At 42.2% G+C, this 218,211-nt stretch overlaps 8 protein-coding genes and 1 pseudogene across 58 annotated transcripts; 5 read left to right on the top strand and 4 right to left on the bottom strand.

Annotated features, from left to right (window-relative positions):
- The first annotated feature begins 2,699 nt into the window (after window positions 1-2,699).
- On the top strand, window positions 2,700-23,788 carry LOC139386026 (tumor necrosis factor receptor superfamily member 19-like). Its single transcript, XM_071131411.1, has 10 exons — window positions 2,700-3,218; window positions 3,675-3,765; window positions 4,112-4,225; window positions 9,765-9,943; window positions 10,115-10,200; window positions 19,570-19,734; window positions 19,891-20,016; window positions 20,223-20,325; window positions 20,825-21,120; window positions 21,907-23,788. Exons 2-10 carry the CDS (start codon window positions 3,700-3,702, stop codon window positions 21,909-21,911), a joined length of 1,140 nt encoding a protein of 379 aa, XP_070987512.1. The 5' UTR covers window positions 2,700-3,218; window positions 3,675-3,699; the 3' UTR covers window positions 21,912-23,788.
- Window positions 23,789-24,031: 243 nt separating this feature from the next.
- Window positions 24,032-68,375, bottom strand: LOC139385900 (mitochondrial intermediate peptidase-like). Its single transcript, XM_071131193.1, has 19 exons — window positions 67,894-68,375; window positions 67,453-67,626; window positions 64,746-64,834; window positions 64,573-64,659; window positions 64,415-64,478; window positions 64,129-64,311; window positions 63,681-63,837; window positions 63,253-63,301; window positions 62,787-62,847; window positions 62,568-62,620; window positions 58,753-58,906; window positions 58,540-58,617; window positions 58,129-58,336; window positions 55,948-56,057; window positions 55,773-55,847; window positions 55,219-55,335; window positions 52,083-52,204; window positions 50,719-50,792; window positions 24,032-25,163 (listed from the first exon to the last, which is right to left on the bottom strand). Exons 1-19 carry the CDS (start codon window positions 68,041-68,043, stop codon window positions 25,063-25,065), a joined length of 2,106 nt encoding a protein of 701 aa, XP_070987294.1. The 5' UTR covers window positions 68,044-68,375; the 3' UTR covers window positions 24,032-25,062.
- Window positions 68,376-71,203: 2,828 nt separating this feature from the next.
- On the bottom strand, window positions 71,204-88,835 carry LOC139386021 (bromodomain and WD repeat-containing protein 3-like). The gene is made up of 41 exons (XM_071131401.1): window positions 88,628-88,835; window positions 88,468-88,526; window positions 88,332-88,361; window positions 88,056-88,115; window positions 86,990-87,140; window positions 86,767-86,865; window positions 86,433-86,593; window positions 86,128-86,349; window positions 85,634-85,734; window positions 85,470-85,540; window positions 85,125-85,225; window positions 84,914-84,954; window positions 84,516-84,617; window positions 84,271-84,424; window positions 82,453-82,587; window positions 82,228-82,356; window positions 81,913-82,138; window positions 81,616-81,804; window positions 81,223-81,412; window positions 80,963-81,053; window positions 80,718-80,861; window positions 80,527-80,597; window positions 80,198-80,414; window positions 79,951-80,067; window positions 79,599-79,706; window positions 79,328-79,452; window positions 77,528-77,610; window positions 77,307-77,418; window positions 77,126-77,187; window positions 76,882-77,037; window positions 76,492-76,738; window positions 76,334-76,403; window positions 76,199-76,246; window positions 75,954-76,079; window positions 75,717-75,869; window positions 75,367-75,536; window positions 74,964-75,259; window positions 74,701-74,865; window positions 74,167-74,499; window positions 73,871-74,026; window positions 71,204-73,754 (listed from the first exon to the last, which is right to left on the bottom strand). Exons 1-41 carry the CDS (start codon window positions 88,662-88,664, stop codon window positions 72,364-72,366), a joined length of 6,699 nt encoding a protein of 2,232 aa, XP_070987502.1. The 5' UTR covers window positions 88,665-88,835; the 3' UTR covers window positions 71,204-72,363.
- A 1,186-nt stretch (window positions 88,836-90,021) lies between these two features.
- Window positions 90,022-93,354, bottom strand: LOC139385999 (non-histone chromosomal protein HMG-14-like). Of its 2 annotated transcripts, none has more exons than XM_071131316.1 (6): window positions 93,094-93,354; window positions 91,734-91,757; window positions 91,616-91,645; window positions 91,461-91,499; window positions 91,222-91,353; window positions 90,022-91,018 (listed from the first exon to the last, which is right to left on the bottom strand). In XM_071131316.1, the coding sequence occupies exons 1-6, from the start codon at window positions 93,109-93,111 to the stop codon at window positions 90,953-90,955; spliced, it is 309 nt and encodes a 102-aa protein (XP_070987417.1). In that variant the 5' UTR covers window positions 93,112-93,354; the 3' UTR covers window positions 90,022-90,952. The 2 variants fall into 2 exon arrangements, with proteins under 2 accessions (XP_070987417.1, XP_070987418.1); XM_071131317.1 differs by having other exon boundaries at window positions 90,022-91,015; window positions 93,094-93,281.
- A 115-nt stretch (window positions 93,355-93,469) lies between these two features.
- On the top strand, window positions 93,470-104,184 carry LOC139386020 (guided entry of tail-anchored proteins factor 1-like). Its single transcript, XM_071131400.1, has 5 exons — window positions 93,470-93,853; window positions 95,491-95,656; window positions 101,801-101,868; window positions 102,034-102,148; window positions 102,469-104,184. The coding sequence occupies exons 1-5, from the start codon at window positions 93,764-93,766 to the stop codon at window positions 102,540-102,542; spliced, it is 513 nt and encodes a 170-aa protein (XP_070987501.1). The 5' UTR covers window positions 93,470-93,763; the 3' UTR covers window positions 102,543-104,184.
- A 277-nt stretch (window positions 104,185-104,461) lies between these two features.
- LOC139385738 (lebercilin-like protein) lies at window positions 104,462-108,559 on the bottom strand (annotated as a pseudogene).
- Window positions 108,560-109,441: 882 nt separating this feature from the next.
- LOC139386016 (adapter SH3BGRL-like) lies at window positions 109,442-121,679 on the top strand. 50 transcript variants are annotated; one of them, XM_071131353.1, is made up of 12 exons: window positions 109,442-109,635; window positions 110,173-110,358; window positions 110,492-110,572; window positions 110,925-111,101; window positions 114,787-114,813; window positions 114,910-114,936; window positions 115,876-115,902; window positions 116,678-116,701; window positions 117,043-117,069; window positions 117,962-117,991; window positions 119,662-119,722; window positions 120,645-121,679. In XM_071131353.1, exons 1-11 carry the CDS (start codon window positions 109,591-109,593, stop codon window positions 119,677-119,679), a joined length of 669 nt encoding a protein of 222 aa, XP_070987454.1. In that variant the 5' UTR covers window positions 109,442-109,590; the 3' UTR covers window positions 119,680-119,722; window positions 120,645-121,679. The 50 variants fall into 50 exon arrangements, with proteins under 50 accessions (XP_070987454.1, XP_070987453.1, XP_070987462.1 ...); XM_071131352.1 differs by having other exon boundaries at window positions 119,659-119,722; XM_071131351.1 differs by having other exon boundaries at window positions 109,472-109,635; window positions 114,784-114,813.
- Window positions 121,680-121,830: 151 nt separating this feature from the next.
- LOC139386015 (immunoglobulin superfamily, member 5b) lies at window positions 121,831-138,246 on the top strand. Its single transcript, XM_071131347.1, has 10 exons — window positions 121,831-121,914; window positions 122,100-122,418; window positions 123,104-123,183; window positions 124,487-124,798; window positions 129,515-129,814; window positions 130,199-130,336; window positions 132,099-132,123; window positions 133,318-133,406; window positions 133,726-133,796; window positions 135,756-138,246. Exons 3-10 carry the CDS (start codon window positions 123,138-123,140, stop codon window positions 135,867-135,869), a joined length of 1,095 nt encoding a protein of 364 aa, XP_070987448.1. The 5' UTR covers window positions 121,831-121,914; window positions 122,100-122,418; window positions 123,104-123,137; the 3' UTR covers window positions 135,870-138,246.
- Window positions 138,247-166,262: 28,016 nt separating this feature from the next.
- Window positions 166,263-212,989, top strand: LOC139386014 (calmodulin regulator protein PCP4-like). The gene is made up of 3 exons (XM_071131345.1): window positions 166,263-166,403; window positions 198,289-198,340; window positions 212,392-212,989. Exons 1-3 carry the CDS (start codon window positions 166,395-166,397, stop codon window positions 212,532-212,534), a joined length of 204 nt encoding a protein of 67 aa, XP_070987446.1. The 5' UTR covers window positions 166,263-166,394; the 3' UTR covers window positions 212,535-212,989.
- The last annotated feature ends 5,222 nt before the right edge of the window (window positions 212,990-218,211 follow it).

Here is a 218,211-nt window from a genome sequence, read left to right as displayed (position 1 = left end):
TTTATGCTTAGCATGTCAAAAAACCTTTTCGCAAGATATGATCTATTAAAGACTGACACTGTTGTATGCAACAAACATAGGGCAGACACACATTGTTCGGCCTATTTGGCTACCCTACTCGTAAATAAACAATATCATATTCATGATGCAGGGAAAGAACAGCTTGACCCAGTTCGCTATTTTCAGAATATGTTTGATGCCGCAGTAGCCTATACCAACAGGGATACTTACATCCGAGCAAGGTTCCACCAGAAGCATCACTCTCACGCATTGTGCAGCATCTGCCCTTTCCTCTCCACCCTCTCACATGTGCATGTCGCTGCTTGACAGTCTCTAAAAAGGGAGTCCTGTACTGGGGCGATCACACGAATGCATTGGCCTATCCAGTATCTTTCCAACATAAATATTCAGAGAAACTGTCAATGTGATAAAGAATCCTATATCGAATGGTCTTGTCCAAACATCCCTGAACAAGTTCAATACTGCAACACACGCACGCATTTCTTAAAGCTGCAGTAATGAATGGGTGTCCCGAATGTAGACCAAATCAAAATCAAATCACATTTTATTTTGTCACATGCCTCGTAAATAACAGGTGTAGACTAACAGTGAAATTCTTAGGCTACTTTTCCAACAATGCAGAGTTAAAGATAAAGATAATACATACACTACCGTTCAAAAGTTTGGGGTCACTTAGAAATGTCCTTGTTTTTGAAAGAAAATCACATTTTTTGTCCATTAAAATAACATCAAATTGATCAGAAATACAGTGTAGACATTGTTAATGGTGTAAATGACTATGGTAGCTGGAAATGGCTGATTTGTTATGGAATATCTACATAGGCATACAGAGGCCCATTATCAGCAACCATCAGTCTCAGCTGATAATGGTTGCTGATAATGGGCCTCTGTACGCCTATGTAGACACACTTCCTGTGTGTTATTACACCTTAATTAACCAATCACCAGATGCAATTTAAACTTTTTTTAATTGTCCAAAAGTTAAGGTACATGGGGTTATAATTTGTGGTTCAAATCAAGTTGCACCATGGTGGTTCAAACCACAACGTATTTATCAAAACATTTGACATTGTGTTAAAAACATCCAGCTTATTTTAACACGCGTTTCTATGGATATCAACAAATACGTTTATTCAAAGTGGTCCCTCACACCTGAGACAAATATAGGCCCAGGCATATACCTGCATGTATTCACTTTAGGGAGCAGAGATTTTTGAAAATAGGATTTAAGTTGCAAACCTCTTTAGGTCAGGAAGAAGAGAATGGTGTGCCAAAATAAACTATCCTACAGTTGAGGAATCCCCATGGATGAAATTATCATGACATTTTATATGCACTAGATGGAGACAATGTATAAACCACAGTCAACAGTCTCACAAAGAGATAATATGGAAACGAATTGAATGATGCATTGAAACAACTTGATGGACAGTTTTATAACTACAGCTCCATAACAGTGTGCCCACCAGGCTGGGAGTAACACATACTTGTAGAGGTGAAAGCACCTACAGTTTTCCCTGGTTGCTATACTTGTGTATTGGAAGAAGGTCTTATGTACATGCACAAAGAGCAGAAGAGTGTTGTTTTTCTATTTGTGACTAGCTCCATTATAGATGTGTGTCATTCATTAAAAATCAAAGGACTGCAACCCTATACTACACACAAATATATACAACAAATTAAATACTATAAACACAGACATATAGGATGTTTTTATGTGGAAAAATAACTTTGCATTTCTGAAATATGTCCCCATTCAACTTTATTATAATGCATTCAAACCAGATATATTTGCCAGGTGCATTATTAGAGAAATAGTAAGCGAAGCAACATTCCACTGTAGAAATACTGTAGATCCATTATTTGAAATGTGGGGCAATAATGAAAATATGCAGCAGCCTACCTCAAGTTTGTACAATCATGACATAAATCTCTAGAATTTATTTACAACATGCCCTGACATGTCTTCAAATTGGCTACTCTGACTGAAAAATTGAACTTTCCGCTCACTCTGCCCCCTCCCTCTCTCTCCCCTCCCTCTTTTTCTCTCACTCTGTGTTTGAGTTCTTCCTATTTAAATAGCTTCGCAAGCAGAAATGTTAGTAGGCCTAGTTAGGACTGAAGTAGAATTATGATTTTTGGGAAACACTGAAGGCTAGGCCTAGGTGAGAAGGGGCGCTATTTGTTAAAATTAGCATTAGACCTACATGTATTATATTGTAAGAGTTCATAGGTTGTTAATAATCTCATACATTATTTACAGGTAATTTGTAAATGTTTATATGGTATTATTGGTCAAGTCAATGTGGTTGCCCTAACAATTTAGGCCTAATCCACAACATTAATGATTTGACCTTTATTGTAACAATTTACAAACGTCTATAAACATCTTATGCGCTCTTTATAAACTGGTTATGAACCCTACATAAACTCTCAACGTAAACGGGTAGCAACTGCAGCCTATTTTATCCAAACTGTCCACGATAAAGTAGAAACAGTTTGCTCTCAGCCTCTCTCAGATTGTTAACTTTCTGGCACTGGCTTTCTCTCAAAAAACTGCAGACAGTCCGCCCGACCAATCCCAGAACAGCAGAGTGGCGTCATAGCATCTGCAGCGCATTTAGATGAAAGGGAATGTTGAGGGCTGTGCTCAACTTCAAACCCAAGCCTGGCATCAAACAGCGAACCCCCAGATAAACCAAACAAACAGACCAGGGATCGCATAGAGGGAGGCGGCGCTGGAAGCGCATTTCAAAGCAGAATAACAACACAACCAGATCTCGACGCCTTGCACTTTGCAAACTCTTTGCATTTCCACATTTTAATGAGCCCTCTATCTTGTATGCAATTGTATCGACATGTGAGGTTATTGTCATATGATCATAATGACCTGTTTGTAGCAGCAGTGTCCACCCTGTGGTTGCGCTTTGATGTAGGCCTAGTGGCCGATCAGAGATCAGATTACATGCTTTAGATCGCAGCTATTCCTGCCTTTGATCTCCGCTCTGATTTTGTCTTCAATCCGGGGATTCGCCTGGACTGGAGTAGCGCAGTTGAGCAAAGAGCACATCGCATGGCTGGAATGGTCTGGAGACCTATGCAGAACGCACAGGAGTGGATATCTGTCTGAAATTACACTCCTTCAGGCAGGGAAAGGACAACTAAAGAACCCATCAGACTACAGCAGCACATACCAGGTAAAACGTGCAGAGGGCTGCAGTTGTTTTGTAACCAATATGATTTTGAGACATTCAACAAACTGAAACCATTAACACATATTTAGACTTTTGACAAGATCATTCTGTCATAGCCCTGGCTGGTTTGAGGAAGGATGAAGCATTATTGTCCTCGCTGAATATATCAACTAGCTCATAAAAAACATTGTTACAATGTTACAACATAGTTGAATATGTTGCAAAGCTGGTATGTTGTGTCTATGTTGTGATTGGTCACTATGTCAACCTGTTTGGAGGAAAGTGGTTGAGAACAAATATAATTGACCTGCTCACGAGTATTGTGATAATTTTCACTGGCCATACATTGGGCTTTTTGACAGCAGTCCGAGGTTCCACAGTATTCCTTTATGTTTGTTTTTTGTTGTTGAACAGAGAAGAAATTCACATCTTCATTCTATATCTTTCTCTCTTTTCCAGAGTCATTCTGCAGTAGCCCCTCAAAATGGCCTTGATACCTGGGCACACTTGGTTATTTCTACTGACGTTACATGTAATATACTCATCTCTGGTGAGTTCTTTCTGCTTTGAATTTACCCAACTAGTGTGATTCCATTCTTTTGACAGGCCATTTATAGTCCGATCTGCGATCTGTAATGCCCACGTATAATAGACTCTGTAATAGTCTCCATTTTAAATTACTGTTGTCAGATCTGGCATGGACATCAATGTGTGGACGGACAGATATAGTAGTCTACATAGTTTGAGGAGTAAAAGCCAGTGGGTAAAATAGTGGCACTATTGTAGGGGGATTATGCCCGCGCTGGACTCGGTCCACATGATCTCTTACTGATGAAAGGCGTGATGGAACGCAGGAATCACTAGCTGTTCAGTATCAAATGATTATTCCCTCCCAGGTACCTGTAACGGCGGAGGAGGAGACCAGTGAATGCAGGGAACAGGAGTACAAGGATCAGCTTGGGAACTGTATACCCTGCAAGCAGTGCGACGCGGGACACGAGCTATCAAAGGTTTGGAGCCTAATAATGTACGCTATATAGACAGTAAAACTCAGACATCAATAAATGATGACCTCCTTATGAGTGCCCTTAAATGTACTGCACTTTACATACAGACTTTAAAAATCTATGGAAAATGTAGTTGGCCCAATGATTCCATCTCAGTTGAATGAGTTTATAGGATGCTTCATCACAGTTGAAAGGAAAACATTTATCACTGTTTCCCTTGATCTATAAAAAGGAAAGAGACTAAAACCATGATAATACTAGATACAAACAGACCACTTAAACTTTCTTGTAACTTCCTAAACCTGAATAACCTCTGGATAAGATATACTTTTGGTAAAAAAAACACAGCTTTTTTCTGAAAGACAACTGTTCATGAATAGAATGGATTCCAGTATTTAGAATAGTGAATGTTATCCAGGGGCCCAATGGCTTTTGTAGAACACAGACCGCTCTTTAATCCGTCACACCCATACTTCGACCCTCTGTTATTGAATGGATTCCATTGTTTTTTCCCAAGTTCCCTGTCCAAGTTATTGTCTCCATTGTTTGATGGAAACCATGCATAAACGTGCTGTACAGTGAGAGGGGTTTGCCTTTTATCACTATTCTTGCCAAAGACATGGATGGTGCTCTGTGTGGGCTGTGTAGAAATGGGTTGGAAGGCCTTGAGCAACGTTAGTTTAGCAATGCTTTCCCTCCTACCACTTAATCATATGCTCAACTAAGAACAGGTAAAAAAAACCTTCCATCTTATACTAAATTTCCCTCTCATAAACATCTGTTGCACACATACTTGTCTACCAGATTGCCTTTTATCTTGGTACACACAGACATGCAGTCAGTGGTGGTACGCTTCAGTGGGCCTCATGTTCCTCTGCCAGTTCAACAGTCATGAATACTCGGTGCCCTGGGGTCCTGGTTAATAATTGGCTGCCTCATTCATTCTAAGTGGTTGCGGGAAGCCATCTGTGTAGGGAAGCTCCGAGCAGATAAATAGTGCACCTCAGTGGGGCGACTTTCTAATAAGGCTGATATATGGAATATAATTATTAGAGGTCGACCGATTAATCGGAATGGCTGATTAATTAGGGTATTTTTTGGGCGCCGATTTGACCAAATACTTATTTTCCACCATAATTTGCAAATAAATTCATTAAAAATCCTACAATGTGATTTTCTGGATTTTTTTTTCCATTTTGTCTGTCATAGGTGAAGTGTACCTATGATGAAAATGACAGGCCTCTCTCATCTTTTTAAGTGGGAGAACTTGCACAATTGGTGGCTGACTAAATACTTTTTTGCCCCACTGTACATACATACATACATACACACACACACACACACACATACACACATACATACATACATACATACAGGAGTGACTGCCCCACATATAGTGCATGCATACTGGGAACTTTGCAGTGAGCCATTGGCAAAGAGGCAACATGTCTTTGATTTGTCGGCACTAGACATTGAAAGAGTGTGGCAGTGTGTGGGGAACATTAGATGGCACACTGCATTAACAAACTCACATTGTTTCCCGAGCTTGTTCATTACTGGATCAGATGACTGGCCCCCCTGGAGACTCTTGTGATTCCCTGCTGATCTCTCCCCGTCTGAACATGCTTTAACCCCAGCCAACCAGCTCTCTCTTTTCTCTCCACATAGCTCTACATCTGTGCTGTTTTGCTTGGCATTCTCACCAAAAACTAGATCTGGAGATGGGAGTAAAATGAGACGAGTAAGCACTGGCTTTTGTGCTCACTTTGAGACTAGATCATCCTAAGCCCATGGAAGTAATGACACACTTGAAAGCTAATTTGCCCATTAGCTCCATTTAAATGAGACTGTAGCATTATGTGATTCCTGGCTGCATCCCAAGATGGGATACCTTGACAGCATCTTTATTGTAAAAACAAAATGTGTTTCCATGCAATTATCTGAGATGTTTTCTCACATTAGACACCTGATCAGGTCAGAGTGTTAGACCTTGTTTTGATCCTTTGTTATTCATGCCAAAAGACTGAAAGAGATCATTTCTGGATGTTACAGCACTGCCTGGGTGGAGAGGGGACAAGTTGGCTGAGTGCTCCTTTTGTTCTGTGCCCTACCCTGGCCTGTGTACGTGGTAGCCCCTCTCCTGCCATGCATTGCCACATGGACAGAGTCTTTGCCAGCGCCCAGCTTTGTGGGGATCAATCCTCCTAGGGCCCCTTCATCTGGAAGTGGGACGATGATCCTCCATCCAAAACCACTCTAAACAGCTCTGCTCTGACTGCTTTGCAGCGGCTAGCCTTCCGTGGCGTGCACCAGGAGAAACTCAGGCTCCAGGGTTCAACATCATCCACAAATCTAAATTCAAACCGTATTTCCTTCTCTATGTTGTCATCATCATCCCCCTCCTCTCTCTCTCTCTCTGTCTCTCACCTTTCCACTGTTCCCTGCTCTGCTGGTGTAAAGGTCCTTATATGGAGAGCACACAACAACAGCTGCAGCCCTGCCCTAGCCCTCCTCTGGCCAGAGCCCAGGTCCAATGTCGTCTCATGTGTTTGGCTGAAATGGCCAAATTCCTCTATCTTCTGCCCTGACTCTGTAGGGCCATAATGGGATCCCCTCTTTGCCTCCCTTATTTTTTTATTTTCTTTGCCAGTCTGCCCAACCCCCGGGCTCCTGTGCCCACATTCCGGTGCTACTGCATGCCCAGGCGGTGAAACAGGACACGGTCGAGGAGAGAAGTTCCCTGTTTGACTCTGACCTTCACGTTAATGATATATGAGCCCCCCCCCCCCCCCGCCTGGGAATGCAGTGTGGTAACAGTGGTTTAACAGTGGATGGGGGCAGCTGCTGCAGACAATAAAATGACTGATGTCATTCCAGCAGGGTCCTTTTACTTGGCGTGGGATACGATGATCAGCAGGAATGTAAATGTTCCTATTACCATAGGAAATCAAGGTTGCCAGCCTCTGTGTGCCAAATAAATGCTTTGTAGTACCAAATAGGAATCACATTAACACTAGACCTACTACATACACCTCATTATATATTTTTTAGACAGAACAGAAAAGGCTATATTCTCGTGTCTAGAGGAAAGTCATGAGAGTTTCTGTACAGGCTAGAATGAAAGGTAGCCTGTGCATGGGAGAGAAAATATAACTACTGGTACTCAGGCTGACTGGCAAAAACAATATAATGGTATACTATATATATACTGTGCCTTGCGAAAGTATTCGGCCCCCTTGAACTTTGCAACCTTTTGCCACATTTCAGGCTTCAAACATAAAGATATAAAACTGTATTTTTTTGTGAAGAATCAACAACAAGTGGGACACAATCATGAAGTGGAACGACATTTATTGGATATTTCAAACTTTTTTAACAAATCAAAAACTGAAAAATTGGGCGTGCAAAATTATTCAGCCTCCTTAAGTTAATACTTTGTAGCGCCACCTTTTGCTGCGATTACTGCTGTAAGTCGCTTGGGGTATGTCTCTATCAGTTTTGCACATCGAGAGACTGAAATCTTTTCCCATTCCTCCTTGCAAAACAGCTCGAGCTCAGTGAGGTTGGATGGAGAGCATTTGTGAACAGCAGTTTTCAGTTCTTTCCACAGATTCTCGATTGGATTCAGGTCTGGACTTTGACTTGGCCATTCTAACACCTGGATATGTTTATTTTTGAACCATTCCATTGTAGATTTTGCTTTATGTTTTGGATCTCCGTCCCAGTCTCAGGTCTTTTGCAGACTCCCAGTCTCAGACTCTTTTGCAGACTGGAAGGTTTTCTTACAGAATGGTCCTGTATTTGGCTCCATCCATCTTCCCATCAATTTTAACCATCTTCCCTGTCCCTGCTGAAGAAAAGCAGGCCCAAACCATGATGCTGCCACCACCATGTTTGACAGTGGGGATGGTGTGTTCAGGGTGATGAGCTGTGTTGCTTTTACGCCAAACATAACGTTTTGCATTGTTGCCAAAAAGTTCAATTTTGGTTTCATCTGACCAGAGCACCTTCTTCCACATGTTTGGTGTGTCTCCCAGGTGGCTTGTGGCAAACTTTAAACGACACTTTTTATGGATATCTTTAAGAAATGTCTTTCTTCTTGCCACTCTTCCATAAAGGCCAGATTTGTGCAATATACGACTGATTGTTGTCCTATGGACAGAGTCTCCCACCTCAGCTGGAGATCTCTGCAGTTCATCCAGAGTGATCATGGGCCTCTTGGCTGCATCTCTGATCAGTCTTCTCCTTGTATGAGCTGAAAGTTTAGAGGGACGGCCAGGTCTTGGTAGATTTGCAGTGGTCTGATACTCCTTCCATTTCAATATTATCGCTTGCACAGTGCTCCTTGGGATGTTTAAAGCTTGGGAAATCTTTTTGTATCCAAATCCGGCTTTAAACTTCTTCACAACAGTATCTCGGACCTGCCTGGTGTGTTCCTTGTTCTTCATGATGCTCTCTGCGCTTTTAACGGACCTTTGAGACTATCACAGTGCAGGTGCATTTATACGGAGACTTGATTACACACAGGTGGATTGTATCTATCATCATTAGTCATTTAGGTCAACATTGGATCATTCAGAGATCCTCACTGAACTTCTGGAGAGAGTTTGCTGCACTGAAAGTAAAGGGGCTGAATAATTTTGCACGCCCAATTTTTCAGTTTTTGATTTGTTAAAAAAGTTTGAAATATTCAATAAATGTTGTTCCACTTCATGATTGTGTCCCACTTGTTGTTGATTCTTCACAAAAAAATACAGTTTTATATCTTTATGTTTGAAGCCTGAAATGTGGCAAAAGGTCGCAAAGTTCAAGGGGGGCGAATACTTTCGCAAGGCACTGTATGTATACATATATATATATATATTCTCGTGTCCCCATTTATTGAGGTTTACCCATGAATCCAATGGTAATCAGATACACTCAGGTTATATAGATAATATATTCAGGGTGATAATATATCCAATATGGGTCTAGTAATTTTGCCATTTTGGATTCGCTATAGGGGTTAAAGCCTGACAACTAAGCTGGTTCCATATTAGATCACTCATTGAGTAATGAGATGCTGTGCTTTTTAAGTGCAGGTCCCATTGTAGAGACCAGGAGAGGTTTTCAACTTCTTATGCTTGTGCACCTCTCCATAATCCCTGCCCCCTAGCTAACTGAAGCGTTGCCTACATACACTGGCCTCTCAATCACCAGGACACTCACTGAGTTGTTCCAGAAAGAACCAATCACACAAAACCCCAGCAATAAACTTGCAATAATACAACAGTGGGTGTCCCCGAGTGCCTTTTATCATTCAAATACTTGTCATTCTGGGGCCTGCAGCGGAAGGCCCCTCATTGATTCTGAGAGAGTCAGGGGGATTATTGCCAGTGTAAAATGGACTCTCAAAAGATTCGGACCATTGTTCCCTTACGGTCTTGGAAGCCAAGATCATTCTTTAATTCTAGACACCCTGGTATCCCACATTCAGAGCCTTTCTCCAGCTGCCCCTAGCCCCACCTCTCACCCGGGGGATTTCTCCTGTTAATCCCTCCAGGAATGTGGCTTTGGTTACGGAGAGGATGCCCGGTGCGTGTCCTGCAGAAGCAACCGCTACAAAGAGGACCGGAGCCTGCAGAAGTGCAAGCCCTGCCTGGACTGTGGCCTGAACAACCGCTTCGAGAAGGGCAACTGTTCCACCACCAGCAATGCTGTGTGCGGAGACTGTCTGCCCGGGTGAGGGAGGGGCTTAATCTCTTACAACAACTACTCTACTTCTACTACTAGTGAACTACTGCTCTGTTACTACAGATAATGGTCAAAGTATTGGTTCATTACCTCGTACAATCAATTAAGCAGATTTATGAGAACTTTCATAATAATCCAATGCTATGTTGTGTTTAACAGGTTTTACAGGAAAACTAAGCTGAGCGGATTCCAAGATATGGAGTGCATACCATGTGGGGACCATCCACCTCCATATGAACCACACTGTGAGCACTCACACATAACATCAGTTAATAAGTACTACCCGTAGCTTGAATGAGAAGTTGAGAACATAATTAATTGAGAAAACTATTGAACTCCATGCTAAAAGTACAGCCAAGACCCCAATAACATGTCTGGCCATAAAGCCATAATAAAACACTATTTTATTTAAAAAAATATTTTTTTAAACCTTTATTTAACTAGGAGTCAGTTAAGAACAAATTCACATACTCTACCTTCACCTAAAACATGCCAGCACAAGGCCCTTAGAGTAATCAGAACCACAACCCCAATGGGTGGAGAAAATCATAGCTCATACAGTAAAGTCTCATTAAGCCAGCCAACTATGTTTATTGCTCAAATAAATGCTTAGTTTTACAACCAGGCCCATAAATGTTGACATGGATACTGCTAGCATAATAGTCGGTCTTGCCAGAACTGGATTATTTTAGCTGGGACCATACAATACGACCCATCATCATCGCTCCATTCTCATGGACTGCCGAAAACCTCTTAAGTTAAAGTCTCCATCCACATATTTCAAGACAAAAAAGGAGCTGCAATGTTTCGAAATGTTATTTTTTATTTCACCTTTATTTAACCAGGTAGGCTAGTTGAGAACAAGTTATCATTTACAACTGAGACCTGGCCAAGATAAAGCAAAGCAGTGCGACAAAAACAACAACACAACAACACATAAACAAACGTACAGTCAACAACACTAAATAAAATAAAAATATAAAAATCTATGTACAGTCTGTGCAAATGTAGAAGAGTAGGGAGGTAGGCAATAAATAGGCCCAAGAGGCAAAAATAATTACAATTTAGCATTAATACTGGAGTAATAGATGTGCAGATGATGAATGTGCAAGTAGAGATACTGGGGAGCAAAAGAGCAAGAGAGTAAGTAATAATATGGGGATGAGGTAGTCAGTCGGGTGTGCTATTTACAGATTGGCTGTGTACAGGTACAGAGATCGGTAAGCTGCTCAGACAGCTGATGCTTAAAGTTAGGGAGAGAGATATAAGACTCCAGCTTCATACATTTTTGCAATTCGTTCCAGTCATTGGCAGCAGAGAACTGGAAGGAAAGGCAGCCAAAGGAAGTGTTGGCTTTGGGGATGACTAGTGCAATATACCTGCTGGAGGGCGTGCTACGAGTGGGTGTTGCTATGGTGACCAGTGAGCTGAGGCGGGGCTTTACCTTGCAAAGACTCATAGATGACCTGGAGCCAGTGGGTTTGGCGATGGATTTGTAGTGAGGGCCAGCCAACGAGAGCATACATGTCACAGTGGTGGTTAGTATATGGGGCTTTGGTGATAAAACAGATGGCACTGTGATAGACTACATCCAGTTTGCTGAGTAGAGTGGTGGGGGATATTTTGTAAATGACATCCCCGAAGTCAAGGATCGGTAGGATAGTCAGTTCTACGAGGGTATGTTTGGCGGCATGAGTGAAGGAGGCTTTGTTGCAGGTCGATGAAGACGGCTGCACAATACTGTCTTTTATCGATTGCGGTTATGATATAGTTTAGGACCTTGAGCATGGCTGAGGTGCACCCATGACCAGCTCAGAAACCAGATTGCATAGTGGAGAAAGTACGCTGGGATTCGAAATGGTCGGTGATCTGTTTATTAACTTGGCTTTCGAAGATTTTAGAAAGGCAGGGCAGGATGGATATAGATCTATAACAGTTTGGGTCTTGTGTGTCTCCCCCTTTGAAGAGGGGATTGACCATGGCAGCTTTCCAATCTTTGGGGATCTCAGACGATACGAAAGAGAGATTGAATAGGCTAGTAATAGGGTTTGCAACAATTTCAGTAGATAATTTTAGAAAGAGAGGGTCCAGATTGTCTAGCCCAGGTGATTTGTAGGGTTCCAGATTTTGCAGTTCTCTCAGAACATCAGCTGTCTGGATTTGGGTGAAGGAGAAACGGGGGGGGGGGGGGGGTGTTGCTGCAGGGGATGCTGAGATGTTGGCCAGGGTAGGGGTAGCCAGGTGGAAAGCATGACCAACCGTGGAAAAATGCTTATTGAAATTATAGTAGATTTATCAGTGGTGACAGTGTTTCCTATCCTCAGTGCAGTGGGCAGCTGGGAGGAGCTTCTCTTATTCTCCATGGACTTTACAGTGTCCCAAACCTTTTTGGAATTAGTGCTACAGGAAGCAAATTTCTGTTTGAAAAAGATTGCCTTAGCTTTCCTAACTGACTGAGTATATTGGTTCCTGACTTCCTTGAAAAGTTGCATATCGTGGGGGCTATTCGATGCTAATGCAGAATGCCACAGGATGTTTTTGTGCTGGTCAAGGGCAGTCAAGTCTGGGGTGAACCAAGGGCTATATCTGTTCTTAGTTCTATATTTTTTGAATGTGGCATGCTTATTTAAGATGGAAAGGAAAGCACTTTTGAAGAGCAACCAGGCATCCTCTACTGACGGGATAAGGTCAATATCCTTCCAGGATACCCGGGCCAGGTCGATTAGAAAGGGCTGCTCGCTGAAGTGTTTTAGGGAGCGTTTGACAGTGATGAGGGGTGGTCATTTGACCGCGGACCCAGTACGCACGCAGGCAATGAGGCAGTGATCGCTAAGATCCTGGTTGAAGACAGCAGAGGTGTATTTTGAGGGCAGGTTCATCAGGATGATATCGAAGAGGGTGCCCATGGTTACGGATTTAGGGTTGTACCTGGTAGGTTCCTTGATGATTTGTGTGAGATTGAGGGCATCTAGCTTAGATTGTAGGACGGCCGAGGTGTTAAGCATGTCCCAGTTTAGGTCACCTAACAGGACAAACTCTGAAGATAGATGGGGGGTGATCAATTCACATATGGTGTCCAGGGCACAACTGGAGGCCGAGGGGGGTCTATAACAAGTGTCAATGGTGAGAGACTTGTTTCTGGAAAGGTGGATTTTTAAAAGTAGACGCTCAAATGGTTTGGGCACAGACCTGGATAGTATGACATTAGTCTGCAGGCTATCTCTGCAGTAGATTGCCACTCTGCCCCCTTCGGCAGTTCTACCTTCAGGCGTTTGGATATTGCTCCCAAGGATAAACCAGTCTTGTGGAGGTCTCTAATTTTTTTTTTAGGTCTTGGCTGATTTCTTTTGATTTTCCCATGCTGTCAAGCAAAGAGGCACTGAGTTTGAAGGTAGGGCTTGAAATACATCCACAGGTACACCTCCAATTGACTCAAATTATGTCAATTAGCCTATCTGAAGCTTCGAAAGCCATGACATCATTTTCTGGAATTTTCCAAGCAGTTTAAAGGCACAGTCAACTTAGTGTATGTAAACTTTTGACCCAATGGAATTGTGATACAGTGAATTATAAGTGAAATAATCTGTCTGTAAACAATTGTTGGAAAAATGACTTGTGTCATGCACAAAGTAGATGTCCTAACTGACTTGCCAAAACTATAGTTTGTTAACAAGAAATGTGTGGAGTGGTTGAAAAACAAGTTTTAATGACTCCAAATGTCCGACTTCAACTGTATCTTCAGAGAGGACATTCTTAAACTGTGTAGTGCAATTTGCTAGCACTTTGCTAGCACTTTCTTTCTAAGCATTTCTTAAAGTTTTTTTTGTTCATAAAGCAGCGTATTTAATTCCAGTATGTAACGGTCGTCGGTGGAAGAAGGTGAGGACCAAAGCGCAGCGTGGTACTTGTTCATGTTATTTATTTAAACTGAACACTATCAAACAAAGAAACAAAAAGCACAGCTCCGTCAGGTGCAAAGCACACTAAACAGAAAATAATCACCCACACCACACAGGTGGGAAAAGGCTACCTAAGTATGATTCTCAATCAGAGACAATGAACAACACCTGCCTCTGATTGAGAACCATACCAGGCCAAACACAAAACCACAACATAGAAAAAGGAACATAGACTACCCACCTAACTCACGCCCTGACCATACTAAAACAAAGACATAACAAAAGAACTAAGGTCAGAACGTGACACAGTAGGCCACTACTACATCTCGTTAGCCACCTTTTTCCGGCCATTACCAGTGGTTAAGTATAGCCTTATGATTTCCGGCACTCACACAGAGAGAGTGGGTTAGCTAACTTATACCTTTGGTAATTGAGTGTGACTTCCTGATGCTTGTGGAGGCCACAGCTGTTCCTTGAGAAGGTTTGGCAGCCTGTGTGTATGAGCCGTCCAGCCAGGTCTAGCACCCCTCTGTTAGATAAATGAAGATGTCTCCAGGATATCAGACAACTTGAACTCACAAACTCAGTTTACATTTGCTCTTCCTGGAGATGTAAAAATGTTTGCTCAAATGTAGTATGTAAAGCTGTGTCCCACCCTCAATATGAGGTAGTTTTATTACTACCATTACGACCAAAATATTTATTTTCAAGCAATAACTATAAAGCATGCAGTATTAGTAAGAGAGTCTACATATGACTAAACCATATGTAATCACCCTGAACATGGGCCTTGGGACGTCTGTCTGGTCTGGTCTGGTCTGGTCTGGTCTGGTCTGTCTGTCTGTCTGTCTGTCTGTCTGTCTGTCTGTCTGTCTGTCTGTCTGTCTGTCTGTCTTTCTTGCCATTTTGATTGCAGAGGCCCATGAAACAAAATGGCCATTGTGTCCCAGAGAGAGCAAAGCTGGTAGTTACTACCGGGAGTCTCAGTGGAATGCTTCCAAATGTTTGAAAGTCTTCATATCTCTTCCTCCGGTTTTATCTTGTGGACGGTGGTGAAAACTTAAAGGGCAGATCATTCTAGCCATACTGGCCCTGGGCTAAGCTGCAGCTGTGTAGGATGGCACTTCAGTCTCCCAGCCAGTTTCTGGAGCAAAGTAAAAAATGAGATTGTGTTTTATGGACTCCTTCAGTTGCTTTAATGTATTTCCTCTGCTGTTGTTTTTATCTGTGTCATGGTAGAGTTGTATTAGTTGTCTGGCGAGAGGCCGACCGTATTCCCCCCAATCCCCCCACTCCCCAGCTCCAGAACCGTTTCGCCATTTTTACTCATTACAAACAGATTTACACCAAGGTCAAATGGGAATTTAGTCTGTTGGTTTGTTAATAGAAAAAACAATAATTGCTTTGGCTATAAGCTGTTTTTTGTTCTATCCCCTGACATTCCTTTTATATAAGTTGGAAGCTTAACAGTCAGATAAATATTTTTTGGCACTTCATATCAAATCAATTCTAAATGCATTTGTCACATGTGCCAAATACAACAGGTGTAGTAGACCTTACAGTGAAATGCTTACTTACGCACTTAACAGTTTTTTTCTTAAAACTGCATTGTTGGTTAAGTATTTACTAAAATAAACTGAAGTAAAAAAAAGAAAAAAAAGAAACTAATAATTAAGGACCAACAATAAAATAACAGTAGCGAGGCTATATACAGAGGGTACTGGTACAGAGTCAATGTGCGGGGGCACCGGTTAGTCAAGGTCATTGAGGTAATATGTACATGTAGGTAGATGTAAAGTGACTATGCATGGATAATAAACAGAGTAGCAGCAGCGTAAAAATGGCAGATTGGGTGGGACAATGCAAATTGCCCGGGTAGCCATTTGATTAGTTGTTCAGTAGTCTTATGGCTTGGGGGTAGAATCTGCTAAGAAGCCGATTCTACCCCCAAGCCATAAGGACCTAGACTTGGCGCTCCGGTACCGCTTGCCATGCGGTAGCAGAGAGAACATTCTATGATTGGGGAGGCTGGAGTTTTTTGGGCTTTCCTCTGACACCGCCTGGTATAGAGGTCCTGGATGGCAAGAAGCTTGGCCCCAGTGATGTACTGAGCCGTACGCACTACCCTCTGTAGTGCCTTGAAGTCGGAGGCCGAGCAGTTGCCATACCAGGCGATGATGCAATCAGTCAGGATGCTCTCTTGGTGCAGCTGTATAACTTTTTGAGGATCTGAGGACCCATGCCAAATCGATTCAGTCTCCTGAGGGGGAATAGGCATTGTTGTGCCCTCTTCACGACTGTCTTGGTGTGTTTGGACCATGATAGTTTGTTGGTGATGTAGACACCAAGGAACTTGAAGCTTCCAACCTGCTTCAATACAGCCCCGTTGATGAGAATGGGGGCGTGATCGGTCCTCCTTTTTCTGTAGTCCACAATCATCTCCTTTGTCTTGATCACATCACGTCTCTGACCTCCGACCTATAGGCTGTCTCATCGTCGTCTGCAAACTTAATGATGGTGTTGGAGCCGTGCTTGGCCATATCTCAAACCAGGATTTCACAGCATAAACAAAAGGAAGTCAGTTAAATTATGTTTGAAGCAATCCGATGCAAATTCCACAAGCGTGCAGGTCAGCCTGTTGAAAGACAATGCAGACTCTTCATACAACTGTAACAGTTTTCCTAGAGATAGGGCATGTGGCCAGGGCTACTCAAGAGTCTAAAACTCATGACCCAACTGATATCCATCCTCATTTCTCTCAATTTGTTACATTCAGACAACTTTATCTCAACCTTTCCTTCTACTTTCCTCACTTCAAAGGTCCTAGCCATGTTACCTAACCACTGACTGTAAAAAAGTACAGCATTAGCAGCATGCAGGAAATTATCTAGATTGAGTTGCAAATCAACGTATGCCAAATGAGAGCGGTGAACCCTTCAAATCAACTCCACCAAAACAAAGTCACTCAAGAGCCAATCAAGACTTGACATGTGACGTGTTTATGCTCAGAGCAACAAAACTCCTCACCTCTGCCGTAATCATGTATCCTTGCAAATGTATAAAACCACAACCGCATAGCAATGCTAGTTTGTTTTTCTTGCAACACTAAAAGGGGTGTTGGCTGTATTTATGATAGGAAGATCTGTTTAGCCTAAGACAAACTCTTGGTTGTGGAGGGCTCATACCTCTTCGGCAATGGGAAGTCATTCCAGTCAAAATCTCCAAAGTTTCACAAATGATGTATGCAGATGGGGTCACCATTAGTTTTCAGAAGGGGCCATTCATACTTCCCACTTGGCAAAAACTGGTTGAATCAACATTGTTTCCACATCATTTCAACCCCAAAAAAGGAATGTGATGATGTTGAATCAATGTGGATAACTGATTTGAAAAAAATTATCAATGTAAGAGAATTTTGTATTTCTTTCACCTTACCTTACCATTTTTTTGTTGATTTCAAAACTAGACCTTGAACTGACGTATGTGCCCAGTGGGTTGGTGGTTCCCTGTCTCTTTGTGGCTTGTCATACATAAGGCCATGGCTTTAAGTTTGGCATTCCTAAAAGTCAACAGGGAGAGAGGAGAGCATATATCAAAACAAGCAGTTTATTGGCAGAGTGCGGTGTGTTGATACGATCAGCAAGTGAGGTCTCCTCAATGGGCCAGCCTAAATCTGTGTTTTCTGCAGCTTTTCTGGGAGTGATAAGGGCTGCCACTGGGCTGGGGTGTGGGGAAGACACAGCTGGCTGCAGAGGGGAGTGAGGAGGGCTGACTGGATCAGAGGCGGGACGGCTTTGACATTGGTTCTCAACAACTGTACAGTGGAAGAAAAAGTCTGAGAGGGTGTCTGCACCATGGTGAGAAAATGATGTGCCTTGCTTGTGTAAGCATGGGTGTAGATGTAAGCATGGGTTTAGGTGTTCAGTCGAATCTTTCAGCAAGTCATTTTGGATTATTTTGATAAAGGATGTTTCAAAATGTTGATAGGAAGCACATTCCAATGATTTTTTAAAAAGTTGTTTGATTTAGTGGAGAATGTTACTGTATCCTCACAAAATCATGTCAACCTATATCAAGTTAAATTCCGCTATATAAACTGCTTCTTGTAATGTATGTATTTGCCTTGATGTGAGCAGTGCACTCCTGTTGACTCAATTGTCAAAACGGTTAGAAAACGGCACTTTCCGTCATAACAGTTTTGAAGACCTACAGTATCTCCTCTGAAACGTCCTAATCTTGTTTTAATAAGCCGTTATCACCTGTTTGTTTACAATGAAATATTTAAATGCTTATTTATTTAGCCCCCGGGTCAAACTGACATTTTAAGCTTCGCTGGCCGTTTGGGATTTTTTTCTTCCTCAGATGGAATGTACAAATACCCTTATCCCCTATCCTCTATCCCGCTGGAATATAAAACCATTGGCCAATGCTAAAGTAATGTTTACATTGCATAACAAAGGGCTCTTGAATTTGAAAAGACCAAACCCACTTTGCTTTATGATTTATGATTAATGTACTAAAAAGCTAACAACAATTGAAGGGGCCTATTGAAAAATATTTTTCAAATGAAAAAGATATTAAACAGATCTCACAACACAATAACTAGTTTCTCTATGGGGAGCGAGTAGCCAGTCACTTTTTCATAGTAGGACAATTTTTACCTTAGGTATTTTGTTTGTTCTCTATGTAAACCTACACTCAAACTATGCACAGGTCATAACTCACTTTAAATTCTATAAGAATGTCATTGTTGTGATGAAGGAGAGTAATATTGACCAAAAATTACAATCACAGATAATACAATCATACTTCTGTTGCTTGTTGAAATAATATCAGTGGCCATATTGCACTTGTTTACCTTATGACTAGACATTTGTCATGTACCAAATTATTCCTCAACAAAGTTTGTTTGCTTTGTTGAGGAATTAAGCAGATCCGATATATCCGATAAAGAATCATTACATTTTAGTAATTGAATCATAATTTAGCATAAGGAGATTGTATCTAATTTGTTATGACATCTGGCAAATTAAGCCCCGATGTTCCATATTCGTGGGAAAGTGTTTAATGAGAAGCTGTCCTCAAGGCCAGGTCCCTTGATGTGAGAGTGTGTGAACAGTTTGGGGTGGGGAGCCTAGACAGTGACATCAGATTTCCCTGGGGGCTAGCCTAGGACAGCGGCAGCAGTTGCAGTAATGGGATAAACACACATGCACAAATGTGCACACACACACACCAGGCTTGTTTCAAACGTCTGGCCAGACTGCACAGACTTAATGATGGGCTGTCTGACTGGCATGAGAGGGCCTTGGGGTAGGGATAAGAATTACTGTAATAACTCATCCTCTGGAGGGAGGGAGAGAGAACGAGCGAGAGAGAGAATCTACTCCAGGCTTTCTTCTTTGAGCCTCTGTCTCCTTGGAGGACTCAGTGGGTCAAAGACAGCTACTACATGCCAATAATAAACATAGACCTAGTAAGGAGACATAATTCAGGTGTAGAAAATTATGGCCAGATTGTACTAGCAAGGTTATGACACAGTCAACTCTAAAATGTAGTCGTTCTCAAACTAGACAGTTCAAAAAACATTTTATTTTCCCTTTTAAAACTTCCCTTGTAAATTCCCATGTTATTATGTCAGAAGAACTACAGTGGTGACATTTGTTGATCATATTTACTGTCTCTCTCTCACCGTCTCTATCTCTGCCCCTGCAGGCAGCGTGCGGGTGAACCTGGTCCCCATCCCCCCGGTGGTGACCAGCCCTCGGGACATGGCCCTGGCAGCAGTCATCTGCAGCGCTCTGGCCACCGTGCTGCTGGCCCTACTCATCCTCTGTGTCATCTACTTCAAGCGACAGCTGCTGGAGAAGAAGCCCAGCGGTGAGTGACCAACTTGAGCTTGAAAGAAGTTATTACAATGTCGTGGAAATCTCAGTGTAGCATTGGGACCAGCAGGTGGCTTTGCTATAGAAATATAGCAGCGGCTATCTTGCACTTGTTTAGGGTCTCCTTTATGAAAGTGTATTTTTGCCTCAGCATCTCTAAGGTCCCAGGATGGTCCATACAGTGGAGCAGAGTTGTCGTGCCTGGACCGACGGAGGCTCCATGATTTCCCTCAGCACCCATGCTGCCAATGTCACCACGGGCCAGGCCACACCTGTGGTAGGTCCTATTACTGGTGGGCTTCTACATTCACATCACTCTTTATGAGCCTTGGTTCTCAAGCCGTTCACTCTGTCAAGTTGTGTGGAGTCTTTGACTGTATCACTATGGTACTGGCATCGCTATATGCTGAGGCTTCTTGGCAAGGTCATCCATGCTTTCTGATGGTTCGCGGTCGGTACACATTTTTCCTGTGTGATCTCCAGGTCCAGTGCACCTGATCCCCTCCCTGTGCTGTGATGAAAGCTGCAGTTTGGGCCGAAGCAGAGACACCAGCCCCTTCCAGTCCCAGATCAGCCTTAACGAGGGGTGAGGAGCATGACACAACACCACTCACCTCCACTCAAAACCATCAACCAACATTAATTAACCACCGATCTACATCATTTAACATTGTTCAACACCATACACCATCATAATTCATCAACACCAATCAACATCTATTCTAGTACATGGGTGCCAAAATATGGCAGTCAAAAGAACCAGTAACAAGTACAGCAACTGATATTGCTTGACATCATGTCTCCTGGATTCCCAGAAAGACCTAGAAGTGTAGACAGACATACAGTAAACCATTTCTGTGGTGGATAATGTTTGCGAAACCAAACAACATTCCTTTACACACCTCTGGTTCAGAACAGGAAGAGAAACACGAACAAGGCCAAAAACAATCTTGTTATGGTGTTAACTTTGGGTCTGTTTGGGAGATTACTGTCAGAGAAGTGCCTCCCTGGGACTGTGGTTGGATCATTACAGCTGGGACTGGGAGAGATTTATGATGCTGACACGGCCTCCATTTTCCCCACAGATGTGGCGTGAACCCCTGTGAGGAGAATGTTCTGGCCTATCTGAAAGCCCATCCAGAGCCCTGCATCTCCAGAGAGGCTGGCGAGACATGGCTGCTCATGCAGAACCCCGACTGTGCCGAGAGCTTGGGATCACCCTGCTGCAACCGAGAGGAAGAGGAGGAAGAAGAGGAGGAGGGGTGCAGGTCAAGTGAGGACACACAGGAGAAATCAACTGAACAGGCTAGACAGAGCCAGGAGAAGACTGGTGCCTTGACAGAGGCCCTCCTTCCAAAGCATCAGCCATCTTCACTGGAAGGTCAGTGGTGTCTGTCTGTACTGTATGAACTTTAATGCAGACACACACAGAATGATCCTCATTGTAAATACAGTTTGAAATCGAGCGATGCTTGGTGTATAACATACTTCAGATGCTCACTCAGGGTAAGCTTTCCCAGTAGTTATACGTGAACCAAGCCAATGAGCGATTAACAAACACAGTAACACACTATTCTTCACTGTGTCAAGAAAAGAGGCAAGTATACAAGTGCAAACACTATTAAGTAAAGAAGAATCACTGCTTCTCCTTCCCCTCAAAAACGATTTAGAATTATTCTGCATAGCATACCTGTTTTAATATGAAATTGGAACGATAACAAATGGTTGAGTCCATTAAAACAGATACACACTATTTATGGAAAAAGCTTCAGTGTATCTGCCAAATGGAGCTTCAGAGCCAAAGCAGATTGTCTGTACTGATGGAATCCAGTGAGTGAGCTCAGAGTAGAGCAGCAGAAGCCCCAGCAAAACACAGTCAAGTAGAAAGCTACAACACAGAAGCATCAGGACAGAGGAGACATTCTGTGTCCTAACAGCATAGTTCAAACACACACACGCATACACTTATTTTACCACAAATGTTGCACTCCCTTTGATTGGCAGGGACAGTGTTGTGTCCATGGAAACTGGGACTAGAAGCAAAGAAAGGGCCAGGCAGCGATCCCAGCTGAGCTTTCTGATGTTGGGACTCGGTCCCTGCCTGGCCTGTGTTAGGTAGATAGATTACTAATGACTGTGTGTGCTTTTCTCCTCTCTCTTTTTCCAGGATGACATGCATTTATTTGGCTCGTGTTCCACCCTTGAACCGCCCTGGACCTGAAAACAGTCCAGAAAGATCCCGTTTCAGATTACACTAGCCCACAGACCAATTCCCAAAAAGTGTGTGGTACACAATGTCTTTCAAGCGGTTTGTGACCCACAACCTTTCGTCACACATCTGAAGGGACTATGTACAGTGCTGTGAAAAAGTATTTTCCCCCTTTCTAATTTTGCATATTTTTTATACTAAATGTTATCAGATCTTCAACCAAAACCCAATATTAGATAAAGGGAATCTAAGTGAACAAATAACACAGCAATCACATACTTATTTCATAAATAAAGTTATGCAACACCCAATGTCCCTGTGTACAGCAAAGCATCCCCAAACTATCACACTACCACCACCATGCTTGACCGTTGGTATAAGGTTCTTACTGTGAAATGCAGTGTTTGGTTTTTGCCAGGCATAATGGGACCGATGTTGTCTAAAAAGTTATACTTTTGACTCATCTGTCCAGAGAACAAGAGTCTTGATGATCATCCAGGTGCTTCTTAGCAAACTTGAGTCAACTTTTTGGACAAGATGGGTTCCATTATATCTGGCGAAAACCAAACACTGCATTCCACAGTAAGAACTTCATACCAACGGTGTTCGTAGTTTGATGGTTTGGGGATGCTTTGCTGCCTCAGGACCTGGGTGACTTGCCTTAATAGAAGGAACCATGAATTCTGTTCTGTATCAGAGAATTCTACAGGAGAATGTCAGGTCATCCATCTGTGAGCTGAAGCTGCAGCGCAGCTGGGTCATGCAGCAAGAAAATGATCCAAAACACACAATCAAGTCTACATAAAAATGGTTAGAAAGCAACTAATTTGAAGTTTTGGAATGGCCTAGTCAAAGTCCAGACCTAATCCCAATTGAGATGTTGTGGCAGGACTTGAAACGAGAAGTTCATGCTTGAAAACCCACAAATGTCGCTGAGTTAAAGCAGTTCTGCCTGCAGAAGTGGGCCAAAATTCCTCCACAGCGTTGTGAGAGACTGATCAACAAATAAAGGAAGCATTTGGTTGCAGTCATTGCAGCTAAAGGTGGCACAACCAGTTATTGAGTATAAGGGGCAATTACTTTTTCACACAGGGGAATTGGGTGTTGCATAACTTTGTTAATTAAATAAAAAATTATCTTTTTTTTTGTTAATTGTAAATTCAGGTTCCCTTTATCTAATATTGGGTTTTGGTTGAAGATCTCATAATATTCCGTATAAAAAATATGCACAAATGTAGAAAATCAGAAAGGGGGCAAATACCTTTTCACAGCACTGCAAATAAATGCTAACAAATGACTTCACGGCAAAATAAAGCACAAGAGCAGAGACTGAAAACAAATCTATGCACAACGCGAGGTTGCCGGGCCAGAGGCTGATGTAATGAAGTTGAACGCATGCAAAATGATTGTTGACTGGTACAAAGTAAATAGATGCCTTCCCCTTTGTTTCTGATGTCTGCTTAAGTCGGTGACTAGCAGAATCGGTACCACAGTGTGACTGTGACTATTGATGTGTTTTGTCATGAAGTCGCTGTTACAAGTGAATAACTGGCAACGCCTCCTTAAAGGGTGTAAGAGAAGCATGTCAAAACGTACATCTGTGATTTCTGGTGCACATGGAAGACAATCTAGATAATACTGAACAAGTTAAGACAATGAGGAATGTTGTGTGTGATATCAAATTTGTTGTAGATATTGTAAAATAGAAAATAGGTTAATATTTTTGTAATGTAGACATGACTGACTAATGACAAATATGCCTGCTTTTTTCAGTTGTAGTATTGGTGGTTGTGCATATACACTTTCATTTGATATATTTGTAAATAAACCACTTCAACAAGACAAACTAGGTGATTTTGATAGTTGTTCAAATGTCTCTAGTGACTAACATTGAAATGGCACATCTTTAATCCTACACCAATTGCAACAGACAACCTGCAATCATCACTACATTACACACACTACATTAACTTCCGTATACAGTGGCGTCTCTCTGAAACTCAAGATATTACTTGCCACAAAATATTATGATTGAATTTGGTTCAAAACTAGATACGAGTAATGAAAATAAAGCTTCCATTAGTGATATCATATTTAGGAATTTATTCATGGCTCTGTGCGATGTACAGTAGGCCTACATGTGGTTACAGCTACCCAGCTCACTCCCTTTGATAGCATGTTCACACCTTGATTAACCATCTGAAGTAAATCCCACCTTGATGGGCGATGCCCCAGGTCAGATATCAGTGCTAGGCAAGTAAGGACATTGTATGGGGAGCAGCTGCAGCCTCAGCCCCTGGTAATTAGAGGCAGAATCTGTTGAAACAGATGCAACAGCCGGTAGTACTTGATTTAGCTAGTCGTCACAGTCTGGATCATGCTCTCTGTGAATTAATCAGAAATTAAATCTCCAATTCACAACACCTAAGAGACCATATCCTCCCATCCCACCCTCCTCCCCTCCCCTCCCTAACAGAAACACAGACAAATCAGAGGGAGCAGATTTGCATTTAAGTCAAAACACTATGTCAGGAATAGCAGGTGTTGTATTTGTCCTGTCTGATCTGAACAGGAAATAACAATGAACTGCTCATACTTTTGCAGAAAATGATATTCAACGCTCACAGATGAGTATTTTCTCTTGGGCAGATTATACAAATAATGTCTACATACTTCAACTTATCTATTTACATGGATATTGGAACAGATGTTTCAAACATACATTCTCAGTGCTGAAGATTACATTGCTCATTATTGCAATATTCTTAATTAAATGATGCACTTTTTGTGCTTTTCATAATTTATATGCATCAATGACAAAAATATGTGTAAGACAGTATGGTATAATACATGTGGTATATGCACAGATCTGCACAGACTTTCATGAACCACACAGAACCTATGGTTGAGCCAAATCACTAAACAGCTAGCTCGTATACAAAAATTGCATTAAAAAAAAAAACGTTTACAGTGACTGCATACAGCTACAGTTATCTGCCTTTTGAAAGGATTAATAATTAATTGCATTTTCTGATCATGTGAGTCCATTCCACAGCAACACAATTCAAGTCGTGGCTGAAACTGAATTGAAGAGTCGAAGATCGATCAAGCTAATCAGCTTGTAGAGTCCATGATGAAGGTCTCAAAGTCTGGGTTCAGGTCAGTCACCAGGGCGTCCACAAAGTCCTCAATGGTGGGCTGTCTCTGCAGCATCCCTGTGTCACACAGATACACGGACAGGGATTGAGCATATTGCCCTTTAAAAAAGGTTTATATGATGTCACTGAAGTAAAACTCCTCCAATGAACTGAAGTGAAACACCTGAGTTACAACATAAAAGCAGAACTTTCAGTTAAATAAGATATAGCTTATGGCCTGTAGTGGATATCAGGTAACACGGAGCAAATTCATTAAATGCAAGAGTACATAGAGAAGTGTATTAATGTACCTTTAAAGTTGTCCTCAAGAGTAAACACACCTAAGTTCTAATTTGTTGTTTCAACACTGCAACAGTACAAATGTCAAAAGGTGTGATATTTTTAGGGGGTAGAGTGTCTCTATACACATATAATCTCCTTGCTAGCCTGCTCCAGTATGTTTCTAACAGGCCATTCGGAGCAGCTCTGGGAATATGTGTCTGGTAGCTCATGCACGGAGCGCAGACTCTCTTCACAATTCCGCTGCACTCTCGCTTTGAAGTCAGTTCATTTCCCCCTTGTGTTGCTGCCAATGTAAATAAAAAATAGGCACTCCCCTCTCTCCCTCCTTCCTGCATGGGTCACCTCCAACACACACCCACACACACACACGTGCAATAGACAGGCACTAAAAAGAAAATGTAGATACAATATTTTAATCAAAATTCAGGAACAAAACACTTGCATTTATAACCACATGCAAAGGGTTCCAATAATAAAACACACACACCCATACACAGAGACTCATTCATGCATGCATCTCCCCCCCACACACACAGCAGGGAGTCCATCTCTGAGAAGTTAGCCTTCCTAAAACTGGCTGAGCAGTTGGAAAATGAGCCCTGAATCAGCTTGGCCCTGGCCTGCATTAAACTGGATGCCTCCCACACTGGAGCCTTGCATGAGAAACAGACCAGGGTTCATCTTCCACTTTAGCCACGAGTCAGAAGCAGGTTTCACGCTGCCTGCCCGCACTCCCTCCCTCCCAACAGCTAGATAGGGGTACAAACCAGAGCACAGTCACAAGACCTCTGAACCAAGGTTCTAAACCTACATGAAGGTGGTGGCTTTCAAGTACTTGTATGATAGGGGTTTATTAAAAACTAGATCATGCTTGATGTTCCGATTGTAAGCATTGTGGGGCTACACATTTGGGTGAGGTTTTTTTCTCGCCTGAGTAGCCTCATTTCACTGCCAAAAATAAAATTAAACCATCTAGTGTTCAGCGAGATAACAACACAATGTCAAATACAGGTAGCATAGTCAAATAATTAACATCCAATCACATTAACCATTACTCTCTCGTAGGAATTCCACTAACGGTCCGTATGTAGCCAAACGTAGCTGCTGCTCATGTTGGTATCTGTACTGATGGCGCAAAAGCCATGACAGGGAGACATAGCGGAGTGGTAACGCGCGTTGCTCCCGATGCCACTTGGGTACACTGCACCATCCATCGAGAGGCTCTTGCTGCCAAGGGAATGCCTGACAGCTTGAAAGACGTTTTGGACACTACAGTGAAAATGGTTAACTTTGTTAAAGCAAGGCCCCTGAACTCTCGTGTATTTTCTGCACTATGCAATGATATGAGCAGAGACAATGTAACGCTTCTACAACATACAGAAGTGCGCTGGTTATCAAGGGGCCAAGTACTGACACATTTTTTTAAAATTGAGAGACAAGCTTAAAGTTTTCTTCACTTACCATCATTTTCACTTGTCTGACCGCTTGTATGATGACGAGTTTCTCACACGACTGGCCTATCTGGGTGATGTTAATTCTCGCCTGAATGATCTGAATCTAGGATTACAGGGCTCTCTGCAACTATATTCAATGTGCAGGACAAAATTGAGGCTATGATTAAGAGGTTGGAGCTCTTCTCTGTCTGCATTAACAAGGACAACACACAGGTCTTTCCATCATTGTATGATTTTTTGTGTGTAAATGAACTCAAGCACACGGACAATGTCAATTGTGATATAGCGAAGCACCCGAGTGAGTTGGGAGCGCAATTACGCAGGTACTTTCCCGAAACGGATAACACAAACAAGTGGTTTTGTTATCCCTTTCATGCCCTGCCTCCAGTCCACTTACCGATATCTGAACAAGAGAGCATCATCAAAATTGCAACAAGCGGTTCTGTGAAAATTGAATTCAAATCAGAAGCCACTGCCAGATTTTTGGATTGGGCTGCGCTCAGAGTACTGTATCCTGCCTTGGCAAATCACGCTGTTAAGACTCGGATGCCCTTTGCAACCACTATGTGAGAGTGGATTCTCGGCCCTCACTAGCATGAAAACTAAATACAGGCACAGACTGTGTGTGGAAAATTATATAAGAGCACACCCTTCTCATTAATGGTGAGTTATTCACAATTTTCGATGAACAAAAGGTTTTATATGTAAGATGGTTAAATAAAAGAGCAAAATTATTGATTATTATTATTATTTGTGCCTTGGTCCTATAAGAGCTCTTTGTCACTTCCCATGAGCCAGGTTGTGACAAAAACTCACACTCATTCTTATGTTTAATAAATGTATCGTATAGTGTGAGTGGCGGGCGTACAATGATGGCAAAAAACAACATTTGAGAGTGCACTGACACTGGTGCTAGAGGGGGTACGCAGCTGGAGGTTGAATGTTTGAAGGGATACAGGACTATAAAAAGTTTGGGAACCACTGACCTAGAGGATGATACAGCAGTAGTACAATATTTGGCTAAACCTGCTATTTTCAATTGCAGAAATCTATGGACTATTCAAAGCTACATGTTTTTCTTTCCTCACAAAACTATGACATTATAGGGCAGTAATATAATATTGCATATATGAACCTTAGAGGGCTAACCACTAAATGCTATGCATGCACGGTTTACCTCAAATGGATTTTCACAAAAACATGACATCATTGGGCTGGGAATGGTGAGCTCATCTAAGTATCTCACCATAGATCTCACTCTGCAGTCACTGATCTGGATCCACAAGGCTGTCTGCAGCATCACTAGCACTTTCTCTAACGACAGCTATTTCCAGACACCTCTCCACAAGGGGATTTGCAGTGGGCTGGCCGGGAGCCTGCAGCCTGCCGTGCTGTAGGTTAGTGTGTTAAATAAGCATGGAGACTAATCTGCATAACCAGAGTCACAATGTGACAAAGGAGCAACCAGCAGGTAAACGCCAATGATGTATATAAACACCAGATTGCAAATTCTATGTATTGACCAATGAGAGGCTTTGAAGCCACCGGTAGGTCATATTGGTACTCCTCAGAAGGAGTAGTCCTCCATAGGAATGAATGAATGAAATTCTACAGTATTTTAATTGTTTCAAGGACAAAATTACATAGATTTTTTGTTGTAGTGGGGACAGTGACATTAACACTAATACACACACGTTTGGACACACCTACTCATTCAAGGGTTTTTCTTTATTTGTACTATTTTCTACATTGAAGAGTAATAGTGAAGGCATCAAAACGATGAAAAAACATGTAATAACCCCAAAAAAATTAAACAAAGAAAAATATATTTTGAATTTGAAATTCTTCAAAGTAGCCACCCTTTGCCTTGATGACAGCTTTGCACACTCTTGGCATTCTCTCAACCAGCTTCCAATAGTCTTGAAGGAGTTCCCACATATTTAAAAAAAAAAATATTTTTTTATTTATTTCACCTTTATTTATCCAGGTAGGCTAGTTGAGAACAAGTTCTCATTTGCAACTGCGACCTGGCCAAGATAAAGCGTAGCAATTCGACACATACAACACAGAGTTACACATGGAATAAACAAAACATACAGTAGAACAAAAGAAAACAAAAAGTCTATAAACAGTGAGTGCAAATTAGGTAAGTTAAGGAAATAAATAGGCCATGGTGGCGAAGTAATTACAATATAGCAATTAAACACTGGAATGGTAGATCGGCAGAAGATGAATGTGCAGGTAGAGATCCTGGGGTGCAAAGGAGCAAAATAAATAAATAAATACCAGTATGGGGATGTGGTAGGTAGATAGATGGGCTGTTTACAGATAGGCTATGTACAGGTGCAGTGATCTTTAAGCTGCTCTGACATCTGGTGCTTAAAGCTAGTGAGGGAGATGTGAGTCTCCAGCTTCAGAGATTTTTGCAATTCGTTCCAGTCATGGGCAGCAGAGAACTGGAAGGAAAGACGACCAAAGGAGGAATTGGCGACCAGTGAGGTATACCTGCTGGAGCGCGTGCTACGAGTGGGTGCTGCTATGGTGACCAGTGAGCTGAGATAAGGCGGGGCTTTACCTAGCAGAGACTTGTAGATAGCCAGTGGGTTTGGCGACGAGTATGAAGCGAGGGCCAATCAACGAGAGCGTACAGGTCGCAATGGTGGGTAGTGTATGGGGCTTTGGTGACAAAACGGACGGCACTGTGATAGACTGCATCCAGTTTGTTGAGTAGAGTGTTGGAGGCTATTTTATAGATGACATCACCAAAGTTGAGGATCGGTAGGATGATCAGTTTTACGAGGGTATGTTTGGCAGAATGAGTGAAGGATGCTTTGTTGCGATATAGGAAGCCGATTCTAGAGTTAATTTTGGATTGGAGATGCTTAATGTGAGTCTGGAAGGAGAGTTTACAGTCTAACCAGACACCCAGGTATTTGTAGTTGTTCACGTATTCTAAGTCAGAGCCGTCCATAGTGATGCTGGGCGGGCGAGCAGGTGCGGGCAGTGATCGATTGAATACCATGCATTTAGTTTTACTTGCGTTTAAGAGCAGTTGGAGGCCACGGAAGGAGAGTTGTATGGCATTGAAGCTCGTCTGGAGGTTAGTTAACACAGTGTCCAAGGAGGGGCCAGAAGTATACAGAATGGTGTCGTCTGCGTAGAGGTGGATCAGAGAATCACCAGCAGCAAGAGCAACATCATTGATGTATACAGAAAAGAGAGTCGAAAGCCTTGGCCAGGTCGATGAATACGGCTGCACAGTAATGTCTCTTATCGATGGCGGTTATGATGTCGTTTAGAACCTTGAGCGTGGCTGAGGTGCACCCATGACCAGCTCTGAAACCAGATTGTATAGCGGAGAAGGTATGGTGAGATTCGAAATGGTCAGTGATCTGTTTGTTAACTTGGCTTTCGAAGACCTTAAAAAAGACAGGGTAGGATAGATATAGGTCTGTAGCAGTTTGGGTCTAGAGTGTCACCCCCTTTGAAGAGGGGGATGACCGCGGCAGCTTTCCAATTTTTGGGAATCTCAGACGATACGAAAGAGAGGTTAAACAGGCTAGTAATAGAGGTTGCAACAATTTCGGCAGATAATTTTAGAAAGAGAGGGTCCAGATTGTCTTGCCCAGCTGATTTGTAGGGGTCCAGATTTTGCAGCTCTTTCAGAACATCAGCTATCTGGATATGGGTAAAGGAGAAATGGTGGGGGTTTTGGCGGGTTGCTGTGGAGGGTGCCGGGCAGTTGACCGGGGTAGGGGTAGCCATGTGGAAAGCATGGCCAGCTGTAGAAAAATGCTTATTGAAATTCTCAATTATAGTGGATTTATCGGTGGTGACAGTGTTTCCTAGCCTCAGAGCAGTGGGCAGCTGGGAGGAGGTGCTCTTATTCTCCATGGACTTTACAGTGTCCCAGAACTTTGAGTTAGTACTACAGGATGCAAATTTCTGTTTAAAAAAGCTTGCCTTAGCTTTTCTAACTGCCTGTGTATATTTGTTCCTAACTTCCCTGAAAAGTTGCATATGACGGGGGCTATTCGATGCTAATGCAGAACGCCACAGGATGTTTTTGTGCTGGTCAAGGGCAGACAGGTCTGGAGTGAACCAAGGACTATATCTATTCCTAGTTCTAAATTTTTTGAGAGGGGCATGCTTATTTAAGATGGTGAGGAAGGCACTTTTAAAGAATAGCTAGGCATCATCTACTGACGGGATGAGGTCAATGTCATTCCAGGATACCCCGGCCAGGTCGATTAGAAAGGTCTGCTCGCAGAAGTGTTTCAGGGAGCGTTTGACAGTGAGGGGTGGTCGTTTGGTCGCAGACCCATTACGGATGCAGGCAATGAGGCAGTGATCGCTGAGATCTTGATTGAAAACAGCAGAGGTGTATTTGGAGGGCGAATTAGTTAGGATGACATCTATGAGGGGGCCCGTGTTTACTGATTTGGGGTTGTACCTGGTAGGTTCATTGATAATTTGTGTGAGATTGAGGGCATCAAGCTTAGTTTCTAGGATGGCCGGGGTGTTAAGCATGTCCCAGTTTAGGTCACCTAGTAGCACGAGCTCAGAAGATAGATGGGGGGCAATCAATTCATATATGGTATCGATGGCACAGCTGGGGGCAGAGGGAGGTCTATAGCAAGCGGCAACAGTGAGAGACTTGTTTCTGGAAAGGTGAATTTTTAGAAGTAGAAGCTCAAATTGTTTGGGTACAGACTTAGATAGTAATACAGAACTCTGAAGGCTATCTTTGCAGTAGATTGCAACACCACCCCCTTTGGCAGTTCTATCTTGTCGGAAAAAGTTATAGTTAGCAATGGAGATTTCAGGGTTTTTGGTGGTTTTCCTAAGCCAGGATTCAGAAACGGCTAAGACATCTGGGTTGGCAGAGTGTGCTAAAGCAGTGAGTAAAACAAACTTAGGGAGTAGGCTTCTAATGTTAACATGCATGAAACCAAGGCTTTTACGTTTACAGAAGTCAACAAATGAGAGCACCTTGGGGGTGGGAGTGGAGCTAGGCACGGCAGGACCTGGATTAACCTCCACATCACCAGAGGAACAGAGGAGAAGTAGGATAAGGGTACGGCTAAAGACTGGCCGTCTAGCACATTCAGAACAGAGAGTAAAAGGAGCAGGTTTCTGGGCACGATAGCATAGATTCAAGGCATAGTGTACTGACAAAGGTAAGGTAGGATGTGAGTACATTGGAGGTAAACCTAGGCATTGAGTAATGAAGAGAGAGAGATAGTCTCTAGAGATGTTTAAACCAGGTGATGTCATCGCATATGTAGGAGGTGGAACAACATGGTTGGTTAAGGCATATTGAGCAGGGCTAGAGGCTCTACAGTGAAATAAGACAGTAATCACTAACCAGAACAGTAATGGACAAGGCATATTGATATTAGAGAGAGGCATGCGTAGCCAAGTGAACATATGGGTCCAGTGAGTGGTTGGGCTGCTGGGGACACGGCGATTCAGACAGTTAGCAGGCTAACAAGCTAACAGTTAGTAGGCTGGGGTTAAACAAGCTAGCAGCTAGTAGACCGAGGCAAGCTAGCAGTTAGCAGGCCGGGTTAGCAAGCAAGCAGTTAGCATGAGCTAGCAGTTACAGACCGGTCAGGTAAGCTAGCAGTTAGCGGGCCGGGGCCAGCAGCTAGCAGTTAGTAGACCGGGGCAAGCTAGCAGTTAGCAGGCCGGGTTAGCAAGAATTCAGCAGAGGCTAGCAGTTAGCAAGGGCTAGCAGTTAGCAGACCGGTCAGGTAAGCTAGCAGTTAGCAGACCGGGCCCGGCAAGCTGGCAGTTAGCAGACCGGGTTAGCAAGCAAGCAGATAGCAGGGGCTAGAAAGTTAGCCTTTGGGGTACGTCACGATGGGGGTAAGTCTGTTTTTGCCTCTTCGTGCGGTGACGTCGATAGACCAGTCGTGGAATTAGTAGGGTTCCAAGTAGCTCTAGATAGCTAGCAGGCCTAGCTGGTTAGCATAATGGACCTTCAGCGAGCATTGTGCCTGAGGGGCCTATTGGAGTCCACGGGCAGATTATGTTGGTATTCCGGCCGTAGGGGATCTGCGGGGTTCCATGCCCCATACCGGGTGTAGATGGGGTCCGGATATTGTAGCCTGGCTGGGCTAGCTTCAAGCTAATTGGTGCTTGCTCTGGGATGGAAACGCTAGCCAGGAGTAGTCATCCGGGATTGCGGTTAGCTAGTTGTGAAGATCCAGATGAAAATGTTCAATTTCCGGTAGGAATCCGGGGATAAAAATAACAGGTCCGTTATGCTCTGGTTAGAGTCATGTTGTTCGAACTGACGAGAGCTTTCCGAGCTGAAGGTTAGCTGATGACCACTGGCAATGGTTTGCTGACTGATAGCTGGTAGTTAGCTGGCTAGCTTCAGTTGAAGCTGAGCACTTGCGGTTTAAGTCATCCCAAACCACCTCAATTGGGTTGAGGTCGGGTAATTGTGGAGGCCAGGTCATCTGCTGCAGCATTCCATCACTCTCCTCGGTCAAATAGCCCTTACACAGCCTGGCGGTGTGTTGGGTCATTATCCTGTTGAAAAACAAATGATAGTCCCATTAAGCGCAAACCAGATGGGATGGCGTATTGCTGCAGAATGCTGTGGTAGCCATGCTGGTGAAGTGTGTCTTGAATTCTAAAAAAAAATCACTGACAGTGTCAGTAGCAAAGCACCCCCTCACCATCACACCTTCTCCATGCTTCATAGTGGGAACCACACATGCGGAGATCATCCGTTCACCTACTCTGCGTCTAACAAAGACACGGTGGTTGGAACCAAAAATCTCACATTTGGACTCATCAGACCAAAAGGACAGATTTACACCAGTCTAATGCTCGTATTTCTTGGCCAAAGCAAGTCTCTTCTCATTGGTCCTTTAGTACTGGTTTCTTTGCAGCAATTCAACCATGAAGGCCTGATTCACGTAGTCTCCTCTGAACAGTTGATGTTGAGATGTGTCTGTTACTTGAACTCCGTAAAGCATTTATTTCAGCTGCAATCTGAGGCTCAGTGAACTCTAATGAACTTATTCTCTGCAGCAGAAGTAACTCTGGGTCTTCCTTTCCAGTGGCGGTCCTCATGAGAGACAGTTTCATCAAAGCGCTTGATAGTTTTTGTGACTGCACTTGAAAAAACATTCAAAGTTATTTTAATGTTCCACATTGACTGACCCTCATGTCTTAAAGTAATGGTGGACTTTTGTTTCTCTTTGCTTATTTGAGCTGTTCTTGCCATAATATGGACTTGGTCTTTTACCAAATAGGGTTATCTTCTGTATAGCACCCCTACCTTGTCACAACACAACTGATTGGCTCAAAGCATTAAGGAAAGAAATTCCACAAATGAACTTTTAACAAGGCACACCTGTTAATTGAAATGCATTCCAGGTGACTACCTCATGAAGCTGGATGAGAGAATGCCAAGAGTGTGCAAAGCTGTCATGAAGGGTGGCTACTTTGAAGAATCTCAAATATAAAATATATTTAGATTTGTTTAATCACTTTTTTTGGCTACTACATAATTCCATGTGTGTTATTTCATAGTTATGATGTCTTCACTTATTCTACAATGTAGAACATACAAAAAATTAAGAAAAACCCTGGAATGAGTAGGTGTGTCTAAAATGATTATTCATGCCACGAGAGGTACTGGATCCTGGCAAATGGTTCTGGAACTAAACAGTCCAAAACAGAGGTGCCGGATCCTGTTGGAAAACATAAGTGAAACCATAGCAGTAGAATAATCATTCTTGTTTACACAAAAAGAGACAACCCTGTCAAAGGCCTGTGAGCTATGTTCTGCTCCTGCCCAGTCTGGCAACAGAGAATGATGGATTTGTCAAATGAGTCATATTGCCTTTAGATATTGGCATTCTCCATTCACAATGGCACTGCTCTGAAGTATGAGGCTATGCCCATTACATGTCATTATATATGCCAATAATGTTAACCAAAGTGGCTAGTAAATAAAAGTCTTTCCAAAATCAAATTACCACAAGGTGGGGCTTTTATTATTTTAAACAAACACCAAGATTTAACTCTAAACTGGGTTAGGTAAACAGGCTATTAGGTTAAGTTTAACCAAGATGTCCCTTGATGAAGGTTATTGCACAACCTGCTTAAAAGGCTCCCAAGACACTCCAAAACGACCACTGTGCGCTGAGGAGGAGTGTTTTTACGTCCGGATGAAATGCATGCCCAAATTCAACTGCCTGCTACACATCCCCAGAAGATAAGATATGCATATGATTAGTAGATTTGGATAGAAAACACTCTGAAGTTTCTAAAACTGTCTGAATCATGTCTGTGAGTATAACAGAACTTATTTATCAGGCGAAACCCAGAGGACAAACCATTCAGATTGTTTTTTTGAGGTCACTCTTTTAAATGGGTTTTCATTGGGAATCCAGATTTCTAAGGGACCTTCTTGCAGTTCCTATCGCTTCTACTGGATGTCAACAGTCTTTAGAAATTGGTTGAGGTTTTTCCTTTGTGTAATGAAGAAGTACGGTCATCTTGAATGAGGGTCACTTGAAGTGTACTGTTAGATTGAGGCGCGTGACCAGAAAGCTAGCTACAGTTTGTTTTCCTCCTGTATTGAACACATATCATCCCATCTTCAATGTTATCGATTATTTACGTTAAAGAAATACCTAAAGTTGTATTACAAAAGTAGTTTGAAATGTTTTGGCAGAGTTTACAGGTAACTTTTGAGATATTTTGTAGTCACATTGCGCAAGTTGGAACCAGTGTTTTTTTGGATCAAACGCGCCAAATAAATGAACATTTTGGATATATATCAACGGAATTAATCGAACAAAAGGACCATTTGTGATGTTTATGGGACATATTGGAGTGCCAACAAAAGAAGCTCGTCAAAGGTAGGACATTAATTATATTTTTACTTCTGCGTTTTGTGTCGCGCCAGCAGGGTTGAAATATGCTTTTCTCTCTTTGTTTACGGAGGTGCTATCCTCAGATAATAGCATCGTTTGCTTTCGCCGAAAAGCCTTTTTGAAATTTGACGTTGGCTGGATTCACAACAAGTGTAGCTTTAATTTGCTATCTTGCATGTGTGATTTCATGAAAGTTTGATTTTTATAGTAATTTATTTGAAAAGTGTCCCACATATCCCAGGGGTTAAAGCAGACCGGACTCATACATCAATGGGTCTATATGGCATTAAATGTATAATCCATTAGTTCTGTATTCTGAAAAAGAGCAATTTGCTGGGACAGCAGAAGTATTATGTTTCAAAGGTCTTTTATCCATGGAAAGAACAATTACTTGTCAGTCTGAGCTTTCTACAGAAGAAAATGTTACAGTAGTCCAGCTGAGAGGCTATATGCACGATTTGTTGTACAGTGATCTTTTGCTGAACAGTTGCGTAACTAATCTGTGCTTAAAATACAGGTACATACGGAAGAACTAAAGGTCCATTAAAAACATAAAAATTACTGAAATAAAGGCTGCATTTAGGTAGTATGTGCAGTGCAGCACTATTTATTTACATTACAGAGGGTGGTGATGTGTATCTCTGTGGCTGGCTAACAGCAGAGTAACAAAAGGGTAATGAGGACTCAGGGGGATGGACGGAAGGGAAACGGACTCCGTCTCAGTAGAAGCTGCCTGCATCAAAGTGCCAGGCTGAGCCACATTTGTTGATCAGCCATTAATCCCACTACTTCTAGAGTGCTGCTCTGCTGTGTCATCTGGTGCTGGGGGAGCCCAGCCTGGCCACACCTTGGGGTTTAGGCTTGTCCCAGACTGACTGACTGACTGACTGACTGACTGACTGACTGACTGACTGCAGAGGATTAGAGCAGAGAGACATTAGGAACTGCCTTGGCATCGCTGATAGTGTTTTTTAATGTGTTGAAGTTGTTGTATGTTTTAATGTCACTTTCACCAGTAGAACGTAATAGATCACTATTACATATACCATATTGCCCCTCCTACTCAATAACATAATGCTAAGCTCTTTGAACAAACAAGGTTGAGCAACAATCATTCTCATAATCATACAGTTCATAACAGATTTCTGGTTTCTCTAGCACTTTACGTTTTGATCATAACCATTTGAAACATGTCAAGGTGTTTAAGTAATTACCTCTTTCTAACCTGGCGGCAAACTATCTTCTTATTGCCACTATAATTATGTCTTTGAAGTTAAGGAAGCCCGTTCTTTCTTGAAACAGCTTTTAAAAACAGTATACATTTTTTTTAAAAAACATGACAAGAGTGATGGCAAACATTGCAAAGAGCAGTTTGGAGGAGGATGTCAAACTATTTGAGGAGGAAAATACATGTAGAGCCTTGATTGAACTTCTGATAAGTATTGATGTAGTCATTGTAAGTTAACTGACACATTTACAACTCTACATCACAGTATAGTGTATTCCACACCCGTAACTATACATTTACAGCAAGAAGTGGAATGTGACTATACATTAAACCCTCTTAAGTTCATAAGGACTCAATCATACTGTACTATGGTGATTAAAGACTCATACTACGCATACAGGGAACCTCTGATTAAACCAGAGGGAGATAAAGGAGTAGCAGACCAGAACCAAGGCCAATAGAGTCAGGCTTAGAAGGTTTATTAACTTCAGAACAGGGTCATTATATCCACACCTGATTAGGCCAACTGGGCCAGGCTGAGCTGAGAGGCCAGGTCCTGGGACCTGCTTCATTGCTTAGGTATCTCCATTGTCCCATGTGCCCCTCCTGATCCGTGGTGGGCAGAGGAGGCTATGGGAAACAGCAGGCCCATGAAAGCCCCCTCTGTGGTGGCCTGGGCCCAAGAACAGAGGGCTTCAGTCAGCATGGGCCGTCAGTCGATCACCTTTCACGCTCTCTGCTGCCATTTAATCCCGGGGCTGCTTTTCACCACATGCTGGCTGCCTGGGAAACGTCCAGGCGCAGCACGGAGCGGGCAGAGAGCCACCCAGATAAAGAGACCAGGCCAGCCTCTGAGGAACCTCTCTGGGCTTGCTCCGGGTTCCCCCAACCTGCCCCTTCACCTTTCAACCAAGATCCTCCACCCCCAGACCCATACTACAGGGAACAGCAGGGAAACAGACCACTTTAGCTGCAAGCTTCTTTAACAGGGTTCGGTTTGCTCAGTGTTGGTTTATGTAAGTGTTTCTAAAATGATATTGCCTTGAGGCTGTGCAGATACAAAAATCTTCATAGTAAACATGTCACTTCCAATGACTAATTATTTTACTCACTCAAAATGTTCCCAGAGTTTTAGCTAGTTTCTCAAAACCATAAGCTTGAACAGACACATGTAAACAAACCTTACTTTATTACAGTAATTGAAGTGGTCATGATGATATAGTAAATCATGTAGACAAGATGATGTGCACGCACTGCCATAACAACCTACTGTACAGTAATATGGAGTTGATCCCCCTTTGCTTCTATAACAGTCTCCACTCTTTTGGGAAGGCTTTCCACTAGTTGTTGGAACATTGCTGCGGAGACTTGCATCAATTCAGCCACAAGAGCATTAGTGAGGTCGGGCACTGGTGTTGGGCAATTACACCTGGCTCGCAGTAGGCGTTCCAATTCATCCCAAAGGTGTTCAATAGGGTTGAGGTCAGGGCAATGTGCAGGCCAGTCAAGTTGTTCCACACAGAATATTTAGAATGTCATTGTAAGCTGTTGCGTTAAAATGATTGACGCCCTCCGACAAACAATCAAAGCATCAATAGAGGACTAAGCCTACTACACTGGCTCTGACGGTCATCAGATGTGACAGGGCTGACAAGCAATCAACACCATAGTACCCACTAAGCGATCAACACCATAGTACCCACTAAGCTCTTCCAACTGGATCCTGGACTTCCCGATGGGCCGCCCCCAGGTGGTGAGAGCAGGCAACAACACATTCGCCATGCTGATCTTTAACACAGGGGCCCCTCAGGGGTGCGTGCTTAGTACTCCCTGTTTACCCGCGACTGCCTAGGTCGTGCACGACTCCAACACCATCTTAAGTTCGTTAACGACACAACGGTGGTAGGCCTGATCACTGACAACAATGTGACAGCCTATAGGGAGGAGGTCAGATACGCGGGAGTTTGGTGGCAGGACAACAACCTTTCCCTGAACGTTAGCAAGACAAAAGGAGCTGACTGTGGAAATGGAGGGCCGAACACGCACCCATTCATATCAATGGGGCTGTAGCGGAGCGGATCAAGAGCTTCAAGTTCCTCGATGTCCACATCACTATGGACCTAACATGGTCCAAACATACCAACACAGTCGTGAAGAGGGCAGGACAACGCCTTTTCACTCACAGGAGGCTGAAAAGATACCGAAGCGGTACCGGAACGTCAAGTCTGGGACATAAGGGCTCCTGAACAGGTTCTACCCCCAAGCAGTAAGATTGCTTAACAGTTAATCAAATGGCTACTCTGACTATTTTCATTGACACCCTTTTTATTTGCACTGACTCTCTTGCACCGGCTCTATGCACACTCACTGGACTCTACCCAGACACTCACACATACTACACTGACACTCCAACACACACACACGCATGCATATTGACGCTACACACACCCTCACATAGACACTTTTAAAATGTTCACATACACTGTGACTACTCTGTTATCTATCCTGATTGCCTAGTCACTTTTACCCCTACCTACATGTATATATTACATCAATTACCTCAACTACCCCTACACATTGACTCAGTACCGGTACTCCTTGAAAACAATGGCGCCGGAGAAGAAGGCTGACGTTTTACATGTCCTCAACCGATTGTGTTTTCCGTTTGTTTATTTGCGTTGTTTGTAACTTATTTGTACATAATGTTGCCGCTACCATCTCTTATGACTGAAAATAACTTCTGGACATCAGGACTGCAATTACTTACCACGGACTGGCAGAATATTTCAGCCCGAAGCGAATGATATACTGCTTTCTCGAGAACAGGCCAAGATCCCCGTGATTTGCATGAAGATGAGGCTGAGAAAAAGGGGCCAGAGGGTGGGCTGCCTTCTGAGAATTCGTAAGCGATCAAATTCTAATTATTTTTGTACCTTTATTTAACTAGGCAAGTCAGTTAAGAACAAATTCTTATTTTCAATGACGGCCTTGGAAAAGTGGGTTAACTGCCTTGTTCAGGGGCAGAAGACAGATTTTTCACCTTGTCAGCTCTGGAATTTGACCTTGCAACCTTTCGGTTACTAGTCCAACGTTCTAAACCCCCACTTCCTTCCATTCTGCTAGCAAACGTGCAATCTTTGGAAAATAAAATCGATGACCTACGCGGAAGATTAAACTACCAACAGGACATTCAAAACGGTAATATCTTATGCTTCACGGAGTCTTGGCTGAACAACGACACTATCAAATACAGCTGGCTGGTTATACGCTGTACTGGCAGGATAGAACAGTGGCGTCTGGTAAGACAAGGGGCGGCGGACTACGTATTTCTGTAAATAACAGCTGGTGCACGAAATCTAAGGAAGTCTCGAGCTATTGCTCGCCTGATAGAGTATCTCATGATAAGCTGTAGACCACACTATCTACCTAGAGAGTTTTCATCTGTATTGTTTGTAGCTGTTTACATACCACCACAGACTGAGGCTGGCACTAAGACAGCACTGAATGAGCTCTATTCTGCCATAAGCAAATAAGAAAACGCTCACCCAGAGGCGGCGCTCCTAGCAGGTGGGGACTCTAATGCAAGGAAACTTAAATCTTTACCAAATTTCTATCAGCATGTTAAATGTGCAACCAGAGGGGGGAAAAAAACACTTGACTACCTTTACTCCTCACAAAGAGACAAATACAAAGCTCTCCCTTGCCCTCCATTTGGCAAATCTGACCATAATTCTAGCCTCCTTCCTGCTTACAAGCAAAAATTCAAGCAGGAAGCACCAGTGACTAGATCAATAAAAAGTGGTCAGATCAAGCAGATGCTAAGCTACAGGACTGTTTTGCTACCACAGACTGGAATATGTTCCGGGATTCTTCCGATGCATTGAGTAGTACACCACCTCAGTCATTGGCTTCGTCAATAAGTCCATCGATGATGTCGTCCCCACAGTGACTGTACATACATACCCCAACCAGAAGCCATGGATTACAGGCAACATCCGCACTAAAGCTAAAGCCTAGAGCTGCCGCTTTCAAGGAACAGGACTCTAACCCGGAAGCTTATAAGAAATCCCACTATGCCCTCCGACGAACCATCAAACAGGCAAAGCGTCAATACAGGACTAATCTCTAATTGTACTACACCAACTCTGACGCTTGTTGGATATGGCAGGGCTTGCAAACCATTACAGACTACAAAGGGAAGTTCAGCCAAGAGCTGCCCAGTGACAAAAGCCTACCAAACGAGCTAAACTACTTCTATGCTCACTTCGAGGCAAATAACACTGAAACATGTATGAGAGCACCAGCTGTTCCGGAAGAATGTGTGATCACGCTCTCCGCAGTCTATGTGAGTAAGACTTTAAACATGTCAACATTTACAAGGCTGCAGGGTCAGATGGATAACCAGGACGTGTACTGCCAGCATATGCTGACCAACTGGCAAGTGTCTTCACTGACATTTTCAACCTCTCCCTGTCCGAGTCTGTAATACCAACATGTTTTAAGCAGACCACCATAGTGCCTGTGCCCAAGAACACTAAGGTAACCTGCCTAAATGACTACCGACCCATAGCACTCACGTCTGTAGCCATGAAGTGATTTGAAGGGCTGGTCATGGCTCACATCAACACCATTATCCCAGACACCCTATACCCACTCCAATTTGCATACCGCCCAAACAGATCCACAAACTCTATTGCGCTCCACACTGCCCTTTCCCACCTGGACAAAAGGAACACCTATGTGAGAATGCTATTAATTGACTACAGCTCAGCAATCAACACCATAGCGCCGTCAAAGTTCATCAATAAGCTAAGGACCCTGGGACTAAACACCTCCCTCTGCAACTGGATCCTAGACTTCCTGACGGGCCGCCTCCAGATGGTAAGGGTAGGTAACAACACATCCGCCACGCTGATCCTCAACACAGGGGCCCCTCAGGGTTTGTGTGCAGTCCCTTCCTGTACTCTCTGTTCACTCATGACTGCACGGCCAGGCACAACTCCAAAACCATTATTAAGTTTGCATCACTTGCAAAAGCGAGAGGGGTAGCAATCCTGATAAGGAAAAACATTCCTTTTGTTTACTCATCCTCGATTTCAAATCCTAATGGTCGGTATATTATTGTGGCTGGTACACTGAATTCGAAACCAATTTATATGGACCCAACTTCGATGATCCATAATTTTTTCAAAGGGTATTTAAGGACATACCAAATATCTCGGATACAAGTGTTATTGTTGGAGGGGACTTTAACTGTACATTATATCCTCTTTTAGATAAACAGCTATCAAGGTCACTTCAACAATCAAATGCCAGTGTTTGTCTAAATACATTGATGACAAACCTTAACATTGTCGATATTTGGAGACTGACGCACCCAACAGACAGGGATTATTCTTTCTTTTCATCAGTTCATAAATCATATTCCAGAATTGACTATTTTTTGTTGGACTCCAAACTAATTTTAGCAGCTGAGTCGGTTACCTTTCACCCTATTCTAATTACGGACCACTCTCCTCTGTCCATGGTGCTGAAACTCGACAATATGTCGACAGGTCGGCGACCGTGGCGCTTAGACGCATACCTGCTGAAAGATGAGGCTTTTTGTCAGTATTTGAAGGAGCAGATTGCCTTTTTCCTCTGAACTAACGACATGGGGGATGTTGACGACTCCACCCTTTGGGAATCTCTAAAGGCTGTGATTAGACGTTACATTATTTCTTATACATCAGAGAGGAAGAAACGCGCCAATACTAGGCTGAGAGAAATTGAAAGAGAGTTAGGGGAACAGGAAAACGTTTTTAGGGAGAATTCCTCATATACAGTCCTTGAGAAGATCACAAAGTTAAAATATGAATACAATACCATCCTTTCGAAACGGGTGGGCTCTTTACTTGCTAGAACGCAACAAAGTTATTTTGAACTGGGTGACAAACCACATAAATTATTAGCAAGACAGCTAAGGCATGTACAGGCATCTAGGGCTATTCACAAAAAAAGACAAGAAGAGTAAAATAGTAACAGATCCGCAGGATATTAATAAATGCTTTGCGCAGTTTTACTCAGAGCTATACCAATCAAAATGCGATGCTACTGAACCACAAACTATGGAACGCTTTCTCGCTGAATGTGAACTTCCTAAACTAGACAGGGGGGCAGCTGCTGCACTCGATGCTGGGATAACTTTAGAGGAAATTAACACAGTGATAGCACAATTTCCAAACAGCAAGGCCCCTGGGCCCGATGGATATGTAATAGAATTCTATAAGAAGAACTGCGCCAGTCTATCTCCACTTATGTTGTGAATGTTTAAACAATCCAAAGAAAATGACAAACTCCCGCAAACACTGTATGAGGCTACAACAGCACTGATCTTGACAAAAGATAGGGATTCCATGGAGATGTCGTCTTATCGCCCCGTGTCGTTACTCCCCATAGAAAACAAGGTGTTGACAAAGATATTGGCAAACCGATTGAAAACATATATTTCCGACATCATACACCCTGACCAGACAGGTTTTATCCCGGGCCGACATATATCCTACAATTTGAGATGCCTTTTCAACGTAATGTATCACGATCATAAGGTTGAGGCAGTGGTAATAGCTCTTGATGCAGAGAAGGCGTTTGATCGGATTGAGTGGAAGTATATGATGTCGGTTCTGGAGCACTTCGGGTTTGGAAAGGAATATATTAATTGGATAAGAATTATTTATGCACACCCAATGGCGTCCGTGGTAACCAATCAAGAAATGTCGCAGTCATTCCGCTTGTTCAAGGGGTGCCGACAGGGGTGCCCTATTTCGCCTGCTCTCTTCGCTATAGCCATGGAACCCCTTGCTACTCGCATTCGGGCATGTGCCGATATAGCTTCTGTTAAAATAAAGGACACACAGCACAAAATTTCCCTATATGCAGACGATGTTCTTTTGTTTTTGTCCAAGCCTAAAACTTCTATTCCACCCTTACTTAACTTGATAAACACAAGTTTATCTCTGGCTACAAGATAAACTGGCAAAAAAGTGAGTTGATGCCAATATCACGGCCTGTGGATATGCAATTTCTGCAATCTACCCCGTTTAGAACAGTGATGGACAAGTTCACAAGCCTTGGCATTGTAGTGACACGAGACCTTGATCAGCTATTGAAAGCGAATTGGGACATGAAAATATATCAGCTTAAACAAAATATACATTTTTGGAAAACTCTGCATATCTCCTTGGTTGGTCGTATAAACGCTATTAAAATGGTTGTCCTACCCAGGTTTCTTTACCTCTTCCAATGTCTACCCAATTTCATACCACAAAGCTATTTTAAGAAACTGGATTCAATAGTAACTCCATTTTTATGGGATAACAAGGCAGCCAGAATTTCAAAGAAGCATTTATGCAAGTACAAGATAGAGGGGGGCTTTGGCCTTCCTCACTTTAAACTGTATTATTGGGCTGCTAATCTGAACATTGTGTCTTTCTGGAGGGAAAGTTTACCTGCGATGAGACAGAAGGATATGCCTTCATGGCTTTTGATTGAGCAGGCCTCCTGTCAACGTTCCTCACTCCCTGCACTTGTTAATAGCCCATCATATGTGAAAAAATCCACTTATAACTCTAACCCAGTCATTTGTCATACGCTTAGGATCTGGAAACAGATGAGGTATTTTCTTAACATACCCACTGTATACATTGACAGCCCGATTTGCCTGAATCATGCTTTCCACCCTGCATTGGATGATATGGTGTTTTCACAGTGGAGGGAGAAGGGGCTCACAACAATTGGTAATCTATACATAGATGGTCAGTTAGCTTCATTTCAACAATTACAGGGAAAGTTCAACATACCAACAACACATTTTTTCAGATACCTCCAAATCAGGAATTTCATAAGGACACATATCCCAAAGTATGGCATGAAGCCAAATAGTCCTACATTAGATAGCTTGATCCTTGTCAAACCCCATTCAAAAGGGTCGGTCTCTAGACTGTATGATGTGCTACAGGCCCACATAGAGGTATCCACAGACACCATTAAAAGGGCTTGGGAACAAGAACTTGGTTCAGAAATCTCAGATGAGGACTGGGTAGAAGCTCTCAGGAATATAAACCACAATTCAGTGAATGCCAGATACAACCTTGTACAGTTTAAGGTGATACACAGGTTACATTACTCAAAAGTAAAACTGCATAAAATATTCCCGAACACCTCACCACTGTGTGAGAGGTGCAAGCAGGACGAGGGGACGTTGACCCACTTATTCTGGACATGTCCTAAGTTACATGTTTACCGGGCTCTCATTTTTTATTACTTATCTAGCCTTTGATAGAGTTCTAGCCCCAGACCCATTGATCGCTCTGTTTGGTACAGTTGATGGGAATAACCACGAAGGGAAAACTGTCTATCTTTGTACTCTATTAGCCAAAAGGCTCATATTGCAATTTTGGAAATTGGAGACGGTACCTACCTTTGAAATGTGGTTACGGTATTTAGGGAATGTAATACATATGGAAAAGATTCGATACAATACTTCCAATAGAAGTCCAATGTTTTACAAAATATGGCAGCCGATACTGGATAAATGGCCTAGTCCCGCTTCATAACTGGGTTGACGATCTGCTGCTACTCAGTGCTGTACTCCACTCAATATTTATTTTTGGCTTAACTACACTGCTTGTAATGACTATATGCTGTCTTCTTATACATGCACCACCTAATAGGATTTTGTTTTATTTTGTGTATGTGTGAGTTAAGTTTTGTTTTGTCCTCTAAATTGGCCATCCCATTCAACAGTACAATCAATGTCATTGTTAGTATTGCTGTCTTTTTTATTAGATTTTTTATTGGAAAATAATAAACATATTATTTAAAAAATAATAATAATAAAAAATAAAAAAACGTTTGCATCACTGCCTGGTATGGCAACTGCTCGGCCTCCGACCGCAAGGCACTACAGAGGGTAGTGCGAACGGCCCAGTACATCACTGGGGCCAAGCTTCCTGCCATCCAGGACCTCTATACCAGGCGGTGTCAGAGGAAGGCCCTAAAAATTGTCAAAGACTCCAGCCACCCTAGTCATAGACTGTTCTCTCTGCTACCGCACGGCAAGCGGTACCGGAGCGCCAAGTCTAGGTCCAAGAGGCTTCTAAACAGCTTCTACCCCCAAGCCACAAGGCTCCTGAACATCTAATAAAATGGCTACGCAGACTATTTCCATTGCCCTCCCCCCTCTTTTACGCCACTGCTACTCTCAGTTGTTATCATCTATGCATAGTCACTTGAATAACTCTACCTACATGTACATATTACCTCAACTAACGTGTCCCCGCACATTGACTCTGTACCGGTAGCCCCCTGTATATAGTCTCGTTATTGTTATTTTACTGCTGCCCTTTAATTACTTGTTACATTTATTTCTTATTCTTATCCGTATTTTTTTAAACTGCATTGTTGGTTAGGGGCTCGTAAGTAAGCATTTCATTGTAAGGTCTACTACACCTGTTGAATTTGGCGCATGTGACTAATAAAATTAGATTTGTATATAGTCGTATTCTTTTATTGTGTTACCATTTCCTATTAACATTTTAGCAAATTTGTCTTACTTTTTAACTCTGTTTGGAAATAGCTCATAAATAAGCATTTCATAGTCTACACCTGTTGTATGCAGCGCATGTGACAAATAACATTTTATTTGATTAATCAGCTGCTTTAATAACGTGGAACAGTATCCTGGCAGTTGTAATTTCATAGGCCGAGTGACAACTGTAAGGACAATGAAATGGCGTGACCCTGCTGGGAGATTAACAGTACCCGTCGTCACCTGATATTACAATGCTGGTTCCCCCCCCGCTCTGAGCCGGGGGGGGGGGGGGGGGGGGGGTCGAAGGGCAGGAGGATGACCTCCACTCGTGGCACTGCCACCATGTATAAAGGCTTGTGTTCTGTTATAGCTTAACAGTTACCACCATACAAGACTAACCACCACCAAACAAGGGGCTATATAGCTCTATAATGACAGAGCCCCAGTAAAACACAAGGTAAGAGAGGCAGTAAAAAATGCTGGAAAGCTAAATGTCCTCCATTCTGAGGCCCATATCGCAGGTCAGGCTAACCACAACAGCAGCAGGTGTGAATAACTGGAATTATGACCCAAATCTGGTGGGCTACTGCTGGCTCTTTCTAGTTCCACCGGGTTATCAAGGATCACCTAGAGCAGACATACCTAGTCTCTTCTGAACACAATTCATTGAAATATAGTTAAGTTGGTTGACACCTTCCTTCCTAGTCTAATGGACACTAAAAAAGTACATCAGGGGGCCTCCTGAGTGGTGCAGGGGTCTAAGGCACTGCATTGCAGTGTTGCGGCATCACTACAGGTTCGATCCCAGGCTGTGTCACAACCGGCCGTGACCGGGGGTCCCATAGAGCGGCGCACAATTGGCACAGCATCATCCGGGTTAGGGGAGGGTTTGGCCAGGGGGCTTTACTTGGCTCATCAAGCTCTAGCGACTCCTTGTGGCGGGCCGGGCACCTGCAGGCTGACTCAGTCGTCAGTTTAACCTTGAGTGTAGGGGGCAGTGTTTGGATGAAAAACGTACCCAAATGAAACTGCCTATTTCTCAGGCCCAGAATCTAGAATATGCATATAATTGTCAGATTAGGATAGAAAACACTCCAAAGTTTCCAAAACTGTCAAAATATTGTCTGTGAGTATAACAGAACTGATATTGCAGGCGGAAACCTGAGGAAAATCCAACCAGTGCCTAAGAGAAACGAATCTCCCTGTTCTATTGCATGCCTATCCTCCATTTAAAGGGATATCAACCAGATTCCTTTCCCTATGGCTTCCACATCGTGTGAACAGTTTTTAGACATAGTTTCGGGCTTTTATTTTGAAAAAATGAGCGAGAAAGATCACATTGTGTCATTGGATGGCTGGGTGCCAGCAGCATTTTGCATGCGCCAACAGAGTGGAGCAGACATTTTCTTTCTCTCTCCTATTGAAGAAGCTACAGTCCGGTTGAAATATTATCAAAATATTATCGATATATTGTAAAAACAGGATTGATTATAAAAAACGTTTGACATTTTTCTACGAACTTTACGGATACTATTTGGAATTTTTGTCTGCCCCGTCGTAACGCGCCAACCAAATGGAGGTATTTTGGATATAAAAATAATCTTTATGGAACAAAAGGAACATTTATTGTGTAACTGGGAGTGCAAACATCCGAAGATCATCAAAGGTAAGCGATTCATTTTATTTATTTTCTGACTTGTGTGACCAATCTACTTTGCTGCTAGCTGTTTGCAATGTTTTGTCTGCTGAGAGAGATGTCCTAACATAAACGCTTGGTATGCTTTCGCCGAAAAGCTTTTTTGAAATCTGACATGCCAGGTGGATTAACAAGCTAAGCTGTTAACAACAAACTAAACTCATGAAAATTAAATATTTTTAGTCATTTTATTTGAATTTGGCACTCTGCAATTCAGTGGATGTTGACGAAAATGATCCCGCTAAAGGGATGGGTGCATCAAGAAGTTAACTGTGTTTCCTCCAACACATTGGTGCAGCTGGCTTCCGGGTTAAGCAAGTGGGTGTTAAGAAGCGCGGTTTGGCAGGTCATGTTTCGGAAGACGTATGACTCGACCGTTGTCTCTCCCGAGCCAGTTGTGGAGTTGCAGTGATGAGATAAAACACTCTTTATAAAAATAAAAATAAAATATATATAAAAAAAGTCAAGTCCAATATTCCCTCAAATGAGCACATTTTAGGTCTTGTGAGCGGAAACATGTACGTTGTGACAACCTTTTGCAACTTCCGGGGCACGTTTACAGTGAACACTGAGGCTGTACCCTTACAATTTTAAACAGTAGCCAGTTGGCTATTTGACCATAATGCAGGCCTACCAACAAAATCAATGGAGCAAATCCCATATTATTTTCACATGGAAAAAGCTTTTGATTTCTATGATATAGCTGTGGTGTTCAATGCAGGCCAACATTGCACAAATCAGCTTTTTTCCATCTACGTAACATTGCAAAAAATCAGAAACTTTCTGTCCAAAAATGATGCAGAAAAATTAATCCATGCTTTTGTCACTTCTAGGTTAGACTACTGCAATGCTCTACTTTCCGGCTACCCGGATAAAGCACTAAATAAACTTCAGTTAGTGCTAAATACGTCTGCTAGAATCCTGACTAGAACCAAAAAATGTGATCATATCACTCCAGTGCTAGCCTCCCTACACTGGCTTCCTGTCAAGGCAAGGGCTGATTTCAAGGTTTCACTGCTAACCTACAAAGTATTACATGGGCTTGCTAGGGAGGACCTATCTCTCTGATTTGGTCCTGCCGTACATACCTACACGTACGCTACGGTCACAAGAGGCAGGCCTCCTAATTGTCCCTAGAATTTCTAAGCAAACAGCTGGAGGCAGGGCTTTCTCCTATAGAGCTCAATTTTTATGGAATGGTCTGCCTACCCATGTAAGAGACGCAAACTCGGTCTCAACCTTTAAGTCTTTACTGAAGACTCATCTCTTCAGTGGGTCATATGATTGAGTGTAGTCTGGCCCAGGAGTGGGAAGGTGAACGGAAAGGCTCTGGAGCAACGAACCGCCCTTGCTGTCTCTGCCTGGCCGGTTCCCCTCTTTCCACTGGGATTCTCTGCCTCTAACCCTATTACAGGAGCTGAGTCACTGGCTTACTGGGGCTCTTTCATACCGTCCCTAGGAGGGGTGCGTCACTTGAGTGGGTTGAGTCACTGATGTGATCTTCCTGTCTGGGTTGGCGCCCCCCCTTGGGTTGTGCCGTGGCGGAGATCTTTGTGGGCTATACTATACTCGGCCTTGTCTCAGGATGGTAAGTTGGTGGTTGAAGATATCCCTCTAGTGGTGTGGGGGCTGTGCTTTGGCAAAGTGGGTGGGGTTATATCCTTCCTGTTTGGCCCTGTCCGTGGGTGTCCTCGGCTGGGGCCACAGTGTCTCCTGACCCCTCCTGTCTCAGCCTCCAGTATTTATGCTGCAGTAGTTTATGTGTCGGGGGGCTAGGGTCAGTTTGTTATATCTGGAGTACTTCTCCTGTCCTATTCGGTGTCCTGTGTGAATTTAAGTGTGCTCTCTCTAATTCTCTCTTTCTTTCTCTCTCTCGGAGGACCTGAGCCCTAGGACCATGCCTCAGGACTACCTGACATGATGACTCCTTGCTGTCCCCAGTCCACCTGGCCGTGCTGCTGCTTCAGTTTCAACTGTTCTGCCTTATTATTATTGGACCATGCTGGTCATTTATGAACATTTTAACATCTTGGCCATGTTCTGTTATAATCTCCACCCGGCACAGCCAGAAGAGGACTGGCCACCCCACATAGCCTGGTTCCTCTCTAGGTTTCTTCCTAGGTTTTGGCCTTTCTAGGGAGCTTTTCCTAGCCACCGTGCTTCTACACCTGCATTGCTTGCTGTTTGGGGTTTTAGGCTGGGTTTCTGTACAGCACTGAGATATCAGCTGATGTACGAAGAGCTATATAAATAAATGTGATTTGCACAAGACTTTTAAAAACGGTTTTACATTATGAAGGGCCAGACATTAATTTATGATTTTTTACTTAGTCTAACACCATGGGCCAAATAGGTGACTGTAAACTGCTAAGGTGTTTTATGATGCAAGAAACCACTTCGCGGCATTCCTGGAGGAGGTGCTCGGCCGCACAAGTGCGCAGCTTAGAGGGCACATTGGTCAAGACCGTGACATACCTTCCACCATGAGCATGGGCTCCTTCCCTCCCCCATGGGCAAGCATCTCCCTACGGTAGCGCTCTCCCATGTCCCTGGGGGAGAGAGAGGAAAGATAAGATTACAGTCACATGCATTCTCCTCCAGCAGCTCCTCTTCCCTACCCTGAGCAAAGTCTCAGCTCTCCCCTCACAGGGCTGATGATAGGAAACAGAGGTTCGACAACCACAGGTGGAACATAAACAATGTCAAAGGGAAAGGAGAGAAAGTAAGACAGAGAGAGAAAAAAGGACTGCGGGGCTCAAATCTCTGAGGTGAATCTCTAAACAAAGCCTCTGTGAAGTCAAAGTCAGAGCAGAACTGATAGGGAGGACTGTGGGGCTGTATAATGTGGACGCTGGTGGCTCTAACTGGATTACTGTACCACACCTGCCAATCTGGTGTGGATTTCATATTAATGTCATGTTCAATGTCAAGCTGAGAGACTTAACACTACTCAGGGAAGGTTGCTTGTCAGAGAGCATTTGCCTCGGTCTTCTTGGAAATGCAAACAAGTTTATACCTTGCAGTCAAATGTACTGTAACTTTCAGTGATATAACAACAGACACACTGAATACCACCCTGCATACCACTGCTGGCTTGCTTCTGAAGCTAAGCAGGGTTGGTCTTGGTCAGTCCCTGGATGGGAGACCAGATGCTGCTGGAAGTGGTGTTGGAGGGCCAGTAGGAGGCACTCTTTCCTCTGGTCTAAAAAAATATCCCAATGCCCCAGGGCAGTGACACTGCCCTGTGTAGGGTGCTCTCTTTCATATGGGACATTAAACAGGTGTCCTGACTCTCTGAGATCATTTAAGATCCCATGGCACTTATCGTAAGAGTGTTAACCCCGGTGTCCTGGCTAAATTCCCAATTTGGCCCTCAAGCCATCACGGTCACCTAATAATCCCCAGTTTACAATTGGCTCATTCATCCCCTGTAACTATTCCCCAGGTCGTTGCTGCAAATGAGAATTTGTTCTCAGTCAACTTACCTGGTAAAATAACAAATAAATAAAACTGTACTATCATTGAATGTAGCATAAACAGTTCCCGGTGTGTGATTGATTACACATGGCAAAAAATCTTGAGGGACACACAAAAATACATCACCAAATGGTCCTGGTATATTTTGACATTAATAAAGTCATGTTTCACCGATTTATGATTGCCTCGGAGGAAGTTCATTGTATTGCTACAGTAAACTGATTTTTTCTTCCGTAGGGACCCTGCATTTAGTCACACCTATAAAAGTTAAGTATGTGCAGCAGACAACCATGTCTTGATATTGTGTGTATTTCATGATGAAGAGTTTATGTGAGGACACGCTGAATGGATCACAGGCTCACCTGTTTAAAGGATCCTGAACAAAACACTGTTTCCACACCATGGAGGCCACAGCGCGGGACATGAGATAGGAGTAGTACTTGGCCCCGTAGCCAATGAGGTGGCTGAATCTCAGCTGCCATGCCTGCGAAAGAAAAAAAAGCATTTCACAAGATCACAACATCATTAACACCATACCCAATAAATAACCCAAATTAAACTGGCTTTCAACAGGTTCCACTGAATGATTTCAGAAAGACCACCACTGTATGTATACTGACAAATAAACATTTTATCTCACATAAAAAAACAATAACAAAAACAGACAGATTGAATGCAATTAAAATAGCTTACGCATGGCGGCAGATAGCCTAGTGGTTAGAGAGTTGGACTAGTAACCGGAAGGTTGCAAGATCAAATCCCTGAGCTGACAAGGTAAAAATCAGTCGTTCTGCCCGAACAAGGCAGTTAACCCACTGTTCCTAGGCCGTCATTGTAAATAAGAATTTGTTCTTAACTGACTTGCCTAGTTAAATAAAAGTACCAAAAAATGTTTTTTTTTTTAGAGTTTAGTTTGGAGAGAAAGGCTAATTCAGCTTTGAAGGCTTAACTGTTCCCGCTCATAAAGGTTGCTAAAGGAAAAGACAAGCAGAGACATTCTTCTGTCATCATCTACTTCCTCCTCAGGAAAATACCCAATATTATTTGGGCCATTAAAGACAGTCCATTGAAGTTTGTTCTTGTTACTGTCTGGTCACTGTTTTTTCTGCTTCAAAAATTATGCTACTGTTCAATTGGCCCATGATTAAGTCAAATATGGACTTTGATTTAACTGTATACATTTTACTTTAAACCTTTTACTTTGCTTTTAAAAGGAACAAAACATGGAAATTCCTAAATGGCAGAGTGCATACATTTCCTTTTCCCCTGGTTGCCTAAAGGGTCCAACTTCCTATCTGTAAAGACAACGTGCTCTATGATCAGGCCTGATTTTGGACTCCGGGGAAATTCACCTGGCAAACACTCACTCAGTCAGTCAGAAAGCAGTAGTGAAACAAAACTAAATGATACCCTATTCTCCACCGTTGTTGTAAAACACAAATGAAAAGCTAAGTACTGTTAAGTATTGTATCAGAGCATTGAGCCTGTAATGCATAAGGAACCTTACGAACCTTGCTAGAGCCACATAGATATCATCAAATGAAGTTGCCCTAACTAACATCCAAATGTGGGCCCAGATCTTTATAAATTAACAAGTGACATCAGCTCTTAGGAGAAGATTTTTCCCCGACTGTGCTCTTTACAGTACCGTCTTGGATAGGTGCGATAGTTGAGTTTAAAGGGGCTAGTATAAAGCACCTTGTGCTCAGCCTTTGAGAGAGGTGCTGCTTATTTAAACAGCGGGCAGTGTGAAAGAGTTCTCCAGGCTGGGCGGATGATCTTCTAGCGTGAAACAGGCTGAAGCCGCAAAGTGTCTGCATGACGGGTCCCATCTGGGACATAATGACTTTAATAAGGATAAACAGTACTCCTGACAGAGGCAGTACATTGGGGAAACCAAAATATTGGGAAACTGAGCACAAATCATGAGGAGAGAGTTCACCAGCCGCCCAGACGGTAGTACCAGAGGCCTATAGCAGTACCAGAGGCCTATAGCATATATCGGGGTCACCCGGTTTGAACTCACCCTCATCTTGCTGTGGCAAGATATCCCCAACCGCACAACACCTTGGAACATGAAACGTAATTACAGGTATTACAAAGAATGGCTAAAACTTAGAGAGGGACAGTGAACACTCAAACTAATCAGTTCAGACACCAGTGCTCTGCATTATTTTTGAGCTGTCCAACTTGAGAAGGTCATAGTCCAGTCAACATCTCAGCGACAGATCCCTTTTGATCCACACAGACAAAGACTCGGAAAGTCAGAGAAGCATGTCACTCTGTTCTCCTAAGTATTAGATAAAAGGCATACTTGCAGACCAAGCTGCTAGAATTTATGCGCAGGGGTAGGCCTATGCATCATCCCCACAGCACTACTCATGAGAAAATAACATGTCTTGACTTTCTAGGACTCAGAGAAAACAGATAAAAACAAAGAATCATCAACATGGCAGATTGAATGTCATGCTTACTGCCATTTTCCAAATATTATTATTGCAGGCCCAGGGATTCCCATTTGGTCCATGTACTCAACAACAGATGATAGTCTTTCTCTCCAGTCAGAACTGATACCCCTGGCCTATAAACCATACACATGTTACAATCACCCCAGTGTTTATCATTTGGGTCTCTCTGTAACCTATTAGCCATTAAAATGTTCAGTTTAGTGTGGAAAGTTTGGCTTCACTGATTTTTTGCGAGCGCAGGGAGAGAAGAGAAAAAAACATTTTTTTTTTATTTTTTTAAATATGGTCCTTTTAGCAGAATATAAACAAATCTGTTTTCACTTGCTCCAATCCCATGACAGATCCTGGAGGAAAACTACTCATCCCATCATAACATGTCATTTGAGTGAAATGTTGAGTTTCGGCATGGTTTTATAGTTAAAGAAAAATTACTCCCCTGGGAGGTCGTTAGCTGCATGGATAAAAGCGGAAGTAGGACTTTTAGCGAGGGTAAAGCAACTATGGCTTGTAAGCTCAATTAAAGAAGGTGGAATATAGTTCTGACTGAGTGACGTCTATTCCTGATGGCCAACATAATTACAGATGAGGATAAATGCCTTATGATGACCATTCCTGTTAAATGATGGCTGTGTTTTACATTCTCTATTCCCTCCTGACTATTTTCATTAAAAGGACCACAGAAAGAAGAGTTTCAAATATTTCCCCCAGGGAGTGCTCATTCAAAGTATACCTCTGCTTTGTTATTTGAGCAGGGCCTCCAAAAAACCTTTAATCCCTTAAACGGTGCTGCGCCTGGGTAAGAGCTATAAAACCACAAAGCCAGGGAAGAATCCAAAAAATAACTCCCTCTCTCTGCTGTTTTTGTCCCTCTGTTGCACGGGAGAAGGCACTGTGGTAAAAATTTGGGGATTAGACAAAGAATGTCCCCTCAAACGTTCATTAACTGTAAAGGCTGTAATTGAGCTCTTAATCAAAGTTCTACAGATCAACTCAGTGAAAGCAAAGGGCATTTTGATACTGAGGTACCCACCGTGTTTGGAGTGTACGGTAGGCCGTAGAATTTATGCTGCATGTCCTTTAAGATATCAGTCGTTGATCGGTTTTGGGGTTTTCCATGATACATTTGATCCAGAGCAGAGTAGAAAATCTGTCCACATAAAAAATAAACATGCTGAATCATTCATGTAGTTACATGTTAAACCTTTGAAACATTCCCAAATATCCCACTTAGAGTTAAGTCATTTTCTGTTGCCTGAAAAAGGCTGATATCTGTTAAGTCTCTAAACTACCATCAATCACTCAGTCAAAGCACTTATGTCATTTGTGTTTGAGTTTTTAAAGCAACGGTAACAATATAGGATACCTTGTTAAAAAACTACTATAAAGATTAGCAGATAACAGTTGTCAGTGTTTGCTGCCGTGCCAGTACATTTTAAACAGTTTGAGAGCAAAATGTTTTGCCCTTGTATTGTGCATTTTCATGAGAGTTCAGTGTCAACGTAACCCATGAGTGTTAATGTATCCCATTCAAGGAAAAGCTGTGACCCATTTTGTTCATTGTTGTTGTATGTCAGGGGGATTTACCTGTAGTTGAGTGTCTGCCGCACCACACACCTTTTTGGACTCACACAGGCGAGCCACCATGCTCTGAGGCAGAGGCTGCAAAAACACAAAGACATTCATTTCTCAGCCGGACTACAGCACCATACCTTTACAGTAACCCATCTAGTAACATAAAAACAATGGTGAGTTTGTGTACCTGTCCTGTTTGATAATGGCGGGCAAATTGGTTCACTACACGATAATCAGTGGCAAAGTACTCCATGAGAATAGAGGGGACCTCAGCAAAGTCAGTGGCACATCTGGTTCCTGAGAAGACAAAAGCAGTCTCAAGTTGCTCCATTACTGATCTATGTTATCTAAGTGGATGTCTGATCTATGTTATCTAAGTGGATGTCTCTCGCCATGAAATTGACATTTTTACGCATCTTGAGTTACTTGCTAAGGCGTATCCTTAGTCTTTATCTAACAAGTAAAGGAGCATGCAATCAATCCAATGATAACCAGTGTGGATTTCCTCACCAAGCCGTATCATTCTGAATTGTATTTAACAGGCCTTTTCAAGTCTCCACACCATGACTGAACACAGCCTCTACGCATGCCATTCTAACCTGTGACCATCATTATAAGATGTTATTCACAACACCACCCACTACACAAGCTGAGGATGAAACCATTGATACCGAAATCAATCCTCCTCACTATTAGGACTATTGATTTGAGAGAGCTTTACATACAGTCATTCCCATATTATTATTCACATAAACAGTACAAATACACTGCTCAAAAAAATAAAGGGAACACTAAAATAACACATCCTAGATCAGAATGAATCAGAATATTCTTATTAAATACTTTTTTCTTTACATAGTTAAATGTGCTGACAACAAAATCACACAAAAATTATCAATGGAAATCAAATTTATCAACCCATGGAGGTCTGGATTTGGAGTCACACTCAAAATTAAAGTGGAAAACCACACTACAGGCTGATCCAACTTTGATGTAATGTCCTTTAAACAAGTCAAAATGAGGCTCAGTAGTGTGTGTGGCCTCCACGTGCCTGTATGACCTCCCTACAATGCCTGGGCATGCTCCTGATGAGGTGGCGGATGGTCTCCTGAGGGATCTCCTCCCAGACCTGGACTAAAGCATCCGCCAACTCCTGGACAGTCTGTGGTGCAACGTGGCGTTGGTGGATGGAGCGAAACATGATGTCCCAGATGTGCTCAATTGGATTCAGGTCTGGGGAACGGGCAGGCCAGTCCATAGCATCAATGCATTCCTCTTGCAGGAACTGCTGACACACTCCAGCCATATGAGGTCTAGCATTGTCTTGCATTAGGAGGAACCCAGGGCCAACCGCACCAGCATATGGTCTCACAAGGGGTCTGAGGATCTCATCTCGGTACCTAATGGCAGTCAGGCTACCTTGGTGTTCTCTGGAAAATGCCAAACGTCCTGCACGGTGTTGGGCTGTAAGCACAACCCCCACCTGTGGACGTCGGGCCCTCATACCACCCTCATGGGGTCTGTTTCTGACCATTTGAGCAGACACATGCACATTTGTGGCCTGCTGTAGGTCATTTTGCAGGGCTCTGGCAGTGCTCCTCCTGCTCCTCCTTGCACAAAGACGGAGGTAGCGGTCCTGCTGCCGGGTTGTTGCCCTCCTATGGCCTCCTCCACGTCTCCTGATGTACTGGCCTGTCTCCTGGTAGCGCCTCCATGTTCTGGACACTACGCTGACAGACACAGCAAACCTTCTTGCCACAGCTCGCATTGATGTGCCATCCTGGATGAGCTGCACTACCTGAGCCATTTGTGTGGATTGTAGACTCCATCTCATGCTACCACTAGAGTGAAAGCACTGCCAGCATTCAAAAGTGACCAAAACATCAGCCAGGAAGCATAGGAACTGAGAAGTGGTCTGTGGTCACCACCTGCAGAACCACTCCTTTATTGGGGGTGTCTTGCTAATTGCCTATAATTTCCACCTGTTGTCTATTCCATTTGCACAACAGCATGTGAAATGTATTGTCAATCAGTGTTGCTTCCTAAGTGGACAGTTTGATTTCACAGAAGTGTGATTGACTTGGAGTTACATTGTGTTGTTTAAGTGTTCCCTTTATTTTTTTGAGCAGTGTACATAGGGACAATACAATGGTAACAGAGTGATGCTAAGTATCCGATTTTTCACTTTAAAATGTATATGTCAAACAAAAACCAATGATTGCAAAGTTAAACAAACCATAAAACTCTATGGACAAGGACGACTTGGACGTTTCAGCATCACTCTGGAATTACCCATAAGCACAATGCCAGGCTAAAGCTGCTAAAGTTAACAGTTCAACTCTGAGAATGTCAGATGAGCATGGCTGACCTGTGATGTGTTGGTAGCGTGTGCGCCCTAGCATGGAGTGCATGGCATGACCCATCTCGTGGAACAGGTTCTCCATCATGCTCGGCGTGAGCAGGGTGGGGGCGCTCTTGGTGGGGTGGGGCAGGCTCAGCATCAGCACCACTACAGGCAGCTGGTACTGTCCGCTCTCCTGGCACTGCCGCCCACCGCGGATGGTGAAGTGGCAGTCCTGAGGAAGGGAGAGACAAAGAGAACATTGAGGCCCTGCCTTGAAATACATTCTATGTACTGCTGGTTTCAAGATCAGTGCCACAGGGCCAGATACTTTTTTCTTTTGAACATGCTAGCTAACTTTTTTGATCTACTGAAACTCATGTAATCTTTAAAGAAAGCCGGTTGCGTTGCGGGTGTGGCGTGTGAGGCTCTGTCTACCTGGTGAGGTTTATTTGCTCTGTGGAAGAAGTCACAGTAGATGTATCCCAGCAACCCCTCTGTCTCATGAACTACAGCCTGGACAGGAAGTGACAAAACAGTAAACTTAGGAGATCACACCATAGAAACACAATTTAGACTATGTAATCACAGCAAACAAATTAAAGCTTAAACACTAGGAACATTTGAATAGTTATATATATTTTTTTTTACCAGTTTGCGGACATCATCATTCCACACCTCTCCTGCACTTGGATGTTCAGACATGATAGAGACTCCATAGAGCTTGGTGAAGAGGCTGTTCAGGCCCTCCATACAAGACCCCAGGGAGAAGTAGGGGCTGTAGAGGCTGGGCTCAATGTTGTACCTGTAACCAAAACACAACCACAATATGACAAACACTTCAGCCTAATCTCAGTTGTGTGACTGTGACAAGCTACTGTAGACAATTGCAGGAATCTCATGCTAAAACCAAATGGGCATCTATTAGCAAGGTTCCATAGTTATTGATGGTGTTTTACAGATTCCTCTTATTTCCCCCTAAAGCTACTTGATGCTCTGATTAACACTTGTCATGCTGACTCTTCGGACTAACGCTCTCAGACTAGCAGACATAAAAGGGGAAGCCCTATCAGTTGATCTGCAAGGCTCCTGTCAATCTTGGGGAGCATGCACAATTACTCACTTCTGGTGTGGACAAAGCAACCCATTTGAAGCAAGCAATGCCTGCCCTGGAGGCATATCCAAATTTAATTTGGATTGAATTAAAACCAGTGAGAAGCCCATTTCCTACGCCCAGCTTTACAGACATGATTACCATGATGTGGCCTCCTTGCTTGATGTACAGTGCATTCGAAAAGTATTCAAAGTATTCACCCCTTGAATTTTCCACATTTTGTTATGTTACAGCCTTACACTAAAATGGATTAAATAAATACAAATCCTCAATCTACACACAATACCCCATAATGACAAAGTGAAAACATTTTATTTTTGTAAATAAAAAAACGTATTTACATAAGTATTTAGACCCTTTGCTATGAGACTCGAAATTGAGCTCAGGTGCATCCTGTTTCCATTGATCATCCTTGACATTATTCTACAACTTGATTGGAGCCCACCTGTGGTAAATTTAATTGATTGGACATGATTTGGAAAGGCAAACACCTGTCTATATAAGGTCCCACAGTTGACAGTGCATGTCAGAGCAAAAACCAAGCAATGAGGTCGAAGGAATTGTCTGTAGAGCTCCGAAACAGGATTGTGTCGAGGCAGAGATCTGGGTATGGGTACCAAAGCATTTATGCAGTATTGAAGAAGTTTGGAACCACTAAGAATCTTCCTAGAAATGGCCGCCTGGCCAAGCTGAGCAATCAGGGGAGAAGGGACTTGGTCAGGGAGGTGATCAAGAACCTGATGGTCACTCTGGCAGAGCTCCAAAGTTCCTCTGTGGAGATGGGAGAACCTTCCAGAAGGCCAACCATCTCTACAGCACTCCACCAATCAGGCATTTATGGTATATTGGCCAGACGGAAGCCACTCCTCAGTAAAAGGCACACAACAGCCCGCTTGGAGTTCGCCAAAAGGCACCTGTAGGATTCTCAGACCATGAGAAACAAGATTCTCTGGTCTGATGAAACCAAGATTGAACTCTTTGGCCTGAATGCCAAGCGTCACGTCTGGAGCAAAACTGGCACCATCCCTACGGTGAAGCATGGTGGTGGCAGCATCATGCTGTGGGGCTGTTTTTCAGCGACAGGGACTGGGGGACTAGTCAGGATTGCGCGAAAGATGATTGGAGCAAAGTACAGAGAGAGCCTTGATGAAAACCTGCTCCAGAGCGCTCAGGACCTCAGACTGGGGCTAAGGTTCACCTTCCAACAGGACAACAACCCTAAGCACACAGCCAAGACAACGCATGAGTGACTTCAGGACAAGTCTCTGAATGTCCTTGAGTGGCCCAGCCAGAGCCTGGACTTTAACCCGATCGAACATCTCTGGAGATACCTGAAAACAGCTGTGCAGCGACGCTCCACATCCAACCTAACAGAGTTTGAGAAGATCTGCAGAGAAAAGTGGGAGAAACTCCCCAAATACAGGTGTGCCTAACTTGTAGCGTCATACCCAAGAAGACTCGAGGCTGTAATCACTGCCAAAGGTGCTTCAACAAAGTACTGAGTAAAGGGTCTGAATACTTATTATTTTTTTCTAAAAGCATGTTTTGCTTTCTCATTATGGGGTATTGTGTGTAGGTTGATGAGGGAGGATAAAATATGTAATCAATTTTAGAATAAGGCTGTGACGTAACAAAATGTGGAAAAAGTCAAGGGGTCTGAATACTTTCCGAATGCACCGTATATGGGACAAATTCTGTGGCAACAGGAAGCTTTTTCACCGACTGCTAATGGAATAATAGCAGTAATCATATGATCTTTCCTAAAGACTATTAAAGGGAGTAATTTATACTATCTTGCACATGATGTACTACTGGGCCTTCATTTACCACACATAATCTGAAACTCCTTTCAGTAGGACATGAACATTCTCCAACTGACTTCAGTAGGAACTGCAAACCACTAATGCTGCTGACTAAGAGAAAAGGGCAACAAGAGCCACTTAACGGTGGTGGTAACTATGGGCAACCAGCCATCCCAGGGAACCGACCGCATTCTAAACCCAACTCCTAACAACCAACATAGCACACCAAGAAGAGGGCTGAGGGGAAAGAGATTCGGAAACAGATTTTCCTCAGTTAAAAAAAAAAATAAAAAAAACTCTCCAACATATCTCCCCCTCCTCAGACAGAGGTTGTGCCAAATCCCATTGTGGAAACAGCCATTGAGTCCATCCCCCAGGACCTGGAATGTCTGCATTAAAGCTTTAATAAACCGTTAGACTTATAGGTCTCTGGTGAGCGCCTGAGTGGAAAAGCAGTTCATTAATAATGTCCGTAAAAGACGACATGAGACCGGCGCAAAACTGGAGACGCTAGATGTGACCAACCACATCTCCCATTCACTCAAACGTTCACAGCAGATTAGGCCATTCCACTTCTCCATCTGTGAATCATGACATTTATGAATTACCCTTGACAATAAAGATAATACGCTTTCTTAACCACCCAAAGCCCATTAATCAGCATTAAAACTGCAGAATATATTACGCACACTAGAACAAATGCATAGGGTCTCAACAGATAATATTGTATATGCTATTGGAGATATCCTTTCCCCGACAGACTAAAATGGGATTTACTCCTGCAATGAGTTCAGGTTGAGTTGAATGCTGTCTGGGTCCTCACTGTATTTTGGATGGTTCTCATCTGCCTAACACATTCAAACTCTGTCTTTCTATACTGTAGCATGGCAACAGTGATTCAGGTTGCATATTCTAATCCATTGTTTTGGATATGTTCCATCACATAAATAAAAATGACAGGGAACATGTATTACGCAAGGATAATTCATTCAATTATATAAACGCAGAGGGTAAAATCTTCAGGTAAAATGAGGTGACAGCGCAACTGAGCGCAAAGGAAGTTGATCCAGCATGATTATATTGAAAAGAATAAACAAAGACTTACGTAGCTCCCATTTATTTAATCTTTATTTAACTAGGAAAGTAGTTAAGAACAAATTCTTATTTACAATGACGGCCTACACTTGCCAAACCCGGACGACGTTGGGCCAATTGTGCGCCGCCCTACGGGACTCCCAATCACGGCCTGATACAGCCTGAATTCAAACCAGGGTGTCTGTAGTGAAGCCTCTAGCACTGAGATGCAGTGCCTTAGACCGCTGCGCCACTCGGGAGCTCCCATGCTCCTCTCCTAACACAATTGATATCCGAGGAAGACCAGGTAAAAAAAAATAAAAAATGATGCGCTGCACTGAAATACAAAGTTGCCACCCACCCCAACTACAGACAGATAGATAGAAATCAAACAGATTTATCTCATTGACAGTTGGCAGAGAATAACTGGATCAGTTGCTTTGTTTGAATAAAAGATCTAGGACTGTAATACTCACCTTTCAGCACGCAACACACCACTGAAGTATGGAGGATCCCATGGCATAAGCTCCTATGGAAGATAAACATATTACTAATAGCTTGTGACAAGAATAAATAACGCACCACCATTTGTATTCACCTTTTTTTCATCTCACTATGGACTCATATCTTTATATGTACATTGCTACATCAGCTGGAATATAAATATTTATAAACGACGACAAAGCAGTATTTACCGCATTAAGGGGGTTGAGTTTTGTCTTCATGTCTTTAATCATCTCAAAGTCTATTGCGGTTCTGTATGGGAAGAGATTTCAAATGAGTGGCTGATGTGATTGCTGACTTCACTGTCAGGCCTAATTCAAATTCAATATGTGAAAAGTGTATTCATCTATTTAACAAACTATTATTTACTGCTTTATAGTCAATTCTGTATCCAAATAACTGGATCTCTGAAAGCTCCAGCATATAAATTGGAATTCAAACGTATTTGTTTTCAAACCTTCACTTCACTAAACTTATAAAGCTCTTTCACTCTTTCAAGGTTATATCGTCACCTTGTGGTAGAGAGGATACATGTCAGCTTTTCAAGACAAGGTGGATTATATATTTCCTTATAGCTATATACTCTATATAAGGTGAACAAATTGTGTTGATTTTGGCATAGCTCATTTTTTATTGTACTTGTATTATGTGCTGTACCTTTCGGAGAGTTTGTCCGTCAGTAGCTGGAGGAAGTTCATCACTGTCTCTGTGGGCAGAAGAAAGGCGGGCCATGTTATAGCAGTCACACAGAAAGGCTTTATCATTCCCAACATCAACAGTGTAGCACAGTTGTAGTGTAATATTCTAACTGGGTGACAGTTTTTGCCTGGGTGATTTGTTTGTGTTTAATAGAGGGCATTGGTTGAATCATTCATTCATTCATGTAAACTGCTGGTAAACCTAGTTGAACAAGTATGTTTACTAACTTGGCGGTATCTGGCTGAAATGGTAGTCATTGCTAAATATCCCTCCTAATCATACACTGAAGCACTACCAATGCTTATACATATGAATCCAAAAAAGGCCAAAGGTTTACTAATTGAAGTGAAAGTCATTGTTGGGGGACAGGGGCGGAAGCATAATACCTGGGGTTTTGGCCATGGTTCCCTGTAAAGCTCTGTGTGCGTAAGACTCATATCCCACCAGTTTGGCCAGTTTGTTCCTGCATTTCAACAGCTCTTCCAGACACTCCATCAGATCTGCATTTGGGTAGAGGAAAATCCTATAGGCAACCTCCCGAACCTGAAAAGAATGTCAAAAGCATGTGTTTCAGGTTCTTCACCCCTTAGCCATCCCTATCACAGAGCAACCCTCCCAGGCATGGAGCATCAAATAAAATCAGGACAAAATCAGGAAAATGCAGGACAAAGAGAGTTTGACTATTACTCAACAATAGCATTTCACACAGCATTAAGCAGCATTAAGTAGGCATTTCTCCAGATAGACTGCTGCGCTAGCAGTACAACTGGATATCATGTGAGATTGGCGCTACCAGGTGGTGAAAGAGAGAAACATTTGCAAATGAAAACATACCAGGTCATTAGAGGACTCAGCGTGTAGACCCCCAATCTGAATGAAACTGCCCTCAGTTGCAAAGTGGCAATGAATGTGCTCAGGTATAGCCGACTTTGCTATTCTGTTTGGGAGGTGAGAGCCCATAAGAAACTCATTGTTTAGATCCAAGAGCTTGACGTGAAGCTTGACAGCCTCTTTCCGCTGCAAAATGTAAAGTCAGAAAAGAGACAGTAAGGAGATGAAAGAAACATGTGACAGGGGTGGTTATCAACACACTAAAAAACAATTAAAAGGGGTACCTTACCAGTTTTTCATCCAGATGAATTCCACTGATCGCAAAGTCAAACATGAACAGCTCAGCCACTTTCCTAGGTAGACAGAAACATTTACATTACCTGAATGAAACTGTCAAGTCTACGCTAAATTAACTACCGGTGAAAGGATTTAGGTTGGAGAGCATACCTTGTTTCTGGGTCCAACTGAGCTAAAACTTCTTTGTTATCCAACAAATTCTTTAAACTTCTACAAAGGTCAACATTGGTGTTGAGTCTGTGAGATAAACAAACAGTGAAGAATCATTATGCAATATGCCACTCATTAACATATTCTACTAGACCTAGTTCAATGGCACTTACTTTTCTACAACTGTGCCAATCTCTATACATGTCTTCTCTGCTGCCTCACGGAAGGACGGTTCCGGATGTGCCACTTTCACAAAGTCAGCCTGGTTTGGGGAGAAAAATAACTGTACCTGTCAAATTAAATTGATTGTTTTTTGACTCTATCCTGTGCTTTCTACATTAATAACAATAAATATATACAGTACTAGTCAAAAGTTTGGACACACCTACTCATTCTAGGGTTTTTACTTTATTTTTTACTATTTTCTACATTGTAGAATAATAGTGAAGACATCAAAACAATGAAATAACACATATGGAATCGTGTAGTAAACAAAAAAAAGTGTTAAACAAATCAAAATATATTTTATATTTGAGATTCTTCAAAGTAGCCACTCTTTGCCTTGATGACAGCTTTGCACACTCTTGGCATTTTCTCAAGCAGCTTCATGAGGTATTTAATATAGAGTGGGGAGAACAAGTATTTGATACACTGACGATTTTGCAGGTTTTCCTACTTACAAAGCATGTAGAGGTCTGCAATTTTTTATCATAGGTACACTTCAACTGTGAGAGACGGAATCTAAAACAAAAATCCAGAAAATCACATTGTATGATTTTTAAGTAATTATTTTGCATTTTATTGCATGACATAAGTATTTGATCACCTACCAACCTTGCCAGGGCAAGTCCAGGTCCGTCTGAAGTTTGCCAATGACCATCTGGATGATCCAGAGGAGGAATGGGAGAAGGTCATGTGGTCTGATGAGACAGAAATAGAGCTTTTTGGTCTAAACGCCACTCGCCATGTTTGGAGGAAGAAGGATGAGTACAACCCCAAGAACACCATCCCAACCGTGAAGCATGGAGGTGGAAACATCATTCTTTGGGGACGCTTTCTGCAAAGGGAACAGGACGACTGCACCGTATTGAGGGGAGGAAGGATGGGGCCATGTATCGCGAGATCTTGGCCAACAACCTCCTTCTCTCAGTGAGAGCATTGAAGATGGGTCGTGGCTGGGTCTTCCAGTATGACAACGACCCGAAACACACAGCCAGGGCAACTAAGGAGTGGCTCCATAAGAAGCATCTCAAGGTCCTGGAGTGGCCTAGCCAGTCTCCAGACCTGAACCCAATAGAACATTTTTGGAGGGAGCTGAAAGTCCGTATTGCCCAGCGCCAGCCCCGAAACCTGAAGGATCTGGAGAAGGTCTGTATGGAGGAGTGGGCCAAAATCCCTGCTGCAGTGTGTGCAAACCTGGTCAAGAACTACAGGAAACGTATGATCTCTGTAATTGCAAACACAGGTTTCTGTACCAAATATTAAGTTCTGCTTTTCTGATGTATTAAATACTTATGTCATGCAATAAAATGCAAATTAATTACTTAATCATACAACGTGATTTTCTGAATTTTTGTTTTAGATTCCGTCTCTCACAGTTGAAGTGTACCTATGATAAAAAATTACAGACCTCTCTCTACATGCTTTGTAAGTAGGAAAACCTGAGAAATCGGCAGTGTGTCATACTTGTTCTCCCCACTGTATATTTAACTAGACAAGTCACTTAAGAACAAATTCTTATTTAAATGACAGCCTATACAGGCCAAACTCCTAAACTTTTCTTGTCGGATCTATACGAACCACGTAGGTCACCTATTTTGGATTCAAAACTGCGAATTTCGCAGAAAGGTGACTAGTTTGCATCCCTGATGATGAAACTGTCTATCATGAGGACCGCCACAGGAAAGGAAGACCCAGAGTTACCTCTGCTGCAGAGGATACGTTCATTAGAGTTACCAGCCACTAAGTGGTGATGACTTGCATCCCAAAGAAATGCTTCAGAGTTCAAGTGACAGACACATTTCAACATCAACTGTTCAGAAGAGAATGCGTGAATCAGGCCTTCATGGTCAAATTGCTGCAAAGAAACCACTACTAAAGGACACCAATAAGAAGAAGAGACTTGCTTGGGCCATGAAACACAAGCAACAGACATTAGACCAGTGTAAATCTGTCCTTAGATTTTTGGTTCCAACCTCTGTGTCGCAGAGTGGGTGAATGGATGATCTCTGCATGTGTGGTTCCCACCGTGAAGTATTGAGGTGGTTGTGTGATGGTGCTTTGCTGGTGACACTGTCAGGAATTTATTTAGAATTCAAGGCACACTTAACCAGCATGTCTACCACAGCATTCTGCAGTGTTATCCCACCCCATCTGGTTTGCTCTTAGTGGGATTATTATTTGTTTTTCAACAGGGCAATGACCCAACACGCCTTCAGGCTGTGTAAGGGCTATTTGACCAAGAAGGAGTGATGGAGTACTGCATCAGATGACCTGGCCTCCACAATCACCCAACCTCAAACCAATTGAGATGGTTTGGGATGAGTCTGACCGCAAAATGAAGGAAAAGCAGCCAACAAGTGCTCAGCATATGTGGGAACTCCTTCAAGACTGTTGGAAAAGCATTCCAGGTGAAGCTGGTTGAGAGAATGCCAAGAGTGTGCAAAGCTGTCATCAAGGCAAAGGGTGGCTACTTTGAATAATCTAAAATATATTTATATTTGCTTAACACTTTTGGTTACTACATGATTCCATATGCGTTATTTCATCATTTTGATGTCTTCACTATTATTCTACACTTTAGAAAATAGATAAAATAAAGAAAAACCCTTAAATGAGTTGGTGTGTCCAAACTTTTGACTGGTACTGTATACATCTTACCAGGTCTGCTACTTTGCACAAGCCGTCTGAGAGTTGGTCAAAAGTCTCCACAGTAACAGCTCCAGGAGGGCTGCTGCAGACTTTATCCACCAGCTCCTGTGTGTCCTTCAGAGCCCTTTTAGTGGTCACCTCGAAGCCAGCAGGGGAGCTCAGCTCTGGGACTCCAAACAAGCCCTGTGAAGGTTTTAGGATACTGTTTGACTACATTATGTGGGTTGGAATTTAAAATACTGTTACTAGTCTAGACCAAATGCTATGTGAACAGAAAAATCTGACTATTAGTTACTTTTCTTGACTGAAGGACAAAGCAGTGTTTGTAAAAACAGTGTAGTGACAAGTGCAAATCAAATACAGTAGTGTTAGATAAAACAACAACTAGCTACATCACATAGGCTAAGATACATTTGGGAATACTGTAGTTTCATGACTTAATTAACATACCACATTTTTTTCAAACAACTCAAGTCTTCTGTGAGGTTTGGCATTGAAGGCAGCTCCTACAGGTGACCAAGTGGTGACATTTCCCCTCCATATCGATGGCCATATCCCTCTGTGTTTTGCAATGTAAAGCAAACGCTTGCAAGCTGACATGATAATGCACTTACGTTAATTAGCGATCTACAGATGACTTGACTGACTAACCCACTGACTCGGCTAGTACTGTAAACAATGGAGAAACGACTTCGAGGACATGCTAGCTAACGTTAACCAATAATTTAGCTACCAATCCACTTTGAATGATTAGGCTGAAGAATAAAGTTAAGTATTGTACACGCAAAATCCAGATATCTTCAGATGGGTTGATAGCTAACTGTCCAGTGATGAACGTAAAATATGTTTTTAGCAAGCATTTGGTAGAATTTGACAGTCAAGCGAACAGCTTCCACATGTTAGCTAATGATTGGGGAATGCATTTTTGTGCTGAAGAATACTATGAATTGATCAAAATGTTTATTGCCACATTTACTTGATCAACTTGGCACTATATTAATATTCCAAAATATGTCCTAATGGTGCGGAATGGTAGGCATAACTATAAATAATTGTTTTGCCTGTAACAGATAGCATAATTTATACCGAAAGTGCTGAACGATTTATAAAATGGGTTATGCCTCGTTCATGTCCTGTCGGAAACTTGAGACCTCCGAATTAAAATGAACGTAGGTTATTTGCGTAGAGCCGCGTTAGGAGATGTTTTGGCCGGGGGAGGCTTTACTTGGCTCATCACACTCTAGCAACTCCTTGTGGTGTGCCGGGCACCTGCAGTCTAATCTCGGTTGTCAGTTAAACAGTGTTTCCTCCGACACATTGGTGCGACCGGCTTCGGGGTTAAACCAGCGGGTGTTAAGAAGCGCGGTTTGGCGGGTCATGTTTCGGGGGACGCATGACTCAGCCTTCGCATCCCGAGCCCGTTAGGGAGTTGAAGTGATGAGACAAGATTGAAAAAGGGGGTAAAAAAGAATCATGCTGTAATTGAAAATTGTACACCCCATGTAGGCTACTGCCTCGTTAAGAACTATAATTGATTTGTACTCTGTTGTGATTCTCACCAAATATGTTGGTGTCTTCTCACACTATTCAAACCCTACAATCGAATAAAAGGTTTATGCAGCTTTCTTAGCCTAAAGATCACATATTGTAAACAAATATTCTTAACTAAAAACTCATGTTTAAGAATTTCTGTGCATCCGTGACAATCACTAATCAATAGGCCTGTCCAAAAACAGCACCCATTTTTTTCTGCCAACCTGCACATCATCAACTTCTCTCTTTTGTGGCACCAATGTGAGAGGGTTTATGGTAGGGGAAACGGTGTTGCAGTAGTCTAGTGATCACCGACAACTACGAGAGAGCCTATAGGGAGGTCGGAGACCTGGCCGTGTGGTGCCAGGACAACAACCTCTCCCTCAATGCGATCAAGACAAAGGAGATGATTGTGGACTACAGGAAAAAGAGCACAGAGCACGTCCCCATTCTCATCGACGGGGCTGCAGTGGAGAAGGTTGAGAGCTTCGAGTACCTTGGTGTCCACATCACCAACAAACTAACATGGTCCAAGCACACCAAGACAGTTGTGAAGAGGGCACAACACAACCTATTCCCCCTCAGGAGACCGAAAAGATTTGGCATGGGTCCTCAGATCCTCAAAAGGTTCTACAGCATCATCGAAAGCATCCTGACTGGTTGCATCACTGCCTGGTATGGCAACTGCTCCGCCTCCGACCGCAAGGCACTACAGAGGGTAGTGCGAACGGCCCAGCACATCACTGGGGCCAAGCTTTCTGCCATCCAGGACCTCTATACCAGGCGGTGTCAGAGGAAGGCCTTAAAAATTGTCACTCCAGCCTCCCTAGTCATAGACTGTTCTCTTTGCTACCACAGGGCAAGTGGTACCGGAGCACCAAGTTTAGGTCCAAGAGGCGTCTAAACAACTTCTACCCCCAAGCCACAAGACTCCTGAACATCTAATCAAATGGCTACCCAGACTATTTGCATTGCCCCCCTCTCTCTTTACACCACTGCTACTCTCTGTTGTCACCTTAACTCTACCTACATGTACATATTACCTCAACTAACCAGTGTCCCCACAGTGGCTCTGTATCAGTACCCCCCCTGTATATAGTCTTGCTATTGTTATTTCACTGGTGCTCATTAATTACTTGTTACTTTTATCTTATTCTTTTGAAACTGAATTGTTGGTTAGGGGCTCGTAAGTAACCATTTTACCTTAAGGTCTACACCTGTTGTATTTCTGCGCATGTGACTAATAAAATTTTATTTGATAGTTTGTGGTGCAGGAATAATGACAAGCGAACCTGGGGAGCCTTGTGTTCACATTGTCCCCCAAAAAAGGGAACAGAACTCAGACCACCTCACGAGATGGTCTCAGTTTGGTTCGCTTCAGGGGCTTTTGAGGGGTCTGAGTTCCTATGGACTATTCACACTGCACACAAAAAAATAAGTGAACCGTACAGAGTTCACAAAAATTGTCTGAAAGGGTCCAAGTGTGAAAACACCCTGATACATCCCAAATGGGTAACTCGGGATCCGACACTGCCGCCTAGATTAGCAAGTCGACATTTCCGAGATAATAAAAACGAGGCATGCGCCCCAGTGATGTCCAATAATTTATGCTGCGTTCAAATGCTAGTTGGAACTAGGAAATGCAGAAATGTCTTACTGATTCATTGAACGCAGCACATGTATAACTACAACCAGTTAGAAAGTTGAACATTTCCGAGTTTCCTAGTTCCGACTAGCACATCAACACAGCATTATATATTGGTGGTGTCACTTAGTTTTTGAACTACTGCTTCAAATACAATCCACACGGTGGCAAAAGCATTGATCCACACAGCATTAGTGGGATGTATTAAATGTAAAGTGTTAGTCCCATGTGTCATGAGCTGAAATAAAAGATCCCAGCAATGTTCCATACGCACAAAAAGCTTACTATCTGTACTCACTATCTGTAATAAAGCCCTTTTTGTGGAGAAAAACTCATTCCAATTGGCTGGGCCTGGCTCCCCATTGGCTGGGCCTGGCTCCCCAGTGGGTGGGCCACCCACGGCTGCACCCCTGCCCAGCCATGTGAAATCTATAGATTAGGGCCTAATGGAATTTATTTCAATTGACTGATCCTCTTATATGAACTGTAACTCAGCAAAATCTTTGAAGTTACGTTTATATTTTTGTTCAGTTTAAGGAATGGTTAAGAATGCATTGACATTGATAACACATACAAAGTGAGCCTTGAATTTATGTCTTTATTACCGAGAAGAAGAAAAAAAAAAAACAGAAAAAAACAGCCCTCTTGTACTCCACAACCATATGGGTACCAGTAACATTTTTCTATGAAATCTGTTTGTATCAAAGTGTATGAAAAATATTTAGCAAACATGTCAATGCAATTACAGTTCAAGACCGCCGCAACACATAACTAAATTGTGACTGGCAAAAAGTAAAATGCAGTTAAGTTCTCTCCGAAAATAAATGTAATACTGAGAGTACATAACACTAGAATGTCTTCCCAATATGAGAAATCACAGTATTTTGCAATAAGTACTTTTTGGTTTCCTGTACTTGGCAAAAGGGTACCAATGTGACATGTGGCAAGACAATGCATTGTAATGACATAACAATGAAATTAATGCTCAAACTAAAACAAGCAATCGTTTCCTACAGAGTGATCCTCATAAACCTTTCAAAAGATGCCATTGTCAATCCCATATATTTACACCTCATTCCATGACTAGAATTCATGCCACACATATTCCCCCCCCCCCCCCAAAAAAATGAAAAAAATGAAAGAGGGGGGGACGGGGGGACGGGACAGACTAGGAATTCAAATTTGTACATTTTGGCTCATAAACAAGTCACCTCACAATACAGTAAAGGATCATTCATGTGGATTTACAAAGGACTTGAAGTCAAAGGAGGGTGAAGTGGATTAGTTGTCTCAGTAAGTGTGCTTGGACTGAAACCGCCATCCTGGAAATGTTTATTGTCCCTAACTACTCTAGCTCCCAAGACTGAATGGCTGAGACTACAGTAAACTTAGTTGACCCCTGAGTTCCTAATGTGAAACTAGTGTATGAAATATCTCTTTACAGTGTGTTTCTTAGTGCAAGCCAGCAAAATTTGCTTGATTAAACAGAGGTATATTAAGATAGCACCCAAGCTGACAATGCTCCCCCGAACAGTTATTTAGCTGGCCAAATCACAAAAGCAGAATGGGAGGTGGTTTGCGCTATATTTTATAAAACTACTCTTTTTTTTCATAGAAAATATAAATATCCCTGAATGAAACAGATTCACAGCATTTCCTCTTGAAAAAGCTCCAGTGCTACTACCTTTAATGTGGCGATCAAGTGTCTTCAAGGTCTCCAGTTAGTCTCTCTGGCTAAGCCTTCATTCGCTGTCGTGATATGTCACCGTTCGTTTGCCACGGTTTCGGGTCTTGATACGCGTTCCACACTCTCCTCTCTGGAATTCTGCATACGACTGGTCACTGTCTGCCTCAGAGGGGTCCCTCCGGTGTTGTCGGGCGGCACCCTTGTCGCTGACCCTTGACCTCCTTTTGTGTTTTTTTCTCTTTGGACTGCTCTGGGTCCCTGAGCTGGCAGAAGACTCTTCGTCCTCCTCGCTTTCAGAGGCAGAACTGTGGGCACTGCTGCTGCAGCGTTCCTTTCGCTTGCCTTTGTGTTGCTCCAAACGTCTCTTCCTCCTTGGACACTCAACCACCTCCTCCTCTGACCCTTGGTGGGAAGAGGTGTCTTCCTGACTACTACAGTCCTCAGGTTCAGACTTGGATCCAGATTCCTTCTTGGGATACTTGTAGTTGGAGCTTTTTGTTTCTCTCTCGCCCTCATCTTCGCAGTAGCTCTTAGCCATGGGCATGCACCGTTTCTTTTCATAAGGGTTGTCTGAGGAGTCTGAGGTGTAAATGCATTTTCTCTTGGAAGAAGACTGTTTTGTAGTAGCTGGGGAAGCTTTTCGGTTGCGTTGATGTCCTTTATCTGAAACAGCATTGCTATTCCCATTCTTACAACTGACTTGCATCTCTGAATTCAAGTCCTCCTCAGAGTCTTCATTGATGTATTTCTTTTTTGGTTGGGCTCGAAGGCAAGGACGCCTGCTAGGGCTATGCTTCTCCTTCCCATCAGATTCTTCCTCTGAGGAAGCACGCAGTTGTTTTCTCCTTGCTCTCCTGTCGGGTACAACTTCCTCCTCGCTCTCTGAAACAGAGTCATTGTGACTCGGTCTTTTGGGTTTGTTGTTGTTTCGCAACTGACGTTTATTGGATTCTCCCTTAGATTCATTATCTGAGTGGTTGCCGTCTTCTTCCTCCTCCTCCTCTTCAGACCTCAATCTTTTTTTGTGAGAGTTTGATCTCTTCGGAGTGTCACTGAGTTCCTCTGATTCGGGGACATCCTGTTTGTGGGTTGAGGCAGATGTTTGTTCTTGGCTTTTTGAATGCAATTTACTATTTTTCTCAGAGCCTTCAGCATTTTCTTTCTCCACCTTCCTCCCATTTTGGTGAGGGTGCTTTTGAGTATAGTGTTCTCGGTATTCCTCGTCAGAGCTTGCCAGAGGTTTGTGCTGTCTCTTTCTGGAGCCAGACTTCTCTTCCGCCATATAGCTGGTAATGCAAGTTTTAATTTTACTCACTGCAGCGGTTGTCAAGCTTCTGGAGGACTTCTGAGACTCAACAGCTTCTTCCTCTTCTTCACCATCAGAGCTCTCCTCCTCAGAAGTACTGTTATGTTTTGTGCTGTGCCCATTTACATGAGACAAATCATCTGAAATAGAGATAAATACAAACATTAACACTACAGCAACAAATGACTGAACTTGGAGATAAGGCAGAGAAAGTAGCCATGACTGAAAGCATCTACAGTATGCCTGTAGCTCTTACCCCTACCACCCGTCTCTGCAGCTTGTCTGGTCGTTCTGCGGCTGCTGGAATTCTTACTCTCTCCATTCTGATGACAACGAGAGGATGAAGCTTCACTCTCAATACTGTCCTCATTGTTCTCCCAATCACCCAATGAATCCTTGTCTTTTTTAGAACCTAGGGGAAAGAAAGTGTGTTACCCAACAGTGTTAAATGTTTTTTCAATGAACGCACCGCACCCTTTTGTGGCTCTGGTACAGTAGATCCATGAACAATAAAAGTTGATCCAAACCAGTCTAAGCCGACTGTGTGCTCACTCTGTGCTGATGACTGCTCCTCAGATTCAGAGCTGCTCTGGATCACGGTAGTGCGTTTGCTGACTCGGGTCGCATGGCGGCTGCTTTTCCTCCTTTGTTTATCCTCTTCCTCAGAGGCTGAACCATAGTTTTCCTCAGAGGCTTCCAGAAGCTTCATCTTGTTGACGGCCGCTCTGGCAGTCTTCCTTTTCATTGTCCTGCGGCCTAGATTCTCCTCCTCATCCTCCTCCCTGTAAGTGTCTGTACCTTGGGATGGTGATCTCTCAGATTCGCTGCTTAGCCGTCTCTCTCGCCCAGATTTTCTGCTGTGACCATTCATCTGGGCACCCCTCTCTGGACACACACAGAGCAGCAACAACATTTTAAATGGCTAATAATCATATAATACCTAAAAAAAATATCTGCTCCCACAGGCAGTTCAGACCTTTAACCATAAGGACAGTTGTCTGTGCATTTTTCTTCATCTGTAAGGGCATTTGCCTGACCACTCCCTGCTCTAGTTACCTCTCCTTTTCCCTGCTCTATGGTGTTTACCTGGCTGTTTGGTGCTTTTCCTATGGGCAACAGCATTGTTCCTGGTCAGCCTGATGCTCCTGCTGCTGGTCCTAATTGGGAATTGACGAGACAAAGAGTTTGACAACTTCCCACCGTCCTCACTCTCCTCCCCCTCATTGGAGGACTCTTCCTCGCTCTCGGCAACTGAAATAAAACGTCAAAAACAGGGATTTTATTAGAGGGACAGAGACTAAGGGATGTCTTGCAAACTGCCTTCTACCAGATTTATGTGAAATCCTAACTTTTTTTCTTCTTTGCCCCCTTGTTCCTGGTGACTCTTCTGGTTCCCCTGGTCTCTCTGCTGTGATGGTGCCGTGAGGACCCCGGGCGTTTCTCCTCTTCAGAGTCACTCATAGATAACTCGCTCTCAATCTCAGAGTCTGACCCTGAGGAGGCTTCAGAAGAGCTGTGGTCTGAGCTGTCACTGCTTTGGTTCCTTCTCCTGGTTCTCTCGGTAGCAGACACTTTGGCTGAGGTAGATTTAGTCGTTGACGCCACTTCCACTTTTTCCTGAGTTTTTAGAGCAGCCCTCTTTTGGCTGAAGGGAAAGAACAATATCATTAGTAGTGCTGTAGGTCCTGTGGACCACATAAGTACATTTCCTTAAGCCCAATGAGGTCTGTGGGCAGTAGAAGTGAGGCCTACCTTGTGGTGTTAGTGCTGGGCACATTAGACTCGTGGTGCTGAAGCTTCTTCCGGAACCTCTGGCTGCGGCGGAGCTTCTCGCTGCTCTTGACGGCAGTTTTGTATTGCGATATGATTGTTCTGATTCGCTCTTCGAAGAATGCAGAGAGCCGCAAAGTCATACTGTAGATCTGGGGACAGAGGAGATAAAAATCTGTAGAGCACAGCAACTTGGCATCAGGTCCTAGTACCTAGATTGATGACAATCCAGAGCCTGACCAATGTCAAATGAAGATCAACTCAATAGAAGAGTGCTGAATTTCTTACACTGGAATCGCTTGTATGGTTTGGAAATGCAAGAGCGGAAATACCTTTGAGCGTTTGTTTGGCGTGAAGGCTTTAGCGTTGGCAAATATCAGACGTATGTCTTTGCAGAGCTCCATGGGGTTTTCATAGCGGTCCTCCTCAAGGGTCCCCTTCACAGTCCCAAAGTCCATGGGAGTGTCAATTATGCTAAGGTAGTCCTGCAAACAGACATGAGCCACATTAGATCAACAGTTCTGTCAAAGCCAGAGTCATTATTACAGTAGAACTCTGTGTTCTCTTACTGGGTAAGAGGTAGGATCCACAGGCTTTCTGAAGGGCTCGGAGTCCTCACACTCAAAGACATAGTTCATCAGGCGCTTGCACTGCCCCTTCCAGGAGTCCTGGTCAGGTACAGTCTCCACAGAGCGCTGGGGTGAAGGGAGACTCATACATAAGATAAGACAACATCCCAGCCACTTCCCTAAATTTTTATTGCTGATTTTAAGACAAAGATGTTCTGTTTTTTACATCATCATTCATTACTTACCTGGCGCAGTCTGTGTCCAGAAGAGGGGCCTGGTGCCTCTTCCAGGTCCTGGGAATGGACATTCAAATCAATATCAGTTCAACCCAAAAGTTACACAGCAAGTTGTGAATGATTTGATGATCAACCCTGATTTACCTCGTCATCCGTATAGTCCATGTCTTCAATAGCACTGTAGATCTCCATAATATCTGTACAGCTAGGTCGACTGAGGAAATAAAAAAGCAACACAAGTTGTTAAATACAGATACATTTATCTGTACAAGTTAAAGCTCAATAACACTTGGACAACTCACTTGATAAATTTTAGCAGGACATCTGTGATAAGTTTTGCTGAATGGGCTATCTTGCTCCTTGGCTCATTGAAGGTCCGGGCGTTGTGCACAATGTATCTGGCATCCCAAACTAAAGAGGACAGTCGCCTGTAGAACCTATTTATAAGTCTCAGTCTGATGGTGCTCAGGTCTGTAGGGAAGGCTATCACCGTGCAGTAGGTTGGGTACTGAACTATGTCCACCGGGCCAGAAAATGGGGCTACAATATCTGTAAATAAAAAATAACAAAATCAGAAGTACTGTGAATTTGAAATTCAAAACCTCACTAGCCCATCTAGGAATGTTATACAATCCGAGGTCTGCTGAGGATGAAATAGTACCAAAATGCAGTGGTGAGGTAAGTGTTCTTACCAACGGTGATGAGTTGCTCAATGCCTGCTATGATGCGTTCACACTCGTTGTCTCTACTCCTCTCACCCCACTCTCCTGTCTGGGGTTTATACATGACCTCTCTCATCTCCTCTGCTGTCACTGGAACCCCTCCACCTACACACTCAGGTTGCTGGGCTGAAGAGCACAGACACACACCATTGTTACCATACAGTACCTCTGTCCTAGAATGAAACATTTCCAACAACAGAGTCTGTTAAATTACCATCCTCTGGAATAGCTTCCACATCCCAAGGACTTAGCTTCTCCATTTCACCATTGTCCCATCTGGCAACAAAGCAAAACCAAGCAGGTTAGAAACATGCAATCCACCGCAGAAGGCATCAACCGTTGCGAGACCATTTTGACTGGTTTCCAACAACGCAGACCCAATCATACATTCTCACCTGACTTTGAAGCACTGGAAATGACTGTCTGGATATTCAAGCTGGTATGGCTCCTGACAAACAATGATCCCAAACCACCAGGCATCATCTATTACAGACCGGAATCTGTCATCTGCAGTGAGGAATAATACCATTTTAGATGGGGGAAATGCAGAAAATATTGCTTCGAAATGTTGACCCATTCATCTCACGCATTACTATACCTTGAGTTGTTAACTTACTTGGCTGCCAGACTCTACTGCGTGCTTCGTCATAACTCTGCCGAAGCACGAGGAAGTCAATCACATCCGGCATGTCATGGTACCTGAGGGGAGGCGTACAGAAGTCCAAAGTCACCAAATGTCTCTGGTAATGTCTGTAAAAACGTACATGTACAGTGGGGAGAACAAGTATTTGATACACTGCCAAATTTGCAGGTTTTCCGACTTACAAAGCATGTAGAGGTCTGTAATTTTTTTATCATAGGTACACTTCAACTGTGAGAGACGGAATCTAAAACAAAAATCCAGAAAATCACATTGTATGATTTTTAAGTAATTCATTTGCATTTTATTGCATGACATAAGTATCTGATACATCAGAAAAGCAGAACTTAATATTTGGTACAGAAACCTGTGTTTGCAATTACAGAGATCATACGTTTCCTGTAGTTCTTGACCAGGTTTGCACACACTGCAGCAGGGATGTTGGCCCACTCCTCCATACAGACCTTCTCCAGATCCTTCAGGTTTCGGGGCTGTCACTGGGCAATACGGACTTTCAGCTCCCTCCAAAGATTTTCTATTGGGTTCAGGTCTGGTGACTGGCTAGGCCACTCCAGGACCTTGAGATGCTTCTTATGGAGCCACTCCTTAGTTGCCCTGGCTGTGTGTTTCGGGTCGTTGCCATACTGGAAGACCCAGCCACGACCCATCTTCAATGCTCTCACTGAGAGAAGGAGGTTGTTGGCCAAGATCTCGCGATACATGGCCCCATCCTTCCTCCCCTCAATACGGTGCAGTCGTCCTGTTCCCTTTGCAGAAAGCGTCCCCAAAGAATGATGTTTCCACCTCCATGCTTCACGGTTGGGATGTTGTTCTTGGGGTTGTACTCATCCTTTTTCCTCCAAACATGGCGAGTGGAGTTTAGACCAAAAAGCTATATTTTTGTCTCATCAGACCACATGACCTTCTCCCATTCCCTCTTCTGGGTCATCCAGATGGTCATTGGCAAACTTCAGACGGGCCTGGACATGCGCTGGCTTGAGCAGGGGGACCTTGCATGCACTGCAGGATTTTAATCCATGACGGCGTAGTGTGTTACTAATGGGTTTCTTTGAGACTGTGGTCCCAGCTCTCTTCAGGTCATTGACCAGGTCCTGTCGTATAGTTCTGGGCTGATCCCTCACCTTCCTCATGATCATTGATGCCCCACGAGGTGAGATCTTTCATGGAGCCACAGACCGAGGGTGATTGACCGTCATCTTGAACTTCTTCCATTTTGTAATAAATTGCGCCAACAGTTGTTGCCTTCTCACCAAGCTGCTTGCCTATTGTCCTGTAGCCCATCCCAGCCTTGTGCAGGTCTACAATTTTATCCCTGATGTCCTTACACAGCTCTCTGGTCTTGGCCATTGTGGAGAGGTTGGAGTCTGTTTGATTGAGTGTGTGGACAGGTGTCTTTTATACAAGTAACGAGTTCAAACAGGTGCAGTTAATACAGGTAATGAGTGGAGAACAGGAGGGCTTCTTAAAGAAAAACTAACAGGTCTGTGAGAGCCGGAATTCTTACTGGTTGGTAGGTGATCAAATACTTATGTCATGCAATAAAATGCAAATGAATTCCTTAAAAATCATACAGTGATTTTCTGGATTTTTGTTTTAGATTCCGTCTCTCACAGTTGAAGTGTACCTATGATAAAAATGACAGACCTCTACATGCTTTGTAAGTAGGAAAACCTGCAAAATGGTCAGTGTATCAAATATTTGTTCTCCCCACTGTATCTTCAATGTTAGACACTTTGAAGTGGTTGCATCATTTACTTGACATAAAATGATTTGTCTGTGATTTTGCCCGTGCCATGGTCAATGAGCGTCAGTTTCAGGCGGCACAGTGTCGGAGGGCATACTTCATACTTGATCCCAGTTATTTTAACAAACTCTTGGTCCTGTAGAGAGAAGGAGGATTTCAAGTTACTCTTCAACAATGTCCTTTCAGACACTGGCCCTCTCAACACACTAACCCATTTTCTACAGGCAGAAGACAGATTTATCTGTTTCCTAGTTTGGAGCAGAGTGGATATGATGTTCTTACCCTCAGCTCCATCTTCCTCCAGGGCTGTTTCTCCATGTTAATGGGGTACAGGTTGTTCCTGTTCACTGCCTCCACATACGCCTCGTGACCCTGGCGGAAATAGATTACCTGAGGGAGAGAGAGGGTAACATTAATTAGACCAGAGGGGGCTGATGGGGGGAGCTATAGGAGGACAGGCTCATTGAAACAGCTGGAATGGAATTAATGGAACGGGGTCAAAATTGGTTTCCATATGTTTGATACCGTTCCATTTAATCAATACCTATAGCTCCTCCCACCAGCCTCCTGACTTCAACCCCAAAGATGCACACAACAACAGTAGGGAAGCCATATGGTCCAGACAGTCACGTACCTCATCACCCATCTGGGGAACGAAGGGAGACTTCCTGGGAACGACATCAGTGATCCACGTTGAGGGTCTGAACTCGTTGGACACTTCTCTGTTCATCGACGGCCTGGCTTTAGGCCACTGTGATACACATGTACAATTACATAAGATTGAATATTAAATCAATAGGGAAGTGAAACTACTTTTTGTCATACGAGAGCAGGATACAAGCATTGACAAACAAAATATGCAGGTTAGTACAGTGGCTAACCTTGGGCATCTTGCTTTTGGGCTTCTTGGATTTCTGCTTGCTAGTCTGAGGAGGTCGTTCTTCCTCGTCACTTTGCTGCTTCTCCTCTTCCTCCTCGTTATCTTCCTCCGAGCTGCTAAGCTGCCGCCGAACTCGTTTCCGTGATGACACGGGAGTGGAGGGCTGCAGGTTAATCCCAGCGTCTGCTGTCCAGTCAGAGTACTCACTGGACGAGTGGCTGTCATGGGCAACATAAGTTATGTTCACATTAAGCCAAGCGAAACGACAATATGACATACGCCATGTGCCCCTTTGCAAGGAATCAAGAGAAGCAAATAGCTTATCTGTACCTTGAACTGTCACTTTTCCATTCCTCTTCCTCATTGGATGAATCCAGTTCACTGCTGTCCATCTCATGGTCCTAGAGGCGGGGAAGGAGATTGCAAGATTGACCTCTTTCACCAATATTCCATATAGCTTGTTATTCTTTAATGGACATGTCAAAAGCATATTTCTTATCACACAGGTTTGTAGATTATACCTCAGATGTTGCAGTCTCCTCTCCTTCCTCACAGGAGAACTCAATGAATTCTTCCACAATCCCATCTTTGCTCTGCTGGAAGACTTTTTGCTTTTTGCGGGACTGTGCTCGTTTGATGCAAGGCACCTCATCTTCAGAATCATCCTGAGGCAGAAGCAAAGCAGAAATGCAGGTATGACGTCAGTATCATTTTAAAATCCCTGTGGTCAGTCATGATTTTTAAATGAATAAATGTGTCTACTTACTCTACAACTGCCGTATGTCACACGGCGTTTCTTTGCATTGTATAAGGCAATCTCCTCCTCTCCTTTTGTAATTCGGAAGTCATCCTGGCAACTACAAGATCATTTACACATTTAATTTCAACTTGCATTTCAGGAATAATGTTCTAGAGATGAACCATTTAGGAGTAGACTTGTTTATAAATGGCATCCTTTTGTCTTATAACAAACTATACAGATGATCTCCCCCCGTTGTTTGAGGAATAGAGGGATGTCTGTCTCACCTGTACCCGCTGGATGAGAGCTCGGGTACCACCACTCTGCGTCTCCAGGCCTGCAGGTCCCGCTCCGTGGCCATCTGGCTGCGAGGGGCATTCTGGTGCATCTGTCTCACCCCTTCCACCTGCCCACTGCGCCGCAGACCCACGTTAGGGGACGACTGCACCTCAGCTGCACCTCGCTCATTCACTGATGCTGGGTACAGAGAGGAGGGAAGACAACATGACTGCTTGTCTAGGACCCAATCATTAATTTAACCATAAGGGATGAGGGGGTATTTTCCATTTCCAATGGAGTCCTTAATCATCAACATGTAGGAATGTGAAGTATTTGAGCATGCCCAAGAGCAATGGTAGTTTATGGAAAGGAAAAGAGAGCTAGGAACATTATCTTGGTACCTCTACGTGGGGTGCTGGGGGCTGGGAATGCAGGGGCCTCTGCTGGGGCCTGTGTCCCTGGTCTGCTCTGCCTGTCCTGCTGCTCCTGCAGCTGCCTTATGGCGTCGTCCAGAACGCTGCGTCTGGCCGTGGCCTCCTCGTGGTCCGTGGTCAGCTGACTGATGACCTGCTCCATCACCTCGCCATCACCTGAGTTGGACAACACGGACACAGTTAATTTGACATAGTGAAATTAACTCAAAGATATGGTCAAAGCAGGAAGACTGAGATAGTCAAGTAATGAGGTAGTTAACATACTTGTGGCGACATATCCCAGCTGAGGCACCAGGTGTTCGTCTGCAATGTTCTCCCTCCCGGGGACCAGCCGCTGGTATCTGGGTGGGTGGGGGTTCCCATCCACATCCACCAAGAAGGGAGGGGGCATGAGGTGGGGTGCCTGCTGGGTCTGCTCGTCCAACACAAAGCCGTTGGCGTCACGGATCAGTGGCCGATAGTCGGTGTGGAAAAACACCTGATCTGGAAGCTGGACAAAGACAGACAGGCAGTCAATCTCCAACCATTGAATAGAGGACTCTTTCTTATACATAGATGTAGTAGGAGCTGCATCCTTACCTTCTCATATGGCTTGGAGCTCCCAAAGCCGAATATGACCAGATGGCCGTGGGAGTCTGTGCAGGCAAAGCGCTGGCCATCGGGAGTGAACTTGCAGTCAAAAACAGCACCATGACCCTGGCCCTCAATCTGTAGGGCAGACAGAGCAACCAAGATGGAGTTAGTCATAGTTGGAGAGAATGGATGTTACTGTTAAGTCTTCTGTGGTGCATGGCTCCTCCTCACCATGTTGAAGTAGTGCTGTGTCTTTGTGCCCCGGACGATGTCCCAGATGAAGACGTTTCCGTCGTGGCCAGCAGACAGCATGATCCTGGGATCTGAGGGGTGAGGCTCCAGGACAAACACCTCAGCCTCATGGCCCTGTACAGAGCATCACACAGCTGTCAGGTCAACTCACTGTCTGATGGTATTTAGCTATTTTACCAAGTCATTGACCAAAAATATTTGAGTAACTGTTCCTGAAAAGCATGCTTACAGTGACAAGGGGAAAAAACTGTAGAACTATAATGTCCTCTTGACCAAGGAATCTAGGACTATACTTCAACTATTCTTCATATACAAATACAGTGCATTCGGAAGTATTCAGACCTCTTCACTTTTTCCACATTTTGTTACATGCAGCCTTATTCTAAAATAGGTTGAATAATTTTCCCCCCCATCAATCTACACACAAAACCCAATAATGACAAAGCTAAAACAGGTTTTTAGAAATATCTGCAAATGTATTCAAAATAAACTGAAATATCACATTTACATAAGTATTCAGACCCTTTACTCAGCACTTGTTGAGCGCACTACAAGCTTGGCACACCTGTATTTGGGAAGTTTCTCCCACTTTTCTCTGCAGATCCTCTCAAGCGCTATCAGGTTGGATGGGGAGCGTCGCTGCACAGCTATTTTCAGGTCTCTCCAGAGATGTTCGATCGGGTTCAAGTCCGGGGCACTCAAGGACATTCAAAGACTTGTCCCGAAGCCATTCCTGCATCGTCTTGGCTGTGTGCTTAGGGACACTGTCCTGTTGGAAGGTGAAACCTAGCCCCAGTCTGAGGTCCTGAGTGGGTTTTCATCAAGAATCTCTCTGTGCTCCGTTCATATTTCCCTCGATCCCGACTAGTCTCCCAGTCCCTGCCGCAGACGAGAGAATCATGTTCTGGCAAACTCCAAGCGGGCTGTCATGTGACTTTTACCGAGGAGTGGCTTCCGTCTGGCCTTATTGGTGGAGTACTGCAGAGATTGTTGTCCTTCTGGAATGTCCATCTCCACAGAGGAACTCTGTAGCTCTGTCAAAGTGACCATTGGGTTCTTGGTCACCTCCCTGACCAAGGCCCTTCTCACCCGATTGCTCAGTTTGGCTGAGCGGCCAGCTCTAGGAAGAGTCTTGGTGGTTCCGAACTTCTTCCATTTAAGAATGATGGAGGCCACTGTGTTCTTGGGGACCTTCAATGCTGCAGAAATGTTTTGGTACCCTTCCCCAGATCTGTGCCTCGACACAATCCTGTCTCAGAGCTCTACGGACAATTCCTTCGAACACATGGCTTGGTTTTTGCTCTGACATGCACTGTCAAATGTGGGACCTTATATAGACAGGTGTGAGCCTTTCCAAATAATGTCCAATCAATTGAATTTACTACAGGTGTTCTCCAATCAAGTTTTCCAAAACATCTCACGGATGATCAATGAAAACAGGATGTACCTGAGCTCAATTTCAAGTCTCATAGCAAAGGGTCTGAATACTTATGTACATAAGGTATCTGTTTTTAATAAAGTTGCAAAGAAAATTCTAAAAACCTGTTTTTGCCTTGTGATTATGGGGCATTGTGTGTAGATTGAGGGAAAAAAGACGACTTAATACATTTTACAATAAGACCGTAACGTAACAAAATGTGGAAAAAGTGAAGGGGCCTGAAGACTTTCCCGAATGCACTGCAGTTGAAGGATGGCAATCTACACTACTAGTGGTTACAGATACAAAATGTCCTCAGTTATCTTTGTGAAACAGAATGTTCACGAAAATGGAATGTAAGAGAATGTGGTTGCTCCTACTTTAAGGATATGTAGCAGCTGGCCCGTGTAAGAGTTCCACACTTTTAGGATATGGTTGTTGACGGCTGTGATTACTGAGTTGTCATGGCGATCCCACGCTACCATGGTGACCTTGGGCTTGAAAAAGCTTTCCTCATTGGTTGTGTGTTCCGAGCTGAGGAGAAAGTCGATATGAAAGGAGGAAAACATAAATACAAGCATGTGTAGGTGTATGTAATGGTGCCGTCAAGCTGTTCATTCCTTACCCTGGTAGAGTGGCGTTCATATTGAGAAGAAGGCTCCTCCACTGCTGACGCTGAGTCAGCCTCCAGATGCGTGCTGTGCCATCTCGACTGCCACTCACAAACCTACGAGACGAGGCAAACCAAGACAATGAACTCTAGACCAGTGGTACAAGGGTCCCTGGGGGTACTTGGCTTATGCACAAGAGGTACTTGATAAGTCTCATGAGACCATAGGCTTACTGGTAAAATGCAAATGAGGGGGTACTTCAGGGGTACTCCAGGCAGAGCAAAACTCAGTGATACAGTGAGCGAAAAAGGTTGGGAACCACTGCTCTAGACAATCCTCATGATTCCTTATGTTATAAAGTAAAAAACTGTTGGGCTAAGGTGAGTGCTTCAACTAATCACATTGATCATACCTTTCTCCTGAGTGGCAAAATTGGATGCTGTCGACCTTGTCCTAAAAATGAGAACATATATTGACAACAATGATTAGAATATTACATCAACGTTTTTTGTATTTATTGTAAATTAAAGCTTGAATGGATTTAATGATTTTTTAGAAACTCATTATTTTCTTGTGTTCAGTTTTTTGCTGCTATTTGATGGTTTATCTTCAAGGGATCTTACCGTGTGTTCATGAAGCTCTGATATTTTTTCAGGGTTCCCACCTCCCAGGTAATATATTCTGATGACATCGTCAGTACTTCCCGTCGCTAAGAACATGCCACCTAAAATGTTTTATAAAACACAAAAATGACTATAAATGTATCCCAATTTGGTTCAGTCTCTCTATACCCATGTTAGAGTAGCTTATACTTGTAACAGTTGGTGAGGTAAAAAGCTGGATCAATGCATCGGTTGAAAATTGTATCAGCTATGGTGAGTGTAATACGTACCCTATGATCAATTTGTAGGAATGTATTTAAAGATCCAAAGCATTCTTTTACACAACTGCTATCTTGACATCATTACCTGGACTGAATGATGAGCACACCATCTGAACCCCCGGCCTGGGTCGCTCTGTAAACTTCTGCGGGCGATCACTTTACAAACAGAGTGTAAATGTTTCAGACTTATGATGTAATTTTCAGGATGCAATTATTATCTTGATCAAATTACCAGCAATTGAAACTCACCTGAAATTGATGTTATTGACATCCCACTGCCAAAAGCAGATTGTTGCATCAGTTCCAGTGGACACCAGGTATCTCTTTGAGCCCTTGGCAAATGGTGAGAACTGAGGACAGATGTAATTCACCCAGTTAAATGATGTTCCAGATAGACAGACTTATGCACCCACATCTATACTGAGAGCAACACACTAGTGGTCCAATGTGAGCTTCTGAAGCAAACCAGGTTTAGTATTTGTATTTATTGATCCCCATTCAGCTACTCTTCCTGGGGTCCAGCAAAATTAAGGCAGTTTTAAATGTTTCATTCACAACAGATTTCACAACATGATGTACAAAATGGGATAAAAGGAGATGTGTGCAGTTACCACATTATACTGTTGCATGGTTTTCTACATTTGCAAAACTGTGGACAGCATTAGCTTACATACTCTTTGCCCGGCTAACATTAGTCAGATAAAAACATAATAAGGGTGTTGGAGGAAGATAGAAGCTCCTACCTGTAGGGAGGTAATGGACCCACTGTGCCCCTGTAGGACAGCCATAGGGGCACAGGTACGAAGGCACCACACTCGGATGGTTTTGTCACAGCTGCCAGCTGCCATCAAGGTATTCTCAAAGCTGACAGCCAAGTCTGAGATCTCAGCAGAATGTCCTCTCAGGGTGGAGTGCAGCCTCCCGTCAAACGAAGACCATATTTTCACCAAGCAGTCATCCGAGCCCTTGAAAGTAGATTTGATAAGCTAGGTAAAGTGATGAGCCTAAAATGATTTCCCCCAAGAACTTGATCTTTATAATGACTCACAGTGAAAATCCTGAGACCGGTTCGATCAAAAGCGATGCAGTAGACTGCAGACAGATGACCCAGAATCCTCCTGTGCATCCGCATGTGCTGATAGTTGCTCACAGGGTTCACAGCGCTGAACCGCTGAGTACCGGTTAGCTCCCTTCCTCTGTACACCTCCACTGTGATGGACAAAACACTATGATTTAGAGTCCAAACATGATAGTAACAGAATCATGTTAACAGAAAACAACAACACATGTGTTGAGTTATAAGAACACATTGCATTTACAGTACCGGTATAAATAGAAAATAATCGTGTGAACATGTCAATCCTGTGTCAGAGAATACCAACCTAGATTTGGAGGATCCCTGCAGGTCAAATGCATCTCTGGTGGTCTCCCTCTGTGCAGGGTAGCAAATGATGAGCCTTTCCTCCGAACATTGCCGTAATCTGGAAGAGGTGGAAATAAAAAGGCAATTTAATAATTTCATTTTACAATTCGATTCCAGAAAGAATAGTTGCTGATGTATACATTTAGAATTCACGCTCAAACAAGACATGTAAAGTTGAACACCTTTTGATGTTCTGAGTAAGGACTGCCTCCCGGTTCCCAGTAGGGAATGTACGCCTTGAACACATGATGGCACCTCTTTGTCCAGAATCGGCCCAATCTGCTTACAGATCTGCAGCAAATGGTCAGGTGCAATGTGTCTGTTGGATGCAACCTAGGGGATCAAACATAGTGTTGATGAGCAGAATGACTCATCCAGCTTTCATTGTTACAAGTTAAACCACTATCTATGCTTTGTTCCTCAAGCCATCACAACATTTGTAGGTTGGGTAGCAGTCAAGAGCGTTGGGCCAGTAACCGAAAGGTCGCTGGTTCGAATCCCAGAGCAGACTAGGTGACAAATCTGTTGTTGTGCCCTTGAGCAAGGCACTTAACCCTAATTGCTCTTGTAAATCGCTCTGGCGCATCTGATAAATGACTAAAAAAATTTAAATGTAAACAATGGTGACACCAGGAATCACAGTACTGCAACCACATTGTCTATTTATTATTTAGATCAAAGTCTTTGTCTAATATTTCAGTACACTGTCAGCCAGTGGCATTGTAAGAAAATATACATTTCTTAATTTTTCTAGGGGCAAAAAAACATAACTGACATAACTAGGGTTCTTCATGTACACCGGATCTCGTTCCACCAGTGTGCTACATTCCTTGTGGGCAGAACGTTTTATGTAAAACACATTCATCAACGGACGAATCACAACACAGGTCACAAGAAAAATAGCGCAACGACAGCCTTTCTAGGGCGTGGATTGGTCAACAGTGGTGTCCTGACGTAGCCAGAACCACAAGAGTCCCCACCCAATCTGCAGTACAACAGATATATTTATAAATGCTATATCAATTTTGTTTCTATACTACAGTGTCAAGCTTTCGACACATACGAAAATACGTAATCCTACATACCGGTAAAAGTTAAAAATATGTTTATTATGCAACAACAATGTAACAACGATTAAATCTGATTGAACAAAGAGTAAATGGCCCAATCACGGACACACAACGTGGTTGTCATTCAACAATAACAGATATTCGACAATGAGTTTACATCTATTGATTATAGACTTACCAAATCTTCGTAAGATCTTGGATGTTCATGTCCTTGCCAGTCTAATCTGCAGGGTAAAAGCTATCCAAAATGGTGCGCATTAGTGTAAATCACAACACTGAAGATGCTAGAAACACTGCCAGAAATTAAGTTAGTAAAAACGTGTGATGTCAAACGTGTGAGGCGGTCAGAGAAGCATTAAAAGTCGTGAGTGAGACAAGTTCTACGTTCCAGTCCAATCGGGATCGCTAGCTACATACATCGACTGCAGAACGCCGCTGCTGCCGGAATACACACCTGATATTCTTCTAGTTCGCTCGCTAGAACCTGCAATTGATTAAAACAAATAGGTGTTTCGAATGTGCTGCTTTCATTTACTATTCGCCAAAAATGTTGAATAGTAAGAAATTGTCAATAAGGCACGCCAATTTACCTCAGCCGCTCTCCGACATGGACCCGTTGTCAGAAAACGTGAAATTAGGTAATATAGCTCTGTAAGTGAATAGCAGAAAATAGTACCACAATTGGATATCAATTAAATCAAGCTTTATCTATAATTTAAGCAATGAATTAGGCAACTATATGCGCCTTACCCGATTCAAGGAGCGAAATATTCCGACTTTTGGCCATTGAATCAGCCGTGATTTGGTTGGTGTACAATTGTAAACTAACTTTATGACTAGTGAGAGTATGATATATTTATTTAATTTCGGTTACACTGCTCTGACCCCCTCCACGGTTGCTCCCGCTTTCTAATCAGCCTGTTTTCAGTCGCCATTGGAAGGATGAGGCCTCAGCAATACTAGTTACTTCCGCCACAGCAGAGGAAATAGGGGGTGGGGAACAACTTTTACAATATTGTTCGACAACAAAGACAAAGCGAAGCTCGGCCGCTAATTGCACTAATATTATATTTAAATACATTTGAAAGCTTTGGATCAATGTAAATAAAGTTATTTCTATATGCGGAATTATAGTTTAAAGACCGCACTGTTGTCTTTTCTTCGACAAGGTCGTGTCTTGTTGATGACGTCACGTGTTAGCGAGACAAATCTGTCACGTTTTATTATCCTTCATTTTACTCTGTGCGATTAGTCTTTAGTGCACTTACATCGCTTCACTACTTAGGCTGTTTCAATAACTCAACTGAATAAAGAAAAACATATGTGTGGTGTATAGACAAACGGGCCATGCAATGCTGACGAGAACAATGCATTATCAGCCTGTGCAGTGCATCGTAGGCTTCAATTGCATTGACAAATTGGCGAAATACTGTAGTTGACAAAAAACATTTTTTTTTTTACATTTGTCTGGAGATATGACATGATAGACCCGCTTTTCTTACATCATGTAAATACAGTATATTGTTCTAGTCTCGGATGTGGTGTCTGTCTGTCTAGATGGGATAATTCGCTGTCAGAAGTGACTTCGTAGCAGGTCAGGAGACTTAATGTAGCAAACGTAGCAGGTTATGATAATTAGGCTATGGTTAGTTAAAACGCAAAAATGATCGATACTATTCGAATATGCAAGTTGTCACTGACATTAGCTGCATCCTTTCAGGACATTACCCATTTCAGGCGATGTATTTATGGTACAACAAATGCCATTTATGCTATAGGAAAAAATAATTGAAAAAAAACACAAAAACACTGCAAGCCTATAGGATCATTGTAGGCTATTCGAATTGTAGGCTATTCGAATGTATTAAATAAACTCGACAGAGTGAATTTGGTCCACCAGTCGACGACCCCTGAAATAGTGCGATTGTCATGCAGCTGCTTGTCGAATAACCTGAGTTGGTGTATGGCTGCACTCAATAATAGAATTGCAGTCCTATGCTCAATATTTGGCAAAAAACAATCACACATTTTCGCAATATGGTATAAGAGAAATTACAGAGTATTTAATCAATTCACAGTGAGTGTCTTAATTATAATATCATGTTTACATTTCACTTGTGATCAATAAGAGAAGAGAAAACAAAGAAATTACAATCATTTTAATTCAATTGGCATGTTTATACCAATAATAACAAAACAGATACAGCTACAACAACAAAAAAGAGAAACTGTACACAAAATTCTAAAACCACATGGAAATCTACGGCTGCTATGTTCACTTGTAGGATTAAGTGAAAGTACAGTCAATGTTTTATCAGTACCCTCAAAAGGATAAGCTACAACCAGTATGTTTAACACTGTAACGTATTTCATGTTATTAGCTTGGCTAAAAACACACGAACAATCCTCAAATCGTACCATTACATTACATACTGCATAGAAATTATGGAAGAAAAAAAAAACCAGTTTCACAGCAGCTATATCAAATGTTATTGCAATGCCATCACCGAACAGAGACAAAAACCATTTCACATAATGCACAGGCCTGATGAAAAATCCAGTACATGTACTAGGGAGAATGAACCATAACTGTGGATTCATAATACGGTGTGGATAATAGTTACAAATTCATAGAGCACAGCTTAAAACAGAATTACCACCTTCCTACCCAACATACACAATAAAATAAGTATTATTGTATATAAACCCCCAACCCTTCTCCATACAACACAGGTTAAATAAACTGTCCCTCATAAAGCCTATGGAATGTTAGTGTCAGACAAGCTCTCCCAGTTGAATAACAAGTTCCTGATATTGGCGTGATTGCATGTCATTGCTACAAACCCGCCCCCCTCCCTCTGACAACTGAACCAGACCACAAAAGAAAAGGGAAACACACAATGACCATAACCTTTCTTCCAGAGGCGTATAAAAAACAAAAATAAAAAAAAAACGTGTTTCTACAATCTTACTACTACACAACCTGCTTTTTCTTAAGAAAATAGTTGATAAAAATATTCTTCTGAATTGTACAAGAAAGGAGGTACAGGGAGCACTGGCAAAAGGGTAAGGATGTTATTCTGCCTCATCCTCCTCTTTCTCAGGCTCGTCTGCATCAGCATCTTCCTCTTCTGCTGCCTCCTGGCGGATGAAAAAGTTACGTTCCCATATTATAGAACAGTTCTCTTAGGTCTAGTTGTTTACACTATTTGTGTGTGGGGTACAAACAGCTGCAATGCCAATTATTGTTGGTCTGTTTGTAATACCCAATACTCCTGATTTTGAATGTCGTATATCACTGGCATGGCATATCTTATAATTGAAACTAAGGTAACAAGTCTTACCTCCTCAGCTTTGGCCTCTCCGTTTTCTGCCGGTGTTGCTTCTTCCTCAGGATCTTCTTTCTTCTCCTCAGGCTTGGCCTTCTCTACTACCGCCTTTACCTTTTTGGGTTTGGCTGCTGCCTTGACTGGTGTCTACAAGAATCAGAAATACATGACATACATTTCAATGTACAAATGCATAATATGTATAATTGTATTTTGGGGGTTGAAATTAGCTGAAATTACAACATTTATTTTACCTTTGCCTTAGGCTCTGTTTTAGCTGGAGTAGTGGGTTTCTGTAAAATAATGCATATTAGATAATTAGTCCAATTACAAATACACAATAGCATCTATTCATAGAAAACATAAACAGGATATACAACATAAATTTGATCATATATAGCAAACTTACAGATGATAACCTCGTGGATCTCCTCTTTGGCTGGTGAGAAAAAGACAGTTAAATCAGCTATTGCAGAAAAAATAATGTATTCATAATATACAATTGTATAAGAGCATTAAATACTAACCTCGACTTCAGTGTCATTATTTGCCTGTGAGTGGGTGGTGGGAGAGAAGAAGTAAAATTCTTAGTAAAAACCAAGAAGAACAATCCCACAATCATAGGTCGGGAGCTGCAGAGAGAAGTGGGTGTGTAATGCTAAGGGGGATGGGCTCTCAAACTGTACCCCCACTGCCCCATCCCCAAATTAGATACAAATTATGTAATCTGAAAGTGAGTGGGGGAGGGTAAGCATTTAACATTACTATGCCATTTGACTTTTCCCATTGTCATGGTGCAAAATGGAGCCTTTGTGGTACCAACTATCTTGAGTGACAAGTAAAACGATATGTTAGTTAGGCTTTAGTAGCCCATACGCATAAAGGCTAATAAGCAGCCCCTCCCCCATCAACCGACGGAGATTTGTTATATGAATGCATCCATCCACACGTTACGTCAACCAGTCAACTGTATATTCCCGCCATTAGTTGAATATCTATAATTCCCCGATACCAGTTCACCCATATGCGCTGTGGAGCATGTCTTCAGAAATTCGCTGTTACATAATGCAACATTTGTTAGGGAAGCATAGGCAGGAAATGCACACAAACAAATCACCAAAAACTGAACACGTGACCAGCTATAAATCATGTGGTCGTTTTCTTTAGAATTACTTTCTCTAAAACCCCATTAAAGTGATACATGGCGCCGAGTTGTCGATGCCTTTCCTATTTGCAGGGGCTGCCATGACACTTCAAAGACCGTACCTTTCCGTGCCATAGGGTGTCGCGCATTACAATACGCTTTACTGCACATAGGACACAAAATGATAATATAGGATGCCACAAGCATGGGCTATTCAAAGTATATGAATATAAACGTGAACCAAATATATAGGCGATTAAAGCAATCCCAATATTCACAAAATATCCTTTAGATCATGCACGCATTTCTGCAATGGCAACATGTAGCTTAGTTACATTGCAGGTGGGTTACACCCCTTTGTCTGATCTCATTGCTGAGAAGGCTATTAAAAGCTACTTTACATTCATGAAAGACCCGATATGCGTCAAATTAAATTATATGATTAAGTAACTTATATAAAAAGTACAAGCTGCGATAGTTTATCATGTAACGTTACAGGTTACTAAAATGAGAAAGTGAGATCGAAAGCAAAATGTTACCACACTAAGTAAAAAGGCGCCACTTCCATTTCGACAAGACAGACACACTAAAACACATTCATACTTTAGAGAAAACTTGTTACATTGTATCAAGCATATTTTAGAGTACATGCGATTGTTGCAGATATTTATAAAAACACTTAATGTGAGAAATTATACATTGTAAAATAAGGTTTAAATTAAAAGGTAAACATTCCAACTTACTTTGCTTCTTTTCGGCATGGCTGCTTTGCTTGTATTGTCTAGAGAATTAGAGGACAAATTAGCCTTCTCAGTTACTGAAAATTCAATGCAGGCTTCTGAATGTGTCCGATGTAAGTCACTCAATTCCTTCAGAACACACTGTAACTAACGTAAATATTTCATCAATAGGCCTACGTCCAGAAACTAGCTGAAACTGGATTGGATCCCCCCTCTTTATATTGTATTCCTTATCCTACCAACCTGACTGGCAATTTATTCTCCGCCCCTTGTTGCCATTGATTGGCTTTAACGTCCAGGCAACAGATTTTTAAACCAAAGCAAGTTACCTGTGTGGGTAGGTCTGTATGCCAATCAGTCGTTCCAACGAAAAATGTTGACTTTAGGGGTGGGAATAGCTAGATTCAAAATGATGTGTTGCTTTCGTTGATATTATATCAGAATAATGTACACATACTGTAAATGACCGTTATAGAATTGTCAGTATTTTTTTTTATTGAATAAAGTAATGTAGTAAATTTAGCACATTTGGATACTGAATTTATATATTACATTTGAAGTTAATAAAATAGGCTGTTAAGTACGTTTCTAATATAAAACTCAGCACATAGTTCAGCCTGGATGTGGCGTCCCTTTATGACGAGCGCAGCAGCAACAAAGGTTGATAAAAAAAATGGCTGCTGGGTGCGCTTGGTTCCTGGTGTTGGGATCTGTCTTTTTGTGCAATCTCTTCAAAACACTCTTGCCGACTATTTCCTCTTTCGTAAGTAGGGGTTATTTAGGCATTGGTCGTGTGAGAAATGCAGGGTTGGCTTGTAAATCATGTAATGTTTTGGCAGATTTGCCCAGGTTATATTAGCTAGCTAGCTATTTCACCTCTCGCGCCCCCCATAAACAACAGCGAAGCTAACCAACCATTCCACCCTGTTGGCAAATGTTAAACTGTTACATTGTATCATGTAAGGTGTGTTAGACTGATAACATTGCCAGACATAACCAGGTAGATAATGCCGTGTAGTTATATATTGGGCACAGATTAAAATATCAACCATAAAATGTAAATAAGGTCGTCTGATGACATTTCTAGTCTAAATGCATATAATATGGGTTGTCATAGACTGGGTTTGTTTGAGCCCTGAATGCTAACTGGCTGAAAGCCATGGTATATGAGACTGTATACCATGGGTATGACAACATGTATTTTTACTGTTCTAATTACGTTTCTACGTCTATAATAGCAATAAGGCACCTCTGAGATGTTGTGGTATAGGGTCCATATACCATGGCTAAGGGCTGTATCCAGGCACTCCACATTGTATAAGAATAGCTCTTATGGGGGTGTACCACATCCCCTCGTGCCTTATTACTTTATTAAGCAATACACTACTAAACCAGGTGTTACCCAAGGAGGCAGAAAAATACTTGTCACTTGCAGAGGCAATTTCATTACAAAGAAAATTTACTTTTTAAATTAGTAAACATTTTTGCATGTAAATGCAATTCATGATCATCATTGTATCTGAACAACACATTTAACAGGATGACTACAATGTTTATCATACATAATGCATAATGCATAATGCAACTTTCCACTACCTTTGCACTTTTGTTGCAGTAACATACTGGTAACTAGTTCTCAAACTAGGCAGCATTCTGCCTTCTCCCTACAGTTTTCAGCCATTAGCTTCATCCACGACTACCTCATGTGGACTACAGTCCTGACGCTGTGTTTTAACGTTTAGAAACATCAATAATCATTGATCGCGATACGGCTTTTGAAAAATCAGCGAGAAAGAATGCTTCAAATAAAAAAATGCACTTACTGTAGCAGTTTTGCACAGATTCATACAGCTATGGGTACCTTCATCCAACGGAACTACACTTCCCGAGTTACGCATACACACAGGTGTTTAGAGCATGCTATATAGATAATTAGCACTGGTGGTAGCCTCTTGGCTTCCATAAACAAGCGCTGTAACATGGCGTTATGGCCGCATGGGAACACTGACCCTAAACCTATCGAGGGGTGTAACAATTTAACCTTCATTTTTTGCTGATATGAACGATAAGGTCCTTATGTTCAGATTAAGCGTCAGGGCTCTTTACAAAGCTCCACCATATAGAAGACGCCTTCGTCCAATGACTCTTATGTGTAATGTAATGAAACTTAGAGTCATGATCAAGGGCTAACTGGTAACCATCCCAAAGTGATCTCATATCAGAAACATGGCTAAATTTGTAGTGTAATAGCCCTGCTGCAGCCAGATGGTGCTGTTATTCCTTATGCATTTAAAGACATAAGGAATAACAGCACCATCTGGTGGCAGTAGATCTAGTAGTGTGTGTTTGCTATGTTTTTGCGAAATATAAAATTAAATGTTTGTCTGTTGGAATGTGAAGCTATTGAAGGTCCTTCAGAAAGATGCTGAGCAGGAGAGGGATATGCGGGCTGAGATCCAGGAGATGAAGAAGGAGCACAACTCCGTTAGCATGATGGATGAGTTTGCCAGATACGCCAGACTAGAGCGCAAAATCAACAAGATGACTGACAAGCTGAAGACACATGGTAAGAGAGACACACAATTAAAATTGATGTCCACACTACATTTATTTATTTATTTTTTTTTATTTTTTATTTTTCTGGATCAAAAAGGGGCTGTGGTAGGGGGCATGGCAATGGGCGTGGTCGGGCCAGTTGACGTTTGCATTTTAAGCCAATTTCCTGCAGTTCTACAATCCATGGAGCTGAGATACATTTTTGCAGTTTTAAAGTTAACAACATGTGATTCCACATTCTGCCATGAAGCTGAGGGAGAATTGTGCAGTTTTAATGCTATGTTCTTATGCTCAAACATAATAACAAAATCAATACTGCTGAATTCATTGCTTTTGGAATTTTCTCCCCGACTGTTTATTTAAGTTATTGTTAGTTCTTAAAGATGATTTCATTTAAAAATATATCTTTATTGTCTTTTCTACATACTTTATATCAGTTTTTAGTCATTTAAGTTTACACTGAAAGCATTTTTCCATCCCGGAAATTTTATTTAACACTGTTCGGTGGCCCGAAAAAAAACGCCTGCCCAAGGATTACAATGACAGAAAAATCCCTGATATAGAGATAAGAGTGATCCATTATCAAATAAAATAAAATAAAGTTTTATTTGTCACATGCGCGAATACAACAGTTGTAGATAGACCTTACCGTGAAATGCTTACTTACAAGCCCTTAATCAACAATGCAGTTCAAGAAATAGAGTGAAGAAAATATTTACTAAATAAACTAAAGTAAAAAATAAAAAGTAACACAATAAAATGTATTTATTTTACCTTTATTTAACTAGGCAAGTCAGTTAAGAACAAATTCTTATTTTCAATGACGGCCTAGGAACAGCCTGTTCAGGGGCAGAACACACCAATACAGTCAGTTAACTGTCAGTCCAACACTCTAACCACTAGGCTACCCTGCCGCCCCAAAATAACAATAACAAGGCTATATACAAGGGGTTCCCGTACCTAGTCAATGTTCGGGGGTACAGTTTAGTCAAGGTAATTTGTACATGTAGGTTGGAGTGAAGTGACTATGCATAGATATTAAACAGCAAATAGCAGAAGTGTAAAAACAAAGGGGAGAGGTCAATGTAAATAGTCCGGGTGGCCATTTGATTAATTGTTCAGCAGGCTTATAGCTTGGGGGTAGAAGCTGTTAACTTCTTGAATCTACTTGAGACGCAATGTCTCAAGTAGGCACCTGGAAATGCAAATGCGCTACGCTAAATGCTAAATGTACTCGTTAAAACTCAAACCTTGATCAAAATTCACAAGCAGGGTATTGAATTAAAGCTACACTCGTTGTGAACCTAGCCAACAAGTCAGATTTTTAAAATGCTTTTCGGCGAAAGCATGAGAGGCTATTATCTGTTAGCATGCACCACCTCAAAATGCCTGAATGCGACGTAAACAAAGACTCTGCTTATCCGACGCAGCACAAAACGCAGAAATAAAATATAAAACATTCATTACCTTTGACGAGCTTCTTTCTTGGCACTCCTATATGCCCCATAAACATCACTATTGGGTATTTTTTTCGTTTAAATCGGTCCATATATACCCAAAATAGCTTTCTATGGAAGCTGTGTCATTCAGAAAAAAACATTGTTTTTAAACGCTGCGTCATTTTTTAAAATTAAAAAAGTTGACGATAAACTTTCACAAAACACTTCGAAATCCTTTTGTAATCCAACTTTAGGTATTAGTAAACGTTTATAATCTATCAAAATGATTACAGGGCGATGTATATTCAATAGCTCCTCGTCTGCAAATCAATGGCTGCCAATGTCCACATTTACAGCGTCCTGGTGGAGACTGGGAGAAACGGAAGCCAGATAGTTGGATTTTCCAACAAAAAATTCAATTGAAAATGACGACAATGGCGACATCGTGTGGAATTTGTATGAATTGCATGCAGGTCGATATTAAATTTTGTCCTCTTTTAACAACCCATGAAAGTGACTTATGGAAATTATTTTTAGCTTTCAGAGAGCAGTTTTTCTTGCGTTTTTCAATGAAACACACGATCTGTTATAGTCACAGCCGTGATTTAACCAGTTTTAGAAACTTCAGAGTGTTTTCTATCCACACATACTAATCATATGCATATACTATATTCCTGGCATGAGTAGCAGGACGCTGAAAAGTTGCGCGATTTTTAACAGAATGTTCGAAAAAGGAGGGGGTAGAAGTAAGAGGTTTAAGGAGCCTTTTGCACCTAGTCTTGGAGCTCCGATACTGCCTGCCGTGTGGTAGCAGAGAGAAAAGTCTCTTATGAATTTTTTGAGCCTTCCTCTGACTCTGCCTAGTACATAGGTCCTGGATGGCTGGAAGTTTGGCCCCAGTGATGTACTGGGCCGTACACACTACCCTCTGTAGTGCCTTACGGTCAGATGCCGAGCAGTTGCCATACCAGGCAGTGATGCAACTGGTCAGGATGCTCTCGATGGTGCAGATGTATAACATTTTGAGGATCTGGGGACCCATGCCAAATCTTTTCATTCTCCTGAGGGGGGAAATGTGTTGTCGTGCCCTCTTCAAGACTGTCTTGGTGTGTTTTGATCATGATAGTTTGTTGGTGATGTGGACAATAAGGAACTTGAAACTCTCGACCCACTCCACTACAGCCCCATTGATGTGAATGGGGGCGTGTTCGGCCTTCCTTTTCCTGTAGTCCACGATCAGCTCCTTTGTCTTGCTCACATATTTGCACATTTATTACAAATAAAAAAATGGAAATATCACATTTACATAAGTATTCAGACCCTTTACTCAGTACTTTGTTGAAGCACCATTGGCAGCAATTACAGCATCGTGTCTTCTTGGGTATGACTCTACAAGCTTGGCACACCTCTATTTGGGGATTTTCTCCCATGTTTCTCTGCAGATCCTCTCAAGCTCTGTCAGGTTGGATGGGGAGTGTTGCTGCACAGCTATTTTCAGGTCTCTCCAGAGATATTTGATTGGGTTCAAATCCGGGCTCTGGCTGGGCCACTCAAGGACATTCAGAGACTTGTCCCGAAGCCATTCCTGCGTTGTCTTGGCTGTGTGCTTAAGGTTGTTGACCTGTTGGAAGGTGAACCCTCGCCACAGTCTGAGTGCTCTGGAGCAGGCTTTCATCAAGGATCTCTCTGTACTTTGCTCAGTTCATCTTTGCCTCGATCCTGACTAGTCTCCCAGTCCTTGCCGCTGAAAAACATCCCCACAGCATGATGCTGCCACCACCATGCTTCATCGTAGGGATGGTGCCAGGTTTCCTCCAGATGTGACACTTGGCATTCAGGCCAAAGAGTTCAATCTTGGTTTCATCAGACCAGAGAATCTTGTTTCTTATGGTCTGAGAGTCTTCAGGTATCTTTTGGCAAACTCCAAGCGGGCTGTCATGTGACTTTTACTGAGGAGTAGCTTCCGTCTGGCCACTCTACAATAAAGGCCTGATTGGTGGAGTGCTGCAGAGATGATTGTCCTTCTGGAAGGTTATCCCATCTCCACAGAGGAACTCCAGAGCTCTTTCAGAGTAGATCTAGATCTCTGTCGGATTGACCATCAGAGTCTTGGTTACCTCCCTGACCAAGGCCCTTCTCCCCTGATTGCTCAGTTTGGCCAGGTGGCCAGGAAGAGTCTTGGTGGTTCCAAACTTCTTCCATTTAAGAATGATGGAGGCCACTGTGTTCTTTGGGTCTTTAAATGCTGCAGAAATATTTTGGTACCCTTCCCCAGATCTGTGCCACGACACAGTCCTGTCTCAGAGCTCCTAGGACAATTCCTTTGACCTCATGGCATGGTTTTTTCTCTGATATGCACTGTCAACTGTGGGACCTCAATGATGATCAATGGAAGCAGGATGCACCTGAGCTCAATTTCGAGTCTCATAGCAAATGGTCTGAATAGTTATGTAAATAAGGTATTTCTGTTTACTATTTGTAATACATTAGCAAAAAAAAATTTACACTGCTTTGTCATTATGGGGTATTGTGTGTAGATTGCTGAGGATATTTATTTATTTAATCTATTTTAGAGTAAGGCTGTAACGTAACAAAATGTGGAAAAAGTCAAGGGGTCTGAATACTTTCCGAAGGCGCTGTGGTGTTCCCTTCGCCCAGGTGGGAAAGGGCAGTGTGTAGTGCGTTTGAGATTGCATCATCTGTGGATCTGTTGAGGCGGTATGGAAATTGGAGTGGGTCTTGGGCTTCCGGGATGATGATGTTGATGTGAACCACGACCAGCCTTTCAAAGCACTTCATGGCTACCGAGTGCTACCGGGCAGTAGTCATTTAGGCAGGTTACCTTTGCTTTCTTGGGCACAGGGACTATGGTGGTCTGTTTGAAACATGTAGGTTTTATAGACTCGGTCAGGGAAAGATTGAAAATGTCAGTGAAGACACTTGCCAGTTGGTCCGCGTATACGTCCTGGTAATCCGTCTGGTCCCACGACCTTGTGAATGTTAACCTCTTTAAAGGTCTTGCTCACATGGGCTACGGAGAGCATGATCACACAGTCGTCCGGAACAGCTGGTGCTCTCATGCATACTTCAGTGTTACGTTGCCTCGAAGCGAGCATAAAAGGCATTTAGCTCATCTGGTAGGCTTGCGTCACAGGGCAGCTCGTGGCTGGGTTTCCATTAGTAGTTCGTAATAGTTTGCAAGTCCTGCCACATCCGACGAGTGTCAGATCCGGTGTAGTAGGATTCAATATTAGTCCTGTATTGACGCTTTGCCTGTTTCATGGTTTGTCTGAGGGCATAGCGGGATTTCTTATAAGCGTCCAAATTAGGGTCCAGCTCCTTGAAATGGCAGCTCTAGCCTTTAGCTCGGTGCGGATGTTGCCTGTAATCCATGGTTCTGGTTGGGATATGTACGTATGGTCACTGTGGGGACGACATCGTTGATGCACTTATTGATGAAGCCTGTGACCGATGTGGTAAACTCCTCAATGCCATTGGATGAATCCCGGAACATATTCCAGTCTGTGCTAGAAAAACAGGCCTATAGCGTAGCATTCGCGCCATCTGACCACTTCCGTATTGAGCGAGTCACTGGTACTTCCTGCTTCAGTTTTTGCTTGTAAGCCGGAATCATGAGGATATAATTATGGTCAGATTTGCCAAATGGAGGGCGAGGGAGAACTTTGAACTCGTCTCTGTGTGTGGAGTAAATGTGGTCTAGAGTTTTCTTCCTCTGGTTGCATATGTGACATGCTGGTAAATCGGATTTAAGTTTGCCTACATTAAAGTCCCCAGCCACTAGACGCGCCGTTTCTGGGTGAGCATTTTCTTGTTTGCTTATGACCTTATACAACTCGTTGACTGTGGTCTTAGTGCCAGCATCGGTTTGTGGTGGTAAATAGACGGCTACGAAAAATATAGGTAGATAGTGTGGTCTACAGCTTGTCATGAGGTATGCTACCTCAGGCGAGCAATACCTCGATACTTCCTTAATATTAGACATTGCACACCAATTCTCAGGAATGACAATGGTTTGTTTAGAAAGCACTCTTCAGTAGTATACTGTTACAATATTATATTTTTACAGTGGCAAATACAGGTTGCGACAAAAACCCCAAGGCAATTTTTATGTTTTTGTTTGAAAATATCTAGTTTTGAATTTGTCAAAAAGGCAACAAAAAAAGTCTACAAGTTCACTCTTTACCACATTGTTTAGATGAGTCACAATGCAGGTGACTTTGAAATATGTTGTTTCGTACATTGAGAAAATAAACTTTTTGTCTCTAGATCCTCCCTACTGTACACCCAAACAACTGTCTCTAACTCTCTCCCATGCTGTGTCAGTTCAGGGCCACTGCCTATCAACTAACATGCCTTCAAGTTCAAATCCTGTTGTTCAACAGGAATATTTCACTATTTTGGAATGAAAAGTGTTTTCACATTGAAATGCACCACATGCGTATTTCTCCAGTCATATGCACTGGTCACACATCAGGCTTATTTTCCCTGCCAACCCCTCCCTTATGCCATACCATACAAAACAGGTTATATTCCAATGCATGTTGTGTAGTATTTACACTGAAAGTAATTGAGAATAACACACAAAGGGCAACTGTTATTAGAGCTGTCGAAATTCCTATATTTAGAGAATGGATACCAATAATTAATTTAGATGGTTCCTCTGCAGATAAGATCTGTTTTTTTCTTCTTTACAGTCAAGTCTAGAACTGCTCAACAAGCCAAAATGAAATGGATGGTGAATATAGGTTTTTACATCCTCCAGGTGAGTATTAAACATATTGGAATTAGAAATATATCCTATATTCTTTAATTGGTAAAAAATATACATACATTTTTTAAATGTCAGTTTTCACCACCGGTGACATGCACAAGTGATTGTGTTGCATTTTGATGCACTGAATCAGGTTGTTTTCTGTTGTCTCTCTAGGCTGCTCTGATGATCTCCCTGATTTGGAAGTATTATGCTGACCCAGTGACTGTTGTACCCAGTAAGTGGATTGCCCCCCTGGAGCAGCTGGTGGCATTCCCATCTGGAGTAGCAGGTAAATTGTGTGATTACAACGCCTGAGGATTGAGGCCCACACTCGCTTTTGATTGTGGGTAAATTCATAGTAATCAAGTTTAGTGTTTAATCTGTAAACTTTGGCTAATTATAGACGACTTCTTAATGTCTCGTCTATTCGTTCTCTTTAAATACTGAAGATAGAATCACATGACTCGTTTCCTCTCTTAACATGGAATTCTCATTGAACTGGTTCAAAATGCCATGTTGAATGCACATTTTTGTTTTTACTTACATCAAATACTACTAACTGACAACTCTGACAATTACTATTTGAACCCAGCCTTTGTATCCTTTCAGGTGGTGTTGGAATCACATGCTGGCTGGTGGTGTGCAACAAAGTGGCATCTATTGGTCTACATGCAATTAGCTAAGGAATGGGATCTTTTATTAATGTCTTATTTATTCCCCAAATGCTCTGAGAATGAAGTCAGGCATTGTTAGTCAGCACTTTGATATTAAAGTGTAAATTGGTACTGTTGGTAAGCACTTTTACAAAGCACCCCATATTCAAACATTGCCTTACATTGCCAATGTTATTGCACATATTTTAGTGTCTCTTATGTTGGCTTCGGAATCGGATGTTACACTACATGGCCAAAAGTATGTAGACACACCTTCAAATGAGTGGATTTGTCTATTTCAGCCACACGTTGCTGACAGGTGTATAAAATACAGCACACAGCCATGCACTCTCCATAGACAAACATTGGCAGTATAATGGCCCATACTGAAGAACTCAGTGACTTTCAATGTGGCACTGTCATAGGATGCCACCTTTCCAACAAGTCAGTTCGTAAAATGTCTGCCCTGCTAGAGCTGCCCCGATCAACTGTAAGTGCTGTTATTGTGAAGTGGAAACGTGTAGGAGCAACAATGGCTCAGCTGCGACGTGGTAGGCCACACAAGCTCACAGAACGGGACCGCTGAAGCGCATAGTGCGTAGGAATTGTCTGTCTCCGTTGCAACACTCACTATCGAGTTCCAAACTGCCTCTGGAAGCAACGTCAGCACAAGAACTGTTCGTCGGGAGCTTCAATGGGTTTCCATGGCCGAGCAGCCGCACACAAGCATAAGATCACCATGTGCAATGCCAAGTGTCGGCTGGAGTGGTGTAAAGCTCTCCGCCATTGGACTCTGGAACAGTGGAAACGTGTTCACTGGAGTGATGAATCACCATCTGGCAGTTCGACGAACAAATCTGGGGTTTGACGGATGCCAGGAAAACGCAACCTCCCTGAATGCATAGTGCCAAATTTAAAGTTTGACGGAGGTAGAATAATGGTCTGGGGCTGTTTTTCATTGTTTGGGCTAGGCACCTTAGTTCCAGTAAAGGGAAATCTTAACGCTTACAGCGTAAAATGACATTCTAGACAATTCTGTGCTTCCAACTTTGTGGCAACAGTTTGGGGAAGACGCTTTCCTGTTTCAGCACGACAATGCCCCTGTGCACAAAGCGAGGTCCATACAGAAAAGTTTTGTTGATCGTTTTGTCGACCTGACCTCAACCCCATCAAACATCTTTGGGATGAATTGGAAGACCTCACTAATGCTCTTGTGGTTGAATGGAAACAAGTCCCCGCAGCAATGTTCCAACATCTAGTGGAATGCCTTCCCAGAAGAGTGGAGGCTGTTATAGCAGCAAATGGGGGTCCAACTCCATATTAATGCCCATGATTCTGGAATGGGATGTTCGACGAGCAGGTGTCCACGTACTTTTGGCAATCTAGTGTATTTCACAAATTGCTTCACTGCGTAATGATTGTATGAGCATGTTTAATGACCGTTTTAAATCTAATTTCAACTGATTGAAATGAGTTGAGCAAGTGTTGCAATTGTTTCATATTGTTATGCAATTTTGTTCATGTTAATTGTAGGCATGGTCTGTAGCACATTTTCATTTGTTGAATGAAACCTGAACTAATATTACAAAGTTTACTGTTTGGATTTTGGAAGTGTTGAAGTATGCATAAGAATTATGCATACTTCAACACAATAAAGAATTTGAAAACTGAAGGCCTAAAGTGTTGGTTGTTCTTAGCATCTTGGGTATTTTAGAGAGGCTTTTATAAAAAACTAAGTGTACCGTTGTGGCATAGGTGGCATCTTCATTGAATGTTGCTTTTATTACAATCTGATTTCAAGGGAGTTAAGGAATTTGTCATGAGCAATAGTTTCAGAAAACAAAAAATTCAATGAAGTAATGTGTTGAGTTGCCATGGCAGATAAATAATAATTTATCAAATTATAAAAATATATTATAATTTTGTATACTTCTTGGGTCAATAAAAAATTATCTTGGTCTCCCAGGTGAGACCGGGCTAGCGTCTCCTGTATGGTAAGAGGACGTTCTGTCCAGGTCTGTGCTTTTAACTCTGGATCTGCCTGTCTGCATGGCCATTTGGATCAGTGATTGGGGCCTGGCCAAAAAGCTCTTTCATCAAGATACTCTTCTTGCTGCGGACTACGCCATCTTCCGGTTGAGGGTCCATGGTGTCACGCCTTTGGCACTTCTCTGCTGGTAGAGTGACGGAGGGCTCATACGCCCTAGACCCCAGGTTCTCCACCCTGGCTTGGCTCTTGATGTATTTAGGAGGGCTCTTTCTCAGGCTTTGGCTATGGCTGGCATAGGCAGGCTTCCCACTGTGTAGGTTCTGGATGGTTTCTTTGAATGTGTAGAGGCGCTTGGTCCTGGGAGAGGATTCGAGGGCCTTGTTGGCACGTTCTGTATTCAGAAAGTCATCCAGAGTGTACCGGACCTGGCTTTCAAATGGCTCTGTTTGCTCTCCTTCTGAAGCCTTGAGGGAACTCGCTGCCTCCTCTGCAAGGCAATACTTCTTACCCTAAAGTTGTGGATCCTCCTTGTCATAATCACCATGCAGCTCTCCATCGTCTGTGGATAAATAGGATAGTTGCTTGCACATAAAAAATTAAAAATTGGGGCCATAATTTTCTTGGCTTTTTTGGGGATATAACATGACACAGGAACGGTTATTTCAGTCCTGTTACTTACGTGAGCTTTAATTAGTCCCAATGTTTGGGAGTTTTTTGTGTTTGCTCTCTTGTTTGCATATACTCTGTGACTGGAGAGTACACACTTCAGAATCTAATTTAAACATTTATTTCCTCAATATCCCCTTAACTTTGCATCTGTTTATTGGTAGTCCCAATAGGCTGTAGTAAAGTTTTTTATATCCTTACCAGCAAAATGTTCATTATCGTATGATCCTCTGTCATCCACTAACGGGTCTGCTGTGTCACTTCTGTCTGGGAAGCCAATTGCAAAGGACTCCTGAAAAAAAAAAAACATATAAACTTTACACTGGAACTCAATACACAAACTTTTATCAAGGAGTTAATATTTGCTTTTATCTGTCAATATTGAATAAATGTTTTATTTACCGTTACCCATTTAAACAGCATTCTGCACAGAATGGGAGAGAGAACGAAACTCATTTACATACCCAGCTCAAACTCTTCTGCTTCTCCAACTTCAGATGCTGGAGTGAACAGGCATATTCTAGTTCAAATTGGCACAGAGCCTCGATGGGGAGAGAGGATATGTCATCTGTTTGAACAGATTTAGTTTCTCTTGCTCCTGTTAATGGCAAAATATATTAATCCTCAAGTTAAAAAATGTTTGATCTGGATCATGGGTTGAACATGTTAAAAGTTAAAGTAGCTCATAATGTGTTTGTACCTTTTCTGTTCCAGCCTTTTGGAAATCTATGTGAGTAGATTTTGTGGATCTCCAATTCTCTCTCTCTTTCCTATATTTCGTGTTAAATGCATCAGTAAGCCATTTCTCAAGAATGCAATATGTACAATAAATGTTCATTTCTCAAATGTAGTGTTATCATCCTGATATCTATTACCAGGCAGGTTTACAAGTTGCCCGATGACTCAAACTGAATTTGTCCGCTGCTCTTATGTTCGCTACATACTTCAGTCTGAAACTGACATCTTTTAAGTTGTTTGTGGGGATGTCAAAATGAGGGGTGTTGTACAAAATAAAGTAATCAGCGATTGGATCATCTCTAATCAATTAGAGTATCAAAGCCAATTATGAATTTTCAAAACGCAGCTTTACCCATGTGTGTTCTGGCTCTGGCCCAACCCATCGTTTTCTGGGACCAATTAGAATGGTTATAATGTATTTACATTATATAAATTGTCGGGGAGGTACTCAGATCCAGATTCATTGCGGAGAAAAAACTAACGTCCGTGGGTGTGGTGTAGCGTTTGGGTAGCCAGGCAAGTTAAGGAAATGGGTATTTTACTCCAACCTTCAATTATTCCTTCAGAAATATAGCAATATTAGACTCCCTCTTGTGTTTACATTGCAGTACTGCGAGTTAAATCACATTACCATTCTTTCAAACAACAGTACTGTTCCAAATCTACTAAAATCTGGAACAGTTTACCTACACTGATTGTACAAAACATTTCTGAACACCTGCTCTTGCCATGACATAGACTGACCCGGTGGAGGCATATTAGGAAGGTATTTCTAATGTTTTTTACACTCTGTATGTTGCTGCTCTCAAGTTCTTTATAAACTTACTTAGATTTTTTTGGTCAACAGATTGATCTGTGTCTGGAGGTAATCAGCCAGCTCTCTGGCTTCATTGGTCTTCCTTGTTTCTGTGGCAAGAGGGTGATTGAAGGATATCTGGCTCAGCTCAAGATTCCTTTCTAAGTCCTGCAACACAATTTATTTACATTTCACTACAGATATAACATTGTGGTACTATGTGTGCATTATCAATCTAGCATAACTGTGTTGACCCTGTCCACCTATATCGGTCTCCCCATAGAAGACCAATACAAATGGACAGAGTTGAAAACCCAATCAGTTTCAATCCAAACATCCACCTGGCCTGTGAACATGTATTTAAACCTCATTTTACCAGGTAAGTTGACTGAGAACACATTCTCAGTTACAGCAACAACCTGGGGATGAATGAGCCAATTGTAAACTGGGGATGATTAGGTGATCATGATAGTATGAAGGCCAGATTGGGAATTTAGCCAGGACACCAGGGTTAACACACTTACGATAAGTGCCATGGGATCTTTAGTGACCACAGAGAGTCAGGACACCCATTTAACGTCCCAGTCTTAGCTTCAGAAGCAAGCCAGCAGTGGGATGCAGTGTGCTGCTGGAGTCAGCCCTGCCATGTGAGTGCATGTACTGTACCTGTATCCTCTTGTTCTTCCTGTGTAGGTCCACAGTGATCAGGGCCAGCCTGTGGCTCAGCTCTTCCCTCTCTTCCAGGCTGCAGTCCTCGCTGAGCAGCTGCAGCCGGTACAGAGCGTCTTTGGTGCGCAGCAGCTCCAACTTTGTGCCCCTCAGACGCCTGGATAGACAGCTGCGGCGGTTGCGGGCTTTAGAACCTGACGGTGTGGGTGGGTGCAAAACATTATGACCTTAGCCAATGCTACAAAAGCAGATTATTGTTGTTAGCGGATTAGGAGTTTGTTATAGCTGTGTTATAAATCAATTATTCAAGCCCAATTTTTTTTACTGAAGCATACCCGGGGAAGGCCACTCTGTGAATCCTGGAAGCGCTGTAGCACCACCGCGTGGCGGCCCTGGAGCTGCTTTAGCAACTTGTTCTCTGTGGCGACACCACTCAGCTGCTGCTGTAGCTCCCACACTTGGCTGTTGAGTTCCTTGATGCGGTGCCTGTGGGCAGAACTGGTGCGCTGGTTTGAGCCCTGCAGGGGCTTGATTGGAGGGGAGCGAGAGGCCTTGTGGTTCCTTGAAATAGTGTTTTTCTTATTTTTGCACCACTGCCCTCTTTTGTTTTGAGCTGAGAGGAAAAGGGCACCTAAGTGTGATGCTTACATGGGAATATGCTGCAAACCATCTCGGCCTATAGGCCTACACTTATGTAATTATAGGTAGACTGTCTGTAGCAATGAGAAGATATGTAATATCAGATTGATATCACACACTTCGTGCTTTCTCTGTCTTCGTGCTTAGACCTGGCTTCTTGCTTGGTGAGAGGGAAAGGGTCCTATTTGCAGTAGTGTCAGCCTCCTCCTTGTAGTCTGACTGGGTGGATGACCCCTGAGAGTCTTCCCTGCTGCCGGTCCTACTGCTGTATCCCTTGCTTGACCTGGAGGAGGTGAACTGGCCTGAGGAGCAGCTTGAGTCTGCATCGCCTGCACCCACTTCATAGTTAGCATTGTCCTGCTGCACTATGCCTCTGCTGTGGTGTCTCAGCCTCAGAGACATGTGTCCCCAAAGATAAGCCCGCACCAGTTTCTGTAATATAGTAGACAGATATCCAATGAGCTGGAGTAGATAATTTAGCCACACTGTATGTGAAATTATAAGAACCAAAACAATCTATACTTTCAACTATAGCCTACTTACATTCATTAATAGTTTAATACATTTAGCTAATCTAACGTTATCTAGCTAGGTCTAGAAGACAGAGAGAGTGACAGACATTCCTTGCCTTGATAAAAATGTTTCCTGACTTCAACTATTCTACAAAGCTAACAACCAAGCCTAATAATTCCCCATGCCAATGCTATCCTTACATGACATTATTTTTTTACATCGAAATCTAACTTCATCTAACTTGCATTCAAATAAATTATTATGTATCTTCATGAGCAAGAGAGTCATTGACAGATTATGTTGTTGGCTGGCTGTCTCTGAAATTGTATTTTAGGTTGCCGTAGAAACAAGCGTTCTCATTGAATAGGACGACGGGACATGTAGTTTTCTGGCTACTGAGCGCTTAATATATTCGAATTATATGGGCAAATCATAGGGAAGGAATGTTAATACATTCCTTAATCATGGGAAATTTCTTAGAACTGACTGCTTTTGGGAGAATTAGAGACCACACCATCCTAATTTGTATATAAACGAATTGTTTTTTAGTAAAACAATTACATTAGACTTCGTTTGCAATTGTTTTTTAAATAAACTTTCAGTATATACTACAACAACAAAAATATACATTTGCCTATAATAAGTTAAACAAATAAAGATGTGCCCTGTAGATTTACAACAACAACAAAACTGTTAGGCCTATAGATAATCATGGTCCAACAATATGCATTAATTTCATTTAACTCTTGGTATTATTTTCACTAGTTGCTCTGTTGGTCAGTGGCTATTTCTGTCCATATATGCACTTTGCATGTAGCTGCAAACTAACTTTGTGGTCCCCATGCCGACAGACAGCTCAAGTTGCCAATCACTCGGTCAGCGCTGCACGCATAAAACCTGGCCCACCAATCCTGAAGTGATGGAGGGTTTGGGGACAAAAATAGCCTCAGTGGTGTGGCTTGTGTTCGCAGAGTAATGTCCTGGGTACGCTATACTATTAGGAGAGGCAGCCTGTATCTTTAATAACCTACGTTAGTACCTCATTCTACAGAACACGTCGTAACAAAATGGTTATAAAAGTATTTCTAGCTTCTTCATCAGGATCGACAGCGGTAAGCATTTACCCGAGTCTTTGTTATTAAATGCTAAATTAACTTTGTTGGCCGGTTTCCCATGACTATTGTTCAGCTCTTAGTACATGCATTTATGTATCTGGCAAACAAATTCAAATCGGTTTAGGTTATTATAGGCCTAGACAATTTAGCGGTTTGTCAACTTTTAGTACCGTTATTTGGTCTAACTTCTCAGTTAAGGAGCACTAGGACAACTCGAGTTTCCTTATATATCTCGACCGTCGCTGAGATCACATTCCAAACCTGCAATAGCAATCTGTTGAAAATTAATCACCATGCATTCACTTGCAGAACCTTCTGGAATATATTTGGATTACTTCAAACCTAATCTACAATATCAAAGAATATATATGATATGTGAACTGATTCTTTGTCCAGAAAATATAAAACAAAAAGTAAAAATGTTTCCTTAATGTATTAGTGTCTTCTACTCTGCTCTCCCCAACCTAATGATAGAAAAAAGCAGAAGCTTATCTATACTGTGTTGTCTGTCTGTACACCTGTGTGATGGTCCAGATCAAAAAGAAGCAACAGGATGTGCTTGGGTTCCTGGAGGCCCTGAAAGTGGACTACGCTCCATTGGACATTGCCTGCAATGAGGACAACCGCATGTGGATGAGGGAAAATGTCCCTGTGGAGAAAAAGCCCACCAACGGGATCCCCCTACCCCCTCAGATCTTCAATGAAGAGAGCTACTGTGGGGTGAGCATAACAAGATCATGTAGAAGGTGTGGTAACTAATAGGCCAGGTAAAGCTGGGGAGAAAATGTCAATTAAAATGCTGAGAGAACGATTAGAGACTAAACTGAAATGTCTCATTTGTCTTTTACCACAGGACTACGAGACATTCTTTGACGCTAAAGAAGACAATGCAGTGTTTGCCTTCCTGGGTCTGCCACCTCCTCCAGGATCCAAGGTTGGAATTTAACTTTCACTTACTTTTCTAAAATGAAAATTATGTTTATATAGCTTTTGAGTTTAATATTACAACAACACAACCTGTTTTCCACTCAAGGGATTTTAAAATGCAAATAAACTCAGGCCGTTTTAATGTTTATTTAGCTGACATTCTCAGTCATGTATTGTCCTAGTTTGTTTTTGCTCAGACATGGCTGCTTATACTCCATACTGTATATCATATTCATTTGGAGGGCAAGCAGGAGTTAGTGAGGTTAATTGTGTGAGAGGGATACGATGTGACATGTATGCTACGCTAGTTGAGGATGATGCAACTGTATTAAACAACCTGACAATTTTCCTTGGTGCAGGAAGCGAAAGAGGCTGAAAAGGCATTTATCCTTGAGAATGGGCCTGTTGAAAATGGGACTGTTGAGATTGAGACCGTTGAGAGTGAGACCGTTGAGAACGGAACTGATGATGCTGAGGATGAAGAGAACCTTGAAGCTGAGGAGGTTGAGGAGGAGAACCTTGATGATGACTCACTAGTAATGCCTTTCTTTTATCCCCTCAGTCCCTGTCTCACCTTCACCATTTTTCCCCCGGTTTCCTCCCATCCAGCATAACCTTAACCATTTCTCCCCCGGTTTCCTCCCATCCAGCATAACCTTAACCACCCCCCCCCCAGTTTCCTCCCATCCAGCATAACCTTAACCATTTCTCCCCCGGTTTCCTCCCATCCAGCATAACCTTAACCATTTCTCCCCCAGTTTCCTCCCATCCAGCATAACTTTAACCATTTCTCCCCCGGTTTCCTCCCATCCAGCATAACCTTAACCATTTCTCCCCCGGTTTCTTCCCATCCAGCATAACCTTAACCATTTCTCCAGTTAACTCCTGTTGGTTTCATTTTCCATGGACGATTACCAAGTAACCAGTAATGTTGCTAATCCTCTCATTGCATGGATGAGTGTCAATTTAGAGTTGGTTTAAGCACAGTGTAACCATGCCTCATTAATTAACGTGTACATTTCTCACTTTAATAGTGTTTCATTGTGTTTATATTTCCTCTGTAGTTTTTGCAAAGCACATCAAGTGTTTATAATAATTCTATGATATTATATATATGATTTCTATTCAATAGATAGCAGATGATTGGGAATCAGGTCATTCTTTTTCAAATGAATAATTAGTATAATAGGATTGTTCTTACAGAAGAGCATGCTGATGCTGTTGTAAAAAATGATGATATGAACATTTATATGGAGATTTATTTAAAAAGAAGTACATTAGGCAAACTTAAACTTCTCAACTCACTTTGGGATGCTGGTGCATGAGCATCACAGAGAAAGGAATTGTTCATTTTTTTTCAAGGAGGGGGCCAGGGACAGCAGATAAATATTGCCCAGCGGAACCTGTGATTTTCCTCTAATAAATCCCACTGGCTTTTAGATGGTGCGCTTTCCAGAAGAGTGCAAATTGAGCCCTCTGCTTTCGCTGTTCTCCAGAGTACCAGGCCAGTTTATTTTCCATTTAAGTTGCGATGTTGAGGTAATGACAGTTATTTTATTGATACTGTTGACTGTACTGATTTATCTGGCTTCCGGCAGTGTGATAATATGCAGTCTTCCTTGCTACACAATACATCATTGCAAATCTCTAATTTCTCTCCACAGCACAATATACTGATATTCATCATCTTGCAGCCATATGTAATTCCCCTTAATTTATTCATGCATTTTTCTTTACTCAGAGGAGCTGCTGATGCTGATGCCTTACTCTGTGATGTCTTTGAACATGTGACTCCAGCAGTAGGGCTGCTCCCCTCTTGGTGTTTGATGTGTGCCCATGACAGCTGCTGTGTCATTCCTATTCTAACACATAGTTTTTTCCCCCTTGATGGCACATTGTTGTTTTCACTCTAGAAAAGAGAGGTTCCGATGGAGGAGTTCAATGGAGATGAACACACAGAGGAGGTGGAAGCAGAGGTGGGAGGAGAAACAGGAGAGGAGGCAGCAGAAGAGGCCACAGAAGAAGACACCGCCGCAGAAGAGAAGGTGGCAAAGGAGGAGGAGGAGGCGGTCGAAGACACAGAGGAAGCCACAGAAGACACTGTAATTGGCTCCCAGAATCCTGTGCTGTGGCATCTCCTCTCCTCCATCTCTTTAATATTGTCTTTTCCTCTACCTCAGGGTTTTGTTTCCCTCGAGCTCTTGTTGTCCTCTTCTCCTTCTCAACTCTGGACCATACTAACCCACTGTTATATTGACTGTCCCATAACTGTTTCAATTGACTGTTCTGTAGCTGTTTCTGTTGACTGTTCTATTATTCCTTCGATCTGTTGGATGTTTAACCACTCTTCTGTTCTGGAGCAGTTAACTGTAATCTCTTTGTTGGCTGTTTTGTATTTTTGTTTTAATTGACTCCATTTGCAGCCTTGTGTCGTCATTGATCTTGATTTTCCTTGATATGTACTATGTTCTTTGTTCCACATCAATGTCTAGGTGTGTATGTATAGTATGTGAAAAATCAAATTTTATTGGTCACATACACATGGTTAGCAGATGTTAATACGAGTGTAGCGAAATACTTGTGCTTCTAGTTCCGACCATGCAGTAATACACATACATACATGTGTCTCCATGTCTAGGTGTGTATGTGTAGTATGTGTCTCCATGTCTAGGTGTGTATGTGTAGTTTGTGTCTCCATATCTAGGTGTGTATGTGTAGTTCTACGGTCCATCCATGTCTAGGTGTGTATGTGTAGTATGTGTCTCCATGCCTAGGTGTGTATGTGTAGTATGTGTCTCCATGCCTAGGTGTGTATGTGTAGTATGTGTCTCCATGTCTAGGTGTGTATGTGTAGTTCTACTGTCCATCCATGTCTAGGTGTGTATGTGTAGTTCTACTGTCCATCCATGTCTAGGTGTGTATGTGTAGTTCTACTGTCCATCCATGTCTAGGTGTGTATGTGTAGTTCTACTGTCCATCCATGTCTAGGTGTTTATGTGTAGTATGTGTCTCCATGCCTAGGTGTGTATGTGTAGTATGTGTCTCCATGCCTAGGTGTGTATGTGTAGTATGTGTCTCCATATCTAGGTGTGTATGTGTAGTTCTACTGTCCATCCATGTCTAGGTGTGTATGTGTAGTATGTGTCTCCATGCCTAGGTGTGTATGTGTAGTATGTGTCTCCATGCCTAGGTGTGTATGTGTAGTATGTGTCTCCATGCCTAGGTGTGTATGTGTAGTTCTACTGTCCATCCATGCCTAGGTGTGTATGTGTAGTATGTGTCTCCATGTCTAGGTGTGTATGTGTAGTTCTACTGTCCATCCATGTCTAGGTGTGTATGTGTAGTATGTGTCTCCATGCCTAGGTGTGTATGTGTAGTATGTGTCTCCATGTCTAGGTGTGTATGTGTAGTTCTACTGTCCATCCATGCCTAGGTGTGTATGTGTAGTATGTGTCTCCATGTCTAGGTGTGTATGTGTAGTTCTACTGTCCATCCATGTCTAGGTGTGTATGTGTAGTATGTGTCTCCATGCCTAGGTGTGTATGTGTAGTATGTGTCTCCATGTCTAGGTGTGTATGTGTAGTTCTACTGGCCATCCATGTCTAGGTGTGTATGTGTAGTATGTGTCTCCATGTCTAGGTGTGTATGTGTAGTATGTGTCTCCATGTCTAGGTGTGTATGTGTAGTTCTACTGTCCATCCATGTCTAGGCGTGTATGTGTAGTATGTGTCTCCATGTCTAGGTGTGTATGTGTAGTATGTGTCTCCATGGCTAGGTGTGTATGTGTAGTTCTACTGTCCATCCATGTCTAGGTGTGTATGTGTAGTATGTGTCTCCATGTCTAGGTGTGTATGTGTAGTATGTGTCTCCATGGCTAGGTGTGTATGTGTAGTATGTGTCTCCATGTCTAGGTGTGTATGTGTAGTTCTACTGTCCATCCATGTCTAGGTGTGTATGTGTAGTTCTACTGTCCATCCATGTCTGGGTGTGTATGTGTAGTTCTACTGTCCATCCATGTCTAGGTGTGTAAGTGTTGGTGGGGGTCCTCTGGAAATCCACACATGTTCTTCAATGTGCCTGATCTGTGAAATCTGTTCAAGTTGCACAACCTACCATTTGAGGAGAGGCTCTCTGTTTCCCATATGGCTCCTTGAGGTCATGCTCTCATTGTAAAGATACTAATACACAATCTTTTCTATTTTTTCCTCTTTCTGTCAGAAGGCCCCCGTGAAGCAGGAAGAAGCCCAGGTAAAGTGTTTTTACATTTCTGAAAAGTATTGAAATCAAATACAAATTTGGGAGTGATGTTTCAGTCTCACTATTTTTCTCTCTTATCCGAAACAGGAAGAAGTAGAGGATGAGGAGGCTAAGGTAACAGGCGACACTGTGTCCACCGGAGTAATGCCTGATATGAAGGGCGTTGTCATTAATAACAACAGCCACTCTCTGTATTGTGCCATCTGCCCCACTAAAAAACGCTCTTAGCCTGGATCCAATAGACCTGACACATGGTCCCATACTACAGTACATTGCGCCTTTATTTAACTCTAATATTCTGGAATAAAGTACATTATTATCTTGTATATATTTTAGTCATTCAACTATTCTCAACAAAGCATATACATGTAGGTCTAAAAGGGAAATAAGCATGTTAGGTCTACGTTTTCCTGGCCATAGTCACTGATTATAAATCAGTACTATGAAGTTTCTTTGCCAATGCCCAGGCCCAGGCCCAGCAATGTCCGCTAGCCATTGTAACAAAACATGATTACGTCATACATGCTTAACAACATGCCATCTGTATACACTTGCAACAGCAGCTTAAATCATGAATACATGTTTTTATTGTGAAGCTGTATTGAGAATGGTAAATGTTATATGAAGGCAAAAGCCTGACTGATCAGAAAAGGTCAAATATCACATTCTTTTAATGTCTCATACCTCTGTTGTGTTCTGTTGGGTTCAGAAGCGAATGCTGGTATTGAATAAAATGTGCTGTGGCACAAACAAACAGACGCAGAGTAAACCAAGACATGTGTTCGTGTTACCCAGGGCACTGTTGTTCTCTACAGAGTGAACCACTATAAACTCGTTATTGATAAGATATAAAGTTATATGCTATTGAATAAGTTCAACTGAATATATCCTTCAGTATTTATGTGCAACGTGTCAATAGATATCAAAGCACTTGTGATGTTATTGGATTGTAGTAATAATCAATTTGTTAAAATCTCTATTTCCTAGTTACCAGTAACCTGGTGAAAGCTAGCGAGTTGATCCAAAGCTAATCACTGCTATTCGTTGTTTTAGGGAGAAGACGATCAGCCGGTTTCTGAGGTAGATCTACTTTGAATGTTCTATAGCTGTAGTGTTCAGTCCTTAAATCGTATCCATTATATACTGTAGTCTCAATTTCTGTGCTAAGGGCCTTGGGTGTTCAGTTTTAATGTAGTTTGTTGGCATCCTTGTGATTGTGATCTATGTCCGACATCCAGACAACTAACCTCACGTTCTTCTTTGTTGTAGCTTTTCTTGTGTAATGTTGAATGCTTGAAACCCCTCTTCCTTCGAAGTCCCATGACTTACAACTCCATATCCAATTTAGTTGTTTTTGACCCCTTCCCATTTTCCACAGGTCTGCTGTGGAAGGATTGCTGTATGTTCGGATGCATTTCATCTTAATCCTTGACACAATTTTAGAACACTACTGATTTGTTCTATGACATGCCACCTTAGAGACATAATCATTAGATACTCTAGTCAATAACATTCATATTTGTCATTTGATAAGATATTTTTATGATTTTATTTAGAAATATGTCATGCTCGTTTAGCTGCTACTGTTTAGTGTCTACATTGAAAGATATCTTGTATAAGTAGTTAAAACAGATACAGTAACAAGGATTGTACATCTAAATAAATCCAATAAAGTCACATAAAGATAATTAAGTTTATCTAAATATTTTAGGGCTCCAGCTTGGTTCATGTTGAATCATGCATGTAAAGCTATTTGCAAGAGGGTCTCTTCCTCCAGCATCTCCTTGTACATCCTCCACACATTGACCCCTCCCCCCCTTTGCCCTTTTCCCCGTCTCTTGGTTTGGTTTTCCAGGGAGAAGAGGATTTGGGGTCGGAGGTAACTGGGTGTCTGCGGCTGTGAATTTCTCCGGTTCCCTTAGTCACCAGCTGTGTGGGTTTGTCTGGCAGAGATCAGAAGGCTTTGTGTGATCTATCTGCCGTTTGCCCCTCATCCGTAGCCTGTGTTCACTCCCTCTGAACCTCTGTCTGTCTCCCCTCTCTTTTAGCCTTCTTCTTCCTAATTTCTTCCCTAGTCCTGTAGCTGCTTCCTTCCTGCCAGCCTGAACTATACATGTAGATTCCATTAAAAAATAACGGACTTCTCCAATAGCGCATGCCTCTGGTGTCACCTCTGACCTCTCCATTCACACCACTGACACTTAATCTCGTCCTTTCTAGGAGGAAGAAGAGCTGCGACAGCTTGAGGTAGATTGATATGTGTTTTTAAACTGCATTTGTCCCCCCTCTACCTCTCCATCATTCTATCAATGCTGCTTTTCTTGCGTCCACACCTTGCAGAGTTTATTCAACATTCCTTCAATTTCCTCCTCCACTACTTTTTATGTAGATTAAACAAACCTATCTCACCGACGTATGGCATCTGAACAGACTGTAGCCCTTACTGTATTTCTTTAGCCCTCTCACTCATGCCAGATAATGATATCTCAATCGTTGGATGAGCAACATGGTAACTCTGGTAGCCATCAGAACACAGACCATAATAGAGAAACACAACATTGTCATTCATAGTGATTTTAGAATAGTCTTCACTTTCTCTCTCTCTCCCTTTCTGTCTCTCTCCCTCCCTCTCTGTCTGTTTCTCCCTCGCTCTCTCTTTCTCCCTCTCTCTGTCTCTCTCACACACACACTGCTTTTTGCTCTCTCTCCTTCTGCTCTGTTCTTTCTCCCCTTTCTTGCTCTCCTCCACCTCCTATACCTTCATTGCAGGAGCAAGAAGAGTCAGTCAGTGAGGTTGAGATAGTTTCCTCTGGTTGTAATTTGTGGCATCTTCTGTGGATCTTAGATTGGAAACACCCTTTCTCTGTCTCTATCTCTCTATTTGTCTCTGCTTCTGCATGGGTGGTGGTCTCTGTGGTACAGATAACTGATGGTGTGCAGCATGACAGACACAACATCGCGAACACAGTCATTCGGTACACTTATGGTAATAATAATAATAGTGGGAACATTAAGTAGCACAGGGTTTTCCTCCCTCTTGTAGTCTCCTTAGTGACATGCCGTTTCACTTATCTCAAATATAGGCCATTGTATCTCTTGCCTTTGAAATGCTCAAAACCCCTGATATCCCCATCCTTAGGAAGAAGAAGAGGCCCCAGAGGTAACAGAGGTATATTCTGGCTGTGCTCCCAGCCCATTGCATGGTGTGGCATGACGCTACTCCTTCATATGTGGATTTAGTGTGGGTTTGTGAAGAGCCTCTCTACTTTCTTATTCCCCAAGGCTGCCAGCATCACTCCTGTGCTATGCTGTCTTTATTCTTTGGAAATTATTTTGGATTTTCTCTTGACTCTGGTTCTGGTTTTGATGCAGTTCGACTGGGATGAGGTCATTGCCCATTGGTTTACGTGGAGGCTTGAGTATTCTGTAGCATTGTGCCAGTGGATGTTTCATAACAGGTGACATGCATCGTTTGGTGTCAAGATCTGCCCCTGCGCACATGATCACAAGTCTGACACATAGACATGCTTGTGAATTGGATCTTACGGTGTTGCATAGGGATCCCTAGTGACTTGACCAGAACTTGATGACAACTGTGATGTTTAAAAAGCCATTGGCATGGCTTCTCTTTCGGAGGAGAGTCTTGAGACTGAGTGTGGACAGGACAAGCACAGCAGAAGATGAATGGACTGTTTGTTATTGTGCAATGCTCCCCCACAACAAGATCTTGGCAGTGTCAGATATGTTGCACCAGATTACACTGCTTTAAATCATTTGTTATTGCGGACATTATTTATCAAATCTTGAATACACAGCAAGCACTATATCCACAAGCAAGTTGTCCGTTATGTAGTCATTAAAAACAGTGAATTACTTGGTCACAGGACTAAATAATTGCACTGTATCGCCTTTTTAAAATGTCACCCATAGCGTAAAGGCTATTTACGTTTGTAGAAATGTAGCTAATTGCATTAGAGCAACAACATGCTCAACCCAACGCATGCACCTTGGAGTGAATGTGGTCGGATGATTTGTGAAGTATGCAGTGCCTTGCAGTTTCACATCGTATGGCACCACCTCATAGAGGGCCTTGCTTAAAGGCCCACACTACTCTTACTCCTTCACTGGCAGTTAAGGGAATGGTGCCTTATCCCTGTGGACAACTTGTTCCCTTGCCCTAAGTAATGGATATATTCCTAATGTCTTCCCATCCTCATCTCTCCTACCTGTTTTCTTGATGCCTCCCGTGGAATGTAATATGGTTTTACTCCCTTTTAACCCAACTATACACAATAACTTTTCCTTTTCCCCTCTGCTGGACCCCCCCCCCCACCCCCTTATGCAAAGGAGAAAGAAGAAAAAGTTCTCGCCAGTGTTCACCTTGGTGCAAAGACTCTTGTTCCACTTTGAGAATCCTTCTACTGAATATTCTACTGAATCTGTGTTATGGTTATTGATGATGATGACAAAGACTCTTGTTCCACTTTGAGAAGCCTTCTACTGAATATTCTACTGAATCTATGTTATGGTTATTGATGATGATGACTGCCTTATCTGAATGAAATCAGTTTTTCCACTTCTCACTAATCTTTCTTAACTGTAATCAAGCACAGCTGAGTGATATCACTTAATTTAAGACGGGCGCTTTGGAGTTAAACTACAGTTTGGCTCTTATATTGATAGTACTGAGTGGGATATCTTTGTTCTCCTCTCTTCTTTTTTATTTTAATTGAACCTTTATCTAACTAGGAAAGTCAGTTAAGAACAAATTCTTATTTACAATGACTTGCTTTACCTTGTCATCAACGTTGCCATTACTCACTTTTATTTTCTCAGCAGGAAGAAGAGGACGAGTAGTAACAGCCAGGAAAGGTTTAGGATGTGATTTACTACTGCCCAGGTAAAATACACTTATTTATTGCTTAATTGGAATTCTCTTCTCTGCCACTGGGTGGCAGTATTAGAGCATGTAGTTTGTAGTCAGTGAACTGATGGCTGCATCTCATAAACATGTTTTCTTGTTACTGAATGTCTTTCTAGAGTAATTTAAATAGAAAACTATTCAGTACATGTATTACTCTGTGCCTTTTTGACCCTTTTAGCAAATGTCTCGTCATACTGGCATTATTAAACTATTGAATTGTTTAGTGCCCTACATGTACCTAGGTTATAATCTGTATGATATCATACAGATTATATATATATATCAATCCTAGAAAACCACATAAACCAACCAGTGTAAAGTGAGGATATAATCCCTGTATGTAATGTACACTGTTGCTGTTCTGTATTGGTAGCTGTGTGTTTTCATAAGTGTTCTGTCAGAGAAGCTAGAGAGAACAGAGCATTGGTCTATTTAACAGGGACTGTCACCAGTCTCTACACAAAAAGCTTTAGCAAGCACAGAATGCCTGAAGGATCCAAAGAACATCCATATAAAACTATATCTCATGAATTCTCTTTTCTTTTCCTGCGGCAGTGATGATGATGATAATAATAATCGTAATCTTCAAAGCCGCACTCATCGCCACTCTCCAGTAGTGTAGGAAAAGACTCTGCTCTCTTCAGGAGATATTTGGGTTGATGAGAGGAAACAGCCTGAGACTTTGATCGGATGGCGTAGCCCACCACACCCCCTCCCTGAAAGAAAAAAAAATACCTGTCACGCCCAGTTAGAGAAAGCAGTTAAGTGAGCTACTGAAGAGCCTCGGGAGGGACTGGCACTCAGGGAGGCATGGGCAGTTTGGGCACCATGGTGACTGGAAGCTTAGGACCCACAGCCACTAACAGCGGCGCATTGGTGACTTTTTTTTGTCTTACAGCCTCGAGAGACCCCCTGTTCCGATCCTTCCTGACCCCTCAGATCGTCCCACACCCATCCCACTACCCACGATGCCCCCACCTGCTCACTGTGAATGCACATGTTCCCCTGCTGGACCCTGCTGGCTGAAACCTGCCAATCACACACTGTCTGTACGGCCCACCCATACTCCAGAGATAACCCCCTGTTTTACCAGATGTTTATATTGCGTAGGGGACTAGGACTAGAGAAGATGTGTTGCTGTACTTCATTTGTATAACGTTGTTAGTTTATGGTAGCTTCCATCCAGTGTGTAGCACAATCACATAGTGTTATCAGTTTGGTATTTTTCAGCAGCTTTTCTAATTGTACATACACAGTCATGTGTTAAGTGTTTTAAAGATTTCAAACATACTTCTCATGTTTCAAATTGAAAATTGTAGTTTTATACCACAGTTTGTATAGAATGATGAGCATGTCACCACCAACAACTTAGCAGTCAATGACGGACAGCTATAACCCTGTGAGAATCCGAGTGAAGATCACTCTGAATGGACTTATAATCTCAGACTGAAACCGATCTATCAATGCAGTGCCTCTCACTCGATGCCAGCAAATATGTTAGATCTATATGTGTGAATGCAACCCAGTGACTCTATGTCTCAAACCAACATGAGAAAGACCCTTGTGTGGTGTTTACACTAGCTTTCATAAGCTAGTGTACAAAGTCAGATTCCATAAATTGCTTTTGGTCTTACTTTAAGGTTAGGGTTAACCATAAGGTTAGCAGTGTGGTTGGGTTGGGTAAAATATTAATTGTAGAAATGGGTGGGGTTTAACCATAATAATGACTTTGTGGCTGTGGAAACTAGTGACAACCCTCATGTAGCGTGCTTTATGACTGTGTTTGCAGCTACTGGACACCATTCACTGAACGTTACTATCTGCTGATCTACTGTGCACTTTGTAGAATGTAAAATGATGTGGATGACTAAGAGATCCCCCTAGATGTAAGAGAAGTGAAATGCCAATAAAGTTGAATGGTGTGAACAGCTCCCCATGGCCTATTATGTTCTATTTTCAATTCATTGGGTTTTATTTATAGATCAGTTTACAATGTTAGGGCTGGGCAGTGCAAGGTCAAGTCAACAGGATGTAGCTCAGTGTAAAGCCTATCTCTGGGGACTCCAGAAAGAGCTAGGGAGGAGGGTATTGCACCGTGAAAAGAATTTAGTGGAAAAGAAAACCACATTTACACATTTATGTCCACATATGCATAAAGTATTACAAGGGTGAGTTTTGTGAATTTGTCCTAGAAATTTGATATTTGGTGCTCTCTTTTGAAGACATACTTTGCAAATCAAAATTGTCAGAGGTCTCAGAGTCCTTACTGTATGTGCTCTCCCTTGGAACACAGCATACTTTTGGTCGGTTGGCATTACAGTGATCAATGTTCTCCCTCTAAATTCACATACAGGTCATGATGTCTGTCCAGACCCATTCTCCTAAAGAGGGAGGGGAGCTGCCATGAAGCCTCTGTAGACTGGGGGAATTTCAATGGCATTGTTCTCACTGGGACTGTGGGAGTGAGTCATGATGTATGTTTGCCACCATTTGTTCGAGGCAGGGAGCAAAGTTCCCATTCGTCTGTGGTAATGTTTAACAGGCTGGTTTTGGGTGATATGGTAGCTACAGTACACAACCGTCACACAAGAGGAAATATCAGAAGCATCATCAATAGTGTTCCTCCTCTCACAGCCTGTGGTGCAGTACCTGTCAGAAATCCTCACACTGAGGTAAGTGAGATAGATACTGTAAAAAATCTGTATTTTGTTCAACAATGAATTCACCCAGTCAACATATTTCTGTGGGATATAGCAGCTCTGTGGTATCTAGCATATACAATAGGAGGACAAACATTGCATATTACCATAAAGATATAATATAAGGGATGATTTATTGGATATCTACGATTATTACAAGATATAGGGTTGAGAAGTTGCATCGAGATTACACAATACAAATGTTATAGTGCATATCGGTCTGTATCTCTTCAGTATATTTTTGGGGACTTACTCTATTTTACTGAGATTGTATCTTCTCAAACTATACCTTAAGGATTAGAGAACAATTAGAGAACAAACTTTAGGGATGTGTTTTTCTTATTTGAGATAAGTCAATTTCATTTATATGAGAAGAACGTTCTCTGAAGTGGAAAAAGCTTGAATCACCTTGATTTATTTTTGGTACATTTAATCAGAGGTAGTAGATGTTTAAATTTGAATGACAATATCATTACACAAAATAAATTATGTTTTTCCTGCCAATTTAGAAAAGAAAGCAATCCAGATTCCTGCCTTTGACTGCCAACATGGTGTTCATGATTGTATCTGTAAAACACTGCCACATCCATTCTGTAATGAACACATGTTCAGTAATGTATTTTTTTTATCTCACTCTGTTGTCTCTGTGTCATTTCAGCTTGGAACAATGGCTTGACTGTTCTCTGGAAAGTATGGACAACCTCATCGCCTTGATACTGCTGGCCTGTGTGGCTCAGGGTGAGACTGTCATACCAACAAGGGCTACACTTGGGTTAGATTATTATATCAGAAGTCACTCATTTGCCTGTGTACCCCCCCCCCCCCCCCCCCCCCACCACCACAATGTGGTTGATCATTGAACCTCTTGATATTAAACCCACAGGCACACTAATTAACTTCCTAATGATATATGTGCTCTGCATAATTAATTTCCTCAAATTGGTGGTGTTTCTTGTTAGTTGGAGGATATAGTGGTCAGGGACAAGAGTGTCACTGAATCCCATCTCAAATTAGAGCATGAAAATGTTCATTCCTTCATTCATTCTCCCATAAAAGTATGAGCTATATAAGCTGCCCTAGATATTTCTCAGACCTAATTTCCCAAATGGATACATCATTTATGACTCCACACAGGCCATATCAGCTAACACAGTTAGCACTGCACAAACAATTTATACGTCACCCAGATTACTTGGTAATTAGCGTATTATTTCATATTCCAAAGTTGCACCAGACCCATTAATATTTTCCCCTTTACACCTCCCTTTATCAATGGAATTAAGTTGTGATGCACCACTGAAATTCAATTGGGGGATGACTTTTCTAAAGAAGGAGAGTAATGTAAATGTCTCACAGCAGAGCTTTTCTCCTCACAGACTATACAGTCTATCTATTCTTAACCAGGTACACGGTCTTGTTGGTTATTAAATCTAACATGGCACTTCAGCTGTTAATGTGTTTGTTTACCCATCCCAGCGCAGTGCTACTTAAAGAGCGCCCACCCGCTGCCTGCTGCTGCTATGGGCCCTAATTTACATTGTCCTTTTGGTCTGTACTCTACTCTGTAAATCCTGGTTGCCCGAGCCAAATCCTGCTTGCCATCTGGACAGGTCGGCACAGATTTAGAGTCGCTCTCCTCATTTGGACCCACTGGTTTACATTGTTGTCTAGTCACAAGCATGTGACTAATGTTTTACCTCTGTCTGCATTCAAAAGATGTCTATGCAAATTTGGGGTAAGAAAGATCGAGATAAGCTTGAGTAGGTCACATTTCAAAACTCTTCTTGAGTCAGTTTTATGCAATGCTTTTTCGAGGATGAATCTTAGTCAGATCGTGCTTGTTTCTAACAGCCTCACAATCAACCAAGACAGTCACACCTCATATACCATATCAGAGAGTGATTCAGTGGGATTCAAACACTGAAATGTGTCATTGGTTTCTATTATAACTCAATCATGATTTTATCACAACACCCCAATGTCACCCACATTCCCCGACCACCATGCTTCTGACGCCCATGTCTCTGTCTGTCCCTGTTAGTGTTGAATTCCCAGATGCAGCTGAATCCCAGAACCATCACTTTGCTGCGAGGTGACACGGCCCGACTGATCTGCAGCACAGCTGAGCCCTGGGAGGTGATGGTGTGGATCCTCAACGGTGGCTCTGTGTTGACCATCTCAGCCCAGTACGGTATTCTCTCAAACAACCCCAATGTGAACGCCATTAACTGCTCCACCAATCAGCTCTCCAGCTGGGAATTTACACTGAATAGAGTCCAGCGCAGCAACCAGGGGCAGGTGACCTGTGACCTCCAAAACATCCAGAGACAAACTGCCGATCTGTTTGTTCAAGGTTTGTGTGCTTTTCTCATTCGGCTGTCCTTGAGGTGGCTGCCTACTGGCTGGCTGACAGTATTTAGTATGGCAGAGAAACAAAGGATCCACAGCTACTGTACTGCAAAGGTTTTTCAAGAGAGTATTTCAAAAGGCAGCTGTGAAGTGAGATTTTAGTTTCTTATGGATTCTCTCTCTCCTTGTCTCTCACACATGTACGCACACTCACGTGTACACGTGCATACACACACAAAGAAAACAAAACAGTGGCAACACTATTCAGGGGCATCTCAGTGCAAGAGGCGTCACTACTTTACCTGGTTAGAATCCAGGCTGAATCACATCCGACCATGATTGGGAGTCCCAAAGGGCGGCGCACAATTGGCCCAGCGTCGTCCGGGTTTGGCCGGGGTAGGCCATCATTGTAAATACAAATTTTTTCTTAACTAACTTGCCTAGTTAAATAAAGGTTAAATAAAAAAATGAAAGAAGACATGAAGGAAGGATTTAACCTTGACTAGGAGAGGAAAAGCAGAATAAACAAAAAGTTGAACCTTATCCTTGATGATGCCACCCACACACTCCTAGAGACAAAAACTCAATGTATTCCTAAGTCTTATTGGCTTGTTCTTTTAATTGAAAGCTTTTGTTTGAACTTGTTTGGGGTTTCATGCGCGAGGTAGATTTTCTCTAGTTTTTCTCACAGCTGCTGATTTGGTTGTTGGACATCGATCCAGGTGTATATCAATGGAGGGAATTCATTTGGGGCCTGTCTCAAAGGAAGACTGCTGCATTAGCTGTTTTGATGGGCTGTATGACATTGTTGGAGTGTGTGGGATGGAAATCGATTGGGCTAGTTATAAATACAGGGTGGAGGGCACTTTCCTGAGCGCCAGTTATAAGACGCGTCACTGCAGTACCTGGTTCGAATCCAGGCTGCATCACATCTGGCTGTGATTGGGAGTCCCATAGGGTGGTTCACAATTTGGACACTGTTGTCCGGTTTGGCCAGGGTAGGTTGTCATTGTAAATAAGAATTTGTTATTAAGTGACATGCCTAGTTAAATAAAGGTTAAATAATTAAAATGATATACCAGCCAGGATTTAGTCTGTCATCCCTCACCTGATACGCCCTCCTTCTATCCTTGTATTCCTCTATTGCTCTATCCTTCTTTTGCTGTTTCCCTCTATCCCTGTTTCCCTTTTCCCCTCTATCTCTCTTTCCATATGTTTCCCTCACCCTGTTTCCCTTTTCCCCCTCTATCTCTCTTTCCATATGTTTCTCCATCACTGTTTCCCTTTTCCCCTGTATCTCTCTTTCCATATGTTTCCCTCACCCTGTTTCCCTTTTCCCCCTCTATCTCTCTTTCCATATGTTTCTCCATCACTGTTTCTCGACTTGTTAATGCCGATTAAGGCACCTCTCTGATTCAGAGGTTGGGTTGGGTTGGGTTAAATGCGGATTACACATTTCGATTGAAAGCATTCAGTTGTACAACTGACCAGGTATCCCCTTTCCTTTTCCCCCTCTCTCCCTGTTTCCCTCTATCTTTTCCTGTTTCCCTCTATCTCTCGTTTCCTATTTCCCTCTTTCTCACTTTCCCCTTTCCCCTCCATCTCTCTTTTCCTGTTTCCTCTATCTCTCTCTCTTTTTCCCCTCTTCCTTTATCCCTGTATCCATTATTTTGTTCCACTAGGTGGATTCAAACCACTGTTATCTTCTAAGTTATAAGGGTAGTGTTTCACATAATGGATTTCCTTGACAGGCATGGTTTTCAAAGTATCACTGTCTGTGCTTTGAACTATTGGTTATCTTGTTCAGATATATTATGTTGATGTATTTGGAGCAAGTTCATGAATGACTGAAAATACTCTTCTTGAACTTTTATTTGGATCTGGAGGACATTACTGTTTTCCTTTTCGTTATTCAATTTCTGATCGTTGATGCAGTGCTTTGCGCCACTGTAACCACAATGCATTTCTCTGATTTCACTACGTTTGACAGCATGCAGATAGACTGTTCCACAAGGGCGAAGGTGTGGAGAGATTGAGGAACACAAATATTGAATAGTGTTCAAAAGTCAGGGCAGGATAAGAATCAGAGCTCCTCCTCAGATTTAGCTGAAATTGTTATTTCTCCAAGCCAAAAGTATTCCACTGAATCATCTCCGAGGGTTTTCTGGGGATGCCCTGCATGGAAAAGAATTACCACAGAGAATACTCAGCCAGAAATGAAGAAACATAAAGATTGATTACAACCCATACACTGGGCCAGGATTCACCAGAACTGATAAGCTGGTATGGACAGTAGCAATGCTAGGAGGTGTTGCTGATATCTCCTCTACATTTTTCACAAGTCCTATAATCTTATTATAAACTCCACTCATATTGGAAAGTTGGACCAAAGACAAATGGGTTGGTAACAAGAAAAGCTGTGAAATAATAATTAATTTTGCGATGAAAACATAAATATTGTATTAATGATGTTTACTCTGCAACATTTTAGCATAAAAATGAATGAGATGGTTATGATGATGATATGTAAACACATATTTTTTTTTAAGATGATGATGACGACATTACACAATACAAGATATTCAGATATTCCCCTTTCTGCTCTCATTATTCAGCTAATTTTGCCCTGCTGCAAACTGAGAGCTCAGCTAAAAGCCTGAACAAAGTCATCCATGCAAAAAGGAGGGAACAAAGCAATGACCCATTGCCTTCAATATATTACAGGATTCCTCCTTTATTGCCAATTCTACACATTATAACTGACATACACTGAGTATACCAAACATTAGGAACACTTTCCTAATATTGAGTTGGACACCCCCTTTTGCCATCAGAACAGCTTCAATTCGTTGGGGCATGGACTCTACAAGGTGTCGAAAGCATTCCACAGGGATGCTGGCCCATGTTGACTCCAATGCTTCCCACAGTTATGTCAAGTTGGCTGGATGTCCTTTGGGTGGTGGACCATTCTTGATACACATGGGAAACTGTTGAGTGTGAAAAAATCCAACAGTGTTGCAGTTCTTGACACAAACCGGTGTGCCTGGCACCTACTACCATGCCCCGTTCAAAGGCACTTAAATATTTTGTCTTGCCCAGGCACCTTCTAAATGGCACACACGATTTTAAGTGGATTTAACAAGTGACATCAAGAAGGATCATAGCTTTCACCTGGATTCACCTGGTCAGTCTATGTCATAGAAGGAGCAGGTGGTCTTAATGTTTTATATACTCAGTGTATGTAACCACTACCCATTAACAATAGTGCATGGTGGATCAAGTCCTCCAGTGTGGATGCAGAAGATCTCAGAGCCTTTGAGTTAATTGTGCATCTAGGTGTTTTCCAGTTACCAGTCAGCAACTCTGCTGGTGATTTGTGGCCTGTTGGTCCAAATATACCATCGGAGGAGAGCCACAAATCTACACTGGAGACGGGCCCTTTGCTCTCCTCAGCCCTCCGTTCTAATTGTCCAATATGAATGTGATGTAAACACGCCCACACAGAACGTATACACACATACTGCTTGCAGACACACAAACAAACAAACATACATGAACACACACACACACACACACGCAGACACACACACACACACACGCAGACACACACACACACACACGCAGACACACACATGCAGACACACACATTTTCTCTTCAACAAATCAATATGTCTGTATGTGTTTGATATAATATGAACAGAATGTGCTGTAAGGGCTAGAGCCGAAGATGAGGCCACTGGTGTAAATCAGAGTATGCCTTTGGTGATTGGATGTTCATCAGAATAAATTCATACACAGACACGCATACAAACACATGCATAACCACTAGTGCTGTTGGAACATACAATACTGCTAATCTGAGCAGAAAGTGCCCATACTTCTTCCAGATTAAATGCTGTCCCTCAGAGTTACAATTTCCCTGCCGAGGGCCCTATTGAAAAAACACAGCATCTTCTCAGGAAACAGTCACCAAGCCTGTCTAAGATGGCTAGGCTTACTGTGATTAACAAACCTTATGAAACCTTATTTCAGAGATCACTTAGATTGGAATGATGGGGAGGAGCCTCATGTTGTGAGAGACTGACTATCTCTCCTCAAATGTATCAATCTTTCATCCATAATTAGTTGCAGTAGTTTATTAGTCCATGGAAGTGAGATGCTGCTTTCTTCTTCTGATCCCCATTACTTTATTGCACTGCTGAGATTCCTTTTACAGCCTTTTCAATAGGGGAGTCGGTGTAATCAAAGTTACACATCAACTTACAGTATATGACACCAAATCAAATATGAAAGCGCAGCCTATGACGAATGGGGGAGCCGTCATTGTGCACAGAACATTGAAAGCTTTGATCCTGAATGTAATTCGGTTAGACAAAGCGACAAAGCGTCAGTAATTATCTGTCTATCTATAGCAATTCTCTGCTGCGCCGTCTGCCTTTCACTCTGCCAGACAATAGACTTCACAGACGATATTGCCCAGTCTAAGTGGCTTATTTGGTTGCCAGTGTCTGAGAGGGGAAAGAGGCATTCTCCCATCAGCCAATTGAGACCTCGAGGCACACGATTAATCATTTAGGAAGAGTAAGAAGCCTCTATAAGTGAGCAGGTAAATTGCGATCTGAGAATCCCTATCAGTCTCACAATGGACTAGAATGACCTGGTAAACTGTAAAAAAAAAAATACATACAGTATCCCAAAACATTTAAAATGTTCTTTCCAGAGAGGGGTAATGTGGCCATCACAGGGGGGAACGTGACTGTGCTGAAGGGGGAAGAGATCCTGTTCCAGTGCCTGGCTGTAGGATGGTACCCAGTGCCTAGTCTGACTTGGCTTGTGAATGGCAGAGAGGTGGACCAGAGTCAGTACAACATCAGCACTGAAGGGCCTGTTGATGTGGATGGGCTCTACAACCTGACCAGTAACCTCAGCGTCCAGGCAGCAGAGAGCTCTCATGTGGAGTGCCTAGCCTCTGTCTCTGCCCTCCCCACGCCCCAGGCCAGCAGTGTACGTCTGACTGTGGGTGAGAAACATAAACACTCTTTCTCTCTACTCTGAGCTGGGGTTTGTCTATGTCCACATATTCATCAGTGAAAGCAGATGGTGGGGAATTGTTATTGGTGATGAGAGAAATTACAAGAAAGACATTGCAGGATAGACACAAGGCTTTAATCACCATTGAAGTGGAGCAAAGTGTTCCCAATCTCTCTGCAGGATTTGCTGCGTTCACAGAGTTTCCCCTCTGTGGTTTGGGTAGTCTTGAAATACATTCAATAGGGTAAACAAAAGACGGCACTCTCCCTGCCAGCAAACCCTGATAATAGTCTATTGATTAAAACATTAATTGAAGAATGCAATTTTTCAGCTTCTTTGGGACTAAACCTCATAAAGGACCTTATTTTTTTAGTTGCAGAGGTGGGTGTGGAGAATGTATGTGACGACTGCGCTGTTCTAATGGCAGTAACAGCCTCCGTGTCCGCCGTGCTCCTGCTCCTGCTGCTAAGCATCTGCATTGTCCTCTGTTACATACGGAGGAGAAGAGCAAGTAAGCACCTTTCTTTTCTTTTTATACGGCTCAGTGAAAAATATCCATCACCCCCCCACCCCCCGCACAGGAACAATGATTAAAGTATAATAAAGGAATTAGGCTGTCACACGTAGTGATTCTGCAGTGTGCCCCACGCCTGCATCGGCAAGATCATGGATTTTTGAACACATACAGAACTTCAACTGTCAGCGGAATGCTCCAGGTCTAAAGTGCTGGCTTTGGCCTAACCCCCCACCTGTCCGTAAAATACAGGAGCACTACCATGGAGAGATAGTTGTCCAGGAGAGACACACTGGACACAGCACCTCCTGGTGGTCACTCTATGGAAATGCAGTTATTCTGTCACTAACACAGGTAGACAGACTCATGAATATGGGTGATAATTACATTAGGCAGGAGTTAGCCAGTCATATTTAGTTTATTTTTACATATATATTTATTTTAGTTTATATACCAAGACTGATTCATTATGAATCTAATAGGGGCCACAATCCACAAACATGTCTCTGAAATGACTCCCAAAAATCTTCAACTTCATACCCCTGGGATTAATGTCTTTCTGGGTTACCAGCAACCAGTGACTAGAATGTATTGTGAGTCTTTGGCGACTTTAGGGGTAGAGATGGTTGGTGAGGAGTTTCTGGAGAGCCATCTCGGAGGTGATCGTTGTTGTGGGCGACGAGGCGGCCGTCTTGCTGTTGTGTGAGACAACAGAACTTGCCCCTGAGTCATACATTAGACTGCTCTAATCCCTGAAACTGATTTCAGACCAGTGCAAATCAGGGCCGTTATTTGGCAGGTGTAGGATTATCTTAATAAGGCAGGTGTGCCCTCTTAAGTACATTTACAGTATTCACCAATAGCTGGTATCTTTTCACTGTCCTTGATTTGGTCCAGTTCCTTTCCCGCTGCTTTCCTTATTTTAATTCCCAGGCAGCTAAGCGTCAAATCAACATAATCAGTATTTTTCCCATTTAAGAAAATGGCATGGCTCCAAGTCAGTCTTGCTCCCTGAACTAATCCAACACACTGAAGAGTAATGTATGCATTGTAATTATTCAGACAGAATGTGGATGAAATATATTCACCTTAATAACTTTGAACAGTGTGGGTTTAAAACAATAAAGGACGAGGCAATTTCTCCTCCTGTAAAAAAGTCTGGTTTATCCTTTTCCTGGGCCGGCACCATCTGTACCGCCATTGTTATAGAATTGTTTTCTCTCTGGCCAGGACCTTGGGCTAAGAAAGGTAATGATGCTGTGTGATAATATTCATTAACAATCAGCTCAGGCTTTCACTCTAACATTTCTTAAGTGACCTCAGGCTACAGTGAGTGTGTGCTGGCCCAAAACGAGTGAAAGCTGCATTTACAGCTGTCATACACTCTTATACACTCATTCACCCTATAGAAGAACCATTTGAGGAACCCTTTTTGGTTGCAGGTAGAACCCTTTCTTCATGGAACCCAAAAGGGTTCTACCTGAAAGCAAAATGGGTTATAACCTGGAACCAAAAAGGGTTCTCCTACTGGTACAGCTGAAGAACCCTTTTGGAACCTTTTTTTTCTAAGAATGTATTTTGGAGCTTCAGACACTGAGCAAACTAAATGATGTTGTGGTCTATGCAACCACAAGCAAGGTCAGGATTACTGTATAGGTCTAGATTGAGCATTGAGACAGTGAAAATCCTGTATGATAGCCATAATGTAAGATCACATAAGATCATGACATGTATTTTTCTGTATTTGGTTGTCTTTCAGAATCAAGCCTACCGGAGGAAATAAGGTGAGAGTTTGATGCTCTTTGTGCCATTATTTCTAACCTCTCAACCTGCTTGTTGATGTGGGATTATACAGTGTTTGAAACGGTACAGATATTTATTTTTATTGGCGAGAGCTGACAAATGAAGATCCAGGATCAAATGTGGTTTCGAGGACGTGACTAACCATCCATAAAACGATTTATGGAAAACATTTGTGAGAGGGAACTAATACAGTCTCATCCTATTGATACAAAATTCCATTAGTCCTTTACACAAGTTACTGCTGGGACTCAGCATAAATCAGTAAATAAATCTACCCAAAGGCATGTATTTATATGGCTCCGAGTCTACCTTGTGTCTGAGAAGAGACTGGGATTTTATAGGTAATTAAATAAAGAATTGAGAATCATTTGGAACATTAGATGGTTATTAGATTATAACATGGACATTAAGACTGGAACTATAGTTTACTCCACAGTATCCACATGGCAGTCAAGGAAACAGAAAACAATACACACACAATAACACATCCAAGTTGATCTCACAAGTGGAATTCATGACAATGTGTACATTCAGGAGACTCAAATTAATTTGCATAGGTATGGAATGTGCGACGTCCTGGCCTGTGGAATTGAAAGCAGATGTATACTGTTGGTGGAGCTGCCTGACACTTGTCCTCGGCAGGCAGGTAATCAGTCTCTGAAGGGGGACTTGAAGTCCAGGCACAGTTTCTCTCTTCTCTCATGAAGTGAGGGCATATGCCGTGCCAAGGAGGATTCTGCAAGCATGCTTCTGTATTCGCTCAAGTTTGATTTGATTTGATTTGGTCAGAGAGGGCTTGAGTCAAGGAGCTGTGCCAAACTGGTGCGGTATACTCTAGGGAGGGTCAAACATAGCTAGTAGATTTGTCAGCAGTTTTAATGTCCCTAATTTTACTATTGAAGCAGTGAACACGCTGACAGAAGAGTTGTTAAGTCTAAATAAATTGAATAATTATAATGGCTTTATTTTTTCATAGGTATCAGCAGATTACAATGGGGAAATAAACACTATAGCCTGTACACTGCAGTCACAAGACAAGACAATTTATAGTACCAACATAAAGCTCACAAAACTGTTGCTTCTTTCAAGGTTACACCATTTTCCTGCTGTAGGAGACTGAGATCTGTAGGAATAGGTCATATTTTCCATTGGGCTTTTCCTCTTGGTTTCCACAGGATAGACGAATCAAAGAGCGGAAGAAGCTCCGTTGCCGAGGAGACCGGGGGGGAGGTCAACCTGGGATACACCACAGAGGGCCACTCAGGTGAGAGTCAGGGTGACAAATACCCCTGTTCCTCATTAGGACACATTATCTTCAACATCTAATGAGATCAGTGAGGTAGGTAGGCATAGAAAATCAGAATGGATAGGCTATTCTATTTTATCTGTGATTTTTAGAATTTGTTAAGAGTATTATAGGCTACTAACAGCATTAGAGGCTATAATTGACTATGATGTAATAATAACGCCATGTTCTATGTTGGAGCCGTTGTACTATACTTCTTCCCCTGAGCATAGTGTGGTACAGTGAAATGGTCAGAGGGGATGTCAGGTCAGGTAAATGCCTGTTTCTCACTCGACAGACGCTGGCCGCAGTGACCTCATCGTCACTGGGGAAACCCACAGCCAGATGAACTCCATCAGCGCTCACAAGGTAAGGAGAGGGAGAGAGGGCCACTTACTGCAGCTGAATAATGCAGAGTCAGTCTCCATACTGCAGCCGGAGTCCCTGACACCTCCCAGGCTCTCACATTGACGGGGACTGCAGGGACTGCCCAGATCGTCCTCCCCTGGCCGGAGGACAGTTAACTTTTTCTAATGACTGCCTTGCCTGGTTCACCAACTACTTTGCAGACAGAGTTCAGTGTGTCAAATTGGAGGGAATGTTGTCCAGTCCTCTGGCAGTCTCTATGGGGGTGCCACAGGGTTCAATTCTCGGGCCGACTCTTTTCTCTGTATATATCAATGATGTTGCTCTTGCTGCGGGTGATTCCCTGATCCACCTCTACGCAGACGACACCATTCTGTATACTTCCGGCCCTTCATTGGACACTGTGCTATCTAACCTCCAAACGAGCTTCAACGCCATACAACACACCTTCCGTGGCCTCCAACTGGTCTTAAACGCTAGTAAAACCAAATGCATGCTTTTCAACCGTTCGCTGCCTGCACCCACACGCCCGACTAGCATCACCACCCTGGATGGTTCCGACCTAGAATATGTGGGCATCTATAAGTACCTAGGTGTCTAGCTAGACTGTAAACTCTCCTTCCAGACTCATATCAAACATCTCCAATCTAAAATCAAATCTAGAGTCGGTTTTCTATTCCGCAACAAAGCCTCCTTCACTCACGCCACCAAACGTACCCTAGTAAAACTGACTATCCTACCGATCCTCGACTTCGGCGATGTCATCTACAAAATAGCTTCCAATACTCTACTCAGCAAACTGGATGCAGTTTATCACAGTGCCATCCGTTTTGTTACTAAAGCACCTTATACCACCCACCACTGCGACCTGTATGCTCTAGTCGACTGGCCCTCGCTACATATTCGTCGCCAGACCCACTGGCTCCAGGTCATCTACAAGTCCATGCTAGGTAAAGCTCCGCCTTATCTCAGTTCACTGGTCACGATGGCAACACCCACCCGTAGCACGCGCTCCAGCAGGTGTATCTCACTGATCATCCCTAAAGCCAACACCTCATTTGGCCGCCTCTCGTTCCAGTTCTCTGCTGCCTGTGACTGGAACGAATTGCAAAAATCGCTGAAGTTGGAGACTTTTATCTCCCTCACCAACTTCAAACATCTGCTATCTGAGCAGCTAACCGATCGCTGCAGCTGTACATAGTCTATCGGTAAATAGCCCACCCAATTTACCTACCTCATCCCAATACTGTTTATATTTATTTACTTTTCTGCTCTTTTGCACACCAGTCTACCTGTACATGACCATCTGATCATTTATCACTCCAGTGTTAATCTGCAAAATTGTAATTATTCGCCTACCTCCTCATGCCTTTTGCACACAATGTATATAGACTATATTGACTTGTTAATTTGTTGTTAATTGTTTACTCCATGTGTAACTCTGTGTTGTCTGTTCACACTGCTATGCTTTATCTTGGCCAGGTCGCAGTTGTAAATGAGAACTTGTTCTCAACTAGCCTACCTGGTTAAATAAAGGTGTTCTCAACTAGCCTACCTGGTTAAATAAAGATGAAATAAAATAAAATAAAATAGAGTGCACTAGTTTTGACAAGGGCCCATGATTTACTCATAATACACCCACTGTACTGTATATGATAACAGGCTAACTAACTGACTGTTCAAAATGTAGATTAAAGTTAGTCAATAATATATTGGATATTAGTTCATCAGTGTTGATGAGCCAATGGAGCTTCTTAGATGGTTTTATAAAGACAGTTAAGAAATAACACCAGTAACTGATTGGAATATTGATCAAAGGAATGTTCAGAGTTGTTGCATGATCAGTAATGGTGATGGGAGAACGATACGGCAACCACACTCTCCTTGCCTTGTCCTTCAAGTAGCTTTGCGCAAGGTCAAAAGTTCAACTGTCACAAAATATTCCCATTTTCTATATTCCAGATCCCAGATGTTGTCTCTTCCAGTAACTTCTCGCCAACCACCAGAGAGAGTACTGCCCCAACTGACCACTGTGGAGATGGCTCCAAGACAGTCAGAAGAATGACTACGGTGTGATCGTTGTATGGGGTCCAAACAAGATATGCTGGATTTTTACTGTTACATTAGTGTAACATTGCCAATTATGCTACACAACATGCTTTTCATTAAATGTATCACACTTTATTGTACATACAGTAGGTATATTCACTTGATGTAAACTTTTTTTTAAATGTTTGTATTGTCACTGCATATTGTTTGTGGGGTTTTGTGTTCACACAGTTTTTGGGATCACACAGACCAAGACATCAGATGACTGACTCTCTCATACATTTTTGTTCTCACTCACATATTCTTCCCATGTTTTAGGAGGAGTTGTTCTCTCTTTCTGACTGAAAACAACAGATTCATCTTATAAGGTGCACACTGTGATTTATGATTTGACTGTGTAAGGTTCTTAGTTTGCTGTATAACAGTTATAGTCAGATTGTGTAGGATGTATAGTGTTGTTTAAAATCAAGCTAGCTGCGCACAGCGCTGTTGTCCTCATTTAGGTATCAAATCAACTGTGGTATATTAGTGATATGGATTAAGAAACACAATAGCCTGGACCCCACTGACTCATGGGTTCATCGTTGATATCTGTTGTGTAAGCCTATGTTAATCCTCCTGTCAACAGTTACATGGCCAACTCACCATCATCACAATGCTCAGCTAGGTTTCACATTTTCATAGGTGACAGGGTTTGGAAAAGATAAAGCATGGGACAATTTTCGGTGATATAGTGGCATGGTTTCAAGACCTCCTTGTAAGTAGATGTTAACCCGGCAGTTACATGGGTCTGTATTGACCAATCATCACAATGGTCAATGATAAGGCCTGGGAAGTGAGTGACAGCAGGTGTTCTAGTGGCATTTTCCTCCAGTTGAGGTGTTATAGGATAGGGATACCTTCCTGTGTTCATTGATGAATGATGCCAACATTAATAATGTATGCTATCCCTTCCTGTGAAAATGGATACAAGTGACTTTCAACAAAACGGAAGACAAAAATGGCTTTTTATTACTTGAGATATGTAAACTTTCTCTTCAAAAGCTGCCTATGATATAAAAATAAAGCATGTTCTATATTATATGAGAGTAAATGTATGTTACGCAATACGACCATGCTGGATGGAACTCAAGGGATTCAATAATGTATGTATTCAATACACACTACTGGCATTAATAGAAAGACCATTCACTGTCTCTATCTACCCCTGAATAGAGTTAAGCTACCAAGGAGCAACCAAACCCCAGTTAACTTGCAGAGCCACAGTGTTCGGTCAGTCATTGTCCCTCACAAAGGCGGAACCAGGGTGTCATAAAATGTTTAATCTGAAAGAGCCATTTTCACCAACAATAGCCAGTCCGAGAACCTTGTTCCCCCCTCTTCCCTTTTCTTCATATAATCATTTTGACAGCTAAACCGTAGTCCAATATGTGTCAGCACCTCTCCCCTCGCCTCCTTATATCTCTAACTCAATAAATTCCCTTTTCAGGGGAGGAAACGGCTACAACAGCCATGGAAAAGCTTGGAGTGGTATGCTGCTGCTGCTCCTGTGAGAGAGAGGCTCAGCAATGCATTGGAATGTGGATATTCTTGCAGAAGGGATGATATCACATTTGCATTTTATAATGGTAAAGGAGAATAGTCACGAGTGGCAGAGGTATATGAACCTGTCATAGCAATTCTATAGTCAGACTGGCGTTACTGTCACTTACAGAGCCGGCATGCATAAAAAATAATGACATGCCTATGACTTCTATCTCAGAGGTCGGGGCACTTGACTTGTTACATCTTTTAACAGCATGGGGGTGGAAAGTGGCAAGGAATGCAATCAGTGGCTTATGCTTTGTGAATAGAAAACACACAGACATCTCAATGTATTTATGCATTCTTATAGACCCATTTAGCACATTGATTTGATTTGTCAGTGTCTGTGACCTTGGTGGAGAAGAAGGGGCCAGAAACACCACAGAGCAAAATGTTTGGGCCCTGACCTTAATACCTCTTTATATGCAGATGATGTGGTTTTCTAGTCTAATTTGTATATCTGTAAATGGTACAGTAATTGTATCTGTGCAGCCTGTAGTTTGAAGATTCCACTTGGTGTCAGAGAGTGAGTGAGAACTTTTAATAGAAAGTAAATGAAAGACATAACATCCTTATTGGGTGGCGTTTTGTTCACTGCAATTCTATTTCACCAGATGGGTGATAGTACAGATCTTCTCCTTCTTAAAAATCCCATAATGCCTGTGCCTGAGAGGAAAGTGGCCTAGCCCTAACGTGATTGTCCCAGCCTTCTGTTTTTCCACACCAAACGCCTGCCGTGCCGTCAATGCAGCGGCTATTAAATAAATTAAACATCCTCCAGTGGGTTCACAAAGAGGGGCATGATATGAGAGGCCTATTACATGACTCTGTTCTGTGTTTTGTTTTCCAGACTAATGTTACCCTCCCTGGAGCTCAAGTGAGCTCCAAGGTTTTCAGTTACCCTTCATCAACGGTGTATTCATATCGCTAGGATACCCCAAGGTGTGCCTTTCCAGCATCAACATCTTGGCAGCATCTCTGTCTCTCCCTCACTCATTCTCCATTGCTTCTCCTCCTTTCTTTCTTAGCTCTCCACCTGATCAGGTTCTTGTGTGAGGCTGCAGTCACGTTGCACAGTCTCTCTCAGGTGCCGTCCTGTCTCTCAGCCTTTGGGGGCAGCTCTTACGTAATAAACACTCCTCTCTTCAAGGGGCTTTTCTAACATATGAATAAATAAATGGAGCCTTTGCTAAGGGTTCTCTGGTTCTCTATTGCATGCTTGTTTAAACAGTCTGCATACAGTAAGTATATTCTTAATCTTGAACTGCTTGTGACGGATAGAAACAGGGCTTGTACAGATATAGAAACACAGGTTATTCTATTGAGTAAACACAAGGCAAGGTGGCACCAGATTCATCTCTCCTCATTGACCCATGAATGTAGATACATGAGTGCAACTCCGTCACTCCAATATTAACATAATAATACGGCAGTAATAGGATGTGAAGCCTGAGAGCTCTTCACCATTTCTATAAATATTTATTCATGCATATTAGACCCCAGTGACATAAACTACTTTGCCTCTTCAGGAGGGGTCTTGATTTGATGTAATTGACTTGAATTAAATTGTCCCTCTTGGCATTGGTCAGGGCAAATAAAAAAATTGTGCTTGGTTTGTGCCTCTCAGGGCCAATGCTGATGAATAACTTAGCATGGCCTCCCTCTCGTTATTGAAAGCCAATGCTCTCAAGTGCATCTTTCACTGGCCTGGCTATGAGTGAAAGGCTTCCAAAACCAGTCCTTTGCTACTGTATTATGTGTCTGGGTTATTAAAGGCAACTGGAGCAAAACATCCTTGACGTGACCCTGTTAACATAATTAAGGCTCTCTTAATTAGCTGATTAATGCAATTTAGTAATAGATGCCGCAGCCCTTTACCAGAGAGAGAGAGAGAGAGAGCTGCATGTGGCTGTGAGAGATCTCTGAGAGAGAGAGAGCTGCATGTGGCTGTGAGAGATCTCTGAGAGAGAGAGAGCTGCATGTGGCTGTGAGAGATCTCTGAGAGAGAGAGAGCTGCATGTGGCTGTGAGAGATCTCTGAGAGAGAGAGAGCTGCATGTGGCTGTGAGAGATCTCTGAGAGAGAGAGAGCTGCATGTGGCTGTGAGAGATCTCTGAGAGAGAGAGAGCTGCATGTGGCTGTGAGAGATCTCTGAGAGAGAGAGCTGCATGTGGCTGTGAGAGATCTCTGAGAGAGAGAGCTGCATGTGGCTGTGAGAGATCTCTGAGAGAGAGAGAGCTGCATGTGGCTGTGAGAGATCTCTGAGAGAGAGAGAGCTGCATGTGGCTGTGAGAGATCTCTGAGAGAGAGAGCTGCATGTGGCTGTGAGAGATCTCTGAGAGAGAGAGCTGCATGTGGCTGTGAGAGATCTCTGAGAGAGAGAGCTGCATGTGGCTGTGAGAGATCTCTGAGAGAGAGAGAGCTGCATGTGGCTGTGAGAGATCTCTGAGAGAGGCAGACTGGTATATGTTTCTTCACTTTGCTCCAGACCCCAGTGGCTGATTGAAGATGCAATCCGGGATCTTAAGCACTTAGGAATTTGTACCATTTCATACGAATGTAAAAAAGAATCATGGACCTATTTTGGCTTGTGAGCACTACTTTCAAAACTACTTGCTGAAATTATACAAAAGCTCTGGAGCATCACTTTAACTGGTTGTGGCTGAATTTGGAGCAGGGTCAAGGTATGGCCACCTTCTGATTCCTAGCTAAGCAGAACACTTCCACTTTTAAACCTCTGAGGCATCTCCAACCCTGCCCTGCCTTCCCTCTCCCTCCAGTATGTGTCTCTGACTCACTGTACTTTCAGTTAGATTCAATTTCATATCCTACCATTAACATTAGCCGTAGCCAAACACACATTTTTAGTTGCACAAGGGTTATCACCAGAATAAAAACAAGCCCTCTAGTGGGATACATCTTGGAAGAGCATGGAATGAACATCAAGGTCACCTTTTAGCCATTCTAGGAATAACATTATTATACAGTATACATACATTATAGTGTTCTCTATACTCTAATGGTGCATTGCTAATCATAGCAATAGCATTGCATGACAACTCTTACATCTTAGCTTTGTTTTTCTCCTTTCCCTGTGTCAACAGACTGTAATCACATTAATGACTGAATGGTAGCTGGCAAGAAAGCGCTGTTCGACTTATGTGGTACAAGTTAAGCCTTGGGGACGATTCATGTCGTCATGTGCACTCAAATAATTATTTGCCGTCAAATATTTTCTGGTCCATTTCTTTAAGGATGAAAGCTTCTTTTTTTTTGTTGCAGCATGTGTTTATATTATCGCTGGCAATTCTCAGAGAAGCATAAGTGAACTGGACAGAAGTCTTTTGTTTCTTGAGACAGGCCCTAATATCTTGGTTTGGGGAATTGTTTTGTAGTGTGTTGCTAAGGGCAACCTGCTGTTTCAAACAAGGGTGTAGAAACGATTATATCACCAGCCAACTAAGGATGGATATAATTTTTATATCAGTGTAGACTGCATCTGATTCAGATTATTCTGTCATTTTTGATGACTTCAATTGCACCCATTTTGGGCAAATAATAACATATTTTATCTAACAGATGTTATCTTCTGATGTCCAGTCTATTGTATTTTTTACCCTGTACCTATTCCCTGTACCTATTCGAATATTACCACGGTTAGATTGGGTGCATGGGCACTTCAATAAAATCTCTCTTCATCACCCAACCCATCCTTACATTGAGTTCACCCACAGTTGCTCCGATGAACTCTCTGCAGGTTCTGCGGACCCTTCTCCATATGTCCCGATCTGCACTCCTGTCACTGCTGTGCTCAGATGGCAGGGACTTTGGCAGAAAGGGAGAAGCAGTTCACGTCCCCTGACAGCTCTCATCCTGATAAACTACACCCAGCAGTCACAGGGCAGCAGGCAAAAGACTAATGCAACACTAGAGCCCCTAATAGAAAGCCTCTTCATAAAAAATCTGCATTGACTCATCGTTGCTCACTCTCACATCACAGAAGTAGCTTAGTAAAACAACTCCCAAACGGAGACCTACAGCATTAGATAGGATGTTAGACCTCATATGTGTGGATCAGTTTGCTAACTCTGGTATTAGCCCATGGACAACAAATTAGAGACATACTATGACCAATACTGGCACATACCAATTCCTGGATTGGAATTATCTAGTACTATCCCAGAGTTTAAATTCCAACGCACTTTTTTGTTAAGGTGAGTTGAAAAGCTCTTCCTAAAGCCGTCTCTGAGCTGTTTTTGTATTATTTTGAGATGATCAGCAGATATAACTTGTGTCTTGTACTCTACAGTACTGCATGAAGGCATCCAGAACTTTGGCTTCTTCTTTTTTGGGACCAGGATTCAATTGTTTCTAATCTCCAGAGAGACCATGAAGATGAAGGATGCCTTACAGTAGGCTATGAGAGAGTTCACCTCTGTCTCACCCACACACACCATCACCTTGGAGTGTTGGAGCCAACCTCTGTGTGCTATAAAAAGGGGAGGGGAAAAATCAAAGGTGTGCTCACTGGTATGAAAGAAAGAACAGACATTGTTTTTTTCAGAGAGCTGCGATATTGGAGGGGCCTTTTGTAAGTGGTGGTGACATGGTTTCTATGTGACCATCTGATGAGATATTTCCCATGGATTTAGACCTGTACCTGTATCCACAAAGCCTCTCAGAGCAGGAGTGCTGATCCAGGATCAGTTTAGCCTTTTAGATTAAAATGAATAAGATTATATGGACAAACTCCTTCTTTGAGATGCTTTGTAGATACGGGCCCTGGACACATATATGCACTGTCAGCAGGGTGCAGTAAAGCTGTCAGGTTAGAGATGCATACATACCAGTACAGTATGTAGGGTAACAATCGCATTGACAGTTTTCACGTTTTTTTGTTGAATTTACTTTATGTTCTCTTCCTGAACTTCGAGTGCTGTGTCAGGTATTTTAAAAGGTGCACACTGGTTTGGAAACTGTTTATGTTTCTGAAAGAGGCTTTCCAGGTTTATCACAACATGCTAGCAGAGCTTAGCATTGGGCAGTATTTTATCAAGAGACACAGCTGTCCTTTTTGATGATCCTCTCTGCTCACAACTTGAGTAGCACATGCCCAAAGTTCAAGTTTGTCAAAACCCAAATCACACCAACACTTAATTTTCCCGGTCCGCTAAAATGAAGCTGCTCTTGACTAACCACTTGTATTTGTTTTGGTTCAGCAGCCTAACCTCTGTTTAATGATACCTCTCGTCCAATCTTTAAATCCCTGATCTGAATGATCATCATTGCAAATCATAATGTGAAATAAGCCTTGTACTCGGCATGGGTTTAATAATGACAGAAAGCACAAAGCCTAGGTACTGTGTGGCATTAGTGTGTAAAGATTTTCTCTACACTGCCTAATCATCAATATGCCATGGCTCTCCGAAGTCTACGAAACTACACATCCCAGTGTGTATTTACTGCTAGTGAATCCTTGAGACTATCAGTAAGCTATTGAGCAGTTCCTTCTGCTTAACTCAAACACACCAATCAATGACAGTGTAGTGACAAATATATTCATGACTGGTGACAGGAAGGATTATTGCCAAAGCACCCTTATTTGTTGTCACAACTTGTCAGTCTCCTACTATTTCATTTTTAAACCACTTTTGACAAGCAACATCCTGCAGCCCTTATTTGACAAACGTTCTGAAAAAAATCCATAAGAACAGTATTCGCATGAAGTGGAAATACAATTGTTCGATTTGATATCTTTCAGTAGTAATCAATATTAGTTTTTATGTACAGTCGCTTACTGTAGAAATTGTCTCCCTCTCTACGTTGAACATGCATTTACATTACGGATCTAGCTTACCTTCAGGGAGAACCAAATCAACTCCTCTTATACATTTACAAAATATTAGTGACCAGCTGAACAATATTGGCAATCAATATGCACATGCAGCAGCTACTTTCCTGGGTTGCACATAAAATGTACAAATACATTACAAAGTAAAGAACAGTTATAGACAAGGACATTAAATAAAACAAATTTAAATAAAATAAAACATTACAAAAATTATAAGAAATAAAAAAATAAAATAAGAGTTATATATTGGAAATGTATAGTTGATCCAGTTGCACTAACCAGAGAGAGTTGATCAATTGCTGTCAAAGTCAGTTTGACATTGTTGGTGTAGCTATTGGTTTCAATACACCTCCCCTATGCTATGCAGACCATCATCAAGGATCAGCGTAAGTGTGAGCCTGCTGGGGAGGGGCTGGGGTCATCCCATCTCTAGCCATTAGCAGACAGAAAGAGAGATAGAAAGCAGCATCCCTGGGTGAATCCCATTCCACAGTTAATCATCGGCCTCAATTATTCATACATAGTTAAATAGACAATTTGCATGCATTAGACATGATTCCAGGGATGAGTACCTTAGATTAGGCTTCTCCCTTTAGCATTACCTCTGGCTCCTATGCTAGGTCTCAGCCCTGGTTCTGAAGACATGCAACCCTATAGTCTTTCTTCCACAGATAAGCAAACAGAGCTATTGATGACAAGGGCTGAGTAATGGGGCAAGGAAGACATGATTGACTCCCAAATGTGCCGTTCCTTTTACAGAACCCATTGGAGCCATCGATTACCACGTCTCTGTGTTGCTCCTTTCACCGTCTGAGGTCTCATCTGGGCTAAGTAGACTGACCTTGTTGCTAGGATGTATATATTCTCTCTCCCCTTTCTTAGCGAAGACAATTGTCAGGGCAACGAGGGAATGAGAAATGGCTAATGGCTATTGATAGACCATCAGTAATGCAACCTCTGCTCGCCAAGGCCTTTTAACTCCTGGTCTGGGTCTTACCTCAGTACATTCACTTCTCATAAAAAAACAGCTTAAAGTAATCTTCAGAAACAGTTTTCAATAAAGTCATTTGGATAGTAGATCAATCCAAGGTATTTTGGTTGTGCAGTAATTAAGCATTGACCTGTCTTTCCCTTTGATCTCACTATGCTGACTGGGAGATGGCAGTCGTTGCTTCTCTCTTTCAGCACTGCATGGCCTTTGTGTTCAGCTGTACCAGAACTAGAGGTAGGAGGATGAGATAGGTAGATAGTCTGTGGTTTCTTCTGTCCATCTCTGTCCTTCTCTCTCTGGTCATACATAACTTGATAGCACACCTCCATGGTTACTTTGCCTGTACTGTCCACTTCAATGTGTACATTTCACACCATAGCCTTTTATGAAGGAAATTAAAAGCAAACATTGGAGCCATTCCCTAGGAAACAGTGGAGGAGCAGACTTGCTCTAGTCTAACCTTTCCCTCTCTCTCCTGCTCCCTCTCTCCTGCTTGGTAACCTTAAAGGTGCCCACCAGAGGAAGTTTCCATCCCCATTTCGAAGTAATTCCTGTCCTAGAATGGAAATGCTTGTTTAGTTGCATCTCCGAAGAATGACACAGACTCGTACATATTCACAAGTTGGGGGTGTGAACGTTGTTGTGAATTCCATGTGTAGTGGAGAGACACAACAACAAATAGGACACTGACAGCTGTCAATCTAGCATGCTAACCTTATCTAGCTACAGTAGCTGTTATCTGTTGTTGCTGTTTTACATAGTATTCAAAAGATTAGTGAGCTGGCTCTGGCTGCTTCTGGAGCTGGATTTGTCATAAGCATTTAGGGGAAACTTCGCCGCAGATGAAATCAGTAGCCTATCTTTGACTTTTGTTTTGGCATCTTCCATAAATTGTGGCCGCGAATCAACCATAGTAATAGTTTGAAATAATAAGATCAAGCTCTGGTAATATGGATAACTATTGAACGATTTGGTTTAGACATGCGTTATTCTACATTGTAAGGGACAAGGTGCAATTTTTGGTAGGATGCTGGTAGGCTATTCGGCTGCAGTACAGCAAAGCCAAGTCAGCCGTGCTCATGGTTCCCACATGGAAAGTGAAATGATAGGCTACAATGACTTGCTCATGATACACACTGCTCAAATGATATGTAACAACACCCTGAGCGCATTGGACAAAACCCCAATACAAATGTAACAACAGCAGAGCAACATAGATAAACAAGTTCTTTGAATCTTCTTTCACAGGAGACTTTTCATTATAGGATAGACACTTTTGAAATAATGCTTTCCAGCTTCACCAATCAAAGCTGTGGCGGGTGTGGCGATCCAAAACGTTTGTGGTCAAAACCATTCATCTTGGGGTGACGGGGAGCAGGGATGCCAAATGGAATTATACAATTCATAAAATATACTTTTAATACAGACTAGCTAAAAAATATGAACAAATTATCCAATGGATTATGATAATTATCTGGTAAAAAAAAGTGAAGGTGCAAAACCATGTTTGCCTCCCCTACTTTAATCTGCCCCAGGGCTTAGACGCACAAGTGGACATTGAAACTTTGGACATTGGACATTGAAAGAACTTTGCAGGTGTTTCTGATGAATTAACAATCCCATGCTGGTGGGTGGTAACATTCAAATAAAACCCAGCCCTGAAAAGAAACGTAGTGTGAAAAGTATTTGCACGGCATGTCAAAAGGGGAACACACAGCATTGACATGGATAAGTTCCCACTTCGGATTTCCCACTTAAAGCCCAAATATATACATACTAAAGCAATGACTTATTGACTTAAATCACTGTGCAACATCATGGGTAAGCTTTGGGCATCGTATTTCAGCTGGATTTTCGCAGTGTGATACTTTAAAGCTGCCCGGAGACAACAGTGGTGGGTGTTTGTTTACGTCTAAAGGGAACACTGTCTGTTTACAATCAGAAAATAATGTTGGTGCTAGGGATGATTTATGCAGATGTTATCAGTGCTGTTGGAGTATGCATGATGCATTTCATTTAGAGGGAGAACTGTAGGGGAGAGTGTTTACGGGAAACCATACACAAAATTCATCATGTGACCAAATATTTAGGAAGATGCCATCATTTCATGGAGTCTGTGAAGGAAGAAAACACATGGGAAAAGTGATAAGCAAGTAAGGTCCAAAAAACAGATTTTCCAAAAGTCAAATAAATGTATTGTGTTAGAGGTTTCATGATGCTTGTATCTAAACCAAAGTAGATCATTTTAAGATGGTTTTATACTTCAGTTGGCGTCTCTGTAAGGTAGAATATGAGGTCTGAAACCTAGCATTAAAGTGCATCCGTGTGTGGACTAATATAATTCAAATGTTTGCCTTGGGGTAAGTTGAGCCAATGGCCACAATACCCCACACAAATTATGACATTTTGTCAGTTTTATGCATAGCATTTTTGCAATGTGTCATGCATATGAACTCAATATAGTGCATTTTTATTGTTACATAGCAGACACAATAATGTCCTATGTATACAGTGTCTTCGGAAAGTGTTCAGACTCCTTGACTTTTTCCACATTTTGTTACGTTACAGCCTTATACTAAAATGTATAAAAATGTTTAAAATCCTCAGCAATCTACACATAATACCCCATAATGACAAAGTGAAAACAGGTTTTGGAAATTTTGGCAAATTTATTAAAAATAAAAATAAATAAATAAACCTTGTTTACATAAGTATTCAGACCCTTTGCTATGAGAATCGAAATTGAGCTCAGGTGCATCCTGTTTCCATTGATCACATTTGAGATGTTTTTACAACTTGATTTGAGTCCACCTGTGGTAAATTCAATTGATTAGACATGATTTGGAAAAGCACACACCTGTCTATATAAGGTCCCACAGTTGACAGTAGAAGTCAGAGCAAAAACCAAGCCATGAGATTGAAGGAATTGTCCGTAGAGCTCTGAGACAGGATTGTGTCGAGGCAGAGATCTAGGGAAGGGTACCAAAAAATGTCTGCAGCATTGAAGGACCCCAAGAACACGGTGGTCTCCATCATTCTTAAATGGAACCACCATGTCACTTCCTAGAGCTGGCCAAACTGAGCAATCGGGGGAGAAGGGTCTTAATCAGGGAGGTGACCAAGAACCCAATGGTCACTCTGACAGAGCTCTAGAGTTCCTCTGTGGAGTTGGGAGAATCTTCCAGAAGGACAACCATCTCTGCAGCACTCCACCAATCAGGCCGTTATAGTAGTGTGACCAGACGGAAGCCACTCCTCAGTAAAGGGCACATGACAGCCCATTTGGAGCTTGCCAAAAGGCACCTAAAGACTCTCAGACCATGAGAAACAAGATTCTCTGGTCTGATGAAACCACGATTGAACTTTTTGGCCTGAATACCAAACATCACATTTGGGGAAAATAAATAATGTAATAAATTTTAGAATAAATGTGGAAAAGGTCAAGGGGCCTGAATACTTTCCGAATGCACTGTACAAACTTAAAACAAGCAGGGGTCTAGCCCCCGTTAAGGCACTTGAGAGAGCAGCCAAGGAAGTCAGAGAAAGGAAGACATCCATTCAAGCAGAAGGAAGGGATGAAAAAAATAGATTGAATGACACTGAAGTGGTACATTGACAAAAAAGTAAACAAATATCTACCAGTGTGAAAGAGAGGCTATGGTAGAGTAGCAGAGGCACATAATATCTAATATGACCATGATTATATGATGAATGCTAAATACATCAACAATTTCGTAGACTAGTTTCATGGGCATAGTAGCCTCATATGCAGAGAACTTGCCTACAAATTGGCACATTGAAACAACATTCCTGTCACAGACAACTGGTCAAGAAATGGAAGGGTAAGTGATATTGAACATACAGTGCCTTGCGAAAGTATTCGGCCCCCTTGAACTTTGCGACCTTTTGCCACATTTCAGGCTTCAAACATAAAGATATAAAACTGTATTTTTTTGTGAAGAATCAACAACAAGTGGGACACAATCATGAAGTGGAACGACATTTATTGGATATTTCAAACTTTTTTAACAAATCAAAAACTGAAAAATTGGGCATGCAAAATTATTCAGCCCCCTTAAGTTAATACTTTGTAGCACCACCTTTTGCTGCGATTACAGCTGTAAGTCGCTTGGGGTATGTCTCTATCAGTTTTGCACATCGAGAGACTGAAATTTTTTCCCTTTCCTCCTTGCAAAACAGCTCGAGCTCAGTGAGGTTGGATGGAGAGCATTTGTGAACAGCAGTTTTCAGTTCTTTCCACAGATTCTCGATTGGATTCAGGTCTGGACTTTGACTTGGCCATTCTAACACCTGGATATGTTTATTTTTGAACCATTCCATTGTAGATTTTGCTTTATGTTTTGGATCATTGTCTTGTTGGAAGACAAATCTCCGTCCCAGTCTCAGGTCTTTTGCAGACTCCATCAGGTTTTCTTCCAGAATGGTCCTGTATTTGGCTCCATCCATCTTCCCATCAATTTTAACCATCTTCCCTGTCCCTGCTGAAGAAAAGCAGGCCCAAACCATGATGCTGCCACCACCATGTTTGACAGTGGGGATGGTGTGTTCAGCTGTGTTGCTTTTACGCCAAACATAACGTTTTGCATTGTTGCCAAAAAGTAAAATTTTCATCTGACCAGAGCACCTTTTTCCACATGTTTGGTGTGTCTCCCAGGTGGCTTGTGGCAAACTTTAAACAACACTTTTTATGGATATCTTTAAGAAATGGCTTTCTTCTTGCCACTCTTCCATAAAAGCCAGATTTGTGCAATATACGACTGATTGTTGTCCTATGGACTGAGTCTCCCACCTCAGCTGTAGATCTCTGCAGTTCATCCAGAGTGATCATGGGCCTCTTGGCTGCATCTCTGATCAGTCTTCTCCTTGTATGAGCTGAAAGGTTAGAGGGACGGCCAGGTCTTGGTAGATTTGCAGTGGTCTGATACTCTTTCCATTTCAATATTATCGCTTGCACAGTGCTCCTTGGGATGTTTAAAGCTTGGGAAATCTTTTTGTATCCAAATCCGGCTTTAAACTTCTTCACAACAGTATCTCGGACCTGCCTGGTGTGTTCCTTGTTCTTCATGATGCTCTCTGCGCTTTTAACGGACCTCTGAGACTATCACAGTGCAGGTGCATTTATACGGAGACTTGATTACACACAGGTGGATTGTATTTATCCTCATTAGTCATTTAGGTCAACATTGGATCATTCAGAGATCCTCACTGAACTTCTGGAGAGAGTTTGCTGCACTGAAAGTAAAGGGGCTGAATAATTTTGCACGCCCAATTTTTCAGTTTTTGATTTGTTAAAAAAGTTTGAAATATCCAATAAATGTCATTCCACTTCATGATTGTGTCCCACTTGTTGTTGATTCTTCACAAAAAAAATACAGTTTTATATCTTTATGTTTGAAGCCTGAAATGTGGCAAAAGGTTGCAAAGTTCAAGGTGGCCGAATACTTTCGCAAGGCACTGTAGATATAGTATCTACAGCTGAATGTAGGCATACATTTAAGATATACAAAATACCAAACCCCCATCCCATGAATTCAACTTTGACCTACCAGCACCATCACCCACTGTCACAGGACACCATCACCCATTTACCCTGTCCCTATGCTCAATTTACCCCGTAAGTTGTGCAATGAGACCACCTTTTTGGGACAAGCTATGTTTTCAAAACTGCTATGTTTACATCCATTCTGATTATTTCTAGGGATACACAACAACCTGAAATATATGTAGATATCTTTGTTGGAAAGAATACTACATTTCCCTTGACGTAGTGATGCTGAATGTAAAAAAAAAAAATCTCTATTTACCCTACATGTTTTCTGCTTTGCCTTTCACAATATTAAACAGCATTCTCCTACTGGCTTTCTTTGACACATTTTGTTGAATGATAGATGCACATCAAATAAAAAAAAATGTATATATTTTGTGTTAAAATAAAGAAAATGATACATGCCTAATTTGCATAAATACACCAGGTGTATTTTAACATATTAATACATTAAAATAAAGGAGTGGGACAGGGCTGCAAACACCAAACTCTTGCTCTGTCTACCCTACCTGCACTCACTTACTCTGTCTACCCTACCTGCACTCACTTACTCTGTCTACCCTACCCTACCTGCACTCACTTACTTTGTCTACCCTACCTGCACTCACTTACTCTGTCTACCCCACCTGCACTCACTTACTCTGTCTACCCTACCTGCACTCACTTACTCTGTCTACCCTACCTGCACTCACTTACTCTGTCTACCCTACCTGCACTCACTTACTCTGTCTACCCTACCTGCACTCACTTACTCTGTCTACCCTACCTGCACTCACTTACTATGTCTACCCTACCTGCACTCACTTACTCTGTCTACCCTACCTGCACTCACTTACTCTGTCTACCCTACCTGCACTCACTTACTTTGTCTACCCTACCTGCACTCACTTACTCTGTCTACCCTACCTGCACTCACTTACTCTGTCTACCCTACCTGCACTCACTTACTCTGTCTACCCTTCCTGCACTAACTTACTCTGTCTACCCTACCTGCACTCACTTACTCTGTCTACCCTACCTGCACTCACTTACTATGTCTACCCTACCTGCACTTACTTACTCTGTCTACCCTACCTGCACTCACTTACTCTGTCTACCCTACCTGCACTCACTTACTCTGTCTACCCTACCCTACCTGCACTCACTTACTTTGTCTACCCTACCTGCACTCACTTACTCTGTCTACCCCACCTGCACTCACTTACTCTGTCTACCCTACCTGCACTCACTTACTCTGTCTACCCTACCTGCACTCACTTACTCTGTCTACCCTACCTGCACTAACTTACTCTGTCTACCCCACCTGCACTCACTTACTCTGTCTACCCTACCTGCACTCACTTACTATGTCTACCCTACCTGCACTCACTTACTCTGTCTACCCTACCTGCACTCACTTACTCTGTCTACCCTACCTGCACTCACTTACTCTGTCTACCCTACCTGCACTAACTTACTCTGTCTACCCTACCTGCACTCACTTACTCTGTCTACCCTACCTGCACTCACTTACTCTGTCTACCCTACCTGCACTCACTTACTCTGTCTACCCTACCTGCACTCACTTACTCTGTCTACCCTACCTGCACTAACTTACTCTGTCTACCCTACCTGCACTCACTTACTCTGTCTACCCTACCTGCACTCACTTACTATGTCTACCCTACCTGCACTCACTTACTCTGTCTACCCTACCTGCACTCACTTACTCTGTCTACCCTACCTGCACTCACTTACTCTGTCTACCCCACCTGCACTCACTTACTCTGTCTACCCTACCTGCACTCACTTACTCTGTCTACCCTACCTGCACTCACTTACTCTGTCTACCCTACCTGCACTCACTTACTCTGTCTACCCTACCCTACCGGCACTCACTTACTCTGTCTACCCTACCTGCACTCACTTACTCTGTCTACCCTACCTGCACTCACTTACTCTGTCTACCCTACCTGCACTCCCTTACTCTATCTACCCCACCTGCACTCACTTACTCTGTCTACCCTACCTGCACTCACTTACTCTGTCTACCCTACCTGCACTCACTTACTCTGTCTACCCTACCTGCACTAACTTACTCTGTCTACCCCAACTGCACTCACTTACTCTGTCTACCCTACCTGCACTCACTTACTATGTCTACCCTACCTGCACTCACTTACTCTGTCTACCCTACCTGCACTCACTTACTCTGTCTACCCTACCTGCACTCACTTACTCTGTCTACCCTACCTCCACTCACTTACTGTCTACCCTACCTGCACTCACTTACTCTGTCTACCCTTCCTGCACTCACTTACTCTGTCTACCCTACCTGCACTCACTTACTCTGTCTACCCTACCTGCACACACTTACTCTGTCTACCCTACCTGCACTCACCTGCTCTGTCTAGACTGCATCCTTAAATACTGATGTTGGCACGTTCTCTTGCATAATTCAACAAGTGTGTCAATAGCAGGACACCCTAGGATTAAAAATCAACACACTTGGCTCTTTTACATTGTTTGCGAGATCAAACATAAAATCACTATCATCCGAGCGTTCATTTTTGGAAATTGCTTTAATTTCAGAGCAACTCATTTGTAAACATTTCAACTGTATTAATTATTACTTTTTTTATTCCCCAAAAAATGAACACCCATCAAAATAAAGTTATCTTTCTTCTCTTTCTTGTGATGTAAGTGTTGAGATGATGCGTTAAATACCCAACGAAGCTTTAGAGTTCTTATAGATTCAACGGAAAGACAATGTATTTCATTGAGTCTGATTAATCGGGCAGTAGTACACAATTAATTGGTACGGTGCATTCGGAAAGTATTCAGACCCCTTGACTTTTTCCACATTTTGGATGGATTAAAACATTTTTTCCTCTCATCAAACTACACACAAAACCCCATAATGATAAAGCAAAAACAGGTTTTTAGACATTTTTGCCAAAGAGTTCAATCGTGGTTTCATCCCACCAAATAATATTGTTTCTCATGGTCTGAGAGTCTATAGGTGCCTTTTGGCAAACTCCAAGCGGGCTGTCATGTGCCCCTTATTGAGGAGTGGCTTCGTCTGGCTACCATAAAGACCTGATTGGTAGAGTGCTGCAGAGATGTTTGTTCTTCTGGGATGTTTTCCCATCTCCACAGAGGAACTCTAGAGCTCTGTCAGAGTGACCCTTGGGTTCTTGGTCACCTCCCTGACCAAGGCCCTTCTCCCCCGATTGCTCAGTTTGGCCGGGTGTCCAGCTCTGGGAAGAGTTTTGGTGGTTCCAAACTTCTTCCATTTAAGAATGATGGAAGCCACTGTGTTCTTGGGGACCTTCAATGCTGCAGACATGTTTTGGTACCCTTCCCCAGATCTGTGTTTCGACACAATCCTGTCTCGGAGCTCTACGGACAATTCCTTCAACCTCATGGCTTGGTTTTTGCTCTGACATGCACTGTCAACTGTGGGACCTTATATAGACAGGTGTTTGCCTTTCCAAATCATGTCCAATCAATTGAATTAACCACAGGTGGACTCCAATCAAGTTGTAGCAACATATCAAGGATGATCAATGGAAACAGGATGCACCTGAGCTCAATTTCGAGTCTCATACCAAAGGGTCTGAATACTTATGTAAATAAGGTAAAAACTTAAACCTGTTTTCACTTTGTCATTATGGGATATTGCGTGTAGATGCTGAAAAAAAATATATTTAATACATTTTAGAATAAGGCTGTAACGTAACAAAATGTGGAAAAAGTCAAGGGGCCTGAATACTTTCCGAAGGCACTGTACTTGTGTAAATGTTCCTTACAAGAATGTTGAATACGATTACATTTAAACTTGCTCTACCGGTTGTCTTTGCGATTTGTCCTTCTGCTGCTTGAACATTTTCACAACATTTCCACAGATTAGTTTTATTAACCCAACTTCCAGGACGCTGGTCTCTATATTGGTTTGTACTTCCAGTTTTTATTTTCAATACTGATGCAATTTGCATATGACAAACAGTTGCACAATATGGCCTAACCGAACCACAGACCGAAAGGCAAACACTTCCAGCTGATTGCAAGGTTGATGTGCTTCGGTCGACTACGTTCGGTTACATTAGGCAATGTTTTGCATATTGTGCACCACGTGCAATGAGTCAAGAGATTAAAAATACAAAGGAATATTTCTGGACACATCAGTCTATATGAAACTGCTGACAGTGCAGATAGGCGCAGATAGGCTTGGCACGGCTCCACTTGCAATATAACTGGAATTGATCAAGAACACAGGAGGGAAGACAAATTGAATTACATTAAAGCCACCCTACATTTCCTTCAATGAGCTTTGAGGTAATGGGAGCGGATGCACCCTTCCACTCAGAGCGCCAAGGAACAGTTGTTTAGCCAATCATTGTGCACATTCTGATGAAGACGATTCTCCAGAGAAGGGACTTGGCCAAAAAACGCTTGGGCTTCACTAAACAACCGGGGTCTATCTGAGTGAACAACAGTGAGGAACACGACTAGCAATTAGGAGACACAACAGGCGAGGATGAAGGGAGGCTGAGGAAAAGCGTGCAGCAGAGACAGCAGAGACAGCAGAGACAGCTCACAGAGCCTTAAAATAGCTCTGGACCCAGCAGGGCCCAGGGATGGCTGTCGGGCTTTCCCTGTGTGTGATTTCATTATGCGGCTGTCTAGGGCTCACTGGCAGTGGCCATGCTCACAGGATTAAATTAAGTTTCCTGCCATGGTCATGAAAAGACAAAGAATGTCCCCAGGCTCTTTTGACACATTGTTTATTTGGAAAGCGCACAGAGAGGCACACCAGTGTTGGATGCAGGGTCTCTGTATGCAGGGCTGTATACAGAGAGGAGAGAGGTGATCCAGGGAGGGTAAAGATTAAGAAGGAAGGAAGAAAAATGATGTGGATATATTGAAGCAACATCAGTCCTGAAGTTAAAGCTTGGTCGCAAATGGGTCTTCCAAATGAACAATGACCCCAAGCATACTTCCACAGTTGTGGCAAAATGGCTTAAGGACAAAAGTCAAGGTATTGGAGTGGCCATCACAAAGGCCTGACCTCAATCCTATAGAACATTTGTGGGCAGAATTGAAAAACAAATAACGACCGTGAAGCTATCATAAGAACTGTGCTGACACAAGCAACTAACATAGACAATCACCCACAAACAAACAGTGAAACCCAGGCTACCTAAGTATGATTCTCAATCAGAGACAACTAATGACACCTGCCTCTGATTGAGAACCATGCTAGGCCGAAACATAGAAATCCCCAAAATCATAGAAAAACAAACATAGACTGCCCACCCCAACTCACGCCCTGACCATACTAAATAATGACAAAATAATGGTCAGAACGTGACACCTGCAGCAAAGCACCCCCCCCCCCCCAACATGATGCTGCCACACCCGTGCTTCACGGTTGGGATGGTGTTATTCGGCTTGCAAGCCTTCCCCTTTTTCCTCCAAACATAATGATGGTCATTATGGCCAAACAGTTGTATTTTTGTTTCATCAGACCAGAGGACATTTCTCCAAAAAGTACAATCTTTGTTCCCATGTGCAGTTGCAAACCGAAGTCTGGTTTTTTTATGGCGGTTTTGGAGCAGTGGCTTCTTCCTTGCTGAGTGGCCTTTTAGGTTATGTCGATATAGGACTCGTTTTACTGTGGATATAAATACTTTTGTACCTGTTTCCCCCAGAATCTTCACAAGGTCCTTTGCTGTTGTTCTGGGATTGATTTGTACTTTTTGCACAAAAGAACGTCCATCTCTAGGAGACAGAACACGTCTCCTTCCTGAGCGGTATGACGGCTGCGTGGTCCCATGGTGTTTATACTTGCGTACTATTGTTTGTACAGATGAACGTGGTATCTTCAGGCGTTTAGAAATTGCTCCGAAGGATGAACCAGACTTGTGGAGGTCTACAATTGTTTTCTGAGGACTTGGCTGATTTCTTTTAATTTCCCCAAGATGTCACGCAAAGAGGCACTGTCACGTCCTGACCTCAGTTCCTTTTTTATGTCTCTGTTTTAGTTTGGTCAGGGCGTGAGTTGGGGTGGGCATTCTATGTTGTGTATTCTAGGTTTATATTTCTGTGTTTGGCCTGGTATGGTTCCCAATCAGAGGCAGCTGTCGATCGTTGTCTCTGATTGAGAACCATACTTAGGCAGCCTGTTTACCCACTATGGGTTGTGGGTAGTTATTTCCTGGTTAGTGTTTGTTGCACCTGTCAGAACTGTTCGTTTATCGTTTTGTTGTTTTTGTTTGTGTATTCCTTCTGGATTAAAAGTATTATGGATACGTACCACGTTGCACTTTGGTCCCCCTCTCCTTCCACCAACGAAAATCGTTACAGAATCACCCACCAAAAAAGGACCCAGCAGCGTGGTAACCCGGAGCAGAGGGTTCTGGACTCCTGGACTTGGGAGGACATTCTAGACGGTAAGGGATCCTACACATGGGAGGAGATCCTGGCTGGAAAGGATCGCCTCCCATGGGAACAGGTGGAGGCAGCCAGGAGAGCGGAGGCAGCAGGAAAAGGGAACCGGCGATACGAGGGAACACAGCTGGCAAGGAAGCCCGAGAGGCAGCCCCACATTTTTTGGGGGGGAACACAGGGAGTGTGGCAGAGTCAGGTTGAAGACCTGAGCCAACTCCCCGTGCTTACCGTGACGGGCGTCGTACTGGTCAGGCACCGTGTTATTTGGTGGAGCTTATGGTGTCCCCAGTACGCGTTTTTAGCCCGGTGCGCTACATCCCAGCTCCCCGCATCTGCGGGCTAAGGTGAGGATCCAGCCCTGCTCTCCAGACAGCCAGTGCGTCTCCTCGGGCCAGGATATCCTGCGTTGGCTCTGCGCACTGTGTCTCCCATGTGTCTGCACAGCCCAGTGCGTCCTGTGCCTGCGCCCCGCACGTGCCGGGGTAAAATCACCATCCAGCCAGGATGGGTTGTGCAGGCCCTTACTTTGAGACCTCCAGTGCGCCTCCATGGCCCGGTCTATCCTGTGCCTCCTCCGAGGACCAGGCTGTCTCTCCGTCTCCTCCCTCCAGGTTCTCCCGTCTGTCCGGAGCTGCCAGAGCCGCCCGTCTGTCCGGAACTGCCAGAACCGCCCGTCTGTCAGGAGCTGCCAGAGCCGCACGTCTGTCAGGAGCTGCCAGAGCCGCCCGTCTGTCAGGAGCTGCCAGAGCCCCCTGTCACTCCGGCGCTGCCAGAGTCTCATAGAGTCACCATACTTAGGCAGCCTGTTTACCCACTATGGGTTGTTATTTTCTGGTTAGTGTTTGTTGCACCTGTCAGAACTGTTTGTTTATCGTTTTGTTGTTTTTGTTTGTGTATTCATTCTGGATGAAAAGTATTATGGATACGTACCACGCTGCACTTTGGTCCCCCTCTCCTTCCACCAATGAAAATCGTTACAGGCACTGAGTTTGAAGGTAGGCCTTTAAACACATCCACAGGTACACCTCCAATTGACTCATATTATGTCAATTAGCCTATTAGAAGCTTCTAAAGCCATGCCATAATTTTCTGGAATTTTCCAAGCTGTTTAAAGGCACAGTCAGTAGATTTTAACAAGGCTAATCTGAAAACAAGACTCCCTAAACTGTATCAGCATATCGATTGCGCAACCAGGGCTGGTAAAACCTTGGATCGTTGCTATTCTAACTTCCGTGATGCATATAAGGCCCTGCCCCGCCCTCCATTCGGAAAAGCTGACCACGACTCCATTTTGTTGCCCGACGATGCAATCTCAACCACACTGCACACTGCCCTAACCCATCTGGACAAGAGGAATACCTATGTGAGAATGCTGTTCATCGACTACAGCTCGGCATTTAACACCATAGTGCCCTCCAAGCTCGTCATCAAGCTCGAGACCCTGGGTCTCGACCCCGCCCTGTGCAACTGGGTACTGGACTTCCTGACGGGCCGCCCCCAGGTGGTGAGGGTAGGCAACAACATCTCCACCCCGCTGATCCTCAACACTGGGGCCCCACAAGGGTGCGTTCTGAGCCCTCTCCTGTACTCCCTGTTCACCCACGACTGCGTGGCCACGCACGCCTCCAACTCAATCATCAAGTTTGCGGACGACACAACAGTGGTAGGCTTGATTACCAACAACGACGAGACGGCCTACAGGGAGGAGGTGAGGGCCCTCGGAGTGTGGTGTCAGGAAAATAACCTCACACTCAACGTCAACAAAACTAAGGAGATGATTGTGGACTTCAGGAAACAGCAGAGGGAACACCCCCCTATCCACATGGATGGAACAGTAGCGGAGAGGGTAGTAAGTTTTAAGTTCCTCGGCGTACACATCACAGACAAACTGAATTGGTCCACCCACACAGACAGCATCGTGAAGAAGGCGCAGCAGCGCCTCTTCGAACCTCAGGAGGCTAAAGAAATTTGGCTTGTCACCAAAAGCACTCACAAACTTCTACAGATGCACAATCGAGAGCATCCTGTCGGGCTGTATCACCGCCTGGTACGGCAACTGCTCCGCCCACAACCGTAAGGCTCTCCAGAGGATAGTGAGGTCTGCACAACGCATCACCGGGGGCAAACTACCTGCCCTCCAGGACACCTACACCACCAGATGTCACAGGAAGGCCATAAAGATCATCAAGGACAACAACCACCCGAGCCACTGCCTGTTCACCCCGCTATCATCCAGAAGGCGAGGTCAGTACAGGTGCATCAAAGCTGGGACCGAGAGACTGAAAAACAGCTTCTATCTCAAGGCCATCAGACTGTTAAACAGCCACCACTAACATTGAGTGGCTGCTGCCAACACACTGACTCAACTCCAGCAACTTTAATAATGGGAATTGATGGGAAATGATGTAAAATATATCACTAGCCACTTTAAACAATGCTACCTAATATAATGTTTACATACCCTACATTATTCATCTCATATGTATACGTATATACTGTACTCTATATCATCTACTGTATCTTTATGTAATACATGTATCACTAGCCACTTTAACTATGCCACTTTGTTTACATACTCATCTCATATGTATATACTGTACTCAATACCATCTAGTGTATCTTGCCTATGCCGCTCTGTACCATCACTCATTCATATATCTTTATGTACATATTCTTTATCCCCTTACACTTGTGTCTATAAGGTAGTTGTTTCGGAATTGTTAGCTAGATTACTTGTTGGTTATTACTGCATTGTCGGAACTAGAAGCACAAGCATTTCGCTACACTCGCATTAACATCTGCTAACCATGTGTATGTGACAAATAAAATTTTATTTGATTTGATTTTATGTAAACTTCTGACTCACTGGAATTGTGATACAGTGAATTATAAGTGAAATAATCTGTCTGTAAACAATTGTTGGAAAAATGACTTGTGTCATGCACGAAGTAGATGTCCCAACCGACTTGTCAAAACTATAGTTTGTTAACAAGGATTTTGTGGAGTGGTTGAAAAACTAGTTTTAATGACTACAACCTAAGTGTATGTAAACCTCCGACCTCAACTGGACATACAGTATATACTACCGTTCAACAGTTTGGGGTCACTTAGAAATGTCCTTGTTTTTCAAAAAACATACATGAAATGAGTTGCAAAATTAATAGGAAATATAGTCAAGATGTTGACAAGGTTATAAATAATAATTTTTAATTGAAATAATAATGGTGTCCTTCAAACTTTGCTTTTGTCAAAAAATCCTCCATTTGCAGCAATTCCAGCCTTACAGTCCTTTGGCATTCTAGTTGTCAATTTATTGAGGTAATCTGAAGAGATTTCAGCCCATGCTTCTTGAAGCACCTCCCACAAATTGGATTGGCTTAATGGGCACTTTTTACGTACAATACTGTCAAACTGCTCCCACAACAGCTCAACAGCTCAACAGGGTTGAGATTAGAGGTCAACCGATTCATCGGAATGGACGATTAATTAGGGCCAATTTCAAGTTTTCATAACAATCGGAAATCAGTATTTTTGGACACCAGAGTGACACCGATTTTGCAGATTTATTGTTATTTTTTTACAGCTTTATTTAATCTTTTTTTAACTAGGCAAGTCAGTTAAGAACTGATTCTTCTGACAGTATATACATATGAGATGGGTGACGCAATATTTACAAACAATTAAAGTGACTAAGGTGTCGTAGAATAGTATAGAGTACAGTTTACACATATGAGATGAGCAATGCAAGATACGGAGGAGACATTATTAAAGTGCTTAGTGTTTCATTTCCTTAAAGTGGCCAGAGATTAGACATAATCTATGTCTTTAGGCAGCAGCCTCTGATGTGCTGGAAATGGCTTTTTTACAGTCAGTGGTGTAGTCTAGAATACAATACAGTAAATGCATATCAAATGGGTGATGCAATTTGTAAACACAATTTAAAAGTGACTAAGATACCGTAGAATAGTGTGGAGTGCAGTTTATACATATGAGATGAGTAATGCTGGATACGGAACATTATTAAAGTGGCCAGTGATTCCTAATCTATGTCTATAGGCAGCCGCCTCTGATGTGCTAGTGATGGCTGTTTAGCAGTCTGATGGCCTTGAGATAGAAGCTGTTTTTCAGTCCCTCAGTCCCGGCTTTGATTCACCTGCACTGACCTCGCCTTCTGGATGATAACGAGGTGAACAGGCAGTGGCACAGGTGGTTGTCCTTGATGAGACACATTTCAATAGCCTCCTAAGGTTGAAGAGGCACTGTTGCGCCTTCTTCACCACACTGTCTGTGTGGGTGGACCATTTCAGTTTGTCAGTGATGTGTACACCAAGGAACTTGAAGCTTTCCACCTTCTCCAATGCAATCCCATCGATGTGGATGGGGGGTGCTCCCTTTGCTGTTTCCTGAAGTCCACGATCATCTCCTTAGTTTTGTTGACGTTGAGTGAGAGGTTATTTTCCTGGCTCCACATTCCCAGAGCCCTATTCTCCTTCCTGTAGGCTGAATAACTACACTGTTCGTATTCTTCCATATTCCCAGTCTTCTTGCCCTTGTTAAATGTGGTGGTTCGCTCTTTCAGTTTTGTGAGAATACTCCCATCTATCCACGGTTTCTGGTCGGGGTGGGTTTTAATAGTCACAGTGGGTACAACATCTCCTATGCACATTCTGATAAGCTCATTCACCGTATCGGGATATGCGTCAATATTATTTTCTGAAGCTACTCTGAACATATCCCAGTCCGCGTGATCAAAACAATCTTGAAGCGTGGATTCCGATTGGTAAGACCAGCGTTGAATAGTCCTCACCACGGGTGCTTCCTGTTTGAGTTTCTGCCTATAGGAGGGGAGGAGCAAGATGGAATCGTGGTTCAATTTGCCGAATGGAGGGCGATTGAGGGCCTTATATGCATTCTGGAAGGTAGTTTAGTAAATGGTCAAGGGTTTTAGCAGTGTGAGTACAGCAAGGGGGCTAAGCTGCCTGCCATCCAGGACCTCTACACTAGGCAGTGTCAGAGGAAGGCCCTAGCCCTAACAATTGTCAAAGACCCCAGCCACCCCAGTCATAGACTGTTCTCTCTACTACCGCATGGCAAGCGGTACCGGAGTGCCAAGTCTAGGACAAAAAGGCTTTTCAACAGTTTTTACCTCCATAGCCATAAGACTCCTGAACAGGTAATCAAATGGCTACCCCTCTTTTACGCTGCTGCTACTCTCTGTTTATTATATATGCATAGTCACTTTAACTATACATTCATGTACATATGTAACAGTATAACTTTTGTCCGTCCCCTCGCCCATACCTGGGCTCAAACCAGGGACCCTCTGCACACATCAACAACTGACACCCACGAAGCATCGTTACCCATCGCTCCACAAAAGCCACGGCCCTTGCAGAGCAAGGGGAACCACTACTTCAAGGTCTCAGAGCAAGTGATGTCACCGATTGAAACGCTATTAGCGCACACCACCGCTAACTAGCTAGCCATTCATTTTTAATATAATCCACGTAAATATTCAAATTTCCTGTTGCTGCAGGATTATTCTCCTGCTGTAGCAAACTGGCTAAAATTCTAATAAAATCAAATTGTATTTGTTACATGCTTAGTAAACAAAGGGTGTAGACTAACAGTGAAATGTTAACTTACGGGCCCTTCCCAACAATACATAGAGAAAAATAACATAAAAAATAATGATAACTTGGCTATATACACTATATACTGTAACCATTTAGCAGACTTTTGGCTTGAGGGTAGAGGCTGTTCAGGGTCATGTTGGTTTCACACTTGGTGCATCGGATTGAACAGTCTAACTGATCCCACTTCTGCATAACGTTTGAAAGACATTCAAGTCACACTTATAATGAAATTACTTGTGCCAAAAATAGGGTCTGAAGTGCTAAACTGCTCTCACCAAATCTCATTCTCTTATCGCTACTGATTTATTGCAGGAATTTAGCACTATTTGAATGATAAATTCTTACACCTTGCATATTAAATATAATGTGCTGCTAAAACAATGTTTTCACATTGTAATAACATTAGCACATAATAGCAGGGCCACACAATTGGGCTTTTGTACGTACATAACCTAAAATAATATTTTCCCTATATCCTTGTATCACAAGTTTTCTTTCCCATCATTCTTTGTGTAGTTTATCTTGTAATTTAAATAGATGGGCTGCTTGGGTATTTAGATCCCTAAAGGGGTTGGAAAAGACTCACACCGCATGCCATATTTATTGAATACATAAAAGAGGCTGCTACCACAGAAGCAGTGCTCTACATCAGCTGTCAGCATGCAGAGTATGGCTCACTACAACACAATACAGTGGTGTTGTTATCATCCTCGGTGCTACACTGTGCATGTGTAGTAATAGTATTATTACAGTAGTATTTAGTTGACAGACAGTTAAGCTAGGACCAATTATGAGTGTAATAAAAACAGTATATGGGTGTTGTTCATGCCACTGTTTTCTGCCATATTTCAACTTGGCTCATACATGCATGAGGCTGGTTAGACTAGGAGATTGTATTATTTAATAACATCCCACACAGTCAACAAGGGCATGCAATTACATTTTAGTCATATAGCAGGCACTCTTATCCAGTGCAACTTACAGGAGCAATTAGGGTTAAGTGCCATGCTCAAGGACATATGGAGAAATATTTTGACCTATTTGGCTCTGGGATTTAAACCAGCAACCTTTCGGTTACTGGCACAAAGCTCTTAACCTCTAGGCTACCTGCCGCCTGTCTCAGCTCTTGTCTTTGTTCCTCTGCTCCTCCTCTCTCCTGCAGTGTAAGGTGAGATCTTTCTACTGGAGATAAAATGAGAAGCTGTCCATTTATGGTCTAACTGCTTCCTCTGGCTCGTGTATTAAAGAGGAGATTGATTCTGAACTGTGTGTGAGCCAGGAGCGCCAGAGTTGGGACCAATGCTTTTATCTTACCTGTGAATGAGAGGAGCTGTGCTCACACACACAAACAGCGCCTGCACGCGCAACGCCCCTCACGCACTCACACATACATACACAGTTACACACCTCTGAAATAGACATTCTATGCAACCCACTGAGGGATGAGCAATGCCCAGAACTAACTAAGAAAATACAATCAAATACAATGCTATCCCTTAAAATACACTATGGTCACGCTTACAAACACTGAGATATGAAGGATAAGTATGCAAAGTTATTAATAAAGAGCTAAGCCTCACACATTGTCATCATAAACTCACTGTGGGGTACAGAACCGTAGGCACCTTTGAGAACTGGGGTTCCTCATTAGGACATGGTGAATATGAATGTCCTTTGGCTTCTCTTCTCATGTATGATAATAAGGGAGATATGCGGTATAGGAGATGCACATTACATATTGGTCTCACTGGATGGATATGTATAGACACTTCCTCTAGATGAGGTGATGCCCTCATCAGAAGGACACACACGAGAGACCTAGGCTACATTTGTAATCATTCTCCCTTCCATCTGTCATCACTCTTCAGGGACTTCACTGGCACTCTGATGACAGTCCCGGCCTTAGGATGCTACAGTAGCTATAGGAGGACGGGCTCATTGTAGTGGCTGGAATGGAATTAATGGAACTGAGTCAAACACATGGTTTCAATTATATGTTTGAAGTGTTTGGTACTGTTTCATTTATTTAATTCCAGCCATTATAATGAGCCCATCCTCCCACCAGCCTCCTCTGCCGTACACCCCTAAAGTGAAAACCAACTACAAAGGTGCTGAGAATATCGCTCATCTGCAATTACTGCCTTTCCATAATGATTTCTGTTAAAGAAAAAAAAAGACAGGAAGAGATGAGTGAATGGGAGCACGTTGCATGTGGGTGAAATCTTTCCTTCCCTATTGAGTGAACAGAAAACCATCGCTTAATTTGTGTCCAGTATGTTCAGAGAAAAAATATACAGCTTGGAAGCAAATTCTAATGAGCTATCCTCAATTCCATTTAATAGACTTTGTGGGGATTATAAATGGGGGTGATGGATAGAGAATAATAACCAAAGAGTAATAGAGTGGATGTTTTATTTTTTACGCCAATAGACCTATATGCAATGGCATGCAATGACATTGAGGACTAGTCTACTAATAAACATAATGATATGACAAATAATATCAGAATTTTTCAGGGCCTTAGGAGAATTGTTTTGGGAAACATCACTCTGAAGAGATTGTCAAACAGTTGATAGACCTAGTTATAATATGCATTACCATATCCTTATAACACCAAGTAAACTGTCCTGAAGAAAGATCACTTTAAACAAACCGTCTATCTGACCAGCAATTCAATCTAAATCCTGCGACTGGAGATTCGACAAAGGAATTCTAATTGGTTCAGAACAAAAAGGCAAATACAATTTTATGTCTGAGTTCACCTCAGAGATTCTGTGAAGCCATAAAACACCCACACATGGTGAGACCATGCGCAACTTTGTATAAGTTACTCTCATTAACTCTCTGGTGCAAAGACATTCAAGTGTTCAACCTCTCAACACAACCTACTGTACTGTTAAAATCTAAGTAAAAGTATAAATTACTAGCCTAAATATGTGTCAAGATAGTCAGATACACTACATGACCAAAAGTATGTGGACACTTGCTCGTCAAACATCTCATTCCAAAATCATGGGCATTAATAAGGAGTTGGTCCCCCCTTTGCTGCTATACCAGCCTCCTCTCTGTTGGGAAGGATTTCCACTAGATGTTGTAACATTGCTGCGGGGACTTGCTTCCATTCAGCCACAAGAACATTAGTGAGGTCGGGCACTGATGTTGGGCCTGGCTCGCAGTCAGCATTCCAATTCATCCAAAAGGTGTTCGATGGGGTTGAGGTCAGGGCTCTGTGCAGGGTCAGTCAATCTCAACAAACCATTTCTGTATGGACTTTGCTTTGTGCACGGGAGAATTGTCATGCTGAAACAGGAAAGGACCTTCCCCAAACTGTTGCCACAAATTTGGAAGCACAAAATTGTCTAGAATGTTAGAATGATTGTATGCTATAGCATTATAATTTCCCTTCACTGGAACTAAGGGGCCTAGCCTGAACCATGAAAAACAGCCCCAGAGCATTATTCCTCCTCCGCCAAACTATACAGTTGACACTATGCATTGGGGCAGGTAGCGTTCTCCTTGCATCCGCCAAACTCAGATTTGTCCTTTAGATTGCCAGATGGTGAAGCGTGATACATCACTCCAGAGAACGCATTTCAACTGCTCCAAAGTCCACTGGCGGCAAACTTTACACCACTCTAGCTGACGCTTGGTATTGGATATGGTGATCTTAAGCTTGTATGCTGCTGCTCTGCCACGGAAACCCATTTCATTAAGCTCCCGACAAACAGTTATTGTGCTGACAAACAGTTAGTGTGCTGAAGCTGCATCCAAAGGTAGTTTGGAACTTGGCAGTGAGTGGTTTTTTAAAGCATTATGCATGCGCTTCAGCATTTCTGTGAGCTTGTGTGGCCTACCACTTCGCTGTTGCTCCTAGAAGTTTCCACTTCACAATAACAGCACTTACAGTTGACCAGGGCAGATCTAGCAGGGCAGACATTTGACGAACTGACTTGTTGAAAAGGAGGCATCCTATTTACTGCCAATGTTTGTCTATGGAAATTGCATAGCTGTGTGCTCGATTTTATATACCTGTGAGCAACAGGTGTGGCTAAAATAACCGAGTCCACTAATTTGAAGCGGTTTTCACATACTTTTGGTGATGTGGTGTACATTGTAGGTTCCTCGCTCTGCGTAAGAAGCGATGCACAGTGATAGAATAATGACATGGCAAATTCATAAAATGCCTCTCCCTGTTTGAATTCATGACCTAACGCTTGTCAGAAAGAAAAGAACCACTGTTTTTTGAATATAATGAAAAAAGCTTACACAGTCTATGAATATTTTAAAGAGTTGGGTGGTGACATGTGAGACAAATTTGCCGACGGCATTCCTATTGGTTTAGTGGGAACGTGATGACACAGGAGTTCTGCATAATACTTTAAAAAGGTTCTCTGTCAGTGGTGAGCCACTGTGAAAAAGACGACCGTTAACTCCTGATAGGCGAACTCAAGCGTTGGAAACCGAGAGCAACCTCGAGATTACTACTGAACATCATGAGTGAGGTAGGATACTTTATTTTCTTTATGAAAGAAATTAGAATGGAGAAGTATTTACACACGGGCGCAGCTCTTGTATGAATAGCCTAGTTCTGAATAAATGGCGATACCCATCTTTTAACAATCCTCATGGTCCATAACCGACGGATTGCTACCAGCTACCAAATGATGTGATTTATTTACCTTGAATTTGATGTGATGTATTTACCTTTAATCCACTGATGCTGCGAACAGACACGATTCACGTTTGCAGTTGGATGCTGCAGCATCAAAGTGCCGCGCCGCAACGCTCAGTTTGTTTGGAACTCCGCGGGCGCATCTATACTGTACTACCCTCAACTCATCCCACCTGCGGTTTAAACGGGTTTACGGTGGACTAAACAATGTAAGCCTACCCTTCATTCATGGGCACTGAGTTGCAATATGACCACGAAGCTCTTGTTCATGCCTTTACAATATATAAATTCGGAAGCTTACTTGTTTTTCGATTACATGTGGCATATAAACTGTAACTGTACCAATTGGAACAGGTTTTAAGTAATTGTTGCATGGCCAGGTGAATTCCGGGTGCCTAGTGTATAGTAATTCATTTCTAATCTTAGGCTAATGAGTGTATTGAGAATATCACAGATCAATATGTCTTATGAAGATGAACTTTTATTTAGATACAATGTCAAGGATCCCTCACCGTGAATTGCAATGGCCAATATACTATAGCCTTCTGTAAACATTTCTTAACGATTTCCTCGAGGAACAAATAACTTAATGACTGCCTTGAATATGTTTCTTATCATTCATTCGACAACGAATGATGTTTTCATCTCAAATCATATAAACTACTGTACCTCTGGCAGTCTACATGTTAGGTGGTTGGTGAGATTGGTTATTGGCTACTATACCCTCAATATAGCTGTAACCAGCACGGTCCTAGGCAACAAGAGCACAACCAACCTCACAGGGGTTTACAGCTTGGAATGGAAAACTGCTGTTAGGTTTTCCCACAGCTAACTGGCCTCTGATCCTTAGTCACAGATGTTCCAGCTTGATTCCTTTCAAAGTGGTTGGAGGGGGATATTAATAGCATATTTTTTCAGCCAGAGCAAGAACATTTTATCTGGCAGGGTCTCTCTCAAAAGTTCATTATTGAATATTCGCACATTGGTGGAGGTCATACATCTCTTTTGCAGCTATGGTGTTAATAGCGTGCCTGTATGTGACAATGTCATAAACTTTAGTGTTAATCGAGTTTCATAATGTCATAAACTTTAGTGTTAATCGAGTTTCATAATGCCATAAACTGTAGTGTTAATCGAGTTTCATGCCATAAACTTTAGTGTTAATCGAGTTTCATAATGCCAAAAACTGTAGTGTTAATCGAGTTTCATAATGCCATAAACTGTAGTGTTAATCGAGTTTCATAATGCCATAAACTGTAGTGTTAATCGAGTTTCATAATGCCATAAACTGTAGTGTTAATCGAGTTTCATAATGCCATAAACTGTAGTGTTAATCGAGTTTCATGCCATAAACTGTAGTGTTAATCGAGTTTCATAATGCCATAAGCTTTAGTGTTAATCGAGTTTCATAATGCCTTAAGCTTTAGTGTTAATCGAGTTTCATAATGCCTTAAGCTTTAGTGAATCGAGTTTCATAATGCCTTAAGCTTTAGTGTTAATGGAGTTTCATAATGCCTTAAGCTTTAGTATTAATCAAGTTTCATAATGCCATAAGCTTTAGTGTTAATGGAGTTTCATAATGCCTTAAGCTTTAGTATTAATAGAGTTTCATGCCATAAACTTTAGTGTTAATCGAGTTTCATAATGCCATAAGCTTTAGTGTTAATCGAGTTTCATAATGCCTTAAGCTTTAGTGTTAATCGAGTTTCATAATGCCTTAAGCTTTAGTGTTAATGGAGTTTCATAATGCCTTAAGCTTTAGTGTTAATAGAGTTTCATGCCATAAACTTTAGTGTTAATCGAGTTTCATAATGCCATAAACTGTAGTGTTAATCGAGTTTCATAATGCCATAAACTGTAGTGTTAATCGAGTTTCATAATGCCATAAACTGTAGTGTTAATCGAGTTTCATAATGCCAAAAACTTTGCCACTGTGTCACATTACAATTTTGAAGGTCCAATGCAGCCGTTTTCATCTCAGTATCAAATGATTTCCAGGTAACAATTAAGTACCTTACTGTTTTTAATCAAAATGGTCAGTAGTGCTGAGCATTAGTGCTTTCTGAGGTCGGTTCAGTTTCGGTTCTAATATGCAACAATTATTAAGGTTTTTTATTTCGGTTTTATTTATTTTTTACCTTAAAGGTATTATGAAATATACCTTTTTTTAAAAGTAAGCATTCACTTGTCAAAACATTGAAAATATTACATTGTCTTTGTTAGGGCCACATTGGGTAGACATCAATAGAAAAATAGGAAATTACTATGAAATTAAATATTTCTGTTGTGTATATTACTAAATCTCTGCTCAGGCAGTAGCAGTCTGCCAGCCAAACCATTTACAGTATGTTCTCCACATACTGTACTGTCATTAGTCATCCTATTTAGCCAGTCTGCCTAAGTAGCCTATGTTGCAGAGCTGTCTGACGAAATCATTTGACTAGTTCTTCAAAGTAGATATGGCATACTTTCACCAACTGTCTCTGTCCATCTCATTGTTGTGTTGTGTACATTCCACTCTCATGCGGTGTGTGTGTCTAACGTAACTAGCAGGCGTAAAAGTGTGTCCGTCCACAGATCTGTATATAATGATGAGATGCTCATGTCTCCACCCTAACAATGGGAGTCGTTGTCCCAAAGGCGGGAAGACAAGCGACAAGTTTATATCCAAAATAAGCCCATAGAAACACATTGGGCTTATTTTGGACACACTTTGGTGAGAATAAACGCTTTTGCTTTGCCTTTTCCTCTATGATCCATCTCCGTCCGAGACTGAAAACTGGCTAAATGGATTATGGGATTGTAGTTAATTACCACTTTTCTGAGCTGAACTAGGTTGAATATGTGTTTAATGAATACAACTCCCTTCAACCCAGAGTCCCACACGGTTCTTGCCTTGATTTCTGTAATGATGATCTGAAACTGCATGCTGGGCTCACAATTTTTTTTTAAATTCAAGTAATTTAACCGATGTAGGTCAATTAGTTGTTTAATAACAGAAGAAAAACTAAAATGTTGATTAATCTCTCAGCACTAATGGTAAAAAATAAACAAAAATAGCTTCTTAGCAAGAACAATTTCTCAAGCAAGAATTTTGCTAGGGCTGTCTGGGAGTGGTCTGAACAGGGAAATGAAAACTGAAAACTAGCTGTTATTAGCAGAGAGATTTGGAACTCTCTTTCTTATTGGTCTATTAACTAATTTACTCCTTGGTGATTTCAAAACTCCATTCCACCAAAACAGGCTGAAAGCAGCTCTTCCACTAAAAGGTAATTATCATAGTTTTCACAATTTCACAGTATTATTCTAATCTCATAGTCTGTAAATATATATAAAACACAGGGAAATCACATTTTTGACTGCACTGGCCTTTAAGTAATTTGACTGACAGCTTGCAATACACATATTTAGGGGCTAAAGTATTCTGAATTGTCACCATATTGTCTGTGAAGTCAAAGATGTTCAGCTCTCAATTCTGCTGAGAAGTCAGTCACACTTGTGGAAAGATTAATGAAGGCTTTTCTGCCACCCAGGGAATTAACAGGCTTAGTGCTCTTACTGTGACATTCTGTCTTCAGAACATGGGTGACAAGTTAGCAGACAAACCACTTGAGTTTACTCACACATTTAGGCTGGTACACTATATATGCAAAAGTATGTGGACACCCCTTCAAATGAGTGGATTCGGCTATTTCAGCCACACTCGTTGCCGACAGGTGTATCAAATCGAGCACACAGCCATGCAATCTCCATAGACAAACATTGGCTGTAGAATGGCCTTACAGAAGAGCTCAGTGACTTTCAACGTGGCACCGTCATAGGATGCCACCTTTCCAACAAGTCAGTTTGTCAAATTTCTGCCCTGCTAGAGCCGCCCCGGTCAACTGCAAGTGCTGTTATTGTGAAGTGGAAATGTCTAGGAGCATCAAGTGCTCAGCTGCAAAGTGGTATGCCACACAAGCTCACAGAACAGGACCGCGAATGCTGAAGTGCGTAGCGCATAAAAAATATTCTGTCCTTGGTTGCAACACTCACTACTGAGTTCCAAACTGCCTCTGGAAGCAACGTCAGAATAAGAACTGTTTGTCAGGAGCTTCATGAAATGGGTTTTCATGGCAGAGCAGCCGCACACAAGCCTAAGATCACCATGCACAATGCTAAGCGTCAGCTGGAGTGGTGTTAAGCTCGCCGCCATTGGACTCTGGAGCAGTGGAAATGCGTTCTCTGGCGTGATGAATCATGCTTCACCATCTGGCAATCCGACGGACGAATCCAGGTTTGGTGGATGCCAGGAGAATGCTACCTGCCCAATGCATATTGCGAACTATAGTGCGGAATAATGGTCTGGGGCTGTTTTTCATGTTTCAAGCTGGCCCCTAAGTTCCATTGAAGGAAACTAAGAGGCATGAATTGGAACGCCGACTGCAAGCCAGGCCTAATCGCCCAACATCAGTGCCCGACCTCACTAAGGCTCTTGTGCAAGTCCCTGCAGCCATGTTCCAACATTTAGTGGAAAGCCTTCCCAGAAGAGTGGAAGTTGTTATAGCAGCAAAGGGAAGACCAACTCCATATTAATGCCCATGATTTTGGAATGAGATGTTCAACGAGCAGGTTTCCACTTATTTTTGGTCATGTAGTGTAACACACAGACTGAGGTAGACTGAAGCGAGGATGAGACTGTCACTTTGAGGACATTTTGTGCTGAAAATACCATCTGAGTTGTGGAAGAAACCTGCTGGGCATGTGTGCGCGCCTGTGTCCGCCCGTGTGTGTGTGCCCGCGTGTGTGTGTGTGAGGTTGCCTGAGAGCACTGCGGTCCCTGAGGATCTGCATCAGCAGCAGACTGTTAACCTCGCGAGACACTGTGGATCCTCTCTTAAGACACAGGCTAAGGGAGGCTTCCAGCCTAACAATTCCCTGGGACAGGAAGCTGCTCCAAGTTAATGCAAGAACCAACAGAGGTTTTTCAAATACATATTTATTTACAGTCTGGTGCTCTTCATTTCTCATGTCTTATGAGACGTGGTCAGCAAATGATAAACCTGGATTAGGGTAAAATGATGAGACGGAGAAACGTTAGTACTGTTCAGTAGTGGGCATTCTCCAAGATTTATTCAAATATTGTTAATCATTTTTGTTGTCAAAATCAATTATCCATTACAAATCTATTGTAGTATTACATCTGCACATTTCATATTATAGTATCAAAAATAAAAGTTCTCAGGTTCAAAAACGATCACCATACATCTACACATTCACATTATATATAACTCAATGTACTATCACTATCACTGTCAATTTCGAAAATATTTAAATTACTGGATGCCTGTGCTAAATAATGCTACAACCATTACATTATAAACCACAAACATGTAAGCTAACATTGAATGAAACCAACTATAGTTCGCAAACGCACTTTTGTACATGGCGCTGTAATATAGAATTTACCTTATTTTAGCGCCCAAAAAACGTAATACTTCCATGTCAACTGTAATATGAATACCATTGTAAAGCACAATTTCTCCCCTTTCCAGCAAAATAAATGACGAGACCTTCATGCTGCCAGTCTCTGCATAATTGAAGAAGGCAATGAGCTCTGTTGGGTCTTTTTAAAAATGGCGGGTGGGGAAGCAAAACCTACTGCGTGATCGGGAAAGGTTGAGAAGTCGTGTGGGGAAACGGCTTTTTTCACCCGATCTGTCCAATTTATCACCTCTAAAATGTAAATTAAACACTATAAATAGTTTATAGAATTTGAAGGTTTGTGTCGAATTTGAATCGGGTTTTTAGGGCAGCGCTAAAGTTATCTTCAGAAGTAAACAGCGGCTGTCGCGGCTTTTGAGAGTCATGACGCAAAAAATTAATGCATTCAGTTGTTCAATTGACTAGGTAATCCCCCTTACCCTGTCCGTGTTCCTTTCTTGTTTTAATCTACAAGAGAAGCGCTACACCTGGTGGAGAGAGGCTGTATGACACATAATTATTTGTATTATGTGTGCTTTACGTTACATCATGACACGTCACAATTTATCGTACAACGCCAGAGGTGTCCGCTTTTTCAAATTTTCTATCGTGCCATTACCATGTCAATCAACGCTTGAATAGAAACGTAGTTCACACCCCAGTTTTTGATGCCAACACAGTCGCTACAGTCCCATTCGTTTTCATTGCAGCCTCATTTGAATACCGGGCTTGAGCAAATTTCTACGGAATGGGTTAGTCAACAGTAGTCTAAATTTGGTTAGCATCAAGCTAGCAAACTGTCAAACGCTATTTTCGGTTAAAACTCCCTTCAATTGCCTTCAAACATCACCAAACCCACAGACTATGCAGTTAACCATGTTACCTCAATATGTTGAGTCATATTGCACTTTTGCTCATTACATACTTGAATTAACAGGGTAAAATGATAAAAACATTTGTAGTAGGCAAGTCCTCACAATCTCACTAACGCTCCCCATTGGCATCACAGCTCGCCCTAGCGGCAGTAATCATGTACATTACTTTAAGGGCAAATACCTGGGAGGCCTAGAAAATTATACAAATGATTTGCCCCATAAAATAACAAATGAAATAAAACATAAAAAATATGACCATACATATTTGTGTGTCACATTAGCTTGGCCTCAAAAGGTAGATTTGGAAAGGAAAGGAATTTGCAATGGAATTTGCCTCATTGTGTTTAGGCTACAGCTGTTTATCCAGCATTGTTCATCCCAATGAAAATGAAATGTGTATATTACACAACAGGAATTATAACAGGTCTTGAATTATTGAACACTTGCCAGTCCTGACCTAAGGGAAAGGAAACGTCCTTTGTAAGATATGCAAGGCAAACTGAGCCTCCCATATGCAGCTGATTCAGAGAAGTGTAATTTCGGTGAGGATAAGTCCAGTGTGGTTGGCGTACAGAATTCAAAGAGGTTTTTCTGTTTAGTTCATATGTTTTTCAGGCCCATGCAGAGCAGAGTTGTTCTCAATCAAAGTCGGCTGCCTCTCCCCCACCAAGCTTGACATGAAGCCAGTAATTGAAGCACAGTAGCCAGCACGTTCTGGATTGAATACCCTAGCTCTGGTCAGTAATGCAGCATTCTGCTCTCTCCCCCTCCTCTCCTCCTCTCCTATCGTCCACACGTACTTCCTCTCACCACATTGTAGAAGTGCACAACTCTGGGCTATTAGTTTGACAGCAAATGAAAGGCTGTCAGAAAATATATTTCTTAGCCAGGCTTTTAGTCTAATGAATCTACTTTTCACGGATTAAACATTCAGCTGAATAACCTGAATGTCAAAAGCTTTAGACTAATGAAATAATGAAAAGACAAGCTGGACTGAACTAGCATTCTTTGGAAATGCAGATAGCTACTTTCCCGATACTCCCAGTCTTTCCATGACCTAAAGCAGGGCTCTCAAACCCTGTTCCTGGATAGCTACCCTCCTGTAGGTTTTCAATCCAACCCCAGTTGTAACTAATCTGATTCAGTTTATCAACCAGCTAATTATTAGCATCAGGTACGCTAGGCTAGGGTTGGAGCGAAAACCTACAGGACGGTAGCTCTTCAGGAACAGGGTTGATATCCTGACCTAGAGTAGAGACTGTGTATTGTAAATTACTGACACTAAAACCCTTTATGGCTGTGTTGGTTGATGTACACTTCTCCACTCCACGTCCCAAAGCCTTAGACAGAGGTTTGTGTAGCCGTATGCTGGAATTTGAGGATGGCCCTGCATCTTGTGCACCACATAGCCCCACCCAAGCAATTGGCCAATCAATCATGCCTGTACATGCTATAAGACCTGTTTCCTGGCCTCCGAAAGTATTTTGCTGTCTGTTGTGGCCCCTGTTTTATGATGAAGATAGATACCACCTTCTCCTCGTTGGTGTGTAATGAGAAAGCTCTTTTAGAAAAATCAAACATTAGTCCAGGGAAGAAACTCTTTACTAGACTAATTTTCTGTCCGTTTTTAATCGCATTAAGACATCAATGCACACTTGCCTGTAATCCAATATTATTGCAAGATGTACAGTGGCACGATGAAGCATCTTACTGTCAAATCAGCAGTGTCAGTGGTCATGGATTTGATCCAACTAATTTCATATTCGGAACACAGCATTCAAATGAACTGTAGGATATTCTTGGATCTTATTCATCTTACCTCAGCACCTCCACACCACATCTTCGTATATACTTATTAAGATCGAAGAAGTCTTGTATCACAGTGCTGTAACCTAATGCACCAACACAGACGTGTTAGATAATGAAGTCAGTGGATGTGCAGGAATTGGGTGTGGTCTTATGTGTTTTTTTTCTCACCATTAATTTTTACGACCTGCAACACTTTTGAACAAGTCAGCCCAGCTGTAGAGTGGATAGGGATGCTAATTACGTGACGTGAAATTAGCATAAGCTCAGCCCAGATCCATCCTGCCAGGTCATTACCACATGTTCCAGCCCCTTGGAGAATTAGAGTTCTTAATATCTAAAGAAAGCTACCAATTATTTGGACGACTGCAGTGAGAGACCATATGCTGTGTTCCACCAATTTGCATTTGCCTCTCCTTATTTCCTATTTTAGAGTAAATCAAGGAGACCTTGGATGTTCATTCATTGAAAAAGCTGTTTAAATCCACTTTAAGGGACTATTGGAATGTGACACTTGTCCTGAATAACCCCAAAACATTTAAACTGGGATGACAGAGGTGTCGTTCGATATTCACTACACCTAAATCTGCAGACAATATTTCCAGGCTAGGACTGAATTTAAGAGACCTTAGCTGGAAGACATGGTGGGTTTAACAGAAAAACAAGTGAATCACTTATATACTGAATGTCCATCTGGAAAATCCTCCTCCTTTGCTGCAGATACAGGTTGCATGATGACAGATATGTCAGCGTGGAGAAAATGTATTTCACTCAGTTGATGAACTCATCTATACTGAACAAAAATATAACTGCAACATGCAACAATTTCAAAGATTTTACAGAGATACAGTTCATATAAGAAATCAGTCAATTGAAATAAATTCATTAGGCCATAATCTATTGATTTCGCATGACTGGGCAGGGGTGCAGCTATGGATGGGCCTGAGTGGGCCTTGGAGGGCATTTTGAAAAAGTAATTCTGATTGGCTTGGCCTAGCTTCCCAGTGGGTGGGCCTGGCTACCAAGTGGGTGGGCCTATGCCCTCCAAAGCCCACCCATGGCTGCACCCCTACCCAGTCATGTGAAATCCCTAGATTAGGGCCTAACTTATTAATTTAAATTGACTGATTTGCTTATATATGAACAGTAACTCAGTAATATCTTTGAAATTGTGTTGCGTTTATAAGGACTGAATACTTATTGACTCAAGAAATTTCAGCTTTAAATGTTTGATTATTTGTAAAAAAATAAATAAAAAAAAACACAATTCCACTTTGATATTATGGGTTATTGTGTGTAGGCCAGTGACAATCTCAATTTAATCCGTTTTAAATTCAGGCTGTAACACAACAAAATGTGTGAAAAGTCAGGGGGTTGTGAATACTTTCTGGAGGCTCTGTATGGATGGAATCACAGAGGAGCCATTGAGCATTTAATCTGATTTTGACAGCTCCCCAATAATTGCCATCCTGATTTCAGACAGTGCTTTTCTGTCCTCTCCCTTCTAATTCTGTGCTGACATCTTCACACATCATCGCACTCCCATTCCCCAGATTGGATTGCTTTATTCTACTCAAGAGGCCTTGCAGTTGCTCCGGAAGCATCCGGGCGGACTAGCACCAATCAGATTGGACACATGAGCTACTGTAGGTCCACTGTTTTATTATCTTGCACTTTGCAAGTGGTTACTTCCCTGCTTCAGTTTGATATATTGTTAATAATAACAGGGTTGGGGGGTAATAATATTACTGTACTGAATGGATCTGTTTGGTTCAGTTCGGGTAGAGATGTTCAGCTGTGATCAGTAAAGCTTTTATTTTGTGTGTGGAAAAGGGAATTTGAGAATAATAATTTGTATTCATCTACCTATATTACCATGAGTTGAGTTAGGACAGAGTATAGGGAAATCAGATTTGGCACAGAGATATAAGATTTGAAGGCACTTTGTCCGATATTCTGTGAATGCTTTTCATCCTAGTTCAAGGGTTTGCACTGTAATCGATTCAAGTAGGAGACTGCCACTGCTGGTAGCCGAAGGCTTTACCAAGGTTTCAGAAGGCAGTTATTTAATCTTCAACGCACAGGCTGTATTTTAGGGTATAAATCTGCATATATGGACCAGGCCAGAGCCAAAGGATAAGCAGCACATCCCAATCTCTCCAGATTGGTTGCCTTTGAGAGACTGGAGGGCTGTCGCTTCTCCCTACTCTACAATATTAAGCTGCTTCAGGGGATACTTATGTTGCTGGCCTGGATTAGGGAACTTTGGTGGATTGTGTAGAATAGATGCTCTGCTGTTGTATTGTGTGGCCTCCCACATTGCCAGACTGATACTGGGTACAACGGGCAGGCAGGGCAAACTGAGGGATCTTCCTTCTCTAATGACACACAGGGGTTAAATAGGCTTAGCCTCTCCAAATGGCAATGCTCCTCTGTCGGGATAAAGTGCAACCTCGCAAGAGTAAATCATCCCCCTGACCATTCATTTATGGGGTAGCTAAGCACAGATTTGTGTGAATTGTTAGATACTACTGCACTGTTGAACTAGGAACACAATCATTTGGCTTCACCCGCAATAACGTCTGCTAAATATGTGTATGTGACCAATAACATTTGATTTGATTTGAGGAGTGGCTTCCGTCTGGCCGCTCTACCATAAAGGCCTGATTGGTGGAGTGCTGCAGAGATGGTTATCCTTCTGGAAGGCTCTCCCATCTTCACAGAGGAACTCTGGAGCTCTGTCAGAGTGACCATCGGGTTCCTGGTCACCACCCCGACCAAGGCCCTTTTTTTGGTACCCTTCCCCAGATCTGTGCCTCGACACAATCCTGTCTCAGAGCTCTACGGACAATTGCTTCGACCTCATGGCTTGGTTTTTGCTCTGACATGCACTGTCAACTGTGGGACCTAATATAAGACAGGTGTGTGCCTTTCCAAATCATGTCCAATCAAATAAATTTACCACAGGTGGACTCCAATCAAGTTGTAGAGACATCTCAAGGATGATCAATGGAAACAGGATTAACCTGAGCTCAATTTTGAGTCTCACAGCAAAGGATCTGAATACTTCAATAAATAAGATATTTCAGTTTTTTTTAATACATTTGCAAAAATGTCTAAAAACCTGTTTTGCTTTGTCATGGTGTATTCCGTTTAGATTGATGAGGGGAAAAATGATTTAATACATTTTAGAAATAGGCTGTAACAAAACAAAATGTGGAAAAAGTGAACGGGTCTGAATACTTTCCGAACGGACTGTATATCAACTATCTAGACCTTTATTAACAGGCTATGAAGATCTACAGTAACTGGCTATTTGCTCCAATTAGAAGATCATAAATCACTTGTGTCTGTGTTCAACACTCACCAACATACTGTGCTTTAAGAGGTTTTAAGTATCTCCAGGAAAATAAAAAGTCCTTGTAATGTGTGTGGTATTTGTTTGATTACTATCTTGCTGCCAATAAATGTTTCCAGCTCTGCTCACAGTTTTATAATAGGCCTCTGCACTGCATCTAGCAGAGGCAATGCCTATTGGTAAGTTAAATCAATAAAACAAATTGGTGTCTTATTATTAAGCCTGTTGCTTAGGAGAAATGCATTGGAGGGCAATAACACCACTTTGTCCATTGGCTGATGGGTGAGACTCAGTTAGCAAGTAGAACATGCCAAGTATGTGAATGTGTCTTTCATTGTAATGGGTTTTCTATGGGGGTACATATTTATCAGAAGACTGAATGAGAATAGCTAAAATTAGCGTCCTTGTGGGGGGACTTTGATACTCTCTGTATTGTAACTGCATGAATCAGGAAACAATGGATCTGGCTGTTATTACAATGTTAGGGTGTTCCAGTCTGGTGTTTTATCCAGACATTAGGTTTCCACAACTTCCCTCTTATAAAAATGTGAGTGCTTTATGTGTGACATTAGTTAGTGTGAAACCTAAATCAATTCAGATGTGAGGAATAACAGATTTGAAAGGTTTTGACAACAATCGATTGCTTGACTAGTGGGTATCCCATCTGATAAAATGAAACATTGTGGCATGAAAACCACCATCATAGAATTCCACAGAATCATTTATTCTGTTTCAGCTGTGTCAGCAACACTCCATTACCCTCCCCGTGTATGCTAGTCCCTCACCTCACGAGATGAGTGGGTGGGTGGCGATGGGGGGGCTGAATTAGCAGAGTGACAGTTTTTTGCCATACACAACATCTTTTTCCTCCCATAAAATCATTACAGCAGTACACTCCGTGGATTTGGGGCAGAAAACATCACATTGGGGATTGCAGGGGTCTCCAGACCAATCTAATATGTAATGGAGACAAACATCATCAGGGAACACCATAATGTACAGTTCTGTAGAAGCGCTTGTCTGCATTTAAACCATACATTACATAATAATTTTTAAAACATTTTCTGTTTGAGCGTGATTGGGAATAGTCAATTATGAATATACATACAGTATGTTCCCATTCATTGGATGTTCATATACTGGTATCAGAAATGTGATTTTCATCAAACACAGATCAAGATTTTCTCTTTGCTTCACATGCCGTGCAGGATTTTTTATCTGATTTTCCAAACAGCAGAGTAGGTTGCTATTGCAAGGCAGAACAACAAATCTTGGCCAGCATCCTTTGCAAATCTCTAGTGCTCATTGCAATAACGTGAATTTAATGTAACCCAAATGTGTCAATTTTCTCTTAATATGTTCAAGAGATTGGAAAATATCCTAGTATGGCTTTGGTATTTTTAGGGAAAGGGATTGAAGCTAGCTTAATAGTTCTTATGGGAACCGTGTCATTTTAAGTTTTGTTGAGTCTCTTGTATCCATTTTACGGACATTACTCAACACTGAATTCACAATGATGAATGATGTGTCTGAGAGGATTTGTGTATTTGAAATTAAGTTGCATATTGGAAAGTAAAGTGGGTTGCTTTTTGTGGATGGGGAGTTTTTGGTATTTGGTATTTTATTAAGATCCCCCATTAGCTGTTGCAAAGTAGCAGCTACTCTTCCTGGAGTCCAGGAAGAGTAGCGGGCTCACTTAATCTGACAACGGGCTAACTTAATCTGACATCAGAGAGGTGGAACTTCATTGGGTTGTGTGCTTCTTGTTGGCCTAAAAAGCGTCTACCAAGTTATTTTAAAACTCTAGTGTAAAGTCAGAGACAATCTTAAATAGTGTTTTATTCATTCTATTCTGAGTGTGAGTTGACAACCAGCTTCATTTAAAGACACTGGTAAATGGTGTAACGGATGGTGTGGTAAATTATTATTATCTCGACTGGTAATGACTCTAATGAGGGAGCACAGCCTGAGCTCCAGACCGACCTTCCTCACAGAAGATTTAGTTCCTTCACTAAATCTAGTGGCAATTTGCCACCAATATCAGGGTAGCACAGAAATTATGGTATAGCGCTGGAAAATGCAGCACAGGCAAGGGTGAATGTTGGTGTCTACTACTACGCCTGTGGAATATGGGATGCACTCGTGCTGTTTTTCTTGAGGATCATCGGCCTCTCATCTCTGCTAAAACAAACTGTAGGCAAGGTTACTGAGGTGAAACAGGATGTTGCGTCAGACGTCTCCAAACGGTCACTAGTAGTCTCAGCCGGCCTGGTTGGGTGACTAAAGCTGTTGTGTTATTGATGGCATTTTCAACTCCCATTACTGGCTAAATGGAGCAAAACTGGTGTGCTCATTTCTAAACTCACTCAAGTGGAAGAGAAATCTGCTGCCTGGACTGAAATGATGTCTTTCTGGATGAATTAGCAATAGACGAAGATCGAGTAAAGACACATGCTATGATGTGGTTGGAGATTTGAGGCGTTTCCCGTGGTGTTGGTTCAGGGGACTGCCTGACAGGTGTCCATAAATCATCTCTTCTGCTGACAGTCAACATCTGTCATTCAAACTCTCTTATCTCATAATTCATTTGGGAGTTGCCTGTCTCTTGGATGAGCACAGAAGAGATCCCTGTAGTGATTTTGATTGCATCAGACCTGTTACGACTTTAAACTCACAAGATTAGTATTCTGTGGCCAATTCTACTCAAAGTGTGCATTTGGAGAAAATACTTTCACAAACCGTATCTTGGGATCGTAATACTCACCATATGGAGACAAGTGAATTCTTCCAGAAAGTAGAATGACTCACTCCACCGCTTAGATTAACAGAAGTGAAATTAGAGTCTCAGAAGTAATGATATGATTTGCGTCAGGGAAATCCAAGGACATTAGATCCTTAGAACAGCTTTGTCGCTTGTCTTTGGCAAGGTCCACTCTAACCTTTCCTGCAAGCCCACTCTGACCCGGGCACTTCTCAAAGTGACTACGTCAAAATCCCCCCTCGGATTATCAGACCGTCTGAGCCAGGAGCCTGATAAAGTCCTGTCTGGATGTCACAGAAATGGGACAAAACTTTCAAGGCATTATTTTATAGGTGGTGGCGTAGTCATATGAGATAATGGTACTGTAACGGTTGGAGTGAATACCAATGCAAGCTGTATACCTTGGGAAAATACAGACTTATCATTAGTCAAAGGAAGTGATGGGAGTGAGACATTTTAAATCTTCTTAGTACAGCTCAACACTCTTTAATGGGGTGGCGGGTAGCCTAGTAGTTAGAGCGTTGGGCCAGTAACCGAAAGGCTGCTGGATTGAATCCCTGAGCTGACAAGGTAAACATCTGTCGTTCTGAACCAGGCAGTTAGCCCACTGTTCCCAGGTAGGCTGTCATTGTAAATAAGAATTTGTTCTTAACTGACTAGCCTAGGTAAAAAAAAAATGGTTGACTAACTGTCACTTCCCCTTGTGCATTATAAAGCCCCTCAGTGATTGTGTTCTGTCAGAACGCTGTACAAAGTAGTTTATCAAACAGCCATTACCTGTCTAGATCTATAACCAGTCCTTGTATGGAAAGTTGAATACACATGATTGGTTTTGTTATAGTGGCCCAAACAAACCTCTATGGTTTACAAGGTTTGCCCTCATGGCTTGTCTCAAGAGCCCTGCTGAACTGAACTTCTTATTCCACGGTAGTTGCCTCTCTGAGATTGTACAGTAGGCTTCAATGGGAATTTAATTGAGTTCTCTACTCATCCAGCTCAGGATTATGAGGTGACTGTCTCTCTCGAGGAGACCCACAGTGAACTGGCATTGTGGTGCCAGGACAAACAACTTCTCCCTCAACATCAGCAAAACAAGGGAGTTGATTGTTCACTTCAGGAAGCAGAGGAGGGAACATGCCCCAATACACATTTTAATTCTATATTTTTTCACCTTTATTTAACCAGGTAAGCTAGTTGAGAACAAGTTGTCATTTACAACTGCGACATCAACGGGACTGCAGTAGAAAGAGTCAGCAGTTTTAAATTCCTCAGCGTCCACATCACCGGGGACTTGATATGGACCAACAACACCACCACTCTTGTCAAGAGGGTGCAACAGCATCATCATAAATCATAGTCCACAGACGCTGACACGCGATAGTCCGGCTTCCGATTGTGACATAGCTACGTGGCTCTGAGACCACCATCCGCGGGGAACGCACAGCCAGAACCACACCTTCCCACAATTCCCAATCAACTTGTCTCCGGTACACGTCCTCTACTAATTGGAATGTGTTGACAGTTGAAGATATTGTGTGAGCTGCGATGAGAATTTGAAAAGTATGACTGCCAAAGGTCCAATATTTGACAACAATGCTGTGCATACACGTTCACGTTTGGTACTCTGATAGACCCTTAAGGCGGCTGAAATTCGGCATTCCACCACTGCACCATCGAGTGTCCTGACCGGTTGCATCACAGCCTTTTATGGGAGTTTCTCTGTCCACAACCGCAAGGCACTCCAGCGGGTGGTGAAGACGGCCCAGTACATCACTGGGACCGCGCTCCCACCCATCCAGGACATCCGCTCGAAACAGTGCCTGAGGAAGGCCCGCAGCATCATCAAGGACCCCACACACCCCAGTCATGAGCTGTTCACTCCCTTAGTGTCGGGCAGACAATATCAGAGCATGAGATAAATCAGAGCATGAGATCTGATACCAACAGGCTCAGATAGTTTATATCTACAAGCCATCAGACTGCTGAACACTTGAACTGGACTGACCACCTGCTCGGATTCTCCACACCTTAGTACACATTCACACACACACACACACACATATATATATATATATATATATATATATATATATATATATATATATATATATATATATATATATACATTCATGCTACACAACTGCTGCTACCAGACTCTTATTATTATTGCTAAATACTGCACAATTTAAACACTGCCCCCCAATCCCCTTTACCCAATACACGTGTAAATATTATAAATTGTGTCTTCCTGTATTATGCTTATGCTAAAATATTTATTATATTCTACTGAGCCATTTACTTTATGTTCGTATTATTATATTTTCTTATTTCTTATTGTTGTTGCATTGTCGAGAAGGACAAGTATTTTTCGAAACATTTTGTTAGTTTTTTTTCTTCTAATATTAATACATTTTTTATTGTGATTTATCAGGGGGTGGTGCAGCACCTTCAGCACCCGTACTTCCCGCGGCTATGTGTATCCTGTACATACGACTAATAAAACGTAGAACTTGAAACTAATTCTTCACTTCTCTTATTCCTGAACAAGAGGGAGAGGAAGCGATCGTGCCTTGTGTTTCTCTTGCTTGAATTGTCTGTGGCCTAGTTCTGAATCTCCTCTTTAAATTCTTAATGGACATTGAGTGCTGCATGGAACTCTTTCGGACCGCTCAAGCTGCCAAAATCCTTAAAATAGCAATACAAACGGCTGTGTGGGATTATTTATTTATTTGAGTAATTCCACCCTTGCCACTAGATTTTCTGTGCATTTGGTCAGAAGATGTGCCGTTTTCTGCCCAAAGAACAGGAAGGCCGCACACTTTTTATGCTCCCATTTTCTGCCCAAATGCTGAGGTTTAGTATTTGCTAGCATTATACAGTAGGTATTATTAGTATAACCACAATAGTATGACAAATAGTTATCTTGGTCCCAGACACGACAAATAGTAACAACAAAACAACATTTTTCAAGGAATGCAAGAGTTTGAGAAGGATACACATTTGCTGGAATGTAATCATTTGCTGTATATTCATGAGATCATCTTCTTCCTCTAGCATTTTAAGTTCAGGGAGAGGGCTATCTTCTCCCCTGGGGACACTATGTGGGATGCTTCCGGTCCAGCCATCCTCAAGGGGCAGCACATGTTGGAGAACAGATTCATAATTTCACCAAATTACGGGCCTAAATTGAACACCTTGCTCTTTTCTGCTAATTTGCAAGCTACTCTCCTGCCTAGTGGCCCACAAAAACAGGCAGAGTGGTTACGATGAGGGATGAGGGAAGAGTCACATGGACCCTCTGCGGCTGTGGCCGGCATGAGTTTGGCGGTGGTGACGTGTGACAGACTGTCTATCGGTCCACCTCTAAACGAGTGCTTCTCTGGGACTGAAAGCGACCTGAAGTGGTGGGTGTTAGCTGAGCCAGTAACAGTGACCAGAGACAAAACATCCATAAAACATCCATCTCTTCATAATGCCAACCGTGTTTCTGCATCAGGCATTACAGATTAGCAAACTAAAAGGGGTCCGGCATGGAAAAAAGGCTATTGATTTTCACATCCAATAAGCCCAGGAGGCTTCCAGGTCATCTATGTTGTCATACTGTAGTGGTAAACATGGGGATGGATCGGGAGAATGTCCTCATTGTCTCGGTCTGAACAGCATCTCTAAAGGACAGGATAGTTTATCAGGCACGGTTTGCATTGAAGAAGTAGAACCAAGCATTGCAGGCATAGTAGGTCTTGAAAATGGTCACCATACTCTGAGACACCTGACCTAGAAAAATAGTCCCATTAGATGCAATCACTGCATGCTAACGTGACGTGCACAAATGCATGGTCACATTTATGTTTATGTATTGTTTCTTTGTATTGGGAAAGAATGCTTTTACTGAAATGTCAGTCCTCCAAGGTTTCGCCATTGCAAGGCATTTATACTACTGTTGGCCAGTTGGGGGCAGTGAGAAGTGTTTGCTTCGCACTGGGACTATATACGATCCTTCACCTGTGTGTTCTCATAATTGAGAGAACCTTTGAAAGAGAAGCCACGTTCTCCTGTTCAAATCAAATTGTATTTGTCAAATGCGCCTAATACAACAGTAGACCTTACAGTGAAAAGCTTACTTACAAACCCTTAACCAACCGTGCAGTTTTAAGAAAATACCCCCAAATAAGTAAGAGATAAGAAAAACAAAGAATTAAATAGCAGCAGTGAATAACAATAGCGGGGGTATATACAGGGGGTACCGGTACAGAGTCAATGTGTCAATGTGCGGGGACACCGGTGAGAGAACAGAGAGAACAGTCTATGACTAGGGTTCCTGGAGTCTTTGACAATTTGACAATCTTCCTCTGACACCACCTTGTATAGGGGACCTGGATGGCAGGAAGCTTGACCCGGTGATGTACTGGGCCGGTCCCACTACCCTCTGTAGTGCCTTGCGGTCGGAGGCCGAGCAGTTGCCATACCAGGCAGTGATGCAACCCGTCAGTATGCTCTCGATGGTGCAGCTATAAAACCTTTTGAGGATCTGAGGACCCATGCCAAATCTTTTCAGATGTAATCATTTATCCTGTGTTGCAGGTCAGTAAAGTGCAAAAATACACTGAATACCACAATATAGTTTTGTAACTTCCCTTTTGAAGTGATTGTAATGGTTTTGAACAACATAGTAATTGTATAACTTCATACGAGACAGAAAACGCCTGTCGAGTGTAAAATGAAATGATGACGGTGCATTCCTTTGATCTTTGAGAAAAAAACGAAGACTCCTGACAATATAGAAAATGTAATATCGTAGCTGTGATGGTTAAGAACTTTGTAATTGTTGTACAGTAAATGTTAGAAAAGCTGCTAGCTTAGAGCTAGCTTCAGTTAGCTATTAGCTTGCTCCGAATAGCTTTTGACTAGCTCCGGTTAGCTGTTTGCTAGCGCGGGTCAGTTGGTTGCTAGCTTTGGTTAGCGCTATGCTAGCTTGTTCAATCATTTTACAATAATTAGCATTAATGGCAGTTGCAATAGTCTTGTCTTTCTTTTAGCCCTTCTTACACTGGGTGAATGTATTTTGAGCATGGGAATAAAGTAACTTCTATTGAGTTATACCAGTCTTTAAAGGCTTTCATGTTTTAGAGTCTCCTATGGGGCTATAGTGGGCAACAGTCTTCTACATAATTATAACATTAACAGGTGAATTAAAGTTAAGAGTAAATGTGTTTAGGGTATAAATGTAAATCATTTGAGGATGTGGATTGGAACATACTATTTTTGTATGTGTAATTTGATGTATGTTTGACATGTGTATGAACTAATATGTCAGGGATTTATGAGACAGATGATTAAATACATGTTAAAGAAAAACAAAAGAAAAGATTGAAATGCAATGAAAAGACAGAAAATACAGTTTTCACTTCAGAGAATGTTGAATAAAATAATTGAGAGAACCTTTGAATGAGAAGCCACTTTCTCCTGTTTCATTATTTATCCTGTGTTACAGGAACTATTATCTGCTGCACCAGTCCCAAAACGGGGACCTGTAACACTAAGTCCAAGCAAACCCATTCCATGTGCTCCATTTTCAGAGTCCAGCCTCCAAAGTGACACTTTTGTGTGTTTTGCCAGGACTTCAACCAGCCATGTAGCTCCTAAAGTAAATCAGCTGGCTAATGGCAACTCCACTGTGATCAGGGGGGACTCCCTCACATATTTCCCAGACCAGTGGTTACATACTCTCTGTAGCACTGCAGTGCTCTGCTCCCTTATGTGATCATGCAACATATACAGTCATCATCATCCAGGGGGAAACCATTCCCACTGAGACTTGAGCTATTGAAAGAAATGTACAAAAAAGTAATCTCACCAATTTCAAGGCTCATTAAGCTGTGTAATAAACGCGAGTTTGAAGAAATCATTTGAAGAAGAGCGTTAATATGTTTTTTCCCTCCCTGCACGTGGTAATTGACATTAGTAAGAAGGAAAATGTTTTTTTTGTTGGAGTGATAGCTACCCTTTGTAGTCATGGCTTTCCTGACCATGTAGAGGTGAAGACTACTCACCAATTATGTTTCTGTAGAAATTGTGCGTCACAATTCACAAACATATTCAATCAGTATGAAATAGTAAAGGGATGAGGTCTGAGTGTGTGTGTTTGCCTATGTGTTTTTCCCTTATGAGGGGTTTGCTATGGTCAGCTCTGTGGGTGCGTAATACACATAATTTCTGCACAAACATCGTGCAACCACCTTCAGTTTAAAGTAGGAAGGAAAAATATTACACTGTTTTATACAGTGTATGCAAGTCTATGCTTTGTTTGAAAGTGTGTGCATCACTTGTAGAGGTAGCTTCCGAAGCCAGTCAAAGAGGTTGTCTGTCTGTGTACGTCTCTGTGTGCACCTGTGTACAGATGCCGTATCTTAATTTGATCATCCTGTTGTTGCCGTAATTTTCATGCACAGCAGGAAATGCAAATTTGTAGTGTATTCAAGGTCAAATTAAGATACGGCATGTATATGTGTGTGGGTGGGTGTAAGAGAGAGAAGTGGCGGGGATACTCTTGACGTGGACAGAACTGTTCACTTCCGAAAGCCGCAGACGTCTTGACTGCCATGAAATAGAAAACCCAGAGAACACAGTTGAGCAGCGCTCCGCCCAGGATGCCAGCAGGCCGCGCCTCGGCTGAGCCTCGGCAATCAATGTCAAACAGCTGATATTTATTCCCCTTCTCCTTAAGTGAGACATTGTTTTGTTGTCCTTCTCTACTACTCCTGAAAGAAAACCATCTCCAGCCTGACTTTTGATAATAGGAGATATTATATATACATCCTTCAATTCAATCCCCCCCACACACATACACTTCGCTCAAGCTTTAATCTTTGATCAGAGAATGAAACGGCATATTAATGCATTAGCATGAAGCAACATTGAATTGAATAGAGATGCTTCTTAAGAGAGACACTCAATAAAAAGACTTGGCCCCATTTGTAATGATAATAGTATTTCATTATGCTCTCATTTTCTCCTCGATGTACAGTGTTTGCGCTGTGGAGTTTTAAAACAAACTCAGCTTCATATTGGAGGTACATCTTGTTTACATCTAGAACATAGCACGTGCTGAATGGTTCCAGAACACTGATAATCTGTTTTCTCTCTATTGTATTCCGCACAGTCCGCCTTCAGTTCTTTCCTCTCTGTGTTGCAGTTTGTTATCCTATCGGTATGTAAAAAGCCTCTCCACCATAAAATTAATGAACACTGATTACATTGTAATAATTTGTTCTACACAGCTCAAGCCCCAGTCAGAGCATAGAGTTCTGCCTCTCTGGTTACTTGCAAGAGCACAAAACAGAGAAACTAAAAACCATTGTGAGGAACTATTGACCTATTACTGACATGATGATGTTCCACACCATGCCTAGAAGGCATGATGACAGCATGGTTTATGTAACAGCCTCTCTCACAAAGAGAGATGATCAAATCAGGAACTTCCCCAATGTGCAGCCCTCTCGTTTCACAGCCAACACAGGGAGTAGCATACTATGATGATTGCTGAAATGTTAGGTAGGAGGATCAAGTGTCTGGAGGATTAAACCTTCCTCTACAGCTACATTTTGTATGTCTTTTTTGAAACTGTAGCCAGATCTATCTCTAAACCAGCATACTGGCATTCTCATAACTGTCCACTTCAGTCAGTAGTCTCAACTTCCCAACCACTGCGTCTGTGTTGGCCAAGTGAGGCTACTGTCCAGCTGATGTTAGCCAGGTGGAGAGGCATGGTGGAGGTGGGACCTAAGGCAAGGCTATAATTAATGGTGATGAAGGAGTGTAACCGGTAATGGGTCTAGAAACCATTCCTCACGGGCTATTATGAACCCAGTCAGAGCCATCTTCCTCTACCACCACACCACCAGCTAACAGCAGAGTGACAGCATGAATAGGTTCCCTGGGATTCCCAGACCTAGTCCAGCTGAGAGATGGTAGACCTTTTAGAATCTGCAACATGTACAATACTCCAGAGGAGATTTTGACTAAAGAGGAAAATAGAAGGCAACCTCTCAGCAGAAATCAGGGTGAAATCATGTAAAAAGATTCTCTGTGTAAAGCTTCACCCTGACTGCCCTCCAAGGAGCCCAGTCGAAGGAAAACATACTGACATTTTTCTGATCTTGTGTACATTAATTCCGGCATCTGCCTTTTGCCTGACCAGGGAATCGTTTGTGTGTGTGATGTACGTGATGTACGTGCGCGCGTGTGTGTGATGTACGTGCGTGTGTGTGTGTGTGATGTACGTGTGTGTGTTTATATCCTTGAAGTCACATAATTGACAGCCTAGAGGCGTGAATACTGCTGCAGCCACCATTGAATTTGCAATGTGTGAGTGTGCACGGTCATATATGTGTATGTGTTTGTGTATGGACGTGTGTCTGTGTGCAGGCATGTGTAACGACCTAGTGTTTTTGTGAGTATATAACTCTAAATGCCTATTGAAAGGTGCACTGCGTATCCCGCTCTTCCCTGTTATTGCAATGTAATTAGTGTCGCTTTGCACTTGATGGGTTTCTCCCAATATCGCTCTCCCCCATATCTCTAACTGCTGCACATCCTCCCAGCACTACTTACTGTACATTCTTGTTGTGCATGTGTGCGTGTGCGTGTGTGTGTGTGTGTGCGTGTGACTTTATACTGAGGATATCTCTGCCCCTGTGTATGTGTGAGTGTGTGTGCGTTCGGGCGTGCATACTTTTGTATATCTGCAGACTGAGGATAGCCCTTTCCCCATCAGTAATCACACTCACGGAGCCACTGTTATTGCAATTTACACTTGGCTCAGCCTCAGCCCTAATGGTATTTCCTCTCCCCTGTCTTTCATTAGTCTCTCATCACCTCTGGAGTGATCTGAAGCCTTGTGTTTCAACACTAACAATGCTCCTTCCTGTGTCATCCGAGGATGCTAAATTGCAATATTTATCCCTACGTTTAAAGGAGGTATGCTGTGCTGCTTCACAGTCTTGGTTAAGAAACCACAGTGGCTAATGTTCATGCAATGTTGCTGAAAGGTCATATAAACCACAGGGTATTTGTGAATGAATTGCCTTTAGGTTAACCATCTTTGAATGCCTTTGCAGCTCATGCATAGATTACCCCAAAGTTCTTGCAATAATGCTGCAATGTTGCTGCGATCTCAGCGCTCCAATAAAACAGATACAGGCTCGGCTGTGGTTGAGATGAAGGGCAGCCTCCTGCCGCCAGCTTCTGTGCCTTTTGGTATGTGTTTTTTGTGTGTGGTTTTTGCGTGGGCACCCGTGCCATGCTCTGTCATCTCCTAATCAGAGTGGTGCTGATGCTAGCAATGGGAGCCACGTTAGCATAGCCTAGCGTAGCACTCTCTCAGGGCTCGCAGGCATCCAGACAGGGCAGGCAGGCATGCATCAGTTCATTTTATGGGCATTACATGGCCCTGATGCAGAGACGCGGCTCTTCCCTTTGAACTAGGATTAGTAGCTATCGAGAACAAAACAGCCTCCCTATCTACTGGGGATTGTTTGGAGCTGCAGGGAGGAAGGCAGGAGGGCAGGAAGACCTTCTCCACTGTGACTTCATACGAAACACGAGGTGGATTATGATATGAACTGTTTTGAGACAGGAGTTTCAGCTCCTCGCATTGTGACAAGGTAATGAGAGATTGTGTCCCTGGTGAGAGCTGGGAAGTGTTTTGACAGGTAAACAACAGCAGTGATTTCCCATATGCATATCTCACAGCCGGTAGAATTATAAGGTCTTAAAATCCTAAATTGCACAAGAGATTTTTCTTGAATTTAGACTGCTTCCGCACAAGGCTGGGTTGTTAGGCTTGTAAGGACGTTTCAATCCCCCCATCCCACTGACTCCCGCCACCCCAATCCTCCTCAGCATCAAAGCACTGTACATACTGTTTGAAATTCATTGAAAGCATTCTATTAATAATGCAGGAAGAGATGTGCAGAAGGAGGACATGTGCCTCCTCGGTTATTAAAGCACGGATGCATCTCTGACATGACCAAATGGTGTGCAAAAGGGAATAGGTGGTGGGGGTGAAAGCACTGTTGAGAATAGCTCTATGGGGGAATCCCTATGGTCCAGAATACAAGGTAGCTACATAAATTAAACAATTTCCTCGTGCTTGTGTTGCTGTGTAAACTCCCCATCCAATAGCATTTCCTCTGACTTGATTGGAATTGGGAAGAAAAAGCCTCATGAAATGTATCATGGATACACACATGGATGTTTCTTGGGACATAAAGAATCAAAAAATATATCGAACGATCCATCCAGATTTGACTGGTCTTTGCAGTACCAAGCTTTAAAACATGCCCAGTGCAAATATCAGTCAGTGGCTAACTGTTATTGGCTCAGATTCTGGATCATCAGTTGAAAACCCTGCAGAGAGAGGGGGGAAGCATAGATACTGCAGTCCCACCCCATTGAGGACTCCCTCTCTCCCTTTTCCTCTCTCTTTTCCAGACATAAGTAGGCGCTCAGAGTTGATTCTGGCCATCCATCTTCTCCTTGCCATGTTTGTCTGGGCTAGTCTTGGAAATGCAGGATGTATCGATCCCCCTCTTCTCCACTCTTCATCTCCCTCTACTTATGTTCATGAGGAGAAATTCATCAGACAGCCCTGATCATTAGCCATAGGGAGACATGAGCTGAGAACCTCAGTGTCTCCCAGCCAGCCGGATATATGGTGATGAGGAAGGTGACTTTGCAAGATCTGAAACACCTTTATGAAGCCATTGGGTAGCTAAAAGTGATTTTTTTTGCTACTGTAGGTAGCGTTAGATAGCACTAGTCGGCTGTACCTGCACCAAAAATCTTGTATTTTTCATCTTATAAGTTGTTCTCCGTCTTATTTTTAAATAGTGAGCCAACATGTTTTCAGCACTTTTATTTCCATGACTGATCAAAACTTGTTTTCTCAGGCTCTCTCTTGTCCCTCTGCAGCAGACATACAGTTGAAATCGGAAGTTTACATACACTTAGGTTGGAGTCATTAAAACTCGTTTTTCAACCAGTCCACCAATTTCTTGTTAACAAACTATAGTTTTGGCAAGTCAGTTAGGACATCTACTTTGTGCATGACACAAGTAATTTTTCCAACAATTGTTTACAGACAGATTATTTCACTTATAATTCACTGTATCACAAGTAGAGGTCGACTGATTAATCGGAATGGCCGATTAATTAGGGCCGATTTCAAGTTTTCATAACAATCGGAAATCGGTATTTTTGGGCGCCGATTTCCGTTGATTTTTTAAATATTTTTTTGTACCTTTTGATTTAACTAGGCAAGTCCGTTAAGAACACATTCTTATTTTCACTGACGGCCTAGGAACTGTGGGTTAACTGCCTTGTTCAGGGGCAGAACAACAGATTTTCACCTTGTCAGCTCTGGGGATATAATCTTGCAACCGCACAGTTAACTAGTCAAACACTCTAACCACCTGCCTCTCATTGCACTCCACGAGTAGCCTGCCTGTTACGCAAATGCAGTAGAAGTCAAGGTAAATTGCTAGCTAGCATTAAACTTATCTTATAAAAAAACAATCATAATCACTAGTTATAACTACTAATCCAGTGTAGCAGGCAAAATTAACCAGGTGAAATTGTGTCATTTCTCTTGTGTTCATTGCACACAGAGTCAGGGTATATGCAACAGTTTGGGCTGCCTGGCTCATTGCGAACTAATTTGCCAGAATTTTACGTAATTATGACATACATTGAAGGTTGTGCAATGTAACAATAATATTTAGACTTAGGGATGCCACCCGTTAGATAAAATACAGAACGGTTCCGTATTTCACTGAAATAAACGTTTTGTTTTCGAAATGATAGTTTCCGGATTCGATCATATTAATGACCAAAGGCTCGTATTTCTGTGTGTTATTATGTTATAATTAAGTCTGATTTTATAGAGCAGTCTGACTGAGCAGCAGCATGCCCGTAATCATTCATTCAAACAGCACTTTTGTGCGTTTTGCCAGCAGCTCTTCGCAAGCACAGCGCTGTTTATGACTTCAAGCCTATCAGCCTAATGGCTGGTGTAACCAATGTGAAATGGTTAGCTAGTTAGCTGGGTGTGCGCTAATAATGTTTCAAACATCACTCGCTTTTAGACTTGGAGTAGTTGATCCCCTTGCGCTGCAAGTGCCGCGGCTTTTCTGGAGTGATGGGTAACTGTCACACCCTGACCATGTTTTGCTTTGTATGTTTCTATGTTTTGGTTGGTCAGGGTGTGAGCTGAGTGGGCATTCTATGTTACATGTCTAGTTTGTCTAGTTCTATGTTTGGCCTGATATGGTTCTCAATCAGAGGCAGGTGTTTGTCATTGTCTCTGATTGGGAACCATATTTAGGTAGCCTGTTTGGTGTTGGGTTTTGGTGGGTGATTGTCCTTGTTCCTGTCTGTGTTACGTTGCACCAGTATTAGGTTGTTTCGGTTTTCGTGTTACGTTTATTGTTTTTGTATTTGATTCGTGTTTACCTTGTTTTATTAAACATGGATCGCAATAGCCACGCCGCATTTTGGTCTGACTCTCTTTCACATACAGAAAACCGTGACAGTAACGATGCTTCGAGTGTGGCTGTTGTCGATGTGTTCCTGGTTCGAGCCCAGGTAGGGGCGAGGAGAGGGACGGAAGCTATACTGTTACACCGGCTATACTATAGTGCCTATAAGAACATCCAATAGTCAAAGGTATATGAAATACAAATGGTATAGAGAGAAATAGTTCTATAAATACAATATTAACTACAACCTAAAACCTCTTACCTTGGAATATTGAAGTCTCATGTTGAAAGAAACCACCAACTTTCATTTGTTCTCAGGTTCTGAGCAAGGAACTTAAACGTTAGCTTTTTTACATGGCACATATTTTACATGGCACACATTTTTACATGGCACATATTACTTTCTTCTCCAACACTTTGTTTTTGCATTATTTAAAACAAATTGAACATGTTTCATTAATTATTTGAGGCTAAATTGATTTTATTGATGTTTTATAGTAAGTTAAAATAAGTGTTCATTCAGTATTGTTGTAATTGTCATTATTACAAATAAAAAAATTGTCTGAATAATCGGTATCGGCTTTTTTGGTCCTCCAATAATCGGTATCGGCGTTAAATCATAATTGGTCGACCTCTAGTCAGAAGTTTACATACACTAAGTTGACTGTGCCCTTAAATAGCTTGGAAAATTCCAGAAAATTATGCCATGGCTTTAGAAGCTTCTATTAGCCTAATTGACATCATTTGAGTCAATTGGAGGTGTACCTGTGGATGTATTTCAAGGCCTACCTTCAACCTCAGTGCCTCTTTGCTTGACATCATGGGGAAATGAAAATAAATCAGCCAAGACCTCAGAAAAAAAATTGTAGACCTCCACAAGTCTAGTTCATCCTTGGGAGCAATTTCCAAACGCCTGAAGGTACCACGTTCATCTGTACAAACAATAGTACAAACACCATGGGACCACACAGTCGTCATACCGCTCAGGAAGGAGATGCATTCTGTCTCCTATGGATAAAGGTACTTTGGTGCGAAAAGTGCAAATCAATCCCAGAACAACAGTAAAGGACCTTGTGAAGATGCTGGAGGAAACAGGTACAAAAGTATCTGTATCCACAGTAAAACAAGTCCTATATCGACATAACCTGAAAGGCCACTCAGCAAGGAAGAAGCCACTGCTCCAAAACCGCAAAAAAAAACTATGACTATAAATGACTATAAATAAACCAGACTATGGTTTGCAACTGCAAATGGGGAATACAAATGCAAATTAATTACTTAAAAATCATACAATGTGATTTTCTGGATTTTTGTTTTAGATTTCGTCTCTCACAGTTGAAGTGTACATATGATAGAAATTACAGACCTCTACATGCTTTGTAAGTAGGAAAACCTGCAAAATTGGCAGTGTATCAAATACTTGTTCTCCCCACTGTATCTGATATCTGCAGAAAGCTTAAATTCTTGTTAATCTAACTGTACTGTCCAATTTACAGTAGCTATTACATTGAAAGGATACCATTCTATTGTTTGAAGAGTGCACAATTTTGAACATGAAAATGTATTAATAAACAAATTAGGCACATTTGTGCAGTCTTTATACAATATTTTGAACAGAAATCTAAAACTTTTCACATACACTGATGTCATCTAGTGGCCAAATTTTAAATTGCACCTGGGCTGGAATAATACTTTATGGCCTTTCTCTTGCATTTCAAAGATGATGGTACAAAAAAAATACAAAATAACAGTTGTTTTTTTCTTTGTATCATCTTTTACCAGATCTATTGTGTTATATTCTCCTACATTCCTTTCACATTTACACAAACTTCAAAGTGTTTCCTTTCAAATGGTACCAAGAATATGCGTATCCTTGCTTCAGGGCCTGAGCTACAGGCAGTTAGATTTGGGTATGTCATTTTAGGCAAAAATTTAAAAAAAGGGGTGGATCCTTAAAAAAAAGTATTAACATCCTTCATTGTGGTAAATGAGCCTTGGTATAGGAACATTATCTTTTTGAGAGGTCTATACCATCAGTCCCTTGATGCTCAACCTTTTATTGACATAAATTAGGAAAAGGTCCCAAACCGTATTAAGGTCCCTTACTCACACTGAATGGGGGTTGGTTAGATGCATAGCTAGTGTAGTATATTGCTAGCTTGAGATGCACTATACATAGTACCATCTGCCACTTTCCATTACACTATTTATTTACATTGAAATTCTTTGGAATGTCTCACCAGAACATGCCTGCTGCTGTGAACAACCCTAATGCCTTAAGAGGCTTAAGCTCCAACCTTTCACCCTGGTCCTCTGCAGCAGTCTTTTTGCTCCTTTGTCATTCCCTGTGATATCCCTTCTCTCACTCGCACCACTGCCTCATATTAAAAGGATGAGTATAATATGAATCTAAGAATAGCCTCCTTAATCTCTCCATTGTGAATGAGAGTGTCACTCCTGTCTCCTCTCTAATGTAATATCTGCTTTTACCGTGCCTGGGTCTTTTAGTGTGCAGATATAGGATCTTCATTTGATCACCCTGTTGCAGGAGAACTTTCCTGCAATGCAGGAAATTTACCGTTAAAATGTGTAGTTGAGGTTTTAAAAAGCTTCTGAAGTTTGTAATTTCTACTTCCAAATTTTAGACTTGATTTTCCCTTATGAAAAATGTATCAACCCCAACAAAAATGTCCATTAATTATAATCGAAAACAGAAATGAAAACGCTGCACACTGCTGCTCATGCTCCCGTTTTCCTTTCTGTTTTCCATGAGTTTGCCTACACAATCCAGGACTTGCGGAAAGTACCTGGATTTGCATATGTTCTCCAGCTTTTGTACATTAATTATAATCCACATAATCATTTACATTTCCTGTTGCTGAAGGATTATTTTCCTACTGTAGCAAATGGGCTCAAATTAAGATCCTACATCTGTAGTGCTATCTGGACAGTACCTGCACTCACAAGTTCAAACAGCACATTGTGTCTAAACCCGGTGCATCTCATTCGTAGTGGAGCCTCTGAGTGTTCACTGTTCTGCTCAAATACCCGTAGTCAGCAAAGTTACCCAGAAAGCTCTCGCTACCCAAATCAGAGCAGGTGAAGATACCTTTTACACAACCGCTCATGTATTTCTCCAGAGCATGGAGCTTATTTGCAAGTTAATGTAATGAAAGGTCGAGCTTTTGGAATGGAAAGTGGTTAAAATCAGTAACATCCATCAGAATGTAGGCGAGATGAGGTGACTCATACCGTTATGTTGCATCAGATATGGAAAGACATTAATTATAGTGTACCCATGGTATTTCAGAGAACTGTGATGGTAGAGTCTCTGTGGTATCGATGAGGCTGTTTTTCCATATCCACTACCGTAGCTCAGTAACCCCACTGCATCTCCTCACGATCTCCGGTGTGGCTCTGTGGCAATGTCAAACATTAGTAAATGACTGGGCCTCCCCAGATCAGATCTCCCTCCTCAGGCCTCTCTCCACCCCTGTCACAAGAGTTGCAAAAGGATGGTATATTACTTGGAAACTTTCTAAGTTTACCAGTAAACTACAAGAATGTTGGTGTCTTTCAAGGATTTTATGTAATCTATCACAAGACACCTATTGGCCCTTTTGGGTACTTCCAATTTTTACAATGTCTGTAATTATCTCTGGCCCTCTGTGTGGCCTTATCACATGTAAAATATATGAAACAATTAAATAGGATGATTTTCAACAAAAACAATTGAATGAGAAAGCAGAAAAAATATCTTAAATACAGAACATAAACTTAGTGAATACCATTGTTGTTTAATATGATGGTTTCAGCATGAAATATCCTTAATATTTTTTCTGTATTTTTCTATGTCAGTATGTATTTGTTTTCAGTGTTTTGGTGTCAAACTAGTGGCAGTTGTAAAGAAAAGTCAACAGTTAGAAGAGTTGCAGAGTTAATTGAAAATAATGCCTGGCCTCCCGAAAGGCGCAGCGGTCTAAGGCACTGCATCTCAGTGCTAGAGGTGTCACTACAGACCCTGGTTTGAGTTCAGGCTGTCTCACAACCGGCTGTTCCCGGTAGTCCCATAGGGTGGTGCACAATTTGGCCCAGCGTTGTCTGGGTTAGGGGAGGGTTTGGCTGGGGGGGCTTTACTTGGCTCATCGCGCTCTAGGGACTCCTTGTGGCGGGCCGGGCGCCTGCAGGCTGACTTCGGTCATCGGTTGAATGGTGTTTCCTCCGACACGTTGGTGCAGCTGGCTGCGGGTGTTAAGAAGCGTGGTTTGGTGAGAAATGTTTCGGGGGACGCATGACTCAACCTTCACCGAGCCCATTGGGGGAGTTGCAGCAATAAGACAAGATCGTAATCATTTCTTTTTTTAGAATAATATTTAATGCCATTATTGGTCTGTCTACTAGAAAGTCATGGACAACATGGACACAGAAAATTAAGTAATTTAAGTATAAATAACCAATATGGTAGATTGCCATATATTTCCTGTTAATTACCAAAATTACTGAAGATTCCAGTAACTTTGGAAAACTACCGGTAGCTATGAAACCCTAACCGTCACTGTCCCCATCCCCATAGTTCCCGCAGGCCGCTTCTGCCTTATTCATACAGTCACTGGAAGAGCCAGGCCACTCGCTATACTAGAGCACGCTAGCTAGTACACCAAATTAGGGCATCAGCCCCTTCTGGTTGTCAAAGCTCTCAAGAGGATACAATCTTATTGACAAGTGTGCACAAAAGATCCTGGAGTCAGACCCTCCGAGGCTTGGCCTGCGTCTAAAACCCAGAGGATCATGGGGAATGTCACATTTTCTGCTGGAGTCGAGAGGGGGTTTGCCTTGAATAACGCTTCTGAAAAACACTATTAATGCAGATTGAGTCCTAAACCTAATATTTTTTGTGTCCATTGTGTTTTTTACAGCGACAAGGATCTGGTGCAGCGGGCGGAAACAGCAAAACATCTGGAGGACAAGGTAAACAAATCATAATTTTTAAGTAATTTGAAATCTTTCGAAGCCTTGTAATATGGGACTGAGGACATCCTATATGTCCTTGTAGTGCCTTTAACCCGTTATGTATTTAGCTTTTTGTTATTACAAATTTGTCAACAACAGGGACTAAGTGCCCTATGAAACACTGCTGTTCTGTGTTATGTGCAATAAAAGAAGGCAGAGTATGGTAAGCATTTTAAAACAGGGATATTTGTGCCCTTCTGCAAAAAAAGAGAGAGCAGCTGGCCACAGCCAGAGCAACATGCTGAGAGAGGGAGAGAGAGAGGGGGGGTGGTGGACCATAACTGACACACTGGCCCCTGGCATCTTAAATGAGCTTTAAAAGGCCCACTTCTTTCCCCTATCGCTCTTCTTGGTGATGTTATGCAGTTGACGGTGATGAGGGATGAAGGACGAACGTAGACAGGAACAGGAGTAGACAGGAACAGACCGTCACAGAGGGAGTTTAAACTCCAGTGTTAAAGCAGACTTGACATGTAGAAGATTCTATTCAAAAAGTATTCATACCCCTTGACTTGTTCCACATTTTGTTGTGTTTAGGGCTGACCCCATTTAGTCGACTGGTCGATTGTTTGGTCGATAGGCTGTTTTGGTCAGCCGAGATTTCTTTAGTCCAGCAGTAGCAAACATTTTTTTAGAATCATGGTGTACAAGTCTGATTCACACCTGTCTGAGTGGACTAAAAGTGAGGAGAGAGGAAACCCCAACTTAATTAGGTCTATAATCAACAGCCTAACTTTTAAGTGTGCCTGTCTTTATACACCATCCATATATATCTACAGAAATAAGACAGATCCTGCTTCTGTTGCCTCTTTGAGTGTTTGTTTAATAGCCTACTGATTCTGTGAGTACCAAGCCTCATGCAACCACATGTCGGTTAAACAGTTACACAAATTCGGCTATTTTTTATCTTTGCTATAATAAAGGCTTTACACTTAATTTTTTTTTAGAACAGCCTCTCTGGTATTACTTATAATTTATTTTGTATTCTTTACACTTTTCCAAATTGTCAGAAAAATAATTGTAATAATAATAATAACCCTACTTTTTCTTGATCTCCTTCTTATTGTTATTAATACTATTATTATTATTATTACAATCATTATAATAATAAGTCATGTCGTTACCAATAGTAGCAATAGTATAGCAGTCTTGTATAACCACCATCAAGTTGTAGGCCCTGTTTAGTCTTAATACCGTAACTTACTTAGGCATATATTTCAGTAATTATATAGCATACTGTATCAATCAATCATTAATTTGTTCGTGTCATCAAACAGCATATGAGTCATTCGTGATTTGGAATGCAATCACGCATTATAGTTTTAAAATTAAAGCAAAGCGACCCTTGAATAATTAGCATAAACAATAAATGAACCGTTCCAATTTCGCCAACTGCGTTCACGAATGAATGTGACTGTTTTTCGTTTATGTTGTAATAAAGGTTTCACAACAACCAAAAAACATTACAACAGACTCGCTGGTATGCTTATAATGTATTTAGTGTTGTTTACACTGCTCCAAATTGTCAGAAAAATGATATTGTAATCTAACAGCACCTGTTTGGCACGCATAATATGCACGCACCACTTGCTCCTTACCTTCTATTTCTTGATCTGCAGTATTTTCCACAACTAGTCAAATGTATTCCACACATCTGACTTCCTCTTTACCTCCTGAGCAACCAGTAAATATTCATCTGTTTCAAGTTTATTTCTCACGTCCTCTGCATCCATTTTGCTGTCATATGTGATAGCGGTGTTCCGAGTTTTTTCATAAACAATTTATTGATGTGATTATGATATTCTATAGGTTAGGCCCTATTGGTTACGCGCATGCGTTGCATATATGTGTCACGTAAAGAGTGCAAGGGTTGAGGGAATAGGGAATGATTTTCCTTAACAAATTAAGGAATTCAGTAACAGAACATTTCAGTCAGAAATGGCTGTAATTATATTGCAGCTTCAGCAACACGGACAGCGCGATAAACGATGTTGATGTTCTGTGGTGGTCGCTGCAGCAGTACTCTACACAGACCGGTGAGCCATAACCAATCAGAGCTGTAGTAGGCATATATGCAAACAGACCATTGTCATATATGGATCTATGCCATTCACTTGGAGTAGTTGAGTGGTTGTGAGTACGCTTGTTTTGAGATCAAAGCGATAGCTACCTGTAGTGACGTGTGAACATTTGTACATTTGTACAGTGAGTTTATTTGCCCAGTTATATATAATTTGTAGTCAGCAATAGGGGAGTGGTTGCTTCTTACAAGAGCACAAAACATGTGCATTTCTAGACGTAAGCGAGTCAGGTAAATAGCTTTTTTATTGTCTTAAAGGTACAGTGTTATATCAAATAGGCAGAGGGTAGCATAATTGTCTGCTAATGGTATGGGAATAATGATACATTTTATTTTGTAAAGTGGTTTCTTGCATTAAACAACAACAACATTTTCAGTCACCTCCTTGTCTGAAGGACAAGTGGATAAACAGGTTAGTGTCAAGCACTGCATGTTTTTTTGAAAAGTCTCATGGAATGTAAGCCTACATTGAATACCACACTTTAACTGCTACTGTACGCTGAATTATATATCAGCTAATTCCCATGTTTAAATGTTATGGGATGCATATTCAACATAATGTTTTATGGTAGGCCAATCTGGTATGCCAACGTTATGATCAAATGGCTACTGTAGCCTATTTGGCCACTGTAACTTAAAGCGGGTACAGCCTCAGTGTTCACAGTAAATATGCGACGGAAGCTGTACAGAATTTTCGCAATAACTACCTCATGAAGCTGGTTGAGAGATTGCTTTGCTTAAAACTTTGTTGGTTACTACATGATTACATATGTGTTATTTCATAGTTTTAATGTCTTCACTACAATATAAAAAATAGTAATTTAAAAAACTACAAAATTTGAATGAGTAAGTGTGTCCACACTTTTGACTGGTACTGTAAGTATTCACACCCCTGAGTCAATACTTTGTAGAAGCACCTTTGGCAGCAATTACAGCTGTGAGTCTTTCTGGGTAAGTCTCAACCTCTGTCAAATTGGTTCTTTTCACGTCTTGCCATAGATTTTCAAGTAGATTTCAGTCAAAACTGTAACTCGGCCACTCAGGAACATGCATTGGCTTCTTGGTAAGCAACTCCAATGTAGATTTGGCTTTGTGTTTTTGGTTATTGTCCTGCTGAAAGGTGAATTCATCTCCTAGTGTGTGGTGGTAAGCAGACTGAACCAGGCTTTTCTTTAGGATTATGCCTTTGCTTACCTTTTTTTTATCCAGAAAACCTCCCCAGACCTTAATGATTACAAGCATGCCCATAACATGATGCAACCACCACTATGCTTGAAAATATGGAGAGTGGTACTCAGTAATGTGTTGTATTGGATTTGCCCCAAGCATAGCACTCTGTATACAGGACATAAAGTTGAGGTACCTTACAGATAATGTTAAATACTATTATTGCACACAGTGTCCATGCAATTTATTATGTGACTTGTTAAGCACATTTTTACTCCCAAACTTATTTAGGCTTGCCATAACAAAGGAGTTGAATGCTTATTGACTTAAGTCATTTCAGCTTTTCATTTTTAATGAATTATTAAACATTTTGAAAAACATAATTGCACTTTGACATTGAGGTATTGTGTGTAGGCCAGTGACAAACAAAACTCAAAACTCAAAACTCAAACTCAAGGCTGTCGTAGGTGGAAGAAGGTGAGGACCAAGTTGCAGCGTGGTACATGTTCATACTTTTAATAATGGAACTGAACACTGATTAACAAAACACAGAGAACAACCAAAACAGTTCTGTCTGGTGCAGACACAAAAACAGAAAGCCAACACCCACAACCAAAATGGGGAAAACAGGCTACCTAAGTATGATTCTCAATCAGAGACAACGAACGACACCTGCCTCTGATTGAGAACCATACTAGGCCAAACACATAGAAATATAACATAGAAAAAAGAACATAGACTACCCACCCCAACTCACGCCCTGACCAACCTAACACAAAGACATAAAAAAGGAACTAAGGTCAGAACGTGACAATTCCTCATCCTAGTCTATCTTTAACAAAACACAGGATATCTGCAACACTATTCAACTTTAAAGTCCTGACTCTAGAAAATAAATTACCCTTAGAATTCTTGTGAACCCAAAGCTCTGATGACTGTCTGTTTGAACCAGAGAGATATACAGTTGAAGTCGGAAGTTTACATACACCTTAGCCAAATACATTTAAACTCAGTTTTTCACAATTCCTGATATTTAATCCTAGTAAAAATTCCTAGTCTTAGGTCAGTTAGGATCACCACTTTATTTTAAGAATGTGAAATAATAGTAGTGATTTATTTCAGCTTTTATTTCTTTCATCACATTTCCAGTGGGTCAGACGTTTACATTCACTCAATTAGTATTTGGTAGCATTGCCTTTAAACTGTTTAACTTGGGTCAAGCATTTCGGGTAGCCTTCCACTAGCTTCCCACAGTAAATTGGGTGAATTTTGGCCCATTCCTCCTGACAGAGCTGGTGTAACTGAGTCAGGTTTGTAGGCCTCCTTGCTCGCACACACTTTCAGATCTGTCCACAAAATTCCTATGGTATTGAGGTCAGGGCTCTGTTATGGCCACTCCAATACGTTGACTTTGTTGTCCTTAAGCCATTTTGCCACAACTTTGGGAGTATGCTTGGGGTCATTGTCCATTTGGAAGACCCATTTGCGATCAAGCTTTAACTTCCTGACTGATGTCTTGAGATGTTGCTTCAATATATGCACATCATTTTCCTGCCTCATGATGCCATCTATTTTGTGAAGTGCACCAGTCCCTCCAGCAGCAAAGCACCTCCACAACATGATGCTGCCACCCCCGTGCTTCACGGTTGGGATGGTGTTCTTCGACTTGCAAGCTTCCCCCTTTTACCTCCAAACATAACGACGGTCATTATGGCCAAACAGTTCTATTTTTGTTTCATCAGACCAGAGGACATTTCTCCAAAAAGTATGATATTTGTCCCCATGTGCAGTTGCAAACCGCAGTCTGGCTTTTTTATGGCGGTTTTGAAACCTGGCCTTTCAGGTTGTGTTGCTATAGGACTCGTTTTACTGTGGATACAGATACTTTTGTAACTGTTTCCTCCAGCATCTTCACAAGGTCCTTTGCTGTTGTTCTGGGATTGATTTGCACTTTTTGCACCAAAGTACTTTCATCTCTAGGAGAGAGAACGCGTCTCCTTCCTGAGCGGTATGATGGCTGCGTGGTCCCATGGTGTTTATACTTGCGTACTATTGTTTGTACAGATGAACGTGGTACCTTCAGGCATTTGGAAATTGCTCCCAAGGATGAACCAGACTTGTGGAGGTCTTGGCTGATTTATTTTCATTTTCCCATGATGTCAAGCAAAGAGGCACTGAGTTTGAGGGTAGGCCTTGAAATACATCCACAGGTACACCTCCCATTGACTCAAATGATTAGCCTATTAGGCAATAAGCCTATCAGAAGCTTCTAAAGCATGACCTAATATTCTGGAATTTTCCAAGCTGTTTAAAGGCACAGTCAACTTAGTGTATGTGAACTTCTGATAGGGAGCACCCCCCTATCCCCCCTAGGGAGCACCCCCCCTATCCACATCGAAGGGACAGCAGTGGAGAAGGTAGTAAGTTTTAAGTTCCTCGGCGTACACATCACAGGCAAACTGAAATGGTCCACCCACACAGACAGTGTGGTGAAGAAGGCGCAATAGTGCCTCTTCAATCTCAGGAGGCTGAAGAAATTCGGCTTGTCACCCAAAACCCTAACAAACTTTTACAGATGCACAATCGAGAGCATCCTGTCGTCTGTATCACAGACTGGTACGGCAACTGCACCGCCCTCAACCGCAAGGCTCTCTAGAGGGTGGTGCAGTCTGCACAACGCATCACCGGGGGCAAACTACCTGCCCTTCATGACACCTACACCACCCGATGTCACAGGAAGGCCAAAAAGATCATCAAGGACAACAACCACCCGAGCCACTGCCTGTCCACACCGCTACCATCCAGAAGGTGAGGTCAGTATAGGTACATAAAAGCTGGGAACGAGAGACTGAAAAACATATTCTATCTCAAGGCCTTCAGACTGCTAAACAGTAATCACTAACTCAGAGACGCTGCTGCCTACATTGAGACCCAATCACTGGCCACTTTAATGAATGGATCACTTTAAACAATGCCACTTTAAATAATGCCACTTAAATAGGTATCTGTAACGCTCGTCTTCTTCTGACGAGGAGTAAGAGATATCGGACCAATTTGCAGCGTGGTAAGTGTCCATTTTAATATATAAAACTGAACACTACAAAATACAAAATAACACAGTGAAAGAACGAAACAAACGAAACAGTCCCGTGTGGCACAAACACGGAAAATAATCAACCACAACTCAAAAGTGAAACCAGCCTACCTAAGTATGGTTCTCAATCAGGGACAACGATATACAGCTGCCTCTGATTGAGAACCATACCAGGCCAAACACAGAAATCCCAAATCATAGAAAAAGGAACATAGACAACCCACCCAACTCACGCCCTGACCATACTGAACTTCCTGTGACATCGGGTGGTGTAGGTGTCATGAAGGGCAGGTAGTTTGCCCCCGGTGATGCGTTGTGCAGACAGCACCACCCTCTAGAGAGCCTTGCGGTTGAGGGCGGTGCAGTTGCCGTACCAGTATTCTGTATTTTATACCATTTATTGCACCTTGCCTATGCCACTCGGCCATCACTCATCCATATATTTATATGTACATATTCTCATTCACCCCTTTAGATTTGTGTGTATTAGGTAGTTGTTGGGAAATTGTTAGATTACTTGTTAGATATTACTGCACTGTCGGAACTAGAAGCACAAGCATTTCGCTACACTCGCAATAACATCTGCTAACCATGTGTATGTGACCAATAAAATTCTATTTGATTTGAGTTGGTACAGTATACAGGCAACCAATGTTATTGTGCTTCACGATTCAGGCCTGCTCTCTTTGTTCACTTAATTAAAACACACACACATACGCAGGCACATATGCACATGCACACAACAACACAAAATACCGAAATGCCTTTGTTGTCTGACCTTGACAATTAATTGAATGCTTGGAAGGCAGGGGGAAATGCTTCCACAGCATCCTGAGCCCCACTCAATACATACACAGAGCTCTTAGGCTGCAGAAGAGGGAGTCCAACAGTGCTATTGACTCTCTCCCCAACTCTACATACCTAGCCAATAGAGGAAAGCCTTTCAAAACCAACAACAACAACAGACAGAGATATGTATTCATATTCATTGGCACACCCTATTCATTCTGTACTCTGCATTTCTGAAAAGCATCGTGGTCAAAGCCAAGGCTCTTTGCATGATAACCGTCTCTACAGAGAGATGGAATGGAATTACTATCAGCAGGATCCCATTAAATTAGATTTTCTCGATACAGAGGGAAATATAACATGTATCTGGAGAAAGTAGATTAATCATAGATCAATTTTTACAAAGAAGGTAACCAAAAAAAGATTCCCCCTCTCTTACAAAAACTAATATGGATCCAGTCCAAACGTTCATGATTTGAGTATATGTCCGTTCATACTACAAGTGCCACTGAAACTGTCCCTTAACATGTCATGATGAGTGTGTGTGCATGACAACACAGAGCCAACTGAAAGACACACTTTTAGGGCCCCCCAAACAGGAGCATCAGCCAGGGGTTTGGAGATGTGAAGTCACCACATCTACACTAATGATAGCAACATGCCCTGAGAGAGAGACATATTGCAGAAGCCTATTCTGAGATTCTGACAATGATCACTCAATCACATAAATTGCTCGTTCACATAACCACAGTATTCACATGACAATATTCATATATCTACCTAAAACATTTAAGGTTAATCTGTAATATGAGTTTGGACAGAGTGGTTGATTGAATCCCAGCTGTCATACATTGAGGCCATATGTTCCCTGGCTGTATGAAGTCCTACTCACCACAGAGACTGTCCCTCTCATAGAAACAGCTGGGGGTGCTGATGGAGAGATGGCATGGTTATATCATGTATAAAAGAGCTCCTTATACTTTCAGTGCATTTTTTTTCCACAAAAGGTGGGTAAACTGCATTTATCCTCCTCTACACCACCGGATGTGAGGAAACAACTCCATTCAACCTTTTATATGGATTAATACATTACATTACATACTATCCTGTAGTTCACAGAGTTTATAGTTCACAGTTTTTATCACAGTTCATAATAATGTGTGAGGTATCGCCAAATGGAGAACTATGCAGATGAATATTTTTATTTAAATGAGGCACAGCATAATCTCCAACTCCCTCATCTTTGAGATCAAAGTCATCGTGTACTATACTTAGCTATGGACTAGCTCTCAATGTGAGGCCTGATGACCCATTTTCTTATGCTCTCATAATTAGCACTACTACACTCAATTATACCCAGAATATATTCACCTGGTTCTGTTAAATATCACCAATATTTAAGGAAAGTCCAAATTGATATCTAAATGAACCCATTATTACACACAGCAGGATCCAATACATAACAATAAAATAATGGATGTAAAAAAATGATCTGCTCCCAGAACATAATACTATATTTGTAGTACAAGTACATATTGAAGTTAATTTTACTTGTTACCATGACATGTTTATTTTGTATACCTCATCCCTGAAGTAAAACAAAAAGTAGCCACTGTTAAAAAAACACCCACAAAAGGCAAGCAGTCAATGAGGCACCAACCTATTGATTCTACCTCATGCTTTGGTAAAAAAAAAAGGTGGCTGGGGAGATGCAGAGGTGGAGCTAGGGTCAGTGGTATTTACCTGACCTTCACACACACAGCCACGCAAAGCCCCATGTGGGACTCACACACACACACACACACACACACACACACACACACACACACACACACACACACACACACACACACACACACACACACACACACACACACACACACACACACACACACACACACACACACACATTAAAGAGGAGTGAGAGATGGCCAACTGGTTTGCTTTGATGAGGCTGTCTTCTCCTTTCCAAGTTAGGGTCCTATGAGTATGAGAGTAGAAAGACCACACACACACCTGTCAAATTGTTATTCTATTGTATTAGTTGCGAGGCTTTTGTGAAGGTAACATGAGTAGGTAATAATGACATGTGCATTTTATTGCCTGTACATTGATCACATATCGTCCAGATAATGGGACCAGAGGTCATTGCCCTGAAGTCTACAATCGTGTTTTTGTCCTTTCTTTTTTATGGACCTTTTCAGATCCTATGACGTTGGAAAATGCTATTTGTTTTATAGCAAAAATCCATCCAGCTCCGTTTTGTCACAGGGTGAATCAATTCACTGTGGCATGATGTCATATAGTCTTTGATAAGTTGTAACCACCATCCAGCTGCCATAAACATACACTGTAAAAAAAAAAAAATCCTGCAGCAAAAGTATTCTAAAGACTATTCAGAGTGTCACCCTGACACCAGGCATTACATTCACATAGGAGCAAGGACATGGCTGCTGAAAGTGCTGCCAAGACTAATAACAGATAATCTGTCCTGTATGGAGAAAAGACGACTAAAGCTACCCCAGGGAACATGATTCATCATTGTCATTCGGGACCACCAATTTTTTTTTTCCAGCTTGATGAAGAATCCCCCAAAAAACTACCATGCAAGAACCTCAACTCTTTATTTATAAACATTTTGAACGTAGACACTTATAGTTTAAATAATTACATTGTAGTAAGATATCAAATTTAGCCCCTCAGCTTTGAATCCTGAAAGTGAAAATGAAGGCGTTGTGATTGGAAACACCTCTCTGTCCTTTGCAGCACAAAGCTTATGAATACATCTCGTTGTCGATACCGGGTAGGGCAGAGTTTATGTAGCTGGCTTGGCTGGCTAGCCACTTCAGTAGCTACTGGTTGGCTAGCTAGCTGAGACCAAAGAGATGAGAGAACTTTTTACTGACTGAAGCATATATCTGACAGTGACACAGTGCAGCCCTGTGGACTGAAGCTGAACTTTACTACAACTAGATATTTAACCCTGTTTAAAATGGGCAATGTTGAGGAGGTAGAAGTGACAAAATGGAATGGAATTATCATAGAGGTTTTATAACCTAATCCATTCTACAGGTAGCATGGTTGGCTCATGTCTGTTATTCCATATAGGCTACGTAATCTAAGTGAAACTCACTTAGATAATACCTTTGACGATACAGTGGTAGCAATACATGGTTATAACATTTACCGAAAAGACAGAAATGCCAACGGGGGCCGTGTTGCGGCCTATATAAAGAACCACATTCCTGTAAAGCTTAGACGATCTAATATTAAATACTGTTCAAGTAATATGGCTACAGGTTCATCTGCCTGACCTAAAGCCCATTCTTGTGGGAAGCTGCTATAGATCACCAAGTGCTAACAGTCAGTATCTGTATAATATGTGTGAAATGCTTGATAATATATGTGATATCAACAGAGAAGTATATTTTCTGGGTGATTTTAAATATTGACTGGCTCTCATCAAGCTGCTCACTCAAGAAAAAACTTCAAACTGTAACCAGTGACTACAACCTGGTTCAGGATGTCAGTCAACCTACCAGGATAGTTACAAACAGCACAGGAATTAAATCAACACGTATTGATCACATCTTTACTAATGCTGCAGAAATGTGCTTTAAAGCAGTATCCAAATCCATAGGATGTAGTGATCACAATATAATAGCCATATCTAGGAATGCCAAAGTTCCAAAGGCTGGGTCTAATATAGTGTATAAGAGGTCTTTGTCTAACCATCTGTAAATATTTTAAATTGATGCTCAAAAACCTATAGAATCATATTTATAGTTGTTCAAGGCTTAAACTCCCATGATTCCATTCGGCAAAACCACCCCCACCATAACTGTCGAATTTGCAGTTCTAGCTGCAATTGCTCCCTTTCCAAATAACCTATATTTTTGCAGTGAACTTCATACTTTCATACCTAGTTTCAATAGGTCTACAGGTCTACAGTGTTGTTGGATGGTTGCTTGGACAGTTGCTAAGGCTGTATTTGACTGTTATTCTTTGTTAATGTTAGCACCAAAGATACACAGGCTTCAATCATGAGAGACTAGGATTCCGTAGTGAATTGCCTGTAAATTCTATAATAAATGTTGTATTCTTATATACTAACATCCTAGTAACTGGTTAAAGTGGTGGAATTGGCCTTATGTATCATGAATAAAGGTAAGACCCAAGTGCAGACTGTGTGAAGTAACAATGTTTATTGTAACCACAGGGGCAGGCAAACGACAGGTCAAGGCAGGCAGGGGTCGATAATCCAGAGCTGAGGCCAAGGTACAAGATGGCAGGCAGGCCCAGGGTCAGAGACAGGCAGTGGTCAGGCAGACGGGTACAGGGTCAGGAAAGGCAAAGGTCAAAAACCATCAGGATGAGAAGAAGAGAGACTAGGGAAAAACAGGAGCTGAGACAAAACATTGGTAGGCTTGAACAAACAAGACGAACTGGCAACAGACAGACAGAAAACACAGGTATGAATACACAGGGGACAATGGGGGAAGATGGGTGACACCTGGAGGGGGTGGAGACAAGCACAAGGACAGGTGAAACAGATCAGGGCGTGACATTATGTCTCCTCAAATATGATGTAATCTTAGTCTGTCATGTTTGGAGTTGTGTGGCTCTGTTATGGACACTTACATTTTTCTTTACAGTTGAGTTGCCCTGGTCGTGTCAGTATACATTAACTTTAAAACTAACTCATGACATGTTGCACCTCTACCTTGCTACCTTTCAGATGAGACAAATAGGCGTACAGATGAAAACAGCAGGCCAGTGGAGCACTTAGAACAGCAGCAGCCAGGGGCAACTGGTAGGGAAGAGGATTATTTAGGTGACCCACACCCTCTTCCATGGCTGCTATCTATAAATGCATTTGGAGACGTTTTTGAGATGATTACATCAAGATAGCTAGCTAATAGGAAGTTAGCTATCGGATTAAATTTAATTCACAAAGCCAAACAGTGTGTAAAGTTAGCTAGCTAGCAGCTCAGTTGAGTGAGCCTACAAAGTGGCCTACTAGATAATAATACTATTTGGACTCATCAGACCAAAGAACAGATTTCCACCAGTCTAATGTCCACTTTTTTTCCAGAGTAGAGAGACCCACAATAGCTACTGTAATTGAGTACTGTCAGTGTCTGCTGTGCCAGATGGGTAGATGCAAGTTACCTGAATGTAATATATTTATATTGTATTATTATAACATTTGTAGAAAAATATATGGGAAAATATGAACAAAAAATATGATAACTGAATATATTTATTGATATTAGTCTGAATATTATACCTGTACCTGTGTAACGGCCATTGAAAAATGAAATAAAAGTTAGACACAAAAAAAACGTATTAGGTCTAGGGCTCTATTCAATCCGAATCGCGGAAATGTTGTATTTACAGCGTGATTGAAATTTAAAGGCAATGTTCCCTAGTGGAGACTGTATTCACAGTAAACACTGCATATATCAGCTCAATCGGGAAATGTACCTTTACATTTCTAGCGTGCAATCTGTAAAACTTCAGCGATACAGAATTAATAGAGCCCCTAATCTCTCAATGTTTATCTCTAAGTGTACCAAATTCATGCATTAGGCTGTTGAAAGGCTGTTGTTTTTTTTTTACTGGCTTTGGGCTAAGCCCCCAATGTCTTCAAAACGTAGAAACGCCAATGGTTGCAGCTAAACTTGACATAGCAGTTAGGTACTCGAACACAGCCCAGGGAGACCGGTAGGCTAGCTGCAGAATCGATACATGAGTTTGCTTATCTTTCTCTATCTTTCTCCCTTTCTCTTTGTGTGGATCATACTGAAGCAGATCAATTCAATAAGAGAATGTTCCATGCAATAATCCAAAGAATTGAATAGCCCTCCTCCATCTCTGCTTTATAGAGAAACTGTATTCTAAAACAGTTTGAAGTGGATAATGATCATTGGGGTTTCCCATTTCTATTATAATTGTTTATATCAACAACAGATCTGGTAAAAGTCTTCTCTGGTTCAAGTACCTTGTATTTATAAATCTTTCCCTCTTTATCCAAACATAATCTAAGCATTTTCACAGAGACTGCAAAGGTATATTCTCAATGCTCATTCTATTTCCTAATGCTCGCTTTGGAACTTAGCATAAAGAGGATACACATAGCATAAACATTTTAACTTTTAATTTGTCAACTGTTCAATACTTTGGTAAAGAAAGTCCCTACTTATTTATTTGAACATGTCCTGTTGCGAGATGATTGGCTCACACCACTGGTTAGGAGTGTGAGATGAGTGTGTCTATAGAGCGAACTGGGGATTAGCTGCAGAAGATCAATGTGTTCCTTCTCCTCAGGCATGGAAACCACTGCCTGTTCACCCCCTGGAATTGCATGTCCATCCCTAATGAAGGCCTGAGACCTACCAGGGAAATTATAATCTTCATGTTGTGTTCTATTAATAAAATTGTCGTACCCTTTCTTTTGGTATGCATTATTGTGCTTTAGATCAGGGTTTCCCAAACTCGGTTCTGGGGCCCCCCCCCGGGTGCACGTTTTGCCCTAGCGCTACACAGCTGATTCAAATAATCAAAGCTTGATGATGAGTTGGTTATTTGAATCAGCTGTGTAGTGCTAGGGCAAAAACCAAAAACGTGCACCCAGGGGGGGCCCCAGGACCGAGTTTGGGAAACCCTACTTTAGATCAACAGTTTACTTGGTCATATTAAAATACATACAGATTAAAAATATACATATCTTATCATGAGAGAAGTGTGATTGTGTGTATCCTGTATAATGTATTGTAATGTATATTCAGAGGGCCTCCCAGTCGGAGGAACCCAGAGTAGTAGTGGAGTACTCTGTGGAGACCAGTGAGTCACAAGCCTCATTTCCTCTTCCTCTAGATGCATCCAAGAAGTCCCAGGAAGTCCCAGCGGAGGACTTTGACATCGACATGGACGCCCCGGAGACTGAGAAGGCGGCCGTTGCCATTCAATCGCAGTTCCGGAAGTTCCAGACTAAGAAGAAGACTGACGACAAGTCATAGTGGCCACAGGGTTTCCCTGTAGCTGTGGAGACCTGGCAGGGGTAGCTTGGTGTGGTGGCGTTTGCATGTATACATATTCATACCGTACGAACTCAAGAGGTGGTGTGAGGGGAGAAAGCAAGGCAGAAGCCTGTCGATCACTGACATGTCTGTGAAACTCCATACGTAACCTATTATTTGATTGCTGTATCAATAAATGGCAAAGTTCTGAAGAATGGTTTTCTGTCCCTCCATTTTGTCCATTCATGGTGTGTAGCTTGTAATGTGTTAGAGAATGTATTTTGTATTTCAGCTTTTTACCTCCATCATCCCTTCTGTATTTATCAGGTTCTCTCTATGTAGAATAGAAGATGATTTCACCACATAATATAAATGCATTTTTCTTATCCTCATGGCACCCTCTGGTTATGATCTACTGTGTAACAATGTACATTGAATTTAAATAAACATTCTGTGTGGACAAGTGCATATGTGGGGACTTGGTCATAACCCTGTGGAACTCTAAATATAGAAGGAGGATGAGGAGCACCACTCTCCTACGTTGTATTCCCTCCCCTCTTCAGCAGTGTCACCATCCCCATGAACAATTCTCCTTCGATTCTGTCCTCCTGCTGACTCGTGGTTGTTAGAGCTCTCCTTACTTACAAATCGCTTCATTCATAACTAGGAGTTTTTAGGATTAATATTTTATTGGCTATTGAATGTTTTAGAAGTTAGATACATTGAGTCAGGTCTAGAATTATTGGATCCCTTGATCAAGATGAGCAAAACAAAGTACCGAGCTACAGTATATTGTATGCTCAAACAAATTGGGAAATTATATTATTTTACACTAACAAAATTGCTCAGAGAAAGAGACAAGTAATACAAATCATTCTTAAAAAGATAGGAGTCAAAATGATTGACAACCCTGATTTCAATACCTCACCTTGAGAGGATAACGGCACTGAGCCTTTTTCTAAAATGTTTGATGAGATTGGAGAACACATTGGGAGAGATCTTAGACTATTTCTCCATACAGAATCTTTTCAGGTCCTTGATATCCTTCATCTGCATTTATGGACTGCCCTCTTCAATTCAAACCACAGGTTTTCAATGGGGTTCAAATCCGGAGACTGGTCAATGCAGAATTTAGATTTTGTGACCAATTAACCATTTCTTTGTGGATTTTGTTGTGTCCTTGGGATTATTTTCTTGCTAGAAGATCCACTTGCAGCCAAGTTTTAGCCTCCTAGCAGAGGCAACCAGCTTTTTGGCAAAAATGTCCTGGTACTGGGTAAAGTTCATGATGCCGTTGACCTTAACAAAGGCCCCAGGACTAGTGGAAGCAAAATAGCCCCATAACATCAAAGATCCCCCGCCATATTGTAAATTGGTACTGTATGGGGTTCTTTTCTGCTTATGCATCCTTATTTCGAGGCCAAACTCACCACCGTTGGGCGTGGCCAACGATGTAAAAGCCTGGAATTTGCTCAACTGCATTGACACTTGGATTGGAACCGGTGCTATGGTCAGATGACATGAAAACAGAGCTCTTTGGCCACGCACACCAGTGATGGGTTTGGCTTCTAAATAAGGATTCATAATCAGAAAATAACCCCATACCTACTGTCAAATATGGTAGTGGATCTCTGATGTTATGTGGCTATTTAGATTTTGTTTTTGTTTGACCATTTTCATTTAAAAAATTCATAGTAAGGTACTAACCCTAAGGTATTTGAGATAAAAACAGCTGAATTGGAATTTAAATATATGGTGGTAGTATCTCAAAGTACCTTTTTTTCTGGCTAACAATTAAGTACCTTACTATAATTGTTTTCAATTAAAATGGTCAAAAATAAACTAAACAAAAAGCCATTTAAAAAATAAAAATTTTGCAAGGACTATATGGGAGAGGTCTGAGTGGGGGGCCAAATTGGACGAGCCTAATGGGAAGGATATGTAAAAAAAAAAAAAAATACATTTACAAAAAATATAATAATAACCTAGCTGTTATTGGCAGAGAGGAGGGCAAACTCTCTTTGTTATAGGTGGATAAACTTATACCGCCTGGAGATATCGCCAGGTGGTCCAAAACCCCACCCATGCAAAACAAGCAGAAATTTGAGGCAGTCTTTTCAAACAGCTATTACACTAATTTGACCTTATTATTCCAACCTCATAGTGTGGAAATATATATAAAACACATGAAAATCACGTTTTTGACGGCATTGCCCCTTTAAGAGCATTTGTACCAGATATTTTTCTCTGGGATAATGAAATGCCCTGAGGTGGCCAGTGAGGTGTCTGAGCCTCTTAGACTACAGCATAATTATAGGGATTAGCAGGCCTCTGGGAACAGCTCAATTGCACTTTATCAAGGCCAGTAGGGACTTTTGAACTGCACCTCATTGAGCCTTCCTAGTGACTGACTCGATAGCCAAGTAAACCGGAGGATTGAACTGCTATTTGGCCCATTTCCTTGATATGTAAAGACATCTAGGGCCATATTGGCAGCAAAGAGGGAAGGCCCTAGATTTTAGTCACACACAATGCAAGTGTACAGTATGACATTTCCCTCATCAAGATGCTTTCCAGATATTGAAACAGTGGAAATGTCAGTTTGTCAGTGATTTACTGTAAGAGTAAAGTCACTGTCAATGCAGTTTTTCAATAAAAAGTAACAGGAACAATGGCCTTCAGAGCTCTTGTGAAGGTCATTCCTCGCATGAGAAAATACATCATTCACTCGAGCTCCCCCTACAGCACAGTGCCACTTGCTGAGTTTAATACTTCTCCTGAGACGTGGGTAAAAAAGTGTCCTCTAGGTGTGTGTGTGTGCGTGCGCATGCGTGTGTGTGTGTTCCAATTTAGCCCAGACAGTAATATTTTCCCCCTCTGACTTTAGCCCTGTTTATACCTGGTGCTAACATGCGTCCTTTGTCCACATTTTGATTTACCCACTTTGCGTTTACACACGGTATTAAAATGTGTGTCTTGTCCATCCACACAGATTTAATGATCTGCCCACTGTATGCAAATATGTGTTCATTTATTTTAAGAGACATATTGATGCCATAAGTGGGATAATTATGATATAAATGGCTTTGCTGTCCAGATCTGTTTAGACTTGTAAGATAATTCATAGTAATTTAGAGGTACTTATATTTGTCCTGTTACACACTTCTACAAGTGTGTAATGAAAATTAGTTTCTTGCATATCCCAACTCCCCGAGACACCTGCAGGGAGTTGGGTCACAGCCAAGGTCACCATTGTCCAGCGCCCCTAGAGCAATTGGGTTTTGCCTTGCTCAAGGGCACAGCGACAGATTCTTCACCTTGTCGGCTCAGGGAATCGAACCAGTGACCTTTTGGTTACTGGTCCAACACCCTAACCTAGAGGCTACCTGCTGCTTGACTACCTCCAGAGGTGGTCAGGAACATCTGTTCACAATCAGATCACAATGTATTTTAATCCTCTAACCCTGTCCAGAAATGTGTGCACAATCAAAATATGGACAAGGCTTTTGAGACAAGTATCTGGAACAGCAATCCTCTTCTCCCTGGTGGGATGATGGTGTAGGGAGAGAGTGGAGACTGACAGGTCTGGGATGAGGACTGGACCTCAGACTCCTCCCTGGAGAGACCCAAGCTGGCACCCTCCTCTCACCTATAAATTGGAGATAGATTGAAGCACCATGGGGCTGGTAGGCTGACACAGGCTTCACAATCCAGACATTGTAGTTGGATTGGCCCTAAAATCAGCAGCATCTCTCAGATGAAGAAGCTTAATCTCGTTCCACAATTTTGAGGGAAAAACAACGCCTGTTTTGAGAAGCGTAGAGTATAATGGACTTGAGGTGTTACACACAGACATGTACTGTATGATGTGTTAGCGGGATACTTTCACACATGATACACCCAATATTTTAACAGAGAGAGAGCCCATCTGAATACAGTGATGATATGTCTACTCTTTTTGAAAGAAAACCTTCAAGAGCATGTTCTTGTCTTGTCATACGTTCTTGTCATAGATTATATGTCTATGGTTGTCATGGCGGTGAAATACAATATATCCTCCCTAGAGGATAATATCACTCATGTATGAGTGTACTGTATCAAACATATTTCCTCTTGTACTGTACTTCCATTTTAAAGCAACGGTACAATATATGTCCACTACCATTCATTCTATTCTAGACTGGACATATACACAAATTCATTTCACAGTAGAAGTTTACTCATAATAATAATCATCCATATTGTCATGGGAACTGACAGTTCAGTGATTGTGCCTCGCATCACTGCACCGACCCACTTCTTCTATATATATTTCAAGAAAATAAAAGCAAATAATGTGGAGATGACTTCCTGAGTTCCTGTCAAGCGTATTCTTCTATACTGAGAGCTTATGTTACAATGTCCAGACAGCAGTGATCCACGCACTTCCAGCATCTCTTGATTTGCTGGTTAGTGCTTAGGCGTTTCCTCTGTTGAGAAACTGTACAGGTTTAGACAGCACAGAAAAAGGAGCCAGATTGTAGCTATAGCCTACTGTAGATTTCATTTATTATATGTTATATTTCCAGCTACTACAGTATAATAATAGTTTCAGTTATATGTATTGAATTCACTAGAAAATTATATTTGTGAAAATATGTTTTTGATTGTGTTGCGTGGTTCATCGCTCAAGATATAGCTCCATGTTATACTAAGGGAAAAATTCCATATATGGACTCTGTTTGAACTTCAGCGCTACTAATCGAATTAAGTTTACCTTCACTGATCCTCATAGACAGGACCACATCCAGTCCTCTCAGATGTGTGTACACCGAAAGGGGTAGAAGTCACTGGACGATGTTAGGGTTAGGGTTGGGGCTAGGGTTACGGATGAACCAGGATGTGGACATGGAGCTAGGGTTAGGGTTATGGTTAGGGTTGGGGCTAGGGTTACGGATGAACCAGGATGTGGACATGGAGCTAGGGTTAGGGTTAGGGTTGGGGCTAGGGTTGGGGCTAGGGTTACGGATGAACCAGGATGTGGACATGGAGCTAGGGTTAGGGTTATGGTTAGGGTTGGGGCTAGGGTTACGGATGAACCAGGATGTGGACATGGAGCTAGGGTTAGGGTTAGGGTTAGGGTTGGGGCTAGGGTTGGGGCTAGGGTTACGGATGAACCAGGATGTGGACATGGAGCTAGGGTTAGGGTTAGGGTTGGGGCTAGGGTTACGGATGAACCAGGATGTGGACATGGAGCTAGGGTTAGGGTTAGGGGCCGTCATGGAATCAGCCAGGATTCAGTTTTCAATCTGGCCTGTCAGAGAGCTCCATTAAGTTGGAACTAAAGATGGACTATCACAACGTCAATGCTCCCCTTGCTCTTCTAAAACCACTGTCATTGCACATGAAAATATTTAATTGGGGCGTTAGGGGTAATGGAGGGCATACAGTATAACCGCCCCTTATCTCCAATTAAACCTTGAGCCAGGTGTTCAGTGGTGATTTGAATAGACTCATCTGGTCTCTGGGACCAATGAAGGAAACCTGGTCATCCATGATGTAAGATGCAGGTCGTTAGGTATTTTATGTGCCCATTGGGGTGGGTGAAACTGATTGGGGTGACCTGTGACCTGTGGCCAGGGAATTCCTCTGTGATGAAGGTACACATTTCACTGAACAAACAGTGCCTTTGTCTTCT

The sequence above is a fragment of the Oncorhynchus clarkii genome, chromosome 27 (genome assembly GCF_045791955.1).
Source record: "Oncorhynchus clarkii lewisi isolate Uvic-CL-2024 chromosome 27, UVic_Ocla_1.0, whole genome shotgun sequence".
Lineage (NCBI taxonomy): Eukaryota > Metazoa > Chordata > Actinopteri > Salmoniformes > Salmonidae > Oncorhynchus > Oncorhynchus clarkii.
This window is presented reverse-complemented; position numbering and strand designations above follow the sequence as displayed.

Bases quoted from the DNA above. Each gene is read 5' to 3' on its own strand.
- LOC139386026 (XM_071131411.1), top strand. From the start codon at position 3,700: ATGGCCTTGATACCTGGGCACACTTGGTTATTTCTACTGACGTTACAT. The intron at 4,226-9,764 runs GTTTGGAGCCTA...TAATCCCTCCAG, and splicing joins CGGGACACGAGCTATCAAAG to GAATGTGGCTTTGGTTACGG. The intron at 19,735-19,890 runs GTGAGTGACCAA...TTTTTGCCTCAG, and splicing joins GCTGGAGAAGAAGCCCAGCG to CATCTCTAAGGTCCCAGGAT.
- LOC139385900 (XM_071131193.1), bottom strand. From the start codon at position 68,043: ATGTCAGCTTGCAAGCGTTTGCTTTACATTGCAAAACACAGAGGGATA. The intron at 67,627-67,893 runs GTATGTTAATTA...AAACCTTCACAG, and splicing joins AGTTGTTTGAAAAAAATGTG to GGCTTGTTTGGAGTCCCAGA. The intron at 64,660-64,745 runs GTAAGTGCCATT...TTTATCTCACAG, and splicing joins ATTGGCACAGTTGTAGAAAA to ACTCAACACCAATGTTGACC.
- LOC139386021 (XM_071131401.1), bottom strand. From the start codon at position 88,664: ATGGCCAAAAGTCGGAATATTTCGCTCCTTGAATCGG. The intron at 80,862-80,962 runs GTAAGTAGACAC...CTTCTGCCTCAG, and splicing joins TGACATACGGCAGTTGTAGA to GATGATTCTGAAGATGAGGT. The intron at 76,080-76,198 runs GTAAGTAATGAA...CCTTCACCCCAG, and splicing joins CTGGACACAGACTGCGCCAG to CGCTCTGTGGAGACTGTACC.
- LOC139385999 (XM_071131316.1), bottom strand. The intron at 91,354-91,460 runs GTAAAATAAATG...TGATTCTTGTAG, and splicing joins AAACAGAGCCTAAGGCAAAG to ACACCAGTCAAGGCAGCAGC. The intron at 91,019-91,221 runs GTAAGACTTGTT...TTCATCCGCCAG, and splicing joins GAGAGGCCAAAGCTGAGGAG to GAGGCAGCAGAAGAGGAAGA.
- LOC139386020 (XM_071131400.1), top strand. From the start codon at position 93,764: ATGGCTGCTGGGTGCGCTTGGTTCCTGGTGTTGGGATCTGTCTTTTTG. The intron at 93,854-95,490 runs GTAAGTAGGGGT...TGGAATGTGAAG, and splicing joins TGCCGACTATTTCCTCTTTC to CTATTGAAGGTCCTTCAGAA. The intron at 101,869-102,033 runs GTGAGTATTAAA...TTGTCTCTCTAG, and splicing joins TAGGTTTTTACATCCTCCAG to GCTGCTCTGATGATCTCCCT.
- LOC139386016 (XM_071131348.1), top strand. From the start codon at position 109,591: ATGGTTATAAAAGTATTTCTAGCTTCTTCATCAGGATCGACAGCG. The intron at 110,359-110,491 runs GTGAGCATAACA...CTTTTACCACAG, and splicing joins ATGAAGAGAGCTACTGTGGG to GACTACGAGACATTCTTTGA. The intron at 114,814-114,909 runs GTAAAGTGTTTT...TATCCGAAACAG, and splicing joins TGAAGCAGGAAGAAGCCCAG to GAAGAAGTAGAGGATGAGGA.
- LOC139386015 (XM_071131347.1), top strand. From the start codon at position 123,138: ATGGACAACCTCATCGCCTTGATACTGCTGGCCTGTGTGGCTCAGG. The intron at 133,407-133,725 runs GTGAGAGTCAGG...CTCACTCGACAG, and splicing joins CACCACAGAGGGCCACTCAG to ACGCTGGCCGCAGTGACCTC. The intron at 133,797-135,755 runs GTAAGGAGAGGG...TCTATATTCCAG, and splicing joins ACTCCATCAGCGCTCACAAG to ATCCCAGATGTTGTCTCTTC.
- LOC139386014 (XM_071131345.1), top strand. The intron at 198,341-212,391 runs GTAAACAAATCA...CTCTTCCTCTAG, and splicing joins CAAAACATCTGGAGGACAAG to ATGCATCCAAGAAGTCCCAG.